Below are 244,393 nucleotides of genomic sequence, written 5' to 3' on the forward strand. Positions count from 1 at the left end.
AGTTAGTTTTATTGATATAATCTTCATTTCTAGACTCTCGTCCAGGCCCCTCTCTCCTGTCTTTTCTGTTCAGGCTCTAGCACACCCTTTAGTATTTCCTGAAATTCTGGTCTCTTGCTTAGAAATTCTCTCAGTTTCTGTTTATCTGTGAATATTCTAATTTTGCCCTCATTTTTGAAAGACAGTCTTGCTGGATATAAGATTCTTGGCTGGAAGTTTTTCTCTTGTAGTATCTTAAATATATCAGACCACTGTCTTCTTGCCTCCATGGTTTCTGGTGAGAAATCAGCCCTTAAAAATTATTGGGAATCCCTTATATGTTATGCATTGCTTTTCTCTTGCTGCTCTCAGAATTCTCTCTTTGTCGTTGGCCTTTGACATTCTGATGAGTATGTGTCTTGGAGTTGGTCTATTAGGATTTTTTCGGATGGGAGAACATTGTGCTTCTTGGACAGGGTTCAATAGGGTTGGGAAATTTTCTACCATTATTTCTTCAAATATTCCTTCTGCCCCTTTTCCCTTCGCTTCTCCTTCTGGACACCCATGACATGTATGTTTGCATGCCTTTTGCTGTCATTTATTTCCCTGAGACCTTGTTCAACTTTTTCCATTCTGTTCTTCATCTCTTCTTTTGTATGTTCACTTTCAGAGGCCATTTCTTCTCACCAATCCTTTCTTTTGCCTCCTCAAATCTTCTTTGATTTCAGTGTTTTTTAATTTCATTGATTGCACTTTTCATTTCCATAAGATCTGCCATTTTCTATGTATGCTTTCAAATTCTTCTTTGTGCTTCTCCAATGTCTTCTTAATATCCTTAATCTCCTTAGCCACTTCATTAAATTTATTAAGGAGATTTGTTTGAACATCTGTATTTAGTTGTCTCAACTTCTTTATGTCATCTGGAGGCTTATCTTGTTCCTTTACCTGGGCTGTAGCTTCCTGTTTCTTGGTGTGGATTGTAATTTCTGTTTTCATTTTTTTAAGATTTATTTATTTCTCTTCCCTTCCTCCCCCCTCACCCCCCACCCCAGTTGTCTGCTCTCTGTGTCTATTTGCTGCATGTTCTTCCTTGTCTGCTTCTGTTGTTGCAGCGGCACAGGAAACTGTGTTTCTCTTTGTTGCGTCATCTTGTTGTGTCAGCTCTCCGTGTGTGCAGCGCCATTCCTGGGCAGGCTGAACTTTCTTTTTGCGCTGGGTGGCTCTCCTTACGGGGTGCACTCCTTGCATGTGGGGCTCCCCTACGCAGAGGCACTCCTTGCATGTATCAGCACTGTGCATGGGCGAGCTCCACATGGGTCAAGGAAGCCCGGGGTTTGAACCATGGATCTCCCATGTGGTAGACGGACGCCCTAACCACTGGGCTAAGTCTGCTTCTCTGTAATTTTTTATTGATGTCTTTGCATCTGGCTTCCTAGAGTATTTATTCTGGGTGCAGTTTTTCTCTTTAGTTTAGGGCTTCCTATCCTTTCTCCCTTGCTGGTTGTGCAGTAGGAGCCAAGCATGTAGTTGGTGCTATAAGCTGTGGAGGCTCAAGCTGCTCTCATTGCACCAGGGACCAATGAAGCTTTTTCCAACATTCTTCTTTGCCAGGGGTAGGGACAGAGTCACTATGTGGAATAATCCACGTGCAGGCCCAGACTGTAATTGCCCACAGAGACTGATGAAGCTTCACATCCCTTTCTCCCCTGCTTGGAGCAGAGATGGAGCTGCAGGTGTGGGTAGCAATCCATGCAGTACAGGTCCAATATGACCACAGTTGCCCTGGTAGACTTCTGATTTTCAGTCTGTGTCAGCCAAAGTTATCTGCAGTTACCTGTATAGGCTGGTGCAGGGCCAACCAGCCTCCTCCCTGCCACAGGTGGGGCTGAAGCCTGGGCAGGCTGCAGGCTGATCTGAGTGAAAGAAACTGGTTCCTGCTGACACTGAGAGTTTCAGTCAGCCTGGCTTCCCCTCAGGCTGGGGGTGGAGTCAGAATGATGGCTACTGTCCTCTTTCTGACTTGGGCTAGTTCACACCCAGCTGTTCCCAGGGTTATGTCTTAGCCAGCCAAGTCTACCAATCAGTAATTGAAATCAGCAGCTAGCTGTCTCCTCCTCCCCTGTTTCTGGGAAATGGAGCTTCCAATTCCCATCACAGAACAGCTCCTGGGGTGGTTTGTGCTGCCAGAATAGAATAATCACCGGCCTCCGCGGCTTGGCCGGTAATTTCCCAGAGAGGCTGGCACAGGTCCCTGGAGCTTCCTCCCTGCTGGAGGTGGCATGGGGCTTAGGCTAGACCTGCAACAGGATCTGGATGGGAAGAAGCCATTCCCCCACCAGCCTGGGATTCTCAGTCCTCCCTGTTGCCCCTCGTGCCAGGCGCCAAGTTAAGATGGCGGCTCCCAGCCTCTTTCTGACCTGGACAGGCTCAAACTTTGCTGTTCTCAGGATTATACTGTAACCCACTGAATTTCCTCATCAGTAGCTGAAATTGGTGGCCAACCATCTCTTCCTCCCTCGTTTGGGGAAGTGGAGTTTTCAATTCCTGTCACGGAATAGCTCCTGAGGTGGCTTGTGCCTCCAGTGGATGATGGGTACCAGCCTCCGTGGCGTAGAGCGCTCTACTTATGAGTCTTCTCTGCAGATGGGCAATCTCCTCCTTCCACTCCTTCAAGAACATTGCAGGATGCTCTTCTGGTCTCCTGGAGCCCCCAAACAGGTGCTTCAGCTAGTTCCAGAGAGCTCTGGGTGTTTGTTAGTTGCCCTGTAGCGGGAGTTGACTCTAGGAGCTCCTTACTCTGCCGCCATCTTGCTGGTTCTCACACCAATTGTATTTTTCCCATGCTTCTCCACATTCCCATCACTGTGCAATAGTGACATACATCTGCTCTAGCTCACAAAAGGACACTCTTGCATCTGTACCATCAATCACAATTCTCATTTACCTCTGGGTTCACTGTGTTATTCAGTCCCTAGATTAATCTCTAGCTTTCTTTCAATTGACAGTAACATCCATAGAGTACTCTCAGCCACAATCTCATTTATAAACCAGCTGCAACTCACTATAATGTGTTACCATCAACTCTAACCATTTCCACACATTTACAGTTAAGGTTAATTAAAACTTCTACATACATTAAGCATCACTAGTTCTTCTCAACCCTCCTCTTATCTCCTAATAACCTATAAGTCTAGGCTTTAACTCCATGCATTTATTCTTCATATTTAGTTTATATTAATGACACCATGTGAAATTTGTCCTTTTGTGTTTGGCTTACTTCACTTAGCATAATATCTTCAGGATTCATCCATGTTATCATGTGTTCCAATTTCATTTCTTCGTAGTGCATCATAGAATTCCATTGTACATATATACCACATTTTGTTTATCCATTCATTTGTTGATAGACACTTGGGTTGTTTCTATCTTTTGGCAATTGTAAATAATACTGCTATGAACATTGTTGTGCAGATGTCTGTTTGTGTCGCAGTTTTTAGCTATTCTGGATATATTCCTAACAGAGGAATTGCTGGATCATATGGCAATTCTATATTAAGGTTTCTAAAGAACCACCAAACTGTCTTCCACAGAGGCTGCACAATTTTACAGTCCCATCAATAGAGAAGAAGTGTTCCAATTTCTCCACATCCTCTCTAGCGTTTATTGTTTGTTTGTCTTTAAATAATGGTCATTCTATGCATATGAGATGATATCTCATTGTTGTTTTGACTTGCATTTCCCTAATAGTGATATGGAACATTTTTTCATGTGTTTTTTGTCCATTTGTATGTCTTCTTTGGAGAAATGTCTATTTAAATATTTTGCCCATTTTTTAATTGGATTGTTTGCTCTTTTATTGTTAAGTTGTATGGTCTCTTTATATAAAATGGAAATCAAACCCTTATTGTATATGTGATTTCCAAATATTTTTTCCCATCAAGTGGGCTGCCTTTTCTCCCTCTTGGCGAAGTCCTTTGAATGACAAAAGTGTTTATGGTTGAGGAGGTCCCATTAATCCATATTTTCTCTCATTGCTCATGCTTTAGGTTTAAGAATGCACCACCTACCCCTAGGTCTCTTTTTTTAAGATTTTATTTTTTATTTATTTCTCTCCCCCCACCCTGTTGTCTGCTCTCTGTGTCCATTCTCTGTGTGTTCTTCTGTGTCCACTTGCATTCTTGCCAGCAGCACCGGGAATCTGTGTGTTTTGTTGCATCATCTTGCTGCATCAGCTCTCCATGTGTGCGGTGCCACTCCTGCGCAGGATGCACTTTCTTCACGCTGGGCAGCTCTCCTTACAGGGCACACTCTGAGCGTGGGGCTCCCCTACGTGGGGGACACCCCTGTGTGGCAAGGCACTCCTTGTGCACATCAGCACTGTGAGTGGGCCAGCTCACCACATGGGTCAGGAGGCCCTGGGTTTGATCCCTGGACCTCCCATGTGGTAGGTGGATGCTCTATCCATTGAGCCAAATCCACTTCCCATTACCCTACCCCTAGGTCTGGAAGATGTTTTCCTACATTTTCTTCTAGGAGCTTTATGGTTCTTGCTTTTATATTTAGGTCTTTGATCCATTTTGAGTTAATTTTTGCATAAAGTTTGAGAAAGGGGTCCTCTTTCTTTTGGCTGTGGATATCCAGTTCTCCCAGCACCATTTGTTGAGTAGACTGTTCTTCCCCTGGTAGGTGGGTTTGACAGTCTTGTCACAAATCAATTGGCCATAGATGTGAGGGTCTGTTTCTGAACCATTGATTCCATTCCATTGGTCTATGTGTCTATCTTTATGCCAATAACATGCTGTTTTTACCACGATAGCTAGGTAATATGATTTCAGTCCCAAAGTGAGAGTCCTCCAACTTTGCTTTTCCTTTTTAAGATGTTTCTATCTATTTTGGGCCCCTTACCCTTCCAAATAAATTTGATAATGGTGCCTTCCATTTGTTTAAAATATGTTGGTGGAATTTTTATTGGGCTTGCATTGAATCTGTATATCAATCTGGGTAGAACTGACATCTTAATGATATTTAGTCTTCCAATCAGTGAGCATGGAATGTCCTTTATTATTTTGATCTTTTTTCATTTCTTTTAACAGTGCATTGTAGTTTTCTGAAAATAAATGCTTTACATCCTTGGTTAAGCTTATTCCTAAATATTTGATTCTTTTAGTTGTTATTATAAATATAATTTTTTTCCTGACTTCCTCTTCATATTGAGCATTACGATTGTATAAAAACAACACTGATTTTTGTGTCTTGATCTTGTATCCTGACACTCTACTAAAATCATTTATTAGCTCTAGCAATTTTGCAGTAGATTTTTCAGGACTTTCTAGATATAGGATAATATCATATGTGAATAGTGAAAGGTTTATTTTTTCCTTTCCAATTTGGATGCCTTTTATTTCTTTTTCTTGCCTGATTGCTCTGTCTACAACTTTTAGCACTATACTGAATAACAGTGGTGACACTGGGCATTCTTGTTTTGTTCCTGATCTCATTGGGAAAGCTTTAAATCTTTCACCATTGACTACAATAATGTTACCTGTGGGTTTTTCGTATATGGCTTTTATCATGTTGAGAAAGTTTCCTTCAATTCCTATCTTTTGTAGCATTTTTATCAAAAAGGGATGTTGTATTTTATCAAATGGATTTTCTGTGTCAATCAATAAGATCATGTGATTTTTCTTCTTTTATTTCTTATTGTGGTGTATTACACCAATTGATTTTCTTGTATTGAGGCACTATTACATGCCCACATGAGCATGATGAATATTTCAATGTGCCGTTGGATTCAATTAGCAAGTATTTTATTGAGGATTTTTGCACTTGTATTCATTAGTGGAATGGTCTGTAATTTTCTTTTTTCACAATATCTTTATCTGAATTTGGTATTAGAATGATATTGGCTTCACAGAATAAGTTCGGTAGCAATACTTCTTGTTCAATTTTTTGGAAGAGCTTGAGTAAGATTGATATTAAATCTTATTTAAATGCTCAGTAGAACTCATCTGGTCCTGGGTTTTTCATTTTACAGAGTTGTTTAATGACTGCTTCAATCTCTTTACTTGTGATGGGGTTGTAGAAGTCTTTACTTGTGATGGGTTTGTTAAGCTGCAGTAGTGAGTAACAACCCAAGTTGTGCAGAACAAGACTGTCTGTAGTTGCCCGGATAGACTGATGAAGCTTCACATCCTTTTCTCCCATATCTGGGGCAGGGATGGAGCTGCACTTGTGGGCAGCAATCTGTGCCATGCAGGTCTAAAATGACCACAGTTGCCCAGGTAGACTGATGTAGCACAGGACCCCCCTCTCTGCGGGGGTGTAGATGGATCCTCTGGACTGCCCAACAATCTAATTCATGTGGGCTGAATGCACTGGCAAGAGAGAGTGAGGGAGTACTGTCCCTTCTGTCCTTAAGGGGGTGGGAATGGAACCATCAATACCCAACAGTTCAGTCTGTGTAGGCTGAAAGTGCCTGTTGTTGCCCAGAGGGGCTAAGGAAACACTAGTCCCCTCCTCTCCTATTAGAGAGTGGGGGTGGATTCGCAGGCACCCAGCAGTTCAGTCCTTGTAGCCTGAAAGTGCCTGCCATGCCCAGAGAGGCTGTGGAGACACCAGATCCCTCCTATCCTGTTAGGGGGTGGGGTAGACCCACAGGCATCTAACAGTCCAGACTGTGCAGACCGAAAGTGCCTGATGTTGCTCAGAGATGCTGAGGAAACACAAGCCCCCTCCTATTCCACTGGGTGGTGGGGATGGAGATATAGGTGTCTGACTATTCAATCTTTGTGAGCCAAAAGCACCTGTAGTTACTCAGAGAGGCTGGGGAAACAGTCCCTCCCTTGTCCTACTGCGGGTGGGGGTGGAGCCACAGTTTCCTCAATTGTTATTGAGTTTGTGCAAGCCAAAATTGCCTGCAGGTGCCCTGAGAGGCTGAGGAAACAGCAGCCCCCTCCTATCTTATGTGGGGAGGGCAGAAGTGGAGATAAAATAGAAGGTGCTCAACAAACTAGTTTGTGTGGGCTGAAAATGCTTGCAGGTGCCCAGATAGGTTAGGGAAACACTGCTCCTCGCCTATCTTATTGGGGTGTGGGGATGCTGTCCTAAGCATCCAACTATTCAGTCTGTGCTGGATCAAAGCACCTGCAGTTACCTGGAGAGGATGGTGCAGGTCGCCCAACCTCCTCGCTCCCGTTGGTGGGGCTGGAGCCTAGGCTAGGGCTGCAATCTGATCTTGGTGGAAAGATGCCAGACCCTAACTTCACTGTGGTTTTCAGTCAGCCCTGCTTCCCCTCATGCCTGGGGTGGAGTTAAAATGGCAGCTACCAGCCTCTTTCCAACTTAGACAGGTTCAAACTTTAGCTGTTCTTAGGGTTATACTTTAGCCAGCCGAGTTTACTAAAGAGTAGCTGAAGTCGGTGCTATACCAACTCTTCCTCTCCCATTTTTGGGAAATGAACGTTCCAGTTCCAGTTGCAGAATAGCTCCCAAGGCAGCTTGTGCTGCCAGTGGAGGATGGGCACTGGCCTCCCAGACGTGGAGTGCTCTACTCATGAATCTTCTCTGCAGATGTGCAGGTTCCTCCTTCCATACTTTCAAAGATGTTGCAGGATGCTCTTCTGGTCTCCTGGGCCCCCCAAACAGGTGTGTGGTTTTTTTTTTATTTTTTTAAGATTTATTTACTTATTTCCCCCTCTTTCCCTCCTTCTCCCCTGTTATTTTTGCTGTCTGTGTTGTCTTGTCTTCTCATTTTCTCTCCTCTAGAATTCACCAGGATTCAATCCTGGAGACCTCTGATGGGGAAAGAGGTTCCCTGTCAATTGTGCCACCTCAGTTCCTGGTTTCTGCTGCACTTCACCCTGACTCTCCCCTTGTCTCTCTTTTCATGCACCATCATCTTGCTGCATGACTCACTTGCACGGGGCACTGGCTCACCATGTGGGCACTCACACGGGCAGCCGTGTAGGTACTAATTCACCACAAAGGCACTCACACACTTGCCGCACAAGCACACTTTCCCTTCTTCTTTTTCACCAGGAGGCCCCAGGGATCAAACCCAGGTCCTCCCAGGGGATAGGCGGAAGCTCTATCACTTGAGCCACAGCTGCTTCCCCCAAACAGGTGTTTTTGATAGCTCTGGGTGATTACTAACTGCCCCGTAGCACGAGCTGACTCTAGGAGCTCCTTGCTATGCTGCCATCTTGCCCCTCCTCCCCTGAGTTTGGTTTTTCAGCCTGTTATGATTGTTGTTTGCTTTTTGTTTTGTTCTGTTTTTTCAGTTGGCACTTGGAACCAAACCCAGGACCTCCCATGTGGGAGGCAGGAGCTCAACCACTTGAGCCACATCCACTCACTCACCCTGAATATCTATCCTTTTAGTCTCCCTCCTCTTACGGTCAAGTGGTTTTGATTTTTCCTAGTCTACCCTTTCACTATGGGTGTAGTCCTTCAAGGGTCCTAGATTTATCAAGGGTCTCAGTTCCAACGCTGTACTTCATGTAATACCAAGGCTTCATCTCCCAAAATGTCTTTTAAAACCCAAGTGGTTGCATATTCAGCTGTTATTTAAAAGGATGTTTATTTTATTTTCAGTATTTCTACATGTTATGTAGGAGGAAGTCCCAAATATTGTCAGAAAAGGAAGTCCAACTCAATACTTAGGGGACTGAATGGCCATTGTCTGTTTACTCATCCATTTCCTCCATGAGTATTAAGTTCGAAGAGATCAGGGCCTGGGTCTGACTCATCTCTGGGTCAAGACATGGGTCCCAAGGCTTGACACAGTGAATGCTCAATGTGTTTGTTGATACGAACCTCCATTCCAAAACCTCTAGCAATGGGGAGCTTGCTTTCTCCCAAGAAGGCCTTTTTTTCGTTGGAGACGGTGTAGGTTACCTGGGTGGCCATCTGGCTTCTGGGGTGCAGCCTGCCCCTCGTCTGTGCTCATCCTTACTAAGACTCAGCTCATCCACCCAGACTTTGCAGCAGCCCACCCTGAGCGGGGCTGAGGACCTGGACTATCCCAGCGATACCTGGGGCTTTGGGCTTTGATTCAGGAGAAAGCACGTGGGCTAGTTCTAGATGTAAACCTAATACCCTCATGCACTGTTGGTGGAAGTCTACACCGGAGCATTTCGGGAGAATGGTTTGACAGCATCTACTGAAAATTGAACTGTGCATACCTATCAATCTTGCAATTTACTTCTCTGAATCTATACTATACATTAAAGGATAGATACTTTAGCATTGTTTGTGGTAGCAAAAAATTGAAAACCACCTAAAAATGTCCATCAATAAGTAACTGACTAAATATACTCTCTACAGCTATAGGAACCTGTGAGGCAGTTTTGTTTTTTTAATATGGTAAATCTATGTGTATTGACAGAGGTTGAAATCCAAGACAGATCAGTGAGTGAAAAATGAATATGCAGGATAGAGGGTATAATTTGATATATTATCAGCTGAAATGGTTGGGCACCTGCTTCCTATGTATGAGGTCCTGAGTTTAATCCCTGGTACCTCCTAAAAAGAACAAAAAAAAAACAAAATAAAAAAACTAGCAAACCTATAAGCAGTGCGTATTGGTACATCATGAAGGGTATTTGGCAATATCATCTTTTTAAATGCACATAACTTCATCTGAGTAATCCCCACTAATATTCATTTTACAGATAAATATGCAAAATAATGAGTAAGAAATATTAATCACAGCTTTAGTTTTTAATAGCAAAATATTAGAAACAACTTTTCTTTCCTTAGGGGACTGTATAAATATAGAGCATCCCTCTGATGGGATTCTATGCACGTGTCAAAAGCAAGGAGGCTACTCTACATAATGGTAAGGAAAGTTCTGCAAGATAAACTATAAAGTGAAAAAAAAAGGTGCTGAACAGTGTGTGTCCATCTGTGTGAAAAATGCATATATGCATATATGCATTGGATTTTAAATGTATAGAATATCTCTGCAAGGAATCACAGGAAACTGGAATTGGTATTTGCCTCCAGGTAACCCTAGGAACCTGGGTGGTTATGGGACAGGGAAGGGAGGGACATCTGTATTTCATTGCATTATTCCCTTTCAAACTTTTGGAACTTGAACCATGTTAATGTAATAAAGTGAGTAATGAAAAAAGGTAAAGCACAATTCTAAAACTAAAAGTAAAACTACAAAACAAATATGTCCTTATATATATATATATACACATACACACACAACATATGCATATAATTATGTGGGTATGTGTGTAGAAAAAGGTACTGGTGAGGGGAGAGGTTGTAGCTCAGTTGTTGAGTGCCTGCTTCCCACGTATGAGGTCCTGGGTTCAATCGTGGTACCACTTAAGGAAACAAAAAAAGGTATTGGTGTCAGTGGTGGAAGTTCTCTGAGATTAGATGAGGGGTGGTCAAAGGTGACTTTGACTTTATTTTGATTGCTTGGATTTTATGTTTATAAATTTTAATAAAGATTGCTTGAATCTTATACAAAGTTCATGTAAATTGTTGTATCATTTAAAATACACTTTAATTTTTTAAAAAATAGGCTTGAGTTAGTTAGAATCCAAGCGCACCCCAGGCAAGGAGTGAAGCTGACAGTCTTCCTTCCCAGGAAAGGAGACATGCAGTTCCCTTTATTCCACCTGCTTCCTCTTGCTCAGAGTCATTCCAAAGAGCCTCACCTATTACCTCTCACCTGGTAGCCAATATTCTGGGCCGAGAGCCAGAGCTGATTGACCATGGGACCACCACTCCAGAAGAACCATCAATGTAAGTTGAGGTGGGGTCAGCCCTGGGAAATTGGGACATCTGGCTCCTGCCCCTCCTCTTTCTCTTCTACTCCTTGGATGCCCTGCTACCCCTTCCCACTCTCCAGTCTGTTTCTCTCAGTCCACTCAGCAGAGAGAAGGCATCTGAAAAACCCATTCACCTAGATGTGTAGGAATTTAGTGTTCCCCTTCTCTTGACTGGTTGTATTCTAAGAGACATCTCAAGAGGGCAATGCTTAACTATGAGGGAGGATATGATATGGTGGAATTTTTGGCAGTGTGTAGGAAGGGATCCTGAGACAAAAGGGCTTTGTTAGAACTCTTAAGTCATGTTGATAGGCAATGCCATATAGTGCTTAAGAATATCAGTTCTTGGGAAGTGGGCTTGGCCCAGTGGTTAGGGCGTCCGTCTACCACATGTAAGGTCCGCGGTTCAAACCCTGGACCTCCTTGACCTGTGTGCAGTTGGCCCATGCACACTACTGCTAAAGAATGAGGAAACTGTATGTCCAATTAGGGACTGATCTCCAAGTTTTATTAAGTTAAAAAAAGCAAATTTCAGATCAGTGTAAAAAGTATTCTGTTATTTGTGTTAAAAAATGGATGATTGTATATACATAAACACACACACACACGTATATGCAGACAATATTTCCGAAAGTTCACACAAGAAATTGGTAATAGCAGTTACCCCTTGAGGAGTGAAAGTTGAGAGAAGGGTACTTGGCAGAAATGAGAAGAAAACCTATATCCTTGTGCCCTTTGGAATTTTGAATCATGTGCATTTTAACTTACTTAAAAATATATTAAAATGTCTTAAAACCAAGAATAGTCAAGTACCCAAAAATAATTTTAAAGTGACTAAAATTTATTTGTAATTTTTAAAAAATCAAAGGGCCTCCAATCCACATCAACGCTCTTTAGAATCCGCTCTCCTCTCACCATCCTCTTCCACCTCACTGTTGCCTCAGTAGCCCTCACTCCCTGTCAAAAACTGTGTCCCCAGGCCTTTGCTCACAAGCCCTACTTTTTTCCCCCTTCCCTTCCCTCTTTCTTTTCACCTCGCCATTCTGTCTTTGGCACCCTGTTTTCCCACTTCTGTATTTCAAAAGCCTAGAAAGCAGGCAGTTGAGACAAAATTCTCCATAGAAAGTCATGGACAAACGAAAAATGAACAAATACAGGGACCCCTGTCACCTCTCTGTTGTACCAATGGGCAAATGGAGGCCCCGAGAGGGACAGAAAGTAACTCAAGGTCACACGCAGCACGAGCTTAGGCCTTTCAACCCATTTGCCCCAACGCAAGCCCCTACTCTTTCTTCAAAGCCTAGTTCAGCTGTCTTCTCTTCCAGGAAGCTTTCCCAGGGTTCCCCTATTGTTTTGTTTGTTTAGCACCTGGTCCTACCCGCTGTACCAGCCCTTATCTCTCTGCATTATAATGTCTCTGACTATATTCCTGTTTACACCAAATGAGAGTCTCAAGTATAGAAAAGGTATTTGCCTCCCCAGAAAGTAACGAGGCATTCCTGGGTGTTTGGCGGACTCAAAATGTGCGGTGCTGTTAAGAGACAGGCAGACAATGTGTTTTGGGGACTCTGAGGAGAGAGAGGTTAATTCCTCCTGAAGAGATCAGGGAGAGGAAGTACCATTGGGCTAACACACACCCTGGGGTTGTATTCCGCAAATTCAAATTACTTAGTTTCTACGGTGATGGGTGAAAGAAAAAGAGAAAAATTGGTTTTTCCCCCCAATTCTAACACTATTTATTAGGAGTCTCACAGAAATATTTGCACTAAAACACAATGTACTAGAGCAAGATTAGTAACTCAAGCTGCCTTTTAATTTTCATACAAAGGTTACTGCAAAACATTTGTATTCATTTTCTATTGTACAAACTGCCACAGATTTAGTGGATCAAGACAACACCAATTTACTAGCTCAGAAGTCCTGGCACCATCACCTGGGTTCTCTGCTCAGGGTGTCACAAGGCTGAGATCAAGGTGTCTGCCCACTGTATCCTCATCTGGAGGTTCAGCAGGGAAAGATCAGCTTTGAAGCTCCTTCAGGTTGTTGGAAGAATTCATTTTCTTGGGGCCATGTGACTGAGGTCCCTGTTTTCTTGCTATTTGTTGGCTGCTCTTGGGTCCTTGCCATATGGCCCTCTTCACAATATGGCAGTTTGCTCCTTCAAGGCCAAGAGCGGAGTGCCTGCTGCTTGAGAATATGATTTTATGTTAGGTAAACATACTGTACATTTTGTACGTGTGAATTTTATAATTTTATGCATTTATTATTGCACATATATAAAATATATACACACACAATACTTTTGTCCTCAGTGGAATATCCAGAAACATGCACTGCCTCTTATTTGCTTTGTAAACTTGGGCAAGTTTCCTCAGCAGTCTGAACCTCAATTTCCTTGTCTATAAAATTGGGATAACAACAGTGCCTTCCTTGGGGTGTAACTGGCACATAGTAAATGCTCAATAAACATGAGCTGCTGCTGAGATTAGCTTGGAAGAACAGAGGGATCTAGACACAGGAAGACTGGGTGGCTGGGGAACAGGGTTCCCCGGGAAGAAGAAACTGAAAAAAATTCCAGCAGCAGGAAAACGGCAGGGTGTGTGGGGGCGTGTTAGCGAGTGATCATTTGCATAGGGGTGTGTGTGTTGACAGAAAAGGCTAAAAGAGTGGGTGAGGGCAGCTTCATTCACTCTTCCAGTCAGCATTTACTGGGTTTATCACAAGAGAGGCCTTGAATGCCAGGCCAAGGACTCTGAATTTCAGCCAGGAAGTGGAAGGGAGCCAAGGAAGCGCTGTGGGCAGGAGAGGGAAGTGGTCTGAGCTTCAGGGAGTCCATCTCCTTCCAGGAGAGTGACTGGCTTATCGAGGGGCGGGGAGGGGTGCTGCCACTGTCTACCCTCCCCTACGCAGCTTCAAAGCCTGCTGGGGACCCAGGTCCCAAGGAGTATCCCAAGAGGGGGGTGCAGAATCTGGCCTTGCCGGGGCAAAAACAGAGAGGGTCAGATCCCAGGTCCTTCCCTCATGCTCCCATGTGGTCCCAAAGCTCTCTTCAAATCACCCACAGGCGGCGAGGGAGGCAAATAGTTCCCTTTCAAAGTTCTAAAACGGTGAATTCCTGCTAGGCACTCACACGAGAGCAGATCACTCAGTAGGAGCTCACAAGCACGGCCTCAGAACCCCAAAGTCACCGCTCCACCCTCACGCCCTGGGCAGACAGACTAAAAATAAGCTGTGCTTTTGGCTTTCTGCCATCTGCCTTCCCTTCCTGAAGCAAATCCTGCCCTGACCATCACCTCTTCACTGACAGGGGGATTAAGCACACTGCACACAAACAAATCCGGGTATCTGGAGGTGGGGCCTAGGAGGTCCAGTTTAGCATGGAACCAGTCATTTTGTAGTTGGGGAAACTGAGGTTCAGAGAAGGGAAGTGACTTGCGTAGGGGCAGGCAGCAAGCCCAGGACAGAGTCCAGATTGAAACTCTGGGTTTACTGACCATCAGGCCAGGTGCTTTTTCACAGGGTACACACACACACACACACACACATACACAAACACACAGAGTTGCCCTTAAATCCAGGCATCTCTGGGTTGAACAATATAAGCTCTTTGAGTAGAAGTCCTGGGGGTGGCCCCGTGACAAGGGTAAGGGCGTAAGCCCACCTCCTGGGGGAGGCTGTAGGTCAGGTCTGCCCTAGCTGGTTTTACCAATTAAATTTCTTTCCTTCTCTGTCTCTGTTTCTTCATCAGTAAAAGAGGGAGAATGATATCTATATCAGAGGCTTTTTCAGATTAAATGAGTTATCAGCCATAGGTAAGGACTTAGAATAGTGCCTTGCACATGGAAATCTCAATAATATCATCAAACATTATTATTACTATTTGTTCAACCCTTTGTGGATGGGGGCTATGGGGGTGGGGGTGGGGGGAGAGCTCTGCCTCTGTAGTGATCCAGGCTTGGCTGGTTTTGACTCACATTCCAAGCTCCCCACAGGGCTTTGTCTCAGCTTGGCTCTGTTTCTAAGGGGGGTGGGGGGAAGGAGTGCAGGCTGGCTCCTACCTGTGCGCACACACAAGGTCCCCGTGAGGGACACACCCAGGCTGACACGTCCCTGCTCTTTGAAGTGGAGGCCTCAAGCCAGTGGGGCGCCCCCAGGGGTTGATGAGGGCAAGCCCAAGGCCCATAAAATCGGGAAGGTACTCATACCTGGGCAGGGGTTAGAAGGGCATGGGCATCTGTTAACTTCTTGGGTGTGAGCGCATGTGCACGTGTGTATGTTGTCCATGGATGCCTTCGTGTATATGCATAGATGCCCATGCACGTCCACATGTGTACACTGGAGCGGCACCCTATGTCCGCTTGGCAATGAGACTCTAGGGTTACCCTCAGCATGGTGCCCACTGCCTCTTTTTACAGCTCCTTGGGCCAGGCCATGGTCCCAGAATACTAAGCCTACTCCTTGGGGCCAGGGTCAGTGGATGGCAGTGCTGCTGTATGATCCCAAGTAACTAATTTGACCTCTCTATGCCTCAGTTTCCCTACCTATAAAATGACAGGTTTGGATGAGTTGAAGGTTGAAGTCTCCTCCAGCCCCAGAGAGTAAGGCTCGGCAGTGGAGAGGAGGGACAGGTCTCAGGACTTTCAGGAGAGGACACCCCTGGCCTCCAGCCCCCCAACTTCCAGGGGTACTTATGACCCAACAAAGAAGTGGAAAACTAGGATCTGACCTAGCAGCCTGGACATGGGGTTCAGCTAAGAATGGGGGCTGAACTCAGGTCCTTTAGATTATCAGAGTATATGCCAACTGCTCCCTCCCCTGGACTGGGGGACCTACTAGGAGAATACAGAACCTGGGGCATGTGGAGAATCAGGTATTTAGAAATCTGGGGCAGGTGAGAGTCACTTATCTAGAGGCCTGAGGCAGGTGGAGAGTCACTTATCTAGAAATCTGAGATCTGAGGCAGGTGGAGAGAGAGCCCTAGTGTGGAAAGACCAGCAGCCCACAACAGGTTAGGAGATTTCTGGAGAAAGACACCTGCGTGGTAGAGATAGAGGCCTAAGATTATGCCAAAAAAAAGGCTCAATTTATCCAGTAACCTGCCCCCTGCCCAAGGATTTATTTTATTTATTTAAATTTATTTCTCCACAGTTGTCTGCTCTGTGTCCATTCACTGTGTGTTCTTCTGTGACCGCTTCTGTCCTTATCAGCGGCACCAGGAATCTGTGTTTCTTTTTGTTGCGTCATCTTGCTGTGTCAGCTCTCTGTGCGGTGCCATTCTTGGGCACTTTCTTTTGTGCTGGGCGGCTCTCCTTATGGGGCACACTCCTTGTGCATGGGGTTCCCCTACGCCGGGGACACCCCTGCATGATAGGGCACTCCTTGCGCGCATCAGCACTGCACATGGGCCAGCTCCACACGGGTTAAGGAGGCCCGGGGTTTGAACCGCAGACCTCCCATGTGGTAGGTGGACGCCCTATCCATCGGGCCAAGTTCACTTCCCTCAAGGGCTTATAAGATGTCAACTAAACTACCCCTGGAGGTAGCTCTCCACTTGGAGGCTACCGTGCTTCTCAGCACATGGCCCACCCACTTGCTCCCACTTCCCTTACATTACTATTCAATAAACTGTCTTGTCACCTAGTTCAGTCCTTGAATTCTTTCCTGTGATCAAACAAGAACCCTCTCAGTACCCAACAGAATGCCTCCTGTGCTAGAGTAGAAGGTCCAGGTGGAGACTCCTGTACCAGCTGCGCTTCTTGAGTTTCGGTTTGTAACTAATGAGCCTCAGCCCCTCAGGCAGCCCTCCAGCAAACTTTGATTACAGACTACGTCATGTCACGTCATGTCATGTCATGTCATGTCATGCCAGGCCCAACCTAGCCTAGGGGTGGATGGTATATGGACAAAGACCCTTCCCTTGGGACACCACCCATCCACTTGGGAAGATACACAAAATTAATTATTGTTACTTACCGTTTATTGAACAAATAAAGGACTATCTATCAAGTTAGCGCTCAACACATGGGTAGGGACAAGGAAGGCTACCTGAAGGAAAGGGTAAGTAGAAGCTTGAAGACCGGAAAGATTGGATTTCAGAAAGGCTAGAAGAGGGCATTCCATATAGGGAAACAGCTTGAGCAAAAGTGTGGCGGTGGGAGAGTGGTGAAGAGACGAGGAGTATGACCTCATCAGATGAAGCTGGAGAAGAGACCTGGGGCGAGATCACCGAGGGCCATGAGTAAGAGTGGTGCTTGTGGAGACACAGAAGTTTTTAGAAGTTTTTAGAACTTCTGGCAAGTGGAGTGTCAGGGGTGTGGTAGGGATTATTTAGTCTAAATCAGCAGGAAGGTCAAGAGAGGTTGTGAGCCTAGCAGGGAGTGGATGTGATGGGCAGAGGTTCAGGGTTACACAGAATGAGGACACTTTGGGGAAACCCCTCCTAAGGCCAAAATGTGCCCCTCTTCCCCAGACCTCCAGGTATCATTTCCTGGCTCTTTTCCCTGGTTGCTTGGCTGAGGGACCCCTCAGGGCTTTCAGACTGGACCTGGGTAGGGTTTTACCACCAAAGCATGAAGTGCTCGCCTGCCTCCTGTTTGTGCCGGATGGGCAGCTCTCAGATCCTCCCTCACCAGCCCCTCTTTACTGAGAGAGGGCCCAGAACTTCTGGCTCTGAAGATTCTGAGGGTGAGGATTTGTGGTCTCTCCCCAGGCATCTCCCAGAGCATCAGATTGGGGGACTTGGTTCCCAACTGATTTGGAAGAATCTTAGAAGTCAGCTCTAGAAGGAACCTGAGACATGGTGAATTTGACAAATAATGAAATTGAAGCTCAGAGAGGTAACATTACTTGCTTGAGGTCACGCAGCAAGTCTGGGGCACAGTCAGAACAAACCCAGGTGACCCTGGAGTGGCTGAAGCATCTCAAGGTCTAGACAGTCTGGCATATACAAGAGTGGAGAGGGTTGGAGTGGGAGCTATAGGTTTAAATCCCGGCTCTGCCATTTACTTTGTGACCCTGGGAACTCACTTAGGCTGAGACTGTGCCTTCAACTGAAAAATGGGGATAATACCCATTTTTTTTGGAGTTGTTTGTGAAGACAAAAAATAAAAAAAGCACATAAAGTGGGTTCTTAACTAGGGGTCCATAGACCCCAAAGGGGTCTATGGAAAGATTTCAGGGGGTCTGTGAGCTTAAATTGAAAATTAAAAAAAACAACATTATTCTTGTGGGGTCATGTTGGTGTGGTTGTGCTATATTTATTAAGTATAAATAGTGTGGACTTAGTAAGGGGTCCATGGTTTTCACCTGACTGGCAAAGGGGTCCATGGAACAAAAACGGTTAAGAACCCCTGATATAAAGTACATTTTTAAAAAAGCCTGGCACATAAATTGCATTCAGTAAATGTCAGCTAGTGGTCTGGAAGTGTTATTTATCTAATTTATTATTGACTATGAATCTACATACAATAGTGAGACCTGGGAGCCTCAGTTTGCCCATGTGTAAATCAGTACTAAATCCCTGTTTTGTCACTCTTCCATCCAACCCCAGTAGCAACATGCATTCAATAAGGTTTGTGAATGTTCCAGCACAGAGCACTTTAGGCCAATGTTTATTTAGTGCAAAGCAACTCCTCTCCAGGTTCTACTCTCTGTAAACATTCCTGACAGCTTCTGCAATGCCCCTACATTTCCGGGTGCTTCCCCCTCCCCCAAACAGGGAAGGGGGATTCCCCCTTCTCTCCAGCCTGTCGAGCTGAGGAAAATGGGGTGGGAAGTAGAGAAGGTGTAGGGGTGAGGACGGGGGCAGAACAGGGGGAAGGACGGTGGTGAGAACGGAGGCGCAGGTACGTGGTGTGGAGTCGAAAAAAGGGATGAGAAGAAGGGATTTGGGGAGTGGATGTGGATCCTCAGCGGTTGAGCGCTGACTTTCCACAGGGAGGTCTCGGGTTGGGTTCCCGGTGCCTCCCAAAGAAAAAAACAGAAAACAAGGAAAAAAGCAACTCACAGACACAAGCAAACAGAGCAGGGAGCCACCTGGGGGTGGGGGAAGAGGAAAAAAAAAAGGGGTGGATTGGGATATAGGGTGCAGGGAAAAGGATATGGGGGCAATGGGAAAGGTGAGGGCGTTGCGATACGGTGGAGGGGGTTCAGGAAGATGGGGATCCCGTGGGAAGGCGTGGGGATCCTCATCATTGCGAAGTCTGCGGGTCGCCGTGGGCCAGGGAGGTCCCAGCTCCCAGCAGCCGTCCCTCGCGGCGGCTCCCGCAGGCTCGGAGTCGCGCTCCCGGACCGGAGCGACCAGCCGGCGACCACGGAGGGGGCGGGGAGGGGGTATCCGCAGCCTGGGATTGGCTGCTGCTCCGCCGGCCAGTGACGCGGGGCGGGCGGGCCCCTTTGTGACGTCACAATCAGCTGTTTGAACGTTCCAATTTATGCCCTGAGCCCAGCCGCAGCCGCCGCACAGACTCAGAGCCCCGCGGGCGAGTGCAGCAGCCTGGAGCATCCGCCCCGCCGGCGCGCCGCCTCCGCCGCGATGCATCCTGACCTCTGAGCCGCCGCTCACCCCGGGACGCTCCGCCGCACAACTACCTCAGCGCCGCCCCGCCGCCCGTCGCACGGCCCCGGCCCTCAGGTGAGTTTGACTGGCTCTAGCCCAGGGGCCACCTGCGCCCAGGACACGCCCCGCGCCCCCTGCTCCCGGGCCTTTGTCTGTCTCCGCCGGCGCCTGCCGGGTCTGCGTACCCGGCTGCCAATTGGCTGCCGCACGCCCGGTAGACCATGACGTTGCCCTATTTGCATATGACATTGAGACGTCACCAAGGCCGGCACCACCTCCCCCCGACTCGGGTCGCTTGTCCTCCCGTGACCCCGTGGGCGGGGGATCGGGTCTGGGCCCAACGATGAGGGACGATGAAAGGCAGCGAGGCTGGAAGGGCCTCGGTGGTTTCCTGGGCTAATCCGAAGGCTAGGGTCAGGCCACCTGATCACCTACTTTCTCCTTGTGACTGCAGAGGCGGCCGGATAGTGCTGCTGGGTCTAGGCTATGGGATCGTCAAGAATTCAGGGGCGGCCTCTGGTTCCAGGTCCGAGCGGGGTGGGGGTGGGGCTGCGGGGAGCCAGATGGAGGCGGAATCCTCTGCCTTCGGTTCCAGGCCCCGCCCCCCCAAGGACTAGCATAATAACATCCTCTTAATCCTTGACATGTGTGCAGTCTTTTAGCTGACGTCACCCGCAGTCCCAAACCAGGGGTCTTAGATACCATTTTACGGATGGGGAAACTGAGGCCCGGGGAGCGGAAGTGGCTTACTCGAGTTCTCTCAGCCAGAGTCATGCCGACTGAGTGACAGCTGTATTAACCAACGGCATATACATAGTAGGTGGCCAATACAGCAACAAGCTCTAGGCTCTGGTTCCACTGGGGACCGACCCTGCCTTGGGCTCAGCACCTTCACGAGCTGATGAGCTTCTCACTCTCGGACCTTTTTCCAGGGGTCTCGGAATTGGGTCTCCTTTAGTGACCCTGACTTACTCTGTACTTAGAATTTCATAAAGTTGTCTTCTCCCAGGTGTTAAGAACCACAGAAAGGTGAGTCACTGGCTGCCTCAGGGTGTCTCCAGGGCTGAGGTTGGGGTGGGGGGTGGGGTTTCCCTCTACTTGGCCTTTCATCACCTCCCCAGTTCCCAGAGTTGTCAGCTAGGAGGGAAATGACCTTGCCCTAGGGCTGGTGATTGCAAGGGTTGTGCTGCCCCTCTCTTCTCGAGAATCACATGTAGGAGGAGACTCCTGACTCTCAAGTGGACCTAGAGCCCCTCCCAGCTCCAGGATAGGCTGTGTGGCCTGAGTGCCATTCTGGACACAGCTGCTGTACTTATTAAAGGGTTCTCCCTGGAGCAGAGCTGGGAATGTGAGAACCAGGAAGCTGGTGGGGCTGGGAAATAAAATCTGGGAGGCTCCCCCAGTGGTCAGGAGAGGGGGCGGGCACTGGCTGACTGAGGCTACTGTCATCCTGGCTCTGTCACTGACTGGCTGTGTGATCTCGGGCAGAGAGATTCCCCCCTGAGCCTCCCTTACTTCAATCTATCTGTAATTTGAGGAGGCCCAGCATGGGGCCTGGTACACAGTGGGTGCTCTGGCAAAAGCATGCTGAATCTTGTTGCCAGGAAGCCCAGATCTTTTTAAAGCTGGGCCAAGAGGCCAAGAGTGACAGTGACTCCATCAAGTTCCCTGTCTGACCTCTCTGTTCCCCCTGCACCATTATATTTGGGGCACTGTTTGCTCTGGGTTTTCTGATTCTGTTCACTCTGGACCGGATGCTCAGTGACCTCAGGCCAGGCCTGCCCTGCCACCATCTAGCCGTGCCTTTGGATAGACTTCGGTCCTCTCTGCGATCCTCAGGCTGTGGAATGGGCTGGGTGAATATGATGGTCCCTGAAAGAGCCTTTAAGTTCTCTTTCATCTTCTCAATGAGGTAGTAGGTTCTTGGAAGGAGGGTGTGCCTCATCAAGGCCCTATTTTCCCCTCAAGAGGGGCCAAACTTCGTGGATTTTTGGTACCCAAGTCACTAACTTCCTCTGGTCATAGATGGGCTAGGATATGTGGATTGGCTGGACAGGCATTAATTGGGATTGCCCCACTCTTCATAACCCTGTAGATCTGCCCCTCCTCCCCCCCAAAAGCTAGCACCCTGGGCATTTCCTTCTGGAGCCCACTGTGGGTCTGCGAATACTCTTAAGATATGGCATTTAGGCGATTCTGTGGCAAATATGAGAACATCCTTAGGGAATGGGGGAGGTGGCAACAAGCTAACAGGTGGGTTTGCGGTAAGGGTGGAAATGCCCCCCAGAGAATGGAGGTGTGGAATTGCCCCAGGGAGTTCTGCAGCAAGAATGGAAACACCCTAAAGGATGGAGACAAGTGGCTCAGCAGCAAACATGTTGCACATCCTTAGGGATAGACATGTAAGGTCAGGCGCTAGAGACATCCCAGGGGACTTGCAAGCAGCTCCTGGCACAGGTCTGGTCCTGAGGTAGGCTGGGTTGGGGAGGCATTTATAGCCATCTCCTTGGTGTCTCCATTCCTGGAACAGGGGATCTCCTTCCTTACCTTCACACAGGGATGGACTGGGCAAGGGCTTGAGTCCTGGGCCAACCTTCAATGCTTGTCCTTAAGGGCTCCTGAGATCTGACAACTTCCTCCTTCCATCATCACCTCTAGCTGACCTGCTCTCTCCCTGGGGCCAGTAACCTGATCTTCCTCCTAGCCTGGGATGCTAGAACCACCACACCTCATTTGACAGACTATTTACCAGACACTGCCCAATCACAGGGTGAGATGGTAGTGGTTCTGTGGCCTTTCTGCCAGCCAGCATTTATCAAACTACACATGAGTAGTGGTTCATTTTTAAACTTTGGGGTCAAGAAGGAAAACCAAGGTCCTTCTTCCTAGGAATACATGCTCATGGGTATGTGCACTCACAGTGTTTCACCATTTTAGACCTGATGTGGATCATGGCCACCAGCCACCAGGTTAAAAATGCCTAATCCAGACAGACACCCAGCAAAAGCAATGGAGTGTAGTGATTATGGGTGCTTCCTCTAGAATTGGGTTGTATGGGTTCAAATTCCACCTCTGTGTCTTACCATCTGAGATTTTGGATATATTACCTTACCTCTCTGATGCTTGTTTCTTCACCTGTAAAGGGGGGGTCAGAATTATCCCACTTCCCAGAGTTGTGAAAATTACATGAGGCAATCAATATAGGTAAAGCTGTTTAGTCTAGTTCCTGGCACATGCTAGTGATATTTTTATGACAATAAATAACAATATGGGGCAATTTCCTCCTTGCCTGGAGAACTCTAATTCATCCCTCAAGGTCCAGCTTCAATGACTGACCCTCTGGAGACCCTCTCTGGCAAAGGCTGGTCATATACATCCCTCTGTCCATATTTCTAGAGCCCTCTATAATAATGACCAGCCTACTGAGTGCTTTCTAGGTGCCCAGGTACTGTTCTAAGCACTTTAGAAGTGCTTAGCTTATTAATTCTTAAAAGAACCCACAGGAAGATACTATTATTAATTTAATCCTTAAAAGGGCCTGGAGGAGGGCATTATTATTTATCACTGTCGTTTGACAGATGAGAAAACTAAGGCATAGATAAGATAACTTCCTAAGGTCACACAGAAGATGGAAAAGCCCAGATTTGAAAGCAAGCAGACTACCAGAAAGCACACACTTTATTTACCACCATGCTGTATGTCCAGGCACATCCTTGGTGTACTTGCAGCACTGCTGCTCTGGGCAAAGGTGGTGGTATCCCCTGCACCCAGGCGTGAACGTCAGTGGTGGCTCTGACTCCTCTTTTCCCCTCCCAGGTTTCTGCACTGCTTTGGGCGTCCCCCCCACCCCCCAGGCCGCTGCTTTACTCCCCAGTCCCCATCATGTTCCAGCGCCTCACCAGCCTCTTCTTCGGCGCCCCCCCGCCCCCCGAAGACCCCGGCTGCCCCCGCGCTTTCGTCTCCGAGGATGATGAAGTGGACGGCTGGCTCATCATTGACCTCCAGGGTGAGGCCTGAGTCAGAGGTCAGGACTCTGACCCTTGGATCTGTGAAGTAATCGTGAGGCCAGAAGGACTAGCAGGGGAGGGAAAGGAGGTGCTAGGGGACTGAGCGGTTCCCCCACACCAACAGGGCAAACCAGGGTTGAGGCATTGGGGGAATAACAAGGCCCCCCCACCCCCCCCCAAGCAAGCCTGGGCCTTCTCCCAGAGGCGCAGTGTTGGGACCCAACAGCAGGTCGGAACTTCTGGCCCGTGGGCGCCCCCTGGGCGCGGCGGGCGGGGTTGCGGGTCTGACTAACGATGATGCCCTTTCTCTCCCCGCCCCCCATGTGTCCGGTGTGCGTGTTACCCGCCCCCCCCCCCCGCTGCGCCCCCCTTCTCCGCATGGCTCCCCCTCCCGCGCCCCATAGACAGCTTCCCCGCTCCTCCCAGCCCCGGGGCCGCCCCCGCTCCTGCCGGCCGTCCCCCGCCCGCGCCCTCCTTGATGGACGAGAGCTGGTTTGTTACCCCTCCCGCCTGTTTCACTGCAGAGGGGCCCGGACTCGGGCCTGCCCGCCTCCAGAGCAGCCCCCTGGAGGACCTCCTCATCGAGCACCCCAGCATGTCCGTCTATGTCACCGGCAGCACTATAGTGCTGGAGCCTGGGCCCCCTTCTCCGCTTCCCGACGCTGCCCTGCCGGACGGTGACCTGAGCGACGGGTGAGCGCGCGGGGCGGAGCCTGGGGGCCTAGGGAGGCGCAGCCGGCCCGGGGTGGGGCTGCAGGCCGGGAGCTCAGCGAGCAGCTCACCTGGCACCGAAGGGCAGGGGCCTCGGGCGCGTCTGGGAGGCAAGGGGCGGGGCCTGTGGGTGAAGGAGGCCGGGAGCCTGCCTGCCGGCAGGGGGCGGGGCTTTGAGACTGGGAGAGGCGGGGCTTCGTGGCCAGGGGCGGGTACTTGGCCCGGGAGAGGCGGGGCTTAGAGGCCCGGTCCCTTGGGGAGGCTGATCTGGCAAGGCCAGAGCGCTTGAGGATGCGGGCTTTTGAGGCTTGTCCAGAAGGCAAGGGCGGAATTGCGGGTTGGGGCCGCGCCTTCCCGGGGGTCCGGCCACCTGTCACAGGGCTAGCACGGAGGAGGAGGCACCCCCGGGTTGGCCTGGGGAAGGGTTTGCGCCCCTAAGAAGGGCGTAAGGCGGCCCCTGGGAGCAGAGGCGGCGCTGCGCCTGGAAGAGGGAGTGCGGGACAGGATGGGAGACGCCGGCAGGCGCTGGCATGTCGGGCCCTGACCGAGCCCCGCCTGTCCCCCCAGGGAGTTGGCGCCCGCCCGCCGCGAGCCGCGCGCCCTGCGCCACGCCGCCGCCCCGCTGCCGGGGCGGGCTGCGCTGCTGGAGAAGGCGGGCCAGGCGCGGCGGCTGCAGCGGGCACGGCAGCGAGCCGAGCGCCACGCGCTGAGCGCCAAGGTGGTGCAGCGGCAGAACCGCGCCCGCGAGAGCCGCCCGCGCCGACCCAAGCACCAGGGCAGCTTCGTCTACCAGCCGTGCCAGCGCCAGTTCAACTACTGAGCGTCAGCCGGCCGCGCCACGGACCCTTCAGTGACCCCCGTCGGCCCCTCCGCCACAGCCCGTGTGCTGCTCGAGGGACCGCCTCGGCGGCCTGCGGGCTGGACACCACACCTCCCTCCTCCTCCAGTGTGTGCGGTGGGGCGACAGCTCCTCCCACATAGGCTCCTTCGAGTTCCCCATCTCTAATCCTCTCACCCACCTCTGAGCCTCCGCCCGCCTTTCCACTCTCTTCTGGTCCCCAGGCCCGGCATCTAGTCCTCCGTCCTTCCCACCCGGACTCTCCATCCTTTCCTCTCGGTCTCTGCCCTGGCACTCCCCTTTCTACCTCGGGCCCATCCCCATTTCCGAGAGCCTCTTCTTCCAGGCCCCATCTTGCGCATTTCCCACCTTCAACTCCCTACATCCCTCACACTACCCTATGTTGGACTTTATACTCACTCCCGTTTCCTCCTTACTCATCCTCGGTAATGGTAGTCCCTCCCAAGTGGATGGGGTGGGGGTTGGGACCTGGGCCCAGCTCTGATCAAGTACAACTTGAGGAGCCTGGGCCACTGCCCTGGCCCTTCCGCAGTGGGGGGTCAGGCTCAGGGCTTCCCTTTTTTCCCCACTCCTTCTCTTCCCTGGGGGCTGGGCTCCTTGGAGCTGCTTAGTCCTGGAAAGGTAAAGTATGTGGAAGACGGCTGTGAGATGTGAGTTGAGGGAGAAGGTGGATGGAATTGAGAGAAAGAGGCAGCCTATTGGAGATGTAGACAGAAGGATAGAGAGGTTGATAAGCTGTGGAGAGCAGGGCACCATGGGAGCTGGCACCCTGTTTGTTCAGAGAGGCCAAGCCCTGCCCTTAGGTTGGAGGCTGGAGTCTGCCCCCACTTCCCTTCCCTATAAATCCTTCCTTCCAAATCTCTTCAATCCAGGCAGTTCCCTTCTGCAGGTCCCTGAGTCTGAAGGAATTAATTAGTACCTTGCTGCCCTATCCCTAACATGTCACCCCAGGAGAAGCTGGGCATGGCCCCACTGTCCTATTTGTCCACATGCCCAAGGTGCTAGGATTAGCTTAGGGGAGATGCAGGCCAGAGGGCCTCTAGGCAGGAAAGGGGACACCTCTGAGTAAGAATGCAGAGAAGTGATGCTGGGGAGGACAAGCTCTGGGGTGAAGCCATCTCAAGACTGACAGTTCAGCCTTCTTGCCTCTGGCCTGGGATTTCACACCCTGCCCAATATGGCTAACAAATACTCTAAGGTAGGAGGCCAGGAGCCCCACTGTCCAAATCCCCAAATAGACCCTAACCAGGTTCAAAGCCTTCAGGGGGCCTCTCCTCATTTTTGCCCCCAGGGCTCTCTTCCTTTCTAGGCTGCAGGGGAGAAGCAGTGCCCTGTGGTGCCCTCCCCTGCTTTCCTACAGGTACCTGGAGGAGGGAACCTGAATCCCTGAATGACACTGAGGGGACAGGGGCAACCTGCTTTCCTTTCCTTGTGGTGGGATAGAATATTGGGCTCAGACACCAGCAACAGCCTCTTGGGATGCCCCAAGTTGCTTCCCTTTTTCTCTTTCTAGCTGTCGTTTTCTAGTGTGTGCTCTCTTCCTTGAAACTTTTAAGATTTCCTGTTACATACTAACATAGGTCTTCCCCCTCACCCCAATTCCAGGTTTCTAGGCTCCACAGCCAAGCTGAGACTTGGAGAAAACTCTGCATTTCCATGAGGGCAAAGGCAGCTGTCCTCCCTGACCCTGTAGCCCCAGGCCTCATATGTGGAAGGGTGTAGGGAAGGGAGGAGGTAGCCCTGTGGATGCTGGGGGTGGGGGGGCGGGGAAGAGGAAGCTCTGTCGGGGTCTTTTGTCCCAGAGAGTAGGTCAAATTTACACTAAAAGCAGATCAAAGTCCCCACTGTAGCTCACTTGGGCCCCTCTCCCCAAGGTTCTCCTTTAGTCACAACCTAGTCACTTTTATTCTCCCAGTGACCCTTTGGTCACCTCACAGCCAGGTTAGGGTCTTCAGCACTTCCAAGAGCTGAAACTCCCTCCAACCCTTCCTGTGTACTCCTTCACTGCCAGGTGGAGCCCAGACTTAGCTCTGGGCAGTGACTATGATCGGAGCTCTCAGTAGAGGAGTTTGAGTTATAGGGCATTTGGCTCAAATTACAAATGGCCCTACCCTCACTCATATTTCTGGAGGCTCCTGTGGTTCTAGAACCCTCCAATCTCATCACCTGGCTGGTTGGAAGACACTTTTTTTTTCTACCGTCCTATAGATTCTGTAGCATTTGAGTGTGGCAATATTTTAATTGTTTATAGATTTCTAAGAACCAACACTACTCAATCTCCCACTAGTCTGACTCCTGAAGCATCAGACCTTGTCATACTGTATTGACTGTGTATGTGCCTTTCACCTTAAGCATGCTTCAGGATTTTTTTTTAAACCACAGAACTTGAATATATGAGGGAACCAGAATTCATAAAGTCCTATGCAACCTTAGACAGGAGGGGGTTAGAGTCTGTCTTGACTGCTGTTTTCAGAGACCCCAGAGAAGTTTGTTCCAGTTTGTATTACCTAATGTCAATACTACCAGCATTTTGCCAAAACTGAGTATGTCAGAGAAACCCGTTTCTAAAGATTGAGTCCCAGTTACATCAAAGGGCAACTTCCAGTTATTCCCCAATAAGTCTGAGTGTTCCCCTCCAGCTGGCTGTCACTTTTAAGCCTTCCCCAGTGTGGCCCCGGCAGGGCACCACATTATGTATGAATGCAGTTTGGTGCTGTTTTGGAGTATGCCTGCTCCCCAGCCCCCTGCCTGGATCAACATGCTCTGACCCATTATGTCTTAGGTGCAAAAAGGACCCACCAGAGCTCTTGGATACCCCAAATCCATGTGGCTTTACCTGAGGGGACTGAATGCAGACACACCATATCCTTTTAATACCTTTCCTTTTGCCTTGTCACCTAGTTCCAAATGGAACCACCAAGTTGAATGTTCCTGTGGGTGTTTTGTGTTGAGGAACTGGATGAAATGAGACTTTGGCTGACTATGTGTGATGTGTTGACAGACTCAAGGACACAACCACCTCAACGCGGTCATGTGGCATGCCTGTGTATGTGTGTAACAGGATTCTGATTGTTAGACTGTAATGCTATTCCTCTATGGAAGAAAAAAAATAATATAAAGAAAAACAAATAAAAATCTATTTAAAGCACATTATGCTTTTGCCTGAGTTGAACTAAAATATGGGAAGCACTTTGCAATCTCAAGCACAGTATTGGTATAGGGTGTTATTACTATTATTATTATGCTGGCTTTGGTTCTAGTGGTGTGTGTCACAAAGGAAAGAGGTTAGATGAGCTTGCTGGGAAGAGAGCCAGACAATGTGGGGTCTGACTCATAAAGATCTACTTTTAGAGGATCCTTATAGTTCAAGACACACATGTATAGACAGTTGAAATAAAGATGAAAATAAGAGCATGACAGAATGAACAACTCACTGGGTAAGGGCAAGTAGGCATGGAGGGGAAGGGATAGTGTATAAGTCTAGCCCTAGTTAATTCAGCAGAAGGCTCAAGAAGGCCTAGACGGGGACAAGGGCCCAAGTAGCGAAGTCCTCTGAAGGATGAGGTAGGCTGTGGGCAAAAGCAGGTAACTAGACATTTTGAGGTAATAATGGAGCCAGGAAAGGGGAAAACTTGGGCATGTTAAGAAATCACCCCTAGGCCTGACAGAGATGAGAAACAGGACAGCCAAAGTTGTGGAATGTATTAGACATCTTTGAAGTAAACAGCATAAAATGACTTTTATTTGGGAGCTTCCTCATCTAACTAAAAAATTGGACTAAAGGTGGCAACCTAACCAAAATGGCTAGATTCTTGATACTCATCCAGCGAGTCTTCCTAGTCAGTCTCTACTTATCTTTTAAATGGAGGAGATGTAAACAGTTGTTTTGTAGCAGTCCATCATGTGCATGGAGAAGCATATGTAGGAGGTGGAGAAAAAGTGCTATCTGGGTTGCTGACAGGTTTCCTGTCCCTAGAAAATCCTAGATGGCCCTGGGTCCCCTCTAAGTTGGTTCTGTTATATGCAACCAAAGTAAGTATGGCCACATGTCAAAGCACAATACTGTGCTCAATAGGGCTAGTTTCTTCAAAGCCAAGAATGAGTTGGGTGGGCAAGTATGTGCATTTTCCTCAACTTGTGAGGTGGGAATCTTAGGTGCAATGAGGACAGGAGGGATTCTAATTTAAAAAGAAAGCTGTACCTATTCATTCCAAAGGAAAAGCCTGCTCACCCAATAATCCCCTACCAATAACATGCCTTTATGGACAATGACATTTATTTAACACATTCAGTATTTCACATTATACAAACCCTTAGATTCTCTTTATTCACTGGTCCATTTCTACATCAAATACATCCAAAACACTATATAATAAAATTATTTACAACATTTCCAAAGGAGATTGCTTTTGCCCCCACTACTGCTATTCACACACAGTACTTCCACAGTACAATACATCATTAAAAGATCTAAAAATGCTCACCCTGTACTCTAGGCTGCTTAGGAAATGTGAAAACTAATAACATTTATAATGGCATTAGCTCTTCTCAATACATGGCAATATTTTAGAAACCTTGAAATTCATTTTTCAACACCAAAAGGGCTCAATTCTGTTTTTCCCATTGCACTTTACGAAACAGGTTGCAAGGACTAGGAAAAGGACCACGTTATTAAAATGACTAACTGTACAGAAATGGATTTAAAAAAGTCACAGCTCAAAACTGTTCTTTGTAAAATTCACACATTTACAAATATCAAATCGCCGTCCAACTCGTTTACTTGGATTTTCTTCGCTTGGATTGCACCGCACTGGTTATGTCTGTGGGGGAAAGGAAGGACATGTTCAGCTGACACAACTCTTCCGGAACTGCCCTTCAGGCAATCCACAAGAACCAGAGAGCACCTAAGGGGAATCCTACTGAACTCTGAATCAGTCTAAGCACATTCAAAGGGGGCAGTCAATAGATATGGAGAGAGCATCAGGCTTTGACTGATGACTTATGAAGGAAGCAAGTACAGCATTGCATTCCAGGGCTGGGCACCTGGGGGAAATGTGGGCTTCTTTAGTTGGACAAGAAACCCCACAATCATCCTCACCAGTTTCTACCACTTACTGAAGTGCTGGACAGATGAACAGTGCTTTTGGAGAGAAATCAATGAGTGATGCCACAAGCGAGTAAACTGAGTGCAAAAAAACTAGCCTTTTGGAGCAAAACCCTTATTTTGCAGTAACAACTTTTTGCCATGCTGTATCAAAGTCTCTAAAACTATAACCCATAGTCAACAAGTATCTACCTTGGACCAGCCAGGTATATCTATATCAAGGTTGTGGATACATATAGGCTTGGAAGCAATGCTCTAAGCAAAGGTAAGTCGAGGGCTTCATGGAAGAGGTGGGAACTGAGTGATTTATTCACAGGGTGTCCATGACATAAAGGGGAATGAATGTTTTGACTCCTTTAATTTCTCTTATAAAATTGGTATCTTAATGAATCAACTCAATCTTATCACTGATTTAAACTATGCTTTTCAAAAACTTTTCCATAAAAAATTTCTCTATAATGCTCTCTAAACATAAAAATTTCTTTAAAATATCATATTGATCTTAAAAACTCACCGTTATTTTTTAATGCTGCTCCATAATATACTTTAGTTGTTTTTTTCAGGTACCGGGGACTGGGCATTGAACCCAGGACCTCTTATGTGGGAAGCTGGTGCTCAACTGCTGAGTCATATCAACTTCCCTCAGTTGGCTTTGTTTATTTTGCTTGTTTTTGTTTTTTTCAGGAAGCACCAGGAGCCAAATCTGGGACCTCCCATGTGGGAGGCAGGAGCCCAACCACTTGTACCACATCCACTCCTCCTACTGTGGTTTTTATATGACAAGTGTTTAAAATTACTTCCCATCAAGGAGAAAAAACATTTTCCATCCAAAACAATGTGTAACAAGAATCAGATTTATCCATGTGTGGAAATCAGGCTGACTCTTCTGATGCTGCACTTTAAGTTCAGTGTCAAGCAATTTTTCTTCCTTCTTATAATGTTTTTAGAATCCACACTCTCATAAATGTGATTCATAGGGAAGCAGACTTGGCTCAACTGACAAAAACGTCTGCCTACCATATGGGAGGTCCAGGGTTCAAACCCAGGGTCTCCTGACCCATGTGGTGAGCTGGCCCATGTGCAGTATTGATGTGCGCAAGGAATGGCCTACATCGCAGGGGTATCCCCTGCGTAGGGGAGCCCCATGCACAAGACGTGCGCCCCTCAAGGAGAGCCACCCTGTGCAAAAAAAGCACAGCCTGCCCAGGAGTGGCACCACATACACAGAGAGCTGATGCAGCAAAATGATGCAACGAAAAGAGACACAGATTCCCAGTGCCGCTGACAAGAATGCAAGCAGACACGAACACACAGCGAATGGACACAGAGCAAGAGAGCAGACAACGGGGGAGAGGGGGAAGGGGAGTGGAAAAAAAAAAAAGACATTTCCGGGAGTGGATATAGATCCAGTGGTTGAGTGCCTACTTCTCATGTACAAAGTCCCAGGTTCAATCCCTGGTACCTCCTAAAAAACAAACAAAAACCCCAACTCTCATTGGGGCATGGATATAGCTCAGTGGTTGAGCACCTCTTTACCATGTAGGAGGTCCTGGGTTCATACCCCAGTACCTCCTAAAGAAAAAAAAAAAGCAAACATTTCACTGCTTTGTTAGCTATGGTAATTGCTAAGGAGGGAGGCCTGGATGATTTTCCAAGACATAACCTATGTAATGTATTCAGGCTTGTGTTTGTGGAAATTTCAATATGTTTATTCTTGTTGGAAGGTCATGTTACAGATGCTATGTGGCAGAATCAAAGTCTTTCTGATCTACCCATATGTATTTTATTAACTAAAGGACAGTTAATCTGTCAAGATGTTAATAATAGTGTTTTTTATTTTACTACTAGTATTGAAATTTTAATTCCATATAAATGAACTAAGAATCTCACAGCCCACAACTCTTTTTGTCCAACTCTCAAGCTTCATTTTCACTGCAGCAAAATTGTCAATGGCAGTAAAAATATGCAGAGCTTGGTCTTGACTGAATGTTCATCCTTGGAAATATATCTATTAATGAAGTCAGATTTGAAAGCTTCTCCTTTGTTGCTGTGAGGTTTCAGGTAGTGTGTCTGAGAAACACATGTGGCTGGGAAGAGAGATGGGGAGTGGGGAGATAAGCAATCTCAGGCTTCCCCTTCATTCCTTGATTGTTCCTAACAGTCATTGCTCCAAAGCACCCAAACAAATGGCAGGCTGCCAATGCATATGAGGATGAATCAATGAGCGGAGCCATAAATAAGTGCTTTATGCTGAGGCTGAACCCCCCACTCCCCGCCAATTCTGGAGATCCAGACAGTAAGGGGAAGAAAGAAGGGTATACTTTTATTATCACCTTTCCTGGATAAATCTATCCAATTTGGGTCATGTAAGCAAAGTCAATTTCCACTAAAAAAAAAAAAAAAATCTGTCTGAAAAGATGTTTTTTGTTTTCATGGCTCAATTTTACACTCCCTCCTAAATGTTTCCACTTTTACCACTCAATTAAACACAAGAGAATCTAGAGGCAACCTCTTTAATGTAGTGGCTGACAGTATATTCAGGGTGTGCCTTGACAAGCGCACTATTTCTAAAGGCTGATCTGGCATATCGGGCTGTGCATAATCTCACCCCAACTCCCCACAATCAGTACCAGAATGCCAAAACAAAACAAAACACCTCACATATATTGTTGAAATGTCTTCAGTTTTAAAGCCTTTCCAAGGATTTTACAAATTATTGTCTTCACAGATATACAAACAATTCAAAGACTAGTAATGTAGTCAGATCATTTATATCTATGTTTTAGACCCAACTATATGGTGAAAAACCATATATGGTAGTTTTCCAAATATGTCATTGGGGAACATTAAATTTGTGATTTGATAAGGGCATTTTTTGGGGGCCTTGTGTCTTTTTATTTTTATTTTTGAAATATTTTCAAAATTACAGGAGAATTACAAAAATACTATAAACCCCATTTAGAGAACTCCAACATACCACTATTCCCCCAGAGACCCAGAACTACCAATTTTAACATTTTGTCATTTGCGGTATCACTCTATCTATACAACAATCTATCAATCTGTCTATATTTTAGCCCATTTTCTGAATACTTGAGTTTAGGCTGTATATATCATGCTCCTGAACACTTAATAATGCCATGAACATTTCCTAAGAACAAGGATATTCACTTAGTTAAGTGCAGTTCTCAAGTTCAAAAATTTAACATTGATATAAAGCTTACAGTCTTTATACTAACTTTTTCATACATACCCAGTAATGTCCTTTTGAACCTTTTCTTCTTCCTTGATAGATGCTACCCAGGATCACGTACTACATTTAACTGTCATTGTCTTTTTACTTATTTATTTATTTTTATTGTGGGAACATATATACAACATAAACTTCCCCATCTCAGCCATTCCCAAGCATACTATTTAGTGAAGATTACTCATTTTAACAATGTTGCAGCACCCTCACCACCTTCTATTACTAAAATTTTCCCATCTCCCCAAACAGAAATCTTTTACTGATTATGCATTAACTCTCATTCCCCCTGCCTCTCAGCTCTTGGGAACCTCCTCTCTAATTTCAGTATCTATGAGATTGCATATTCCCTGATATTTTCCTTGTAGTTACCATGGGGCTGAAATTTACATCCTAAATTTAAAACACTCTTGTTTGCTTAGATACCAACTTAATTTCAATAGTATACATAAACTGTTTCTATCCCCTCCATCCCCCCACCTTTATGTGGTTCTTGTCACAAATTGCATGTTTATATGTTATGAGTCCCAAATTACTGATTTACTATTACATTTTTGCATTTGCCTTTAAGATCCTAAGGGAGTAAAAAGTGGCATTATAAACTAAATATGCAATTATAGTGGCATTTCTATTTACCCATTTTGTTAGCCTTACTATAGAGTCTTATTTCTTCATGTAGATTCGATCTATTGTCTAGTGTCCTTTGTTTTCAACCTGTAAAACTTTCTTTAGCATCTCTTATAAGTCCAGTCTAGGGGGGAAGAACTCCCTTAGCTTTTGCTTATCTGAAATTGCCTCAATCTTTCCCTGATATTTTTTTAAGTTAAAATTTTATTTAAAATTGTGGTGAATATACATAACATAAAAATCATTTTAATCATCTTAAGTGTACAATTCTTCGACATTAAGTATATTGACACAATATGGTGTAACTTTCAATACTATTTCCAGACTGTTTACACCATCCCAAACCAAAAGTCATACTCATTTAGTTGTAACTCCCCATTCCCACTTTTCCACCCCTGGTAACAACTATTCTGCTTTCTATCACTAATGAACTTACTTATTCTAAGTATTTCATATAAGAGAAATCACACAGTATATGCCCTTTTGTGTCTAGCTTATTTCACTCAATATTTTGTCTTCATATAATATACAGCATGTTCCAACATTTATTTTTATGGCTGAATAATATTCCATTGTATGGATAAAGCCCAATTTATCCATTCATGTTTGTTTGTTTTTAAAGATTTATTTTATTTATTTCTCTCCCCTTCACCCCTCCTCCATGTTGTCTGCTCTGTGTTCATTCGCTGTGTGTTCTTCCGTGTCTGCTTACATTATCTGGTGGCACCGGGAAACTGTGTCTCTTCTTTGTTGTGTCATCTTGCTGTGTCAGCTCTCCATGTGTGCAGCCCCATTCCTGGGCAGGATGCACTTATTTCATGTGAGGCGGCTCTCCTTGTGGGGTACACTCCTTGCACGTGGGGCACCCGTATGTGGGGGTGCCCCTGCAAGGCACGGCACTCCTTGTGCAAGGAAGCACTGCGCATGGGCCAGCTTACCACATGGGTCAGGAGGCCCTGGGGATGGAACTCTGGACCCTCCATATGGTAGACGGATGCTCTATCAGTTGAGCCACTTCCACTTCCCTATCCATTCATCTGTTGATGGACACTTGAGTTGCCTTCCTCTTTTTGCCTATTGTGAATAATGTGGTGATGAATACTGGTGTACAAATATCTGAATTCCTGCTTTTAATTCTTTTGGCTATACACTTAGGAGTGGAACTGCCAGGTCACATGGTAATTCTTTGCTTAATTTTCTGAGGAACAGTTATATCTTTTCCACAGTGGCTGCTCCACTTTACATTCTGAACAATAATGTATGAGGGTTCCATTTTCTTCACATCCTTGTCAACAATTTTTTCCCCAGGTTTAAAAATAATAGCCATCCTGTTAGCAGTAAAGTGGTATCTCATTGCAGTTGTTTTTTTAAACTGTAATTCAGATTTTATTGCTTGTTGATTTTCTCATTCCAAACCATTTTAAGTCAACAGACATTGAGAAAATACACTGGGAGTGTTAAACAGATGATGGCAACATTGATGAGAATGCTTAAGTGTTTGATATAAGGTCAAATGGGAGGCACCACTCCCACCATCACTCCCAGAAATTCATATACAAAAAGAGTAAAAATAGTTCATTGGCATTTAACTAGCCTTCTTGGTAATCACTTATGAACCACAATAAGCCAGAACAATTTTAGAATCTTCAGAGCAAAACAATGTATTTTCTTCCACTGGTAGAGCTAATTCTGTCAGTTTCTTAAAAAACAAACAAACTAGCAAACAATTCAATACAACAACAAAACTTACACACAACCTGCAAACAAAAGTTGGCATATTCCAGTAGTCCTGAATTTTAACATTTCATTCATATTAATTCAAGAAATAAAACTGACTCAGTTTTTGAAAATGAGATTAAGTTCCTTTACTGTAATTATACTTGGTTTATAATTCAAAAGTTTTAACTGAAGCCAATGTTAACCCAGTAAAAACCATGCATACAACTCAAGAAACTGCTTTTACACTAAGGTAACTTTCTTAAGAGCTCATTATTCTTTAGAAACTCAGACCCAAGCTGCACAGGTGTTACTTGAGAAATTATCATTTCTACATTTCTGGATACCCTGCAGTAGTTCTAAATGTTCTTATAGTAGGGAACCATATAAAATCACTATATGTTACACATAAACATCAATAACTTCCTGATAAAACTACATCAATATTTTTCTCTATTAATGATTTCTTTAAAAATCAAGCATGTACTACAACTCAGCATTCAAAAACCTTCTATGTCTATTATTGCAGATGCTCAGATTGAGAAATACAACGGTATACTTGAAAAGCAACGAGACTTCAAATATATTAAGCCACTCAGAAGACTCAGTTATCAAACAACTAAAAACACACAATCACAGATAAATAGGAATTTATTAAAATCATTGCCTCCAACAACAAAAAATTAAATATTAAGGCATCTTTTACTCCATCATGGTATATTTAGCAAACAGAAATGTTTTAAATGAGAGCCAGTACTTCTATTCAAAATGCTTTCTAATATATTTGGTAGATTTTTAAAAAAGTATATTATCCTATTTCACATAGCGCTGAAAGCTCTCATGATCTCAAATTTCTCACCCAACTCAAGAGAAAGGTATAAACAGATATCTATTTACTAAAGGGAAGAAGTTCATCCTTGAAAAATAAAAAGAACTACCAAAAGTCTTATGTATAACATTCAAATACTGGTATGTAAATTTCTCTGAAGCAATTTATGCTTAAGTAATTAAGAGAAAGAAGAGATGAAGATTTTACTTAAGATGAAAACCTTATTTACATGGATCATGCTGCTGAATAACTGTTTGTTCAGTATTTTGCTCCACTGGTATAAGAGTTGGTAAAGGGCTTCATACTCCTTAAAAAAATATCATATCCACTAGAACAGGGGTTCTTAACAAGGGGTCTGTGAACTTGAATTAAAATTAAAAAAATCATTACTCTTCTGGGGATGTGTTGGTGTGGGTGTGATATATTTATTAAATAATACACAGTATAGTGTGGACTTAGTAAGGGTTCCATGGTTTTCACCTGACTGGCAAAGGGGTCTGTGGAACAAAAAAGGTTAGGAATCCCTGCACTAGAATAAGATCCTATTTTTAACATTTATTCATTATTCCCTCTATTTGTCCATTTACAAAGCTTGACAGGATTCATAAAGTATACTAAACAGTAAAATTTTCACCTTTTATTAAGGCAAGTTTGTGAAAATAATATAACCATATTTTTTCACGAACTTTTAGCTTACATTTTTTAAATGTAAGAAACAAGCAACAAATTGTGTTTTGTAAAAAGCCACTTCAGGGGAAACGGACTTTGGCCCAGTGGTTAGGGCGTCCGTCTACCATATGGGAGGTCCGCGGTTCAAACCCCGGGCCTCCTCGACCCGTGTGGAGCTGGCCATGAGCAGCGCTGATGCGCGCAAGGAGTGCCGTGCCACGCAAGGGTGTCCCCCGCGTGGGGGAGCCCCACGCGCAAGGAGTGCACCTGTGAGGAGAGCTGCCCAGCGTGAAAAGAAAGAGCAGCCTGCCCAGGAATGGCGCCGCCCACACTTCCCGTGCCGCTGACGCCAACAGAAGCGGACAAAGAAACAAGAGGCAGCAAATAGACACCGAGAACAGACAACCAGGCGAGGGGGGGAAATTAAATAAATAAATAAATCTAAAAAAAAAAAAAAAAAAAAAAGCCACTTCAATACCAGAGAAAAGAGTAATGAATGATTTTGAACCCAGCTGACTTTTTAAAAGGACAATCTTTCCCAGTCTCAAATTCCAAGTGCTATTGATCATCTTCAGAACCAGTTTTGCTTAAAAGCTTAACTCCATCAACCCAGTTCCATCCTTGATAAATTCCCCTTTGCTTTTGTTTTATCTGCCAGCTTATATTTCTGAGCTTTGAAAGTTGTTCTTTTTAAAATCTTTTTTCTTACTTGATGGAGCTGTTTTAGGAGTTTCAACTGAGATGATGATGCTTATGGATGTCATAGGATTAAAGGGATGGTGAGTCTCCATGACTGGTGTTGTGGGGGGAAAAAAGCATTCATAGATATAATTGGAGGGGTTTAGGAATATGTTTCTCTCTAGGACATGTCTTATTAGGAAGGCGTCATGAAACTGGACCTAATTCCCAGAAACTCTTTTTTTTAAAAAAAGATTTATTATTTATTTATTCCTCCCCCCACCCCAGTTGCCTGCTCTCTCTGTCCATTCGCCGTGTGCTCCTCTGTGTCTGCTTGTATTCCTGTCAGTGGTAATGGGAATCTGTGTCTCTTTTTGTCATGTCAAACTGCTGCTGTGTCAGCTCTCTGTGTGTGTGGCACCACTCCCGGGCGGGCTGCACTTTTTTGCGCTGGGTGGCTCTCCTTATGGGGCGCATTCCTTGTGCATGGGGCTCCCCTACACAGGGGACACCCCTGCGTAGCTTGGCACTCCTTGTGCACATCAGGACTGCGCGTGGGCCAGCTCATCACAAGGGTCAGACTTTGAACCCTGGACCTCCCATGTGGTAGGCGGATGTTCTATCCGTTAAGCCAAACCTGCTTCCCCCCAGAAACTTTTTGTGCCAGCTGTGGAGTCCCTCCCTGGTGGATGGCGTTTGCGACCACTAAGAGCAAGCGAGGGCAGTGGTGGTTCCAAAGCCCAGACATTCCCAGATCTGTGGGGATGCAGGGGTCTGTGGTCTGGGATGAGAGGCCACGGCAGGAGGGGCTCCCGAGCATCTGGGAAGCGACAGCAGGATGGTAATGAGCTCATTGTAGTTTTGTTTGTTTTTGATTACAGTTTTATTTTTTTTCGCCCCTGACCTCGCCCTGCTGTTTTCACTGTGTCCATTCGCTGAGTGATCTCCTGTATCTATTTCTCTTTTTGTCTTCTCTTCTTGTCTTTCTCCTCTAGGACTCTATGGGATTCAATTTTGGGGATCTCTGATGTGGAGAGAGGTTCCCTGTCAATCGCGCCACCTCAGTTCCTGGTCTCTTCTGTGCTTCACCTTGACTCTCCCCTTCATCTCTCTTTTGTTGTGTCATCACCTTGCTGCGTGACTCACTTGGGCGGGCACTGGCTCATCGCACCGGCGCTGGGCTTGAAGTGCAGTTGATGGCTTGCCACATGGGCACTTGTTTGCCGTGCAGGCATGCTTTCTCTTCTTTTTCACCAGGCCCCAGGCATCAATCCCAGCCCTCCCACATGGTAGGCAAAGGCCTTATCCCTTGAGCCACATCCACTTCCCTCATTGTAGTTTTGTACAATAAATGGCATAAGAACTTATTGTGGGATTGAACCAGAACCCAGACCTTCTCTATGAGAAGAACTCACTCAACCACTGAGCTACAGTACTTGCTCTACTCATTGTAGTTTTAATTAGCATTTCTTTAATGGCCAGTGATGTTGAGCATATTTTCATATACTGATTGGCCATATGAATGTTTTCTTTGAGGAAATGTCTATTCAACACCTTGGCTCATTTTAAAAATTGAGTTGTCTTTTTGTTGTTCAGTTGTAGGAGTTCTTTATATATTCTGGTTATTAAACCCTTATAAGATAGATATATGGTTTCCAAATATTTTCTCCCATTCTACAGTTATCTTTTTACTTTCTTAATAATGTGCTTTGATACACAAGTTTTAAATTTTGATGAAGTCCATTTTGTATTTTCTTCTATTGTTTGTGCTTTTTGTGTAATATCTAAAAATCCATTTCCTACTATAAGGTCCTGAACGTATTTCCCTGTCTCTATGGTAGACTTTTATCAGTTGAGCACATCCACTTCCCAACACACTGTTTTAAATAGTATAGTTCTTTTAGTAAGGTTTTAACTTGGGAAGTGTTGAGTCCACCAATTTTTTTCTTCTTCAAGATTGTTTTGGCTATTTGGGGCCCCTTGCAATTCCACGTGAATCTGAGGACTGGCTTTTTGATTTCTGCAGAAAAGGCTGCTGGAATTTGATATGGATTGCCCTGTATCTGTAGAACACTCTAGGTAATAGTGACATCTTAACAATATTAAATTTCCAATCCAAGTACACAGGATGTCTTCCCATTTACTTAGGTCTTTAATTTCTTTCAGCAACATTTTGTAATTAAGCAATATCCTCAATTAAATTTATTTCTAGGCATTGAATTCTTTTAGATGCTTTTGTAAATGGAATTTTCTTGATTTACTTTACAGATTCTTTATTACTAGTGTATTGAAACCCAAAGACTTCTGTGTGTACACCTTGTATTCCACAACTTTGTTGAATTCATTTATTCTAGTTGCTTTCTTGTGGATTCTTTAGGGGTATATATAGAATCATGTCATCTGTGAATAGGGATAATCTTACATCTTCCTTTCTAATTTGGATACATTTTATCTCCTCTTGCCTGATTGTTCTGGCTAGACCTTCCAGTATGTTGAATAACAGTGGTTATTCCTGACCTTAAGGGGAAGCTTTCAGTTTTTAACCACTGAGTATGATTTTTGCTGTGAGTTTTTCATAAATGCCCTTTCTCATGTTGAGAAAGTTCCCTTCTTTTCCTAGCTTTGAGTGTTCTTATCACGAAAGGATGTTGGATTTTGTCAAATATGTTTTCTGCATCAATTGAGATGATCATGTGGGTTATTCTATTAATGTGGTATATTACATTTATTTTTAAAATGTTGAACCATCCTTGCATTCCTGGAATAAATCCCACTTCATCACTAAGTACTGTATAATCCTTTTAATATACTGTTGGATTTGGTTTGGTAGTATTTTGTTGAGGATTTTTACATCTACATTCATAAAGGAAATGATATGTAATTTTCTTTTCTTGTGCTGCCTTTACCTGGCATTGGTATCAGATTAATGCTCTTCCCACAAAATAAGGCAGGAAGCATTCTCTTCCATTTTCTGCAAGAGTTTGAAAAGGACTGGTATTAAATCTTCTTTAAGTTTTCGTTAGAAGTCAGCAGTGAAACCATCTGATGCTGGACTTTTCTTTGTTGGGGGGTTTTTGATTAACTGATTCAATTTCTTTACTTGTTCTATGTCTTTTAAGATTTTCTATTTTTTTCCTGGGTCAGATTAATTTGCACTTTTCTGGGAATTTATCCATTTCATCTAGGTTTTCTAATTTGTTTCTCTAAGTTCAGTAGTAATGTCCCCACTTCCATTCCTAATTTTCATTACTTGTGCCTTCTTTTTTTTGGTTAAAGATTTGTTAATTTATTGATCTTTTCAAAAAAACAACATTGGGCTTTGTTGATTCACTGTTGTTTTTTTACTCTCTATTTCATTTCTCTCTGCTCCAACCTTTACTATTTCCTTCTCTCTTATTAATTTTGGGTATAGCTTCTTCTTCTTGTTCTAGTGCCTTTAGGTGTGAAGTTAGATTAGTGATTTGTGGACTTTGTTCTTTTTTAATGTAGGCACTTAGAATGATAAATGTCCCTCTCAGTACTGCCTTTGGTGTTCCCCCCCTTCTTATAAAGATTTTATTTATTTATTCACACCCCCCCTCATTGTTTTGCACTCACTGTCTGCTCTCTATGTCCATTCACTGTGTGCTGTGTCTGTTCATCTTCTTTAGGAGGCACCAGGAACAGAACCTGGGACCTCCCATGTGGGGGAGAGGCATTCAATCACTTGAGCCACCTCAGCTCCCTGCTTTGTTGTGTCTCTCATTGTGTTTCCTGTGTCTCCTTGTTGCATCATCTTGTTGCATCAGCTCACTGCACCTGTCCATTGTGCCAGCTCGCTGTCTTGCTTGTCTTCTGTAGGAGACACTGGGAGCTGAACCCAGGACCTCCCATGTGGTAGGTGGGAGACCAATTGCTTGAGCCACATCTACTTCCCTCCCTAAGTTTTGGTATGTTGTGTTTTAATTTTCATTTGTCTCAAGATATTTCCTAATATCCTTGTAATTTCTCTTTGACTTACTGGTTGTTTAAGAGTGTGTTGTGTAACTTCCACATATTTGTACATTTTTTAGACTTTATTATTTTATTGATTTCTAGCTGTATCCCATTTTGGTGATAAGATACTTTGGAGGATTTCAGTATTATTAAATTTATTAAGATGATTTGTGGTTTAACTTACAGCCTATCCTGGAAAATTTTCCATGTACATTTGAGAAGAACGTGAATTTTACTGTTGTTGGGTGAAATGTTCCATACATGTCCATTAGGTCTAATTGGTTAATAGTGTTGCTCAAGTCCTCTGTTTTGGCTGACAATAATATAGCCACTCTGCCTCACTTCTGATTACTGTTTGCATGGAGTATCTCTTTCCACCCTTTTAATTTCAACCTCTTTGTGTCTTTGTATGTAAAATAAGTCTCTTATAGTCAGCATATAAATGGATCATGCTCTTTCATCCAATCTACCAGTATCTGTCTCTTTTATATTGACAGTTAGGATAATAACTGAGAAGAAAGGATATACTTTTCTCATTTAGTTATTAGTTGTCTGTATGTATTGAATGTTTTTTGTTCTTCAATTATCCCATACACCTTGTAAAATTTAGTTGCTTTTTTGTAGTGTATCTTTTTTTTTTTTTTAGTGTACCATTTGATTCCATTCTTTTTTTTCTCTTCTCTCTATATTTTTCAGTTATTTTCTTTTGGTTACTGTGGCAGTTTGAAATTAATTTATGAATCCTAAAAAGATATTATTTTTAACTAATCTATTTCTGTGGGCGATACCCTTTGCATTAAATTCCTTCCAGGTTTTTTTTTACTAGATTAGTTGATAAGATCATTTTTGGGCTTTTGATTGGACCACATCAATAGGGCATGATTCATGCTGAGTTTCCGCCCTCTTGTTGGGTCTAGTAAAAATGGAGACACACAGAGAGAGGCAAACAGATAAGACGCAGAGGAAAAGAAAGTTGCCACATTTGATCTTGCCACGTGAAAGATGATTAGAGGATCACTTAAGCATGCAGCCGCCAAGAGCCTAGGCACACAGAGCAGCTCAGGAGATAAGCCCTATGCCTGATAGCTGACAGTTGAGCTCCTGATTCTGGAGGAGAAGGCAGAGACCTTGGCAGAGATCAGTGCCCATTTTCACCATGTGGCAGCCAACTTTGGTGAGAAAATATCTCTGATGGTGCCTTGGTTTAGGCTTTTCACAGCTGTGGAACTGTAAATTTTACCCCAAATAAATCCCCGGTATAAAAGCCAACCCATATCTGGTACTTTGCATCAGCAGCCCTTCGGCAAACTAAAACCTTTGTAATTACTATTAACAACTTAAACTGGGGAATGGACGTGGCTCAAGCAGTTAAACACCTGCCTCCCACATGGGAGGTCCCAGGTTCAGTTCACAGTGTCTCTCCTAAAGAAGACAATAAGCAGACAATGACCAAAAAAGACAACAAACAAGACAGCCAGCAGACAACAAGCAAAAAAACCCCCAATGAGCAGGTAGCAGATGTGGCTCAAGCAGATGAGGGGCCAACTCCCACAATGGAGGTCCCGGGTTTGGTTCCCAGTGCCTCCTAAAGAAAAAACAATGAGGAAAAAACCCCCAAACACTTAAATTAATAATAACCTAGTTTGAGTAGGTCCAATTAGGACCAATGTATATTCAAGTACATAAAATCTCTACTCCTACATATCTCTTTTCCTCTCTCTCCATACTGTTTTTTATCTCAGATTATATCTGTATACTCTGTATGCTCATTAATGTAGTTTAAGTTTTTTTTTTTTTCACACATTTCCTTGGTAAGTCATATGGGGGGAAAGCAGCAGTTACAAACTAAAGGTACAATAATATGGGATGTTATAGTTTCTTCTGCAGTTACCTTTACCAATGTTCTTTATTTCTTCTTATGGCTTCAAGTTACTGTTTAGTGTCCTTTTATTTCACCCTGAAGGATTCCTTTTAGCATTTCTTATAGGGGGCTTCTGGCAATGGACTCTTTCAGCTCTTGGTTATCTGTCAGTGTCTTAATTTCTGCTTCATTTTTGAAGGGCAATTTTGCCAGATACAGTATTTTGGCTGACAGGGTTTTTTTTTTGTTTGTTTTTTAAGGGTCTTTAAAATGTCATCCCACTGTCTTCTGGCCTTCATGGCTACCATTTTTGTTTTTTTAATGTCTTGTAATCTTTTATTGAAACCTGGGCATTTTGATATTTAGTATGTTACTGCTAGAATTTAGCTAGTGTTATGACAGAGCTTTCCTTGAAAGCCAGGAGCTATCAGTAAAAAAAAATCAACCTATGTAGTGCTCTTCTCCTTCAGAGATTATCCATACAATGAGTTTAGAGATTGGCTTGAGGCCAAAGTGCAGATCCTTTCTGCACATGCCTCTTCTTCTGGGCATGTGCATGTAGCCTGAGGAAATCCCTCATTTATAGAGTTCTGAATGTCCCTTCTTCCCTAGAAAACAGTTTTCTCACAGTCCTATACTGCAGTGTATGTCCTATAGCCAACTACCTTTGCCCTAGGCAGTCACTTGACTGCTATCCCACAGCATTTTGTAGATCTCTGTGAGCTGCATGCTACAGACAGAGCAAGTTCTGGGGCAATAAATTCCTTAGGCCACTACCAGAAAGACTGGGCCAGGCATACAGCTTCCCAGTATATGCATGAGGGTTACTCTGCTTCCTTTAGAACTGGAACCAGGGATCTGCACTGGGAGTGTGTCAGCTCCATGCTGATCCAGTGAGCGGATAGGGAAGGGGCTAGCCAGGGTGCCCAAAGAACCTATTGCTTTTAATTGGCCTTTTTCTTGATTTGGTGTTTATCATGTTACTGCAGTACTTTAAAAACTAGGAAGTTTCCTAGATTCCTAGGAAGGAATTTATTTGCTCATTTGATTGTACTTTTTCCCGTATTGCTTCTAACTAAGATTCTTCTCTATGAATTTGTATACAAAATATCTGGAAATTTTCCTTCAAGATTTGCATGACTGATTTGTAAATTATGCTATGAGGGTATAGTTTTACGCAGTTATTCTAACATATCTAGGTAGGCTCATTTGCATTTCCAAAATAAAGCCTCTATTTTTATTAAGTATATCTGTACACAGTGTTTTTTTTTAAAAGATTGTTTTTTTCTGAAATCACTGGCTGTGGCTATAGGTTGGGGAGGGTTATCATTTATTTTGCTGTAAGATGCACTGCAGGGTGCATCCGGATACCCACAGCTGCTGATTCCTGGTTGCTCCAAAATACCCTCATATTAGCATATTTTCCCTGGTTTCAAACTTATGCTTTAAACTTAATGTTTTTAACTATTATTCTTATTTTCCAGTTGAAAATACAACACAGAAACTATTATTAATAGTAAAGTAAATAAAGAATGATTAAAAACTAGAAAAGCATTTCTATCTTATTCAGGAACTCACTGTCAGGAAACATAATTACTCAAATGAATATTTGTAAACAATATACCTAATTAAGGGTAATTTTAAAGGGAAGTTCACTGATTTGTGGGAACCAATTTTTTGCTTTTGTAATTAAAAGTGCAGAGGTGGGGAAATGCAACCAAGGAAAACCAAAAACATCAGTTCAGAGAGTGACCAAGCATCCATGTGAGCTTCTCTGGACTTGTCCAGAAATCCATTCCATCTGCTCCAAACTGGCAATCTATTAGACCTTTGCTAGCAAGATGTAAGTAAATTGCTGTCATAGCAGGAGCATGATTTTTATTTTATTTTTAAATAAATTTTTAATTTATTTTTAAAAGATACTTTGATTGCATAAAATGTTACATTAAAAAAATATAAGGATTCCCATATGCCCCACTCCCCACACCTACCACGTTCCCCCACATTAACAATGTCTTTCATTAGTGTGGTACATTCATTGCAATTGATGAACACATTTTGGAGTACTGCCACTCAGCATAGATTATAGTTTACGTTGTAGTTTACACTCTCTCCCACTCAATTCTGTAGGTTATGGCAGGATATATAATGGCCTGTATCTGTTGTTGCAATGTCATTCAGGACAATTCCAAGTTCTAAAAATGTCCCCATATTACACCTCTTTTTAGGAGCATGATTAATGTCACTGGTTCTCTGACAATACAAGAGTATCAAAACTTATTATTCCTTCTCATGATACCTTTCAGCCTCCCATATTTTCATGAAAAAAATACAGAATGTTTCTGATTCTGTTTGTACATATAGGACCAAAATATTTTGAGTGTAAAAAAGCCAAAATGCTTTTTCCCCTTAAAACTTTAGAAGTACTCATATTGAGATATTTCATGTTTCAGGTACCTAACATTGCCATTTGTTTGAGATGCAAGAATGTTAGAAACCACCTTGCATTTATTTATTTATTTAGATTTATTTTAAGGAGAGTATAGAAAAAAGAGTAGAGAAAGGATAACCAAAAGAGTAAAAAGACAAAAATAAGATATGAGATATGAAAACCAAAGAAAAAAATGGTAGAAGTAAATAATGCATTTATAGTATTATAATTAAATATGAACGGATTAAACTCCCCAATCAAAAGATACAGGCTGACAGAATGGATTAAAAAACAAGCAATCCATAAGCTGTTCACAAGAAACTCACCTTAGACCCAGGGATACATACTGACTGAAAGTGAAAGATTGGAAAAAGATAATCCATGCAAATATTAGCCAAAAGAGAGCATGGGTAACTATACTAATATCAGACAAACTAGCATTAAATGCAAAAAAGTTGTAAGAAATATAGAAGGCCATTATATATTAATAAAAGGGACAAACCATCAGGAAACTGTAACAGTGATAAATATCCAACTAACCCAGGTGCCCCAAAGTACATGGGACAAACTCTGGGGAGAAATAGTATCTCTACAATAATCGTAGGAGACTTCTAAACCTCACTCACATCATTAGATAGAATAACTAGACAGAAGATGAACAAGGAAACAGAAAACTTGAACAATATGATAAATGAGTTAGGCCTAACAGGCAAATACAGAATGTTGCATCTAAACTCAGTGGGTTATACATTCTTTTCAAGTGCCCATGGATCTTTCTCCAGAATACACCTCATGTTAAGGCACAATGCAGCTCTCAATAAATATAAAAAGACTGAAATTATACAAAGCACCTTCTCAGATCATAATGGAATGAGACTGGAAATCAATAATATACAGAAAAAAAGTAATTTGACCAATGTGTGGAGGCTGAACAATGCACTCCTAAATAATTGGTGGGTCAAAGAAATCAGTAAATATACTGAGACAAATGAAAGGGAGAACACAACTTATCAAAACTTATGGGATACAGCGAAGATGGTCCTGAGAGGGATTTATAGCTCTAAATGCCTATGTTATAAAAGAAGAAAGAGCTAACTCAAAGATTTAACTGAACAACTAGAGAAACTAGAAAAACAGCAAATCAATCCCAAAGTAAGCAGAAGGAAAGAAATAATAAAGATTAGAGCAGAAATACATGAAATTGAGAACAAAAAAATACAACAGAGAAAATCAACAAAACCAAAAGTTGCTTCTTTGAGAAGATCAATAAAATTGACAAACCCCTAGCCAGACTAACAAAGAAAAAGAGAGAGAAGATGCAAATAAATATTACCAGAAATGAAAGGGGGGTAGTTACAATTGACCTCACAGAAATAAAAAGGATCATAAGAAGATATTATGAGAAACTGTATGCCAACAAACTAGACAACCTAGATGATACGAACAAATTCCTAGAAATACTTAACCAACCTACACTGATGCGACAAGAAATATAAGAACTTAACAAACCAATTACATGTAAAGAGATTGAATCTGTCATCAAAAATCTCCCAGCAAAGAAAAGTACAGGACCAGATGGCTTCGCAGGTGAATTTACCAAGCATTTTGAAAAGAATTAACCTCAATACTCTTTAAACTCTCCCAAAAAAGTGAAGAGGAGGGAAAATTAACCAACACATTTTATGAAGCCAATGTCACCCTAATAACAAAGCCAGATAAAGATACTACAAGAAAAGAAAATTACAGATCAATCTCTCTAATGAAACAAGTGGAATTTATTTCTGGTATGCAAGGCTGGTTCAACATAAGAAAAATCAGGCAGCGGACTTGGCCCAGTGGTTAGGGCATCTGTCTACCACATGGGAGATCCGCGGTTCAAACCCCGGGCCTCCTTGACCCGTGTGGAGCTGGCCCATGCGCAGTGCTGATGTGTGCAAGGAGTGCTGTGACACGCAGGGGTATCCCTGTGTAGGGGAGACCCATGTGCAAGGAGTGTGCCCCGTAAGGAGAGCCGCCCAGCGTGAAAGAAAGTGCAGCCTGCCCAGGAATGGCGCCACCCACATGGAGAGCTGACACAAGATGACACAACAAAAAGAAACACAGATTCCCGTGCCACTGACAACAACAGAAGTGGACAAAGAAGACGCAGCAAATAGACACAGAGAACAGACAACCGGGGTGGGGAGAGGAAGGGGAGAGAAATAAATAAATAAATCTTTAAAAAAAAAAAAAAGAAAATCAATCAATGTAATATACCACATTAAAAAATTGAAGGGAAAAAATCATATAATCTCAATCAATGCAGAAAGGCATATGACAAAATCTAGCATCCTTTTTTTTTGTTTAAAAACACTTCAAAAGATAGGAATAGAAGGAAAATCCCTCAACATGATAAAAGGCATATATGAAAAACCCACAACCAACACTGTACTCAATAGGGAAAGACTAAAAGCTTGCCTTCTAAGATCTGGAACAAGACAAGGATGCCCACTATAACCACTGTTATTCAATATTGTACTTTAAGTTCGAGGTAGGGCAATTAGACAAGAAAAAAAATAAAAAGCATCCAAATAAGACAAGAAGAAGTAAAGCTCTCATTGTTTGCAGATGACAGGACCCTGTATTTAGAAAATTCTCAAGTATCCATGAGAAAGCTACTTGAGCTAATAAATGCATTTAGCAAAGTGGCACGATACAAGATCAACACACAAAAATCAGTAATGTTTTTGTACACTAGTACCGAACTATCTGAGGAGGAAATCAGGGGGAAAAATTCCATTTACAATAGCAACAAAAAGACCCAAATACCTAGGAATTCATTTAACCAAAGAAGTACAGGACCTATATGCAGAAAATTACAAAAGAATGCTAAAAGAAATTTTAAAAAGACTTAAACAAATGGGAAGGCATTCCATGTTCATGGACTGGAAGACTAAATATCATGAAGATGTCAATCTTACTCAAAGTGATTTATAGATTCAATGCAATATCAATCAAAATTCTAACAGCTTCCTTTACAGAATTAGAAAAGGCAATTACCAAATTCATGTGGAAGGGAAAGTGCACCCAAAGAGCCAAAAGCATTCTAAAAAAGAAGAGCATGGGAGGAATTTCCAAGCCTGACCTTGAAACATATTGCAAAGCAAAGCTAGAGTAGTCAAAATAGCATGGCACTGGCATAAAGACAGACACATCGATCAATGGAATAGAATTTAGAATCCAGAAATAAACCCTTACCTATACAGTCAACTGGGTTTTAAAAAAATTTGTTTTTTTCACATTTATTTCTCTCCCCCCCTCCCCCAGTTGTCTGCTCTCTGTGTCCATTTGCTGTGTGTTCTTCTGTGACCGCTTCTATCCTTATCAGCAGCACCAGGAATCTGTGTTTCTTTTTGTTGCATCATCTTGTTCTGTCAGCTCTCCATGTGTATGGCACCATTCTTGGGTAGGCTGCACTTTCTTTTGCGCTAGGCGGTTCTCCTTATGGGGTACACTCCTTGCACGTGGGGCTCCCCTATGCAGGGGGACACCCCTACGTGGCAGGGCACTCCTTGTGCGCATCCAGCACTGTGCATAGGCCAGCTCCACATGGGTCAAGGAGGCCCGGGGTTTGAACCTTGGACCTCCCATGTGGTAGGCGGATGCCCTATCCATTGGGCCAAGTCCGCTTCCCCAGTCAATTGGTTTTGGACAAACATACCAAGCCCATGCTAATGGGACAAAACAGTCTCTTCAACAAATGGTGCTGGGATAAAGGTATATCTATAACCAAAAGAATGAAAGAAGATCCCTGTCTCACTCCCTATACAAGAATCAACTCAAAGTGGATCTAAGACCTAAATATAAAAGCCAGGACCATAAAACTACTAGAAGAAAATGAAGGGAAACATTTTCAAGACCTTGTAGTAGGTGGTGGTTTCTTGGACCTTACACCCAAAGCATTTGTACAAAAGAAAAAAATAGATAAGTGGGACCCCCTCAAAATTAAACACTTTTGCACCTCCCAGGATTTTGTCAGAAGGGTAGAAGGCAGATCACTCAATGGGAGAAAATATTTGGAGATCAAATGTCAGATAAGGGTTTTAAAAATTTTTTTAATTTTTAAAAATAGGGAAACAGACTTGGCCCAGTGGTTAGGGCGTCTGTCTACCACATGGGAGGTCCGTGGTTCAAACCCCGGGCCTCCTTGACCCGTGTGGAGCTGGCCCATCTGCAGTGCTGATGCGCGCAAGGAGTGCCATGCCAGGCAGGGGTGTCCCCTGCGTAGGGGAGCCCCACGCGCAAGGAGTGCGCCCCATAAGGAGAGCCGCCCAAAGCGAAACAAAGTGCAGCCTGCCTAAGAATGGTGCCACCCACACGGAGAGCTGACACAAAAAGATGACACAACAAAAAGAGACACAGATTCCTGTGCCGCTGACAACAATAGAAGCGGACAAAGAAACAAGACGCAGCAAACAGACACAGAGAACAGACAACCGGGGTAGGGAGGAGGGGAGAGAAATAAATAAATAAATCTTTTAAAAATACATATATATATTTTTATTTTATTTTTTCAGATAAGGGTTTAATATACAGGATATATAAAGAGATGTTACAACTCAACAATAAAAAGACAAATGACCCATTAAAAAATGGGCAAAAGACTTGAATAGACATTTGTCCAAAGAAGAAATCTGAATGGCAAAAAAAAAAAAAAAAAACACACATGAAAAAATGCTCAACCTCACAAATGATTAGGGAAATGCAAATCAAAACTACAACGAGAGGGAAGCAAATTTGGCTCAATGGATAGAGCATCCATCTACCACATGGGAGGTCCAGGGTTCAAACCCAGGGCCTCCTGACCCATGTGATGAGCTGGCCCAAGCACAGTGCTGATGTGTGTAAGGAGTGCCCTGCCACGCAGGGGTGTTCCCCGGGTAGGGAAGCCCCACACGCAAGGAGTGCGCCCTGTAAGGAGAGCTGCCCAGTGCAAAAAATGCGCAGCCTGCCCAGGAGTGACTCCAGATACACAGAGAGCTGACACTACAAAAAGAGACACAGATTCCCAGTGCCACCGACAAGAATACAAGCGGACACAAAAGAACACACAGCAAATGGACATAGAGAGCAGACAACTGGGGGGTTAGAGGAGGCAGGGAAGGGGAAAGAAATAAAAAAAAACCTTAAAACTATAATGAGATATCATTTCATACCTACAGAATGGCCACTATTAAAAAGACAGAGAATACAAGTGTTGGAGAAAATGTGGAGAGATAGGAACACTTATTTACTGTTGGTGGGAATGCTGAATGGTCCAGCCACAGTGGAGGACTGTTTGGCAGTTCCTAAAGAAGCTGAATATAGATTTGCCATGTGACCCTGCAATACCACTACTGGGTATATACCCAGAAGAACTGAGAGCAGTGACATGAACAGACATCTGCATACCAATGTTCATAGCAGCATTATTCACAAATGCTAAAAGCTGGAAACAACCCACGTGTCCATCAACTGATGAATGGATAAACAAACTGTGGTATATTCACATGATGGAATATTATGCTGCTGTAAGAAGATATGAAATCGTAAGGCATATGACAATATGGATGATCCTGGAGGACATTATGTTAAGCGAGGCAAGCCAGACACAAAAGGACAAATATTGTATGATTATGTTACTGTGAACCAAATATACTGTGTAACATATTGTATGGTTAAAAAACCAAATTTTTATATATCCAGTACATTTGAGTGTGTTTTATTCAACTGTGTTTTCTTTTTAAATTATTGTTTATATTTTCAATTATTAAATGTACAAAGTAAAGTTTAAAAAGTACAAAAAAGGAAAAAAAAATTTATTTATTTCTCCCCACCCTTTTGTTGTTTACATTTGCTGTGTCTGCTCATTGTGTGCTTGCCTTCTTTTTTTTAGGAGGCACTGGGAACCAAACCCAGGGCCTCTGCTGTAGGAAGGAGGCACCTAATCGCTTGAGCCACTTCTACTCCCTGCTTTGTTTTGTCTCTCATTTTGTTTTCCTTGTTGTGTCTCCTGTTGCATTGTCTTGTGTCAGCTCACTGTCTTGCTTATCTTCTTTAGGAGGCACCAGGAACCGAACCTGGGACCTCCCATGTAGTAGGCGGGAGCTCAATCGCTTTAGCCATGTCCGCTTCCCACCTTGTATTTATTTTGTGATCACTCCCCTGGGTATGGGTACAAATACAGTCGCAGAATGTTAATTTAAGACTTTGTTTCACATTTTTGGATCCAACATAGTAAGCCAAATGATATGCATGCTTATTTTTAAATTTGGATCCAAGGGCCCTGACACTTAGAAGAGCTTGGTACTCATTTCTGATTTAAAAGGTAACTTATCCTGGGACAGTTAGAGAATGATAGCCTGGAGACTTGAGGTTGGTGTGGAGATCTATACATTACCATGATTCCTGGATTCTAGACATAGTTTTGCCATCCCCTCCTTGCAAGATCACAAAGCCTGCAAGATCATGGCTTCTCCTAAGCCAGCTCTAAGCCTTAAAGCATGGTAGATAGGGTAGGCATTCCAACATGACTACCACCACTGTGGGACAATGTCCAGTTTAAGTGTACAGGCCTATTCCCCAACCTTCTCTAAAACAGGTTCCAGCTTTCCATTTTTTCTTAACTGGTAGAGTGGTTCTAAATTGGGCATCTCTTTTTAACTGTCCTCCTGCTCCTAATATAAATTCTCTCGGTAGACTGTAAATGACACCTTTAGTATCTTGAGGTTCTGGGCTCAGGTCAAGGATGCAAGGATCCAAAAAGGCCAACCCCCTTTTCTTTCTGTAAAGCTAATTACATACCATATGCTACAGCCTAGAAGACCTTGATCCTTTGGGAAAGTGAGAGGCTATAAGAACTCACAGAACTGAGGAGAAAAAGATTTTTCCAGAGAACTTCAGGATCCTTTTCTTTCATGTTCTATGTTTAGTACTTGAATATACTGAAAAGCATGCTTCCTTCCAAATAAGTTTCAGCCAAGGAGATGATTTCCAGGGGAGGAAGCAAGTTGTTGGCTCCATTTCTGCATCTAAATTGGGGATAACTAAAAGGACTCTGTCTGTGTCTGGAAGGGAAAGAAGTATGCTTGAAACGGAAAGAAGGTCCCCCAACTTCTCCCGTTACTTACTCTCCAGCAGGCTAAGATAAGGTAATGGTACTTTCTGCATCTCTGCTTTGACTGTATGATCTGTAGACCTGTGGCCTACTCTCTCAGGGTCTCTTTTAAGTCATTATGACATTTCTCTCCAGAAACATGATTCTCCAATGACAGCTGAATTCTCAGGTCAATGTCTGGTGTCAGTGTACCAGACCCTGCCCTGGTCTTTAGGCTGGCATCCCAATGGCATTTGACCAGTTTTTCAGTTGCCCTACTGATATAAGGCACTCAGCCAGGATCCCAGCTCTTGCCCAATCTGAGCTGCTGAAGCACAGCACATTTCCTAAGAGGATGAGTCCATCCACATGCTTACCTTTTGCCTAGAATATTCCCATCCAATTCCATGGCCTGGTTAATGCCTCCTTATTCTTCAGATCTCAGCTTAAACATCAGAGACCTGGCAGAGGAGCAAGGCATCCCAGCTATATGCTCCTACAGTACCATGTAATTTTGCTATCACAGTATTTAACATTTAACACATTGTATTATAATCTGTCTTTCCCACTAACCTATAATCAACGTGTATCTGTCTTTAATTAGATTCTGTTTCTGTCTTTTCACTATTATATCTACAGGACATGTAGTAAGTACTTTAATACATATTGACAAATGGTTACTCATTAATAGTTACTGACTGCATACCTCTCTGTATTAGGCATCATACTAGGCACTAGGGATACAGTGGTGCACAAAATCAGACATGCTCTCTTGCCCCTAAATACAAAATATATATTAATTACCTATCACACAAATAAACAAATTTACAACTGTGGTGAATATTGTGAAGAAGAACATGGTACTATGATTCCTCACAGCACTGACAATTGGGCTAAAATAAGTAAGAAGAGTAAGAAAGCCAATAAGAAGAGAGGTGGGAGGGCACTTACTCCAATAGATGTTAACATGTTCACAGGCCTTCTGATGAGACGGATGAGGGTGGTATGTACAAGTTACTGAAAGAAGTAAGATGAGGCTGGGAGAGGCTGACAGGGCCAGAGTTCAAAGTGAGGCTTTTAGACTTCAAACCTTGTTACAATGGTAAATCACTGAAGGATTTTAGGTTACTGAATTAAGTGGAGGATGGAAAAAAGTTGATGAATTTGGGGCACCTGAAATAAAATCAGCAGCTTTTTGTGAGATTAAATTTGAGGGCAAGGGAAAGAGATGTCAAGGGGGATTCCTACATTTCTAGTGGTGCCATTCACTGAGATGGGGAACAGTGGCAGAGGACCTGACTTTGAGGGTGAAAATCACAAGGTGGTTTCAGACGTGTTGAATTTGAGGTCTTGTTAAGGCATGTATATGTAGTTTTCTAAGGTCTCTAGAAATACAAATTTATGAGTCATCTGTGAAATGTACCTGAAGAAAAGGGGCATGAATAAGAACCTCTTATATTTTTTAGTGTAACATTTTTTTTGTGATGTATATATCTTCAAAAAAATACAATTAAAAAAAAACAATGTAGTGGGGGGTGGGGAGTGGGTTATATGGGAACCTCTTATGTTTTTTGTTTTTTAATGTAACATTCCTTGTGATCAATTAACTTTAATAATAATAATGAAAAGATCACATGGGGAGAAAATACTGAAAGGAAAAGACAACTCAGCAATGAAATTTGAGGAAGGTCAGCATGTGATACCTGGATAGGGAGACTGGGAAGGTGCAGCTACAGAGGTAGCAGAAAATGAATCAGACTTCAGGTCATAAAAACAAAGGGAAAAACTAATTCAAAAAGGAGAGAGTCGTCAACAGAGAAGAGAAAACTGAAACTGAAAATTGTAAGTCTTGGGAAGGTCAAAGAAGACGGAATCAAAGGCACTAGTGAAGGAAGTGGTCTTAGGCTTGAGGAGGGTCAGCTACTCTATTATGACAGGAGCAGCGCAGGATAGAGGAATATTTATGTCTTGGTAATAGGGAGTTGAGGAAGTACTACTTATTTAGTGAAAAGGTGAGGATTTCTACCAAGAGGGAGGGGAGCAAGTAGGGGGCAGAGGTTTAAAAAATGTAGAGTTGGAGAGAGTTGACCACAAAAACAGAAAGATAGTGGGGCCATGTTGAGAACCTATCTAAAGTAGGTGATAATGAAGTTAAAGTGGACTCAATCTGCCCTATTAATGTTCTCTTTTCCAACAGTGCTTGCTGCTCTTGTGTACATAAACAGAAAACATATGGTTAAATGAACTAATAAATAAGGGAAGGATCAAACAAATATTAGAAGTCAAAGTAAGTTGCCAGCTGTAAGAAACAGAAGCAAAGATGAAGGACAAAGTCCTTCACTGCTGTGAAAAGCATCCCAATCCTCTACTTGACCCACAGACAACACCCCCACCCCTATCCCACTGCTAACCTTTAGTAGAGCTGGAGGCTGAAGCAGGCCGAGAGGACCGTTTACGATGTCCATTTTCCACACTTTCAGATGCAATAGTTGGCTCTTCAGTTCGGGAGTTTCTTCGGCTTGGGGTTTTGGACTTTTCAACTGTCTCTTTGGGCTCACTGCTAACAAAGGGAAGCACACGTTTCTTAGGAGGTGAGGAAATTAAGTCACACACAAAAAGGGGCTCTTCAATAGTTTCATTCATAAAGCAGGTAATTAAGTATACATAGAAAGAAAATCATTCTAGAGAGAAAACATCCCACTCAGCCCTGCAACAATGAGCACAATTACTTTCTATATTGTGGAGAAATTTAAAAGTGAACCTAGCCTGTTACATTAGTAAAATACTAAAGCATAATGCTGGTGAAATTGTGGAAAAACAGGTAAAAAGACACAAAGGACTTCAAACAAAAATCCTCAAATGACCTCACTCATTTTCCCAAGGTAATAATATTTCCCTTAAAATTACAAGATTTGGATTATATAAAATTTTAGAGCCATTAAAAAAGTGTTTAACATGTTTGAAAATTGCTACTAACTCAAAATAGTTTATACAAACTAGGAAATTACTGGCATATATTAGCATTTACGATAAGCCTGGTACAGCCATATGAATGGCATATTACAAGTCACATTATGGAGGAATATACATGGGAATATATCCACAATACACTGCTAGGTATACTGATCAACCATTCCAATCCCTTTTTTAGTATGCAAAGATATAAACTGATAATATTCAGTGTTATAGAGGGTACAAAGAAAAGATATTTTCACACATTATAGGAGGGTAAACTGGTGTAACTCAGTGGTTCTCAATAAAGGGCAATTTTGCCTCTCAGGGGACATTTGGCAATATATGACGACATTTTTGATTATCACAATAGGTGTGGGAAAGTGATACTGGTACCTAGTGGGTATAAGTCAGGGAGGCCTCTAACCATCCTAAATGCATAAGATAGCCCCCACAACAAAAAATTATCTGATCAAAAATGGCAATAATACTGAAGTTGAAGAACCTTGGTATAACCTTGTAACTCAGAAATTCTATTTGTCTAAGGAAACAAATCTTTTGACAGAGCTCTAATTATATACAAGGATGCCAAAGCATTTTACCCATATCAATGAAAAAAGAAGCCCCAAATGCCTAGACTAGTTAACTAAATTATGGCATATCCATATGGGGTCATGAAAAATCACGTTGTAGAAGATTATTTAATGATAGCAATTGTTCATAATACATTAAATGAGAAAAGTTAATGGCAGTATGAATGGTTTGATCCCATTTTTATTATAATATATAATGTATATGCAACCACATATTAAGGTGTAAGTGTAGAATATATATATAAATCTGACATTATATCTTTATTGTGTACTCATATGCTAAGAAAAGACTGGAAGAAGAGAACTAAAATATACACAGTGGATTATATATACTGGATATTGTTGAGTTATAGGAATTCTGGCCTATTGATGAGTGATTTTCTACCTGTACTTCTCTGAATTTCAAATTTTCTTTAATAAACTTTTCACTACTTTCATGGTTCAAAAAAAAAATGCATGTTAAAATCATTAACTTCCTCAACAAAATACTAGCAAACTGAACCCAAGAACATATTAACATAAATATATATCATGATCAAGTGAGATTTGTTTCAGGTATTCAAGAGAGGTTCAACATAAGAAAATCCTCATAACAGAATGATTATCTCAACTGATGCAAAAAAGGCAACTGACAAAATCCAACACCCCTTTTTGATAAAAACACTTGGAAGACTAAGAATAGAAGGAACCTTTTTCAACATGATGAAGGGTATGTATGAAAAACCCACTGCTAATATCATACTCAATGGAAAAGACTGAAAGTTTCCCCTCTAAGATCAGGAACAAGAATGTCTACTGTATCACTCTTATTCAACATTGTACTATAAGTTCTAGCCAGAGCATTTATGCAAGAAAAAGAAATAAAAGGCACCCAAGTTGGAAAAGTAGTGAAATTTTACATATTTGTAGATAACATGATTTTGTATTTAGAAAATCCTGAAAAATCTACAACAAAGCTCCTAGAGTTAATAAAGGAATTCAACAAAGTGGTGGGGTAAAAGATCAACACGCAAAAATCAGTAGTGTTTCTATATGTTAGTAATGAACAATCTGAAGAGGAAATCAAGAAAAATATTCCATTTACCATAGCAACTAAAAGAATCTAATATCTAGGAATAAATTTAATTATGGATGTAAAGGACTTGTACATAAAGAAATCAAAGAAGACCTAAACAAATGGAAGGACATTCTGTGATCATGGATTGGAAGCCTAAATATTTTTAAGATGCCAATTCTACCCAAAGAGATGTACAGATTCAATATAATTCCAATCAAAATCCCATCAACCTTCTCTGCAGAAATGGAAAAGCCAACCATCAAATTTATATGGAAGGCTCTATAGTTTCGATGTAACTTTTCTGTAATCTAAAATGTCTTTAAAATTAAAAATATTTTATATGGAAGGGTAAAGGGCCATGAATACCAAAATTATCTTTAAAAAGAATGAATCTGGAGGACTTATACAACCCAATTTTAAAACTTACTGCAATGCTACAGTAATTAAAACAGCATGATACTGGCACAAGGACAGATGTACAGACCAATGGAATAGAACCGAGAGTGTAGAAATAGACCCTCGTATCTCTGGACAACTGATTTTTGACAAGAGTGCTATTTCTACTCAATGGGGACAGAAGAGTCTTTTCAACAAATAGTGCTGAGAAAACTGGATATCCATATGAAAAAGAATGAAGGTACTAAGCCCCCTCTTGATCTAGAGGTGGAGGGGACATCGCCACCCCACAGACCCACAGGGTCCACAGAATGGAGGAATAAAATATAGACTAGAGTGGACTTACTGATATTCTACTATAAAACTATTGTGATGAGTAACAGAAGAAATTTTAGCATCGAGGTGGAGAAATTGGCCACAGTAGTTACTGAGGGCAGGGAGAGGGTAGAAGAGATGTGATGTGGGAACATTTTTGGGATTCTGAATTGCCTTAATGATATTGCAGGGTCAGATGCTGGACTTTATATATCGTGCCATAACCCACTGAATGTACAGGGGGAGAGTGCAAGCTGCAGGGTAAACTATTATCTGTGTAGTACAGCAGTGCCCCAAAATGTGTTCACTGAGTACGATGAGGATGCCGCAACGATGAGGGAGGTTGTTGGAGTGGGGGGGTGGAGGTATACAGGAACCTCTTGTATTTTTTAGTGTAATATTTTTTTTGTGATGCATATATCTTAAAAAATATATAATTTACAAAAATGATGTGGTGGGGAATGGGGAGTGGGTTATATGGGAACCTCTTATGTTTTTTATTTTTTTATGTTTTTTAATGTAACATTCCTTGTGATCTATTAATTTTAAAAAATTAAAAAAAATAAAGCTGAATAATATTTCAAAAAAATAAATAAAAATAATAATAATAAAAAAGAATGAAGGTGGACCTCTACCTTATACCACATACAAAAATGAATTCAAAATGGATCAACGGCCTAAACATAAGAAGCTCCTAGAAGAAAACATAAAGAATCATCTTCAGGACCTTGTGTTAGGCAATGCTTTCTTATACTTTACACTCAAAGCACAAGCAACAAAAGGAAAATAGGTAAGTGTGACTTCATCAAATTAAAAATTTTTTGCACAAAGGACTTTACCATGAAGGTAAAAAGACAACCTAAAGAAAGGCAGAAAATAATTGGAAACCACATACCTGAAAAGGTGTAATATTGAGGATATATAAAGGAATCCTACAACTTGACAACAAAAAGACAAACAACCAAATTAAAAAGTGGCAAAAGACCTGAATAAACATTTCTCCGAAGAAGATATAAAAATAGCTAATAAGCACATGAAAAGATGCTCAACATCATTAGCCATTAGGGAAATGCAAATAAAAACCAACCAGAATGGCTACTATTAAGAAACAAAACAAAATAGAAAATTGTAAGTGTTGAGAGGGTGTAGAACAACAGGAACACGTGTTCATTGTTAATGGGACTATAAAATGATGCAGCCACTGTAGAAAACAGTTTGGCAATTCCTCAGAAAGCTAAACACAGAATTACTATATGACTCGGTATTCTCACTCTAAGTATATACCCAAAAGAACGGAAAGCAGGAATCCAAACAGATACTTGGAACACCAATGTTCATAGCACATTATTCATAATTGCCAAGACAGATGGAAACCAAGTGTTCATTAACAGATGAATGGATAATGCTGAATGAAATAAGCCAGACACAAAAGGACAAATAGTACATGATCTCACTGATATGAAATAATAAGAATAAGCAAATTCATAGAGTAAAAAACTAGAATACAGGTTACCAGGGGCCAGGGTGGGGGTAGGGAATGACAGTAAATATTCAATTGGAACAGTTTTTGTTTGACAGAAACATTTTGGTAATGAATGGTGGTGATGGCAGCACAACATTGTGAATGTAATTAACACCACTCTGTTATATATTTGAATTTGGTTAAAGAGGAAATTTTAAAGTGTATATATGTTATTAGAATTAAAATTTAAAAAGAAACCGTAAGATTCTACAATAGAAACAGTGAACCCTCATGTAAACTATGGATTACAGTTAATAGTATAATTATAATAAGATGGTTTCATCAATTGTAACACAGGTCACACTAATAAAAAGTGTTAATAACAAGGAAAACTTCACGTGAGGGGAGATATATGGAAACTCAGTAGTTTGGGCATGATTTTTCTGTAAATCTACAACTTCTCTAAAAACAAAAAAAATTAAATTTAAAAAAAGGCTTTTAAAGATAAAATTTAAAAATCATTAGGAAAGGGGAGCTGATGTAGCTCAGTGGTTGAGAGCCTGCTTCTTATGTACAAGGACCTGGGTTCAATTGTTGGTACCTCCTAAAAACAAAAACAAAAACATTAAGCAAAAAAGAGAAAAGGAGATAACTATATTTGCAAGGCATGGAACCAAAACAAAAATAATACAAATATATTCTGGGGCACCTCTTTTTGGAAGTTTTTCATGACCTCATCCCCAAGTGGAGTTGTTTTTCCTTAAGGAACGAACCTTGGTCTGACTCAGTTATCAACTGTTCAACACCATTCATTTCTGCAGAAGGACTCTGTAGCACTATGGCTGGGAATTTGGCCACTCGATTCACTAACTAAGCTTTATGCATAACAGCTGCCCCATACCTAACAATAAACCAAGGCAAGTCGAAGTAGAGGTGGGGCTGGAGTTGGGGTGGAATTACAAGTTAGGGGGATTTACACCTCCACTTAGATGTGGTGAGGATGGCTTTCTGGCTGGGAGCCCAGAAAATGGTTAAATCCTCTGAGGAAGAAAGATTCCTAACGGAGCTGCCTTTTTTTCCCCTTGGTAAAACAAAAGCCACAGCAGTATCCTTCCAGCGTTTAGAAGGCCAGTGATGGGCAGATGTGGAAATAAATGCCCACAGGGGATTTTTGGCTTGGATAGCCTCTTTCTCAAGCCACATAGTTGATGTATGCCTTGAAATTACAAATTAATCCTAATAAAGCCAGATATGCAGAGCGGTGTAGTAGGAATAGCAATGCATTTCGAATTAAAGTACACGGTGCCAAATATTAGCTATGCATTTACTGGCCATGATATTTAACTCCAAGTTTCAGACTCTTGATCTCTAAATCTCCATATGTCTGCCACAATACATACGTTAAGATTGAGAGCTATGTAGTCAGAAGATCTGTGTTGAAGATCATCTTCACCATTTAGCAAATCTGTGACCTTGGACAATTTAGTTACCCTCTCTGAGACTTAGATTCCTCACCTGTAAAACATAATTTATTTTCCTAATATACCCTGTGAAAATTAAATTTCCCAGAGATAATACATCCAGGAAACTTGTGCATGTCAAACAACAGCATTCAAATAAATGTTGGCTATTATGACCACCTGACAGGACTTACATAAGGATCAAATGGGACAATGATTATGAGGGTATTTTTCAACTAAGTTGATGCACAAATATTAAAAATTCTTAAAAATGCTATCTAGCACATTCCTATACTATAAAGGGATGAGTTCACAACTACTGTCAGTTGACATTTTAACAAGGGTGTCAAGAACACTCAATGAGTAAAGAATAGTCTTTGCAATAAATGGGTCTGAGAAAACTTGATATCTACATGCAAAAGAGTGATAGTGGACCTCTATGTGACACCATATACAAAAATTTACCTGAAATGGATCAAAGACCTAAATATAATTACTAAGACTATAAAACTCCCAGAAGAAAACATAGGGGAACATCTTCGGGATGTAGTGTTAGGCAATGGATTCTTAGACTTTACACTAAAAGCATGAGTAACAAAAGAAAAGATAAACCAGACTTAATCAAACTGAAAAACTTTTGTGCCTCAAAGGACATTATCAAGAGAGTGAAAAGACAACTTATAGAATGGGAGGAAATACTTGAAACCACATATACAATAAACGTTTAATATCCCAAAAATAAAAAGAACTCCTAGAACTCAACAACAAAAGGACAAACAATCCAATTTTAAAAAGGGCAAAAGACCTGAAAAGACATTTCTCCCAAGAAGATATAAAAATGGCCAATAAGAACAAGAAAAGATGTTTAGTATCATTAGCTATTAGGGAAATGCAAATATTCAAAATCACAATGAGCTACGACTTCACACACAATAAGATGTCTATTAAAAATAATTAAGAAATAAACACACACACAAATAATAATAAATGTTGATGAGCATGTGGAGAAATAGGAATCCTTATACACTGTTGGTAGGAATGTTAAATGGTGCAATGCTGTGGAAAACAGTTTGGCAGTTCCTCATAAAAGTTAAACACAGAATTACTGTATGACCTGGCAATCCTGCTTCTAGGTATATACTCAAAAGAATTGAAAGCAGGGACTTAGACTATACCAATGGTCAAAGTAGCATTATTAACCATAGCCAAAAGGTGGCAGAAACCCAAGAGTCCATAAACAGATGTATGGATAAATAAAATGTGGTGTGGGTGAGGGTGTGGGTGTGTGTATATAAAGGAATATTATTCAGCTGTAAAAAGGAATGAAGTCCTGATACCTGAGAGCACATGGATGAATCTTGAAGACAACACTGAGTAAAATAAGCCAGATACAAAAGGATATATAGTGTATGATCTCACTTACAAGAAATAACTAGAATATGCAAATTTAAAGAGACAGACTATAGATTACAGGGTTTGGGTTAGGTTGGAGATTGAGGAATTAATACTTAATTGGTATAGAGTTTCTTTTTGGGGTGATGAAAAAGTTTGGTAATGAATGGTGGTGATGGCACCACAACACTGTGAAGGTAATTAACATCACTGAACTGTATACTTCAAAGTGGTTAAAATGGGAAGTGTTATGTTGTATATAGGCTACCACATAAGAATTAAAACAAGTAAACAATGTGAAAAAAGGAATAACTTTGGGAAAACTTTAATATTCCTCTTTGTGTGGCTGATGAAGTTGAAGCCACAGTATTCAATTTGTTAGGTAATGTGGGGTGGCACAGTATAGCAGAAAGAGGTTGAGGTTTGGGGGTCAGACCCTGCCTAGTTTCTTCTCTCTCTCTTTCTCCTTGCCTCTTTCATTTGTAAACAGTTCTATTTCAGAAAGTAGTGGCAAGGACCATTATTATGGACACTGATAACAGGTCCCATTTATTGAGCACTTAACCTTTACTATGTTGAGTGTGAACACATGATCGCATTCAATTTCAAAACAATCATAAAAAGTAGAAATTTAGTCACTAAGTTTTATTAAGAGAAATGTTACCTCTGAAGGGTTAAGATTCCTCACAACTCTCTACTGTAGTGGGAAAAACAGAGTAGCAGGAAAAATAGACCATTGGAAGAGTGAAGGAAAAGGGCAAGATGAAAGAGGTTTAATGGCTGAGAAAGCTGATACCTGTCCAAGAGGCTTACACACTGTATTGATGCTGAATATGCAGAAATGATCATCTTACCTTTGCCCAGGGACTATGGCAGCATTTACCTCGAGTTCTATAAAAAATACAAAGGAGGACAGAAATGAGATGTGAAAGCTGCTAGTATATATGACCATAGGGACAAGTTAGGAGTCTATGAGAATTTGAATGTCCTATTTAGGCTGAAGTGTCTCAGTGCACCGCAGGATTCTGCTCTGCATGATAAAAAGACAAGAGTTGACACAGACACACTTGGTTTTCCTGGGGCGTAAGACACATGGTCTACTTATTTCTGTTGTGAAATTATCCTGTTTGCATCAAGAGAACTAAATTCATACTGCCAGGATCATATTGCACCCAGCTACAACTAGCTTAGTAAAATAAGCCTCTTCCTCTAACGTAGAAGACTGTTGGCATTCTTGAAATATCTCTACACTCTTGACAATTTTTTTTTTTAAAGACAGCAATCTTCAAATATGACTTGAACATCTATTAAGGATGCATTCTCCTTCAAAGGACTTCCTCTCTGAGTTTTATAGGGCAGACTGATTTGCTTTGAGCTATCTCCCAGAGACCTCATTATGTTCCTCTTTTCCTCAACTTCCCAGCAATATCTTTCAAAAAAGGAAACACTTTAGTGATTTGTTCAGCAGGGTTTAGCATAAATGAGTTCTCTTTCTCTCTCTGGGCTTACCAGTACTTTTTTCCCTCAGTAGCAGCAGGAAAATATTTTATATGCCTTCAGATAGTTTCATCTTTTCCAAAAAGTCTTCCCTGATGCACTATAGCAACAATCTTTCCTGCCTCTGGCCTCTCACAATCCTGTACCTGTTTCCCCTCTTAGGGCATTTAGTACTTCACACTCAGTGTTGATTGTGTACATACCTAAAGACAGTGTACAATGTCTAACTTCCCCTACTGATTATATGGTAACTGTCTCGAAGGCAGTGAAGTCAGAGTACTAGGTTCAAATTTTGATTATTAATACATTTGTTTATAAGCCATATGACTTTGGTAAATAATATATTGAGTTCTCTGTGCTCAATGCCTTACTTAAAAAATGGGGATAATGACTTTATCTACTTCAAAGTTAAGAAGATAAATAACACATATTTTAATGATTTTAGTTCCATACCTGGCACTTAGCACTCAGTATTAACTATTATTATTATTATTATTATGTTGATGTAGCATTCCATGTGGAAGCTAGACTACTCTGCCTTCAAAGCAAGGTGCTGGCAAATGGGAATCCTTGCTTCTCATTTGCTGTTTAGGGTCCCATAAATCACCCACAAAATACAGAAACATATCTGTATGAAACAGATACCAACCCAATGAATCTCTGCTAGAGACCTCCCACTATCTTGCTTGCTAGGCTGGAGCACACAAACTGGTCCAAGTCCGAAAAGATGCTAACCTTGATTAGTTTGTTCTTTTGAAACAAGACAAAATTCAATGCTTTTGAGGATTTTTAACATAATCATTGCTAGTTCAGACAAGCAGGGATCAAAGGGATCGCATGGAGGCAGTCAATGGTTTTGCGGAGTATTTCAAGGAAATGCATATAAGCCAAACTTCTAAAAGAAACAAGATTTTTTGAACAATAACTCTTAGAAGGATGGACATATGATATAGTAAAGCCCATTTTCTGGAGTACACATTGAGGGCAGGAAATGGAAGTCCCTTCCCCTTTGTATTTGTTCCTTTGCTCACCAAAGATGAGTTCCCATTCTCTGTTCCCATTCTCTGAACAATTTGCTCCATCCCTCCCCCTCTCAAATGTCTAGCACAATGTCAGTCATTATGTGAACAGTAAAGAGCAAAAAAGAGAACATGTGTGGCTGAAATGTTTTTTGTTCATTATATTCCATTCTGAGGCCTGATTTTACCCAAGAAGTGTGCATTAGACAGTCCTGTACATCAATAGGACCTAGAACCCTGAAGCAGGTTTTAAAATAATCACAGGTTAAATATGGTTGAGATGCCTTTCTTGAGTTCCCTGGCTGACACCAGTAACACATAAGAGAGCAAGCTGGTTGGAAGAAAACCTTTGCAAATAGTACTGCACAAGCTCTGCCATTCAACTGAAGTCTGCTCTGAAAGCAGATAACGTAGTTCCAACCACTTTCTGGCATGAGAACATGTGACAATGAGGACAGCAGCAAATCCTTCACATGCAACCCTGCCCACTCAGAAGTTTTCCAACGTATGCCTTACCTGGCCTGGCAATGGACCCCTGCAGAACTGTAGCTGGAGTTTCCTTTGGGACTAAACTCTGTGTAGAGGCTAAGGGAATGAAAAAAAAAATACATGCCTTTTACTTCTTTTCTAAACACAACAGAATGCAATGACTGAATCAAGGGCTAAGTAACTGCTGAAACACATATACTCTTAAATGAAGGGCAGCATGTGAATTGGGTTGAAATAACAAGTACATTTCAAAACCTACCTAAAAAATTAACTACCTTAACATTCTAACAAAGACTAGCACCTAAGGGTATTTGTTTTCCTCTTTGTGTGTATAAAGATGAGGGAAGAAGGCCAGGAGGATGAGAGCACCCATATTTTTTGCTTCTTGGGGTCAAGTCCCGACCATTATTCTAAAAAACAAACAAACCAAAAACGCACCTTAGTAGGCAGCTTAAACCACTTTCAGAGGAATGATTACACCATTTGTCCTAGCATTTATTTTTTATTCTATTTCAACTCTCTAAAGACTATCCGCCTTGAGAGCAGAAATCAATCATATAATTTATTTGGTATTTTTCTACAGCACCTAGCAAGAGTGGTGAGCATAAAGTAGGTATTCAAGTCACCCTTATGGAATAAATAAATTCTACGTTATTCAATTATCTAACAAGTAGTTATTAAGAACTTAGTAGGGGCAAGGCACTGTGCCAGGCACGCATAGAGACCAAATTATATCCTCTTTGCCCATCAGGAACTCAGTCTAGTATTAAAAAATAAGATATATACATGGTACATTGGAGTGCACTATGATGTCACATGAAGGAGATACAAAAAGTATTAAGTGCCGTGTGAGCCCAAAGGAAAGGAAGTCAGGTCTAGATTGAGAAATCATTCTAGGGAGAAGCATCAGAATTGGGCTTTGAAGGAACAGAGAAAACGTAGGCCCTTGAAGAGGAATGGAATAGAGTATACAATATACTCCAGAACTCAGCTTTCCTGGAACATAAGATATTCAGAAAAGGGCACAGATATACCACAGTCACTCAAGGGTATCTCCTCCCATCCTGACCCTTCAGTCTAATACCTTTAGATACACTCTGCAAAAAATTTTAACTCTCTTGTGGAAAATGTGAATTTTTGTATATTCCTCTTTTGTGTTAAAAAGCTATTCTAGAGGCTTATCTGAAGAACTTAAAACTATACCTTAATACTTCTACTTTTAACTTCCATGGTGGTTTCTTAATTTTCAATGTAAAAGAACAGAAATCCCTTGAAAAAGAATGGAAGCGCTCACTTTAGGCAAAATGGGTGGTCTGAACTAAAATTGAAAATTTTTTCTTACTGCTGACTTCTTATTTTCCTAGTATTATATGCAATCCATACAATATTTTCTATTCATTTCTTCATGATTCTTTCTGTGCCTAAGGGAAAAGTTCCCTGAAAGGAAGTAGACATGAAAATATTTCATAGCAGAGAATATATTTAAGTCACACCAGAGTTCTCTTTAATTCTTAAGGTTCACTTACATCAAGAGAACTAGAATCAGAAACAAATAACCCTCTGCTTTGTGACTGCATGTGAAGTCTGTCTCCAGCAAGGGCAGTGGACTCCTTGAGGGCCTTAAATCCCCTCCCTGTACCTCCAACATCGAGATGAAGAGGTAGAGAAGGGGAATTAACCTTTCCAGAGCTCTGAGGCAATGTGCTGGCCACTTTATGTGAGTCCTCTCAATCAGTCCTTGTATAAATTCTGGGAGGCAGGAGATTAATACAATCTCTATTTTATAGGTGATATACATGGCTTAGGAGAATTGGTAACCAGTGGATAAATTTGAATCTGAATCTGACCCTGACACTTGTGCTCTTTCTACCCATCATGGGTGCTTAATACAGTGTCTAATATATGGGAGGCACCTGAAGCATTTTAATTACAAAAACAAGTCAGGCACTACGGGCTGGCCTAGGATACTGCAAAGGTCTTTCCCAGCTTTGGCAGTGTGTGACTGATTCCACTTTGGTGAAAGAGAGATTATGTACCACTTGAGCCTCACAGGAGAAGGAAGACTGGGTGGAAGGAAGAAGGAGGGAAGGTGTAAGGACACCCTATGCTTCCATCATTAGCCCACCTTAAAAGTACACAGGAAATAACCTGAATTAGATATACATGAGTGGAACTGACCAATTTACAAAGACTTCATCAAAAAAGCAACTGGTAATAACAATTTTTTAACATTTATTGAGCAATTACTATGTTCTAGGCCTTGTGCTAAGCACATTATATGCATGACCTCACTGAATTCTTAGAACCACTATTTCCTCTTATTACAAAGGAGGAAACTGAAGTTTGGAATGGCCGAGTAACTTGCCCAAGCCCATGCAGCTGGCAAATGCTGGTGCTGTGAATCAATGCAAGCCCCTCTCACCCTAGACCATGAGCTCTTAACTACTCTACTCCTCCTCTATTATGATGACACCTGGTTTTTGGGAAAATTCTCCTCAGGGGTAGCACAGACAGAAAGCGATTAGTCCCTGGAATACAGTACAATGAGGAAGGGGCTGTTCAGGTATATCTAGTTCAGGTTATTTCCTATGTACTCTTAAGGTGAGCTAATGATGAGAACCCTGCTCTGAAAGAGTGAAGAGCAAGTCTTTATCATAAGGAGAACCTGCAGAGGATGCTGTTCACAATGTCAAACTGGAGGTTCACAATACAGACTTTGAACAAATTATGGAATTTCTCTGAGCTTAATTTTACATCCTTAGGATGGAGTTAATACTACCTGACATGGTTGGTATGAAGGCGATGTGAGACAATGTACGCAAAAATGCTTCCTTGTAAATGGAAAAACTTTTAAGCAAGGTATATCATTATATAACCACATAATATAATCACGTTAATGAATGTTAATGTAACACAGGATTTAAAAGTATATTTTACAGGTGTACAACCAATAAATAAAATGACAACTATTGCCATTTAACCCATTCTTCTTCCTCAAAGTAGAAAAGGAGTCATGCTTTCTCTTGTGGGACAGACAGGTCACCAAAAAATTCTGACACAAGAAGTTGCCAGGTCCTGAGTACATACCTATGCTGGGTAGAAGCTCTGGATGGGATCCCACCTTCTCCTCCACTAGGCCACCTCCAAGTGGCTCAGACGCTATGCCACCATGATTGTTTTTTGTGGCTGGCACTGTGGAGATGAGTTCAGAGGATACTAGAGTGGTTACTATTGGACGTACATTGGTGGGGAGAGCACCGCCTGGTAAGCTGGGTCCTGCTGAGGTGGAGCCTGGGCCCACGGGACTAGAAGTCATTTTTAGCAGAGTGGGTGCTGGGGGCGTTGAGGTTTTACTGTCCAGCTCTGTGGATAACTGCTCTGTTCCCATGAGCCCTGGGGCTGTGGTCTCTAGCCCTTGGCTGTCAGTCTCTCCATCTGCAACATATTGCTCTTCCCCTTTCTCGAGAGAGCCTGTGACTTTCTTACATGCCTTGGTCAGCAAAATCTGGCCAATTTTGTCCACCTTTCCTTTACCCTTACTAGATGAGACGGGGCTTCGCCGGTTGCCAGAGGAGCTTGGACTATTGGTCAAAAGGGGAGAAACCATTGTGGTTGACTGTGAAGAGGGCAGAGAGTTCTGATCTGCTGCTGAGGTGCTCACTTGAGAACCAGCCTCATCTGGATTTAATTCTTTCACTTGCTGGACAGGGGGATGAGGAGGGACAATTGGAGAAGTTGTACAAGTGGGGGAAGGAAGTTGAACAGGGGTGGCTCGTGAGTTAAGGACAAGGGATCTGCCACCCGTCTGTATATTTGGAGCAGGGCTACTGGAGGGAGCATTAGGAGGTATGGGAGCAGAAAATTTTATGTTCTGAGATAAGTGTAAAGGGCCAACGACTGCAACGGAGGGAGACATCAAGCCAGGGTTGGTTGTCAGTGGGGCTGCTGGAATTGTGCTTGGCTGTGATCCTTTCATAACCTGAATTATTGAGGATGAATTGATAAAGACAGGTGTAATAAACTGAGGCCGGGCATTAGACTGAGCAGCTGACTGTCCTTCAGAAACCATAACTTTGCTACCCACATTGGGCATTGTGACGACTGTCGACATTAATGCAGACTGCAGGTGAGTTGGCAGAGCTGCTGATGTATTAGCTGAAGTTGTGATAGGATTGGAAGCTACAAAAACAGTTATCTGGTTTGGGGGCAAAGGAGTGGAAATGGAGGAAGAGCTGACAGGCCTTGACATTACTGGAGGGATGCTTGGTACAACATTAGAACTGACCTCACTTAATTCTGGAGGCACCTGGGTTGAACACGGCTCATTACTGTGAGGTAAGTTTAGAGAGTTAGAGGGTTCTTTAGATGATGACAGATCCTGCAATGTGGGAATGACAGTTACTTTTTTGAGGTCCTCCCCAGAAACTACTGGTGGTGTTACTTCCATATCTGTAAGCCCAGGGGGTTTAATGGTCACATTAGGAGCTCCAGAGTTGTCAAGAAGTTGACTTAACGATGTTGGTGCTTCCCTCATAGCAGGAGACACTAAACTTTTGTTCTCTTCAACACTGGGAAGTTTGTTAGGATCCAAAGGTTGCCCATCCTTTTTGGATTGATCTTCAGGAACAACCATTTTAACTTCTTGGGCAGGAACTGCTTTTAGCTCAACATTGCCTTGCTCCTTTCTACTCTGGGAGTTCTGGCAATCACTGTCCTGAGGTACATTCAAGCTCTCCTTGTTATCCTCGAGAACACTGCTCACTGCAGCTACACACATGGTGGGATTCTGAGAATTCAGCCCACTGTTGTTAGGAAAGCTCCCAGGTACAGGGGCATTAGCCAAAGGAGTGGGACTGACCAATACATTCCTTGGCAACTCCATGTTCTGTAACAGGGCTGTATTTGTTTGAGAGGCCAGAGTGAGTTTAGGGACTTTTGAATTTTGCCTCCCAGGACTTGGGGTGGTTTTCCTACTGGACCCAGGACTAGACCTGCGACTGTTGCTTGGACTTGCCCGTTTTGTTCCACCAGAGTTAGACTGCTTTCCAGAATTTAACACCACAGAATCTAACTTGTGAGTCTGTGGGGTGGCAAAACTGGAAGGGTTATTCATGGTAAGATTTGACGGTGCTTGCCCAATGGCCTTCAAAGTTGTTGGATTTAGGCCCTGTTGATCAAAGCCCCTGTTTAAATTTGGCCTAGGAGGTAAAGGAATATTAATCTGTGGGGGGAAGAGTCCTGCTATGGAGGCATTGAGTCTTTCTGGTGACAGACTGATTTCTGAAGGTTCTGTGCTTGGAGGCCGGTTGTTAGGAGTCTGAGGATAATAGGGTCTGGGGCTGGCTCTGTTTGGTGTTTTAGGCCTAGATGTCTGGGTTGGAGCAGCCACATTTGGAAAGTGGTGGCCATGAGAGCTGGGTAAGGAATTTACAGGTGGTTGTTGGGGAGTTGCACCTTGAATTGCTGAAAGGGGCGATGGTCCAGGTTTTGGCCCTGCCATCATTAACTGATTCTGGGAAACTACTAAATGTGAAGGCATGTTATTTGGGCCTCCTGAGATAGATGGTACTTCATTGCCACTTGTTTCAGGGAGGGAGGACACCTCTCCCAGTGGTGAGCTTGAAGGATTCTGTGGGTTCTCCTGGTATACCATTTTCCTTGAATTGTTTCCCAAAGGCGTATTCACAGGCATTGGCATTCTTTGTTTATCAGGTGATGGTGGAACAGAGGCAGGTCCTTGCAAACTGACCATGACAGGCACACTGCCACTCTGTTGCATGGGCATTCTCTGGGAGTCTGGATTCAGGGGGCCCCTTGGGGGGTGGACATTTTGGGAGACTGGAAGCCTAACTGATTTGGGATCCTGCTGCATCATGAGCATCATCATCATTTGCTGTTGCTGTTGCTGTTGCTGCTGCTGCTGCTGCTGCTGCTGCTGCTGCTGCTGTTGTTGCTGTTGCTGCTGTTGCTGCTGCTGCTGCTGCTGCTGCTGCTGCTGCTGAGACTGTGGCTGACTGGGAGGTGGTGGCTGCTGCTGCTGCTGTTGAGGCAGTTGTGGCTGTGGCTGCTGCTGTGGTGGCTGTGGTGGGGGTGCCACATGTTGCATGAGCTGAGGAGGCATCTGCTGAAGCGGCCTCTGTTCAACTGGTTGAGAAGGATAACCTAAAACAAGTCCCCAAAATCAGGGAAGTTAGATTTTCAACATGAGACGTTTTGCTACTTTTAGAGTATAGCCAAGCAATACTCATCTAGGCCGCACACACTGTGCACAAACAGCTCAGGCAGGCTGGCTCCTGGGGAGGCAGGCCCTCATTATTCAACATAAGCAAAGGAATGCATTGCTCAAGGAAGCAAAAACAAAGTACCAAAAAACCTGGAGTGCCTCAGCCTTTGGGATCTGAATGAAACATTACTATACTTAGACTCCAAAAGACACTTTGTGCTATGTATTGAAAGCAGCCGAAGCTACATGAGCCAAACATTTCGAAGAAGCAAGAAAAATTCCATCAATAGCAAGCAGCTGACCACCTAGCTTTGGGGGTCTCACAAAGACATCATATTTCACTGTACTTGCAAATGAAGAGAAGTGTTTAGAATTCACTTTTTCTGTTGACACAGCATTAAGTTTTTAAAAGGTTGATTTAGTTGAAAATGCCAGCACTGAAGAAAGCCTTCTTATTCTTTCAATAGAAGTAAAATACAAAACTCTAGGATTCACTTCTTTGAGAAAGAGGGATTTAAAATTACTCCAATCCATTAGCTCCACACACTAAACTGCATCCTTCAGGATCAATAGGGAACCTGACTGAATTGAATTGTGGCCCCCCCCAACAATAGTTTAAGAAACAATAGGTGCTAATAGGTGTATTTAATTTAATATACAAATTAAAGGGAAAAAAAAGAGGACTCTGATGTTTTTATGGATATTAGTTTCCATTTACTTTCTTACATGCAAAACTCTATTTGGAGAAATAAGTTCAATGAATCCACAATTGGAGAATAAGTAAGGCAGAAGCATAGTCCTCAGGAATAAAAAGCAATTTCTGGGACAAAACTACAAATTGCATAAGGCAACATCTTAAATGATTCTCTTTTTGTGTGAAGATTTAACTTGGCATTTTAGAGGCAAAACCCTTATGCAGTCAGCAGAAAGAATGGAGAAATCATCAAATTAAACCAAGAACCAAGGTGGTTCAGTGGGGAAAAGTGGGCATATCACTGGAATACAATTTTGCAAACTAGATTTCTTCCATTGCTGCATGAAAAATATATTAGGAAGGTTTTAAGGAGACACAGGAATAAGGATGGTTTGTTTTGGCAGTCTGAAGATACACCGGCTCAAGATTTTCAGAGTAGCTACCAAATGCTCTGGTCCACAGGGTCAGACCCTTGTGTTGAATAGCTAATTAATGTCTTCTGGCCAAAGATTTCCATGGCACCAAAGAGTACAATGTGCAGAATCTAGTTTTGAAGTTTTTGTTTTGTAAAATCCTCGTTTTAAGCCCATGTAACTTCTTTACTTTTATGTAAAGACCTGGGCATTTCTACAGGTTTAACTGTCTTTTTAGCTGCATAGCCAAACACAGTGGGTTTTTATATTCCACATCTAGTCTAGAGGCTCCCATGTTAAGAACATTGGGATTTCTGCAGAAACCCTTGATGTCAGGGATATATCACAGATGCCTGTTGGCTTTAAAATTAGCCCAGCGGTTATCACATTAAATACCAAAGAGGACAGCACAGACAATTCAGCACCCTTTTGAAAGCAAGCTGGAGGTAGCATATTAAAGGGCACTTCAGTATGATAAGAAGACAAAAAAAAAAAAAAACCAAAAAAAACCCAAAAAAAAAACCAGGGAACCGGACTTTGGCCCAGTGGTTAGGGCGTCCGTCTACCACATGGGAGGTCCGCGGTTCAAGCCCCGGGCCTCCTTGACCCGTGTGGAGCTGGCCCGTGCGCAGTGCTGATGCGCGCAAGGAGTGCCCTGCCACGCAGGGGTGTCCCCCGCGTAGGGGAGCCCCACGCGCAAGGAGTGCACCCATAAGGAGAGCCGCCCAGCGCGAAGGAGGGAGCAGCCTGCCCGGGAATGGCGCCGCCCACACTTCCCATGCCGCTAACGACAACAGAAGAGGACAAAGAAACAAGACCCAGCAAAAAGACACAGAAAACAGACAACCGGGGGAGGGGAGGGGAATTAAATAAATAAAAATAAATCTTTAAAAAAAAAAAAAAGAAGACAGATGGGGTTGATTTGACAGAATGGAGGAAGAAGGAAGAGAGACACCCATAGAGCCCCCAAACACCATCAAAACACAAATTTTTTAATCAAGGGATGCAAACTCATATATGCTTTTAAGGACCAAGTAGAGAGTAAAGAGTGAGGTGGGCTTGTATAAAGCAATAGGAATCCTGGGAACAAAGTCAAACTGCAAAGTAGATGTCCTGAGGGCATCTTAATTCATGTTTTTGTTTGTTTTAAGACACTGCATGACAATTCAAATACATTATAGACCAAATTCAGTTTGCAGCCCCCAGGTTGCAATCTGCAATTTGAGAGAAGTCTGAGGACCTCTGGAATTGATACAACAGACTGATGCAGATGTGTTTGAGGGAAGAAGGTACCTTCCTGCTCATAACACTTTTTGGACACAGCCACCAAAGACTGGTGACCTTCCAACCTCAATTTTGCTGCTGCAGCTTACTGATGGGAAGTGTGGTGTGCCTAAGCAATTTGTAATAAATAACAAAGTATTAATATCATGATGGAGTCCCTTTAAAAAGACATAAATTAAAAGGGGACTGATGTTTGTTCCTAAAATAATGTCTCATATGTCAAAAAGGAGGTGGAATAACTAGTGACGAAGAAACAAAACATAAATGGGGAAGCGGATGTGGTTCAACTGACAGAGCATCAGCCTACCATATAGGAGGTCCAGGGTTCAAACCAGGGCCTCCTGGCCTGTGTGATGAACTGGCCCACACGCAGTGCTGCCATGCACAAGGAGTGCCATGCCATGCGGGGAAGCCCCACGTGCAAGGAGTACACCCTGCAAGGAAAGCCACCCCACACGAAAAGCACAGGCCCGCCCAGGAGTGGCACTGCATATACGGAGAGCTGATGCAGCAAGATGACGGAACAAAAAGAGACACAGATTCCCATGCTGCCTGATAAGAATGCAAGCAGGCACAAAAGAACACACAGCCAATGGAAACAAGAGAGCAAACAATGCGGGGGAAGGGGAGAGAAATAAATAAAAATAAATCTTTAAAAAAACAAACAAAAAAACATATACAGGGAAAAGTGGCATAAGTGTGAAGAGTCTATGTGTCTTCAATTGTGTCACAGGGGAATAAGGTTACAAATCACTGCTCAGGCCAAGAGTAACCAGGTATAATGATACTGTGGCAGCTGGCCTTGGCTCTGTAACACCTAGGTTAAAATAAATGAATTTTAGTAGCTTTCCCTTTTCAACATAATTTTCCAACATTTAGTGGATAATACTTTATAATCAGAGAGGGGTTCAACACAGGGGGCTTCAACAATATTGGCAGTATTTATTTATTTATTAAGTTGGGTGGTAGGAACATGGGATCTATTGTATGATTATATATATATTTTTATGTTTCAAAGATTCTTAATAAAATTTACATATAAAAAATATTGTTTTAAACTCTGGTAGCTCCTTGCTTTGTGAAACACCAAGTAGGAAGGGATAAAAGAAGGTAGGCGAGCATGACCAGAGTGAAAAACGTTTCTCCACTTAATCCTACTCCATTTTTGATGCCAATTAGAACCTTGATATTGACAAGAATAGTGAAGCACTTCGTGTTTAAGTCTGATTTTGTGAGGACTTAAAATCACCAAAACTAATTTAACCAAAGGCCTATATATATATTCTTAATATCAAGACAAGGCTTCCAAATACTAGACACATTAAATTAATTAAATCATTAAAGTAGTTTAATTAATAGGCAAAATAAAACACTACTGTTTCCTTGAAGAGAAGGAACCTTTGTAATGCTGTATTCATGGAGACAAGTATATAAGCGTTAGCTAACATTTTATCACCTGGAGGCCGGTTTGAAAATTCTGGCAGTTTAGGGCCTGAGTTGTCCATGTTAATTCCTTGTTCTCCAGGCAATGGCTGCTGATCAGCCTCCTCCAGACCAGCTGGGTGAGTATCTGGAGTGCTAAAAAATAAATAACACACTTGAGAGTTAGTTATATAGTTTACTCATGAAACTAGCTTAATCTCTCCCCCACTTCTGAAGAACTAAAATTTGTTTGCATCATTAATCTTCCCATTATTCTTATCTCTGTAGTCTGTATAAAATATTCAATATTTGGCATAAAAATAATCTGGCAATTTCATTACATGTTAAAAATCCACTCACTCTAATAGGGTGGCTATTTATTCAAAGTACTTTCCACAATTCCTGATATAATGATTTCCATGTGATCACCCACCTGGTTAGATGTTTAAAGACCTGATCATAGTTTGGGATTATTAATATAAATTACTGTTCTTGTGAAACAACACTATATGCAGCATAGCTATCAAATTCAACCAGGGAGTTCAGAGTGTTTCTTTTTTTGTGAATATTACAATGGTGGCACCAGTAATTCATTCCAACATGCAAGAGGCTGTAGGTTGGCTGATGGAAATGATATTCAGAAAACAAAGAAAGATGGAGAACACAGTACAAAGCTAATTAATTTTGCTGCAGAATGAGTATTTGCAGACACTCCTCATTCTCATTGGCTTTGGGGTGCCATCATTTTTATTGGGATGTGATTTAGAATTTCTAGTAGCAAAAGGGGTAGAGGGAAGAATTCATATCAAAAGAAGAAAACGTATCTATTTACGTCCACATTCCCAAAGAGCCTGAGTACTCATATACCACATTTTGTATATAATCTCGTTCCTAGTTGAACCATTCTCTCTTATCTTTAGTTTCTCTTTGCCCTGATCTTGGTCACCTACTTTCATTTTATCTCACTGTATTCTGTGTATAAGCCACCTTTAAATCCATTTTAAAAAGTCTCAGCATGTGAAAGTTTAAAATGTGAAGGAGATCCCTTGCACAACCAGATCCTTATACCAATTTTCTCCTTATAAAAGAACTTTTCTCTCATTTCAAATTATAAGCAAGGATTCTGTGGTACCTTTTACTTTCAAAGAATTGGACAGCTAATATAATCTCAAATATCTGGCCCACCCCCCTCATGTTACAGAAGAAGAAACAAAGACCTAGACAGGAATAGCAAATGAGCCGTAGGTCCCACAGTGAACTAAAGTAGAGCTGGGTGCAGGGGCTCTTCCTATTAAACCTACTGTATCCCTTTCCTAGGCACCCTGATGCTGTCACAATTTGTCAACAAACGAAAATTGCCTTGAGAGCTGGTGAAGACATTAAAAAAAATGAACATTAATGGCAATCAAATAGCCTTGAATTTTACTCCCAGACTACCTGGAGGAATAATAAAATGGTCCCCACAAAAATGTTATTCCTACAGGTTGACAGCAGTTAAGGATTTAACTGAGTCATCAGAAAAATCAGATAATCAAAGGGCTTAAGTCTAAATTCAGGAAAATACAAGTTATTAATATACAATGATTGACTTTTAATGTGTAAGATTCAAGAAGCAGCAGGTGAGTATGTACAATAGAGTACAACCAAGGAAATGTTGTGGGAAGGCTAGAGAAAGGTAGTTGGTTTTATTTTGAAGATTTAAGCTAGTTTAAATAAAGCTCCCCTATTCTTTTCTATAGTTTTAACAGTTTATTTCAATACCTTGTTTACCTTCATTAGTCATTATTCCCTAATAATTTTTATGAATTTCACTTTTATGATTAAAGGCAGAAAATCCAGCTCAATCAATACTTCTTCCGGAAACACTTTATAAAAGCCAAAAACAACTTAACACTTAGCTTTAGGAAATGAAGTATAAATTAATTTGTTAATTCCCCTTCATACTGTGACCTTGCAAAAGAACTCACCCAGAGAGCCTTGACAGAAATGGAAACTGATTTTAAAAATTCCAATCACCTTAATGTGGGGTTTTAAGCGTCTATGAATGTTAAAAGAGCTTTTAAAAGAAAGGCACCTGTACAAAAACCACTTCTATTTGAGAGACAGCAGAGTCTCCTTAGGCAGTTTTCATTTCCCAAACACATTGCCTCCCTGACTCCCCAGTTGCTATTGCTATTAAATGCCTGAAATTGAGTACCTTGTGGAGTTTAGTGTGGTGGTAGCACTGATTACTTTTCTAGCTCTGAGTGCTACAACCCTTCCCTCTAAGACTACAGTCTTAAGAGACATGGCAGCCAACTGTTCACACGAACCTTGTTTGGATCCTCATCTGAACTGTAAAAATCAATAACTGGAGACAATGAGGGAAATGTGAACACTGTCTAGTCTAGATATTTAAGAACTTTAAAGAAGTAATAGCCTTTCTAGGTGTGCTAATGGTATTGTGGAGTCATATAAAAACAGTACTTTTCTTTTAGAAGTACCCATTGAAATATTTACAAAGTGAATTTGCTTTAAAACAATAGAGGTAGTGGGGGAATATAGAGATGAAGGCAAGACAGGCTATGAGTTAATTTGTTGAAGCAGAGGGATTTCATTATACTAATCTAATTTTATGTATGTTTAAAATTTTCCACCAAAAAAAGCTGTCCACACAGAAACAAATGAATAAGATTTGATGCAAAACTATTGCAACCTACTTTAGATCTTGCTGACTATTTTTCTTCTTCCGAGGGGGTTTCTTCTTCTTCGGTTTATTTGCGCTGGTATTATTCTGCTTATTGTTTACCCCAAAATGGCCTGCAGAGATGTCACTCTGCAATAAGTTGACCAACAATGGGCTTGTTAGCGTGACATCCTTATTGACTGGGAAGCCTGGATTCTGACCACAGGACATCTGATTTCCATTGGGTGCTCCACTGAAAGATGCATTGAAAGGCATCCCATGGCCTGAGAAGTGGTTTCCTGAAGCACTGCTTCCCTGCATGGCCTGAACGTGGGGGGGGACCATGTTGGTTTGTTGCATGCTAACGTCAGGCATCATCTGAGACAAGCTGACGTCATTATTTGCTGTGGTAGCAGGATCACCATGTTGCTGAGTCATGTGTGGGCTGGGGCCTGGTGGCCGCAGGACCTGCCCCTGAATTCCCATAACCTGAGATGGACTGTTGTTCATAGGCCCTTGTTGGGGCAGCATCTGTCCTGACATCTGTCCCGTAAACTGCACCATGTTTCCTTGCATGTTCGGAGTTGGTCCCCTCATTATCTGTGCTGGTCCCGGCATGACATTGGATTGGTTCTGAGTGTTAAACTGCTGCTTATTCCCCTGTATTTGATTGGTCATGATCTGCTCTATCATTGGGTTTTGTTGGAGCAAAACCTGCCCCTGAGGCCCCATCATCTGGTTATGTGGTGCCATCATTTGTGGGCCCTGCTGGGGAAGCATCTGCTTGGGTGGGGTCATCCTTTGGGGTGAGGGCCCAAGATTTTGGCTCTGAGGGTTCACCATCATCTGGCCCTGGGGCATAAGCTGGGCCCTTGAGAGGATCATGGGGTTCTGAGGGTTCAAGGTTCCTTGTTGCTGGACCATCTGGCCCTGAGAGGGCACGATTTGCTGGTGCATGCCCATCAGCTGAGATGGTGGGCCCTGCTGGGGCTGGCCTTGTATGTTGCCCAGGTTCACCTGAGGAACCCCGGAACTACCAGCCTGCTGATTGTTCATGTTGCCATGAATTCCCATGAGGCTGGGCTGCATCATATTTGGTGGCCCATGGGACACTGGCATCTGGTTTTGAGGAGGACCAGCTCCTTGACCACCTTAAAAAAAAAAAAAGTAGTTTCAGAAAAGTACTATTATCTTATTGGTATTAAAATACCCAGATTACCTTAATTAGAAAGAAAGCCATTACTCATATCTGTACTGACCAAGATAAACAATTGTGCTATGCCTGACATACTTTCTGTGGGTTTTCTGAACTATGGAGATATAACTGCTGAATAATCATTTATATTCTCATTGATTATGCAATTGAAAGAGTAAACAGTACCTTTAAACTATTTGGTAATTTAAAGATAATATGTGGCATATCAATACAGTTCACTTTTTCTCAGATAAAAAAAGAGAAAGAGGCATCTTATTGTTTTAAAATGACTTGTGACTACCTTAAGATAAAGAAAATTAAAATCATTGTAGGTTAGTGAACTAAGTTCTGTTTTAGATAAGCCAGAGAAACAAAGAACGTGATGTATGCTCTTAGGAAAATCTCAACAATTTTGAGAAGACATTTAAAAATGCTTCTTGGAAAACTAATGACTCTCAAAGGCTTTGTTTGTCCTATCTGGATGCTGCACTTTAAAAAAGGAACACCTGGGAAGCAGATGTGTCTCAAGCAGTTGGACACCTGCCCACCACAAGGGAGGTCCTGGGTGTGGTTCCCAGTGCCTCCCAAAGAAGATGAGCAGGACAGCAAGCTCACATGACAGGTTGGCGCAGTGAGCTGAGGCAACAAGATGACACAATGAGACGATGCAATGAGGAAACACAATGAGAGACACAACAAGCAGGGAGTGGAGGTGGCTCAAGTGATTGGCACCTCCCTCCCACATGGGAGGTCCTGGGTTCGGTTCCCAATATTCCAAAAAAGAAGAGAAGCAGATATAGAGAGCACACAATGAACAGACACAGAGAGCAGACAGTGTGAGCAAATAATGAGGGAGGAAGGGAGAAATATTTTTTTTTTTTTTTAAAAAAAAGAACACCTAATACTTCCTAAGGACAGGTCACCTCTGCCCTGGATGTGGTAAAAACTATTCAATTTTGATCTGGAAACTGAGCCCCTAATGGGAGTTGACAATCCACAAGCATGCAGACAAAGGACTACCAACAAAGGATGTTAAAATTTCAGTGACCCTCCTCTGTGGCAATTCCTGGTGAGACCACGTGGGAGATGTTCTGTTCTTCTCACTTACTTTTTTTTTTTTTTTAAGATTTATTTATTTATTTCCCCCCCTTTCCCTCCTCCCACCCTGCTGTTTTGCTGTCTGTGGTGTCTTTCTTCTCTTCTCATTTTCTCTCCTCTAGGATTCAATCCTGGAGATCTCTGATGGGCAGAGAGGTTCCCTGTCAACTGCGCCAGCTCAGTTCCTGATTCTGCTGCGCTTCACCCTGACTCTCTCCTTGTCTCTCTTTTGATGCGTCATCATCTTGCTGTGTGACTCACTTGCCTGGGCACTGGTTCACCACGCAGGCACACGCACAGGCACTGTCTTGCCTTGTGGGCATGCTTTTCTCTTCTTCTTTTTCACCAGGAGGCCCCAGAGATCAAACCCATATAGTAGGCATAAGCTCTATCACTTCAGCCACATCCACTTCCCTTCTCACCTATTTCTAATTCAGATAAAGGACACTGTCTGGCTTGCTGCAGTGTTCACTTCGAGTTGAATCTTTAGGATTCTCCTACAGCTACTTGTACTTCTCTCCCTTTTTACTGAATAACCATCTAACTTATTTGATCTCCATTTTATTTTTTACTTTTAAATGGTGGCATCCACAATGAAGTTATGAGGCTAGTCTATGATTCAGCCAGTGAGGCAGGAGATGAACTGTCTATTGTTAATATTGTACAGACTCTTCCTAAACCCCAAGGAGCATTTTCTAAGACAGCCTTATAATTTCTTAAACTTGAACTCCATGACCACTGTTTAAAATTATTTATCTTAATGTATATTCATTCAATTAATAATTATTTTTTGAGTACCTAATATGTACAAGGCACTTTGGTGCTAAGGTAATAGTAATAAACAAGATAGATCAAACCCCAGCCCTCCTTGGAGCTTACAATCTAGTTGGCAAGAGAGAAAATAAATAAATAGACAAGTATTTTTTCAGGAAGTGGTAAAAGCTAAGGAGAAAGTAGGATAAGAGGACAGAACATGGCAAGAGTAGGGCTATTTTAGATAGGACAAATGGGGATATCAAAACAATATATGTGGAAGAGGATGTAGCTCAAGCAGCTGGGCTTCTGCCTACCACACGGGAGGTCCCAGGTTTGGTTCCTGGTGCCTCCTAGAGAAGACAAGTAAGACAGCAAGTTGACATGGTGAGCTGATGCTACAAGATGACACAGTGAAATGATGCAGCCAAGATATACAGTGAGGAAACACAATGAGAGACAACAAACAGGGAGTGGAGGTGGCTCAGGTGATTGTGCCTCCCTCCCACATGGGAGGCCCCGGGTTTAGCTCCCAGTGCCTCCTAAAAAGAAGATGAGCAGACAGTGAGGAGGAGGGGAAAAATAAATAAATAAATAAATAAATCTTCAACAACAACAAACAAACACAAAAACTATGTGATGGAGAACAGGTGTAGCTCAGTGGTTGAGTGTCTGCTTCCCATGTATGAGATGAGGTGTACCTACTAAAAAAACGAACCAACTAACCAACCAACCAAACAACACAAGTGCACATGTGGAAGACACCATATAAAAATGCAAAATAGGTCTGCTATGGTGGAGGAATTATTTATGACTTTTCACTGTTTTAAAATTTCATATAAACAACATGAATTCATAGAACATAACTTAGGAATGTAGTTTTTGCATTAACATATAGGAAAAGTCAAATAGCTTGCCCTACTGTTCTGTCACCCTTTAAGAAATAGTTTGAATTTTTCCTATTATGTCAGTACTTTTCCCAATCCTTAGAGATGTACAATTAAAGTTAGAAAAACACACTAATTAAATTAACTCCAAGTAAGGATGGGAGATCAGAAAATGTTTGGGCTACCTCAGTCCAAACAGACTGAATAAGAAAGGGTAAGAGGGACTAGTCATGTAGTACCTAAGCAACTGGAAATATGAAGGCTGGGCTTATAGAATACTGCCTTATAAATACTTCTTAGCCATTCTGCTCCACCCTAACCTCACTCTCCTCTAAAATTTTTTCTTACATACAATACACTGTTGACATTAAATCTGTACTGATTCAAGTTTATTCTTCCTAACACCACACTGTAAATCAGAATTCTAATGCTCAGCAAGAACAAAGCTAACATGTACTATATAGAAATTTTAAAAGTTGCAGTTGTTCAAACATGCTATGTGCCTCCATGCCTTTGTACCTATGGTTTCCTTTGCCAGAAATGTTTTTTGTCCTTTTGCTGTTTAAGCAAGCCCTAACTCATGGGTTCAGACACTAGGGCCCATGGACCAAATCCAGCCCATTGCCTGTTTATAAATAGAGTGTTTGGAACTGCTGATTCATTTATGTATTGTCTGTGGCTGCTTTCATGCTACAACAGCAGAATTGAGTAGTTGAAATAAAGACCATATAACCTGCAAAACCTAAAATATTTACTATCTGGCCTTTTATGGGATAATTATTTATGGGTTTGAAATTAAGGGGTATCTACCACACGATGTTTAGTAAATGCTGGCTGAAAAAATGGCAGAAGACAAACCTGCATGCTGGACATTTTGATTTGCTTGCAGCTGAGGGGCACCTGAATTCCCAGGGGTGGTTGCTGTAGTCGAAGGCACCTGACCTTGCATAAAGTTCGGATTGGCCTGTCCTGCTGAGAAGCCAGGTGGGAGGCGTTTAGGCATTCCTTAATAGAAAACAATGAGTAAGGCAGTTACCTAGTAAATTTATACTCTTGCTTAGATGTGGAATGAATAAGGAAAGATGAGCTGCATGAAGTCTCCACTGGCTTAGCTCTCTCTGTCACACAGGTAGGATCTTTAATAATAAGGTTGGGAAAGATGGTTAAAAAAATCAACACAATCTTCTACATGAGCACAGTCAAAATGAAAAAGAAATACTAAAAAATTTATACTTAGAACATGCCAAGGAAAAGATGGCAATCTGCTCCCTAAATGTGATCTGAGGCCACGCCACAGCAAGGTTTGAAAGCTTACTTTTCTCTGTAATACAACGGATCCCGAAACTTTACATACTTTAACACAGATACCAAGGGATAAACTAAATGCTCTCATACCCAAACAAATTGTTATAACATATTATAAAACAAAGAGTTGGGTCCTGATATGAAGGATAGATAGGTGGTTTGTTTACTTTTAGAGAAATGAAGGACAAACTCCTCTGCAAAAAAATCCGCCCCCCCCAATATTATTTATGTTTGTCTCTTTGGAAAGACAGGACATTAGAAACAGTTCATAGGAGCTTTAAAGTGAGGCTGTATTAAATTTATTGTTACGCCTTCACCTCATAAAGGTTTTCTGCGATTCTGACAACGATGGTACCAAAAACCATGCTCTAATGGAATCTTAATAAAGTATTACTTCTCTTGTATAGGAAGGCCTAATTTCAGAAAACAAATTTGTAATAAGTAGAACCTCAGAACCCACTACTCATTGTTTATTTCATAGGCCTTGATGTGGCCAGATCACCTAGGTGAGCACACCATCTGCTCTATGAAAGCATCAAGACCTAAAGCTCACTTAAAATTTTCTTTTATCAGTCTATTTATTATTTTTTTAAAGGGCCAAATTTACAATGCCCTATAAAACACTTTTTGTAGACAAATATATATTTGTCTTTTTTTTTTTTTTAGCAGTGACAAGTCCCCATTTGCATGCTTCCACTGTAATTAAGTCAGTAATCACATTTGCAGGAGGGACACCCAGCTTCCACTGATCTGGGATAGATGCCCAGACAGTGAAGTTTGGAGCTGAAATACACTTGCTTTTTCTAAAAATTTCTTAGGATTCAAATGTTAGAGCCTGCATGTCAGCTAAATTGATTATAAGAGCGTGAAAAGACTGATGAGCAACTTAATTTCACCAGAAACCATGGGAACATGCCTTTGCTATGTTGCACTAGAGATGCAAGGGATTTTTCTGGGTAGGTAATGGGTGTCTTTTGGTGAGGGGTATGTTTATCAGATGACGGTATTACTGACACTCTCAATACTTTACTGAAAAGCTCCAAGCACATTCATGTGCACTAGATCAATGATTAATAAGAATAAATAATAAACATGGAGATGGATAAGTTTTACTGTAATCGTTTTACCTCTCACACATTAAGCTCCATTGCTTTTTCTTCATACAAGAGGCACCTTACAAAATAAATAAATAAATCTCCTTTAGGTATAACTGGTGGAATTCCCTCTCTAAGGAGCAGGCATTGGCATTTAAAAAAAACTATAAAAGTCAATGATTTCTGAACTTATTCCCCTATAGAACTTTAATCAAATTTAACAAATACCATGCTTACTATTTTACTAACTAGGATTATTAAAATTGATAACTAGAAGGACCTTTTTCCCAGTATGACTGTACACTTTTCATTTTTGCTCTACTGCATAATCTTAATTTTTTCAATAGCTGAGCAGTTTGAGTTGCTAATAAAATACATATTTCTTCTGGACATTTTAATTTACTAGCACAAGATCAAGTCAAAATAATTTGGAAAACAAAATGCACATTTCTATATTGAATTTTAACTCCACTTTTAACCAGAGGGCTAGCTTAAATTTTACCAGTAAGCTGCTACATAATGTATCAAGTTATCTAAGTTATAAAATGTCACCATCATATCCACAAAAACAAATAATTATACCCTTATTTCAATCCCTCCATTAAACTCTAAAAATTGAAGTTCTACTAATATCTACCTCCAGCAAATTTACCAACACAAATAGCTTCAGTGTTCCTCACCTCCTAGGCCTGGATGTAAACTCTGTGGCCCCTGGTTTGGTGGTTGCGGCTGCATCACCATGAAGTTAGGTGGCACGTTTCCCTGTTGAACCATAGGATTCCGACCCGGAGAGGTGACGGGCTGCTGAAATCCCTGGGGAAGTGGGTTATTTTGAGGTGGCCTTGGTCCCATCTGCTGCTGAGTTTGGTTAACCGTTGGGGAGGATGCAGGGGATCCCTGCTGGAAGGAGGAGGGTGAGGAGGCAGGAGACTTGTTGGTGAGGTGGGGCTGCTGCAGGGGGGTTGGGACCCTGGAGGGTCCTCCCTGCAAGCTCTTCATCTGAGGAGCTGTGAACTGGCCTGGGTTGCTCATCTGAGGAAAGTTTGTATGGGCTTGTGAAGCTTGCTGGCTGCCAAAGGGATATGGAGGGGGAGGGTGGGAAGGTGTCTGTACCGTGGCTAAGGATGGTCTTGCCTGGAGTTGCTGTTGCATTGGTCCAGGCAGGGGAGCCTTCTTCCATCCTTGGTTTGCAGTCATTGTGCCCAGAGAACCCTGGGCTGGAGGAGGCTGAAGGGCTCCAGAAGGCAGTTGGTTCCAGCCTGGAGGAACAGGCACCTGAGTTGGGGCAGTAAACTGGGGTCGAATCCCCTGTGACTGTTGCTGCTGATGTTGCTGTGGGGGTCTGGCCTGTAACTGCTGCTGCTGCTGTTGGTGCTGCTGCTGCTGCTGCTGCAACTGGGGGAAATTAGCTGGGTTCATCTGTCTGTTCACAGGGACAGACTGCATTGGGTGGTGCGGAGTAGGTAAAGCTCCCGAGGGATGATTCTGCTGTGGTATGTGGAGCCCAGAGAGGAGTGGATCCATTGTATCTGTTTAAAGACAGCCAGCAACAATTAACCTATAGCAAGCTATCTCCTTGAACGGTGGTCTTGACAATTGTGCAAATATAGAGTAAAATCTGCTTATACCATTCAACAAAATGTTTATGAGCACCTTCTATGTGCAAAGCAGTGTGGCAAAATTAACAAAAAAAAAAAAAAAAAAAAGAATTCTGTTTAAAAAGAGCCAAACATAAAATGTGGACCAAAGCATATTCTGGGAACTATGTTAATTAATGACATAAAAAACAAAACAAAACAAAACATAGTTAATTAGATCTGGGAAACACTGACCCTAATAACCATACAAAGGTTTTTTTACTATAGGACTTTCAGTGACTACAATATGTTAATCTTGAATTTTGAGGAAGGAGGGTAAAGTATGCTGCATTTCCCAAAGATACATTACTACAAAATTCTTTGTCATGGAGTCTCTTGTAGGACTAAGTATGCCAAGGCACACTTTTAGGAATGTTGGGGTAGAACTGGTAAGAGGAAATAATGAGAAATTCTAAGAAGAAAATGACTTAATGTGAAGAAATCAAGACAGATTTTGTAAAGAAGGTGATATTTGAGTTGGGCAGCTAGGAATTTGGCATCAGAAACAGCTGAATTTTGTAATGATCTGCACAGGGAGTTCCAGTCTCTCCAAGCTCAAAATTGGAAGTCATTTATTACCTGGCTGAGAAGCAGGGCGAGGAGTCCTGGGCTGCAGCTCTGGATTGGGCGCTGGTGCCATCATGGAAGATGACATGTTTCCACCCTGGGATATCATAACAGTGGCAGGACTGGTCATCCTCATTAATCCTAAAAGAAAAAAATCCCTAGAATAGAGTACTTGGCACAATTTTTGTTTTTAACAAAATATCTCAAGAATATGAAAAAAATATGGAAAATGTTTATACCTATCATCCAGCTTGTTTAAATCTAAAAATATTTTACCCTTATTTCCTTCAGAAACAAATATAGATACAGCAGTATTCCCTACTCCTTCCCAATCCCTTTCCATACCCTTCCTCTTATTTTAAATTGGGACCAACATTTCCTTGCATGCAACTGATATAGGTAAACTGCATATTATTTTCACATGCTTTCAAGCTTTGTATTAGTAGTATCATATACATAAGGATTCTACTTCAAATATTTTTGAGATTCTAGTTAATTCATTTTGACTAATATTATGGTGCTCCATGGCAAAAAACCATAATCCATTCTCTTGCTAATAATTTTTTTCCCCTAACTTTTTACTTTTACAATTTTGCAATGCCATGTATGTCATACATATCGTGGACATGTGTATCTTTAGACTACATAGAATTGCTAAGTTTTAAAGTATAAGCATTTTCAATTTTACCAGATATTGGCAAATTTCTCTCAATAGTGTTTTTGCCAATTTATACTCCCACTCTGTTTTCAGATTGTAAAGTTTTTTTAAAAAGATATTTTATCCACCCCCCGCCCCATTGCCTGCTCTCTGTGTCCATTCACTGTGTGTTCTTCTGTGTCCGCTTGCATTCTTGTCAGTGGCACCGGGAATCTGTGCCCTTTTTTGTCTATCATCTTGCTGTGTCAGCTCTCCATGTGTGCGGGGCCACTCCTGGGCAGGATGTGCTTATCTCATGTGGGGCGGCTCTCCTTGAGGGGTGCACTCCTTGAGCGTGGGGCTCCCCTATGCGGGCACTCCTTGTGCACATCAGCACTGCACAAGGTCCAGCTCACCACACGGGTCAGGAGGCCCTGGGTTTGAACCCTGGACCTCCTATATGGTAGGCGGACACTCTATTGGTTGGGCCAAATCTGGTTGCCCAGATTGTAAAGTTTTACAATATTGTGTTCAGATGTGGATTTATTTTTATTTATAGTATTCAGGATTACTACTGGCTTCTGAATCTGAGAATGCTTCTTTTTCACCAGTTTCAGAAAAATTTCACTTGATTATTGTTCTTCCCCAATTTTTCATCCTCTTCTTCTAGAACTCGTTTCAGATGTATATTAAACCTTCTTAGTTTATCCTTCACAGTTCTTGATCTCTTTCATACTTCTACCTCTTTATTTCTCTCTGGGTAATTTCTTTAAATTCACCTACCAATTTAGCTCTAATTTGCTGAATACTAAAATTTTAATGATTTTTAAATCCCTATGACTGACTCATTTATTATTTATTTATTTATTTATTTACTTACTGTGCTGGGGGGCCAAGATTGAACGCAGGACCTTGTATGTGGGAAGCCAGCACTCAACCACTGAGCCAAATTGGCTTCCTGAGTTGGTTTTTTGTTTGCTTGTTTCTGTTTTTTAGGAGGCACCAGGGCCTGAACCTGGGACCTCCCGTGTGGGAGGCAGGCACTCAACCACATGAGTCACATCTACTCCATGTTTTAAAAAATTTCAATAACATTTATTGAGATATAGTTCACATACCATATATTCACCCACTTAAAGTGTACAATCAGTGGATTATAGTATATCCAGAGTTATGCATCCATTACAAATCAATTTTTTATCATTTACATCATCCCGAAGAAACCTTTTACTCATTTACTATCACCCTCCCATACTATTTTCTCCCAGCCCCAGGCAACCATTAATTTGTTTTTTTTGTATTATGGACTTGCCTATTTGGAGCATTTCATATAAATGGACTCACACAGAATGTGGCTTTTTGCATCTGCTTCTTTAACTTGGCATAAGGTCTTTGAGATTCATGTAGTATGTATTCATACTACATTTCTTTTTATGGCTTAATACTATTTCACTGTATATGATATTTTATTTATTCATTCATTGATGGGCAATTTGGGTTGTGTCCAACTTTTGGCTATTATGAAAAATGTTACCATGAGCACTCCTGTACAAGTTTTTGCAGGGAAATATTTTCATTTATCTTGGAGTAGAATTAATGGATCATGCAATAACTCTATGTTTAACCTTTGAGGAACTGCCAAACTGTTTGCCAGTGTCTGCACCATTTTATATTCCCATCAGCAGTGGATGAGAGTTCCAATTTCTCCACATTCTTGCTTAGACTTGTTATGTTTTTTTTTAAAAAATATAGTCATACTAGGAGTGTGAAATGGTATCTCATTGTGGTTTTGGTTTGCATGTCTCTCTTGTGCATTTCTTCATGTGGTTATTTACCATTTGTTTATCTTTGGGGAAATGTCTATTAAGAGCCTTTGCCTATTTTCAAAACGGATTGTCTTTTTACTACTGAATTGTAAGAGTTCTTCATATATTCTATGTGTAAGTCCCTTATCAGATACATGGATTTGCAAATATTTTTTCCCATTCTATGAGTTGCCTTTTCACTTTCTCGGTATGCTTTTTACTTTTCAGTGTAGAAACTCAAAGTTTCCCATTTTGACCACTTTCAAGTATACAATTCAGTGGTATTAATTATATTCACAATATTGTGCTACCATCACCAACATTAATTACCTAAACTTTTTTATCGCCTCAAACAGAAATTCTACTCCTATTTAAGCAATAACGCTTTCATTTCATCCCTCACCCTGGCCTCTGATAATCTATAATCTACTATCTGTTTCTATGAAATTAGCTTATTCTAGATATTTCATATAAGCAAGACCATACAATATTTTTCTATCTAGCTTATTTCACTCAGCCTGATGTCTTCTGGGTTCTTCCATGTTGTAGCAAGTATTACTACCGTATTCCTTTTTATGGCTGAATGATATACTATCATATGTACACACATTTTGTTTATACAGTCATCTGTTGATGAACACTGGGGTTGCTTCCATCTTTCGGCAACTGTGCATAATGTGGATTTGAACATTTGTATGGAAATATCTGTTTGAGTTTGTGCTTTTAGTTCTTTTGGGTATATATGTGAATGCTAGGTCATATGGTAATTTTATACTTAGCTTTCTGAAGAACTGCAAACTGTTTTCCACAGTGGCTGCACCATTCTACATTCTGACCAACGAATGAGTGTTCCTCTATCTCCACATCCTTTCCAACACTTATCTTCCTTTTTTTGTTTTTGTTTTTTTAATAGTAGCCATTCTAGTAGCCACATGGTAGCTCACTGTAGTTTTGATTTGCATTTCATTAATGGCTAATGAGATTAAGCATCTTTTCATGTGTTTATTGGCCATCTGTATATCTTCTTTAGAGAAATGTCTATTCAAGTCTTTTGCTCATTTTTAAATTGGGTTGTCTTTTTGTTGTCAAGTTGTAAGATTTTTGTACGTACTCTCGATATTAAACCCTTGTCAGATAGGTGGTTTCCAAATATTTTTCCTCTTTCTGTAGTTATCTTTTTACTTTTATGATAAAGTCCATTGATGCACAAGTTTTAAAATTTGATGGAGTCCCACCTACTTGTTTTTTCCTTTGTTGCTTGAGTGTAAAGCATAAAAAAGCACTGCCTAACACAAATTCCTGAAGATTCTTCCTTATGGTTTCTTCTAGGAATTTTACCGTTTTGCCACTTGAATTTAAGTCTTTGGTTCATTTTGAGTTAATTTTTATAAATGGTTTAAGGTAGGGGTCCATATGGATATCCAGTTTTCCCGGCAATATTTGTTACAGAAAGTATTCTTTCCCCATTGAGTGGATGTGGCATGCTTATCAAAAATCAATTAGCCATAGATGTCAGGGTTCATTGTTGAACTCTCAATTCTATTACATGGGTCATATGTCAGTACAATGCAGTTTTGATTACTATAGCTTGTATAAGTTTTAAAATTGGGTAGTGTGAGTCCTCCAATTTGTTCTTCGTTTTCAAGATGATTTTGGCTATTCATGACCCCTTACTCTTCCATATAAATTTGATGATTCGCCTCTTCATTTCTGCAAAGAAGACCATTAGAATCCTGGTTGGGAATGCACTGAATTTATAAATCACTTAGAAGAGAATTGACATCTTCTTAAAAAATTCATTTTTTTATTCCTCCTCCCTTGTTGTCTGCTCTCTCTGTTCATTCATTGTGTGCTCTCTGTGTCTGCTTGTCTTCTCTTTTCATCTTCTCCTTAGGAGGCACCAGGAACTGATCCCAGGACCTCTGATGTGGGAGAGAGGCACCCAATTGCTTGAGCCACCTCAGTTTCCTGGTTTGCTGTGTTTCTCATCTGCCTCTTTTGTTGTACCAGTTTGCTGTGTGGGCCAGCTTACCTTCCCCAGGAGGCCCCAGGAAATGAACCTGGGACCTCCCATATGGTAGATGGGAGCCCTATTGCTTGAGCCACATCCACTTCCCTTAAAATGGACATCTTAATGATATTTAGGCTTCAAATCCAGGAACATGGGATGCCTTTCCATTTATTTAGGTCTTCTTTGATTTCTTTTCGGAAAATTTTGTAGTTTTCAATGTACAAGTCCTTTATATCCTTGGTTAAATTTATTCCTAGGTAATTTGATTCTTTTAGTTGGTATTGTAAATGGAAATTTTTTTCTTGATTTTTCTCTTCAGATTATTCATGACTAGTGTATAGAAACACTATTGATTTTGGGGTCTTGATCTTGTATGCTACTACTTTGCTGAATTCATTTATTAGCTTTAGTAGCTTTGTTGTGGATTTTCTATACATAGGATTATATAATCTGCAAATAAAGAAGGTTTTACTTCTTCCTATCCCATTTGGATACCTTTTATTTCTTTTCCTTGCCTAGTTGCTCTGGTTAGAACTTCCAGTATAATTTGACTAAGAGTGGTGATAGTGGGCATACTTGTCTTGCTCCAGATCTTATGGGGAAAGCTTTCAGTCCTTCACCAGTGAGTATGAAGTTAACTGTAGATTTTTTCATATATGCCCTCTATCATGTTATGGATATTTCCTGGTATTCCTATGTGCTTTTATCAGGATGTGCATCTGTATTTTGTCATATGCTTTTCTGTGTCAACTGAGATGATCATGTGGTTTTTTCCCTTCATTCCAATGATGAGCTGCATTACATTAATTAATTTTTTTATGTTGAACCATCTTTGTATGCATGGGATAAATCCCAGTTGATCATGGTGTGTAACTTTTAATGTGCTGTTGAGTTCAGTTTGCTAACATTTTGTTGAGGATTTTTGCATATATATTCATAAGGAATATTGGTCAAAATTTCATTTTCTTGTAGCATCTTTATCTGGCTTTGATAGTAGGGTAATGTTGGTGAGTGAGTTAGGAAGTATTTTTTTTTTTTTAATTTTTTTATTTTTTATTGACTTTGTAATAATATTACATTAAAAATATATATGTGAGGTCCCATTCAACCCCACCCCCCCACCCCCCCTCTCCCCCCCCCCCCCAACAACACTCGTTCCCATCATCACGACACATCCATTGGATTTGGTAAGTACATCTTTGGGCACCTCTGCACCTCATATACATTGGTTCACATCATGGCCCATACTCTCCTCTATTCCATCAAGTGGGCCCTGTGAGGATTTACAATGTCCGGTGATTACCTCTGAAGCACCATCCAGGGCAGCTCCATGTCCCGAAGACGCCTCCACCTCTCATCTCTTCCTGCCTTTCCCCATACCCTTTGTCCATTATGTCCACTTTTCCCAATCCAATGCCACCCTTCTATGTGGACATTGGATTGGTTGTGTCCATTGCACCTCTATGTCAGGAGGAGGGTCAGATTCCACCTGGATGCTGGATGCAATCCTCCCATTTTCAGTTGTAATCACTCTAGGCTCCATGGTGTGGTGGTTGTCCTTCTTCACCTCCATCTTAGCTGAGTGTGGTAAGTCCAATAAATCAGATTGTAGGTGCTGGAGTCTGTTGAGGCTCAGAATCTGGCTATCACATTGTCAGTCCAGAGATTCAAATCCCCTAAATATATCTTAAACCCCAACATTAACTGCACCTCCAGCACATTAGCATGAAAGTCTTATTAAGGGAGATCCCATCTGAGTCCAGATTCATCACACATAAACACCATTTCCAAAGAGGGGCCATCTGCCCTGGTAGTTAACCCCATCGGCCATGACCATAACTCCCATGGGTCTCTTTAGCCCTCAAAGGAACCAATATCTGGGGGTTGTATCTGCTTTATCTGTCTCTCTGACTCTGCTCAGTTGTGCATGAGGGCAAACCTTCTGCCAGCCTCCAGACTCTTTTTTAGAAACTCGTAGCCATATAAACTCATTTCTCCTTTCCATTTCCCCCTTACTTTAGGTCAAACAGCATTTTAAAGTCATGGTATTTTATGTAGACATGGATATTCTGCTGATCCGCATTGAACCTTCCGTATAAGGTCATTTTCCAGTTGCATCATCAGTTGGTAGTTGATAGTGGTCCCTCGTTGCCAGGGAGGCTCATCCCCGGGTGTCATGTCCCGTGCTGGGGGGAAGGCATTGCATTTACATGCTGAGTTTGGCTTCGAGACTGGCCACATTTGAGTAACATGAAGGCTGACAGAAGGAAATTCCCAGGCACAAAGTTGCTCTAGGAGTTAGGAAGTATTTTGTCCTCTTCAACTTTTTGGAAGAATTTTACCAGGATTGATACTACTAATTCTTGAAATGTTTGATAAAATTCAACAGTGAAGCCATCTGTTCCTGGTCTTTTCTTTATTGGGAGGTTTTGATTCCTGATTCAATCTCTTTACTTTATTGGCCTGGTGAGATGTATTTTTACTTGAATTAGTGTAGGTGGTTTGGGCGTTTCTAGGAATTTGTCCATTTCACCTAGGTTTTTGAATTTGTTGGCATACAGTTGTTCATAGTATCTTCTAATAATCCTTTTTATTTCCATGGGGCTGTAGTAATGTCCCCCCTTCCATTTCTAATTTTAAGTTTTTTGCATCTTTATCTTTTTTTTTTTCTTTGTTAAGTCTAGCTAGAGGTTTATGGATCTCATCAGTTATCTCCATTCTTATCTTTGTTATTTCCTGCCCTTTGCTCACTTTGCGTTTAGTCTTCTCTTCTTTTTCTACTTCCTCCAGGTGTGAGGTTAGGTGTCTGATTTGAGAACTTTCTTCATTTTTAATGTATATATTGAGAGGTATATATTTCTCTCTCAACACTGTCTTTGCTGCATTTTATAAATTTTGGTACACTGTGTTTTCCTTTTCTCCCACCTCAAAATCTTTCTTAATTGTCCTTGTGATTTCTTCTTTTATCCAATGATTGTTTAGGAGAGTGTTCTTTAATAACCACATATTTGTGAGTATTCCAGCTCTGCCTCTATTTTTAATTTCTAGTTTCATTTCATTTTGCTTGGACAAGATACAGATAAATTTACTGAGATTTGTTTTGTGACCTAACATATTATCTATCCTGGAAAATGACCCATATGCCCTAGAGTAGAATATGTATTCTACTGTGGTTGGGTGAATGTTCAATACACCTTTGTTAGGCCCCACTGGCCTACAGTATCATTCAAATTTTCTATTTCCTTACTGTTATTCAGTCTGAAAGTTTTACTCATTATTGAAAGTGCTGTACTGAAGTCTCCTTTAGTGTAGAACTGTCTATTTCTCCTTTTTTTCTTCCCTTCCCCTCCCCCACCCGCTGTTTTTGCTGTGTCCATTCTCGGTATAATCTTCTGTATCTATTTTTTGTCTTCTCTTCTCATCTTTCTCCTCTAGGATTCACCGGGATTTGATCCTGGGGACCTCTGATATGGAGAGAGGTTCCCTATCAATTGTGGCACCTCAGTTCTGGTCTCTCCTGTGTTTCTCCTCGACTCTCCTCTTCATCTCTCCTTTGTTGAATCATCATCTTGCTGCGTGACTCACTTGTGCAGGCAGTGGCTCACTGCACAGGCACTCACACAGGCACTCGGCTCACCATATGGGCACTTAGTTCACCATGCAGGCACCGGCTCATTGTGCAGGCACCCATGTAGGCACCTGGCTTGCCGTGCAGGCACTTGGCTCACCATGCAGGCACCCACATGGACACTCAGCTGGCCGCATGGGCACTCGGCTCACCATGTGGGACTTGGATCACTGCATGGGCACTCTGCTCGCCATGCAGGCACTGGCTCGCAGTGCAGGCTCCCTTTCTCTTTTTCTTCTTTTTCATCAGGAGGCCCCAGGGAGCATACCTGGGTCCTCCCATATGGTAGGTGGAGGCCTTATCACTGCAGCCACATCGGTTCCCTATTTCTCCTTTTAAATTTGCCAATTTTTGCTTCATATATTTTGTCATTCTACTATTAGATGCATATATATTTATAATTGTTATCTCTTCCTGTTGAATTGGTGCCTTCATCATTATATAGTGGCCTTCTCTGTAACCTTGTAACAGTTTTGGACTTAAAATCTCTTTTATCTAATATTAGTATAGCTCTCCCAGCTTGCTTTGGTTGCTATTTGTATGTTATGTATTTTTCCATCCTTTCGCTTTCAACCTACTTGTGTCTTTTAATTTAAGGTGGGTCTTTTTTTAACAGCATATAGTTGGGTCATGCTTTTTTATCCATTCTGTCAATCTCTGACTTTTGACTGGAGTGTTTATTCCGTTTACCTCTTTTTTTTTTTTTCAGGAGGTACCAGGGACTGAACCCTGGACCTCATATGCAGGAGGTGAGCGCTCAACCACTGAGCTACATCCGCTCCCAGTCCACTTACATTTAAAGTAACTATTGGGAAGCGGATGTGGTTCAATTGATAGAGCATCCATCTACCATATGGAGGGTCCAGGGTCCTATACCCAGGGCTTCATGACCTGTGTGGTGAGCAAGGAGTGCCGTGCCACGCAGGGGTGACCCTCACAGAGGAGAGCCCCATGTGCAAGAAGTGCACCCTGCAAGGAGAACCACCCCACGTGAAAAAAGCACATCCCACCCAGGAATGGCACCGTACATACAGTGAGCTGACACAGCAAGATGATGTAACAAAAAGAGATGTAGTTTCCCAGTGCTGCCTGATAAGCGGACACAGAAGAACACACAGCGAATGGACACAGAGCAGACAATTGGGGGGGGGGGGGAGAGGGAGGGGAGAGAAATAAATAAAATAAATCTGAAAAAAAAAAAGTAATTATTGATAATGTAGGACTTTCTTCTGCCATTTTGCTATTTGGTCTTTGTTAAGACATACCTTTTTTGTCCCTCAATTATTCTGCTATTGTTCACTTTCATATTTGTTTGATTTTCTGTATTTTATCACTTTGAGTCCCTTCTCTATATATTTTTCAGATATGTTCTTTGCGATTACCACAAGGCTTTAATTTAACATCCTAAATCTATAACAATCATGTTTGATTTGATACTAATTTAACTTCAAAAGCATACACACTATTCCTATATCCTTCTAACCATCTACCTTTTTGTTATACTTTTATGAATTATATCTTTGTACATTGTATATCCAAAGTCATAAATTTATTATTTTATATGAATTTGCATTTTAGGAGCTGTAAGAAGTAAAAAGTAGAGTTAAATACCAAAAATATATGAGACAATAGTGTTGGCATTTATATCACCACCAGAGAGCTTTATTTCTTTATGCCAGTTTGATTTATTGTTTATGTACTTTCCTTTTAGTTTAAAGAGATCCTATTAGCATTGCTTTTGTAGGGCAGGTAAAGTGATGACAAATTCCTTCAGCCTTTATCTAGGAATGTTTTAACCTCTCCCTCATTATTTGACAGACAGTCTCCCCTGCCGCAGTAAACCAAGCGGGGGTGCTCCTGAGGGCTCTAGAGACATCTGGGCACTATAAGCAGGGCAGACAACCCCAGGAAATCGGCAACCTATTGGTGGATCTTAACTTGGAATATATGATAACTTATCTTCCCAATGTATCAGAGTTAGACTCATTTATAATTTTCCTACACATCGTTCTTCTGCCCCATTTATTTGAACCTATAACTAGCACTATATCTGTTAAATATAAGTCCCAGAGACTTAACTCTTCAGTCTGTTCATATGCTGGTTGAGCCCTGAATCTCTGCAGAGTTGCAGCCAACACCTACTCTCCAGGACATCAGATGTGCCCAGGACAACTAATAAAAGGATGATGATGATGGACAACACATATTCCAAGAAACAGAGTATCTGTAACAGTAAGTAAGACAGTTCCATCCTTCTGCCCCATGGGATTTAAGCTCCCTCTCAATTGGAAGCAGAGTGGGGATCACCATCCCCAAATCCTCAAGATTGAGGAATGAGCACACATAAAGGAGGAATGCATCTATGGACCAGAGCAGATTTATAATTTTTCTAGTAATGTAAGACCTTGTAACATGCATATAAAGACAGTGGTCACCAGAGGTTCTGAGGGAAGGGAGAGGGAATTGGGCATCTGGGGGACATTGGAATTGTTCTGCATGATATTGCAATGATGAATACATGCCATTATACATATTGTCAAAACCTAGAAAATTGTGCGGTGCAATGTATAAACCATAATACAAACTTCAGACCATGGTTAGCAGCAATACTTCAATATGTGTTCATCAAATGTAAAAGTGTACTACACTAATGAATGATGTTGTTATTGGGGGAAATTGTGAGAGGGGAGAAGGGATATATGAGAATCCCCTATATTTTCTATGTAACTTCTATAAAATCTAAAACTTCTTTAAAAATAAATAAATAAAGACACTCTGGATATATACTTCTTAGTTGGAAACTATTTTCTTTTAACACTTCAAACATTTCATCCACTGCCTCCTTGCCTCCATGGTTTCTGATGAGAGGTCAGCACTTCATCTTATTGGGACTCCTTGTATGTAACATGTTGCTTTTCTCTTGCAGTTTTCAGAACTATCTCCCTGTCCTTGGACAATCTGACTACTATGTGTCTGAGTGTGGTTTTCTTCAAGTTTTCCTGTTTGGGGTTCATTGGACTTCTTGAATGTGTTTGTCTTTTGTTAAATTTGGGAAGTTTTCTGTCATTATTTCTTTTTTTAAAGATTTATTTATCCCCTCCCCCACCCCATTCTCCCCACTGTCTGCTCTCTGTGTCCATTCACTGTGTGGTTCTTCTGTGCCTGCTTGTATTCTCATTAGGAAGCTCTGGGAACCAATCCTGGGACGTTCCAGAGTGGGAGAGAGGTGATTACTCTCTTGTGCCACCTCAACTCCCTGTTCTGCTACGTATTCTTATTTTCTCTTTGTGTCTCATTGCATCATCTTGCTGTACCAGCTCTCCAGCCGGCACTCCTGCATGGGTTGGTTTTCCTGTGCTGGGTGGCATTTCAATGCAGGGCAGCACTCTTGCTTGGGGTGGCACTCTTGCATGTGCTGGCCCAGCTTGATCTCACCAGGAGGCCCTGAGCATCGAACCTTGAACCTCCTATATGGTAGACTTGAGCCCAATTGGTTGAGCCACATTTGTTTCCCTGCCATTATTTAACTATCCTTCTTCCTCTTTCTTATCTTTCTGGGACTCCCATAACGTGTATATTGGTACACTTCATGATATCCCACATGTCTCCTGTGCTTTGTTCACCTTTTCTCATTCTTTTTCCTTTCTGCTACTAAGTTTGAATTATTTAAATTGTCCTGTCTTTAGGTTCACTGATCCTTCTGCCACCTCCAGTATGCTCTTGAAACCCTCTAGGTTTCAGTTATTGTGGCCTTCAATTCCATTATTTCTGTTCAGTTCCTTTATAAAATTTCTACCAATTGAGGTTCTCATATTTTCATTCACTATTTCCTGATATTCATTAGTTGTTCTCTGTTTTCCTTGATCTCTCTGAGCATACTAAGGATTATGTTTTAAAAGTATATAGTATGTCCAAAATACAGTTTTCTTCATTCATGGTTTCTGGATTTTAATATTGTACCTTTGTATGGGCCATTACCACCCTTCCATCTCCCTTGTCTGTTTGCTTGCTGCTTTTGTTCACTATTTGCACTTGCTGTCTGTTTTTTAAAGATTTATTTTATTTACTTACTCTCTCTTTACTGCTTGCGGTTGCTGTCTGCTCTCTGTGTCCATTTGCTGTGTGCTGTGTCTGCTCATCTTCTGTTTAGAAGGCACCAGGAACTGAACCTGAGACCTCCCATGTGGGAGGCAGGTGCCCAACTGCTTGAGCCACTTCTGCTCCCTGCTTGATTTTTTGTTTTTGCTTGGTCCGCTCGTTGTTTGCTTGTTTCTGCTCATTGTCTGTCTGTCTTCTTTAGGAGGAACTGGGAAATGAACCTGGGGCCTCCTGTGTGGGAGGTGGACACTCAACTGCCTGGGCCGCATCCACTCCCATCATTTATTTATTTTTAAAGATCAATTTTTAAAATTTCTTTCTCTCCCCTCCCCCCACCCTCCATGGTCTGCTCTGTGTCCATTTGCTGTGTGTTCTTCTGTGTCTGCTTGCATTCTTGTCAGCAGCACCAGGAATCTGTGTCTCTTTTTGTTGCATCATCTTGCTGCATCAGCTCTCCATGTGTGCGGTGCCACTCCTGGGCAGGCTGTACTTTTTTTTCACGCAGGGTGGCTCTCCTTCCAGGGCGCACTCCTTGCACGTGGGGTTCCCCTACATGAGAGATACCCCTGTGTGGCATGGCATTCCTTGTGCGCATCAGCACTGCACATGGGCCAGCTCACCACATGGGTCAGGAATCCCTGGGTTGGAACCCTGGACCTCCTAGGTGGTAGGCAGATGCTCTATCAGTTGAACCAATTCTGCTTCCCCCCATCATTTCTTTTTAATAGCTAGTTTTGCAATATTTTGTTGTACACTCTACATTACAGTAAGTCAATGTTTTAACTTTTGGATTTAGTCCAAGTTTTCTGTTTCTTGAGTTTGTCTCCAGATAGTGATATGACAAGATTTCCTTTAGTGCCAGGAGCTAACAAAAACAAACCACAGAAAAAAAACCCACAAAAACAAATCACCTTTCATTGTCTCTGCAAATTGGGTCTGCAGTGGTTGGTGCCCAAGGCAAGAGTTAAGTGCAGGGTCCTCTCTGCCTTTTCTGGGCCTGTCTTGTCCTGGGCTTGTGCGGGATTCTCCATGTTTATAAGAATCTGAATGTCTCCTCTACTCCCTATGAAACTGACTAACCTGTCCCCACTCTCAGCCTCTGGGGATGCTCTACTATATGTCTTTTTTTTTTTTTTTTAAAGATTTATTTATTTAATTTCACCCCCTCCCCCGGTTGTCTGTTCTCTGTGTCTATTTGCTGCGTCTTGTTTCTTTGTCCGCTCCTGTTGTCCTCAGCGGCACGGGAAGTGTGGGCGGCGCCATTCCTGGGCAGGCTGCACTTTCTTTCGCGCTGGGCGCGCTCCTTGTGTGTGGGGCTCCCCTACATGGGGGACACTCCTGCGTGGCACGGCACTCCTTGTGCGCATCAGCACTGCATGGGCCAGCTATACACGGGTCAAGGAGGCCTAGGGTTTGAACCGCGGACCTCCCATGTGGTAGGCGGATGCCCTATCCATTGGGCCAAGTCTGCTTCCGCACAAGCTTTTTTCTTTCTTTCCATTTTAACCAGTTTTCAGTGTACAATTCTGCAACAATGTTATGTAACTTTCTTATTTCCAGAACATGTTCATCATCCCAAACAAACTCATACCCATTAAGCAATAAATAACTCAGAATTCTTCCCCTCCAAACCCCGGGTAACCATTATTCTGCTTTCTGTCTCTACTAATTTGCTTATTTTAAGTATTTCACATTAGAGAAATCATACAATATTTGTCCTTTTGGGTCTGGTTTATTTCACTCAATATATGTCTTCAAGGTTCATCCACGTTGTATCAGCATATATTTCATTTTATGTATATATCACATCCTTCATCTGTTCATGTGAAGATGGGCACTTGGAATACTTCTACCTTTTTGCTATTGTGAGTAATCTGTGATGAATATGGGTATAGAAATATCTCTTTGAGTCCTTGTTTTCAATACTTTTGAGTAAATATCTAGAATGGGTTTTCCAGACCATATGATAATTCTATACTTAATGTTCTGAGAACATAGTTGATGACTTATTTTATATTTCCACCAAGAATGTAGGAGGGTACTAATTTCTCTGCATCCATGCAAACATGTATTTTCCATTTATTTTTCACTTCTCTCCCCTTCCTTGCAAACCCCCCCCCCCCCCCCCGGTTGTCTGCTCTCTGTGTCCATTCACTGTGTGTTCTTCTGTGTCTGCTTGGATTCTTGTCAGCGGCACCACTCCTGGGCAGGTTGCACTTTCTTTGTGCTGGGCGGCTCTCCTTACGGGGTACACTCTTTGTGCATGGGGCTCCCCTATGCGGGGGACACCCATGTGGCATGGCACTCCTTGTGCGCATCAGAACTGCATATTGGCCAGCTCACTGCATGGGTCAGGAGGCCCTGGGTTTGAACACTGGACCTCCCATGTGGTAGGCAGACACTCTATCCGTTGAGCCAAATCTGCTTCCCTCCACTTTATTTTAGTAACAGTCATCCTAGCAAGTACATACTGGTATCTTTTTATAGTTTTGATCTACGTTTTCCTAATGGCTAATGACATTGAACATCTTTCCATATGCTTATTGGCCATTTGCATATCTCTAAGAAATTTCTATTCAATTCCTCTGACCATTTTTTAATTGATTTGTCTTTTGGCTTTTGAGTTATAGGAATTTTTTACATTTTTTGGATATTAAAGCCACATCAGATATATGGTTTCCAAATATATTTTCCCATTTTGGAGGTTATCTTTCCACTTTCCCTGATAATATCTTTTTGTGTACAAAATTTTTAAATTTGGTGAAGAACAGTTTAAGGTTTCTACTGTTAATTGTGCTTTTGATGTAAAATTTTAAGATCCATTGCCTAATATAGTATAAGCTCTTATATTTAGGCTGTTGATCCACTTTGAGTGAACTTTTGTATATGGTGAGAAAGAGAAGTCCAGATTCATCTGTTTGCATGTGGATTTCCAGTTGCACTAGCACCATTTGTTGAAGAGGCTATTTTTCCCCATTGAACTGATGGGTGCTCTTGTCAAAAATCAAATGCCTGTAGATGTATGGGTTTACATCTGAACTATCATTTCATTTCTCTTTTTTAAAAGATTTTATTTATTTCTCTCCCCTCTCCCCCGCCTCCCATTGTCTGCTCTCTGTGTCCACTTGCTGCATGTTCTTCTCCGTCCACTTGCATTATCAGGAGGCTCTAGGAATCTGCGTCTTTTTTTTGTTGCATCATCTTGCTGTGTCAGCTTTCCACGTGTGTGGCGCCACTCCTGGGTGGGTTGCGCTTTTTTCACACGGAGCAGCTCTCCTTGTGGGGCACACACCTTGCACATGGGGCACTCCTACACAGCGATGCCCCTGCGTGGCACAGCACTCCTTGCATCCAGCAGCACTGCGCATGGGTCAGCTTACCACATGGGTCAAGAGGCCCTAGGGATCAAATCATAGATCCTCTGTATGGTAGACGGACACTCTATCAGTTGAGCCACATCCGCTTCCCTGAACTATCATTTCTATTCCATTTGTCAATGTCTATCCTTAAGTCAGTACCACATTCTGTTAAATACTATAGCTTTGTATTAAGTTGTTTTTAAACATTTATTTTATCTGCACCCCCCCTCATTGTTGTTGGTTGCTATCTGTTCTCTGTGTCCATTTGCTGAGTGCTCTCCATGTCTTCTTGTCTTCTCTTTAGGAGGCACTGGGAACTGAACCTGGAACCTTCCATGTGGGAAAGAGGCACTCAATCACTTGAGCCACCTCAGCTCCCTGGTTTGTTGTCTCTCTCATTGCTTTTCCTCTCTTTGTGTCACCTTGCTGCGCCAGCTTGCTGCACCTGCTCATCGTGCCAGCTTGCCTTCTCCAGGAGGCACCGGAAACCAAACCTGGGACCTCCTATGTGGTAGGCAAGAACTCAATCACTTCAGCCACATTTGTTTCCCTGTATTAAATTTTGTTTGTTTTTTTTAAAGATTTGTTTTTTATTTATCTCCCCCCGCCAAGTTGTCTGCTCTCTATCCATTCGCTGTGTTTGTTCTTCTGTGACCACTTCTATACTTATCAGCGGCACTGGGAATCTGTGTTTCTTTTTGTTGCATCATCTTGTTGTGTCAGCTCTCTGTGTGTGTCGCCATTCTTGGGCAGGCTGCACTTTCTTTCATGCTGGGTGGCTCTCCTTATGGGACGCACTCCTTGTGCATGGGGCTCCCCTACGCGGGGGACATCCCTGCGTGGCACGGCACTCCTTGCATGCATCAGCACTGCGCATGGGCCAGCTCCACACGGGTCAAGGAGGCCTGGGATTTGAACTGCGGACCTCCCATGTAGTACGCGGATGCCCCATCCTTTGGGCCAAGTCCCCTTCCCTGTATTAAGTTTGTAAGTCAGGAAGTTTGAGTCCCCCATCTTAATTCTTCTTTTCAAAGATTGTTTTGACTATTTGGGGTCCCTTATCCTTCCATATAAATTTAAGGATTGACTTTTCCATTTCTGAAAAAAAAAGGGGGGGATTCTTTTTATTTTTTCTGAGGTTCTGGACCAGAGATTTAATCCCAGACCTCATATGTAGGAAGCTGACACTTAAACACTGAGCCACATTGGCTCCCCTGAGTTGGTTTTATCATTTGTTTGCTTGTTGTTTTTTGTTTGTTTGTTTTCAGGAGGCACCAGGGCCTGAATCTGGGACCTCCACTGGAGTCACATCTGCTCCTCCTGCCACTGGGATTTTGATAGGGATTCAACTGATTTGGTAGATTGCCTTAGGTAGTATTGACATCTTAATAATATTAAGATTTCCAATACATAAACATATGACATCTTTCTATTTATTCAGGTCTTCTATATTTTGCTTTCAGCAAGTTCTTATAGTTTTCAGTGTATGTCTTTCCTCTCCTTTGTTAAATTTATTCCTACATATTTTATTTTCCTAGAAGCTATTGTAAATGGAACTGTGTTATTAATTTCCTTTTTGGATTGTTCATTGCTAGTATATAAAAACACAACTTTTTACATTGATTTTGAACCCTGCAACTTTGCTGAATTTATTTATTAGTTCTAATAGAATTCTGTGGATACTCTGGGATTTTCTATATACAGTATCATGTTGTAAGGATAAGGGTAGTTTTACTTCTTCCTTTCCAATCTGGATGCCTTTTATTTATTTTTCTTGCCTAACATCTCTGGCTAGAACTTCTATAACATTGTTTTTTGTTTTGGATTTATTTATTTCTCTCCCCTTCCCCCCCCAACCCCGGCTGTCTGTTCTCAGTATCTATTTGCTGCATCTTCTTTGTCCGCTTCTGTTGTCAGCGGCACGGGAATCTGTGTTTCTTTTTTGCTGCATCATCTTGTGTCATTTCTCCGTGTGGGCAGCGCCATTCTTAGGCAGTCTGCACTTTCTTAGGCGCTGGGCGGCTCTCCTTATGGGGCACACTCCTTGTGCGTGGGGCTCCCCTACGCAGGGACACCCCTTGCACCCCTTGCATCAGCACTGCACGTGGGCCAGCTCCACATGGGTCAAGAAGGCCTGGGGTTTGAACCGCAGACCTCCCATGTGGTAGACGGATGCCCTAACCGCTGGGCCAAGTCCGCTTCCCTGTAACACTGTTGAATAAGAGTGATGGCAACACACATCCTTGTCTTATTCCTTATCTTAGGGAGAAAGCTTTCAGTGTTTCACCATTGAGTATGATGTTTGCTCTGGGTTTTTCATAAATGACTTTTATCATGTTGAAAAAGTTCCCTTCTATTCTGTTTTCTGAGTGTTTTTATCATGAAAGGATGCAACTTTTTTTTTTAGGAGGTACCAGTGATTGAATCCAGGATCTTGTTCATGGGAAGAAGGCACTCAACCATTTGTGCTACATCTTCTCCCAGGATGCTGGATTTTGTTAAGTGCCTTTTCTGTATCAATGGATATGATCATGTGGTTTTCCCCCATTTTATTCTATTAAGGCGGTGATTGATTTTTTTACATTGAAACAACCGTGCATTCCTGGAATAGATCCCACTTTTTCATGGTGTATAATCTTTTTAATATACCGTAGGACTTGGTTTTCAGTATTTTGTTTACTATACCTCCCTCCATTTTTGAAGGACTGGGTCATTTTTGCTGGCCCTAGAACCAGCAAGCTGCACCAGGAATGTGGGCTGTAGCCCCCAACACTCCCTGGCATGCATTTGGGGATGGGGCATCATAGCCACTATGCAGAAAGTGAAATTCACCAGTACTTACTGAAATTTACCAGCCTCCTCATTCAGCTCTTCCATGCATACTTCAAGTGTTTCACTAGACTCCAGAGTTTCAAAATAATTGATTCATAGAGTTCTCATCAGTTCAGCAGCTGTTTTGGTGGACGGACTAATTCCTGGGGCTTCCTGTTCTGCTATCTTCCCACAAACCTCTGTCTTTACATTTTGATAGCGTCTTGTTCTCTATTTATGATTTTGATAATTTTAAAGATGACCCTCCCCACCTCCACCCCTTCTGAGGTACCAGGGCTGGGGAATGAACCTGGGACTTCATATGTGGGGAGCCAGTGCGCAACCACTGAGCTACACCAGCTTCCCTGAGTTTGTTTTTTTTTTTGTTGTTTGTTTGCTTATTTTGTTTTTAGGAGGTACCAGGGATTGAATCTGTGACCTCATATATGGGACGCAGGTGCTCAACCACTTGAGCTACATCTGCTCCCAAAAGCCAAAATTTTAAATCATTTACCTGATAGCTCTATTATCTAAAATTCTTGAGGATGGGAGTCTAATCCTAATTTTAGGATTAAACTATGCAAAGTCTGCAATGGCTTGGGTTAAAGATGTATTCCACAGGCTCAAGAATATTACTATCCTAGAACCACTTTTGTTAATGATTTACCATGGCTGTTCCTAGACAATTCCAATAGTATATTAAATCCTCAATTTGCATGTGGGTAAAGAAGACAGTTTTACAACCCCCGTTCCCCACCCCACAACTTACAGCCTAGGTCAAGATAAACAAGTTTCCCATTTTTAATTTTTTCTAATCTATCTTTTGTTGAAAATTCTAGCTTCTTTCTTCATTTGGATTCAAGGCATCACTTCATCTTTATCCCTTCCTGGCCACTAACATCAAAATCCCTTGGCCTGTGCAAAATTTCCTCATTTGCCTACTGCTCTGTTTAAAGTTTCAACTTTACCTTATTTTTTGCCTTGGGGATTTCTCTTATTTCTTACAAACTCAGCTATGCATTACAAGTTATATTTTATCTTGCATTTTTAGATATTTTTTAGTTGCAAATGGCAGGGAGGTAAATGTTTATTTACTGAAATGGATTTGTTTCTGAGGAACCTCATGCCATTTTTCAAAGATGGTAGTTAGACAGTAAGAAAATTCTCATAAAAAGAAACAAGTTTCCTTAGTCCACAAAGAGCTTCCTACCCCTAGTAATGCGTAGGTCATGCTGACTATATACTCAGTAGGAGCACTATGAAATGCATTCCAGCATTAGGTGGGAATTTGGACTAAATCAGTGGTTCCAAACTTGGGGTGATTTTGTGCCTCAGAGGACATTCGGCAATATCTGAAGACATTTTGGTTGGCAAATCTAGAATAAGGAGTGGAGGTGCTACTGGTATCTGGTGGGTAGAGCACAGGGATGGTGGTAAGCATCCCACAGTGCCCAGGACAGATCCCTATAAAATGCCAATAGTGTTGAGGTTAAGGAACTCTGGACTAAATGCCTGTTATGGTACCTTCACTAATCTTGGGAGTCTATAAGGTTAAGGGGAAAAAAAACCCTAAAAAAACTAAAACAGACTAAGGATTTATTTTTAAATGAAAAAAAAAGTTTGTTTACCAGCTTTCTATTGCCAATGTTAATAGAAGAAAGTAATACTAAGAATAACTTGCAATCTAAGATATATCTAGATAAACAATTCCTAAGTCATTTATTATTTTAGAAAGTATTTATATAGTCTGTTCCCCTAGAAAATTTTGTCTAATTTAGTACTAAATTTTGTTTGTATCAAGTCCCAATGGATAAAAGAGAAAAATCTTCCTAAAGTGTGCTTGGCAATAAAGAAAGATACCTAGGAATTAAAATGTTACTGTGTGACACGAGCCAGACAGAAAAGGACAAATATTGTATGATCTCACTGAGTTGAAATAATTTAAATAAACAAACTCATAGAATCAGAATCTAGAATAGAGGTTACCAGGAAAATGGGGTAGGGATAGGGACTGGGAAGTTAAGGCTTAAAATATAGAGAGTTTCTATTTAGGATGATGGAAATGTTTTGGTAATGGATGGTGGTGATGGTAGTACAACATTGTGAATGCAATTAACAGCACTGAAATATATATATGAATGCGATTGTTAATGAGATATGTTAGACTGTATAATGGTAACAATGAAATTCTTTCATGTAAAAATCAAAACAACAAAACAAAATGCATGGAACTACACTATACAAATAGTGAGCCCTAAGTTAAACCACAGACTATAGTGAGTAGTACAATTATAAAAATGTGCTATTATCAATTGTAACAAATGCTCCATACCAATTCAAGGTGTTAATAATAGTGTGGTATGGTATATGGAAATCAGATATTTTAGGCATGATTGTTCTTTAAACCCACAGTTTCTCTAATGAATAAAATTAAGTCAGCAAAAAGGAAAAAAAAAGTTCCTGAGACCAAAAATCATTACTACTAGTAAGACAATAGTTTATCTAGGAGAGCTTGCAATTAGGATGTTGATAACAGTTTCAGAGCATTTCACTGTTTCCAGGACATAATTAAAGATGTTTACATCAACTAAGGCCTGTAAATATTAAGTTATAAAGACGAGAGTATCAAATTTCCTCTTATCCCTGGTCTATTTCTTCTATAACTATTTCATGCTTGGCTAGGCTTCTGGTCCTGATTCTTCCAGTAGTGGTAACAGTGTCACCTATAATCTCTCATGTAGCTTCCTTACCATCAGATGCTCTGAATTCTATGAGCAAGTACAGAATCCCTAATACAAGGCACCAGTTTGGGTATTTTATAACCACTATATGGACCCGCAAAATAGCCAAATAGCATATCCTGACATATAACAGGAATCCAGTAAATGTTTGCCATGACTCAGTGCTCATCTACCTTCAAGCATGGTCTCAAAAGACTGTAGGCATTAATATCTCATTTTATAGATGAAGAAACAGTGATTAGGTTGAGGTAGCCAGTAACTGACAATGCCAGGATTCAAACCTAGTTCTGTCCAATTTTATATGGCCAAGTCTTCAGCTACAGTTCAGAAGGTTTACAAACTAAGCTCCTCCACTCTGCTACATTTCTTCAAGAGCTAGAGTAGAGGTGGGAAGGATAATGATTGGGCATAGTTTCAGAATTTTTCCCTGCTTCACAACCATAATTACGTTCTTATTTTGTCTTATTTTGAATAAAAAGTCCTGCAGCTGAAAAAGTCTGAAAGCCACCAGGGTAGTGGTAAGAGTGCTGCAATAGTACTTAAGAGATCTGTGATGTTAGCTCATTAGCTGACCTGGGAAAATTGTTTCCCTTCTGTAGGCTCCAACAGCTTCCTCAGTTTTAAATGAAAGAGCCAATTCAACTCTAACATTCTGTGTTTCTACAATCTCTGAAGAAGAAATTTCAGGATTACAAGGAAGCAAACACTTTAAATATAACTCTTTCAAATTCCAAATATATAAAAACAGATTCTCCCCCATACTTCTGCAGATTCCACTTAAGCATACAAGAACACTCAGCTTATAGATTCTCAGCCTCACAGAAAGTGGTAGGGAGCTGTAAAGCTATGCACTCCACTATACTGTAAACATCTTGAGAGTAGAAAATGTTTTATTCATTTTTATTTTCTAGATCCTGATATAAAACAGGAACTTAATAAAAGTTTGCCACATGGTTCAGTGTTCATATACTTTTAAGCATGAGCTTAAAAGATTGTAAAAACTGTATGCTTCAAGCTCCACCACCCTAGTCTCCTGAGAGTGACTCACTGATTCAGTTAATAGATATGTGGCTGTTTCCCAAGCTCCAGCCTATCTTGCAAGACCCAAATAATCATGTATTAGCAAACAAACAGAAATAAGGAAACTAGCAAGATGTCATACCATTGAGTGGAAGATCTCACCTGGAGCACCTGCCATAGGAAATCCTGTTTCCATCCTAACTGAGTTTCCAGCTCCCATGGGTCCATTCATTCTCACATCTTGGCTTCGGTTCTGAGCCAAAGCCAGGTTGATAGCACCTTCCCCTGAAAATGACAGTCAAAGTTATAAAAAGGAAATCATGAGAATAAGAAAAACAAAGGCCAATTTTATTCAAATACAGATAGAAGAGTCTTAATTTTCTGTGTTTTTGAAAAATTATAGTAAGTTTACCACCACAAAAAGGACAGGTTCAATAGTATGTGGATCTTTTTAAAACTCCCTCTAAGCAGGTTTACTTACGTGAGGCACAAGGAGAACATCATAACCAATTTTCACTTATAATATGGCAGACAGACAATCATTAATGATGCTTGGTATCAGAGAACTCAGAACTCTGAATATTTATTTTCAACTTTCACTAGTTCTGTGTATTTGTAAAGGATAAAAATGTTCTACAAAAATCTCAAAATACCAGGTTTCCTTTAGGGAATTTTCTGTCAGGAGGTAGAAGTATAAATAGGCTTGATGGACAAAAAAACATGATGGTATAGATAATAGCTTAAATTTGAGCACTAAACAGAGGTTTCAAAATACTAATTTCCTTTCAATAATTTCAACATAAACAGACTTCCAGCAGAGAAATCCAAGCAATGAAGGGTAGACAGGTTGCTACTAATCTACCTCTGAGATATCTGATTGATTAGACCAACATTTGTATAAGGTTTTTAATGTTTATAAAATTTTATCTCACTGGAGCCTTATAATAACCTGGTAGGGAATGTCACTAGAAATATTCCAATTAGGTAGATCTTAGTCTTTGAAGCAACTTAATTTTAACTTGGGCTAATGATAAAAAGGTCTCTAAAACAAGTTTCAAAATGCTTACTGCACATAATCCAAAATTTGATCTTTGTTTCTTTGGAAGACACCACCACCTTGTGGACAGATGAATGTATAGTTTACTGAGGAGTTGAAAAGCTACACACACCTGAGTTCTTCCTTCTATGGGGTCCTGATTGACAAATACAGAGATAAAGCAAGAACCTAATGAAGACACGACAGTTTCCCACCTCATCACTAACCTATGTGATCTTTCTGTGTTAAGTATTTTTGGTCATAAGAAACATACATCCTAATAATAAGGACAAATGCTGGGAACCCAAGAGAATGCAGGTCTTGAGGATTTCCAACATAGGAAAAGAACCATTAATGTACCAAACTTGCTAAGATATTCTAAGGAGAAAGAGTAATGTTTCTGAAACAGTCATCAGATCATGTCACTCCTTTGCTTAAAACTATAAATTGCTTCCCACTGTTTTAGAAATAAAAGTGAAAGTCCTTAACAGGGCATACAGGGTTTCAAATTATCTGTCTAATCCAATGCTATTCAACTGAAATATAACACAAGCCACAAATATAACTTTAAATTTTCCAGAAGCTATATTAAGAAGGTAAAAAAAAACAGGTGAAATTAATTGTAACATATTTTATTTAATCAAATACAACCAATGCATTATTATTTCAACATACAATTAATATAAAATTATTAATGAGATATTTTACATTCTTGGGGGGGCAGTTACACTTAAAGTGCCTATCATTTTGAACTGGCCTCATTTCCAGTGCTCATAGCCACATGTGGCTCATGGCTATAATACTGGACAGTGCAGACTAAGATCCAGTCCTTGCCTACCTCTCCAACCTTATCTCATGTTATTTTCTCTGAATAAGGATTCAGTCTCAGTTACATTTTTTAGTTTCTTTGGTACACAAAGCTGCTCAAGGCCTACAACAGTCCTCCTGCACTCTTCACATAGCTAACTTCTTAAATTTCAAGTAAGCTTTGAGTAAGTATCACATACCCAAAAAGGCCTCCCCCAACAATCTAATCCAAGGTTAGGTCACCCTTATCAGAACCCCTTGCTATTTTCTTCAGAGAACATTCCATTTTGTAATTTCTTATTCATTTGTTCTGTCTGCTTCCCTCATCACTATGAAGTAAGTATGGTCTGCCCTAGTTTTCTAGAACAGCCCGGTTTACCTGTTATCCGAGCAAAATTATTAATAGTACCTCCTTTCATTCTCTAATGTGTCCTAATTAGATGATAAATTCCATGGCTACTATAATTATATCCTTTATTCATAGACTAATACCTGGCACATAGTAGACACTCATTAGCTATTTAGTGAATAAATGATGAGTCATCTTTTCATAACCTTACAGAGAATTACATGCATTTTTCTAAATGATAAATACATTCTGTAAAATCCCACACTAAAAAGAATAAACTTTATGGGAAAAACAGGGTAGGGGGAGATTCAAAACCTATGCAGCTTTGTAACCAGAGCACTAATATAAACAATAATTGATGCAGCCGAGCTCTGTGCCATTGGGGTTGCCATTAAGTTGGGCACAAGAGGAAGTGCAACAAGTCAAAAAATGAGAATATGCAAGACTGAGAGTGCACTTCTGGGGAAGGAATCTGAGTGCAAGGTCTCACTCTTAATTTTCTTAAAATAGAGCTAAAAGAATTTCCACTTATGCAGTAGCTGAGCTAAAACCTTTTTCTTTTCCTGTTGGTAATTATAATTTCCTACTTTTCTAGATCTCCCTGTCAAGGAAAATCACAAACGGACAAACACAATTTCCACATTATACTGGTATATCATTTCCTTTATTTGCAAACTGACATGAGCGAACTGGTGCCAAAGAAACAGATGCTGTAGAGAATACTCTATTATCTCACAAACTTGCCAATTAGGGGTAGGCAAACTATGGTTTGTGAGCCAAATCCAGCCTGCTGCCTGTTAAATATTTAAAGTTTAATTGGAACACAGCCATGTGGATTCTTTTATGTCTTGTCTATGGCTGCTTTTACTTAATAATGGTAGTGTTGAGTAACTGTGACTGAGAATGTATGGTCTGTAAAGACAAAAAAATTTATTATCTTGTCTTCACAATCTTAGACTGCACAAAATTTGTCTCACTCCTATATACAAAATGATAGCCTCCTCACACTGCTGGGTTCTCTGAAGCATTTAGATTCCAAATAAGCACAGGGTTAGGAGGGCTTGGTCCACCAGGAAAAGTGAAGGCTGGCACATTTTTTGGATCAACATAGGAGGGGATAAGGGGGTTCCAGCTCACTGAGTCCCCAAGGAGAGAACTCCCTTTCTGCAACCCACACTTGACACTTTAAATTTTTAAAGGGTTATGAGCTTCATAAAGGCAAGGACCATATTTTATTTATCTTGTATTCCAAGTGCTAGAGCAGAGCAGTGTTATTATACATGTACTTCCCTTTCTTTCATTCAACAGAAATTTACTAAGAATTTAACATGTACCAGGCAAGCCAGGGACACACAGTGAGCAAAACCAAACATGGTCCCAGCCCTACTGAAGCTTACAGTCTAGTAGAGGATAAAACAATAATCAAATAATTGTTCTGCTGAAAGTGTGAGATAAATAATCTGAGGGAAAGAAACAGACTTTTGTGGGAACATACAACAAAGGACTCTGACTTAGCCTGGGGGTTCAGAAAATGCATCCTTAGGAAGATTTAATCTGATACTTGAAGACTGAGTAGAAGTTAACTAGGGGAAAAGGGAATGATAGGGGAAAAGGGAAAGCACTCCATATAAAGAAGATATCAGTGCAAAGACCCTGTTGTAGGAGGAAGAATTGTGTGATCAAGAAACCAAAACAGAGAAATGGACATGGCTCAACTGACAGAGTGTCTGCCTACCATATGGGAGGTCCAGGGTTCGAATCCAGGGCCTCTTGGCCCGTGTGGTGAACTGGCCCATACGCGGCGCTGCCATGCGCAAGGAGTGACATGCCATGAATGGGTGTCCCCCACACAGGGAGCCCCACACACAAGAAGTGCACCCTGCATTGAGCCACCCTGTGTGAAAAAAATGCAGCCTGCCTAAGAATGGCGCTGCACACACAGAGAGCTGACACAGCAAGATGATGCAACAAAGAGAGACACAGATCCCCGGTGCTGCCAAGAATGCAAGCAGACATAGAACACAGAGTAAATGGACACAGAGAGCAGACAATGGGGGGAGGGGGGAGGGAATAAATAATAAAATAAATCTTAAAAAAAAAAACCCAAAAGAATGTTGGAAAGGCTGGAAAACAGAAAACAAGGGAGTAGAGTTGTACAACATAAGGCTGGATGCAGAAGGGAGGGATCAGACCATGCAAGGCCTAAGGTCATGGTATGGAGTATGGTCTTTACCCTATGAACGACGGCAAGTGATACCAAGATTTTAAGCTAGGTGCAGGTATGTGAATGTATGTTGAGTTTATTTTCATTTTGAAAAGATCATTTTGGCTAAAATATTTGAAAAATTAATATGCTATAAGAGGACTGTTCAGGGCCTCTTAATCTCTCTGTTAAATGAATAAAGAAAAATGTATAAGTCTTATTCAGAGGAAGGAAGCAACTGAAATTAGATGTTTTTTAAAAGACAAATCGCTCCCTGCTTAGGGTGCCAGTAAAATCGAAGTCTGAGAGACAAATGGCCAAAATCAGTGAAGGAATCCCAGAAATGGAAGACTGTTTTAACATTTCAGATCATTGAAGTAATTGATCATGAAGTAAAAAAACACATGATCATCTCAATAGGAACAGTAAAGGAATTTGGGGGGGGAATGAACACTCCTTCACAGTAAAAACAAAACAACTCAACCTAGAAACAGAAAGACTCTTCCACAACCTGATTTAAAAAAAGCTTCTATGAAAATCCCACAGCTAATAATATTTAACAGTGAAAAACTAAACCTTTCTCCTTAGATCAAGAACAAAACAAGATGTCCACTCTTGCCACTTCTATTCAGCATTGCACATTCTAGCCAGGACAACTGGGCAAGAAAAATAAAGAAAATGCATCCAGATTGGAAAGCGTTATATTAACTTGTATAAAAAATCCTAAGGAATTTAATTTTTAAAAAACTAAACAAAAACCTGTTACAAATAAGCTAGTTCATCAAGGTTGCAGGTTACAAGATTAAAAGAAAAAAAATCTGAGCCTATAGATTCTTAAGAGTATCAGGACCCAGTAATTCTTCTTTATCTGAAGGTGCTATAATGTGAAACACAGGTTACGTGAGTCACCAAAACTTAAGAACAAAAGAGAACATAACAAGAAGCATAGGAAATCATGCTATAATCTACTGTTTTTACAAATTTTGTCCAGATGAGCACATGGCAAAATAAAAGACCTTCAATCTGAATGGAGAGAATCCCCAGATCCCGAAGCTGCTGGTTGTTGCTCTGAGCCAGGATCCTTAGACGCTCTGCTGCTTCCCGGGGTATGTTGAATGTCACACGCACACTATTCCAGGGTTCCACCTTCTGCACCTTTAGCTTGCTGGATTCTTGGTTGTGAAAGAAAGAGAGTAATGTTACTAATTTTTTAGCTACCACTACCAACAACAAAGAAGATAAAAGCACAAGGCAGAGCACCCGTCTGGAATATCTGAGAGAGCTTGGGCTTTGGCTTTAGATAAATTTCAAATCTAATCCCAGCTTTGCCACTAGTTTCTGGGTACCATGAACAAGTTACTTAAACTTTCTGAAATGTACTTTTCTCTTTTTTAAAACGATGACAAAACTACTTCATGGGATTGGAAGTACTAAGTGAGATAATATATGCAAAAAACCTAGCACAGTACCTGACACACAGTAGACACTGAATAAATGGAAAGCATTAAGATGGAGTAAAGAACACAAGAAGAGAGAAGTTGAAATTAATAGAATAATAGTTACTTCTGGGCACAGTTCACTGTATGTGAACTGAGAAGCTAAGAACATATAGGTTTCAAGTGAAAGCTTACAAAAATACTGCCAACTACAGAACATGAGGGTATCTGAAACTACAATCTACTAAACTTATTTAAAGAAAGGGCATTAAAAAGGAGAAGAGGTTTGTTTATAAAATGGTAAGCAATTTTATCTTTTCAAATTAAATACTTGAAATATTTAATCCTCAAATAATTAAATATTCACCGGGCATCTTTGTGCAAGACATTCATAAGCTTATTAATAAATACTTCAATTTAAGGAGGGCTTAATTAAGTCTTGATTCTTTATGTCTTTGATGTTCTTTAATTATTATTTTCCTACTTTAAACAAAAACAGAACTTCCAATGCAGCATACTAAACCAAGGAGGAAAATAACACAGAGTTGACAACTAAGCTTCAATATGGATATGCAAACATTACATTTCAGCTAGTCTGAAAATCAATGCAGAACATATTTTTAAAAGAAGATATAAATTTTAACTAATTGAGGAGGCAATACTATCTCTATTTTTTTTTTTTGCGGTACCAGGAGTCAAACACAGGATCTCATATATGGGAAGCCGGCATTCAACTACTGAGCCACACTGGCTTCCCTGAGTTAGCCTTTTCATCTGTTTTGCTTGCTGTTTGTTTTGTTTTTTCAGGAGGCACCAGGAACCAAACCCAAGACCTCCCATGTGGGAAGCAGGCAATTTGTATCTGAATTCTTTCACTTAGCATAATCTTTTTAAAAAAATTATTGTATTCTTTAGAGAAGTTGTAGTTTACAGAAAAGTCATGTAAAAAAAAAAAAGCCATTCCCATATACCCCACCCCCTACTGTTGACACTTTGCATTAATGTGGTAACTTTGTTACAACTGATGAAAGAATATTAAAATAATATTAAAATACTACCATTAACTTTAGTCCACAGTTTACATTAGGTGTAGATTTTCCCATATACTACCCTATTACTGATACCTTGTGATAGTGTCATACATTTGTTATAATTCATGAAAGCACATTCTTATATTTGTACTATTAACCACAGTCCATCATCCTTATCAGGGCTCACCCTGTTATACAATCCCATGTTTTGTTTTCTAACTTTCCTTCTAGTAATATACACAACCCAAAACTTCCCCTTTCAACCACATTCACAAACATAATTCAGCACTGTTAATCACACTTGCAATAATATGCTACCATCATTACTATTTCCAAACATGCACAATCAACCTAAATATAAATTATGCATAAATTAAGCATCAGCGTCCCATTTTCTACCCTTACTTCTCTATCCTGGTAACCTATATTCAAGAATCTTAACTCTTATGAGTTTGCTTATTAAAATTAGTATATATCAGTGAGATCATGCAATATTTGTCCTTTTGTGTCTGGCTTATTTCACTCAATATAAAGTCCTCAAGATTCATCCATGGTGTCACGTGTTATCAGGACTTCATTCCTTCCTTATAGCTAAATAATATTCCATTTTATGTATATAATACATTTTGTTTATCTATTCATCAGCTTATGGACACTTGGGTTACTTCCATCTTTTGGCAGCTGTGAATAATGCCACTAGAACACTGGTGTGCAAATATCTGTTCGAGACGTTTTCAGTTCTTCTGGGTATATACCTAGTTGCAGGATGGTAGGATCATATGGTGATTCTATACCTAGCTTCCTGAGGAATCACCAAACTGTCTTCCATAAGTGGCTGCACTATTTTATATTCCCACCAAAAGTGACAGTGTCCCTATTTCTCCACATCCCCTCCACACTTGTAGTTTTGTTTGTTTGTTTTAAAATAGCAACCAGTCTAGCAGATGGTAAGTGATATCTCATTGTGGTTTTGATTTGCATTTCCCTAATAGCTAGTGACACTGAGCATCTTTTCATGTGTTTTTGTAGACATTTGTATTTCCTCTTTGGAAAAATGTCTATTCAAGTCACTTGCCCATTATTTAATTGGGTTGTCTTTTTTTTTAGTTGTAGGATTTCATTACATATTTGGATATTAAGCCCTTATCAGATATGTGGTTTCCAAATATTTTCTGCCATTTAGTAGGTTGTTTTTTCACTTTCTTGACAAAGTCCTTGGAATCACAAAAGTTTATAATTTTGAGACGGTCCCATTTATTCTTTTTTTTCGTTGCTTGTGCTTTGGGTGTAAAGTCCAAACCATTAACCTACTTCAAGGTCTTGAAGATGCTTCCCTACATTTTCTTCAAGGAGTTTTATTGAGGTCTTTGATTCATTTTGAGTTAATTTTTATATGAGGTGTGAGACATGGGTCCTCTTCCATTCTTTTGCATATGGATACCCAGTTTCCCAGCACCATTTGGTGAAGAGATGATTCTGTCCCAGTTGAGTGGACTTGGCAGCCTTGTCAAATATCAGTTGGTCACATATATGAGTCTATTTTTGAACTTTCTTTTTCTTTTCTTCTTTTTTTGGGGAGGTGGGGGGGTGGAGGGTACTGGGGCTGGGGAATGAAGCTGGGACCTTGTATGGAGGAAGCGGGCACTCAACCACTGAGCCACATCAGCTCCCCTGAACTTTCAATTCAATTCCATTGGTCATTACATCTGTCTTTATGCCAAGACCATGCTGTTTTGACCACTGAAGCTTTGTAATATGCTTTAAAGTTAGGAAGTATGAATCCTCCAACTTCGTTCCTTTTTTCAAGACATTTTTGGCTATTTGGGGCCTGCTACCTTTTCAAATAAATTTGTTATTTGGCATTTCCATTTCTGCAAAGTAGGCTTTGAAATTTTTATTGGAATTGCATTAAATCTACATGAATTTGAGCAGAACTGACAACTGTATTTAGTCTTCCAATCCATGAACACAGAATGTCCTTCCAATTATTTAGGTCTTGTTTTATTTTCTTTTAGCAATGTTCTGTAGTTTTGTTTGTACAAGTCCTTTTTATCCTTGGTTAAATATATTCCTGGATATTTCTTTTAGTTGGTATTGTAAAAGGGAATTTTTTTCTTGATTGTCTCCTCAGATTGCTCATTATTACTGTGTAGAAACACTACTGATTTTTTTGACATGTTGATCTTGTATTACACCACTTTGTTGAACTCATTTATTAGCTCTAGTGGCTTTGTTATAGATTTTTTGGAACTTTCTATATATATGATCATGCCATCTGCAAATAGTGAAAATTTTACTTCTTCCTTTCCAATCTGGATACCTTTATTTCTTTTTCTTCCTAAACTGCTCTACCTAGAACTTCCAGCACAATACTGAATAACAGTGATGACAGGGGGCATCACTGTCTTATTCCTTATCTTAGAAGAAAAGCTTTTAGTCTGTCAACATTAAGTATGATGTTAGCTGTAGGTTTTTCATAGATGTTATCATGATCAGGAGGTTTCTTTCTATTCCTATCTTTTTAAGTGTTTTTATAAAGAAAGGATGCTGGGTTTTGTCAAATGCCTTTTCTGCATCAATTAAGATGATCATGTGTTTTTTGCCCTTTGATTTGTTAATATGGTGTATTACAGTAACTGATTTTCTTGTTTTGAACCACCCTTGCATACCTGGTAAAACCTACTTGGTCATGGTATATAATTCTTTAAATGTGCGTTGGATTTGATCTGCAAGTTATTCTGTTCAGGACTTTCACATCTATATTCATTATTTAAATTGGTCTGTAATTTTCTTTCCTTGTAGTATCTTTATCTGGCTTTGGTATGAGGGTGATGTAGGCTTCATAAAGTGAGTTAGAAAATGCTCTCTCCTCTTCAATTTTTTTGCAAAAGTTTGAGGAGGATTAGAATTAATTCTTCTTGGAATGGTTGGTAGAATTAACCTGAAGTCATCTGGTCCTGGGCTTTTTTTCGTTGGGATGCTTTTGATGACTGACTCAATCTTTTTAGTTGTAATTAGTCTGCTGAGGTGTCCTGGTTCAGTGTAGGTTGTTCAAGTGTTTCTAGGAATTTGTCTATTTCATCGGAGTTGTCTAATTTGTTGGCATATAGTTGTTGTTCATGATATCCTCTTACAATCCTTTTTCTTTCTGGGGGGTCAGTCATAACGTCCCCTCTCTCATTCCTCATTTTATTTGCATCCTCTCTCTTTAGTTCATGTTTAGTCTTGCTAAGGGTGTGTCAATTTTACTGATCTTAAAGAACTGGTTTTGGTTTTGTTAATTCTACTTTTTAAAAAAAAATTCTCAATTTCATTTATTTCTGCTCTAATATTTTTTATTTCTTTCCTTCTGTTTGCTTTGTTATAGTTTGCTATTTATTTTCTAGTTCTTCCAGGAATGCAGTTGGGTCTCTGATTTTAGCTCTTTCTTCCTTTTTAATATAGGCATTTTGGGCCATAAATTTCCCTCTTAGCATTGCATTTACTTTATCCTGTAAGATTTGCTTTAATTAATTAATTAATTAATTTTTTTGAGGTACTGGGGCTGGGGACTGAACCTGGGACCTCATATGTGGGAAGCTGTCACTCAACCACTGAGCTATACTGGTTCCTATATCATGTAAGTTTTTTCATTTTTTTAATTTAAAGATTTATTTCTCCCCCTTTCCTTGCTGTTTTGCACTCACTGTCTGCTTTCTGTGTCCATTCACTGTGTTTTCTTCTGTGTCTGCCTGTCTTCTCTTTATGCAGTACCAGGAACCGATCCTGGGACCTTCCAGAGTGGGAGAGAGGCACTCAATCTCTTGTGCCACCTCAGCAGCTTGGTCTGCTGCATCTCTTACTGTCTCTCCTCTGTTTCTTTTTGTTGCTTCATCTTGTTGCACCAATTCTCTGCACAGGCCAGCATTCTGTGTAGGCCAGCACTCCTGCACCCAGACCAGCACCCCGTGTGGGCCAGCTCTCTGTGCAGGCCAGCTTGCCTTCACCAGGAGGTCCCAGGAATCGAACCCTGGATCTCCTATATGGTAGACAGGAGCTCATTCCCTTGAGCCACATCCACTTCACTTCCCCTGTAAGTTTTGATATGCTATGTTCTCATTTTCATTCGTTTGGAGATATTTACTGAATTCTCTTGCAATTTCTTCTTTTATCCACTGATTGCTTAAGAATGTGTTGTTTAACTTTCATGTATTTGTGGATTTTCTAATTCTCTGCCTGTTACTGATTTCCAGCTTCATTCCATTATGGTCAGAGAAAGTATGTGCATAATTTCAATCATTTTAAATTTATTGAGACTTGTTTTGTGACCCAACATGTGGTTCATCCTAGAGAAAGATCCATGAGTACTTGAGAAGAAGGTATATCCTGCTATTTGGAGTGCAATGTTCTGTATATGTCTGTTAGGTCTAGTTCATTTACCATATTATTCAAGTTCTCTGTTTCCTTATTGATCCTCTGTCTAGACGTTCTATCTACTGATGAGAGTGGTGTATTGAAGTCTCCAACTATTATTGTAGAGTTGTTTATTTCTCTCTTCAGTTTGCCAGTGTTTGCTTTGTGTATTTTGATGCACCATGATTAGGTGCATACATATTTATGATTGTTATTTCTTCTTGGTGGACTACCACTTTTGTAAATATATATTGTCCTGCTTTGTTTCATAACGATTTAGTATTTAAAGTCTATTTTGCCCAATATCAGTATAGCTACCCCAGTTCTTTTTTGATTACTGTTTGCATGGAGTAGCTGTTTCTAAACTTTCACTTTCAACCTATTTGTGTCTTTGGGTCTAAAGTGAGTCTCTCCATATTACTGGATCACACTTTTTTATCCATTTTGTCAATGTGTGTCTTTGGATTGGGGAGTCTGATCCATTAACATTCATTGTTATTACTATAAAGACAAATATTTAGCTTTTGGTTTTTATATATCATATCTCAAATTTTTTTCTTTCTCTTTTCACCTTTTTAGTTACCCTTAATGATAATCCTCATTTCTATTATCTGCTCCAAGCCTATTTTTCCTGTCTTGTTCTTTCAGCCTGAAGAACATCCTTTAGTACTTCTTATAGGGCAGTTATCTTGTTCACAAATTCTGTCAATTTCTATTTATCTGTAGATACCTTAAACTGTCCCTCATTTTTGAAGGACAGGTTTAACAGATAAAGAATTCTTGGGCTGGCAGTTTTTCTCTTTCAGTACCTTAAATACATAATACCACTGCCTTCTTGCCTCCATGGTTTCTGCTGAGAAATCAGCACTTAGTCTTATTGCAGTTCCTTCGTATGTGACACACTGCTTTTCTCTTGATGCTTTCAGGATTCTCTTTACCTTTGCAATTTGACATTTGATTAGTAATGTGTCCTAGAGCAGATCTATTAGGATTTATTCTGTTCGGAGTATGGTGTACTATTTTTGGACATGTATATTTATGTCTTCCATAAGAGTTGCGATTTTAATTTTTTTGCTGATATCTAGGTATCTGCTTATCTTGATACATTTACTCAAACATCAGTTTCTCTTGCCTAGGGTTTTATTGTTGATTGGCTTTGTGTTAAGGTTCTTCTTTGACACTTGGTTCAACTTATTCTAGACATTTAGAATTGCTGGTATTTAACTGATCAGATTTTTCCAGCTCTTCATCTGATTCTTGCTCTAGATATGCAGTACAATCTTTAAGACTACACTATTTGTGCAAATGTTATAGCCCCCAGGAGAAAGCTTCCTTCCCTCTCTTTCTTCTCTTGATCTGTTCTGTTTATTTTTGTTTTGCCTCCATAGTTTTAATTTTTATTTTTTTACTGTCCTTTTGTTGTCTCTAACTGATTTTGCCTGAAAGCAAATTCTTGGAGCAGAGTCACCCTGAGAGGACTTTCCCAAGACAGTATTTTCCAGCTAAACCAGGGCCATGGACCCACGAAGGTGGCACAGACCAGATTTGAAAGGCCCTGGGGAAAGGGCCACCAAAAGCATCAGCAGCCATTTTGACAACTCCCCGAAGTTGCACTTTCCTGGTCTCTCCAGCAGATGGTGCTTTTCAGCAAACTGCTTCCTGTAGCTCTAAGGAGGCACTGTGTCTTTAAACCTCCACTGTCTCCATCCCTATTGGGGCAGGATTGAAACAATGGCTGTGGTGGTACCTGTCCAGAATAAAATTGCAGCTCAGAGCTGTGCCCCAGGGATCTGAATTCACTGATCAAAAGCTGTGAACAGTGTGCTTGGCCATGCCCTGGTCCCCATTCTCGAGAATGAAGATTTCCACGTCCCTCTCTGTCTGCAGCAAACAGCCAGGAATTGGACCCCAGGGCAGCCTACCTTGAGAGAGGGGGACGGGCACCAGCAGCCATGCCAAGCAAGCTACTCACAAGTTCTTTACCACAGATTCTCAGCCTCTTCTTCCTGCTCTTCTCTGGAGGTTGTATGGTGCTCCCTTGGCCTCTGGAGCCCCAAAACAGTTGTTTCAGACAGATCCTGTCTGTCCACAAGCAGTTTTGGATGAGGGAAAAATCCTGGAGCTCCCTATTCTGCCATCTTCACGAATGTTCTCCTAGTTATATTTTATCAAAAGTTTTAATAACCTACGTCTTATCTTGAGAAGAGTTGACAAACTATTTTTTGGAGCAAGAATATAATCCATTAACATCATAAGCCTGGTTTCAGTATGTTATTTAAAAACGATAAGTAAACTGATTTAACAACTTAACAACAACATGAAAATGTGGGTAATTAGGAGCAATGTACAATTTCAGGCCCAGTTAAGCCCTTATACTAGCATAGATTATGGCCATTAGGATGGTGAACATGATAACTGCAACTTTAACACATAAAATTCTCTAATATTATAATAAATAATCCATAATTTAAAAAGTCCTGACAACTCAGTAAAAAGCCCTTGGAAAAAAAATAGTTTCTCCCTGACATCAAATCTCAAAGAAAAAACAACCAAAACCAAAACAAGTTAATTAGCACTTGATTAAATTAGGATTTGTGATAAAAGAGTAAAATGTGGGCCTTGTACTATGCCAAGAAGAGATTAGATAAAGTGATAGAATAAACAGAGAACACCTCTTGGTGTTCACAAAACACCAGAAGAGTTGAACAGGTCATCTAAACATGTGAAGGGGTCAGACAGGAACTGGAGGGAACTGCGAGCCCACCCCCTCACTAGCAGGTGCTATTTTGGGAGAGAAAGAACTCAATTTTATCAGATCTTCCCATTTTAGAAGAAAAATACAAAACCTGGATTTTTATGTAAAAATCCTAAATTTCAAAATAATGGCAACTCAATTCAAACATTAAAAACCCAAATACTAAAATGGGTCAAAACCCAAACACATGGCTGCTGGTAGATTCAGCAGAATGTCAGTTAATGACCTCCAACCTACAATTTAAGAGAATAAATTTTAAGTATACTCTAAGTATAACCATGGAGTAACAAATTTTTTTAAGCATTTAGAAGCCTTAAAGATTCAGTCTATAATCCCTTTATTTTACAAGTAAAGAAACTGAAAACCAGAAAGTTAAAACCAATAAATTAATTTGGGTCTTTAGAATTATTCCTATCTATTAGAGCAAAACACAGAATTACCCCATCTACTATTGACAAAATGCAGATTAAGACTTTCTATGTTAACTAATACTTTATGTTTAGTTCTTCCAAGACTTAAAAGAAACATCTTTATTTTTTAAAAAATTCTACAATTCAAACTTTGCACTTAAAATCAGCCTTTCAACCCAGTTTAGCAAAGTTTTATAGTAAAACTCAAGATAACCATGAAGGGCAAACACTTCAGAAAAAGTAAAAATAAGGAAAAAAAGTAAAGCAAATTACCCATGTGTAACAAATTGGGCACATTCTCCAATATCATATCCAATTTCCATTTGAAGTCTTTATCATCTATATTTCCTTTAAAGGCCACAAAGATTGTGGAATCCTCCAAAATACTATCACTTTTTGTGTCATCATCTTCAAGTCCAGAGTCAAAATCCATCTCTGAGTCTTCCACTGTTGATGAACACAAGGAAGTATAGATGTCTTCTAAGTTTGGGAGGTCATCCAAAACCATGGTGAATATAATTCCAGAAGCATATGCCAAGTGGAAAATAAGAAAACCTTTGAAAAGAAGAAAAGATACAAAAGAGCATTACAATGCATATTTATACATTCAGTAATATATAATATATAGTTATGTGAAAATTGTAATCTATTAATATTTGCCAAGTAATAAGTACTATCAAAATTAATAATAAACTATTTTAATAAAGCTATTCTATAAAGTTCTTAAAGATACCAGAAATATAAAATAACCAGCCTTAAATAAAGTTCCCTTTATTTTGTTATACACTACACCTTTTTGTAAGCCTAGAATATTGGTAGGAGAGAACAAGGGACAATAAAAAGAAAATAAACAACATGTATTTAAAAGAAAAACTTTACTGTGGTAATATATATTGTGACATTTTGAGACTATTTTATGAATTCCAAAAAGAGAAAGACTGTTTGTAAAAGAATCTATTTCTCTGGGTGTGATAACCTTTGATTGTATTAAATTCAGCTGAGAGGTCCTTTGATTAGATTACTTGATAAGAGAGCTTTAGGGTTTTTGACTGGGCCATGTCACTTAATGCAGAATTCAGGTTGGGTCTCTGACCCCTTGCTGTGTCTGATATAAATGGAAAGACTGACTGAGACAGACACAGGAAAGGAGGCTCGCTATTTTTGATTCTGCCATGAGACAGAAAGGAGAAGGCTAAAACAGCTGAGGATCCTGGGAGAGATGAGCCATTTGCCTGACGGCTTATAGTTGAAATCTGAAAGAAACCAGAGCAGTTGAGCCATGTAAAAGAAGCCCAAGGGGAAGGAGAGACCAGGCAGAGATTGCCCATCATCTTGCTTCAACATGTGGCAGTTGACTTTGGTGAGAAAGCACCTCTTTTCTCAGCCTTGGAACTGTAAGATTTTTGTTTGTTTGTTTGTTTTTAGGTATGGGGGCTGGGGATTGAACCGGGATCTTGTATATGGTAAGCCAGTGCTCAGCCACTGAGCCACACTGGCTCTCCTGAGTTGTTTTTATCTTTGTTTGTTTTGTTTGTTGTTTTTGTTTTTAGGAGGCACCGGGAATTGAACCCTGGGAAGCAGGCTCTCAACTGATTGAGCCACATTTGGTCCCCAGGATCTGTAAGCTTTAACACCAAATAAATATTCTTTATTAAAACCCACACATTTTTGGTACTCTGTATCAGCAGCTCTTTGGTAGATTTATATATTTTATATCAAAATTTCCCATTTTAACTACTTAAAAGTGTACAATTCAGTGGCCTTAATTACAATCACAATATTGTGCTGCCTTCACTACTATCCATTACCAAAACTTTTTCATGACCCCAAACAGAAATTCTGTACCCATTAAGTATTAACTCCTCATTTCTCTCTATCTCACCCACTCCCAGACCCTGGCAACCTGTAATCTACTTTCAGTCTCTAAGTATTTGCTTATTCTAAGTATTTTACATAAGTGAAATCATATAGTACTTGTCCTTCTGTGTCTGATTTCACTCAACATGAAGTCTTCAAGGTTCATTCATGTTGTAGCATGTATCAGAGCAACATTCCTTTTTGTAGGTATATAATACTCTACATATGTATGTATATGCCACATTTTGCTTATCCATTCATCTGTCAATGGACACTTGGGTTGCTTCTACCTTTTGCTTATGGTGAATAATGCTGCTATGAACAATGATATACAAATAGCTGCTTGAGTCCCTGTTTTCAATTATTTTGGGTATATACCTAGAAGTGGGATTGCCAAGTTATATGGCAATTATATATTTAACTTTCTGAAAACCGAACGGGTACTTTGCGTTTCTTCAGTAGAGTTTTATTCCAAACCTTGAATAAGAGAACATAAAGAACAAGGAGGGTGAGTCTTGTTCAAGGAAAACAAAGATTTCCTTTCTTGCAGTTGGTCCTTCTACTGCAAGGCAAGCAAGCCCTTCAGCAATACACATCAGTTAGTGTTGCCTGGGTTGAAAGACTTATTATTCAGTCTGGAGATACCAGACTCCCTCTTCTCAGGGTCCAAGATTTCTTTACCTCATGGGACCAATAGATGTTACAGTGGTGGCAGACCAATTCAAAATTAGACTGGAATTACTTGGCCATTTGTGGTAAGTACATTCAAATCTCACATGTTTTGCAGCTTTGACCCTGGATCATGAGGCTGTGGCAGATGTTACAGATCTTTATAGCACTGGAGTAGGTCTCCTAAATGAACTGATGCATTTCCAAGATGGCCCAGCAAGGCAGGGTGAATTCCCCTTGTTTCTCAATCAGCCATTTGTTTTGTACAAACTTGTGTAGCATGTGTTCAGCTTCCTTTTTCCTCTTCTTCTGGCCTTGAAGTTGATTAAACAGTCTCAAAATGTTTGTGAAAGAGGCAAAGCCAGTTTCTAAGTAAAAAGTCAGTTCCAAAATCTTTCTAAACATAAACAAACAAACAAAAACTTTCTAAACAGACTCAGTTAATTCTCTGGAAAATACAATGTCATTTTGGAAAGTGATGTTGTTGCAAGATTCACCAGTGTATATGCGGATATTCCACTGCCATCTTCCTGATTCCTTCATCTCAAAATACCAGGACTCCAAGACACTATTCATGTTGTTGATGAAGTCCTCCAACTTCTCTACAGCAGCACTAAAGTCATGGACTTTATAGCAATGCTTCTGCAAGAGAGTAATGTCCCATTTCTCTAGCACTGTGTGAGTCATCAGCAAATGGAGGACTCAGTCATGAGGACTGTTCTTCCTGTACTGCACTGCATATATGAAGGAACAGATCTATGGCACTGGATAAATTTAGCTAAGGCCCTGTTTTCCGACACAACACCCAAGCACAGTCCAGACTGTGTTGGCAGTGATGGCCAAAAGGTCCAAACAAGTACTTTCTGACAATCAATTTATGTAACCCATGGCTTATCCCAGAGCAAGGAGATCCAATGCTTCCCCCATATTCCTGTGCTGACCAAAACTTCAGAGGAGTCAATAGTTTCTGAAATCCTCCTCTTTATCTGAACCTAAAAAGTACAACTTAATCTGACTAAAGCCATCTGGAGGACTACTTAAAACCCTAAAGTCTTCCATAAAGCCTATTTTAAACAACTTTTAAAAGGTTACTAGTGGGAAGTGGATGTGGCTCAGGTAACTGGGCTCCCACCTACTGCATGGGAGATCAGTGGTTCAGATCCTGGTGCCTCCTAAAGAAGACAGCTGGCAAGACAGGTAGGCACAGCAAGCTGACACAAGAGACATAAGAAGAAAAAACATAACGAGAGACCCAACAAAGCAGGGAGCAGAGGTCCCCGGTGCCTCTGAAAGAAGACAGCAAGCTGATGCGATGGGCAGGTACTGTGAGCTGACCCAACAAGGGACGTGGTGGAAAAACATAGTGAGAGACACAACAAATGCAGGGAGTGGAGGTGGCTCAAGTGATTAGGCACCTCTCTCCCATACCAGAGGTCTAGGTACCTCCCGGTACCTCCTAAAGAAAACAAGGTAGATGAAGAGGTGAAAAACAAAGGAGTAGGGAGAAATAAATAAAATAAATCTTTAAAAAAAAAAGGTTACTTATAATGGTGTAATTGAAAATAATGACTCCGAAAAGAAAAAAAAATTTAAATACTTTTATAAAAAGAAAACAAGCAGTTAACATATGTTCATGGAGGCATAAAAACTATGGCCAGGAGCCAGGACAGAACTAAATTACTTTTTTAAAAAACTTCTGGATCTAAACAAGTCACATTTTCTGCTATTTTCATTTATGCTGCCAATCAAAGAATGAGCATGTTAAACATCACACTATTTCCTCCATTAGCTTTGAATGTCATATACTTAAACCAAAAGTGAAGGAATACATTAATTTTCAGCATTTGCATTATGCAAAAATTGCATGGAAACAGAAGCACCTCTCTTGTACATAAAAGTACAAGACAAAGAAACAGGAAATGATGGCCCATCCAAAGGAAGAGGATAAAATTACAGTAAACATCAAGGGAGAAGTTGAGAATGTGGATATACTAAGCAAAGCTTTTAAAAAATGATCTTAGGGAAGTGGCTGTGGCTCAATCAGTTGGGCTCCTGTCTAATCATATGGGAGGCCCTAGGTTTGCGTCCTGGGGCCTCCTTATGAAGGCAGGCTCACCGGCACACTGCGGAGCTCCGCTCTGCCCTCAAGTGCTGCAGAGCTGACTCAGCAAGGTGATGCAACAAAAAAGGGAGACGAAAAAAAACACAAAAGACACAAGAGAGCAGACAGCAAGCAAGCCACAAGGGGGGAGGAGAAACAAAATAAATAAATACAGACACAGAAGAATGCACAGCGAATGGACACAGAGAGCAGACAGCATGCAAAAAGCCACAAGGGGGGGATAAAAAAAAAAACAAAAATGATCTTAAAAATGTTCAAAGAGATGAAAGAAAGCACAGATAAAGAACTAAAGGTTATTGGAAAACAATGAGTGAACAATATGAGAATCTAAGTAAAGATAAAGAAGTTTTAAAAAGGAACCAAACCACCAACTACTGGACTTGAAGACCACAATAACTAAAATGAAAATTCCCAGGAGGATTTCAAGAGCAGATTGGAGCTGGCAGAAGAATTACTGAATTCAAAGATAAGACACTTGAAATGAGTCAGGATGAGCAGAAAGAAAAAAACATTAAAAGCAAAAATAGGGAAACGGATTTGACTCAACGGATAGGGTGTCTGCCTACCACATGGGAGGTCCAAGGTTCAAACCCTGGGCCTCCTGACCCATGTGATGAGCTGGCCCACGTGCAGTGTTGATGCGTGTAAGGAGTGCCGTGCCACGCAGGGGTGTCCCCCACGTAGGGGAGCCCCACGCTCAAGGAATGCGCTCCATAAGGAGAGCTGCCCAGTGTGAAAAAAGTGCAGCCTGCCCAGAAATGGTGCTGCACACACGGAGAGCTGACAGAGAAAGATGACGCAACAAAATGAGACACAGAGTCCGGGTGCCACTGACAGGAATACAAGCGAACACAGAAGAACACACAGTGAATGGACACAGAGAGCAGACAACTGGGAGGGGTGGGGCGCAGAAAAGGAGAGAAATAAATTTTTTTAAAAAATCTAAAAAAACAAACAGAAAACTCTTGTGCCTCATAGGATTTAACCATATAAGTAAAAAGACAATTGTGATGGTTAGGCTAATGTGTCAACTGGGCCAGGTAATTGTGCCTAGTTGTTTGGTCAAGCAAGCACTGGGCTAATTGTAATAAAAGAACATTTATGGACTTTAGTCATCAGTGACTTTACTGCATAGATAGCTAATTACATTTACATCAGTCAGGGAGACTGCTGTCAACAATGAGTGATGCTTTATCCAATCAGATGAATTCCTTAAAAGGGGAGGTGATTTCAGCATTCAGAGAGAATTTCCCAGCTATTCTTTAGACAGTCATTGTCTCTGGGAACCTCATCAAGGACCTACACTGGAATTTCATCAGAGCCCCTGGTTTGCAGCGGAACCTAGACTTGTGCATCCCCACAGTCACATGAAAGACTCATAAAATCTCTTAGATATCTCCTGTTAATTCTGTTTTCCCTAGAGAGCCCTGACTAATGCAACAGCCTACACAATGAGAGAAAATACTTGGAAACCACACATCTGGTAAAGGATTAATTTCCAAAATACATAAAGAAATCCTTCAACTTAACAACAAAAAGACAAACAACCCAATTTAAAAAAGGCAAAAGACCTGAACAGCCATTTCTCCAAAGAAGATATAAAAATGTCCAGAAAGCACATTAAAAGATGCTCAACATCATTAGTCCTCAGGGAAATACAAATCAAAACCACCATTAGCTATCATTTCACACCCATTAGAATGGCTGCTATTAAAAAAATGAGGGGAACAGATGTGACTCAAGCAGTTGAGTGCCTACCTCCCATATGGGAGGTCCAGAGTTTGTTTCACAGAGCCTCCTGAGAAAATAAAAACAAACAACAAGCAAAACAAACGATAAAACCAACCCAGGGAAGCTGATGGTGTTCAGTGGTTGAGTGCTGGCTTCCCATATATGAGGTCCTGGATTCAATCCCCAGCCCCCGGTACCTCAATAAAAGGGAAAGTAAGTGTTGGAGGGGATGCAGAAAAATAGGAACACTTATTCATTGCTGGTGGCAATGTAAAATGGTGCAGTCACTGTGGAAGACAGTTTAGCAGTTCCTCAGAAAGCTAAGTATGGAACTACCATATGACTTGGCAATCCCACTACTAAGTATATACCCAAAAGAGTTAAAAGTAGGAGCTTGAACAGATATTTGCACTCCCATGTTCAAAGTGGTATTATTCACGCTTGACAGATTGAAGCAACCCAAGTATCCATCAACAGATGAATGAATAAATAAAATGGGGTATATACATACAATGGAATATTATTCAGCCATAAAAGGGAATGAAGTCCTGATACATGAGACAACATGAATGAACTTTGAAAACATCACGCTGAGTGAAATAAGGCAGATACAAAGGTCAAATATTGCATGATCTCACTGAGTAGAACAATTAGAATTAAGCAAGCTCATAGTGTCAACATCTAGAATACAGGTTTATCAGGGGACAGGGAAGGGACAGGGGCTAGGAAGCTAAGGCTTAAAACTTACAGGGTTCCTATTTAGAATAATGGCAATGTTTTGGTAATGGATGGTGGTGATGGTAGCACAACACTGTGAATACAATTAACATCACTGAAATATACCTGCATGCAATTAATGGTAGATTGCATATATGGTAACAGAATAAAATTTTTTAAAAAATCCATGTAACTATACTACACAGTGAACCCTAAATTAAACTATGGACGTTATTTATTTATTTATTTTCAAGATTTATTATTTATTGCCCCCCCCCATATGTGTGTTCTTCTTTGTCCGCTTGTATTCTTGTCAGTGGCACTGGGAAACTGTCTCTTTTTGTTGCATCATCTCACTGTATCAGCTCTCCGTGTGTGGTGCTACTCCTGGGCAGCCTGCACTTTTTTCATGTGGGGTGGCTCTCCTTATGGGGTGCACTCCTTGCACATGGGGCTCCCCTACATGGCATGGCATTCCTTGCAAGCATCAGCACTGCGCATGGGCCAGGTCACCACATGAGTCAGGAGGCCCTGGATTTGAACCTTGGACCTCCCATGTGGTAGGCGAACACTCTATCCATTGAGCCAAGTCTACTTCCCTGGACTTTATAATTAATAGTACAATTATTACAATTATAAAAGTGCTATCAATAACTATAACAAATTTTCCACACCAATACGAGGTATTGGTGGTGGGGTAGTATATGGGAAACCTGTATTTTATGCATGCTTGTTCTGTAAACCCACAACTTCTATAATAAAGGAAAAAAAAAGACCAAACAAACACCATTATTTTCTCAGTATATTCTTTCTTATGTTTCTTTAATTCTTTAAAACATTAATTGAGCACCCAAGATGAGTTTCCCTAAGTAGAGGGCAGCAGTCTCTGCCAGTAAGAAAAAGATTTGAATAGGAGTTGCTGCTTGATAGGATGAAAGGTAAACCAGCTCTACAGTGTTTGCTTCCCTACCTGTCTCTCACTCTTGACAACATCATTCATTACCTCCTAATCTCTAGCACAGATCTTATCCTGATCCACCAAGCTTCTCCCATAATATTAGACATGAGAGGAATTCAACAAAAAGAGGAGGAGAAGATTCAACAAGAAGAGGAGAGATAGGTGGACTACACAATAAATATTCTGATAGTAATATTTTCTTATGTGGGCTCACAAAGCATTTCTAAAGAGTCCCTGTGTCGGCATAAACCTACAACAGAGCCTTTGGAAGAGGACTGTCAAGATCTGTTATTAGGGAACAACAGAGAGGCTAAAGGGGAGAAAAATACAAGGTTCGAGATGAAGACAATCAAATTTATGCTGGGGTTTTAGCCTGTCTCAATCCAAACGACATCAAAACAAGAGATGTGTTGAACTGGCAATTTGCAGTATATATTTATTTCAACTCACCAAAATATCTTTCTTAATTTTTATCATTTATCCAGGTCATCTTCTAAGTCCAAACAAGTAGGCATTTTCAGGGCCTGTATTTCAGGATAGCAGCTATATCAAAATTCTAAAATTAAAAAAAAGAAAAAGAAAGTCAGAATATTATATAGTTATTATAAAAGTGGCCTGTCCCTGTAATAGAATTCAAAAGTCAATGCAAATAGCACAAGTTATCAAGTCAATTTAGGCATCTTTAGAGAACTGTAAAAGATAGAGTTTTCATTAAATTTACGAAGACTACTTTTTTTCTGAGATATTAAACCACCTATCAGAGCAAGTATTTAAAGAGAACAGAAGCAAAATCAGGGTCTTATTCCACTTCATTTAAGAATCATGAAACTGGGAGCCAAAGCTTTAGAAACTTCCCTGTAACTTCATTTCTAAATTTCTAAATTAAAATTTATTAATAACATGTCACACTATTTGCAGGTACTTGGACCCAAACTAAAATATTTTATACACACTAAATACAAGACCCACTTCTAACAGAATTTTGAAATTAATTTTTAAACTTCATGAATTATATATTTGTTTTTCCTATTTTATCTATAACATCTACACATATTTCTCATTACATTTTCAGTTTAAGTTTTAAAGTATCTTTAATGTTAACACAGAAATTACATATGGAAAATACATACTTTTGGCATGCATTCAGAAAAAAATTCCCACTTAAGATAGTATCAGTCTATATTATCTTTTTTTTTTAAATTTTTTATTCATTTTTTAAAAAAACATTACATTCAAAAACTATGAAGTCCCATTCAACCCCTTATATTATCTTCAACTTGGGTGTTACAATTTCACATTATTGCCAAATACAGATTTTGTAATCTTAAATTTTGAAATGGATATGTGTGTTAGTGTTAATAAATAATTATTAGAGAAAAAACTATCCCTTGATTATTTTAATTCAAGATAAAGCCTTTTTTTAAAAGTCTCCATAGAATATTAATAAAAATTAACCACATTAGGCCATAAAGAAAATCTCAATAAACACAAAATGTAGAAATAGGACAGTCAACATACTCTGAATGACAGTGAACTGAAATTAGAAATTTAAAATAAAATCAAGAAACAAAGACCTTTCTACCTTAAAACAACAACAGGGATGCGGACTTAACCCAGGGGTTAGGGCGACGTCTACCACATGGGATGTCCGCGGTTCAAACCCCGAGCCTCCTTGACCCGTGTGGAGCTGGCCATGCGCAGCGCTGATGCGCTTGCGTGCAAGGGCTGCCCTGCCACGTAGGGGAGCACCACGCGCAAGGAGTGCACCCGGTAAGGAGAGCAGCCCAGCATGAAAGAAAGTGCAGCCTGCCCAAGAATGGTGCCACACACACAGAGACCTGACACAAGATGACGCAACAAAAAGAAACACAGATTCCTGTGCCGTGACAACAAGAGAAGCAGACAAAGAAAACACAGCAAATAGACACAGAGAACAGACAAGCGGGTTGGGGGGGGCAGTAAGGGGAGAGAAATAAATAAATCTTTAAAAAAAACCACAAAAAACCCCGGGCCTCCTTGACCCGTGTGGAGAAGGCCCATGCGCAGTGCTGATGTGTGCAAGGAGTGCCCTGCCACGCCGGGGTGTCCTCGCGTGGGGGAGCCCCACGCGCAAGGAGTGTGCCCTGTAAGGAGAGCCGCCCAGTGCCAAAGAAAGTGCAGCCTGCCTAGGAATGGCGCCACCCAACAGAGAAATGACACAACAAGATGACGCAGCAAAAAGAAACACAGATTCCTGTGCCGCTGACAACAACAGGAGCAGACAAAGAAGACGCAGCAAATAGACACAGAGAACAGACAACCAGGGTGGGGAGAAAGGGAAGAGAAATAAATAAATAAATAAACCTTAAAACAACAACAAAACTTTTGGACTCGGGTTTAAAAAAGAAATGCAACCTCTTTCATCACTCCAGAAAGAGGTTGATGAGGGAGGCATGGGGTGGGGTGGGAGGTATATGGGAACCTCGTACTTTTTTTTAAGATTTATTTCTTTCTTTCTCTCCCCTTCCCTCCCCCCCCCACCCCAGTTGTCTGTTCTCTGTGTCTATTTGCTGCATGTTTTCCTTTGTCCGCTTCTGTTGTTGTCAGTGGCACGGGAATCTGTATTTCTTTTTGCTGCCTCATCTTGTTTTGACAGCTCTCCGTGTGTGCGGTGCCATTCCCGGGAAGGCTGAACTTTTGCGCTGGGCGGCTCTCCTTACAGGGCGCACTCCTTGGCGTGGGGCTCCCCTACGCGGGACACCCCTGCATGGCACGGCACTCCTTGCACGCATCAGCCCTGTGCATGGGCCAGCTCCACACGGGTCAAGGAGGCCCGGGGTTTGAACGGAGGACCTCCCATGTGGTAGACAGACACCCTAACCACTGGGCCAAGTCCGCTTCCCTCATATTTTTTTAATGTAGTATTTTTTGTGATCTATGTATCTTTAAAAAAAGGCAATTAAAAATTTAAAAAGTTAAAAATATAAAAAGAAATACATACCAAAATTGCATAATTTCTAGAAAACAACAATAAGAAAAATACTACATTATCAGAACAAATGAATGCAGCTAAACTGGTAAAAAGGGAATTCACAGGGAAGTGGACTTGGTCCAATGGATAGGGCATCCGCCTATCACATGGGAGGTCCGCGGTTCAAACCCAGGGTCTCCTTGACCCGTGTGGAGCTGGCCCACGCGCAGTGCTGATGCGCGCAAGGAGTGCCGTGTCACACAGGGGTGTCCCCCGCATAGGGGAACCCCACATGCAAGGAGTGCACCCCGGAAGGAGAGCCGCCCAGCGTGAAAGAAAGTGCAGCCTGCCCAAGAATGATACCGCACACAGAGAGAGCTGACACAACAAGATGATTCTACTAAAAAGAAACACAGATTCCTGGTGCTGCTGATAAGGATATAAGCGGTCACAGAAGAACACACAGCAAATGGACACAGAAAACAGACAACTGAGGGGGGGGGGAAATAAATAAATAAATAAAGAGAATTCACAGTCATAAATATCTATATTAGGAAAAAAAGAATGAAAACAAGTGAGTTAAACGTCTGCCTCAAAAGATTAAGTAAAAAAAAACCACTGAAGTGAATGGAAAGAAAGCAAAATGAAGGAACTGATACAGATAAAAGCAGAAATCAATCCATAAGTAGAAAAACAGCATAAATAAATAAACCTAAAAGTTGACATATTAGGAAGAAAAAAAACAAAAGCTAAATTACTAATCTAAGTAAAAAGAAGAATGTCCAAATATATAAAATAATTGAAATAAGAAGGAAATAGTCACAGAAACAAAGGCTCACAACAGACTATTTGCTCATATCTAGGTAAATATGCTAATGTCCCCAAAAGCACCAAGTGCAGATTTTATGGAAAATACTATAAATCCTTTAAAGAACATGTGATAAGTCTAATGTTCCAGAGCATACAAAAAGAAAGAAAACTTTGCAATATTTTCAAGAAGTGCATATAATACAAATACCAAAAGTTGATACCAAACTGCAGACAGAAAGCTACAGACTAATCTCTTACATTGATGCAAGATTCTAAATCAAATTTCAAATAAAATTCAACAGTACATTAAAATAATAAAGCATCATGACAAAGTGGAATTTGTTTTAGGATGCAAGGAAGTTCTGTATTAGGAAAATAAGAGGGAAAGTCACATGATAACCTCTACAGATAGTAAAAAGTCATTTGCTAAAACTCAACAACCTGTCTTGATTAAAAAACAAAAACTCAAAAATAAATAGGAATGTATGAATACTTCCTCAACATAAAAAAATATATCTTCTCCACCTAAAAGTCAGCAGCTTATTTAACGGGGAAAGATTAGAGGCATTTGCCACTATACTTGAAAGAAAGAAAAAGAAACCTATGAACTATTAATAAGCACTGTATGAGAGGTATAAAGTTAGTGAATCTAAACAAGAGAAATAAAGGTTATAAAAATTAGAAAGGAAGTAAAACTATCACTACTATCATTGTTTGCAGGGGACAAAATTATACTCTTGAAAATCTTAGAAAATCAACTGAAAACAAAAATAAGAAAATTAAGCAAAGTAACAAGGTACAAAATTAATATACAGAAAATAGCTTTTATTATATATACAATCTATCACCAGAAGGTGGAAAAAAGATCTCATTTATAATAGCAATAAAAAAAATTTAGTTATTGGCTAAAAAGAAATACAGATACATCTACAGAAGAACATTTAAAAACACTATGAAAGGGAAGCAGACTTGGCCCAGTGGTTAGGTCATCCGCCTACCACATGGGAGGTCCGTGGTTCAAACTCCAGGCTTCCTTGACCCGTGTGGAGCTGGCCCATGTGCAGTGCTGATGCGCACAAGGAGTGCCGTGCCACGCAGGGATGTCCCCCACGTAGGGGAGCCCCACGCACACAGAGTGTGCCCCATAAGGAGAGCTGCCTAGCACAAAAGAAAGTGCAGCCTGCCCAAGAACGGCGCTGCACACACGGAGAGCTGACACAACAAGATGCCACACAAGATGACACAACAGATTCCCGGGGCCGCTGATAAAGACAGAAGCAGTTACCAGAAGAATACACAGTGATTGGACACAGAGAGCAGATAACTGGGCGGGGGGGAGGGAGAGAAATAAATAAAAAATAAACCTTAAAAAAAGAAAAAACAAACAAACAAACACACTGTGAAGGACAAAAATACAAAAAGTACCTGAATAAATGGCATAACATACCTGAATTATTTGATAAAAAGATCCATAAATGTAAATTAGCCTTAATTTATAATTCAACAATCACAATAAAAAGGCTAATTTAAATAGACAAGCCAAATCTAACATTCACATGGAAAAAATTGACAAGAATAGTAAGGAAAACTCTGAAAAAATAAGAGCAATAAAAGGGACAGGTCCTGTAAGATATCAAAATATATTATAAAGCCTGAATAAGTAAAACTGTGTGTTAGTGGCACATGAATAGATGAGAGCCAGAAATTCCAAATATTGACCAAAATGAATATGAAATTTTACCATACCATAAAGGTGTAGAAAAAATGGATTTTTCACTACATTGTACAACTAGATAGTCATCCTGGAAAAAAATAAAATTGGGGGAGCTGATGTGGATTAAGCAGTTGAACACCTGATTCCCAAACAGGTGGTCCCAGGTTTGGCTCCTAGTGCCTCCTAAAAACAAAAAAACAAACAAGCAAACAAACAAAAAATCCAACTCAGGAGAACGGATGTGGCTCAGTGGTTGAGAGCCAACTTCCTACATGAGGTCCTGGGGTACAATCCCCAGCCCCAGTATCTCAAAAAAAAAAATTAGATATATACTTCACATTGTATACTAACATAACTCCAAATGACTCAAAAATGTAAGCATAAAAGTGAAACCCTGAAAGTATGAGAACAAAGCACAGAAGAAATATTTTTTAACCATGGAGTGGGAAAGGTTTTCCTAATTATAACTCTAAAGCCATAAAAGAAAAAGATGAGTAAATTCAACTACATAAAAATCAAAGAATTCTGCAAGGCAAAAACACTATAAGCAAAAAATAAATAAAAACACATGACAAAGTAAGAAAAAAAAAATATGTACTCAGGGAAGCAGATCCCCAGTACCTCCCCAAAAGAAAACAACCAAACGATAAAACCAACTCTCACCGGATGCAGCTCAGTGGCTGAGCTCCTGCTTCCCATGTATGAGGTCCTGGGCTCAATTCCTGAAAACTTCTATTAAAAAAAAATACATATGGGAAACGGACTTTGGCCCAGTGGTTAGGGCTTCCGTCTACCATATGGGAGGTCCGCGGTTCAAACCCCGGGCCTCCTTGACCCGTGTGGAGCTGGCCATGCGCAGTGCTGATGCGCGCAAGGAGTGCCGTGCCACGCAAGGGTGTCCCCTGCGTGGGGAAGCCCCACGCGCAAGGAGTGCGCCCGTGAGGAAAGCCGCCCAGCGTGAAAAGAAAGTGCAGCCTGCCCAGGAATGGCGCCACCCACACTTCCCGTGCCGCTGACGACAACAGAAGCGGACAAAGAACCAAGACGCAGCAAACAGACACCAAAAACAGACAACCAGGGGAGAGGGGGAAATTAAATAAATAAATAAATCTTTTAAAAAAAAAAACAAAACATATATACACACACACACACACACATACTCACACACACATATATATACACATACATACACACTCTCAAAGAGCAAGTCTCCCTATATATAAATACATTATAAAGAAATATGTATAGTTACATTTACCTGTGTGTATTTATTTGCGTATATTTATTTGTGTATATAGATAAGTAAAATAAAAAGACCATCAATTTGGACAAATTATGTTTAAAATGGACATAGGATATAATTAGAAAATTCAGAAAAAATACAAATGACACTTAAACATATGAAAAGATGTTAAACCTTATCCAAAAGAAGGAAAAACTTTTTTTACTCATCAGATTGGCAAACATCCAAAATTTTGATACTATACTGTCTTTTAAGGCTGTGGCAAAACAGCCACTCTTTGGTCATTGCTGGCGGTTATAATTGCATATACCATTAATTCAGCATTCCCACTTCTGGATAATGATCCTATAGATATACCTGCCCCATACAAGCTGATATATCTCATTCAACTTTGTTTTCTTTTTAATTGTTTATATTTTCAATTATTAAATGTACAAAATAAAGTTTAAATAAAAGATGTATGTACAACATTTTTCACTGCAGACTATTTGAAATAACGAAAGACAGGAAATTACGAAGATGTCTATCATTCGGGATTGAGTATATTACATACATCCATAAAAATAAAATGCAACTAAAAAAGAATTAGGATGGCCCAGTGGATAGGGCGTCTGCCTACCACATGGGAGGTCTGTGGTTCAAACCCCGGGCCTCCTTGACCCATGTGGAGCTGGCCCATGTGCAGTGCTGATGCGTGCAAGGAGTGCTGTGCCATGCAGGGGTGTCCCCGCGTAGGGGAGCCCCACATGCAAGGAGTGCGCCCTGTAAGAAGAGCCACCCAGCGCGAAAGAAAATGCAGCCTGTCCAGGTGTGTGCTGCACACACAGAGAGCTGACACAGCAAGATGACACAACAAAAAGAAACACAGATTCCCGGTGCCGCTGGTAAGGACAGAAGTGGTCACAGAAGAACACACAGCAAATGGACACAGAGAGCAGACAACTGGGGGTGGGGAGGAGGAAGGGGAAATAAATAAATAAATAATTAGTCTTTATAAAAAAAAAAAGCATGAGGATGAGGATGTTCTCTACGAACTCATACGGAATGATCTCCAAGATATATTATTGAGACAAAAAAAATCAGAGTAAAACACTGTGTACATTAAGTATGCTAGTATGCTTTTTGTGGAAAAGGGGAGAAAAACATTAAAAAAAATAAAAATATATAAAAATGTGCTAGTATTTGCATAAAGTACACTAAGGCACTACTAAACAATAAAGCAATAAAAATGGTTATCTTCAAGGTGAATTTTAAAAATCATGTTGTACCAGAATGTAAGAAAGCACTTTGACTTCTGGGAAGCAGGTCTCAGTCAAAGGACGTCAGTTTAAGGAGTCACAAGAACAAAGGTATTACTGGCCAAATTTGAGTATTAAAAAAATGACTAAAATTGATAATACCAAGAATCAGGAAGCAGACTTGGCCCAGTGGTTAGGGCATCCATCTACCAAATGGGAAGTCCATGGTTCAAACCCCAGGCCTCCTTGATCCATGTGGAGCTGGCCCATGTGCAGTGCTGATGTGCACAAGGAGTGCCCTGCCACGCAGGGGTGTCTCCCACATAGGGGAGCCCCACGCGCAAGGAGTGCGCCCCGTAAGGAGAGCCGCCCAGCGTGAAAGAAAAAAGTGCAACTTGCCCAGGAATGGTGCCGCACACACGGAGAGCTGACACAAGATGACACAACAAAAAGAGACACAGATTCCGGTGCTGCTGACAACAACAGAAGCGGATAAAAAAGAACACGCAGCAAATGGATACAGAGAACAGACAACTGGGGGGAGGGGAGGGGAGAGAAATAAATAAAAATAAATCTTTTAAAAAAAAGAATAAACAAGAATCAAAGGAGCCATATTAAAAACTAGACAGAGAGAGTTAAAAAAAAAGCTTATCATTTTTGTCACCATTGGAGATGACTGTGAAAACTGATAATTAAAGTGAAAGAACTTAGTCATTTAATTTACTCTGTCTTTTTAGAAGGATTCATTCTCAGTAGAAAAGGAAAGTTCTTCATAGAAGAATTCTAGTTATGAAACAACAGAATTAAAGAATCATCAACAAAGAAACAAAGAAAAAAAAAGAATCATCATCACAGTGCAAACTCCAATTAAATAAATTATTTAGGCAAGGATGAAAAAAGGCCACTAAAATCATTTTATGAAAGTTGTTGGGAACAGGGGATTCCCACAATGTCAAAGGATTATTCCTAATTGCAAAGAGAAAAATGAGTAAGTACCTTTACAATGGAGCAATCAGACAGTAACCAGTTTTAACCTAGTGATCAACAATGATAGCGAGACCTTTCATTTATCCCTCCTGATGTGAAGGAATCTGAAGTACGAAGCATAACTTATGATATATTGGTATCGAAAATACCTTACCTGGGTCTAAACAAGTCTTTAAATCTAACTTCTACTTTATAGGAAATTCATAGGCTAGAGCAACAATTCCCCCACTCTTTCACAGATAGAAAAACTGAAACCTAGATAGTGGTTTTGTGACTTGACTGAAGTTATAGACTAAGACTATGGCAGGATCAAGACTACGTCCTGGTATTCTAACCCCAAGGGTTGTGCTTTTTTGCCCATATACCAAGCTTTCTTCTTACCAGGGTGACTACTCCAAATATACACAGTGCATTATTAGGAGAAATAAAATGAGGCTGATCCAGTCTATTTCAGGCCAATGCTCACTAATTAGAACTGTTTTAGCTACTCCAAAATGACTCAAGTCAGAACATCTGAAAGCAAATAAATAGCTGGTTTGAAAGAACTTCACTGGTTCTCAACCTTGACTATACATTACAGCTTTTTTGGGAAACTTTGAAAAAGAATAATGCCTGGATCCCACCAGGTTTGCACTGCAGCCTGAACTTTGAATGTTCAAAAGCTCCCCAAATGATTCTAATATCCAGCCAAGGTTTAGAACCACGCTTTTTATGCATTATTTACTTTGAGGTGAGATAACTGAGAAAGATGGGGAATGTAGCTAAAGTGACAGAGAAAATAATATACGCCTTTTCTTTTGCTTATTATAAACTTCAGTTTAATTTTTGTGTGTGTGAGAAAAATCAAACAAACCATAACTATACAGAATAAAAAGCGAACTATACCACTGTGAGTTCCATACTGTTGTTGTTGTTTTATTTTTTTTTCTAAGTCTGTGACCTTGGAGTCTCTTAAATCTTTCTTAGCCTCCATGTTGTCATCTAGAAAATAAGGGTGATCTACTTTCCAGATCTAGGGACTTTATGACTATTTTAAACCTTGGCTAATCTTCAGTGTTATTTCCCTGAGAAACTGCAATTCCTTTAGTGAAAAATCTTCAACTCCTCCTTTTTTACTAGAGGCTATCTTCTACACTTTTCTCTCCAAGCTGGGGTTAAAATGGAGACTACCTAATATGTTTTTTCACCTCTATTTTCACTCCCACCTCAGCTTTTCATTGATATACTTAAAATACTGGAATAAAGTCAAAGTTATAGCAACATTAGAAACTAAGACTGCTGTGCAAAGAACTATAGGACCCAAAGACAACTATCCTACCAAAAAGCAGGAATGGTGCTTGAAAAAGAACTTAAAGTCAGGAAGGTAACAGATTTCCAACTAAGCCCTAACATGTGAGTCTACTTTCACCAAAACAGCTTTCTCCTGAAGTTAGTAGGGGTTAGTGCTAACATACCCACCACAGCCTTCCCCATCACTTCAGTTTCTATAATATAAGTAGTACATTATACCTTGGATTTGAAGACAGACACAGGAAGGGCTGAGACAGAAAAAGCCCTGGGAGGGAAAGCAGATGTGGCTCAAGCAACTAGGGTTTGATTCCTGGGGCCTCCTGGTGAAGGCAAGCTGGCCCAAGTGGAGAGCTGGCCCACTCAGAGTGCTGGCCCACACACAAGGAGAGCTGGCACAGCAAGATGACACAAGAAAAAGAGACACAGAGGAGAGACAATAAGAGACATAGCAGAACAGGGAGCTGAGGTGGCACAAGGGATTGAATGTCTCTCTCCCATTCCAGAAGGTCTGAGGATTGGTTCCTGGTCCCGCCTAAAGAGAAGAAAAGCAGACAGAAGAACACACAGTCAATGGACACAGAGTAGACAGCAAGCACAAAAAAGAACGGCACAGGGGAGGGGAATCAATCAATCAATCAATCAATCAATCAATCTTTAAAAGAGCAGATGTGGCTCAACTAGTTGAGCGCCTGCTTCAAGAGGTTCTGGGTCCGTCAAACAAACAAGCAAGCAAGCAGAAAAAAACAACTAGGGGAACTAATGTGGCTAATATAGCTAACATGACTCAGTGGATGAGCACTGGCTTCCCACTTACACGGTCCTTAACTCCGGTACCTCAAAAAAACAACAAAAAGCTATTTAAAAAAAATAATTATTGAAAAGGAAGATGTGTAAGTTACAAAATAGAGACGAATTATTATCAATCACCGTCATCTTCATCTAGGTGTTATGAACACCTAATATGCTAATATGTTCTTGTCATTAATTTAATAGGTTAAACTCACCCATTAATGGATAAAGAATTTTATATTGAGTCAAGAAGCAAAAATCCAACAAAAACACACCCCAAAAGACGACTAAAAAGTCAAAAGGACAGTCCTGGTACCTCAAAACAAACAAACAGTGAATAAATAAGTATAAAATAAAATTGATTTGTTTAAAAAAAAAAAGGTCAAAAGGGTAGACCACGTTAATATTTGGCAAATGCAGAATGAAAGCAAGAGTGACATACTGGACAAAATAGTACAATTCAATATAAAAAGCATCAGAGAAGTGGATTTGGCTCAACTGATAGAGTGTCGGCCTACCACATGGGAGGTCCGCGGTTCAATCCCTGGGCCTCCTTGACCCGTGTGGAGCTGGCCCATGTGTGGTGCTGATGCGTGCAAGGAGTGCTGTGCCACGCAGGGGTGTCCCCCACATAGGGGAGCCCCATGTGCAAGGAGTGCGCCCCATAAGGAGAACCGCCCAATACAAAAGAAAGTGCAGCCTGCCCAGGAATGGCGCTGCACACATGGAGAGCTGACGCAACAAGATGACACAACAAAAAGAAACACAGATTCCTGGTGCTGCTGCTAAGGATAGAAGAGGTCACAGAAGACACACAGCAAATGGACATGGAGAGCAGGTAACGGGGGTTGGGGGATATGAATAAATCTTTAAAAATACATACATAAAAAGCATCAAACATAAGAAAATTATATTATATTGATAAAAAATATAAGGTTTTTGAAGATAAAATATTAATGAACTACATGTAATAAATTTTAAAAAGCAAAATATGAAAGGCAAAAATTAAGGTCTAAGAAATTAACAAATACAACTGTGGTAAGGGATTTAAAAAAATTTTTTTTTAAATTTCTCTCCCCTTCCCTCCCCCAGTTGTCTGCTCTCTGTGTCCATTTGCTGTGTTTGTTCTTCTATGACCACTTCTATCCTTATCAGCAGCACCAGGAATCTGTGTTTCTTTTCGTTGCATCATCTTGTTGTGTCAGCTCTCCGCGTGTGCGGCGCCATTCTTGGGCAGGCTGCACTTTCTTTCGCGCTTTGCAGCTCTTCTTACGGGGCGCACTCCTTGTGCATGGGGCTCCCCTACACAGGGACACCCGTGTGTGGCAGGGCACTCCTTGTGTGTATCAGCACTGTGCATGGGCCAGCTCCACAGGGGTCAAGAAGGCCTGGGGTTTGAAACATGGACCTCCCATGTGGTAGGTGGACGCCCTATCCATTGGGCCAAGTCTGCTTCCCAGATTTTAAATATTGCTATCAGTCTCTCAGAGCACAAGTAAGCAAAAAATATATAAAGGTATAGAAGATTTTAACATATTAATAGACTCTGTACCTTACAGAGAATATACTCTTATCTTCAAGCATCTATAAAATAATTTCAAAAACTGATACTATATTACAACACACACATACCTCCCTAAGGTCATAATGACTAACGACAATGAAATAAATCTAAAAGTTAATCAATTATAAAAATTTAAAGAAAAAGTCCAAGCACTTGGACATTTAAAAAGCATTATACTGCATAATTCTTTTTATTTTTATTTTATTTTTAAATAAGCTTTAGATTATATAAATTTTACATTGAAAATACAGGGCATTCCAATTTTTATCCCCCCCACCCCCTCCCACGCTCTTCCCCATTAACACCTTTCTTTAGTGTGGTACATTTGTTACAACTGATGAGCACATATTGAAGTACTACTACTAACCATAGTCTATAGTTTACATTATGGTTTACCTTGCACTGCACAATTTTAGAGGTTTGGACAAAATGTATAATGGCCTGTATCAGTCATTATAATGTTATGCAGAATAATTCCAATATCCCAATAACGCCCCATGTGACACCTATTCTTCCCTCTCCCTCCCCTTAGAACCTCTGGTGATCACTGCCTTCATATCAGTGTTACAAATTCTTCCATTACTGGAATAATAATGTAAGTCCATAGTTGCATTCCCCCTTGAGTTTGTTCATTCCCCAGTCTTGATGATTTGGGGATGGTGATGTCCACGCTGCTAAAATCTAATTGGTGAAATTCAATTATGCCACATCTGTATTATTAACTACCATGCAGTCGTTAAAATGCTGTAAGAGAATATTTTAAATTGCTGCAAAGATTCAACCAACCAACATTAAAAACATTTTGGGAAAAATAGGGTAAATTTTTAATCTGGACTAGGTTTTAGATAGTATGAAAATTATTTTCAAAAAAATTATTAATTTTCTTAGGTATGATAATAGTATTGTGATTATTTAATAAAATGTCCTTACTTTTTAGAGACACGAGTTTATTATTTAGAGGTGAAATGATATGATGTCTGAGATTAGCTCAAAAATACTTCAGTATAGAAAAAAACCCATGAAGTGAATATAGCAACATGTTAATTTTTTGTTAAATCTAGGTGGTGAATATATGTGGGATTTTACACCATTCACTTGACTTTTTTTCCTTGTTTTTTTTTCACTTGATTTTTGTATATTTAAATTTTCCTAATAAAAAGAAAATATATAATTTTCTCAATATAATAAATGGGAGGAAAAGCAAATTAAAAACTTAACATAAGGACTATTTGGAAAGAAGAAAACAGGCTTTAGAAAGGCTGGAAAAGTACTCACCAAACTATTTATAGTACTATCTTTGAGTGGTGAAATTGTGGATAACACTTTTTATTTTTCAGTAACAGCTTTGTTAATATGTTTCACATACAAAGCAATTCACCCATTTAAAGTAAAGAATTTAATGGTTTTCAGTATATTCACAACTGTGCAACCATCACCATAATCAATTTTAGATTGGGTTACCACCCCAAAGAGAAACCCAGTATTGCTTAGCAGTTACTCCCACTTCCCTTCACCACCACACCCCAAGCTGTAGGCAATCACTAGTCAACTTTGTCTCTACAAATTTTCCAATTGTCGTCATTTCATATATAGGAATCATACAATATGTGTTCTTTTGTGTCTGGCTTCTTTTACTTATCATAATTCTTTCAAAGTTTATCCAATTTATAGTAGGTATTAGTACTTCATTCCTTTTTATGGCCAAATTGTACATATAATATCACATTTGTTTAGCATTCATCAGCTGATGGACATTTGAGTCATTTCCACTTTTTGGTTATTATGAAAAATGCTGCTGTGAGCTTCTGTACAAGTTTTTGTTAGGAGACATGTTTTCATTTCTCTTAGGTATATAACCTGGGAATAAAATTGTTGGGTCATATGGTAACTGTATTATTTAAAGTTTTGAGCAACTGCCAGAAATTTTGCAAAGTGGCTGTACCATTTTATATTCCCACCAGCAGTTTAAAAAGTTCCAATTTCTCCACATCCTCATCCACACTTATTATCTACTTCTTTGATTACAGCCATGCTAGTGGGTGTGAAGTGGTATCTCATGGTTTTGATTTGCATTTCCCTGATAGCTAATGATGCTAAGGACTTTCTGGGGTGCTTATTGGCAATTTATGTATCTTCTTTGGAAAAATGCCTACTCAAATCCTTTGCCCATTTTAAAATTGTGTTGCCTTTTTATAATTGATAAATTTATTATAATTATTATTGTAAGAGGTCTTTATAGTATATAGAAATCCCTTATCAGATATATGATTTGCAACTGTTGTATTCAATCTGTGGGTTTTTGTAGGTGACTTTTCTTCTATTTATTTAGTTCTATTTTGACAGTTCACTAATAAGCATTGTACCATACTTCTTTCTGGGAGGATGATTTCATTTTGTAGCTTGTCTATAATATAGACAAAGTGGATAACTATTCTTAAATATTTTTATTAAATTCTCATTTCACAATGAATACTAAAAAACATGATTAAAGAGTTAAATTTAAAAGGTCAAATAATAATACTATAATCATAGGCTGGTTATATGTTCAAACATGTTTATCAATTCATGGGTTGTGGAAAAGCTAAAGCAAAATACAGTTTGGATTATATAATTATATTATTTCTTTAAAATTTTGCAGGTCAAACTACACAAGAACAAAAAGGTAAAATATAAATTGGGAATTATATTTTTAAAGGACAAAAGGTTAATAAACTTAACATCTAAAGCACTTAAAAACTGAAGGGAAAATGGCAGAATAAGAAGCTCCATGGGGAAACGGACTTTGGCCCAGTGGTTAGGGCGTCCGTCTACCATATGGGAGGTCCCTGGTTCAAACCCCGGGCCTCCTTGACCCGTGTGGAGCTGGCCAGTCGCAGTGCTGATGCGCGCAAGGAGTGCCGTGCCATGCAAGGGTGTCCCCCGCGTGGGGGAGCCCCACGTGCAAGGAGTGCACCCGTGAGGAAAACCCGCCCAGCGTGAAAAGAAAGTGCAGCCTGCCCAGAAATGGCGCCGCCCACACTTCCTGCGCCGCTGACAACAACGGAAGCGGACAAAGAAACAAGATGCAGCAAATAGACACCAAGAACAGACAACCAGGGGAGGGGGGGAAATTAAATAAATAAATAAATCTTTAAAAAAAAAAAAAAAAAAAAAAAGAAGCTCCATGAATCAGTGCCTACAAACAACTCCTGAACTGGCAGGAATTAACTGAATCAACTACTTTGAAACTCTGGAGTCTAGTGGAATACTGTGCAGTATCCAACTGACAGCTATAAGAAGCTGCTGCCAAACTGTGGAATTATCAGTAAATTTCACCCTCTATGTAGGGGCTGCAATCTCCCATCCCCCAGAAAGATGGCAGGCAATAGAGGAGGAAACTGCAGCTGGGCCTCCTGGTACACTTGTTTGTGCCAGGATGGACTTTTTGGGCCTACTCCTCCAAAATCCAGTGTCTGATCGCAATCACAGCTTTTGCTCTGAGGATGACTCTCAATAACAACAAAAACAATACCTGAGGAATGAGTAAATAGATCCCCAGAGTTATAACAATATAATACTCAGAATGTCTAGTTCTCAACAAAAAATTACAAAACACAAAGAATCAAAGAAGTATGGCCTATTCAAAGGAAAAAAAGAATTTGCCAGATCACCCCAGAGGAAGCTTGGACACTGGAACTATTATTCAAGGACTTTAAGTCACCTATCTTAAATATGTTTAATGAGCTAAAAGAATCCATACACAAAGGAAATTAGGAAAACATCTTAACAAAACAGGCGGAAACTAAAAAGAATGATAACATTCTTGGCAAGGATGTGGAGTAACTGCAACTCTCATAATGGGAATGTAAAATGGTACAATCGCTTTGGAAAACAGTTTGGCAGTTTCTTTTTTTGGGGTAAGGATTTATTTATTTATTCCCCATCCCCCCACCCCCCCCCTTGTGTTGCACTCGCTGTCTGCTTTCTGTGTCCGTTTGCTGTGTGTTCTTCTCTGTCTGTCTTCTCCTTAGGTGGCACTAGGAACTGATCCTGGGACCTTCCAGAGTGGGAGAGAGGTGCTCAATCTCGTGTCATCTCAGCTCCCTGGTCTGCTGCGTCTCTTATTTCCTCTCCTCTGTGTCTCTTTTTGTTGCGTCATCTTTGCTGTGCCAGCTTTCCGTGCAGGCCAGCACTTCTGCACAGGCCAACACTCCTGTGCGAGCTAGCAAGCCACGTGGGTCAGCACTCTGCATGGGCCAGCTCGCTACATGGGCCAGCTTGCTTTCACCAGGAGGCCCCAGGAATCAAACCCTGGACCTCCTATATGGTAGATGGGAGCCCAATCACTTATACCACATCTACTTCCCAGCATTTTCTTATAAAGTTAAGTATATACTTACCACAGAATCCAACAATCCCACACCCTGGTGTTTATCCCAAATAAATGAAAACATATGTCTACCCAAAAACTTATGCATAAATGTTAACAGCAACTCTATTGATAATAGCCCCAAACTGGAAACAACCCAAATGCCTATCAGTTAGTGAATGGATAGACAAATTGTGATGTAGCCCTATAATGGAATACTATCCAGCTATTGTAAAGGTTCTCAACTAGGGAAGGGGAGAAATTTTGCTCCCGGGGAACATTTGGCAATGTCTGGAGATATTTTCGATTGTTATAAGTGGGGTGGGGTAGGCTAATGGCATCCATGGGGTAAAGACCAGTGACGATCCTAAACATTCAACAGTATACAAGGCAGTCTCTCAAACAAAGAACTATTCAGCCCAAAATGTCAATAGTGCCATAGTTGAGAACTCTGAATTACTGGTATATGTAACAACATGGATGAATACCAAAAACTTCATGCTGATCAAAAGAAGCCAGTCATTTCTATGAAGTTCTAGAACAGACAAAACTAACCTATAGCAAAAGAAATCAAATCAGTACTTGCTGGATCTAGGGTCAGAGGGGGACTGACTATATGAGGGAAACTTTGATTGAAAATATTCTATATCTTGATTATAGAGATATATACATCTGTCAAAACTGTACACTTAAAATGATGCATTTTATTGTGTGTAAATTATACATACAAGATTGGTGAAAGAAACATTGTCAAAGCTACTTTTGTATCTGTCCCATAATTTCTATAACAAGAACTTTAAAAATACAAACATAAACACTGATTCAGGAAGATGCCTTAATATAATTTTTCCCAAAAATATTCAGGATTAAAATCTCATTGTGGGAATAATCCTTATGCCTCTGTTTTTGAAGGAAGAGAGCTGATGTGAAACAGAGAAGGAATAAAGAGATGGTTTGATAAAGAGTAAGTAAAGACATCTCACAAGCCACTTAGGTTTGTTTTTATTACTGCTTTAACTGTAATATCCTGTCTACTCCTAGTCTAGCACTAAACAATGTCTTCTGTGGGAGACAGACAGACTTCTAATACAACCCATAATGATTCCGAACTCCTGGTATTCACACCTTTGTCTAATCTCCATCCCCTGAGTGTGGGTTGGCCTAGTGACTTGCTTTCTAACCAACAGAATATGGCAAAGGAGATGGGATACCTCTTTCATGAAGTTATAAAAAACGGTGACTTCTGTCTTGTTAGTAGTTCTCTCTTCCCCTTCTCAGCTTACTATATTGGAGGCCCATGATTCAAGTCCTGGCACTAAAGAAGTTATTCTAAATGGTAAAGATTCAATGGTGAAGAGAACATATACATAGTTCCTGCTTTTATGGAGCTTACCTTTTTTTTTTTTAGATACTGGGGCTGGGGATTGAACCCAGGACCTCAAATGTAGGAAGCTGGCACTCAATCACTGAGCCAAATAAGCTCCCATGAGTTGTTTTTTTAGTTTGCTTCTTATTTTTGTTTTTTTAGGAGGCATCAGGGACAAAACCTGGGACCTCACATATAGGAACCAGGTGCTCAACAGCTTGAGCCACATCCACTCCTGGAGCTTACATTCTACTAAGAACAGAGAGAAGTTTAAAGTGCAGCATTCTTTAAAAAAATTTTTTTAAAAAGATCATTCAGTTTATGGCCACATTGCTTTATACTAGAGTAATGAACAAAATTTTGCCAGGTATTTAGGTATTTGACAATTGCTTCTAAAGTTCAAAAGTACACTATGGATAATTCGCTTTTATTTAACAAAATATATGATATAAAGCATACTTTGTTTGCATTTCAATTATATTTTCTAATATTACCAATTCAGAGAAATTATTTTTATTTTTTTAAGATTTGTTTATTTCTCCCCCCCCCCCCCGCCCCCCATTGTCTGTTCTCTGCGTCTATTTGCTGCATCTTGTTTACTTTGTCTGCTTCTGTTGTTGTCAGCGGCACAGGAATCTGTGTTTCTTTTTGTTGTGTCATCTTGCTGTGTCAGCTGTGCGTGTGTGCGGCGCCATTCCTGGGCAGGCTGCGCTGGGCGGCTCTCCTTACGGGGTGCACTCCTTGCGCATGGGGCTCCTCTACGTGGGGGACACCCCTGCGTGGCACGGCACTCCTTGTGCGCATCAGCACTGTGCATTGGCCAGCTGCACACAGGTCAAGGAGGCCCGAGGTTTGAACTGTGGACCTCCCATGTGGTAGATGGATGCCCTAACCACTGGGCCAAGCCCGTTCCCCGAGAAATTATTTTTAAATTACTACTTTTATAACACAAGTAAACATTATATAAAGATGCATTTATAAAATGGAAACCTATATATTTTTCTTTTCTTATTTATAATTTTTCTTTGTTAGAAGAGTTGTAGGTTTACAGAAATATAAAATACAGAGTTTCCATATACTACCCTATTATTCAAATCTAAACACAGCATCCTTAAATCAAAATACTTATTCCCTTATTTATGTATTTATCCAAATATTTCTCTAAATTATAAAAATTATAAAAAGTCACACAGTAGAAAGTTCTGCTTTTATGAGCTAGAGCAGTGGTTTCCAGACTTGTCTACATATTAGAATTACCTTGAGATCTTTGAAAAATTCCAAACCCTAGGTCATACCCCAGGCAAATTAAATCACAATCTCGCGGGAAGAGAGGAGCACGAAAGCATCAGTATTTTTGAAATTCCATAGGTGATTCAAAGGTAAAACAAGTTTGAAATGAAAAACAAAAAAACCCTATGTATACTTGACCTTTTCTGAATCAGTGATTTGTAAGGTAGTTCTGACATATTTTTAAAATGTTATGAATTCTGAGGACATCAGAATGAGAACCAAATAAATAATTATTTTCCTTCTTAGATCTATCCATGCTTCATTCCCCTCCAGAATCATGGACAACAGAGAAATTATATTCACCTTTTTACCCTTTCTTGGTACATTCCATGACACCAATAAAGAGTTCCGCCACATTATATAATTCAACATAACTAATGAAGTCATAACTCAACTGCTTTTCTATTAAGCAGATCTTACTTAATTCAGTCAGTATGGGTCCAACCCACATGCGAAAATGCAGCTTGGCAATGTAAAATACCCTAAAGCCATCTTTTTAAAAAAGTAAAATAAGTTTATTTCAATCCTTTGTTTAAATATAAACCAAGTCTTATATTATAAATCAAACTTGCATTTGAATTCTATATAATCAACAGACCTGTTTAAGAACTTCTGACCACTCTCAGAAAAGACAGTGAATAGTTCAGTAGGACCCCTCTCCATTCCTCCAGGACCTAGAGAGAAAGGAAAAATAGCAAAGAGGAGAAGAGAAACATCAGAAGAAATGACTAAACATAAACCAAATAAACCAATTCAAAGTAAAATTTTAGTGACTGATTGAATTCCTTCTTTCTACCACTGTTTCTACTCATTTTATTCTAAAAAGAATTGTAAAAGACAGAAGATGATCTACATTCTATTCCAGCGGTTTTTAAGGAAAGCATACCAGAATCACTAAAGCAGCTTTCTTAAACTACCTAGTATTGGTTACATAAGCACCTTCAATTTTATAATCCATTAACCTTATGATATCTACACTTTTCTTTACATACATGTGTTATGCTTCAATTAACAAATTTAAAAAACAGATACATATGTATCTTTTCTGGGCAAAAATCCTGAAAAATTCTAATAAAGTAGTTAGCAAAAACAGTTCCACAGAAGTTACTTGATATGCTCCAGTTGACAAATGCAGTTAGCTACTGACTTAGTCCATTTTTTCACTTTCCTACTCTTGCTGTTGTAAAACTATAAATATACTGATATTATATGTTGTAATTTAAATATATATTCTCCTACTTACATTCTGAAACAAATATTATTACAAAAAAAACCTAACAAACAAAAAAACCCAGCAAGCAAATAAATGGAAAATTACAGATGTCCTGGGTGCCCAACTGTGCACCACGACTGCTGATGTACCACCCACATAAAGCCTAATGCCCATGAGAACAATTTCCTAACCACAATATTTATTTGTTATAACTCTTTAATCAGTATAGATATATATCAATGATTAGTAGTAAAACCAAAAGTGGACCTCTTCATAACAGACTAACATTGCTTATGATAACAAAACACAGACTGACAAAATGGAAGGAGGAATAGGCTGACCACGGCAGGGTAGAAGTGCTCAGTGCTCTAATCCTGGCCTTCCCATAATGTTGTTCTATGATTATGGACAGGATACAACCTCTCTGGACTTCAGATTCATAAGTTATAAAATGAGACGATGAATCACGAGAGCAAGAACTTAAATAGAATTGCAAATTCCTTCCATATTTAAGAAAACTCAAGGACTATATATCAATAAATATAAGTATTCTTTTATATGCTTTCATTTAAACAAATATCTCTATTCAAATATATTTTAAGTGCTTTAAAAGCACAAACATATTCAACTTGTGCCAAACGCAAACCTCCTAGATTTATTATCTAGGTGCAAAGTATCTCTTCTCTCAAAGATGACTAATAATATCTTCTATAATTTTACAATCACCACCATGAGTTTTTTAAAAATAAACTTTTATTGAGGTATATCATTTATACACGAACATACATTAACAATAAGTGTATAGTAAAATTAGTGAATTTATAAACACATATTATCATCATACAGGGTTCCTATATATCTCCCCACCACCAATACCTTGTATTATTGTGAAATATTTGTTACAAACTATGAAAAAGCATTGTCAAAATAGTACTACTAACCATAGCCTGTATCTTACACGTGGTGTATTTTCCTCCCAACCCACCCAATTAATAGTATTAGTACTGTACATTTGTTATTGTTCATGAGAGAACGTTCTCTTATTTGTCCTGTCAACCACAATCCATCTTCTGCCACTGGATTCCCTGTGCTATACAGCCCCATGCTTTGTATAATCCATTCAAAGTGTATACTCAGTGGCTCTCATTTTCATCACAGAGTTCTGCTGTCATCACCTCATAAAATTTTAGAATGTTTTGTGTGATCAATGTATCTTAAAAAAAAAAAGTTAATAAAAATAAAATAAATTTTAGAATGTTTTCATTACTCCAAAAGGAAAAACGACACATCCCTATTGTTGTCTTTTAGTATTGAAATAATATCTTCTTGCCATTGCTACAAAATATTACAATAACACTGTTAACTATTGTCCATAAGTTACATTAGCTGTAATTTTTCTGTTTATAACCATATTCCTAGGACTTTTTAAAATATGAGCATTCTTATGTTTATACCATTAACCAAAATCTTAATCCACTACCAAAATCATGTTATACAGTCCCTAGATTATTATTATTTTTAAAGATTTATTTATTTCTCTCCCCATCCTCCCCCCCCCCACCCCGGTTGTCTGCTCTCTGTATCCATTTGTTGAGTGTTCTTCTGTGACCACTTCTATCCTTATCAGCAGCACCCGGAAGCTGTGTTTCTTTTTATTGCGTCATCTTGCTGGGTCAGCTCTCCACCTGTGCGGCGCCATTCTTGGGCAGGCTGCACTTTCTTTTGCGCTGGGCGGCTCTCCTTATGGGGCAAACTCCTTGCGTGTGGGGCTCCCCTACACGGGGGACACCCCTGCGTGGCAGGGCACTCCTTGCGCGCATCAGCATTACACATGGGCCAGCTCCACACGGGTCAAGGAGGCCTGGGGTTTGAATTGCGGACCTCCCATGCAGTAGGCGGATGCCCTATCCATTGGACCAAGTCCACTTCCCCAGTCCCTAGATTATTGGTACGTTATATCCGCAGACTACCCCTTTTTGCCACCATCGCATTTAGAAATCAGCAGTGTTAGTTATACTCACTAAAATGTGTTATTTCACCATGAGACTCTTTTGCATGTATTTTTTCTCGCCCCTCCCCCCCACCGTTTTTGCTGTTTCTGTCCATTCACTGTGTGATCTCTGTGTCTATTTCTCTTTTTTTCTTCTCTTCTCATTTTTCTCCTCTAGGATTCACCAGGATTCAATCCTGGGGACCTCCTATGTGGAGAGAGATTCCCTGTCACTTGTGCCACCTCAGTTCCTGGTTTCTGTTGTGTCTTGCCTTGACTCTCCCCTTTGTCTCTCTTTCTGCTGCATCATCATCTTGCTGCGTGGCTGGCTGTGTGGGTTGCCACGTGGGCACTGGCTTGCCACAGGGGCATAACTTTACAGAAGGTCCTGGGGATCAAACCCAGGTCCTCCCATATGGTAGAGAGAAGCCCAATCACTTGAGCCACATCCGCTTCCCATGAGTTTTTTTTAACTTTATATTTTGAAATCATTTCAGCCTTACAGAATCATGAGTTGTTTTTATTTTAATAATAGAAAATAAGTACACAGAAGTCCCTCATGATTTCTAATCCACTATCATTTGAATACTTTCAATGGATGCATATCCTTTAGTGAGTGACTACTATACTATAGGCCAGGCACTCTGCTTGACACTTTCTTGCGCCTAAAGTTACTATATAAGAAACCAAAAATTGGTATCCATTGGTAGAATGGGTAAAATAGCATTTTCATGAATGACTACCTAAGTCTAGATATTATACTGCTAGTACTTAAAAAATTAAGTTGGCCTTTGAACCATACAGACTTAAATGTTTCAGGATAATTTTTTTTTAAAAGATTTATTTATTTATTTATTTATCTCCCCTGCCTCCCCCCCGCCACCCCGCCCCCGTTGTCTGTTCGCTGTGTCTATTTGCTGTGTCTTCTATGTCCACAGCGCGGGAATCTGTGTTTCTTTTGTTGCGTCATCTTGTTGTGTCAGCTCTCCGTGTGGGCAGCGCCATTCTTAGGCAGGCTGCACTTTCGCACTGGGCGGCTCTCCTTATGGGGCGCACTCCTTGCGCGTGGGGCTCCCTTACGTGGGGGACACCCCTGCGTGGCACTGTTTGTGCACATCAGCACTGCGCGTGGGCCAGCTCCACACAAGTCAAGGAGGCCCGAGGTTTGAACCGCGGACCTCCCATGTGGTAGATGGACGCCCTAACCACTGGGCCATGTCCACCGCCTGTTTCAGGATAATTTGTAAGACATTTTTAAAATGTCGGAATAGATAGTTAACAGTAATACTGTAATATTTTTGTAGCAATGAAAAGATTATTATATCAATTATAAGGGACAACAATGGGAGTGTATAAGGGGTATGGCATTTGAAGTAATGAAAATATTCTACCACTGAGGTACATCTACTCCCCTAACATTAACTTTTAAACTGCAATCCTGACACCTTAGTCTAAGAAATATGAGATAAACTAGTGAATTATGACAAGTTGAGATTCCTGAAAACACTCATCCTAAAACAGATATAGTTAATTTCTCCTTGGAAACAATGGAGACCAGAAGACAGTGGGATGGCATATTTAAAGTCCTTAAAGAATAAAACAAAGCAAAATAAAAACAACAAAAACAACAAAGAATTCTATATCCAGCAAAATTACCATTAAATGAAACTATCTTTCAAAAATGAAGGAGAAATTAAGACATTTAAAGATAAAAACTAAGTTTGGTACCATAAAATTGGCCCTACAAGAAATGTAAAATGGAATCCTTTATTTTGAAATGAAAGGAAACTAGACAGTAACTCAAAGACATAAGAGAAATAAAAAAACATTAGTATAGGTAAATTTAAAAACCTGTATTATTATACTTTAGGTTTGTAACTGCTCTTTTCCTTCCATCTGACTCGACAGGCAAATTGCAAAATAATATTTAAAATCTATGTTAAGGAGCACACAACGTATAAAGATGTCATCTGAGCCAAGACCAATATAAAGGGGGAGAGACAGAGATATAGAGTTTGTATACTACTGAAAATAGGTTAGTACTAGTTAAACCAGATTGTTATTAGTTTAAGTCATATATCTGATAAGGATTTGATATGCAGAATATATGAAGGATTTCCACAATTCAATAAAAAGAAAAAAAATCCAATTAAAAAATGGGCCAAGGATGTGGAGATATTTCCCCAAATAACATAGTCAAATAGCCAATATGCATATGAAAACATGTTCAACATTATTAGCCATTAAAGAAATGCAAATTAAACTACAGTGAGATACCACTTCACATTCAATAGGATAGCTATTTTTATTTTTGAATTTTTGAAACAACAACAACAACAACAAAAACAAATGTTGGTGAGCATGCAGAGTGTAAGGAACCCTTATACAGTGTTGGTGGAAACGTAAAATGGTGCAGCCAACTATGGAAAACAGTTTGGTGGTCCCTCAGAAAGTTAAAAAGAATTACCCCGTCTTAATAATTCTACTCTTAGGTATATACTCAAAAGAATTGAAAGCAGAAATTCAAACAGATCAATGTACATCAGAAAGGGTTGTGTGAAGACACCAATGGACTAACAGGCAGAGCTGAATGCTCTCACAAAAACAACAGAGAAAGAACCAAAAGCTGACTGAGGGATCTGCTTTGGGGATCGGCAGACCAGGAGAGTGCTACACAACTCCCAGGAGATGAGGGACAGAGAGACAAAGAAGCCAAAACTATAAATATTGAGTTTCCAATCCCCAGTGGTAGCAAGGAAGGGCTCCTCTCCCCCACCCCCAAGATATTAAGCTGGGGTAAAACCCGTGGCTCGCTACAGCCAACTAACGGGGAACAGACATATTTCTTCCTCAAGGGAAAAGGGAGGGGACGTCAGGGTGCTTTTCTTCAGTGTATCTGGCCAGCAGAGTCCATTTGAATCTCAGCTCTGGAGATTCAGCACAGGAACACAGGAAAGCCAAGACTGAAACACCTCAGTGAAAAGGGGCACTAACTTGTGCCATCTGCTGGCCAGTCTGGAAATTGCATGGAAAAAACTGTTCATTCTCTCTGTATCCAACCCTTGGGAGAAAATCCATGCCCCAGTAGTCAGTTCCTGGTTCAATTCTGAAAACTTAAGCTGAGGAATTTTAAAGGCTGAAAATAAGTTGAACCAATTATCAAAGAAAAACTGTGGGGGGGGAAAACACAATAGGCAAGAGAGAGAAATTGGCCATCAGAGTAAATTCGCCAACATATTCAGATGCCTAGACATCAGCAAAAAATTACAAGCTATACTAGGAAACAGGAAGAGACAGTCCAGCCAAAAGAACAAACCAAATATCCTGAAGAGATACAGGATTTAAGACAAATTAATCAGTGATAATCACACAACTCTCCTAAATCACTTCAAAGAATTTACAGAAAAAATGACTAAAGAAATAAAGGATATTAAGAAGACACTGGGGGAGCATAAAGAACAATTTGAAAGCCTACAAAGAAAAGTAACATGGGAAGTGGACTTGACCCAGTGGATAGGGTATCCATCTACCACATGGGAGGTCTGCAGTTCAAACCCTGGGCCTCCTTGACCCGTGTGGAGCTGGCCCACACACAGTGCTGATGCGTGCAAGGAACGCCGTGCCATGCAGGGGTGTCCCCGCGTAGGGGAGCCCCACATGCAAGGAGTGTGCCCCCTAAGGAGAGCCGCCCAACGTGAAAGAAAATGCAGCCTGCCCAGGCATGGCGCCGCACACACAGAGAGCTGACACACAAGATGACACAACAAAAAGAAACACAGATTCCCGTGCCGCTGACAACAACAGAAGCAGACAAAGAAGAACACACAGCAAATGGACACAGAGAGCAAACAACGGGGGGGGGGGGGGGGGGGAAGAGAAATAAAAAATAAATCTTTAAAAAAAAGAAAAGTAACAGACCTTATGGGAATGAAAGACATGATGGATGAGGTTAAAAATACATTAACGGTACAGAGGAACAGATTTGAATTGCTTCAAGACAGAACTAGTGACTTTGAAGGCAGAACATCTGAATTGGAAAAGACAGGAGAACAGAAAGAGAAGAAAATGGGGAACAAAATGGATCAGAGTCTCAGGGAATTGAATGACAACATGAAACACACAAATATTTACATTATTGGTGTCCTGGCAGGAGAAGAGATTGGACAAGAGGCAGAAAGAATATTTGAGGAAATAATGACTGAAAACTTCCCAACCCTTAAGAAGGATATAAATATGAACATCCAAGAAGGACAATGCACCCCAAACAGAATAAATCCAAATAGACCTACTACTATTCATTCAGAATGACAAGTATCAGTGATAAAGAGGATTCTGAAAGCAGCAAAAGAAAAACATCACATACAAGGGAAACTTACTAAGTTTAAACACAGACCTCTCATCAGAAACCATGGAGGAGAGAAGAAATATGCTGTATTTAAGGTGCTGAAAGAGAAAAACTGCCAGCGGACTTGGCCCAATGGATAGGGCATCCGCCTACCACATGGGAGGTCCACGGTTCAAACCCCGGCCTCCTTGACCCGTGTGGAGCTGGCCCATGCGCAGTGCTGATGCGCACAAGGAGTGCTGTGCCACACAGGGGTGTCCCCTGTGTAGGGGAGCCCCATGTGCAAGGAGTGCACCCTGTAAGCATAGCTACCCAGCGTGAAAGAAAATGCAGCCTGCCCAGGCATGGCGTCACACATGGAGAGCTGACACAACAAGATGACGCAACAAAAAGAGACACAGATGCCCAGTGCCGCTGTTAAGAATAGAAGCAGTCACAGAAGAACACACAGTGAATGGACACAGAGAGCAGATAACTGGGAGGGGGGAGAAATCAATTAAAAAAAAAAAAAAAAAAGAATTCTGTATCTGGCAAAGCTGCCCTTCAAAAATGAGGGTAAGTCAAAAAGTTTTAAGATGTTAGTTTTGGGATACAGTATCCAACCATTTTCCTCCTAAATTTAGTTAGAGGTCCACTGTTTTTAACATTGTATCAATCTCTCTGGAAGAATAACATTGTCTTTATGTAAAGTCTTAAGTTAAACCTCAAACTTTTTGTGCGTGATACATTCTTTTTAATTAATTGAATTCTTCTTTTTAGCCTTATAATGCCTTCCTCGCTGCAATGGATAATGACCGAACTTATCTTGTTCCTGGTGGAATTTAACCTCTGCAGTTGGTGGCACTCAGATATGACGGCTAAAGCCCAGAAATTGAAACAGACCCTGGAGCCTTGTAATACCGAACATCCAGTGTTTGTCTCTGAGCACACCATCAAGGAGACCACAGGAAATATTGCCTGTGAAAACTGCTCCAAGTCCTCTGTGATCCAGCAAATCCCAAGTAGCAATCTGTTCGTGGTGGTAGTGGACAGCAGCTGCCCCTGTGAGTCCGTGGCCCCCATCACCATGGCACCCATTGAAATGAGGTATAATGAATCCCTTAAGCGTGAACGTTTAAAGGCCCAGAGATCTGGAAACGGACTTTGGCCCACTGGTTAGGGCGTCCGTCTACCATATGGGAGGTCCATGGTTCAAACCCCGGGCCTCCTTGACCCGTGTGGAGCTGGCCATGCGCAGCGCTGATGCGCGCAAGGAGTGCCTTGCCACGCAAGGGTGTCCCCCGCGTGGGGGACCCCCACGCGCAAGGAGTGCGCCCGTGAGGAAAGCCGCCCAGCGTGAAAAGAAAGAGCAGCCTGCCCAGGAATGGCGCCGCCCACACTTCCCGTGCCGCTGACGACAACAGAAGCAGACAAAGAAACAAGACGCAGCAAATAGACACCAAGAACAGACAACCAGGGGAGGGGGGGGAAATTAAATAAATAAATAAATCTTAAAAAAAAAAAAAAAAAAGAAAAAGGCCCAGAGATCAGAAGACGCCCAGAATTTTGTCATGGTTTTCATCCTGAGGAGAATGTGAGGGAGTGTGGGGGTACATCTGGGCTCCAGGCCAAGCTGTTCCTTACTCTGCTCCCGCTGCTTTTGAATGCTCTTCTCAAGGTGACACTGACTGAGATGTTCTCTTGGCATGCTAAATCATGGATAAACTGTGAACCAAAATATGGTGCAACATAGGAGACATGAATAGAGTCCAACCATCAGTATCTCATATTTTTAAATGTACATGATATAAACTCTTAAAGATATGTTGACAAAAAAAGTTATCTTTTTACTTTGCCCATCATGCAAATGTGAGTTTGCCACATGATAATCACCCTTCATAAGAAATGGGCTTGCAAGTAGTAGGCCATATCCCTTCTGCGTGGAACCCATTGAAACCTGTGTTCTCTTTAAGTAAAGTATATTAAAATCATTAAAAAAAAAAAAAGAGGGTGAGTTCAAAGTCTTCACAGACAAACAAAAACTGATAGACTATGTTACCAAAAGACCAGATTTACAAGAGATACTAAAGGGGGTGCTGCAGCCTGAAAGGAAAAAACAAGGGTGAGAGATTTGGAGAAGAGTTTAGAAATGAAGATTATTAGGAAGGGTAAATTAAAGGATAAGAAGACAGACAATGGAAAGGTATGACAATAGAGAATCGAAGGACAAAATGGATGAAGTTATGTAATGCCTTTACAGTAATAACATTGAATGTTCATGGATTGAATACCCCAATCAAAAGACACAGACTGATATAATGGATTAAAAAATAGAAGTCATCTATATGTTGCCTACAAGAGACCCACTTCAGACATAAGGACACAACCAGGTTAAAAGTGAAAGGTTGGAAAAAGGTATTCCATGCAAATAATAACCAAAAAAGAGTTGGAGTAGACCGGATAAATGCAAAATAACAATATTATAGCATATGAACAATAATTACTCAGTGCAACTAGCAAACTGTTTCTTTGACCAGCATTCTGTAAGTTTCTTCATACAAAATCAATACTTGCTTTTAACCGAGGAGGACTGAAAAGAGATACAATTTTAGATACTTCATTTTTCTTTAACCTTTTATTATGCATACTTGTTAATTAAAATAATCCATCTGAATCAATAATGATTTAGCATGACTACTATTTTTTTTTTAAAGATTTATTTATTTAATTCCCCCCCTCCCCCGGTTATCTGTTCTCTGTGTCTATTAGCTGCGTCTTGTTTCTTTGTCTGCTTCTGTTGTCGTAAGCGGCACGGGAAGTGTGGGCAGCGCCATTCCTGGGCAGGCTGCACTTTCTTTCGCGCTGGGCGGCTTTCCTTATGGGGCGCACTCCTTGCGCGTGGGGCTCCCCTACTCGGGGGACACCCCTGCGTGGCAGGGGACTCCTTGCGCACATCAGCACTGCGCATGGGCTAGCTCCACACGGGTCAAGGAGGCCCCGGGTTTGAACCGCGGACCTCCCATGTGGTAGACGGACGCCCTAACCACTGGGCCAAGTCCGTTTCCCAGCATAACTATTATTGAAAAGATTTTGAGTTTTTCTGCCTCATAAAATTATGAATTGGCATATTGTTATCTGCAGTAATTCATTCCAATAAGATGTGAAGAATCCCAAATAGGAATTTGATTATCCAGAAACAATTATGATCTAAATGGAAATTAAATAACTAAACCAATAATTTATTTCATTCTTAGAGATTATGTCCAATAGTTAGAACTGTAATATAAAAATTAGAATTATGTTATAATTAATTACTATATTATAATTATTTACATTTATAAATGTTTGTTGCTATACTATTTCTTATAATTGATTATATTAAATCTAACCTGGCCTTATACTCTCTTTTAAAATTTGTAATTTCTTTCCATCTATTTTCTATTTTATTTTACAATTTTACAATAAAGGTCTTTTTAATAGCTATAATAAATAAAAAAACATCGCTTATACACTTTGAATAGATCGTATTGTATATGAATATATCTCTGTTTACTAAGCAAATATATAATTGTGCAAGAATAGCCAGAAATAGCAGCTATGTACAGCAGGGGAAACAGAGAGATTGAGTGGGGAAGAATTTCCTTGTTTGTTTTTATTATTATTATTGAAATAATGAAAATGCTTTGATAATGATTGAAGTGATAAACATACAACTATGTGATTATACCAAATACCACTGATTGTACACTTTGGACAAACTGTATATTTTATTAATGTCTATCAATAAAATTCATTTGTTTCAAAAAAATAGGGTGCATTTGGGAAAAAATACACCAAATATAAGATATGGACTATAGTTAGTAGTAATATTTTGACTATGCTCTTGCATAGTTTTAACAAATGTATCACAACAATGCAAGGTGTTGGTGGAGGGATAATGTATGGGAATGCTGAAATGATGTTATGCATGTTTATTTTGTAAGTTCCCAAGTTTCACTATACACTTATTGTTTACGTATGTTCACTTATGAATGATATATTTCAATTAAAAATATGTTTTTAAAAAATGTACAGAAGAACCAGCAAGATGGTGACAGAGTAAGGAGCTCCTAGAGTCAGCTCCTGCTACTGGGCAGTTAGTAAACACCTGGAGCTATCTGGAGCTATGTGAAGCACCTTTTGGAGGCTTCAGGAGGCCAGAAGAGCATCCTGCAACACACCTGAAGGAATGGAAGGAGGAGACTGCTCATCTGCAGAGAAGACTCATAAGTAGAGCACGCCACACCATGGAGGCCAGTCCATCCTCCACTGGAGGCACAAGCTACCTTGGGAGCTGTTGTACAGCTGGAATTGAAAACTCCACTTCCCAACAACGGGGAAGGAAGAGATGGTTGGGCACCAACCTCTGCTACTGATGAGTAAATTCAGCAGGCTAAAGTATAATCCTAAGAACAGCTAAAGTTTGAGCCTGTCCAAGTCAGAAAGAGGCCAGTAGCTGCCATCTTAACTCCGCGCCTGACATGAGGGGAAGCAGGATGGATTGAAAATCACAGTGTTGGTGGGGACTGGCTTCTTTCCATCCAGATCAGATTGCAGGTCTAGCCTAGGCCTCAGTGCCACCTCCAGCAGGGAGGAAGCTGGGGGCCTGCGCCAGCCTCTCCAGTAAACTACTGGCCAAACCTCAGAGGCCGGTGATTATCCTACTTGGCAGTGTAAGTTGCCCCAGGAGCTATTCTGTGGCTGGAAATGGATTTCCCAAAAACAGGGGAGGAGGAGACGGTTGGCTACCGATTTCGGCTACTGATTGGTAGGCTCGGCTGGCTAAGAGATAACCCTGGGAAATGGACTTGGCCCAGTGGTTAGGGCGTCCGTCTACCACAGGGGAGGTCCGCAGTTCAAACCCCGGGCCTCCTTAACCCGTGTGGAGTGGCCTATGCGCAGTGCTGATGCACGCAAGGAGTGCCCTGCCACACAGGGGTGTCCCCCGCGTAGGGGAGCCCCACGCGCAAGGAGTGCACCCGTAAGGAGAGCCGCCCAGCGCAAAAGAAAGAGCGGCCTGCCCAGGAATGGCGCTGCCCACACTTCCCGTGCCGCTGACGACAACAGAAGCGGACAAAGAAACAAGACGCAGCAAATAGACACAGAGAACAGACAACCGGGGGAGAGGAGAAATTAAATAAATAAATAAATCTTTAAAAAAAAAAAAAGAGATAACCCTGGGAACAGTAGGGTGTGAATCAGCCCAAGTGGGAAAGAGGCCCATGGCCGCCATTGTGACTCCACCCCCAGCATGAGAGGAAACCAGCCTGACTGAAAATCACAGTGAGGTAGGAACCAGTTTCTTTCATCCAGATTGGTCTGCAGCCCTAGACTAGGCTTCAGCCCCGCTTCTGGTGGGGAGGAGGATGGCAGGCCCTGCACCATCCTATCCAGGTAATAAACTACGGGGGCAACTGTGGTCATCTTGGACCCACACTGCATACACTGCTGCCCACACCTGCAGCTCCATCCCTGCCTCAGGCAGGGGAGAAAGTGGCATGAAGCTTCATCAGTCTCTCTGGGCAACTACAGTCTAGGCCTGCAAGACTTGGATTGTTCTACACAGCTGTGACTCTGTCCCTACCTCTGGCAAAGGAGAAAGTTGGGAGAAGCTTCACTGGTCCCTGGGGCAGTAAGGGCAGCTTGAACCTCCACAGCTTATTGCACCAATTACATCCTTGGCTCCTACTGCACAACCAGCAAGGGAGAAAGAGCAGGAAGCCCTAAACTAAAGAGAAAAACTGCACCCAGAATAAATACTCTAGAAAGCCAGATGCCAAGACACCAACAAAAAATTGCAATCCACACCAACAAACAGGAAGCTATGGCCCAGTTAAAGGAACAAGATAAGCCTCCAGATAGCATAAAGGAGTTGAGACAACTAATCAACAGATGTTCAGATTCCCAGTGCAGCTGGTAAGTCTGCTTCCCAGTGGTGGATTCGTGAAGAAGATAAGAGGAGGATTGAGATGGACTACTGATGTTTAATGTATGTAGAAGTTTTAATTAGCTTTACTATAAAAGTGTCGAACTGTATGGAGTGGATGGTAACAAATAGTGAGGATGTGGCTGAAAATGGTAGTCTAGATATGTAAATGACAACTGAGAGAATGCTAGAGAATAATCTAGGCAATGAACAGCACAGTAAACCAAGAGGTGGATGAGAACTGTGGTTGCTGATACAGATGCATGAGTGTCCTTTGTGAGCTACAGCAAATGTACATCACTACTGCAGGGTGTTGGAAATGTATGGGAAAAATACAACTGGAGTGACCTATGGACTGTGGTTAGCAATAATAATGTAATATCTATGCATCTATGACAAAGATGTACTGTGTTAATAGGAAGTATGGAAAATGTGAGCCAAATGTACACTACAGACATGGTAACAATCAGATGATATTACCTTTTCTATAACAAATGTTCCACCACAATGTGGTGTGTTGATAGAGGGGTGTTGTTTGGGAATTGATTGTTTTATAAGTTTACAACTTCTGTCATAAAAAAATATATTTAAAAAGTAATAATAGGGTGATTGGGGGGAAAACACACCAAATGTAAGATAAGGACTAAAATTAGTTGCAAGATTTTGACAATATTCTTTCATAATTTGTAAAAAACGTCTCACGACAATGCAAGGTATTGGTGGAGGTTTGAAGTATGGGACATAACAATGATGGCATGCATGTTTGCTTTGTAAGTTCACAACTTTACACTTAATTGTTTATGTATGTTCATATATAAATGATATAAAAATAATAATAGGGTGGGTTAGGGGAAAAATACTTTGGTTAGTAGTAATATTTTGACAATGTTCTTTAATCATTAGTTAAAAAGGTTTAACAACAATGCAAAGTATTGGTGGTAGGGTGAGCTATGAGAGTCCTGTATGATGTTATATATGTTTGTTTTGTAAGTTCACAACTATTATTATACACTTATTGTTTATGGATGAGTGATATATTTCAATAAATTAATTTTTAAAAATGTACAGAGCATTATTCACAACAGCCAAAAGCTGGAAGTAAACCAAGTGTCCATCAGTGGATGAATGAACAAAATGAGGTGTGTAATATGTGTGTATGAATGTGTATATGCAATGAAATATAATTCAGCCATTAACAGAAGTGCTGGTACATGCCACATCATGGATAAACCTTGAAGATATCATGTTGAATCAAATAATCCAGACACAAAAGGACAAATATACAATGCCTTACCTTATATGAAATACTTGTAATAAGCACATTCATAAATATAGAAAGCAGAATAGTGGTTATGGTGCGAAGGCAAGAGGGAATGGGGAGTTATTGCTAAATGAGTTTGAGTTTTGGTTTGGGATGTGAAAATAGTCTGGAAATAGATAATGGTGAATGCTACATAGTATTGTGGATGTACTTAGTATCAAAGAATTGTCCACTTAAAATGGTTACAATGATTTTTATGTTGTGCATATTTACAACAATAAAAAATGAATTAACTATGGGGAAAAAACACAGGAAAATACAAATACACACATGCAAAATAAAAAACACTATAAAAATTTAACACTGGGCTGGGAAGCAGATGTGGCTTACGTGACTGAGCTCCCGCCTACCACATAGGAGGTCTGGGTTTGGTTCCGGCTGCCTCCTAAAGAAGACGGGCAAGACAGAGAGCTGATACAAAAAGATGATGCAACAAAAGACAAATGGAGGAAAATATGAGAGACACAACAAAGCAGGGAATGGAGGTGGCTCAAGTAATTAGGCACCTCCCTCCCACATGGGAGGTTCCAACATCAGTTCCTGGTACCTCCTAAAAAAATAAAAGACCAGCACACAAGAGACAGACACATCAAATGCAAAACAATGAGGGGGTGGGGAGAAATAAATAAAATAAATCTTAAAAAAAAAAAAATTAACACTGGGCTTCACGAATCATTCTCCAGGATAGACCACATGTTAGATAACAAAACAAGTCTCAATAAATTAAAAAATAGTGGAATCATACACTGTACTTTCTCTGACCACAATGGAATGAAGCTAGAAATCAATCACGGAGGGAGAACTGGATAACTCGCAACTATGTGGAAATTAAACAACACAATCTTAAACAAGCAATGGGTCAAAAAAGAAATCACAAGGGAAATTAGGAAATACTTTGAGGCAAATGAAAATGAAAACACAACATACCAAAATTTATGGGATGCAGCAAAGGCATTGCTGAGAGAGAAATGTATAGCTTACATAAATTACATAAAGCATAATGTAATGCTTACATGAAGAAGGAAGAAAGATCTCAAACCACAGACAACCTCACAACCATACAAGCTAGAAAAAAAGAAGAGCACACTAAACCTAAAGCAAGCATAAGGAAAGAAACAACAAAATGAGGGTGGAGATAAATGAAATAGAGAATAAAGAAACAATTAAAAATTGGTTCTTTACTGAAGAAGACAAGCAGACAGAAAGCACACAAAACAGACAGCAAACATAAACAATGGGGGGGGGGCGTTTAAAAAAATAAAGACCTGTATGCCAATAAATTACATAACCTAGAAGAAATGGACAATTTCCTATAAACACACAAACTACCAACACTGACTGAAGAAAAAACAGAATAGCTTAACAAACCAGTAACTAGTAAAGAGATTGAATCAGTAAACAAAACCTTCCAATGAACAAAAGCCCAGGATCAGATGGCTTCACAGGTGAATTCTGCCAAACATTCCAAGAATTAACACCGATGCTGCTCAAACTCTTCCAAAAAACGGTAGAGAACACTCCCTAACTCATTCTATGAAGCCAATGTCACCTTAATACCAATACCAGATAAAGATGCCAAAAGAAAAGAAAATTATAGACCAAAATCTCTTATAAATACAGATGCAAAACTTCTCAACAAAATACTAGCAAATCACATGCAACAGCATGTTAAAAGAATTACACACCATGACCAAGTGGGGTTTATCCTAAGCATGCAAGGGTAGTTCAACATAAGAAAATCAATGAATGTAATACACCACATTAACATCTCAATTGATGCATAAAAGGCATTTGACAAAATCCAGCACTATTTCTTGATTAAAAACACTTGGAAAAACTCGGAATAAAAGGAAACTTCCTCAACATAATAACAGGCATATATGAAAAGCCCACCACTAATATCTTACTCAATGATGAAAGTCTGAAAACTTTCCCACTAAGATCAGGAACAAGATAAAGATGCCCACTTTAACCACTGTTATTCAACATTTTACTGGAAGTTCTAGTTAGGGCAATTAGGCAAGAAAAAGAAAAGACATGTAAATTGGAAAGGAAGTAGTGAAACTTTCCCTATGTGCAGATGACATAATCCTATAAACAGAAAATCGTGAAAAATCCCTAACAAAGCTACTAGAACTAATTAACAAATTCAGCAAAGTGGTGGCATACAATATCAACAACCAAAAACCAATACTGTTTCTATACACTAGTAATGAACAATCTGAAGAGAAAAGTAAGGCGGGGAAAAACTATTTATAATAGCAATAAGAAGAATCAAATTTCTAGGACTAAATCTAACCAAGGATGTGAAGGACTTGTACACAGAAAACTACAAAATACTACTCAAAAGTATCAAAGAAGAACTAAATAAATGGAAGGACACTCACGTTCTAAATTGTGTTAAAATGCCAATTTCAATCCTAAGTGATTTATATTAATAGTTTCAACATAATCTCAATCAAAATTCTAACAGCCCTCTTTGCAGAAATGGAAAAGTCGATTATCAAATGTATACAGAAGAGTAAGGGGTCCCAAATAGCCAAAGCCATCTTGAAAAAGAATAATGAAGTTGGAGGACTCACATTTCCCAAACTTTTAACTTAATACTAAGCCACAGTAATCAAAACAGCATGATACTGGCACAAGAGCAGACATACAGACCAGAGGAATTAAATTGGTGCTCAGAAATTGACCCTCACTTTTTTCTTCAACTGATTTTTGACAAGGGTGCCAAGTCCACTCAACTGGGAAAGAATAGTCTTGTCAACAAATGGTGCTGGGAAAATTGGATCTCTGTTTGCAAAAAAAAAAAAGGAGGACCCCTACCTCACACCATATACAAAATTTAACTCAAATAAGTCAAAGACCTAAATATATGAACTAGAACAATCAAAATCCTAAAACACAGGGAAGCATCTTCAGGACCTTGTGTTAGGCAATAGTTTCTGAAACTTTTTTATACCCAAGGCAAACCCAACAAGAGAAAAAAATACATAAATGGGACTTCATCAAAATTTAAAACTTTTTGCATCAAAGGACTTTATGATAAAAGTAAAAAGAAAACCTACACAATGGGAGAAAATATTTGGGAACCACAAATCCAATAAGTGTTTAATAACCAAAATATATAAAGAAATTCTACAACTCAACCACAAAAAGATAAAACAACCCAATTTTTAAAATGGGCAAAAGACTTGAACAGACTCTTCTCCAAAGAAGATACAAAAATGAATGGCTAAAAAGCACATGAAAATGGAGGATTAGAAAGGTGGAGGGATCACTTTTCTCCCAGAAAAAAAACAGCTAGAGGACAGGCAGGCACTGTCTGGAGGGCTGCTCTGGGGCTCAGGACACCAGATGAAGGCACGATATCACCCAGAAGAGAGAGGGGCGAAGGAGAGTAGTCTCAGCTGGCTGAAAAATGCCAAGAGTAGAGCTGCAAAAGCAACAGAGGGTACCCTTCCCCCTAGCTACAAAGCAAATAGCAGTTTGAAGACTGTATGGCTGAGGACTGCAGTGGCTGTGGACTGAGGGAGTTGCAAGGGTCCTCTTCCTCAAGAAAAATGGAGATGGAGAGTCACACCCTACAGCAAATTCAGATTTTGGCCAGCAAACTTGGTCTGCTACATTGGAGGGGGTCACACACTTCCAGACTGGGTGGGGCTGCACATTATTTGCCCTGAGAGACAACAGTGAGTTAAAGATAATTTGCCTTCTCAAGCGCCCTCCCCACTGCCCCAGGCTGGGTGCCACCAGCCAAGCCTCACCAAACCTGGGCTGGGTAAGGCTTGGGGAGTTACTGAAAACATTCCCTTAGCATCTGGGGCCTGTGCTGAGAGGCCTGCCCAAGAGCACCATCCGCTGGCCAACCAGTAAAGTGCATGAAAAAGAAAAAAAAAAAAAGGCAAGCAGGTGCCTTCTGCCCTCACTAAGGCCCTTGGAAACTGGCATGCACCCCATTACTGGGTCTTTAACCCTAGTTTGAGCAACTAAACAGAGGCAATCCTAAGTATCTAGAACAAGTTGAACCAAGAGTCAAAGAATATGGGGGCACACAGCTACTTAACAGTAAATCCTTAGGCAAGAGAGAGAAACTGAACATCAGAGTAAACTTAGCATCAGAATTAGATGCCTAGATATCAGCAAAAAATTACAAGCCATACAAAGAAAAAGGAAGATATGGCTCAGGCAAAGGAACAAATCAAAGCTCCAGATGAGACACAGGACCTGAAATTGCTAATCGATGAGGTTATTACAGATGTCCTAAAGCAAATCATGGAGTTGAAGGACAACACGACTAAATAAATAAAAGACATTAAGTAGAGAATAAGTACAATGAAAATGAAATCTTGGATAGGAAAACAAGAGAGCTTATGGGAATGAAAGACACTATAAGTGAGATTAAAAGTATGGCAGAGGCAAACAGCAGATTTGAAATCGTGGAGAAAAGAATCAGTGATGTAGGAAAAAACAACTGAAATTAAAGAGAAAGAAGAACACAGAGAGAAAAGAACGGGGAAAAATTAAGCAGGGGCTCAGGCAGTTGAATGATAAAATGAAGCACATCAATATGTGTGTTATGGAAGCTCCAGACAGAGACAAGAACAGAAAAGGGGAAGAAAGAGTATTTGAGAAAATAATGGCTGAAAATTTTCTAACTTTCATAAAAGACATGAATATACATATCCAGGAAGCACTCCAATTAGAATAAACCCAAATAGACCTCCCCCAAGAAATATAAAATGCAGAAAGCCAAAGCCAAAGAAAAAGAGAAAATTCTGGGGAAGTGGACATGGCTCAACTGATAGAGCATCTGTCTACCATATGGAGGGTCCAGGGTTCAACACCCAGATCCTCCTGACCTGTGTGGTAAGCTGGCCCATGAGCAGTGCTGCTGCGTGCAAGGAGTGCCGTGCCACACAGGAACGCCCCACATACAAGGTATGCGCCCACAAGGAGAGCTGTGCCGCATGAAAAAAGCACAGCCCGCCCAGGAGTGGCGCCACGCACACAGAGAGCTGATGCAGCAAGATAACGCAACAAAAAAGAGACTCAGTTTCCCAATGCCACCTGAAAAATGCAAGTGGACGCAGAAGAACACACAATGAATGGACACAGAGAGTGGACAATGGCGGGAAAGGGGAGAGGAATAAATAAAAAATAAATCTTTAAGGAAAAAAAAAGGAAAATTCTGAAAGTAGCAAGGGAAAAGCAAAATATCACATATGAGGACCATCCAATAAGATTTAGTGTGAATTTCTCTTCAGAAACCAAGGAGGCAAAAAGGTACAGAAATAGAAAAACCAGTCAAAAATTCTTTTTCTGGCAAAAATGTCCTTCAAATATGAATGAGCTTAAAATATTCACAAACAGAACTAAGAGAGTAAGTAAACAAGAATACAGCTCTGCTAGAAACATTAAAGGGTTCTACAGCCAGAAAAGAAGAGAAAGAGGGGCTTGGAAGAGAATGTAGAATCGAAGACTATTTGAAAGGATAACAAAAAAGATAAAAAGATGGCAAAAAAGATATGACATATGAATGGCAAAGGATAAAACAGCTGAAGTAAGGAATGCTGTTACAGTAATAAAATTGAATGTTAATAGATTAAACTCCTCAATCAAAAGCCATAGGCTGGGTAGCAGATGTAACTCAAGTGGATAAGCTCCTGCTTCCCATATATGAGGTCCCAGGTTTGATTCCCAGTATGTCCTAAAAACAAAGGAAAAAACTAACTCTCATGGGGGAGCAGATATAGCTCAGTGGTTGAGTGCCTGCTTCCCATGTACAAGGTACGGGGTTCATTCCCTTGTACCTCCTAAAAAATAAAATAAAAACAAGACATAGGCTGACAGAATAGAAAGGAAAATACAAGCCATCCATATGCTGTCTGCAGGAGACTCACTTTAGACCCAAGAATGCAAACAGACTGAAAGTGAAAGGGTGGAAAAAGATATTTCACACAAGTAATAACCGAAAGAGGGCAGGAGTAATTATACTGGTGTCAGACAAAACACATTTTAAGTGCAAAAGAGTAATAAGTGATGCAGAAGGCCATTACATATTAATAAAAGGGAGAATCCACGTGAAAGGAGTAACAGCCATAAATATCTATATACTTAACCAAGGTGCCCCAAAATACATGAGGCAAATTCTGTCAAAACTGAAAGTAGAAATACATGTCTCTACAATATAGTTGGAGACTTGAACATGCCACTCACATCAACAGACTGAATGAATGGACAGAAGATCAACATGGAAACAGAAAACATGAACAATATAATAAACTAGTTGGACCTGACAGACATATACAAAACATTGTACCCTCAATCTCCAGGTTATACATTCTTCTCAAGTGCTCATGGATCTTTCTCCAGGATAGACCACTAGCCGGGGCACCACAAAGCTCTCAATAAATTCAAGAAAATTTGAAATTGTACAAAGCATAATCATAATCATACTATGCATTATTATCTCTGATCATAATGGAATGAAGCTGGAAATCAATAATAGGCAGGAAAGAGGGAAATTTGCAATATATGGAGGCTAAACAATATACTCTTAAAAAATCAGTGGGTCAAAGAAGAAACTGCAAGAGATATTGGTAGATACCATAAGATGAATGAAAATGAGAACACAACATATCAAAATTTATGGGAAGTGAAGGCAGTGATGAAATGGAAATTCATTAAATGCCATACTAAGAAAGAAGAGATACAAAGAACTGAACAACTGGAGAAACTAGAAAAAGAACAGCAAACCAATCAATCCCAAAAAAAGCAGAAAGAAAGAAAGATTAAAGCAGAAATAAATGAAATTGAGTACCCAAAAAAGAGAGAAAATCAACAAGCCCAAAAGTTGGTTCTTGGAGACCAATAAAAGCAATAAACACTTAACAAGACTAACAAAGAAAAAGACAAAATGCAAATAAATAAAATCAGTAATGAAAGAGGGGACACGCAACTGACCCCACAAAAATAAAAAGGATCATAAGAGGATATTATGAGAAACAGTATACCGACAAATTAGACAGCCTAGATGAAATGGACATATTCCTAGAAATGTACAAACGACCTACACTGACACTACAAGGAATACAGGAACTCAACAAACCAATCACAAGCAAAGAGATTGAATCAGTCATCAAAAAATTGTATCACTGACATGGAGAAAGTGGACACAGTAGTAGCTGAGGGCAGGGAGAGGGAAGAAGAGATGTGATGTGGGGGCATTTTTGGGACTTGGAGTTGTCCTACGTGATATTGCAGGGTCAGATGCTGGACATTATATATCCCGCCACAATCCATTGAATATACTGGGGTAGAGTGTGAACTACAAGGTAAACTAATATCCACATGGTGCAGCACTGCTCCAAAATATGTTCACCGAGTATGATGAGTGTGCCACAATAATGGTGCGAGAGGAGTGGGGTGGGGGATGGGGGGTATACAGGAACCTCTTATGTTTTTTTAATGTAACATTTTTTATGATGTATGTCTCTTCAAAAAAATACAATTTACAAAAATGATGGATGGGTGGGGGGGTGGGGAGTGGGTTATATGGGAACCTCTTATGTTTTTTTAATGTAACATTCTATGTGATCTATTAACTGTAATTTTAAAAACGTGTTAAAAACAAAAAAATCTTCCAACAAAGAAAAGTCCAGGATCAGATGGCTTCACAGGTGAATTCTACCAAACATTTCTAGAATTAATACCAATTCTGTTTAAACTCATCCAAAAAGTTGACAAGGAGGGGAAAATTACCCAACACATTTTATGAAGCCAGCATCAACCTAATATCAAAGCCAGATAAAGATATAAGAAGAAAAGAAAATTACAGACCAATCTCTCTGATAAGCATAGATGCAAAAATTCTCAGTAAAATACTTACAAACAGAATCCAACAACATATAAAAACAATTATACGTAACAATCAAGTGGGTTTTATTCCTGGAATGCAAGGGTGGTTCAACATAATAGTATCAATTAACAAAATAATCACATTAACAAATTGAAGGGAAAAAAACCACATGATCATTTTGATTGATGCAGAAAAGGCATTTGACAAAATCCAGTATCCTTTCTTGATAAAATTGCTTCAAAAGATAGGTTTAGAGGGAAGGGATGTGGCTCAACAGATAGAGCTTCCACCTACCATATGGAGGGTCCAAGGGTTTGATACCCAGGGCTTCCTGGCTCATGTGATGAGTTGGCCCATGCGCAGTGCTGTTGTGCGCAGGAAGTGCCACCCCGCATAAGGGTGCCCCCTGCGCAAGGAGAGCCACCCAATAAGAAACCATAGCCCACCCAGGAGTGGTACCACACACATGGAGAGCTGACGCATCAAGATGATGCAACAAAAAGAGACACAGATCCCCAGTGCCGCCTGATGAGAATACAAGCAGACACAGAACACATAGCAAATGGACAGAGAGCAGACAACAGGAGGGATAAATAAATCTAAACTAAACAAAACAAGATAGGTATAGAAGGGAAGTTCCTCAACATAATAAAGGGCATACATGAAAATCCCAGTCAACAATATACTCAATGGGGAGAGGTTGAAAGCTTTCCCTCTACAATCAGGCAAGGATGCCCACTGTCACCACCGTTATTCAATATTGTGCTAGAAGTTCTGATTAGAGCAATTAGGCAAAATAAAAATAAAAGGCATCCAAATTGGAAAAGAGGAAGTAAAACTCTCACTATTCCCAGATGACATGATCCTGTAGTTAGAAAATCTCAAAATATCTACAACAAAGCTAAATGAACTCAGCAAAGTGGCAGGATACAAGACGAAAACACAAAAATCAGTAGCATTGCTATACACTAGTAATGAGCAAGCTGACAAGGAAATAAAAATAATTCCATATACAATGCAGCAAAAAGACTCAAATATCTAAAAATTAATTTGACCAGGAATGCAAAGGAGCTGTATTCAGAAAAGTACTAAACACTGCTAAAAGAAATCAAAGACAACCTAAACAAATTGAAGGATATTCCTTGTTCATGGCTGGGAGACTAAACATCATGAAGATGTCAATTCTACCCAAATTGACTTATACATTCAATGCATAACCAATCAAAATTCTAACAATTCTGTTCTACTAGAAAACAGAAAAGTCAATTACCAAATTTATTTGGAAGGGAAAGGGGACCCAAATAGCCAAAAACATCCTAAAAAAAGAAGAACAAAGTCAGAGAACACACACTTCCTGACCTTGACGTGTTTTATAAAGCTACAGCAGTCAAAACAACATGGTATTAGACACCTTGACCAAATGAAGTGAATTGAGAGTTCAGAAATAGACCCTCGCCTTTATGGTCCACTGATTTTAGTCCACTATTCTGGGACAGCCTACCAAGTCCACTTTTCTGGGACAGAATAGTCTCTTCAATAAATGGTGTTGGGGGAACTGGATATCCATAATCAAAAGAATGAAAGAGGACCCCTATCTCACTCCCTATACAAGAATGATCTCAAAATGGATAAAAAACATAAACATAAAAGCCAGGACCCATAAAACTCTTAGAAAATAATTTAGGGAAACATCTACAATAACTTACGGGGGGGGGGGGTCTCTTAAACTTACATCCAAAGCATGTACAACAAAAGAAAAAACTGATAAATGGGACTTCTTCAAAATTAAAATGCTTCTGCACCTCACAGAACTTTCTTAAGAGGGTCAAAAGACAGCCTACTCAATGGGAGAAAATATTTGGAAATCACACATCTAACAAGGATCTAATAAACATGATATATAAAGAAGATACTACAACTCAACAATAAAAAGACAAATTACCTGATTAAAACATAGGGCAAAAGACCTGAATAGATATTTTTCTAAAGGAATAACAAATGGCAAAAAAAAAAAAAAAAAAAAAAGAACATGAAAAAATGCTCAACATCACTAGCAATTAGGGAAATGCAAATCAAAGCTACAATGAGATATCATTTCACATTTACTAGACTGGCACTATTAACAAAACAGAAAACTACAGGTGCTGGAGAGAAGTACACTTATTCACTGCTGGTGGAAATGGAGACTGGTACAGCCACTGTGGAAATCTGTTTGGCGATTCCAAGGGAAGTTAGATATAGATCTACCACGTGACCTGGCAATACCACTACTAGGTATTTACCCAGAACTAAGATCAGTGACATGAACAGACATCTTTATGCCAATGTTCATACTGACATTATTCACGATTGCCAAAAGCTGGAAACAACTCAGGTATCCACCAACTGAGGAATGGATAAACAAACTGTGTTCACATGATGGAAAATTATGTAGCTGTAAGAAGAAATGAAGTTGTAAAGCATATGACAACACAGATGAACCTGGAGAACATTATATTGCAAGCCAGACACAAAGGACAAATACTGTTATGATCACACTACTATGAGCTAAATATCATTCCATTTATAAAAAATGTAAATATAAATCAATTTATAAAGATGAAATTAGATTACCTGGTTATGTAGGGCTGGGGATTTTCTTTCTGAAATAATGAAATGGTTCTAAAAGTTTTTGTGGTGATGAATGCACAACACTGTGATTATACTTAAAGCCACTGATTAGCTATACTTTGGATAGGTCATATGGTACGTTAATATATCTCAATAAAACTGAATAAATATATAATTAGTGGTGAAGAATAGCCAGAAATAGCAGCTATAACAGCATGGGAAATAGAGAGAATGAGAGGTGAAGAATTATCCTGTTTACTTGCTTGTCTGTTTTTTTTGTTTAATATTATTGAAATAATGAAAATGCTCTAAATGATTGAAAAGAAGAATGTACAAACTATGATTATACCAAATACCACTGATTGTACACTTTGGATGAATTGTATGCTTTACTAGTATGTACCAATAAAATTGATTTGTTTGGGGAAAAAAAGATGAAGCAATCTATGTGTCCATTAACTGATGAACAGATAAACAAAAGACAGTATATAAATCTAATGGAATATTATTCAGTTATAAAAAGGAATGAAGTTCTGATACATGTGACAACATAGATGAACTATGAAGACATCATTTTGAGTGAAATAAACCAGACACAAAGGATAAATTAAATAAGAGAGCACTTTCACATGGCCGATTAGCCAAAATAAAAAAGATATGTTATCTAGGTACCAGTGAGAAAAAGAACTGTGACGATCTCTGTGGAAAATATTCTGGCAGGTCACAATTAAACTGAAGTAACTTTACCTTCTAACCCATATTTGGAATTTATCCTATAGACGTAAAAGTGACATTTCTTAAAGATATGTTCATAAGGATGTCTACACAAATACTGTTTGGGGGGTGGGGAATCATAAACAATCCAAATTGAGAGAAACCTACATAAATTGAATATTAAGCAACTAGTAAAAATGAATTCCATATTTGTCTAATGATTTAGAAGGAAAAGTATGATATACCATAATGTGTAATAATCATAATCTTATAAAATAAGAGAGAAAATGAATCAGTATGTATATTTGTGTTTCTAAGTGCATAAAGAAAGATAGGGAAAGCGGTGGACTTGGCCCAGTGGTTAGGGCATCCGTCTACCACATGGGAGGTCCGCAGTTCAAACCCCGGGCCTCCCTGACCTGTGTGGAGCTGGCCCATGTGCAGTGCTGATGCACGCAAGGAGTTCTGTGCCATGCAGGGGTGTCCCGGCCTAGGGGAGCCCCACGTGCAGGAGTGCGCCCCAAAAGGAGAGCCGCCCAGCGCGAAAGAAAGTGCAGCCTGCCCAGGAATGGTGCCACACACACAGAGAGCTGACACAAGATGCTGCAACAAAAAGAAACACAGATTCCTGTGCCGCTGACAACAACAGAAGTGGACAAAGACGACGCAGTAAATAGACACAGAGAACAGACAACCAGGGTGGGGGCGGGGAGGGAGAGAAATAAATAAATAAATCTTAAAAAAAAAAAAAAGATAGGGAAGAGTACACAATAGGCTATTACACTTGGTTAGAATGGTTGATAGGATCTGGAGATGAAGAATAGCTGGCTTGTTATTCATATACCTCAGATGTTGCTCAGCTTGTTGCAATAAAAAGCATGTAAGATGTTTTGGTATGAAATGAAAATCCCATTAAGAATAATTCATAACAGAAAAAAAATGGAGTAAAAACAAATCTATAATGGATATGACAGAAAAAATACTTTTTCCCCCCAAGAAGCAAACACAGACTCATTACAAAAACCTGTCAAAGAAATGCCCTCTATTACGCTGTTGCAATCTGTAACCTTTTCTGGTTAGATTTTACTTGATTTTAATTATATTCCAGAACTTGAAATTTACCTTTTTACAACAATGCATCATTCTTTGTCACACTGAATAAAATTTTTAAATGCATAGCACAAACTTAAAAGGAAAATACCAAGACTGATGAAAAAAAACATGGTTAAACAATATGAAAAATTAAATCAAACCAGATAAGCTACATAAAAAATGGGCAAAAGATTTGAATAGACATTTGTTCAAAGAAAAAATACAAATGGCAAAAAAAAAACAAAACATGAAGAAATGCTCAACATCACTAATGATTAGGGAAATGCAAATCGAAACTAGGAGATATCATTTCACACCTATCAAAATGGCCACTATTAAAAAGGCAAAGAACTGCAAATGTTAGAGAGGATGTGTAGAGATAGGAACAGTATTCACTACTGGTGGGAATGCAGAATAGTACAGCCACTTTGGAGAACTGTTTGGTAGTTCCTAAAGAAGTTGAACATAGATTTGTCATGTGACCCTGCAATACCACTACTGGGTATATACCCACAAGATACGAGAGCAGTGACACGAACTGACATCTGCACACTAATGTTCATAGTGGTATTATTCATGATTGCCAAAAGGTTGAAACAACCCAGGTGTCCATCAACAGATGAATGGATAAACAAACTGTGGTGTATTCACACAATGGAATATTATGCAGCTGTAAGAAGAAATGAAGACAAACCATATGACAACATGGATGAACCTGGAGGACATTATGTTGAGTGAAGCAAGCCAGACACAAAAGGACAAATACTGGGAAGTGGATGTGGTTCAAGTGATAAGGCCTCCGCCTACCAGGTTCAATCCCTGGGGCCTCCTGGTGAAAAAGAAGAGAAAATGTGCCTGCGCAGTGGACCAGTACCTGCGTGGCAAGCCAACTGCCTGCACAGCAAGCTGGTGCCCAAACGGTGAGTCAGTGCCCATGCAAGTGAGTTATGCAGCAACATAAAGGGGAGAATCAAGGTGAAGCGCAGCAGAGGCCAGGAACTGAGGTGGTACAACCTCTCTCCACATCAGAGGTCCCCAGGATCAAATCCCGTGAATCCTAGAGGAGAAAGACGAGAAGAGAAGACAAAGAGAGAAAAAGATACAGAAGATCACACAGTGAATGCACACAGACAGCAAAAACAGCAGGGTGGGGGAGGGGATAGAGGAGAGGAGGAGGGAAAAAAAGGACAAATTCTGTATGATTGCATTACTATGAACTAAATATACTGTGTAACATATTGCATGATTCAAAAAGAAAAAATTACTTGTATCTAGTATACTTCATTGAGAAATTTGTTTTAAAATAAAAATTAAAAAATAAAAAGATGAGCTTCATCTTTTAGTAAGTATCATTACTTAAAAATAATGTTCCTCATTGATAAAAATAGAACACATAGTTACTAGTCACAAAAGAAAAAAATTCAACTTTATAGTGGAGAGATCTGACAGTCACCCTCTTAACCTTGTGACCAAAGTTATCATCAATAACAGTGGGACAACCAGACATTTATGTACCTTATGATGTGAAGCAATGTTAAGAGTATTTATGAAGTACTCTTATCAAAATAGTTATAATCTAATCAAGCCTTCAGATCTAACTTCCATTTGAGGGATATTCAAGGAATAAAGGAACACGTTAAATACAACAAAGAAAACAATCAGATAAATCCAGAATGTGGGACTTTCAACAAGACAACTGCTCTGATCTCAAAAGTCTATACCACAAACAAAAGGGGTAAAGGAAGAGGAGTGTTGTAGGTTAAAAAACACCTAAGAATAATAAAATGCAAATGAAACACATGGTCCTAAATTTGATTCCACTTCAAATAAATCAGCTATAAAATGCATTTTGGAGGCAACCAGAGAAATTTGCTAAAGAGTGAATATTAGATAAAATTAAGGAATTACTGTTAATTTTGTTAGGTGTGATCATGGTATTGTGATTACAGAGGTGAATGTCCTTATTTGTAAGAGATGCTTACTAAAGTATTTAGAGGTAGAGTATCATGTCTTTATTTTTAAAAGATTCAACACAATAAATATATTATTAAGAAAATATGGGAGATCCAAGATGGTGGAGTAGGGAACGGCAAGCTGCATTCCTCTTCAAGAAACTGCAGGAAGCACTATACCCATTAAATATATGTCCCAGAGACTGAAATCTTCCATCAGTTAATATGCCAATTGAGCCCTGAATCTCAGCACAGTTACAGCCAACATCTACTCTCCAGTTTATTGGACTTGCCTAGGACAACTAACAAAACAATGATAAAGGACAATGCCTATCCCAAAAAACAGAAAGCATCTACAACTGCAAGCAAGATAGTACCATCTATCTGCCCCATGGGATTTAAGCCCCTTCTCAATCTGAAGCACAGTACCATCCCAATATCCTGAAGATTGAGGAAAGAATAAACATAAGGAATACAACTATTGACCAAAGTAGACATTATTATTATAGTAATGGAAGAACTTGTAATACTGACATAAAGAGGTCACCAGAGGTTCTGAGGGGAGAAGGAGGGAAGAATAAGTATAACATGGGGCATTTCTGGGACACTGTAATTGTTCTGAATGATATTGCTATGATGGGTACAGACCATTAAAGACTTTGTCAAAACCTATAAAATTGTGCAGTGCAAAGTGTAAACCATAATGTAAACTATAGACCATGGTTAGTAGCAATTCTTCAATATTTGTACATCAATTTTAACAAATGTACCACACTAATGAAAGATGTTATTAATAGGAGAAAACATGAGAGGGGTAGGGGGTGGGTATATGGGAATCCCTATATTTTCAATGTAACTTTTCTGTAATCTAAAACTCCTTTAAAAATAAAGTTAAAACAAACAAAACTAACCAAACCTTATAGTTATATTGGTTCCCCTGTCCCCAAAAAAGAAAATATGACAACATGTTCAATAAGGGCATAGGAGTATTTGTTCACTGTTCTATTCTTTCTGTTGTTTTGTTTTGTTAGTCAATAAGTTTGAAATATTTTCATGCTAAAAAGTTTAAAACATATAAAACCCAGAAAACTGTAAGCTACCATTAGTGTATATGAGAATACATATATATACACACACACACATAATCCAATATTGATAGGATAGCATCAACATACACTGATAGTTATTCTAAAGAATAATTTGATAATATGGCTAAAAAGTCATATCCTTAGACCTAACTAAACCACTTTAGGGAATAAAATGGAGGAAGGGAGAATTTATAAAAAGATGTGACAGCAGTAAAATTTAGAATTGCAAAGTAGAAATAAAAACAAAATGGAGGGAAGCAGATGAGGCTCAACTGATAGAGCATCTGCCTACCATACAGGAGGTCCAGGGTTCGATACCCAGGGTCTCCTGGCCTGTGTGGTGAGCTGGCCCACATGCAGTGCTGCCACACGCAAGGAGTGCCAAGCCACACAGGGGTTCCCCTCGTGTAGGGGAGCCCCACATACTAGGAGTGTGCCCCACAAAAGCACAGCCTGCCCAGGAGTGGTGCCGCACACACACAGAGCTGACGTAGCAAGAAGACAAAAAAGAGACATAGATTCCCGGTGCTGCCGAGAATGCAAGCACACACAGAAGAACACACAGCAAATGGACACAGAGAGCAGACAACTGGGGGGAAGGGGAAAGAAATAAATTTTAAAAATCTTTAAAAACAAAAAACAAAAAAACAAAATGGAACCACCCAAATGCTAAATAATCAGGGGGTATTTAAACTTTGTTTTTTATGTGTCTGTTAAAATGATATACAGGGAAGCGGACTTGGCCCAGTGGATAGGGCGTCCATCTACCACATGGGAGGTCCGCGGTTCAAACCCCGGGCCTCCTTGACCCATGTGGAGCTGACCCACACTTAGTGCTGATGCAGGCAAGGAGTACCGTGCCACGCAGGGGTGCCCTCCGTGTAGGGGAGCCCCACGCACAAGGAGTGCGCCCTGTAAGGAGAGCCGCCCAGTGCGAAAAACAGTGCAGCCTGCCCAAGAATGGCAACGCACACAGGGAGAGCTGATGCAGCAAGAGACACAACATGGACTCAGAGGGGATCTCTTCTCACAAGACTTGCATGCTACTTTATTGGAATTGTAGTTGGTGCTGGGGTTTAAGATATATTTAGGGGATTTGAATCTCTGGACTGATAATAAGACACCCAGGCCCAGAGCCTCAACAGACTTCAGCTCCTACACTTTGATTTATTGGACTTACCCCACTCAGCTAACATGGAGTTGAAGAAGGTCAACCACCACACCATGGAGCCTAGAGTGTCTACAACTGAAAGCAGGAGGAGTGCATCCAGTATCCATGTGGAATCTAAGCCCCCACTTGACATAGATGTGCAATGGACACAACCAATCCAATGTCCACAGAGAAAATGTGGACTGGGTGTGGGAAGGGTAGCCATGGTGGCTGCTGGGTTTGGGGAATGGGAGGAAGAGATGAGATGTGGAGACGTTTTCGGGACGTGGAGTTGTCCTGGGTGGTGCTTCACGGACAATTACGGGACATTGTAGATCCCCCCAGGGCCCACTGGATGGAACGTGGGAGAGTGTGGGCTATGATGTGGACCATTGACTACGGGGTGCAGTGATGTTCAGAGATGTACTTACCGGGTGCAATGGATGTGTCATGATGATGGGAGAGAGTGTTGCTGTGGGGGGAGTGGGGGGTGGGGGCGGTGGGGTTGATTGGGACCTCATATTTTTTTAATGTAATTTTAAAAAATAAATAATTTTAATAAAAAAAAAAAGAAGACACAACAAAAAGAAACACAGATTCCTGTGCCACTGACAACAACAGAAGCAGACAAAAAGAAGAACATGCAGCAAATGGACACAGAGAACAGACAACTGGAGTGGGGGGGAAGGGGAGAGAAATAAATTTTTTAAAAAATCTTAAAAAAAAAATGATATACATATATGGAAAAGTACATTAATACATTCCCAAGTGGAAAAAAAAACTATAAAAACTGTATTTATATGAATTAAACTTGTAAATATATATGATAATGATCAGCAGGTTCTGTGCTTATTTTTCTATAATATTTATATACAAATTTTTAAAAAGCTAATGGGGACACATGAGCTTAGAGAAAATACTAGCAATGCAAATATAGAATCAGGAAGAACTGCTTAGGCACAAATAAGGAAAAGCACCTGAGCGCTACTGCTGACCACAATTTGAATGAATACTCACATTTGAATATAGTTCTATTGTGGACAAAAGGTAACATAATTATCATTAAAAGGACGTACAAAGAGAGTGCAATACTATTTTTTCTGTTAGATATTTTTAAAAGATACAGGGACCAGATGTGGCTCAAGGAGTTGAGCGCCTGCTTCCCATATGGGAGGTCCCAGGTTCAGGTCCCGGTTCAGTTCCCAGTGTCACCTAAAAACAAAACAACAACAACAAACAAACAGCAAGCAGACTAATGAAAAAACCACCTTGGAGGGAGCTGATATGGCTTAGTGGTTAGGTGCCAACTTCCCACTTACAAGGTCCAGGGTTCAATCCCCGACCCTTAGTACCGCAAAGAAAAAAAGGAGATACAGGAAAAACTGAAAAGCGCCCACAGAAAGATGAAGAGGTAAAGAATAGGATGGAAAAGGGGTGATTCTGAAGAAAGGCTTGAAGGAAAGTGAAGAGCAACATGATTATCAACTTCCGAAATCCATGGAGAGGCTTTTGAATAGATACCCTGAAAAGTTGCTGTATTTCAATGTCCACAAATGACTGAACAAGAGGAGAGGGCTAATAAAACCCTCAGTCTTTTTTTGTTTGTTTGTTTGTTTCCTTAAGAGGGATTTCTTAACCATCCTGGTAAAAGTTACTAGCATGGGAAAATAAAGGAGGGCAGGTATATTAAATCATGCACCATCTTTCTCTCTTCAGGGTGCCTACTTGTCCATGATTACCTGATCACAGGTTTTCCTAAAGCTTTGAGTTATCTACCATTTCAAAAGTCTACAGTGCCATTCGGCTCCCACACTGCCAGCTGAGCAACATTCAAATTTCCTAGACCTGGCATCCTGGGACACAACAAACAAGGAGATGGCTTCAAATGCCCACAACTCAACACACCAGCAAACCACCCTTTTCACTAGGTCATTCCCTGAATACTCCTGATGCTTTCCTATGTCCATCATTCCCTTGGGTCTTCTCTCCTTAACCTCACTTGTTCAGTCTTATCCAATTTATTTAGTCAAATTTTATTGAATGCCTCGTCTCGAATGTCACTTTTTCCAGGAAGCCTTCTGTATTAGTCAGCCAAAGGGGTGCTGATGCAAAATACCAGAAACTGGCTGGTTGTTACAAAGGGTGTTTATTTGGGGTAGGAGCTTACAGATACCGGGCCATAAAGCATAGGTTACTTCCCTCACCAAAGTCTGTTGTCACATGTTGGAGCAAGACGGCTGGTGATGTCTGTGAGGGTTCAGGCTTTCTGGGCTCAGTGCCTCTGTTTCCTCCACAAGGTCAGCCATAGACTATGAGGCTCTCTAGGCTGCTCTCCACAAGGTCAGCTGTAGACTATGAGGTTCGCTAGGCTTTGCCTTGCTCCACAAAGTCAGCTGTAGACTATCAGGCAAACGGCTCTGCCTCTTTCCCCGGGGTTCCAGCTTAAGACTTCAGCATCAAACTCCAAGAACAAAACTCCAACATTAAGAACCCCCAACTCTGCCCTTTGCCATGCCTTTTATCTGTGAGTCCCCACCCACCAAGGGGCAGGACTCAATGCCCTAATGATATGGGCCAATTACAGCCCTAATCATAGCTCAGTCAGGCCCAGGTACAGATCAGATTACAAATGTAATCCAATATCTATTTTTGGAATTTATAACCATATCAAACTGCTACACCTTCCCAATCCTCCAAGTGGAAGTGATCTCTCCTCTGAATTCCCATGGCACTTACTATCTCATTTAAAACGCTTACAGACATCCCCCCCTTGTTATTTATGTTCACATCACCTCTGCATATGAGTACTTTCCAAATGGCAGAAATTAATTACTCATCAGTTATATACACCTCTCAACACCAGGTAGGTAGTCAACTACCACAATCAAGTTTTTCTCCATACTTAATTATTCTAATCTCAGTCCTTCCAAATGAGTCATCCCCACATTTGGTTTATGAATTAAACATAATCCAAAAATCCTCAGTTGAAGGTGCATTTTCTTTAGGAAGTATTCCTACATTCAAATTTACTAATTTATATCAATATGTATCACACTGATATGTGTGTACATGTACACACTGTTGTTAGCCCATACAGGAAAGAATGTTTATTTAACAAATCTATTATTTAGGGTCTTTTGATATGTCTCTTATTAAATCTGGTCAGATGCTGGTTTATATAAAAATTTTCCCACCTTTACTGGTATTTGGTGCCTAATCACAGCATCTTTCAATATCTCCAAGTGTCTGAATTTGTTAAAGTCTGTATTTTATAGAAGGGACATAGCCTTCCTTCTACATAACATTTAGAATTATGGCTTTTAAGCTAATAAAAATTTTTCTTCAGTAAAATCCAAAACATGTATATATTCACAAATTTGCAACACTTTCTGAGGAATTTCTACTCTCCAGTTTTTAGAAAAAGTACAAAAATGAGTACACTGGAAATAATATCAACAGGTTCAATATCAGTTAAAGCAGCTGCCTAATGGGCTCTTCTGTTGACTCTTTTTGTGAGTGTATATGTGGAGGAAGGGAAGTTGCAGCTGGTTAATGCTAAATGCATACTTAAATGCCTATTTAAAGTGTGACGATCCTCTGAACTTGGTAATTATTAATATTACGGACATAGTTAATATTATTCACTGATTATTCATATTCCAATGGAGAAAACATACAATTCTATACAAGTTAAAGAAGATGTGGTATTTGGAATATCACTTTATGGGGCTTATACAGAAACATGGCTTACCACCAAATTCTAGGGCTACATTATTTCCTAAAACAAAGCCTTTATATACAGGTTTATATATACACCTAGTTATTTATTAATTCACTCAGTAAATGTTTATTGAGTTCTTAGGCAGCCACCTCAAGTGGTTGTTTAGAATAAGGTAAAGTAGAAAAAGACTAAACTTAAAAAATAAATAAATGTGTCAGACACCACAAAAGGTAGACACTGGAGCTAAAGGAGGGAGGAAAAAGGAGAAAGAAGCTTTCATCACTGCTTCCATTCTATCACTGTAAGGCTAAAAATTTTTATGGCTCCCTGCTGCCTAAGATTAAGTCTGAACTTCCAGCCTGGAAATGGAGAGTATTCAAAACCGCCCATGATTGGAATATATAGAAATACAGAGATTAAGAACACAGGTTTTGAAATTAGACTGCTTGGACTCAAAATTCTTTCTCTATAAATTAGCTCTATTCCTCAGTTTCTTTATCTGTAAAAACGCATAAAAATATATGCCTAATTTACAGGGTTACTTTGAAATACTACTTATAAAATGCTCAATGCATTATCTGGAAAATAATAAGCATGAAAAAAAAATGTGAGCTACTTCTATTATTATTGCTGCTGTTGTTCAATCTCCATTTCCAGCCTTCATTCCAATAATATCCTGTAGCAACTCAGTTCTCCAGCCAAACTGAACTCGTTACCAATACCTAAACACCCACTTCTACATTCTTGCTTTCACTCAACCTGGAAAACACTGTCTCATCTCAAAATAATAAGATTCTAACCATCCTTGGCAGCCCCACTCATAGGCCACCTCTTTCAGGTATCATTTCTGGTATTTAGCGCCATAACCTCATCACACTTAAGCCCTGGCAGATTGATCCTTGTATCCTGCAGAGTTCTAGCCCAATGTACATGGCAGGGTTCAATAAATGTTTGACAAAGAAATGGATTTCCATATTTCCTCTCTCTCATCCATCCACTGTCTTGGACAACAGCTCTACATTACCTGTAAAAAGATCTCTTCTGCAGTACTTCATAAGCTAAACAGTTAGTTTTCTTTTCTAGCATCAATGTGGTAATTTCTAATGTAGTACCCAATACAGAGCAGATGTCTAAATATTCACTGAGTTGAACTACATTTCATCTCATCTTTTCATTTCAATCATCATTTTATTCCTTATGGTCAGTCTTATAAACAGAGCTTAATTTTTACAGCCCACAGACTCATCTGTCAATTTCTGACCATCCTGTCCCTATTCCAATGTCATTTATTGGTTTAGGGGAGACAATAATCAAAACTTCAATAAAGCAGGAATCAGAATACCAAATGCTTACACGCCAGAAAACAAGAGAATAGTGCAAACCATATCCCAACTAAAAGTTTCAGCTGATTATTGCTATTAGGGTTTATGGGTTCAGCATTGCCAGATTGTCCAATTTTCAAGATAAGTCAGAAACTCAAAAGTTTGTGTAAATTTTTAAAACATTGAAAATACTGTATGAGTCAAACAAAAGAAGTCTTCAGGCCAACACCAACAACCCACTGACAGTTTGCATCCCTTGCTAACAGAGGTAGCAGTCCCTGAAAACACAAGCCTTCACCTGGAAAACTGTTCCCTCCAACTCTCCATCTGTCAAACTCTTTTATCTTTCAGGACATGTCTCAAATGCTATCCCTTCACAAAACCTTCCCTGATTCCTAGGCAGAATCACATCCACCTTTGTGTCCTTACAAAAATTAGGTAACTCTTTTTGGCATTTATTATCCTATCATTGTTTATGTTCACTTCTCTCACTGGACTGAACACTTAAAAGTGAGAAGATTCTTCCATAAAGACCTTTGAAACCTAGGCGCTTATTAGTTCAGTTCTTGACAGAGTCAATGTCCTGACATACAGCAAATGTCTGCTGAATGGAAGTCATACGTAGTAGTAGAAATGCGAGCAGGGTTTCTTAACTTGAGGTTCACAGATGGGAATCCATAGATAGAATTCAGGGGAGGGGTTCACGAAATTGGGAAAAAATTATCTATTTTCACTAACCTCTGAATGAAAGTAACCCTTTCTTCAAATATGAATGTAGGCAACAAACTATTGTAGTGTTAGCAGTGTTTATGACTCTGTCAACAATAGAAATCACAGATATATCATATTAGAGTTGCTACAGATATTTTAAAATTTTATTTGTGCTCATCACTTCTTTGAAATTATGACAATTATCAGACCCATCACTAGGTCTTATTTCTTAATGTGCTGATAAAGAAGTATATATATTAATATATTACAATTTGTCTATTTTGATAACTGTATTTCAGTATAATTGGTTTTCTTAGTAGTTCCATGTATTTTATTTTATGCAATTAAAAATATTATTCTGAGCTGGGTCCACAGGTTTCACCAGATGCTAACCGGGTCCACGGCAAAGAAAGCCCCCAGCACTGGAAATAAAATGTGTACTGAAAAATCTTACTGTTATGAACGGTCTCATAATCTTATTGTTGAAAGTCCTTTTTGATTATATGAGGGCCCTGGACTTATTATATCATAATTGATTTGCTTAGTATCCCTCAGAACTCTACCACAAGCCCATTCGAACTTTGAACACTTCTCTAGCCTGATCAAACTTCAATTAAAGTTTGATTTTGTTAGAGATCCTGGGTCTCCATCATTATTCACTGGTATATTTTTTGGCTTTTTGTGGCCCTTAACTGTTTAGCAAACACCTAGAAGGACCATCTCTTAAAATTCTACAGAGGTCAAAAACATCTTGAAGATAATTTCTTTGTGTAAATCGAGGTGGGCTAGAAAATATCAACCCTCGCAGCCATTGCACTGATGAGCTAAATACAAAAACAACAACAACAAAATAATTGAGTTCTCTTATTTATACTGCTATTCTTGACTTTTAAGAATGGAAATATAGCAAATACCTCTAAGGCAATGTGCTGAATGAGGAGACAATAGACTTGAGTTCTAGTCCTCCCTCTGCCACTAACTTGTAAGATCTTGGTAAATCAAATTTACCTTCTGTCTCAGCTTAAATCACTACATAATCTGAAATCATTATATTATCTCTAAGACCATTATAGTTTTCACACATTCACTTCTCTTCACCATTCTCACTGGCTTCAATAACACATTTCTCATGACCTCCTCAGGTGACCCTGCTCTTAAGCAGTGGGCTGCCCCTTCCAGGGAAGACACCCTCTGTCTCCGCCCCCAAACAGACTGGTCCCTCCTTTTAAAGATACACACAAACTCCCTAAGTTGATGGAGGTCTCTATCGCCTTGCAAGCCAGTTCAACTCTCTGCACCCTTTTTGCTGACCAGCTCCTGTACTCAAACCTCACGACCCTTCTTTTCTATTCCTCATCGAACCTTTCCCTTTTTCTGTTGCGCCACCCAATAGGAGGTGCGGGATCCTGGGGACACCTAAGTCCTTAGTCCCTTGGGGGTTATACGGACTTGCAATTCAGCCCCGGGGCTCCAAAGGCTGTCCCAATCTGATAACTGAGTATGTACCCAAAGGGTCCCCGTTTCTGATCACACACACACACACACACACACACACTACAAGAGAACTGTCCCAGTCCTGACAGCCAGAGCTCGGCCACCACAACCCCCGGGCCCTACATGCCCTGGGGTCCTGAATACCACTCACGGCCAATACCAGGTCCAGGTCCGGCCCACGCATCCAGTCCCGTGGACCTCGACCATAGTTCCTTTCGGACCCAGTGTCCCTTCTCCACGATCGCGGCCAAGACCCCACGTCCCGCTCCCGCCAGTTCTCCGGGCCGGGAGAGTCACTCAATGCAGACCCCAGCTCGGCCCTGCACTGCACTCCTTAAGCGACCTGGAACCCGCGTCCCGCACCCTCCCCACCCCAAGCAGGGTCCCCGCTCCCTCCAGCGCCCCCGCCCGTAGGCCCGGGGCCCGCTCCCCAACATGGCGACGGGGGCACGAGCCCGGCGGGCGGGGCGGCTCCGGGCCGAGCCCACACTCCGGCCGTGCTCCGCGGTCGGTCGGCGCCATTTTCCCGCGCCGGGCCGGGGCAGCGCCTCCTCGCCGCTGAGCCAGCGAGCCGGGGCTGTAGACGCCCAGCGGCCCACCCCTTACGAGCCCGCGTCGCCGTCGCCTCACCTGAGCGCGGCTCTCTGGCCCTCCCGGGCGGGCCTCGGAGCGCCGGCCCGGGCCGTACGTGGCCGCAGCCCTCCGTGCGTCTGTCGGTCAGTCCTCGCCCGCGCCCGTCGGTCCGGCGGTCCGCACCCGGCCGCCCGCAGCCCGACCCGGCAGGGCCTCAGGGAGCCGGCGGGGAGGGGGATGGGCCGGACCGGGCCGGGGAGGGAGGGGGAGGGAGGGAGGGAGCGAGAGAGGGAGGGAGCGCGGGAGAGGGCGGGGCGGGGCGGACCCAAGAGGCGGGGTCTTGCCCACGTGACCAAACGTCCTCGGGAGCGCGAGGCGGGGCACGCGCGGGCTCACGTGGGTGCGGATCGCTTAGCGAGTCGCCTTCCCAGTACGGTAATTTCGCTGGGGGCGCCTGCCGTTAGTTAGGAAGCACTGCACGACTTTATGGGAACGCTCTGGCTAAATGTCTTTGGGCAAGGCACCTCTCCAAACTTCAGTTTAACCCTCCGAAATATGGGAATAATTGCAGTGGTTGCGAGTGAGAATGAGGGAAGGCACGGAAAGCACTCGCACAGGGCCTGGCACATAGTGTCCAATAACAACATTAGTGATGACAAAAATAGCCTTTATTACTATCTGTAAGTCCCTCTTTTTCTAATCAGCACCATCGTAAGGTATTCGATAAATCTCTTGAATAAACGAGTGAGAATGTTTCTGAGTCAGAAATCTAATCGTGCCACACCCTTGTTTGGTGGCTCCACATTGTTCTTCAGATAAAAACCAAATAACTGTCATACTGTTATTTCCCCCCACCCAACCCCCCATCTCCAGGTCTCTGGGCTGCAATTGCAGTGGCCTTTAATTCTTCATAGAATGTCCTCCTTCCTCAGGACTCTTGCACATGTGGATCACTCTGCCTGAAATTCTCTCCCTAGGTAACTCATCAGCTTTCAGATTCCAGCTCAAACACACTACCCCAAGGATACCTTCCCTGATCGCACACGCACGAAAGTCCTCTTAGCACCGTGTCTTTCTCCTTGATGCAGAGCACAATGGGTTCTTTACCAATAGATTGTGGATTCTATAAAGAGAGAGACCTTACCCATCTTGTTCACCACTGTGTTCTCAGCAGATAGCTCTGGCCTGGCACAGAGTAGGTGCTCAATATTTGTTGCACGTATGAATCCTGGGCACAATGATAGATAGGTGCTGGGTCCCAAAAGAGCAGAGAAAAGCAAAGAGGCAGCCACAAGGGGGCACCTTAGACCTTTGAGCCTGTCAAATTAACTCCAACAGGACTTTAAAGGAGGGGTGGGTGGATTTTTATCTTTTAACTTTTACAAAAATGAGATATAATGCAAAAATCTTAACTGTTTACCTAACATTTTTTAAAACCTACGTTCCTGTGTTACCAGATCAAGTTACAGGTCATCTTTATAAATCTAGGAAGTTCCTATGTATCCTCTTCCACTTCTGGAGGAAAACACTACTCTGACTTAGAGCACAACAAATTAACTTTGACAGTTCTTGAGTTTCATATAAAAGAACTATACTGTATATGCTCTTGTATGTTAGATTGAAAATCTGACATAACTAAAGAGTGACTATTTGGCTAATGATACAGTTAATGAATTAATCTGAAGAACCAAATGAGAAACTTGGTCACTTCATCCTGCTCAGACAGAGGTCCTGCCTACAGCCAGTCCAGAAGCTGAAATGACGTACAAACACCTCCTAATCCCACAAAAACTTCTAGAGGTAAGAAAGCTCTGAACAATTCCAGACCTGAGTCACTAGCCTCATTATTCACTACTTTCTTATTCATGTTCTTAAACCAAGGGCCATGTATTTTTCTGGGATCAAGCAAGAAACAGGTAGCTGAGGAGAGTGGGGCCCACTTGGGTACTCACACATGCTGTTGGTGAAAAGAGGAGCATAGCCAGGGGCAGCAAGGAACAGGAACAGGTCATGAACTGGCAGACAGTAAGATGTAATGATTACAAGATTGGGCTCTAAAGCCAAAACACCCAGTTCAGCTTATAGCGCTGCTATTTATTAGCTATGTGATCTTGGGCAAATTCAACCTCCTTATTATACAGATGAGGTAATTGGACCAAAAGAAGATAACTTGCCCAACAGAGTCCAGACTATATTCTTCTTTGTGTTTCAATCTAAACTTGGTGAGGTTTGCATGTGCGTGTGTTCCTAGTAATCTGTAAGCACCCCAAGGAAGCAATTTTTGTAATATTACCATTTGTAATATTTTGTGTCTCAGTTGTTGTTTGTTCTTGTTTTCTTTTGGGGGGGGGGGAGGGGAGTGTAGGTACCAGGGCTGGGGATTGAATCTGGGACCTCATACGCAGGAAGCAAGTGCTTAACCAATGAGTCACATCAGCTCCCCTCTGTTTTCTTCTTTTTTTTTTTTTAATGCATGAAAATTGTCGCAATTCAATTTTATTACCCATCACAACTGTGCAGATGAAAACTTTTATCAGCGAACTATATGGAAAGATGAACACTCATAAATCATGTTATCCAAAATGGACAAAAGCAAAAGACTAGCTTCCCCTCAAGAATAATTTCAGACCTATGGATATAGGTTTTCATTTCTCTTCTATAACAGGCCTTGTCTGCCTTGACCATGTCTTCAAATTTTCCTGTCTCTTTAGCAGACATGGTCTTCCACCTCTCTGAGCACTTCTTGGAAAACTCTGAAAAGGTGACTGAAGCTTCTTGTGCTCCTTCCAGCAAGTTTGCACAAAGAATGCATATGATGACATTTTGACTCTCGGCTTCTTAGGGTCTCTTTTGCCCATGTCTACTTATTTTTTGTCTGCAAGGCTCCGTGTTGCCCAGTGCCCACCGGCTTGCACTTGCCCACCACTGTCTTATGGAACTCAATGTACTGCAATGGCTGTCTCTTTTCTTAATAATGGCCATTCTATGAGGTATGAGATGATATCTCATTGCAGTTTTTTTTTTTTAAGATTTATTTATTTATCTCCCTTTCCCCCCACCCCAGTTGTCTGTTCTCTGTGTCTATTTGCTGCGTCTTCTTTGTCCGCTTCTGTTGTTGCCAGCGGCATGGGAATCTGTGTCTCTTTTTGTTACGTCATCTTGTGGTGTCACCTCTCCGTGTGTGCAGCACCACTCCTGGGCAGGCTGCACTTTGTTTTGCGCTAGGCGGCTGTCCTTACGTGGTGCACTCCTTGCGCATGGGGCTCCCCTACGCGGGGGACACCACTGCATGGCACGGCACTCCCTGTGCGCATCAGCACTGCGCATGGACCGGCTCCACACGGGTCAAGGAGGCCCGGGGTTTGAACCGCGGACCTCCCATGTGGTAGACGGACACCCTAACCACTGGGCCAAGTCCGCCGCCCTCATTGCAGTTTTGATTTGCATTTCCCTAATAATTAGTGATAGTGAACATTTTTTCATGTGCTTTTTTGCCACTTCTATTTATTTTTAGAGAAATGTCTATTTAAGTCTTTTGCCCATTTTTAAATGGGATTGCTTTCTCTTTTATTGTTGAGATGTATGTTCTCTTTGATAGCCTGGAAATCAAACCTTTATCAGATATGTGGTTTCCAAATGCTTTCTCCCATTGGGTGGGTCACCATTTCACCTTCTTGACAAAGTCCTTTGAAGCAAAAAAGTGTTTAAGTTTGAGGAGGTCCCATTTATCCATTTTTTCTTTCAATGCTTATGCTCTTGGTATAAGGTTTAAGAAACCACCACTTACCACCAGGTCTTGAAGCTGTTTCCCTACATTTTCTTCTATGAGTTTATTGTTCTCACTTTTATATTTAGGGTCATTGATCCATTTCAAGTTAATTTTTGTATAAGGTGTGAGATAGGGATCCTTTTTCTTTCTTTCTTTCTTTTTTTTCTTTTTTCTCTTTCTTTCTTTTGGATATGGATATTCAGTTCTCCCAGCAGCATTTTTTAAAATGAAGCAAGTAAAGTGTTCATTAAGAAACAAGAAAAGAGATAGTACATGTTAGTTGTGGATTTTTCACATATTCTCTTTATCGTTTTGAGAAAGCTTCCTTCAATTCCTATCTTTTGGAGTGTTTTTATCAAGAAAGGATGCTGTGTAAAAAAAGCTCAATGAGGGAAGCAGATGTGGCTCAAGGAGTTGAGGTCCTGCCTACACACGGGAGGTCCACGGTTTGGTACCAGGGGCACCTAGAGAAGACAGCAAGCTCCCGCGGCAGGTAGGTGTGGCAAGCAGACACAACAAGATGACACAACAAGAGAAACAAGAAAGAAACATAATGAGAGACACAACAAAGCAGGGAGCAGACATTCCTGATGCCTCCTAGAGAAGACAGGCAAGACAGTGAACTGATGCGACTGGGCAGGTATGGCAAGCTGATGCAGCAAGATAATGCAACAAAAGACACAGGAGGAAGAACATGAGAGATATAACAGAGCAAGGAACAGAAGTGGCTTAAGAGATCAGGCACCTGCCTCCCACATCGGCTGTCCTGGGTTCATTTCCTGATGCCTCCTAAAGAAACAAAGAAGACAGACACAGCAAGTGCAAAGAACAAGGAAGTGGGGAGAAATAAATAAATAAATCTTTAAAAAGTAAAAATTAAAAAAAAATTAAAAAGCTCAGTGAGAAGTTCCAGCAAAATGTCATTAGAGTAGGCAGGCAGGGCTCATGAAAACAATGGAGAAAGGGCCAAAAGCTGTCCATGGGACCTACTTTGGGGGTCAGCAGACCAGAACAGTGCTATGCAATTCCCAGGAGGGCAAGGGTAAGAAATAAAGAACCCGAAACCACAAATGTGAGTTACAAATCTTCCACGATGGTCAGGAAGGGCGCCCATCCCCTACCCTTACGACATTAAGTCTAGATAAAACCCCTGGTTCACTGCAGCCAACTGAGAGGGGAACAGACATCTTCCTAAAAAAAGAGAGACAGAGGAGAGACAATAAGAGATGCAGAAGACTAGGGAGCTGAGGTGGTGCAAGAGAATGATCACCTCTCTCCCACTCCAGAAGGTTCCAGGATCAGTTCCCGGAGCCACCTAATGAGAATACAAGCAGATGCAGAAGAATACACAGTGCAGACAATGGAGGGGGGAGGGTAAATAAATAAATCTTTAAAAAAAATACATTGGAGGGGGACAACCAGCAAGATGGCAGCCGAGAAAGGAGCTCCTAGAGTCAGGTCACTCTACAGGGCAATTAGTAATCACGCAGAGCTACCTATAGCACCTGTTTGGGGGTTCCAAGAGACCAGAAAATCAACCTGCAACATCCTTGAAAGAATGGAGGGAGGAGACTGACCATCTGCAAAGGAGATTCTTGAGTAAAGCACTGCACACCACAGAGGCTGGTGCCCATCCTCCACTGGTAGCACAAGCCATCTCAGGAGCTATTCCACTGCTGGAATTGGAGGCTCTACTCCCCAAAAATGGGGGAGGAAGAGATGGTTGGGCACCAACTTCAGGTAGTGATTAGTAAAGTCGGCTGAAGTTTGAATGTGTCCAAGTCAGAAAGAGGCTGGTAGCCACCATTTTAACTTCACCTCTAGCATGAGGGGAAGTAGGCAGACTGAAAATCACAGTGACGGTAGGGACCGGCTTCTTTCCATCCAGATTGGACTGCAGCTCTACCCTAAGCCCTAGCCCCATCTCCGGCAGGGAGGAACCTGGGGGATCTGCACCCACCTCTCCGGGAAAATACAGGCCACACCACAGAGGCTGGTGATTATTCTACTCTGGCAGCACAGAAGAGCTGCCTCAGGAGCTGTTCTTTGGCTGGAGTTAGAGGCTTCATTTCCCAAGAACTGTAATAGTATGATATAGTTATGAATTCCAAAAATAGTTATTGGGTTATGTTTGTAATCTGGTCTGTACCTGGGCATGATTAAGTTAAGATTAGGGCTTTGATTGGGCCATGTCATTAGGGCATTGAGTCCCCACCCCTTGATGAGTGGGGACTCATGGATAAAAGACATGGCCAAGGACGGAGTTGAGGGTTTTTGATGTTGGAGTTTGATGCTGAAGCCTTAAGCTGGAGCCCGAGGAAGTAAGCTCACAGAGGAAAAAGAAGCAAACCCCAGAAAGAGAGGAACCCTGAACCCAGAGAGAAGCAAGACCTTGGAAGAGAGGAACCCAGGAAGCCTGAACCCTCGCAGACGTTGGCAGCCATCTTGCTCCAACACGTGGAAATAGACCCTGGTGAGGGAAGTAACTTATGCTTTATGGCCTGATATCTGTAAGTTCCTACACCAAATAAATACCCTTTACAAATTTCTGGTGTTTTGCATCAGCAACTCTTTGGCTGACTAATACAAACACAGTTGGTCACTGACTTTAGCTACTGATTGGCGTGTTTGGCTGGCTGAAGTATAACCCTAGGAACAGCTAGGGTGTGGGCCTGTCTGGGTTGGAGGGGTGCTGGCAGTGGCCATTTTGACTCAACCCCCAGCATGAGGGGTAGCAGGGCTGACTGAAAATCAAGAGTGACAGTAGGGAGTGGCTTCTTTCACCCAGATTGTACTACAGCCCTTGCCTAGGCTTCAGGCCCACCTCTGGCAGGGAGGAAGCCTCTCCAGGTATATTCGGCAAGCATGGACTGAATAGTCAGAAGTCTACCGGGGCAACTGCAGTCATCTTGGACCCACATGGCATAGACTGCTACCCATACATGCAGCTCCATCCCTGCACCAGGCCGGAGAGGGAGGAAGGGGCATGAAGTTTCATCAGTCTCTCTTGGCAGTTACAGTCTAGGCCTGCACGACTTGGATTATTACACACAGCTGTGACTCTGTCCCTACCCCTGGCAAAGGAGAAAGGTGGGAGAAGCTTCATCGGTCCCTGGGGCAGCACGGGCAGCTTGAGCCTCCATGGCTTACAGCACCAACTACATCCTCCACTTCTACTACACAACCAGCAAGAAAGAAAGGACAAGAAAGTTCTAAATAGAGAAAATGCACCCAGAATAAATACATCTAGTAAGCCAGATGCCAAAGCACCAACAAAAAATTACCATCCATACCAACAAACAGGAAGATATGGCCCACTTAAAGGAACAAGATAAGCCTCCAGATGACATAAAGGAGTTGAGACAACTAATCAAAGGTAGTAATCTCCTTAGTAAATTCAATGAGATGGCTAAAGAGATTAAGGATAATAAGAAGACAATGGATGAGCACAAAGAAGAATTCGAAAGCATACATAGAAAAATAGCAGACCTTATGGGAATGAAAGGTGCAATAAAAAATAAAGGTGAAATAAAAAATACACTGAATTCATATAATAACAGATTTGAGGAGGCAGAAGAAAGGATTGGTGCGCTTGAAGAAATGGCCTCTGAAAGTGAACATACCAAAAAAAAAAAGATGAAGAAAGAAATGGAAGAAATTGAACAAGTTCTCAGGGAACTAAATGACAGCAGGAGACATGCAAACATATGTGTCATGGGTGTCTCAGAAGGAGAAGAGAAGGGAAAAGGGGCAGAAGGAATATTTGAAGAAATAATGATAGAAAATTTCACAACCCTATTGAAGGATAGAGATAACCATGTCCATGAAGCACAACCTACTCCCATCCAAATAAATCCAAATAGACCAACACAAGACACATACTAATCAGAATGTCAAATGCCAAAGACAAAAAAAGACTTCTGTGAGCAGCAAGAGAAAAGCAATGCATAACATACAAGGGATACCCAATAAGGTTAAGTGCTGATTTCTCAGCAGAAACCATGGAGACAAGAATACAGTGGTATGGTATACTTAAGATAATGCAAGAGAAAAACATCCAGTCAAGAATCTTATATCCAGCAAGACTGTCTTTTGAGAGACCAGCTTTGCAGGTAATAAAGGGTGTGCTACAGTCTGAAAAGAAGACAGGCAAGAGAGGCTTGAAAGAGAGTCTAGAAAGGAAATTGTATCAGTAAAAATAACTAAAATTCAAAAGAGTGGTGAGAATAAACTATGACAGATAAATCCCAAAGGTCAAAATGGGTGAAATAAGAACTGCCTTTACAGTAATAACATTGAATATTAGTGGATTAAATTCTCCAATCAAAAGACACAGACTAGTGAAATGGATAAGAAAATATGAGCTACCCATATGCTGTCTGTAAGAGACTCACCTTAGACACAAGGATACAAGAGATTGAAAGGAAAGCATGGAAAAAGGTATTCCATGCACGCAGTAACAAACAAAAAAGTCAGAGTAGCTGTACTTATATTAGATGAAAAGATGCTAATAATGCACAATATGAGGAAGAAGTTGAGGAAAAAATTCCATTTACAATAACGACTAAAATAATCAAGTATTTAGGAATAAACTTAACCAAGTGTGTAAAGCACTTGTATTTAGAAAACTACAATGCATTATTAAAAAGAAGTAAAAAAGACCTAAATAATTGGAAGAATGTTCAGTGCTCATGGATTGGAAGACTAAATATCATCAAGATGTCAATTCTATCCAAATTGATATACAGATTCAATGCAATCCTGATAAAAATTTCATCAACATTTTTTAAACAAATGGAAAACTCAATTATCAAATTTATTTGGAAGGGTAAGGGGCCCCAAATAGTCAGACACATCTTAAAAAGGAAAAGAAAAGCTGTAGGACTCTCACTTTGGGACTTAAATCCTATTACCTAGTTACAGTGATAAAAACAGCATGGTATTGGCATAAAGATAGACACATAGAGCAATGGAACAGAATCAATGGTTCAAAAACAGACCCTCACATCTATGATCAAGTGATTTTTGACAAGCCTGTCAAACCTACCCAGCTGGAGCAGAGTAGTCCATTCAACAAATGGTGCTAGAACTGGATATCCATAGACAAAAGAAAGAAAGAGGACCCCTATCCTACCCTTTATACAAAAACTAACTCAAAATGGATCAAATACCTAAATATAAATGTAAGAACCATAAAGCTTCCAGAAGAAAATGTAGGAAAATATCTTCAAGACCTGGTAGTAGGAGGATATACGAGGAGGACTGAGATGGACTACTGATGCTTAATGTATGTACAAGTTTTAATTAACTTTACTGTAAACTTGTGGAAATGGATAGAGTTGATAGTAACATGTTATAGTGAGTAACAGCTGGTTTATAAATGAGAATGTGGCTGGAAATGGTAGTCTAGGGTTGTAAATATCAATTGAAGGAAAGCTAGAGAATAATCTAAGGACTAGGTGGATGAGAATTTTGGTTGATGGTACAGATGCAAAAGTGTGCTTTGTAAGTTAGAGCAGATGTACATCACTATTCAGGGTGGTGGGGAAAATACAACTGGAGTGACCTATGCATTATGGTTAACAGCAATGCTTTAACATTCATGCATCTCTGCCAAAGATGTACTGTGTTGATAATGGGGGAGTATGGAAAAAGTTGTACCAATGTATGCTATTACCCATGATTAGTGGTAATGGTCTGATGCTACTATCTCATAATCTGTAACAAATGTTCTACCATGGTGTGGTACATTGATAGAGGGTGTTTTATGGGAATTCTGCACATGTGTATGATTGTTTTGTAAGTTCATAACTTGTAATTAAAAATATTTTTTAAAAAATAATAGTGGGTTGGAGGAAAAACATACCAAATATAAAATATGCACTATAGTTAGTAGTAAGAGTTTGATGATATTCTTTCATAATTTGTAACAAATGTCTCACAACAATACAAAATGTTGATGGTGGGGATGTATGGGATCCCTGTATGATGTTATGCATGTTTGCTTTGTAAATTCACAACTTTTACTATACACTTATTGTTTATGTGTGTTCATGCATAAGTGATATAAAAAATTAATAATAGGGTGGATTGGGGTAAAATACACCAAATGTAAGATACTTTGGTAAGTAATAATATTTTGAGGATGCCCTTTAATCATTAGTTAAAAATGTTTCACAACAAGGCAAGGTATTTGTGGTAGGGTGAGGTATGAGAGCCCTGTATGATGTTATGTATGTTTGTTTTGTAAGTTCACAACTATTACTATGCAGTTATTGTTTATATATGTTTATATATGAGTAATATATTTCAGTAAATTTTTAAAATGTGAAAAACAAAAAATACAGAAAACTACAAGTGCTGGAAAGGGTGTGGAAAAACAGGAACACTCCTTCACTGTTGGTGGGAATGTAGAAAGTTTGGCAGTACCTCAAGAAGCTGAGTATAGAACTGCCATATGATCCAGCAATCCCATTACTAGGAATATATTCAGAATTGGAAGTAAGACGTGAACTATTTGCACACCAATGTTCATAGCAGCATTATTCACAATTGCTATAATAAGAAACCAGCCCAAGTGTCCATCAACTGATGAGTGGATAAACAAAATGTGGTATATACACAATGGAATACTATTCAGCTGTAAGAAGAAATGAAATTGGGATGTATGTGACAACATGGATGAATCTAGAGGATGTTATGTTGAATGAAATAAATCAGACACAAGAGGACAAATGGTCTCACTAATATGAACCAAATACAATGAGTAAATTCACAGAGGTAAACAGTCTACAGTATAGGTTACTAGGACACAGAATGTGGGTTGAGAATGGAAGTCGATGCTTAGTGTATGTAGCATTATTAATAAGGTTAATTGTAAAAGTGTGGAAATGAATAGAGATGTGAGGAATACGTTATAATGAGAGTAACTAACACTGGTCATTTATAAATGTGATTGTGGCTGAAAGGGGTAGTCTGTGGACATAAATGTCAATTGAAAGGAAACTAGAGAATAATCTAGGGAATGTATAACAGTTGTTTCAGTGGTGGATAAAGATTGTGATTAATAGTATAAGTAAAAGAGTACTCTTCTTTTACAAAATGCTAAGGATATGGTGATACATAGGAAACTTACAACTGATGTAACTTATGGACAATAGTTAAAAGGAATATTGTAATATTTTGCAGCAATGGCAAGATAGTATTCCAATACTAAGGGACAACAATAGGGAGTATGGGGACAAGGGATTTTTCCTTTTGGAGTAATAAAAATGTTCTAAAATTGAGGTGATGACAGCACAACTCTGTGATGAAAATGAGTGCCACTAAGTATACACTTTAAATGGATTGTACAAAGCATGGGGCTGTATAACACAGGGAATCCAGTGGTGGAAGCTGGACTGTGGTTGACAGAACAAATATGACCATTCTCTCATAAACTATAACAAATTTATAATATTAATACAATGTGTTAATAATCAGGTGGGTTGGGGGAAAATACACCAAATGTAAGATAGAGGCTGTAGTTAGTAGTAATATTTTGATGATGCTCTTTTATAGTTTGTAACAAATGTTCCACAATCATGCAAGGTGTTAGTGGTGGGGAGATGCATGGGAGCCTTGTATGAGGATATGCATGTTTGTTTTATAAATTCACAAATTTTACTATACAGTAATTGCTTATGTAAGTTCATGTATGAATGATATACTTCAATAAAATTTTATTTAAAAGAATATATTAGGTGGGGGAGTGGATATGGCTCAAGCGGTTGGGTGCCTGCCTCCCACATGGGAGGTCCTGGGTTCAGTTTCCAGTACCTCCTAAAGAAGATGAGCAGACACTGCAACCAGCAGATGCCACAACCACCACAACCAGCAGATGCCCCAGCCAGTAGATGCTGCAACGGCTGCAGCCAGCAGATGCCACAATGAGTAGATGCTGCAACAAGCAGATGAAGCAACCAGCAGATCATGCAGCCAGCAAACAACACAGCCAGCAGGGAGTGGATTTGGCTCATGTGATTGGGCATTTGCCTCCCACATGGGCAGTCCCAGTTCAGTTTCCAGTGCCTCCAAGAGAAGACAAGCAGACACAGAGAGAAGACACAGCAAGCAGACAGACAAGGGAGGCATCCTGGGAGGGGTGGGGGAATAAAAAAATTAAAATGAATAAACAAATCTTAAGAAAAAAATCTTAGGGGAGCAGATGTGGCTCAAGCAGTTGAATGCCCACCTTCCACATGGGAGGTCCCAAGTTCAGTTCTGAGTTCCTCCTAAGGAAAAAAAAACAAAAAAGAGCAGAAAATAAGCAAAAACAAGCAAAAAACAACAAGCAAACAGATGAGGGAGCCATCTTGGGGGGTGGAGGAAGTATTGCTAAGGGAAAACATACATTAGAAAGGGTTTGATTTCCATTCTATATAAAGTGATCATGCAACTCAACAATATGAGAGCAAGCAATCCAATTAAAAACCTAAATAGACATTTCTCCAAAGAGGAAATACAAATGGCCAAAAGGCACATGAAAAAAATGTTCAATATCACTAGGTATTAGGGAAATGCAAATCAAAACGACAATGAGATCCCATCTCACACTGCATAGAATGGCCATTATTTAAAAAACAGAAAACAATAAATGCTGGAGAGGATGTAGAGAAATAGGAACACTCCTTCACTGTTGGTAGGATTGTAAAATGGTGCATTCTCTGTGGAACACAATTTGGTGGTTCTACAGGAAGCTAAGTATAGAACTGCCATATGATCCAGTAGTCCCTCTACTAGGAATATATCCAGAAGAGCTGAAAACTGTGATGCAAACAGACATTTGCACACCGATGTTCATAGCAGTGTTATTCACAATTGCCAAAAGATAGAAGCAACCCAAGTACCCATCAACCAATGAATGGGTAATTGGAATGTGGTATATATATATATGATGGAATACTATGCTACAGTAAGAAGAAATGAAATTGGGACATATATGATAACATGGATGAATCTTGAAGATATTATGTTAAGTGAAATAAGCCAGACATAAAAGGACAAATATTGTATGGTCTTCCTATTATGAACTAAATATGAAGAATAAATGCATGGAGTTAAAACCTAGAGTGTAGGTTATTAGGAGATAGAGGAGGGCTGAGAAGGTGTACTGATGCTTAATGTATGTAGAATTAACTAACTTGACTAAAAAAGTGTAGAAATGGATAGAGTTGATATTACCATATAGTGAGTAGCAACTGGTTTATAAATGGGATTGTGGCTGAAAAGGGTAGTCTAGGAATGTTAATGTCAATTGAAAGAAAGCTAGAGAATAATCTAGGGACTGAATAACACAGTCAACCCAAAGATGGATGAAAATTGTGGTTAATTGTACAAATGCAAGAATGTCCTTCTGTGAACTAGAACAGATGTACAACACTATTGCAGGGTGGTGGGAATGTGGAGAAGCATGGGAAAAATACAATTAATGTAACCTATGGAGTATAGTTAACATCAATATTCTTGCATCAATGCCAAAGATGTACTGTGTTAATAATAGTGGGGTATGGAAAAAATATGACAAATGTATGCTATGAACCACTATAGTTAGTGGTTATAGTCTGTTGATATGATCTCATAATCTGTAACAGATGTTCCACAATGGTATGGTATGTTGGTGAAGAGATATTGTATGGGAATTCTAAACATTTTCACAAATGTTTTGTAAGTTTACAACTTCTGTAATAAAAATATTTTAAAAATTATATTAGAAGCACATAACAGCAGATTTAAATTACTCAAAGACAGAATTAGTGATTTTGAGACCTGAACATCCTAACTGGAAAAGGCAGGAGAACAGAAAGAGAAAATAATAGAAAAAATGGAACAGGGTCTCAGGGAGTTGAATGGCAAAGCAAAACACACAAATATACATGTCATCAGTGTCCCACAAAGAGAAATGAATGGAAAAGGGGTGGAAAGAACATTCGAGGAAATAATGGTCAAAAACTTCCCAACCCTTATGAAAGACATAAATATCAATATCCAAGAAAGACAACACACCCCAAATAGGATACATCAAATAGACCTACTCTGAGACAACTACTATTCAGAATGACAAATATCAGCAATAAAGAGAAGATTCTGATAGCAGCAAGAGAAAAGCAAAAGCATCATATACAAGGAATCTCAATAAGATTAAGTGCCAACCACTCATCAGAAACCATGGTGGTGAGAAGAAAGTGGTATGGTGTATTTAAGTTACTGAAGGAGAAAAACTGCTAGCCAAGAATTCTGTATCTGGCAAAACCGTCTTTCAAAAATGAGGGTGAGTTTAAGTTCTTCACAGACAAATAAAAACTGAGAGAGTAAGTAGCAGTTTGATATGGTTATGAATTCCAAAAATAGATATCGGATTGTGCTTGTAATCTGATCCGTACCTAGGCATGATTGAGTTATGATTAGAGTGTTAGATAAAAGGCATGGTGAAGAACAGAGTTGGGGGCTTTTAATGTTGGAGTTTTGATTTTGGAGTTTGATGCTGAAGACTTAAGCTGGAGCCCTGGGAAGTCAGCACGCAGAGGAAAGAGAAGTCAGCCCCAGGAAGAAAGGAACCTTGAACCCAGAGAAAAGCAAGCCCCAGGAACGTAGGAACCCAGGAAGCCTGAAACCTCGCAGACATCGGCAGCCATCTTGCTCCAAATAGACTTTGGTGAGGGAAGTAACTTATGCTTTATGGCCTGGTATCTGTGAGCTCCGACCCCAAATAAACACCCTTTATAAAAACCAATCAATTTTTGGTATTTTGCATCAGCACCCCTTTGGCTGACTAATACAGAGTATGTCACCAAAAAAAAAAAAAAACCACAATTACAAAAGATACTAAAGGGAGTGCTACAGCCTGAAAGGAAAAAACAAGGTCAAAAGACTTAGAGAAGAGTATAGAATTGAAGATTTTTAGGAAAGGTAAATTATAGAGTAAAAAGAGAGACAATAGTAAGATATGACAACAGAAAGCAACAGGACAAAATGGATGAAATAAGTAATGCCTTTATAGTAATAACACTGAATATTAATGGCTTGAACTTCCCAATCAAAAGAACATAAAATGACAGAATAGATAAAATATGAGCCAACTATATGCTATCTACAAGAGGCTCTCCTCAGATGTAAGGACACAACTAGGTTGAAAGCAAAAGTTTAGAAAAAGATATTCCATGCAAATAGTAACCAAAAAAAGAGCTGGAGCAGCAATACTAACATTGGACAAAATAAACTTTAAAGCAGAATTGTTATAAGGGATGAAGAAGGTCATTATATATTAATAAAAGGGGTAATTCACCAAGAAGAAATAACTATAATAAATATTTGTTCACCTAACCTAGGTGCCCCAAGATACATTAGACATACACTGGCAAAACTGAAATAGACATCTCTACAATAATAGTTGGAGAGTTCAACACACCACTCACATCATTAGAGAGAACGACTAGACAGAAGATCAACAAGAAAACAGAGAACTGGAACAATATGATAAACAAGCTGGACCTGACAGACATTTACAGAGCATTATGCCCCCATACAGCAGGATATACATTCTTTTCAAGCGTTAATGGATTCTTCTCTAAGATAGATGATATTTTGGTTCACAAGACAGGTCTCAATGCATTTTAAAAGACTGAAATAATACAAAACACTTTCTCTGATAATAACGGAATGAAACTGGAAGTCAATAATGGATGGTATAGCAGTTCGGCATTATTTATAAATTCCAAAAATAGATATTGGATTATGTTTGTGAACTGGTCTTTTCCTCTGGGCATATTAGATTATATTGGATTCAGAGGTTTACTTGATTAAATAATGATTAAGACTTTGATTGGGCCATGTCAGTAGGAAAAACTGCACCACAGAGAAGGGAGGTTGGAGTTTGCAGTTTTTTGATCTGGAGCCCAGGAATTGAACACACAGGAGAAGAACACAGAGGAATAGAGACTACTCCTTAGACAAGGCAGTGGCCCTGGGGAGAGAGAGAGAGCCATTTGCCTGATAGTTTACAGCTGGCCTTGTGGTGAGAGCACAGCAGCTGAGCCTGGAGAGAAATGGAGCTCTGGGAAGAGAACAACCCAAGAAGCCTGAACTCTTGACAGACATTGGCAGACATCTTGCCCCAACGTGTAGCAATAGACTTTGGTGAGGGAAGTAACTTATGCTTTATGGCCTGGTAACTGTAAGCTTCTACCCCAAATAAAGACCCTTTATAAAAACCAACAGATTTCTAGTATACTGCAACGGCACCCTTTGGCTGAATAATACAGATGGAAAAAGGGAAAATTAATAAATATATAGAGACTAAACCACACACTCTTAAATAATCAGTAGATCAAAGAAGAAATTGCAAAAGAATTCAGTAAATATCTTGAGACAAATGAAAGTGAGAACATAATATATCAAAACCTATGGGGGAACAAATGTGACTCAGTGGTCGAGTGCTGGCTTGCCACATATGAAGTCCCAGGTTCAGTCCCTGGCCCTGGTACTTAAAAAAAAAACCCAAAAACAAAAACCTATGGGATACTGTAAAGGCAGGGCAGAGAGGGAAATTTATAGCTCTCAAAGCTTACATTAGAAAAAAAGAATGAGCTAAAATAGAAGATATAACACCACGCCTGGAAAAACTAGAAAAAGAACAGCAAACTAATGCCAAACAAAGCTGAAGGAAAGAAATAGTAAAGATCAGAACAGAAAGAAATGAAATTGAGAACAACAACAAAATACAATAGAGAGAATCAAAAAAACCAAAAGTTGTGTCTTTGAGATTAACAAAATTGACAAAGAAGGGAAGCGGACTTGGCCCAGTGGTTAGGGCGTCCGTCTACCACATGGGAGGTCCGCGGTTCAAACCCCGGGCCTCCTTGACCCATGTGGAGCTGGCCCATGCGCAGTGCTGATACGCGCAAGGAGTGCCCTGCCACGCAGGGGTGCCCCCACGTAGGGGAGCCCCACACGCAAGGAATGAGCCTTGTAAGGAGAGCCACTCAGTGTGAAAGAAAGTTCAGCCTGCCCAAGAATGGCGCTGCACACACGAAGAGCTGACACAGCAAGATGACGCAACAAAAAGAGACACAGATTCCCATGCCACTGACAACAACAGAAGCAGACAAAAGTAGAACACGGAGCGAATGGACACAGAGAACAGACAACTGGGATGGGGGGGGGAGGAAGGGGAGAGAAACAAAAAATAAATCTTAAAATCAACAAAGAAAAAAAGAGAGAGCATATGCAAATAAATGAAATCAGAAATGAGAGGGGAGACATACCAATGACTCTGCAGAAATGGAGAGATCATGGGGAGCGGATGTAGCTCAAGTGGCTGAGCACCTGCTTCCCATATATGAGGTCCTGGATTCAATCTCTGGTACCACCTTAAAAAAAAAATAAATGCGGGAAACGGACTTTGGCCCAGTGGTTAGGGCGTCCGTCTACCATATGGGAGGTCCGTGGTTCAAACCCCGGGCCTCCTTGACCCGTGTGGAGCTGGCCATGTGCAGTGCTGATGCACGCAAGGAGTGCCGTGCCATGCAAGGGTGTCCCCCGCGTGCGGGAGCCCCACGCGCAAGGAGTGCGCCCGTGAGGAAAGCCGCCCAGCGTGAAAAGAAAGTGCAGCCTGCCCAGGAATGGCGCCGCCCACACTTCCCGTGCCGCTGAGGACAACAGAAGCGGACAAAGAAACAAGACGCAGCAAATAGACACCAAGAACAGACAACCAGGGGAGGGGGGAAATTAAATAAATAAATAAATCTTTAAAAATAAAATAAATGAATAAAATAAAATAAATAAATAAATAGAGAGAGAGAGATTAAGAGGATACTATGAACAACTGTATACCAAAAAACTAGACAATGTAGACGAGATGGACAAATTCCTAGAAACCTCTGAACAACATTCACTGACCCTAGAAGAAATAGAAGACCTCAACAAACCAATAACCAGTGAAGAGATTCAAACAGTTATCAAAAACCTCCCAGAGGACTGCCCATGTGCCAGCTGGGCCCTGAGCCTCAGCTGAGTTGCAACTCCTACTCTCTGGTTCATTGGACTTACCCAGGTCAGTTAACAGGGAGGTGAAGATGGTCAACCACCACACAAGGGAATCAAGAGCGCCTACAACTGCAAGCAGAAGAATTGCATCCATCATCCATGTGGAATCTAAGCACCCTCTTGATCTAGAGGTGGAGTGGACATCACCATTCCAGGGACCACAGAAAGGAGGAATAAAATATGGATTAGAGTGGACTTACTGATATTCTACTATCAAAATATTGTGACTACTAATAGAAGAAATTGTAGCATTGAGGTGGAGAAAGTGGCCACAGTCATTGCTGAGGGCAGGGAGAGGGAAGAAGAGATGTGATGTGGGGGCATTTTTGGGATTTTGAGTTGTCCTAAATGATATTGCAGGGTCAGATGCTGGGCTTTATATATCCCTCCATAACCCACTGAATGTACTGGGGGAGAGTATGAACTACAGGGTAAACTATTATCCATGTGGTGCAGCAGTGCTCCAAAATATGTGCACTGAGTGCAATGAGTGTGCCACAATGATCGGAGAGGTTGTTGGTGTGGAGGAGTGGGGTGGGGAGGTGGGGGGAATATGGGAACATCTTATGTTTTTTAATGTAACATTTTTTGAGATGTATATATCTTCAAAAAAATACAATTTACAAAAATGATGGGGGTGGGGGTGGGAAGTGGGTTATATGGGAACCTCTTACATTTTTAAATATGATGTTCTTTGTGATCTATTAACTTTAACTTAAAAAGTGTTAAAAATAAAGTAAATAGCAACTTAAAAAAAAGGACAACAAATATGCCTTAACAATAAAGTTAAAATAATTAAGACAAAATTAATAAAAACTTTACTCAATAAGAGGAAAAATAAAAATCTCCCAGAGGGAAGCAGATGTGGCTCAAATGATAAGGCCTCCGCCCTACCATATGGGAGGACCTGGGTTCGATCCCTGGGGCTTCCTGGTGAAAAAAAAGAAGAGAAAGTGTGCCTGTGCAGCAAGCCAGTGCCTGTGTGGCGAGCCAAGTGCCCGTACAGGGAGCCAGTGCCCGTGTGGTGAGCCAAGTGCCCACAGGAGTGCCCATGCGGCAAACTGAAGGCCCACAAGAGTGCGCACACGTGTGCCCACATGGTGAGCTGAGTACCTACGTGAGTGCCTGTGTGGTGAACCAGTGCCCATGTGGTGAGCCGAGTGCCTGCGCAGCAAGCTGAGTGCCCATGTGGTGAGCCACTGTCTGCACAAGTAAGTCACGCAGCAACATGATGTCGTAACAAACAGAGAGACGAAGGGGAGAGTCAAGGTGAAGTGCAGCAGAAACCAGGAACTGAGGTGGTATGATTGACAGGGAACCTCTCTCCAAATCAGAGGTCCCCAGGATCAAATCTCGGTGAATCCTAGAGGAGAAAGATGAGAAAAGAAGACAAAAAGAGAAATAGGTAAAGAAGATCACACAGCGAATGGACACAGGCAGCAAAAACAGCAGGGAGGGGAGAGGGAGGAGAAGGAAAAAAAAAAAAAAAAAAAAAAACTCCCAGAGATGAAAAGGACCAGATGGCTTCACAGGTGAATTCTACCAGTCATTCAATGACAATCTAATACCCATCTTGCTCACGCTCTTCCAAAAAGTTGAGCAGGAAAGAATGCTACCAAATTCGTCCTATGAAGCCAACATCACCCTAATACCAAAACCAGATAATGATACAATGGAAAAAGGAAATTACAGACTAATATCTCTGAAGAATATAGATGCCAAAATCTTCCATAAAATACTTTGAAAGTGAATTCAAAAGCACATTAAAAAAATTATACACCACAATCAAGTGGGTTTATCCCAGGTGTGCAAGGGTGGTTCCCCATGAGAAAATCAATTATTGTAATAAACCACATTAATTAGTTGAAGAAAAATCACATGATCCTCTCAATTGAGGCAGAAAAGGCATTTGACAAAATGCAGCATCCCTTCTTGATTAAAAACATGCCAAAAATATCCACACGCAGAGCTGATGAGCGCAAGGAGTGCGCCCCATAAGGAGAGCCACCCAGCGCCAAAGGAAGTGCAGCCTACCTAAGAATGGCCCCGCACACATGGAGAGCTGACATAACAAGATGATGCAACAAAAAGAGACACAGATTCCTGTGCCACTGACAACAACAGAAGTGGACAAAGAAACAAGACGCAGCAAATAGACACAGAGAACAGACAACTGGGGGGGGGGGAGGGGAGAGAAATAAATAAATAAATAAATAAATCTTTAAAAAGCCAAAAATAGGAATTGAAGGAAGCTTTCTCATTATGGTAAAGTGCCTATATGAAAAACCTATAGCTAGCATTCTACTCAAGGGTGAAAGACTGAAAGCTTTCCCACTGAGATCAGGAACAAGACAAGAATCTCCACTGTCATCACTGGTGTATTCAGTACTGTGCTAGAAGTCCTAAGTAGAGCACTTAGGCTAGATAAAGAAATAAACGGCACCCAAACAGAAAAGAAAGAAGTAAAATTTTCACTATTCACTAGTGATGTGATCCTATATCTAGAAAATCCTGAAAAATCCACAACAAAGCTACTAGAACGAACAGAAGAGTTCAGCAAAGTGGCAGGATGCAAGATTAATATGCAAATTCAATAGTGTTACTATGCACTACTGATGAGCAATCTGAGGAGGAAATCAGAAAAAAAATTCCATATATAATAGCAACTAAAATAATCACATATTTAGTAATAAAATTAACCAAGGACATAAATGACCTATATTCAGAAAACTACAAAGCATTACTAAAAGAAACTGAAGAAGACTTAAATGGAAGGACATTCCATGTTTATGGACCGGAAGACTAAATATCGTTAAGATGTTAATCCTACCCAAATGATTTATATATCCAACACAATTCTAATAAAATCTCAATAGCCTTTTTTGCAGAAATGGAAAAGTCAATTATCAACTTTATTTGGAAGGGTAAGAGGGACCCTAATAGCCAAAAATGTCTTTAAAAAGAACAAAGTTGGAGGACTTTCACTTTCGGACTTTAAAGCAATTTACTTAGCTACAGTGGTAAAAATAGCATGGATCTAGCATAAAGACAGATTGAACAATGAAACTGAATTGAAAACTCAGAAATAAACCCTCACATCTACAGTTTTTTCTAAAAAGTTATTTTATTTTATTCCCCCCCCCCCCCAGCCCCTTGTGGTTTGCACTTGCTGCATCTGTTCATCTTTCTATTTCTTTAAGAGGAACCAGGGGAAGCAGAAGTGGCTCAAGTGATAAGACCTCCACCTCCCATATGGGAGGACCCAGGTTTGATCCCTGGGACTTCCTGGTAAAAAAGAAGAGAAAGCTTGCCCATGCAGTAGTGCCCGTGTGAGTGCCCACATGGTGAGCCAAGTGCCCATGTGAGTGCCTGCACGGTGAGCCAGTGCCCACGCAGTGAAGCAGTGTCCATGCAAGTGAGTCATGCAGCAAGATGATGATGCAACAAAAAGAGAGACAAAGGGAAGAGTCAAAGTGAAGCGCAGCAGAGACCAGAAACTGAGGTGGCTCAGTTGACAGGGAACCTCTCTCCACATCAGAGGTCCCAGGATCGATCCCTCTGAATCCTGGAGGAGAAAGATGAGAAGACAAAAAAGAGAAATAGATACAGAAGATAACACAGCGAATGGACACAGACAGCAAAAACAGCAGGGTGGGGGAAGGGATGGGGTGGGGCTAGGGCGGGGGAGGAGGAGAGGGGAAAAAATCTTAAAAAAAAAAGGAGGAACTGGGAGCCAAAACCTGGATCTCTGATGTGGGGAAGGAGGTGCCTAATCACTGAGCCACCTCTGTTCCTTGCTTTGTGTATCTTTCATTATGTGTTTTCCTCCCCACACCTCGTTACATCAGCTCACTGTTCCTGCCCATCATGTGAGCTTGCTTTCCTCTTTAGGAGGCACCAGGAACCTCTGTTCCCTGTTTTTGTTGTGTCTTTCATTGTGTTTTTTCTTCTTGTGTCTTTTGTTGTGTCAGCTTGCTGTGCCTGCCCATCACACCAGCTTGCTTTCTCCTTTAGGAGGCACTGGGATCCGAACGGCAACCTCCAATGTGGTAGGTGGGAGCCCAGTCTCCTGAGCCATATCCACTTCCCTTAAGTGATTTTTCAAAATGTAAGTATATTTCCTTTTATATACAAAAACAAAGGCCCAAAAAATGGTTTGTTAAAGTAGCTATTGACACAATGTTAAATTATTTTTCCTTTGCTTTGGTTAAAACAGCCTAGGAACTGCTGTCAGTTCCCCTTCTACTAACAGCACATAAACATTAACACAGTGACCGGACTACTTTTCATACAGAATAAACAATTTTTGCGAAAAGAAATTACTTTTAAACTAAATTAAACATTTTACCAAGAAATAATTTTTTTAAAGGTAGTATCTTCATTCTGCATAACATATACACCAATTTTAAAAACAAAATTTCTCCTACATTGGTAATTACAGGTATTAATGCAAACAAACTATAAAATCCAATTTCTTTAATGTATCTTTAAAACAATATATCCCAGGAACAGAAAATGAATTTAAAAAGGACTTTTTTCTAAAATTGTACATATCATAATCTAATGGATCTTAATACTTTATTAGAGAACATAATTCAAACTATTGTTGGCATTTCAATATATTCCTCAAGAAGTGGTTAAAAGGACATTTTGTACACCAGAATTGGAACACGATTTATCATTCTGACTTATGGCTACAAAAAGACAATCAACTTCTATTTAAAATTGTAACCAGTGATAAAAGATACTTCAAAAAACATAAACATTTGGTCTTGACAATCTTTAATACTGGTTAAAACAGTCTGATATTTGTTGCTGTTGAAAATTATTTGAGTCCAAGGTGCAAAAAAAAGTGCAACTGCCTAATTTTACAAGAAATACATACGACCAACAAATCTATACTATTTACACACTTTAAAGATCTTAAATTTAGTAATTTAGGGAAACGGACTTGGCCCAGTGGTTAGGGCATCCGTCTACCACATGGGAGGTCCGCAGTTCAAACCCCGGGCCTCCTTGACCCGTGTGGAGCTGGCCCATGCGCAGTGCTGATGCGCGCAAGGAGTGCCCTGCCATGCAGGGGTGTCCCCTGCGTAGGGGAGCCCCACGCGCAAGGAGTGCGCCGGTAAGGAGAGCCGCCCAGCGCGAAAGAAAGTGCAGCCTGCCCAGGAATGGCGCCGCCCACACTTTCCGTGCTGCTGACGACAACAGAAGCGGACAAAGAAACAAGACGCAGCAAACAGACACAGAGAACAGACAACCGGGAGAGGGGGGGAATTAAATAAATAAATAAATAAATCTTAAAAAAAAAAGTTTCTAAAAAAAAAATTTAGTAATTTAATTATGCATATGTATCACCTTTATGGATAAATCATGTGCAGTAGACAGCCCAAAACTTGATGGCTTTCTGTTTAGTTAGACCAATGTATTTGAAGGTGCATACCTGTTCTTGTCCTAATTTTAATCCTAAATCAAAATGCCATTTCAAAATCAATTTAGAATTATTTTGATCAATAAAATATTTGGATTCGTTACAAACGTGAACCCCTTATCTCTAAGAGCCAGGTCCTTCTTTGCCCTTTGCTTTTCCTCTCACCACTTCTTCACTCCACAAACCTCATTCTGTCGCAGAAGTGGCAATGTCCAAAAATGAAAGGTATGCAAGAACTCAGCCTCAAGGCCAGCCCACATCCCAGGGGTTTGCTCAGCCTGTGGGATGCATTAGACTACGTCTTTTGGGGTAGGAGTGGGGCAATCAAAGTGGATGAAGCAAAACTTCAGCAAAGCAACCATCAGTTGTCCTCAAAAACAGCGATACAAATAGTGAAAAAGAGTGATACGAAATTAACAAACCAAATATAAATTTAATGCCTAGCTGCATGTTCAGAACCGATTCTCATATCTGCACAGTGTTCTCAGTCAACCACCCACCAATATTTTTTGCGTCGACCTGAAGTTATATTTATGAGGTTATTAAAACTGCTGTTTTGACCACAAGTGACATATAATTGTGATGATTAAGAAATCAGTTTACTCAATTATCACTCTGTATAGTGCACTCACCAGAGTGACAAGTGTAGAGCATTAAAAATGGAATATAGGGAACTGGACTTGGCCCAATAGATAGGGCATCTGCCTACCACATAGGAGGTCCACGGTTCAAACCTCAGGCCTCCTTGACCCGTGTGGAGCTGGCCCATGCGCAGTGCTGATGTGCGCAGAGTGCCCTGCCATGCAGGGATGTCCCCCGCGTAGGGGAGCCCCACACACAAGGAGTGCGCCCTGTAAGGAGAGCCGCCCAGCACGAAAGAAACTGCAGCCTGCCAAGAATGGCGCCACACACACAGAGAGCTGACACAGCAAGATGATGCAACAAAAAGAAACACAGATTCCCGGTGCTGCTCATAAGGATAGAAGCGGTCACAGAAGAACATACAGTGAATGGACACAGAAAGCAGACAACTGGGTGGGGAGGGAAGGGGAGAGGGAAAAAAAATGGAATACAAGTCCCTCATTTCTAAACTGGACAAGGGAACTCTCAAACTTATTATTTGTTTAAAAAAACAACCAAAAAATAAAAACAAAGTTCCCTTTCTGGCAACGTTAACACTAGACCCCAGATAGGACAGTGAAGCTGTTTGGTCTGAACCTAGGAACATACTTCCTTGAAAAGTTTTAAAAATACCTAACCAAGCACAATCTCAAGTCCCACAAGTACAATGTTCCATGAGTTTCCACAAAAATACAGCGACTGACGTTCGTTCACTGGGATCGACGTCACCTCATTCTCTGCTTCTCCCATTCCAGACCTTAGCTACAGGCTATTGTTTCCAGCTGCTGTTTGGCCTGGGTGGCCATAGTGGCTGCCTGCAACTGCTCTCTCTCTTAAGTGATTTTTGACAAGGCTGTCAATCCATCCCAGCTGGGCCAGAACAGTCTATTCAAAAAATGGTGCTGGGAAACTAGCTATCCATAACCAAAAGAATGAAAGAGGACCCCAACCTCACAAGTTTTACAAAAATTAACTCAAAATGGATAAAAAACCCTAATACAAAAGCCCGGAACATAAAACTATTAGAAGAAAATGTAGGAAAACATCTTACAGATTTTGTGGTAGGTGGTGGTTTCTTCTTAAACCCAAAGCTGGACAACAGAAGAAAAAATAGATAAATGGGATTGTTGCAGCAAAGCCAGGAGTTCTGAGCAACAGAAAAACCCCAAACGGCATTCAGAGAGGCGGAAGAACAGATTTATCATGCGCGGGCCCAGAGGAGAGTCAATCTCCAAATTCTGAGCCCCGTTTTTCAGTTTTCATAGGTTTATATAGGATTTTATGTGGGATTAGCATGGGCTTTTGCTTATTGGCTAATGTGTTGCTAGGTGAAATTTTGCAAGTGGGGTTACAGAAGCAGAAGGCAGGTGCAAAGTTGTGGGCTGATTTACAGAAACCGGGCCGGAGTGGTTTGTTAGATTACAGAAGCAGGGGGCAGGAGTTGTTTGTTTGATATTCTCTTGCAAGGCCATGTTCTCACAGGCTGATTTACAGAAGTGGGGGCAGGAGTGGCTCATTAGATTTTTTTTCTGCAAGGTTAGGCTTTTTATTTCTCAACAGTATATCCTAAAAATTTAACACTTTTGTACAACAAAAGATTTGTCAAAAGTGTGAAAAGACAGCTGACTCAATGGGAAAAAATATTTGGAAATCACTTATCTGATAATGGTTTAATATCCATGATATACCAAGAGATGCTACAATTCAACAACAAAAAGACAAATGACCCAATTAAAAAATGGGCAAAAAACTTGAAAAAATAATTGTCCAAAGAAGAAATAAAATTGTGAAGAAACGTGAAAAAGTGTTCAACATCACTACCGGTTAGGGAAATCCAATGACCCAATTTAAAAATGGGCAAAAGACTTGAAAAAATAATTGTCCAAAGAAGAAATACAAATGGTGAAGAAACATATGGAAAAATATTCAACATCCCTAGTTGTTAGAGAAATTCGAATCAAAGCTACAATGAGATATCACTTCACACCTATTAGAGTGACCACTATTGAAAAGACAGAGAACCTCAAATGTTGAAGAGGATGTGGAGAGATAGGAACACTTATTCACTGTTGGTGGCACTGCAGAATGGTATAGCCATTGTGGAGGACTGTTCGGCAGCTCTTAAAGAAGTTGAATATAGATTTGCCATGTGACCCTGCACAACCACTACTACCCAGAAGAACTGAGAGCAATGACACAAACAGATTTCTATATACCAATATTCATAGCATTTTTCATGATTGCCAAAAGTTGGAAACAACTCAGGTGTCCATCAACTGATGACTGGATAAACAAACTGTGGTATGTACACATGATGATTCCATTATGCAGCTATAAATAAAGTCTTGATGCATATGACAACATGGATGAACCTGGAGGACATTATGTTGAGTGAAGCAAACCAGACACAAAAGGACAAATATAGAATGATTGCACTACTATGAGCTAAATATATTGTGTAATTTCATGGAGTTAATAACTTGAATATGGTCACCAGAAAAGAGAATTGGAGAATGGAAAACTGAGGGTTAATTTGTGCAGAATTGGTAAAAAAAAAAAAGGATGTGTATTAATCTTTGGAAATGAATAGAAAAGATGAAAATATATGTTTCTGACTGGCAGTGCTATTATATGGGTAAGACAGCGGTTGAAAGGGAAAGTCTAAGTTCATGTAAATTACTAAAGGGAAAGCTAAAAAAGTATAGCATACTAAAACACATGTGAAATATAAATATGAGTAATATTGCATATATAATAGAATAAAATAAAATAAAAAGTAATAAAAATAAAAACCTGAAAAATATTGCTATGAAAGACTTTTTCTTTGAAAATGAACAAGTATATGTTAATGTTACAAGATGTTAATATCACACCAAAAAAATTATGCTGAGTGAAAGAAACTAGACACAATGTATTACATGTTGTATGGTTCCATTTATATAAACTATAGATATAGAAAAACTTCCAGGAAGATGGTGGATTAGAAAAACACAGGACTCTTTCCTCTCTTAGAAAAATACCCAGAGGACAGGCAGAAACGTACTGGGAAAATAAACTTCTAGGGTGTAGGACACTAAGGGAAGGTTGGACACCACCCAGAAGAGAGAGAGGAGCAGGAAAAGAACCTCAGTGCTAAAACCATGAGTAGAAACTGCAGCTGCAACTGACAGTGCCCCTCCCCCAACCTCAGAGTGGAGTGCTTTGGGCCTGTGGCTACAGAAAAATGGAGCTGCAGCGATCCACCTCCCCAAGAAAGGAGAGAGGGGTGCAGCCTAAGGCTGATTGAGCTTTTTTCCCACAAATTTTGTCTACTGTGTTCCAGGTCTGTTGAAAACTGCCATTTACTGGCTAACTGAAGAAGTGCATGTGAGGGGATTAAAAGTAAATAAGAGGGAAGCGGACTTGGCCCAGTGGTTAGGGCATCTGTCTACCACATGGGAGGTCCGCAGTTCAAACCCCGGGCCTCCTTGTCCCATGTGGAGCTGGCCCATGCACAGTGCTGTTGCGCGCAAGGAGTGCTGTGCCACGCAGGGGTGTACCCACATAGGGGAGCCTCATGCACCAGGAGTGTGCCCCGTAAGGAGAGCCACCCAGCGAGAAAGAAAGTGCAGCCTGCCCAGGAATGGCACTGCATACACGGAGAGCTGACACAGCAAGATGACGCAACAAAAAGAAACACAGATTCCTATGCCGCTGACAACAACAGAAGCAGACAAAGAAGAACATGCAGCAAATAGACACAGAGAACAGACAACTGGGGAGGGAGGGGGGAAGGGGAGAGAAATAAATAAAATAAATAAATCTTAAAAAAAAAAAGTAAGAGTGGCTGTTCAACCTTTACATTCTCCCTCCCCAAGGCCTTTGGAAACAGGTCTGCAACCCATTACTGGGTCCCAGGCCCAGATTTGAGCAACTAACAGGGACAATCCTAAACACCCAGAACAGGTTAAATAAAAAATCAAGGAACAGCCAGTAACACACAGCCTCCCACAACTAAATCTCTAAAAAAGAAAGAAATTGAGTAACAGAGTAAAATCACTGTCATAATCAGATGCTTAGGCATAAGCAAAAAATTACAAGCCATACTAAGAAAATGGAAGAAATGGCCCAAGCGAATGAAAATATTAAAGCCCCAGATGAGGCACAGGATTTGAGACACCTAGTCAATGAGATTCATACAAATTTTAAAAATAAATTTAATGAATTGAAAGACAATATGGCTAAAAAGGTAAAGGACATCAAGAAGACGCTGACGGGAGCAGATGTAGCTCAAGTGGTTGAGTGCCTGCTTCCCATGTACGAGGTCCCAGGTTCAATCCCTGGTACCTCCTAAACAAACAAACAAACTGAAAAAAAACTCTCATTGGGGAGTGGATGTAGCTCAGTAGTTGAATGCCAGCTTCCCAATTACAAGTCCTGGGTTCAATACCCAACACATCCTAAAAGAAAAAACAAAAAAAGACACTGAGAGAGCCAAAGAAGAATTTGAAAACCTGAATAGAAAAATAACAGACACAATAGGTGAGACCAAAAACACATTAGAGGAGAGCAAATGTAGCTCAAGTGGATGAGTGCCTTCTTCCCATGTACAAGGTCCCAAGTTCGACCCCCATTACCTCCTAAAAACAAAACAAACAAAAAACTAAATCTCATTGGGGAGTGGATGTAGCTCAGTGGCTGAACACCTGCTTCCCGTGTATGAGGTCCTGGGTTCAATCCCTACTACCTTCTAGAAAAAATCAGATGCATACAACAGCAGACTCAAAGTGATAAACAGCTGAAATTGAAATGAGAGAACAGAGACAAGAATGGGAAAAAATGGAGCAGGAGGTCAAGGAGTGATAACACGAAGTGCAACAATGTATGCGTCATGGGAGCTCCAGAGGGAGAAGAGAAGGGAAAGGGGGCAGAAGGAGTACTGAGGAAAAAATGATGGAAAATTTCCCAACTCTCATGAAGGAAAGGAACTTATATGTCCAAGAAGTGAAGTGTACCCCGATCAGAATAAATCTGAAAAGACCTACTCCAAGACACATATTCCTCAGAATGTCAACTGTCAAAAATGAAGAGAAAATTCTGAGATCGACAAGGGAAAAACAAACCATCATATACAAGGCATGCACAGTAAGATTTAGTGCAGATTTCTCATCAGAAACCATGGAGGTGAGAAGACAGTGGAATGATACAATTAGGAAACTGAAAGAGAAAAATTGCCAGCCAAGAATTCTTTATATGGCAAAATCGTCTTTCAAATCTGAAGATAAGTTTAAAATGTTCAAAAATAAATAGAGTCTAAGAGAGTTCTTAAAAAAGAATCTACCTTTGCAAGAAGCTTAAAAGGGAGCCTAAAGCCCGAAAGATAAAGGAGAGAGAGGGCTGCAGGAGAGCGTAGAAGGGAAGACTAGCAGAAAGGATAACCAAAGAATAAAAAGACAGACAAAATAAGATACGACATATGAAAACCAAAGAATGAAATGGTGGAAGTAAGCAATGCATTTACAATAATATCATTGAAGATGAATAGCATAGGCTGGTGGGAAGCAGGACGCTGGCATCAGGTACTACAAATACAGCGGCTTCACACAGAAGTTGGTGGGAGCGTGGGCCTCAGATACCTACAGTCTGCAGGGATTAAAGCGTGCGGTTGCCGCAGAAGCAACACCTATCACATTCGCTGCAGCAAATAAACTGACCTCTGATTCTACTGCATGTGCTAATGCTAGGAAAAACAAAGTTCCAGAAGTCTGATGTGTGCCCATCCACCTGAAATGAAGCCTGCCTGGCCAAACGCTTTACCAGACCACCCTGGCGCTGACATTGGGAGGGACCATCCACTGCCTGATTGCCCTCACAGCCCAAAAACAAATGAGTTAGGCTGCAGAGGATTGGTTTGCTTCTTGGCATGAACCCCCTGAAGTTTCATTGTTCATTGTTTCTGGTTAATGTTTTGGTTTGCTTATGAAATGCGTATGGCCCATCAGAGCTCACTGACAGTTCAAACTATTGTTTACACAAATGAAGAGGCTCTCCACATTTGGGCTCCTGATTTCCCTGGAGGGTCCGGATGAACACAGGCTCATTAACATCATTCCATGCTGAGGACTATGGGGATTTGTGGTTGTGTTTTTGAGCATGGGGTGCGGAAGCCTTTTTGGATTTGGATGTGACTATGGAAGGAAGATGAAAGCCAAGGCACATGAATGAGGGGTATGAGTTTGAAGTCACTTTGGGGATTTTTCCATCTTGCAGTAAAATGTTAATAGAAATTCCCTGCAGCCTCCCTTCATTCACTGGGCAGTTTGTTCCAAAGTGTTAGTAAATTTTCACTAATTTTAATTGTTATATATTTATTCCACCTTGGGAACAGAGAACACCAGATTAGTGTAGCACTTTAGACCAATGTCTGTTTTATTAATGCAACTTGTGCCACAAATTCTCCTTTAGCTATTAAAATGTTATGGCTTTAATTTATAATTTACTCTGACTATGGAATAAATACATGAATAATAAAAAAAAAAGGTGTAGGCTGGCAGAAAAGGATTAAAAAAATATGAGCCATCGGTATGCTGCCTACAAGAGACTCACCTTAGACCCAGGAATACAAACCAGGTGAAAGTAAAAGGTTGGGGGAAAAAATACTCCACACAAACAGTATCCCAAAAAAGAGCAGGGTTACCTATATTAATATCTGATGAAACAGACTTAATCTACAAAAAAGTTATAACAGGTACAGAATGTCATTGTATATTAATAAAAGGGACAATCAAACAAAAAGAAATAACAGTCATAAATATCTGTGCACCTAACTAGGGTGCCCCAAAATACATGAGGCAAATTCTGGCAAAACTGAAAGGAGAAATAGACATCTCTACAATAATAGTTGGAGACTTCAAAACACCACTCACATCATTAGATAGAAGATAGAAGATCAACAAGGAAACAGAAAACTTGAAGAATATGATAAATGAGCTAGACCTGACAGACTTACACAGAACGTTGCATCCCAAATCAGTTTATACTCATGGCTCTTTCTTCAGGATAGACCACATGTTAGGTCACAAGGCAGATCTCAATAAATATAAAAAGATTGAAATTATGCAAAGCACCATCTCAGATCATAATGAAATGAAACTGGAAATCAAAAATAGATGGGGGAAGTAGATATGGCTAAGGGAATTGGACCCCTGCCTACCATATGGGAGGTTGCTGGTTCAGATCCCAGTACCTCCTAAAGAAGACAGCGAGCTGCTGTGATGGGCAGGTGTGGCAAACTGACACAACAAGAGACACAAGAATAAGAAGCATGATGAGAAACACAAAGCAGGGAGCAGAGTTTCCCTGAGCCTCCTAAAGAAGACAGCAAGCTGACATGATGGGCAGTTACGGTGAGCTGATGCAACAAGAGAGACATGGGGAGAAAAAATCATGATGAGAGACACAACAAAGCAAGATATGGAGACGGCTCAGGCAATTGGACACCTCCTTCCCACATCAGAGATCCTGGGTTCGGCTCCCAGTGCCTCCTAAAGAAACAAGGAAGATGAACAGATACAGCAAGTGAAAAACAACCAGGGTGTAAATAAAAACAGATGGGAAAGGGGAAATTTTGCAAATGTGTGGAGACTGAACAATGCACTCCTAAACAATCAGTGGGGCAAAGAAGAAATGGCAAATGAAATTAGTAAATATATTGAGATGAATGAAAAAGAGAACACAACTTATCAAAACTTATGGGATACAATGAAGGTAGTGCCAAGAGGGAAATTTATAGCCCTAAACTCCTATATTAAAAAAAGACAGAACCAGCAAGATGGTGGCAGAGAAGGAGCTTCTAGAGTCAGCTCCTGTTACAGGGCAGTTAGCGAACACCCAGAGCTCTCTGGAGCTGGCTGAAGCACCTGTTTGGGGGCTCCAGGAGACCAGAAGAGCATCCTGCAACATCCTTGAAGGAGTGGAAGGAGGACACTGTCCATCTGCAGAGAAGACTCATAAGTAGAGTGCTCCACACCATGGAGGCCGGTGCCCATCCTCCACTGGAGGCACAAGCTGCCTCGGGAGCTGTTCCGCGGTTGGAATTGAAAGCTCCACTTCCCCAAAACAGGGGAGGAAGAGACAGTTGGGCACCAATTTCAGCTACTGATGAGTAAATTCAGCGGGCTACAGTATAATCCTGAGAACAGCTAAAGTTTGAACCTGTCCAAGTCAGAAAGAGGCTGGGAGTTGCCATCTTAACTCCGCGTCTGGCATGAGGGGAAGCGGGATGGACTGAGGATCCCAGTGCTGGTGGGGACCGGCTTCTTTCCATCCAGATCATACTGCAGCTCTAACCTAGGCCCCAGTGCCACCTCCAGCAGGAAGGAAGCTGCGGGGACCTGTGCCAGCCTCTCTGGGAAATTATCAGCCAAGCCGCATAGGCTGGTGATTATCCTTCTCTGGTGGCACAAGCCGCCCCAGGAGCTATCCTGTGGTAGGAATTGGAAGATCCATTTCCCAGAAAGAGGGGAGGAGAAGACAGTTGGCTGCCGATTTCAGCTACTGATTGTTAGACTTGGCTGGCTAAGATATAACCCTGGGAACAGCTGCGGTGTGAACTAGTCCAAATCAGAAAGAGACCAGTAGCCCCTATTCTGACTCCGCCCCCAGCCTGTGGGGAAGCCAGGCTGACTGAAACTCCACAGGAACTAGTTTCTTTCATGCAGTTCAGCCCTGCCTCTGGCAGGGAGGAGGCTGGTGGGCCCTGCACCAGCCTATACAGATAACTGCAGGTAACTTTGGCTAGCATAGACTGAAAATCAGAAGTCTACCAGGGCAACTGTGGTCATATTGGACCTGCACTGCATAGATTGCTACCTACCCCTGCAGCTCCATCCCTGCCCCAGGCAGGGGAGAAAGGGATGTGGAGCTTCATCAGTTACTTTGGGCAACTACAGTCTAGGCCTACACTTGGATTATTCCACACAGCTGTGACTCTGTCCCTACTGCTGGCAAAGGAGAAAGTTGGAAGAAGCTTCATTGGTCCCTGGTGCAATGAGGGCGGCTTGAGCCTCCACAGCTTACAGTACCAACTACATGCTTGGCTCCTACTGCACAACCAGCAAGGGAGAAAGGATAGGGAGCCCTAAACTAAAGAGAAAAACTGCACCCAGAAAAAAATACTCTAATAAGCCAGATGTGAAGACACCAACAAAAATTACAATCCACACCAAGAAACAGGAAGGTATGGCCCAGTTAGAGGAACAAGATAAGCCTCCAGATGACATAAAGGAGTTGAGACAACTAATCATAGATGTTCAAACAAATCTCCTTAATAAATTCAATGAGATGGCTAAAGAGATTAAGAATATTAAGAAGACATTGGGGAAAGTGGACTTGGCCCAATGGATAGGGCACCTGCCTACCACATGGGAGGTCCACAGTCAAACCCCGGGCCTCTTTGACCCGTGTGGAGCTGGCCCATGCACAGTGTTGATGCGCACAAGGAGTGCCCTGCCACTCAGGAGTTTCCCCCGCATAGGGGAGCCCCACTTGCAAGGAGTGTGCCCTGTAAGGAGAGCTGCCCAGTGCGAAAGAAAGTGCAGCCTGCCCTAGAATGGCACCACACACATGGAGAGATGACACAACAAGATGATGCAACAAAAAGAAACATAGATTCCTGGTGCCACTGATAGAAATGGTCACAGAAGAACACACAGTGAATGGACACAGAAAGCACACAACTTGGGGGGGGGAGGGAGAGAAATAAAATTTTTAAAATCTTAAAAAAAAAAAAGAAGACATTGGATGAGCACAAAGATGAATTTGAAAGCAGACATAGAAAAATAGCAGATCTTATGGGAATGAAAGGTGCAATCAATGAAATTTAAAAAACATTGGAATCATATAATAGCAGATTTGAGGAGGCAGAAGAAAGGATTGGTGAGCTTGAAGAAATGGCCTCTGAAAGTGAACATACAAAAGAACAGATGAAAAAAAGAATGGAAAAAATTGAACAAGGTCTCAGGGCACTGAATGACAGCAAAAGATGTGCAAACATACGTGTCATGAGTGTCCCAGAAGGAGAAGAGAAGGGAAAAGGGGCAGAAGGAATATTTGAAGAAATAATGGTAGAAAATTTCCCAACCCTATTGAAGAACATAGATATCCATGTCCAAGAAGCACAACATACTCCCATCCGAAAAAATTCAAATAGACCATCTCCAGGACACATATTCATCAGAATATCAAATGCGAAAGACAAAGAGAGAATTCTGAGAGCAGCAAGAGAAAAGCAATGCATAACATATAAGGGATACCCAATAATATTAAGTGCTGATTTCTCATCAGAAACCATAGAGGCAAGAAGACAGTGGTCTGATATATTTAAGATACTACAAGAGAAAAACTTCCAGCCAAGAATATTATATACAGCAAGACAGTCTTTCAAAAATGAGGGCGAACTTAGAATATTCACAGATAAACAGAAACTGAGAGAATTTCTATGCAAGAGACAAGCTTTTTAGGAAATACTAAAGGGTGTGCTAGAGCCTGAAAAGAAAAGACAGGAGAGAGGGGCCTGGAAAAGTGCCTAGAAATGAAGATTATATCAATAAAAGTAACTAAAAGTGTCAAAAGAGTGGTGAAAATAAAATATGACAGATAAAACTCAAATAGTCAGGAATAAACTTAACCAATGATGTAAAGCACTTATATTCAGAAAATTGCAACTCGATGTTAAAACAAATAAAAAAGCCCTAAATAACTGGAAGAACATTCCATGCTTATGGATTGGAAGCCTAAATATCATTAAGATGTCAATTCTACTCAAATTGATATACAGATTTAATGCAATCCTGATAAAAATTCCACCAGCATTAAAGAAAAAATTGAAAACATGATCATTAACTTTATTTGGAAGGGTAAGGAGTCCTGAATAGCCAGAAACACCATAAAAAGGAAAAATGAACCCTCATCTCCAGATTTTAAATCTTAATACCTACCTTTAGTAGTAAAAACAGCATGGTACTGGTTTAAAGACAGACAAAATAGACCAATGGAACCTAATTTATGGTTCAGAAACAGACCCTCACAGGTATGGTCAAGTGATTTTTGACTAGCCTGTCAAAAACTCACACAGCTCAGGCAGAACAATCCATTCAACAAATAGTGCTGAAAGAATTGGATATCCATAGTTGAAAGAAGGAAAGAGGAGCCCTATCTCACACCTTATCCGAAAATTAACTCAAAATGGATCAAAAAAACTAAAAATAAAAGCAAGAACCATAAAACTTCTAGAAGAAGTTATTGGAAAATATCTTCAAGACCTGGTGGTAGGTGGTGGATTTTTAAAGGAGAAAAGAGGAGGACTGAGTGAACTACTGATGTTTAATGTCTGTAGAAGTTTTAATTAGCTTTACTGTAAAATTGTGGAAATGTATAGAGTGGATGGTAACACATAGTGAGTAACAGCTAGTTTATAAATGGGGATATGACTAAAAATGGTAGTCTAGTTATGTAAATGCCAATTGACAGAATGCTAGAGAATAATCTAGGAACTGGATAGCACAGTAAACCAAGAGGTGGATGAGAATTGTGGTTGATGGTACAGATGCAAGAGTGTCCTTTGTTAGCTAGAGCTTTGCAGGTGAATTCTACCAAAACTTCAAAAAGATTGAAGAGGAGGGAATATTACTCAACACATTTTATGAAGCCAACATCACCCTAATACCAAAGCCAGATAAAGACACTACAAGAAAAGAAAATTACAGACTAATCTCTCTAGTGAGCATAGATACAAAAGTTCTTAAAAAATACTTGCAAATTGAATCCAACAACATAGCAAAAGAATTATACACAATGACCAAGTGGGATTTATTCCTGGCATGCAAAGGTGGTTCAACACAAGAAAATCAATATAATATTTCACATTAACAAATTGAAGGGGAAAAAATCACATGATCATCTCAAGTGATGCAGAACAGGCATTTGACAAAATCCAGCATCCTTTCTTTTCTTTTTTTTGTCTTTATTTATTTTTTTAATGTTACATTAAAAAAATATGAGGTCCCCATATACCCCCCACCCCCCTCACCCCACTCTTCCCATAACAACAACCTCCTCCATCATCATGGGACATTCATTGCACTTGGTGAATACATCTCTGGGCACTATCACATGATCAATAGTCCACATTATAGTTTACACTCCCCCCCAGTCCACCCAGTGGGCCATGGGAGGACTTACAATGTCTGGTAACTGTCCCTGCAGTACCACCCAGGACAGCTCCAAGTCCTGAGAATTCCCCCACATCACATCTCTTCTTCCCACTCCCTACCCTCAGCAGCTACCATGGCCACTTTCTCCAAATCAATGCTACATTTTCTTCAATTACTAATCACAATAGTTCATGAATAGAATATCAGTAAGTCCACTCTAATCCATATTCTATTCCTCCATCCTGTGGACCCTGGAATGGTTGTATCCACTCCACTTCTATATCAAGAGGGAGCTTAGATTCCACATGGATGGTGGATGCAATTCTCCTGCTTTCAGTTGTAGGCACTCTTCGCTCTTTGGTATGGTGGTTGACCTTCTTCACCTCCGTGTTAGCTGAGTGGGGTAAGTCCAATAAACCAGAGTGTAGGAGTTGCTTGTCTTTTGAGGCTCAGGGCCTGGTTATCACATGGACAGTCCAGAGATTCAGGTCCCCTGGGTATACACTAAACCCCAGCACCAACCACTGGCCCGGTAAAAGTAACAGGAGAGGCTTGTGAACAAAGATCACATCTGTGTCCAGCTCCATCACACAAAAACATAAACTCCAAAGTAAGGCCAACTGACATGGCACTGAACTCCATCTGCCATGACCATAGAACCTGTGGGTCTCTTAGCCCTCAGAAGAACCAATACCTGGGGTTGTATCTACTTTATCTGTCTCTGGGACTCTGCTGAGGTTTGTGTAAGGGCAACCCCTCTGATAACCTCCTGGCTCTTTTTTGGAGACTCATAGCCATATAAACTCATTTGTCCTTTTCCATTTCCCCCTTTTATTCAGGTCAAAAAGCATTTTTAACTCCTGATATTATATGTAGGCTGAGATATTCTGCAGCATCCTTTCTTGATTGAAAAAAACCCCAACACTTTGAAAGATAGGAATAGAAGGAAAATTCCTCCTTGTGATAAAGGGCATATATGAAAAAACACAGCCAACATCATGCCCAATTCAGAAAGGTTGAAAGCTTTTCCTCTCTAAGATTGAGAACAAGACAAGGATACCAACTGTCACAACTGTTATTCAACATTATACTAGAAGTTCTAACTAGAGCAATTAGAGAAAAAATAAAAAATAAAAGGTATCCAAATAGAGGAAGAAGTAAAACTCTCACCACTTGCAGATGACATGATCCTATATTCAGAAAATTCTGAAATGTCTATATAACAAAGCTACTTGAGTGAATAAAAGTTCAGCAAAGTAGCAGGATACAAGATCAACACACAAAAATCAATAATGTTTCTATACGTTATATCTCAGAATGTATTGAACAATCTGAGGGAGAATTCAGGGGAAAAATCCATTGACAATAGCAACAAAAAGACTCAGATACCTAGGAATCAATTTAACCAAAGAAGTACAGGACCTGTATACAGAAAACTACAAAACAATGCTAAAAGAAATCAAAGAAAACCTAACCAAATGGAAAGACAGTCCATGTTCATGGATTGGAAGAATAAATACTGGGAAGTGTTTGTGGCTCAACTGATAGAGCATCCACCTACCTTATGGAGGATCCAGGGTTCGATACCCAGGACTTCCTGACCTGTGTGGTGAGCTGGCCCATGCGCAGTGCCGATGCATGCAAGGAGTGCCGTGCCATGCAGGGGTGGCCCCCGTGTAGGGGGTGCCCCAAGCGCAAGGAGTACACCCCTCAAGGAAAGCTGCCCCACATGGAAAAAAAAAGTTCAGCCTGCCCAGGAGTGACACCGCACACATGGAGAGCTGATGCAGCAAGATGATGTAACAAAAAAAAGCGACACAGTTTCCTGGTGCTGCATAACAAGAACACAAGCAGACACAGAAGAACACACAGCGAGTGGACACAGATAGCAGACAACAGGGGGAAGGGGAGAGAAATAAATAAAATAAATCTTTAAAAAATAAATAAATATTGTGAAGATGTCAATCCTACCCAAAATGATTTATAGATCCAATGCAATACTAATCTAAATTCCAACAACCTACTTTATAGAAGTAGAAATGGCAATTACCAACTTTATTTGGAAGGGAAAGTGCACGTGAATAGCCCAAAGCATTTTAATAAAGAAGAGCAAACTTGAGAGAATAGTCAACCTAAGACAGACGCTTGACTGCGGAACAGAGCAACATTGGAGGAATTTCACTGCCTGACTGTGAAACATGTTACAAAGTGGTCAAAATAGCATGGTATTGGCATAAAAATAGACACATTGATCATTGGAGTAGAATTGGGAGTTCAGAAATAAACCCTCACCTCTATGGCTAACTGATTTTAGACAAACCTACCAAGTTAATGTTAACAGCACAAAACAGTCTCTTCGACAAATGGTGCTGGGAGAACTAGATATCCATAACCAAAGAATGAAAGAGGACCCCTATCTCATTCCCTGCACATGAATCAACTCAAAATGGTTCAAAAACCTAAATATAAAAGCCAGGATCATAAAACTACTAGAAGGAAATGTAGGGAAACATCTTCAAGACCTTGTAGTAGACAGTAGCTTCTTGGACCTTACAACCAAAGCATTTGCAACAAAAGTAAAAATAGATAAATGGGATCTCCTTAAACACTTTTGCACCTCAAGGGACTTAGTCAAAATGGTGAAAAGGCAACCAACTCAATGGGAGAAAATATTTGGAAATCACATATCCGATAAAGGTTTAATATCCATGATATATAAAGAGATGCTACAATTCAACAACAAAAAGACAAATGACCTGCTTTAAAATGCACAGACTTTTAAAATGCATAGACATTTGTCCAAAGAAGAAATAAAAATAGTGAAAAAAAGTGAAAAAATATTCAGCTTCACTAGCAATAGGGAAATGCAAATCAAAGCTACAATGAGATATCATTTCATATATCAGAACGGCCACTATTAAAAAGACAGAGAACCTCAAGTGTTGGAGAGGACTGGAGAGATAGGAACACTTATTCACTGTTGGTGGGAATGTAGAATGGTATAGCCACTGTGGAGGACTTTAGGAACTTGGCAGTTCCTAAAGAAGTTGAATATAGATTTACCACATGACCTGGCAATACCACTAGGTATTACCAGGTATATACCCAGAAGAACTGAGATCAGTGACAGGAACAGACTTCTGCACACCGATGTTCATAGCGGCATTACTCATGATTGCCAAAAATGGAAACAATCCAGGTGACTCATCAACCAATAAATGGATAAACAAATTGTTGTATATTCACACAATGGATTATTATGCAGAGAAAAAGGAGCCAGAGAAAAAGGAACCTGAACAGAGAGAACCTGAAAAGGAGGGTGATGTCTTAGACAATCCCCTCCTCAGTTCTACCCCACATTATAGCCCAGTTCCCAAGCCTGAGTTCCCCAATCCTGAGGTCCCTGAACCTGAGATTCCCTAACCTAAGGTCCCTGAACCTAAGGCCCCTGAACCCAAGGCTCCCTTGTTCTTACCTCCTGCCTCCTTCACACCCCCACCTTATACGCCCACAGCTACTTCAGCAGGAGTTACCAGCAGTAGGAACCTTTTTGCCCTACCCGGGGACCCGAGAATGGCCTCAACCCAGTAAAGGAAGCATCAAATGGGGACATGGAAACAATTAGAGTCCATGTTCCCTTCTTCCTGACAGATTTAGCTCAATGTTAAAAACAGTTAGGGAAGCAGACTTGGCCCAGTGGTTAGGGCGTCTATCTACCACGTGGGAGGTCCGCGGTTCAAACCCTGGGCCTCTTTGACCCGTGTGGAGCTGGCCTACGCGCAGTGCTGATGCACACAAGGAGTGCCGTGCCAGGCAGGGGTGTCCCCCGCATAGAAGAGCCCCACGCGCAAGGAGTGCGCCCCGTAAGGAATGCCGCCCAGCTCAAAAGAAAGTGCAGCCTGCCCGGGAATGGCGTCGCACACACGGAGAGCTGACACAACAAGATGACACAACAAAAAGAAACACAGATTCCTGGTGCCACTGAAAAGGATAGAAGCGGTCACAAAAGAACACACAGCAAATGGACACAGAGAGCAGACAACTGGCGGGGGGAGTGGTAAGGAGAGAAATTTAAAAATTTTAAAAAATAAAAAATAAAAATAAATAAAAAGCAGTTGGGGCGATTTTCAGAGGACCCATCTAAATTCCAGTAGTTGACCCTAACTGAGGAGTTACAGATGACCCTAAAATTTTGAGCTAACATAGGGAGATATGCATGTTATTCTAGCCATGTGCTGTACCCCTAAAGAAAAACACCATACTTGGGAGGAGGCCCAGGGACATGCCAGTAAGATGGCTGCTCAACAGCCTCAACATGCTGCAGGGGCCATGGCAATCACAAATTCTGACCCTAACTGGGACTACTAAAGGGGACAAGCAGACCTAAGGAAAAGAGACCATATGATAGCATGTTTATTAAAGGGAATAAGAAACTGTGTCATCAAGTCTGTTATCTATAATAAGCTGCAAGAAATAACCCAGGAAGAAAAGGAAAACACTGTCCTGTTCCAAGGGAAACTAGTGGAAACTATGAGAAAGTATACCCATGTCAATCCAGACCCACTGGAAGGACAGATTATGTTAAAATCCTATCTTATTGGCCACTCAGCTCTCCGGATAGTAGAAGGAAGTTCCAAAAGCTAGCACTAGGACCCCAAACTCCAATGAACTCTTTTAGAATCACCTTTTTCCATCTTCAACAACCGTGACATGGGCCATCGAGGAATGGAAAGTAAGGAAAGGAGGCAGGCTCACATTAGAGCAGTCGCCATGGGTGGCAGCCTGCCACCTGAGGTCACCCCAGCTTGGACTCCAAATCATCGAGATCCTGCTTCAACTGTGGAAAGCTTGGCCACTGAAAGAAAGACTTCCCCAGATCACTGCAACCCTGTAGAGAGTCCACTCCCCTCCCCGTCCCCCCCCCCCCCACATTTCCCCCACTCCCCTATGCCCCCTGCACCCATCCCTGTCCCTGATGTGGGAAAACAGGTCACTGGGCTCAGGAGTGCATTGAATCCCGAAAGGGCCCTTATGGCAACTGCCAGGGGAGGCCTGATGGGGCTCAGGGCAAAAGTGGCTCCTTGGACAACTCCGTGGAACATGGACCTGAAGGAGCCCTGGGTGACCTTCGACGTGGCAGGTAAGAATGCTAACTTTTTAACTGATACGGGAGCCACCTATTCAGTTCTGACCTGTCACTTCAAACCTCCCTCTTCCGGAACCTGTCAGGTAGTGGGTGTTGAAGGTAAATGTAAAATTTCTAAAGTTAGGTCCTTTGCTGAGCCTCTTCTTTGTCAAAGAGGAGATCTAATCGTAAACCATCATTTTTTAATTGTCCCTGAACGCCCTACCTTCTTATTGAGAAGGACTTACTTCATACCCTGGGGGCATGCATCCAACTAGTGGGGATAAGTTAAACCTCTAAGATGCCTGTAGCCCAGTGCTTAAAAGAAGAATGTGGAACCTTGTGCTTAGACATGATTCTAGCTAAGTAACTAGGTGCCTTGTCAACATTCATACCCCAGAAAATCAAGAGTAAAGTAAATCCTATAGTCTGGGACATGGGAGTAACTGGATAGCCCCTCCGGGTTCCTCCAGTTTCCATGGCTTCTAATACCAGCCAGCCCTACCCTTATAGAAAGCAATACTCCTATAACAGAGGAAGGAGTTAAAGGCCTCCTGCCCATGATTGAAAAGTTCTTGGAGAATGGCCTACTAATTCCCTGCCAATTTCCTTGCAACAGACTCATTCTTCCTTTTAAAAAGCCCACCGGCTTTTACCGGCTGGTTCGAGAGTTAAAAGCAGTCAATAGCTTTGTTATACCAATTCATCCATCATGGCATTCCCAACCCTTAAGCTTTGCTCAACCAGGTCCCAAAAACCACAGCTTGGTTTATTGTTCTTGACTTAAAGAATGCCTTTTTCTGCATTCCACTCCACCCAGACTCCCAGTTCTTTTTGCCTTTTAATGACAGGAGTCTGACTAAACCTCCTGGGTAGCTATGCGAACCGTGTTGCCGCAAGGGTTCCCAGACAGCTCCCATATTTTGGGGAAAGCCTTAGCTCAGGACCAAGCTGATCTCTACTTGCTGCAGAGCTCCCTCTTACAATATGTAGATGATCTGCTTCACAGTCCAAAAAAGGAAATTTCTGTTGCCAACACCATTTTAGTCCTTAATTTTCTAGCAGATAGAGACTGCAGAGTGTCAGCATCCAAGGCACAAATCTCACAGCAGAAAGTATCCTTTTTGGGATTTCTTCTCACCCCAGGGGAGAGGGCTCTCTCCCCAGAAAGAGTTCAAGCCATCACTAGTATTCCTCAGCCTCAACCAACAAACAAAAAACAACCGTGGGCTTTCCTAGGATTGGCTGGTTACTGTAGACTGTGGATACCCAGGTTTGGTGAAATAGCCCAGCCACTGCACAGCGCTATTGCAGGGGCTGATAGCCATCCCTTAAACTGGGGAACAGACCAGGAAACTGCATTCCCTGCCTTAAAGCAGGCCCTAACTAGCCCTCCAGCCTTAGGAATTCCTAACCTAAACAAGCCTTTCTTTCTGTATGTAACTGAGAAGAAGGAAGTAGCTCTAGGAGTGCTAGTCCAGAAACTGGGTTAGATTTCTCCACAATTACCGTACTTCTCCAAACCTCTGGATAACACAGTACAGGGATGGCCACCTTGCCTCAGAGCAGTGTAGGCAACCACCCTTTTAATTGAGCAAGCCACCAAATTAGCCTGGGGCAACCTCTCACAGTCTTCGCCCCAGGGGACACCAAAGGCTTACAGGTAGCAGGTTAAATACCAGGCTCAATTACTGGAGACCCCAGAGGTGCAGCTAAGGGTGTGTTAGACCCTCAACCCAGCCACCCTGCTGCCCGCAGAGGGCCCAAAATCAGATCCTGAGGAGTCTTTCTCCACTCCTGCCCTGAAACTCTCAACCAAAACTTCTCAAGTAGACCAGATTTAAAGGATGAGCCTCCAGCAAACCCAGACTTTGAGTGGCTCACAGATGGAAGCAGTTTTATTAGGGAAGGAATTAAAAGGGCAGGCTATGCAGGGGGCTCTCAGTTTGACACTAGCCCTTTCCCCCTAGGACCTCAGCCCAGAGAGCAGAGCTGATTGTCCTCACCCGAAGTTTAAAGCTGGCAGCTGGGAAAACAGGTTAACATCTACAGAGACTCCAAGTATGCTTTCATTGTCCTTTACACTCACTCTGCCCTGTGACAAGAATGAGGCTTGCTTACTAAAAGCGGCATAGGCAACAAAGCTTGGACTTAATAGAGGCTGTTCTCTTGCCCCAAGAAATAGCAGTTATGCATTGCCCCGGGCACCAGACAGCTGACACTGCTTTAGCTAGGAGAAATGCCTGAGCAGATGCAGCATGTAAAGCCACAGTGCAAACCCAGGTCTTCCCCCTAGCCCTTATTCCAGAACCTGTCCCACTATCTAAGGCTCCAGAGTCTACCCAAGATAAGCTAGCCTGGAAGCTGGTGGGTGGCTTGTTAAGGAAGCGCAAGTCTACCTGCCAGGAGCAGAGTAGTGGAAGAGCCTTCACAGACTTCACCAAGCCACTCATCTAAGAAGGGACACTCTGACCAGCTTAGCTGAATGGGTTTTTGAGGGCCAGGGCTTGGCAAAAACAATCAAGGAGGTCACCAAGAGTTGCTTCTAACGTACAACTTAATGTGACCCAAATAACGGGAGGCTTAACAAACATCCTCCCTGCAACCCCCTGTCCAGGAGTGGGGAACACACAATGGGGAGGACTGACAGACAGACTTTACCCACATGTTATTTTACCAGGGATATTGTTGCAGCAAAGCCAGGAGTTCTGAGCGGCAGGAAAACCCAAGACGGCACTAGGAGAGGTGGAGGACCAGATTTATTACACATGGGCCCAGAGGAGAGTCAATCTCCAAATTCTGAGCCCCATTTTTTCAGTTTTCTTAGGTTTATATAGGATTTTATGTGGAATCAGCATGGCTTTTGCTCATTGGCTAACACGTTGCTAGGCGAAATGTTGCAAGTGGGGTTACAGAAGCAGAATGCAGGTGCAAGTTCATGCTTTTGCGGGCTGATTTACAGAAGTGGGGGGCTGGAGTGGTTTGTTAGATTACAGAAGCAGGGGGGCGGGAGCCGTTCGTTTGATATTCTGCAAGGCCATTTTCTCACAGGCTGATTTACAGAAGTAGGGACAGGAGTGGCTCGTTAGATATTTTTGCAAAGGTTATGCTTTTTATTTCTCAACAATATAAGTACCTCTTAGTACTGGTAGATACTTTTACTGGGTGGTTTCCATTAGAAGGAAAATAGCAAATGAGGTGGCTAAGGTCCTCCTAAAGGAAATTTTTACCAGGTTTGGACTGCTTAAGTCCCTCCATGTGACAATGGGCCAGGCTTTATTAGCAAAATAACTCAAGGTTTATTGGCTGCCCTCGGAATTAAATATCATCTTCATAGTTCCTGGAGACCCCAATCCTCAGGGAAAGTAGCAAGAGGTAACTATACCCTGAAACAAATTCTGGCCAACCTTTGCCAGGAAACAGTATCACCTTGGGTCACCAAGCTACCCATTGCTTTGCTGAGGCTGCAAATAGCTCCAAAAAACTGGCTTTAGCTTAGTCCCTTCAAGATGGTCTATGGGTGACATTTCCTCACCCAGCACCTGGTACTAGATCAGGAGACCCAGGAACTCACCAAATATTTTAACAACCTAGGAAAAACTCAACAAGTCATCTAGGAGCTCGGGAACAAAATCCTCCCTAGCTCCAACTGTGAGTTACCTTTACTTAAAGTTAAACCAGGAGACCAGGTACTGATCAAAACCCAGCAGGAGAACAGGCCTCACCTCCAATTAAACCAAAAATGGAAGGGTCTCTACCCTGTGGCTCTGACAACTCCCACAACTGTTAAAGTTAAAGGAATTGCCAGCTGGGTGCACTTATCCTGAGTGAAGCCCACTGCCCAAGGAAATGCCAACCTACTGGAAGTACTTGATGGGCATTCGAGTGCCAGCCGTTGGACAAGTCTGTCCAAATATACAAAGTTAAGTAGTGTCTGTGTCAATGGCAGTACATTAATTGCATGCTACTCCCTCTATCTCTAGCCCAGTGAAGCTTCATGTATTCGACTGCATCATCTTATTGCCAGAGGGAGGGCTAGCCAGACATCCCCTAAGAAATCTTATCTAAAAAGTGGCCAACTTAGCCAATAAATCTTCACGTTGGCTCTGTGTGTCCCAACCAGAAACATCCACGGCCTGGACAGCTGCTCCCAAGCACTGGGCAACTCCCAATCTCACAGTCCGGCCTATTACCAAAATATCACACAGTGCAGGGATAGAATACTAACAACTCATCAGCCAGCTTCTCACAACACTCTGAGCTAGCAGTATCACATGAGAATCTACCTCTCTCCCTCTGTTGAGCCCTCTATACATTTCAGTACACGTACCTAAGAACACTATCTTCCCATCTCTATCTACTCCAGTGCTTCCCAACACTCCTCCTCCCCTCCTTTCCTGGGCCAATTTGATTTTACCTCCTATAACAATACCTTCTGGGTGCTCCCCCCCCACAGCCAGTCAAACACTTAGGTATACTGACCACTTCCCCTTGAATGGTCTACCTAATCCAATACCCCATCAGTGCCACAATGCTTACCAGCATCAAAGACCCACTTAAGGCTTGGCAGCCTAGGGGAAGAGTAGTAAGGGACTCAAGCACTACCTAGTGCTTTTGGGGACACCCTGCTAACTCTTGTAACTCTCTACTTCTAAGCACAACTTATGCTGACCAAAAAACTCCACCAAAGCTGCCATGGGTATATAGTAAACTAGAGCCCTATGGCCTGGGAGGAGAAGCTAACCTTGTTTGGGACACACAGAGAAGCATCTTGTTTCATAACCCAGGGTCCAGCAGGTGTATGGCAGTACTGTCTGCTAGCAGAGCTGGTAACTGTAAGCTCTGAAGAGTGTTCCAGCTTACCAATAACTAACTTCACATTTGCTCCTACATTAAAATATCAAGAAGGAATTTTCTTTCTCTGCAGAGACAAGGCCTCCCTCTCCTTGCCTCCCCTATGGACCAGCTTATACTCACAAGCTTACATCACTTCTTCTATCTACTATGGTCCTGAAAACCTCACCATGCCATTTCCTGTATTCTGTCACTATACAATAACTGAAAGGGCAGTGCCTCTTCTCATCCTTCTCCTAGCTATCTTAGGCATAACCACTGCTGTGGGAACTAGGGTTTGCAGTTTATACCAAACCCAACAGGTCTACTATAATCTCTCCCTAGAGTTAACCAACAGCATAGAAGAAACTACCTGTGACTTAAAAACCCTAAGACAGCAAACAGACTCTCTTGCTGCTATAGTGCTGCAAAACCACAGGGCTCTAAATATGCTAACAGCAGCATAGGGAGGAACATGTCTATTTCTCAAGGAAGAATGCCATTTCTATGTAAATCACTCTGGAATAGCCCTAGACAGCATTCAAAACCTGTAAGGTGAAGCTCACCAACTTCAGGAGGATGCAGCCTCTGGAGGCATTTGGACTTTCTCACTCCCGTGGTCCAGTATGTCAAGGATGACCCCCTTTTGGGGCCCACTTACCACCATCTTCTTTATCCTTTTAGTAGGACCATATATCTTCAAAATTCTAATTAAGTTTATTTCTTCCAGAACAAGGTACTGGTCATGTGGGGATTTCATCCAGCTCCAACCATGATCTCGGACTCCCCTTCCCTCAACCACAATAGAACAGCCAGAGGGTTTTACAACAAGTCAGGCAAGGCCTAGTCCCCCTAACCAGCAGGAAGCAACTACAGATGACCATCGCCCTTCAGCTCCCCCTTAAGAATAAGGATACAAACTCTCTGAGGGGGGTGCTGAGGCAGGTTCATATAAGGAAAGGGAATACTTGGGTCATAGGTGAAGACCTGGCAGAAAACATGGCCATGAAACCCCACCTGGAAACCCCCTGAGGGAAAGGCCACTGCAAGAATAAAGCTGGTGAGACCCTGACCCTGAGGTCCCACCTGGAACTCTTTCTGGGGTCAATGGGAGGCCCTGGATAATACCAAACAGGCCTCCCTGTTGGTCCTGGATGACCCCAAACAGAAGGCTTCATCACTGGCCCCCTGAGAACTAACAAGTGGGGTATCCACTCAGAACAGTAAAGAGTTGGGGCTCCTCCTCCAACATTAGGAAAGGGAGGAGTGAATAATGGCTTAATAAAGGTAGCCCCCTGACCCTAAACACTCTTGCCTAGAGGAGCCTGAATCTACATCTTGGATACATAATTCTGTTATTTTCTCCCATTTCTCAATAAACCCCTTTTACTGTCCTAACTAAATCAGCACATTCTTAAATTCTTGTATGTAACATAGCCGAGAACCTAGAAGAATCCATCATCCCCCAACTTCATCTCCCCCTTAAGAATAAGGGGGGAAGCAGATTTGGCCCAATGGATAGGGCATCCGCCTACTGCATGGGAGGCCCAAGGTTCAAACCCAGGGCCTCCTGACCTGTGTGATGAGCTGGCCCATGTGCAGTGCTGATGCGTTCAAGGAGTGTCTCCCGCATAGGGTGCACCCCCTAAGGAGAGTCACCCGGCACAAAGAAAGTGCAGCCTGCCCAGGAATGGCGCCGCACACACAGAGAGCTGATGCAGCAAGATGACACAACAAAAAGAGACACAGATCCTGGGTGCCGCTGACAGGAATGCAAGTGGATGCAGAAGAACACACAGCAAATGGACACAGAGAGCAGACAACTGGGGTCGGGGGAAGGGGAGAGAAATAAAATTTTTAAAAAAAATCTTTTTAAAAAAAAGAATAGGGGTGTAAACTCTTTGAGGTGGGAGTTGAGGCAGATTAGTATTGGGACAACAAGTGAAGACATCCTGTCACAGCAGGGAACATGGCCAGCAGACAACATGGCCATTAGACCCCATCTCTTGAGGGATCCCGTGAGACCTGGCCATGAGATTCCATTTGGAACTCTTTCCAGGATCAAGGAGAAGCCTGGGATAACCTCAAACTGGCCTCATTGGGCCCCTGAGGGCTAATAGGTGGGAATTGTGAGGCAACCAATCAAAACAGCAAATAGCTGGGGCCCCTCCCCAACATTATGAGGGGAGGAGTAGTAAACATTTTATTTTTATGTATTTATTTTAATAATTTCTTTTTTAAAAAAAATATTTATTTACTTATTTATTTATTTCTCTCCCCTTCCCCTCCCACTCCGGCTGTCTGTTCTCTGTGTCTGTTTGCTGCTGTGCTTCTGTTGTTGTCAACGGCACGAGAATCTGTGTTTCTTTTTGTTGCCTCATCTTGTTGTGTCAGTTCTTCATGTGTGAGGCACCATTCCTGGGCAGGCTGCACTTTCTTTCATGCTGGGCGGCTCTCCTTACTGGGCACACTCCTTGCGCGTGGGGCTCCCGTATGCAGGGGACACCCCTGTGTGGCACCACACTCCCTGCACCCATCAGCACCGTGCATGGGCCAGCTCCACACGGGTCAAGGAGACCTGGGATTTGAACCGTGGACCGAGTAGTAAACATTTTTAAAAAGCCTAACCTGGGGCCCCACACACCCGGCTCACCCAGCAGCAAGCCTACAATCTGTGTCTCAAATTGTGTACTGCTTTTTGTTTCTTCTTTCTTAATAAACTCTTTACTCCCTTGCCTACCCTATGATATGTCTTATATTCTTTTATGGGAAATAAGTTAAGAACCTAGAAGTCTGGAACCCAGAGCATTCCACTAATAATTTCATATACTGAATGATAAATCAGATATTCTGGGATATCAAAATTATGTTTTAATGCATAAGAATGTTTCCATTGATAATATGGTGAAACCTCATGTAAAATATGAGTATGGGTGATATTGCACATATAAAACTTTTTACAAAATATAAATACAAATAAACTAGAGAGAAAGAAATGGAATAGCATCTATGTTCAGCAGGGGAAGTAAAGAGAAAATGGGAGGTGATGAGATTTCTTTGGTTGGTTGGTTGTTAGGTTGTTATTATTATTACTGGAATAATGAAAATGCTCTAAAACTGAACTGATAAATGCATAACTATGTGATTATACTGAATACATTTATTGTACAATTTGGAAAAAAAAAAGAATCTTTCCATTGAATGAATCTTTTATTCAAAGCTGTCATTATTTGTGTATTTAAGAAGGGAAATGGTCCTGAGAGATACATATGACCCCAAACAGCATGTTGTGTGGAAGGCCTTGTAACTTGATCACTTGAAAGACAGCCTAGGAGAGTGGGAACAACCACAAGGGTAGCCCAACCACCTAAAGATACTGGGGCAAGGTTGTTCAAAGCTGCATCAGGGGAAGCAGATGTGGCTCAACTGATAGAGTGTCCATCTACCATATGGGAGGTCCAGGGTTCAGTACCCAGGGCCTCCTGACCCATGTGGTGAGCTGGCTCACATGCAGTGCTGTTGTGGTCAAGGAGTGCTGTGCCATGCAGGGGTGTCCCCTGCATAGGGGAGCCCCATGCACAAAGAGTGTACCCCACAAGGAGAGCCACTCCACACAAGAAAAGTGCAGCCTGCCCAAGGAGTGGTGCTGCACACAAGGAGAGCTGATGCAGCAAGATGATGCAACAAAAAGAGACAGAGATTCCTGGTGCCCCTGACAAGAATGCAGGTGGACACAGAAGAACACACAGCAAATGGACACAGAGCAGACATAGGGGGGTGGAATGGACACAGAGCAGACATAGGGGGATGGGAGGGGGAAGGGAGAGAAATTAATAAAAATAAGTCTTTAAAAAAAAGCTGCTTCAGAAGCCACCTAAATATGCTTCAGTAGGAAACTGGTTAGATCCTTCAATGAACTACAACACATCACTATAAACAATGAGGTAGATTTATGTGTATTGATGCAGAAAATGCCCATGTTATATTAGTGAAGTGAAAAAATTAAAAAAAGAATTCATAGACAGTATGAATAAAGTGATCTCGGGACTTCCCGGAAGATGGTGGACTAGAAAGACACAGGACTCTCTTCTTCCCCAGAAAAATAGCTAGAGGACAGCCTGAAACAGCCTAGAGAAAGATCTAGGGTTTAGGACACCGGCAAAGGCTGGACACTGCTCAGAGGAGAGAGGGACAAAGGAGGGAAATCACGACGACAGAACTGTGAGTTGAAACCAGTGGCTGCTGTTGCCAGCACTATCCCCCACACTAAAGACACTTCAAAATTCTCAGGCCTCCGGGCCTGCCACTACAGACAGAGGGCTCCAGGGATCTACCACCCCAGGAAAGGGAAGAGAGAGGGACACAGCCTAAGGCTGACTCTGGTTCTGACCCACAAATTTGGTCTTCTGAGGACAGGCCAGGTGGGACCACATGGTGGTTTGCACTGGGAGCCAGTGAAGGACTGAAGAAATAAAACCCTTACAATCTCCCTCTCTTCCAGCTGGGACTGATTGTCGAGGATGCCCCAGGAAAGGGGAGAGAGAGGGACACAGCCTAAGGCTACCTCAACTTTTGACCGCACAGATTTGGACTACTGTGTCCCAGGAGCCCTTCCAGGCTGGGTGAGGCTGTGCCATTGTTTGCCTTGGAAGCCAGCAAGGGTCTAAAGATAGACAACCCTCCCAATCTCCTCCTCTATTAATAGGGACTGATTGTTGAGAATTCAGAGGGGAGTGGAAATATTTCCTAGCCTGGAAAAGGGAGTGGGGCTGCCAGAGAAGGCTGGAGAACTGTCTCAGAAAAAGTTTGAATTAGCCCCCACACAGGAACTTCTACCACATTGATCCAGTCTGTGTTGCAATAAATACACTGACCAGGCATTGAACTGAGAGCTGCCAAAGAATGCCTTATGCTAGCAGAACAAGGAAGTGCACACAAGAAAATTAAAAATAAGTAGGAGAGGCTTTTTCTAGCCTCTATAGCCTCCCTGCCTAAGGCCCCAGGAAGTGAGTCTACAACTAATTAATTGGTACAGTGCGCAGTTTTGAGCAACCAGCAGGACAATCCTAACAATCCAGATTGAGCCAAGAATCAAAAGAGTAGTGGTAACACACAGCATCCTGCCACTAAATCCCTCTAAAAGAGAAGGAAATTGAGCATTTGAGTAAACTACATCCTAATCAGATGCCTAGACATCAGCAAAAAATTATGAGCCATACTAAGAAAATAGAAAACATGGCCCAAGAAAAGGAATATATCAAAACCCAGAAGAGATGCAGAATTTGAGAGAACTAATCAGCAAGATGTGCACAAATTTCCAAAATCAAATTAATGAATTGAAAAACAATATGGTTAAAGAGATAAATGACATCAAGAAGACACTGTGAGACACGTGGATGTGGCTCAGCCAGTTGACCATCCACCTACCATCTGGGAGGTCCCAAGTTTTGGTCCTGGGACCTCCTAAAGAAGACAAACAGATGCCCTCACCCCACTGAAAAGAGAGCTAAATGCCACACTGTGCCTCAACGAGAGCTAGATGCCACATCCACCACAATGACAGACCCCTAAATGGACAGATGCCAGAGGCCAGCAAAGCCCCAGCCCATGGGAGCAGGTGTGGCTCAGGCCATTGGGCATTCACCTCACATGTGGGAGGTCCTGGGTTCTGTTCTGGTGTCTCCTAGAGAAGGCGAGCAAGCAATGAGCAGACAGACATAGAGAAACATCTGGGGCGGGGGGGGGGGGGAGATAAATTAAAAATAAATAAAATGAAAAATAAAATAAAAAAATAAATCTTAAAGAAAAAACAAAGACAAGAATACATTGAGTGAGTGCAAATAAGAATTTGAAATCCTGAACAGAAAAGTAACAGAGCTCATGGGAATGAAAGAAACAAAAGGTGAGATAAAAAACACACCAGAATATATCTTCAAAAAAATACAATTTATAGAAATGATGTGGTGGGGAGTGGGGAGTGAGTTATATGGGAACCTCTTATGTTTTTTGTTTTTTTTTATGTTTTTTAATGCAACATTCCTTGTGTTCTATTAATTGAAAAAATTAAAACAAAACAAAACAAAAACACACCAGAGATAAGCTGGAGGTAAGTATTTGTACAGGGAAGGGATAAAATGAGGGGATAGGGCTACCTTTGGGTGGGGCTTTGTGGTCTTAAGGGGGGCTAGCAATGGGAGGATGGGTCACATGGCCCAAGAAATTTGGGGGAGGGTGGGGCAAACATTTGAACATAGGAGATTGTCAGGTATGTGGTTGAAACTATAATGTTGAGAAAAATCTTTAGAAAATATAATAAGAAAGTTTACCTGTTTAAGATGCTGGGGGGGGGGGGTGGGCATCTGACACAGGGCAGGCTTCTAGCTGTGTGAGTACTCATTTTGTAATAGTGGGTTATATCATTGGGTGACCCATACAATGAGAGTGAAGGTATACCCACATCCTGGGGAAGACTGATGTTCTCAAACAGAGGGACTTGTGTCTCTTGAGAGAACTGGTGGCTCCCAATGGGTTAGGGTAGTCAAGTATGTCAAGCTGTCAACATTGCTGCTGTATCTCTGAATATGGTCCTTCAAGTAATGAAGATTGATTGTTTACTCTGGGCCCTGAGGGGAGGGGAAAAGAGGTATTGAATAGATGGAATCAGTGTAACTGTGAGGCAATGGAAGTGTTCCACAAGATCATGCAATGATCGATATAGGACATGTTAAATTACACCAAAAATGTATAAAAATCTATAGTTTAAAATGTAAATCATAATGTAAAACATAGATAACTAAAATTTAGAAAATTGTATAGTCTAAAATATAAACCATAATGTAAACCCAAATGGAACCACATTTGGAAGCTATTGTTTCAATATCTGTACATCAGCTGCAGCAAATATAATATGAACATGTAAAAAGATGATTGCTGGGGAAGGGACAAAGTGTTTGATGTTGGATATGTGGGAGCACTGTATATTGTATATGTGAATTACTATGATCTAAAACTTTTGTGAGGGAAGCGAACTTGGCCCAGTGGTTAGGGCGTCTGTCTACCACATAGGAGGTCTGCGGTTCAAACCCTGGGCCTCCTTGACCCGTGTGCAGCAGGCCCACACACAGTGCTGATGCATGCAAGGAGTGCCCTGCCACGCAGGGGTGTCCCCGTGTAGAGGAGCCCCACGCGCAAGGAGTGCACCCCGTAAGGAGAGCCGCCCAGTGAGAAAGGAAGTGCAGCCTGCCCAGGAATGGTGCCACACACACGAAGAGCTGACACAACAAGATGATGCAACAAAAAGAAACACAGATTCCCTTGCCACTGACAACAGAAGTGGACAAAAGAAGAACACACAGCAAATAGACACAGAGAACAGACAACTGGGGGGGAGGGGAGAGAAATAAACAAATAAATCTTTTTAAAAAATAAAACTTTTGTGACTACAAACTTAATAATTAGAAGGAAAAAAAAGGATGTAGACACTGAGGAAGAAATTGCCTTGCCACTGTATATACAGGGTAATACCTATAGCAGTGATGAAAAGCAAAATGTCAAAAACAAAACTTTTTCATTTTTTCATTTTTTGATACCCCAATTTATTTTTACTTTAATTTTTCTAAATTAGTATGTATTCTATATCTAACCTTTAAACCCACCACTATATTCTATTTTGCTATTAATGGAACCTGGCAATATATTAGGCTTCATTTTTGAAGAAGTTTTGGACCACAGAGAGGTTCAACCATGGCAGGGGAGGAACACTGGTGTGGGGTGTTATTGATGGGGGGCACATAGTTCAGAGGGAGTTCTCCAGGGCATGCATATAGGGTACATAAAAATATTTGGATATTTTCATAGTAGTTACAGTTAAAAATGACAACTGAGGGAGTGCTGAGTTCCTAGCCAGGGGAGCTCTATCACATTCCCCAATGGAATAGCAACAATCCCCCAAGTGCAATGGCAAAGACCAATAAAGAAGGATGGTCCAACAATGAGCCCTTGATACTGATGACTATGCTAATGAGCCTGTGCACCTGAAATATGAA

The 244,393-nt window shown here is 40.9% G+C and overlaps 2 protein-coding genes and 1 pseudogene across 9 annotated transcripts; 1 reads left to right on the forward strand and 2 right to left on the reverse strand.

Annotated features, from left to right (window-relative positions):
- The first annotated feature begins 19,165 nt into the window (after positions 1 to 19,165).
- TP53INP2 (tumor protein p53 inducible nuclear protein 2) lies at positions 19,166 to 28,053 on the forward strand. 2 transcript variants are annotated; one of them, XM_058286951.1, is made up of 4 exons: positions 19,166 to 19,401; positions 23,143 to 23,332; positions 23,738 to 24,026; positions 24,612 to 28,053. In XM_058286951.1, exons 2-4 carry the CDS (start codon positions 23,209 to 23,211, stop codon positions 24,862 to 24,864), a joined length of 666 nt encoding a protein of 221 aa, XP_058142934.1. In that variant the 5' UTR covers positions 19,166 to 19,401; positions 23,143 to 23,208; the 3' UTR covers positions 24,865 to 28,053. The 2 variants fall into 2 exon arrangements, with proteins under 2 accessions (XP_058142934.1, XP_058142935.1); XM_058286952.1 differs by having other exon boundaries at positions 19,171 to 19,401; positions 23,858 to 24,026.
- A 1,108-nt stretch (positions 28,054 to 29,161) lies between these two features.
- NCOA6 (nuclear receptor coactivator 6) lies at positions 29,162 to 190,628 on the reverse strand. 7 transcript variants are annotated; one of them, XM_058286961.2, is made up of 17 exons: positions 190,354 to 190,523; positions 151,794 to 151,869; positions 132,057 to 132,162; positions 123,826 to 124,107; positions 114,545 to 114,700; positions 109,296 to 109,418; positions 87,036 to 87,164; positions 85,933 to 86,348; positions 85,500 to 85,632; positions 83,279 to 83,389; positions 78,522 to 79,638; positions 75,857 to 75,978; positions 68,874 to 71,948; positions 65,814 to 65,882; positions 63,636 to 63,672; positions 55,566 to 55,714; positions 29,162 to 29,723 (listed from the first exon to the last, which is right to left on the reverse strand). In XM_058286961.2, exons 4-17 carry the CDS (start codon positions 124,058 to 124,060, stop codon positions 29,680 to 29,682), a joined length of 5,916 nt encoding a protein of 1,971 aa, XP_058142944.1. In that variant the 5' UTR covers positions 124,061 to 124,107; positions 132,057 to 132,162; positions 151,794 to 151,869; positions 190,354 to 190,523; the 3' UTR covers positions 29,162 to 29,679. The 7 variants fall into 7 exon arrangements, with proteins under 7 accessions (XP_058142944.1, XP_058142943.1, XP_058142942.1 ...); XM_058286960.2 differs by having other exon boundaries at positions 83,279 to 83,425; XM_058286959.2 differs by having other exon boundaries at positions 85,500 to 86,348; positions 190,354 to 190,628.
- LOC101442291 (non-structural maintenance of chromosomes element 1 homolog pseudogene) lies at positions 126,005 to 129,555 on the reverse strand (annotated as a pseudogene).
- Positions 190,629 to 244,393: the final 53,765 nt, after the last annotated feature.

The sequence above is a fragment of the Dasypus novemcinctus genome, chromosome 24 (genome assembly GCF_030445035.2).
Source record: "Dasypus novemcinctus isolate mDasNov1 chromosome 24, mDasNov1.1.hap2, whole genome shotgun sequence".
Lineage (NCBI taxonomy): Eukaryota > Metazoa > Chordata > Mammalia > Cingulata > Dasypodidae > Dasypus > Dasypus novemcinctus.

What these genes read in the sequence shown, in the direction of transcription:
- TP53INP2 (XM_058286951.1), top strand. Translation starts at nt 23,209, where the DNA reads ATGTTCCAGCGCCTCACCAGCCTCTTCTTCGGCGCCCCCCCGCCCCCC. An exon ending in GCTCATCATTGACCTCCAGG is followed by an intron (nt 23,333 to 23,737) that starts GTGAGGCCTGAG and finishes CGCGCCCCATAG; the next exon opens with ACAGCTTCCCCGCTCCTCCC. An exon ending in GACGGTGACCTGAGCGACGG is followed by an intron (nt 24,027 to 24,611) that starts GTGAGCGCGCGG and finishes CTGTCCCCCCAG; the next exon opens with GGAGTTGGCGCCCGCCCGCC.
- NCOA6 (XM_058286954.1), bottom strand. Translation starts at nt 124,060, where the DNA reads ATGGTTTTGGATGACCTCCCAAACTTAGAAGACATCTATACTTCCTTG. An exon ending in ATTTTCAAACCGGCCTCCAG is followed by an intron (nt 71,949 to 75,856) that starts GTGATAAAATGT and finishes GACTTGTTTTAG; the next exon opens with GTTATCCTTCTCAACCAGTT. An exon ending in GCCATAGTCCCTGGGCAAAG is followed by an intron (nt 55,715 to 63,635) that starts GTAAGATGATCA and finishes TCCCTTTGTTAG; the next exon opens with CAGTGAGCCCAAAGAGACAG.